Raw genomic sequence first — 282,108 nt, 5'->3', positions numbered from 1 at the left:
CTCGGTGCTGTGTTCTCTGTACTACGAGCGACTTTGGCAATCAGCAATTAGCAGATATGTTAACTTCATGTTAACGAACCAATTTGAAATTTAAATGCGGCACAAACTCGGGTGCTCATACGTCGTTGTTGTCATCACTTCTTCAACCAGGGGTCTTCCTTACCACTGACTCTCTCTCACTGTGTGTGTGTGTGTGTGTGTGTGACGACAGCCTGAAAACCCGCCACCAAGCTGAGCCAGTTCTTTTCCTGCCTCTTGTCCAGCCACTGCACACACATTTTTTTAGTTTAGCAAAATTTTAATACAAAAACCAAATCGAAGCCGCTGCTTGAAGCGATCCCAGACGATACATATGCATAAAGCAAAAACAACAGAGCTGCAAAAATAAAAGAAGAGAAATATAAAAAAAAAATGTAAGAAAAACCAACCTTGTCATCATAGCCGAGTACGAGTACGAGTACAAATGAAAAGAGTTCGTTAAAAGCTTCTTCATGTTTCTTGGCGGTGTGACTGTATAAGTGTGTGTACCTGTGTGTGCGTGTATGTGTGTGGGTTTTGTGTGTGTGTGTGTGTGTTTAGCTGCAAATTCTTTTGGGCCCAACGAACGTACGTCGAAGCATCATTCTACCTTCTGCTTTTATAAATCACAGGAACGACGACCGGCTCTGGAATTCAAAGCTGACGACTGCAGCAAACAGACAGGAAGGAATATAACGACAGCGACGACGACGACAACTTAAGCGCGAAAAAAAAGTAGTCAATAGCGGCGAGACAGAGACAGAGAGATGTAGAGAGACAGAGAGAGAGAGAGAGAGACAGAGAGAGAGAGATTGGTGCAGATGGTACGGGGGGTGGGAATCCTAACCATGCAAAAGATAACAATGCAAGTGGCTGTGGCATGGCCTCGTGGCCAGAGCCATGGATATGTAATTGTTGCAACTTGAAGCCGGCGCAAAATTTAAAGCGCAATTTCAAACCGTATGACAAACAATAAATCAGCTGAAACCATCGACTATATCCACTTTAGCTCCAGCTGCTGCCATGTGTGAAGGAAGTGGTAAATAGTTAAATAAGCCGACTCTGCACCAGCATTAAAAGCAATTCCCACCCAAGCGATACCCTAGTAAATTAACATTGGGATTAATCTGATTTATCAGAATTCAAACTAGTTAGATCATTATATAACAGAGATATATAATATATTACTTTATGACAAATTCGCACTCTTTTGTGCTGCTAGCATTAAACATTTGCAAAGCTTCATCATAAATCGAGCCAGCATTATTAAGTTTATAGGGTATGCAAACGAATTCAATGAAATCATCATACACATGGTGGCTACAGACATACAAAAATACATATATATATATGTATATATAGTCGCCATAGTCATTCGCGTTGCAAGTTCTCGACTCTTATGTGTATCTGTCGGATTAACTAATGCGATTTGCGGTGCTCATAAAAAGTGTAACGACTTCAGACTCCAGAGAGCAACATTCGTATCGCAAATGAAGTTTTGCTTTAAGCCTCTGTGCTGGTAAATTTTTTACACCCAAGCAGCTCTAAGACCTGGCAATGGGGGGCATAGGCTTAAATGTGTTTGCAGGTAGCCAAACCGTTGATCGTTAATATTGTCGGGAATAATAGCCGATGTGATGGCAAAGATTTCGCTGACTCAAATTTAAATGCATTTAAATGTTTGGACACACAGCAGACTCACATTCCACGCACCATATGACAAACGTTTATAAGGTCATTAAAATATAATTGACTTTTGAGCTTGCAGCAATAAACGTATCTATTCAAATATAATAATTTCAATTGAGTTCACTAAACGAAGCTGCAATTTGAGCTGAAGCTATTTTGAGTCAGTAAGCAAGTCAGGGATTATATAATAAGAGTGAAAATGGATAGCGCTCGACAATAATACTTGAATAAATTTTAATACGTTTACGACTATGCAATAAGTTAGTCCCATCACTAGTCTATAATATCAGCATGTTGTTGTAATTGTATTCCGATTTTTAATGTACATATGTCACAAATTTACTGCACCACAAAAATCACTTTCAAAAGCACCTGCCAAAAAGTTTCCCCTTTCAACAGAATACCCCAAATGTGGAAATTATTTTATTGTTTTGAACTGTTGTTCATCAAACGTGTTGGAATCAAATTTCATTTCAGTCCGTCAATCACTGACTGTGAACGGACTAAATAAACGATGATTCAGTTAAACTAGCACAATTGCCATTATGATATTGGCACAGCAATGTTTAATTGTTTGACAACATCAAAACTCACGCATGAAAACAATTACTGTGTGTGTCCGACTGGCTAAGATTTGATTAGAGTCGGACACACGACGTGCTTTATTTTATTTAGGACTCAATACTATGTTTACGAAACCCGTTAAAAGAAATTAAATTTTAAATAAATATTAAATAGTACATTGAATGTTATCCATTAATACTTACGAAGGAGCTGTCTAATATTTATATATAAAAACAATAATAAGAAGTGGTTTTATATTTTAAATTATAATTTATAATTATAATAATTATATCATTATCATCACTACAGTAATAACTACTTTTACTTTTAGCAACTTTTTTTTAAACCAAATTGTATACTTCATAGCCCTTACAAAGTATATTAAAATAACTAAAATAAATAAAATAAAAACAAATGAAAAGTTCTTACGATCACAAAATTGTAATACTTTCGCATAACTTGAAAGTATTAAATATGAAAAAAAAAAATAAATATTCCTTAGAAAAATATTAACATGGCTAAAATTGTTTTCAATACCTTCGTGTTTGAGTCATGTGAAATCAATCGAATTCATGCCCATCTCTAGAGCAAAGGTTGTGTCTGAAAAGCCACTCAAAATATAATTTAGTTTGTTGCTGGCCAGAAATTGGTCATCGTTGGTTTTTGGCGTTTGGCTCTGATTTCATTTCAAGTTTTTGGCAGTTGAGGGAAAGCCGTGGCGAGTTGTGAGACGGCCACCGGTTGAGATAACAAATAAAATAGATAGTTCTTTGCAAGTTGGCCATGTGAGCCCACGCAAGCTGAAAGCGTTTCTGTATTCACGAGTTTGCACAATTTTTGCATTCAATACGAAATTCTTTATGTCGCTGTATTGTTACGTTTGATGAAAGCACGTACTCAACAAACACACATCTTGCATGTGTACGTAGGTATGTGTATGTATGTAATTTGTATAGGTAGGTTTGTGTTGCATGGTTGGTAGGTGCAACATGCTCGTAAAACAAGCCAGCTGAATGTCTGCTCTGACCGTTGTAGTGCCAACTGCTGCCAAGCTCCAAGCTAACGTGTCAATTGCTACAGTGAGTGGTGGCAATGGTGGTGGTGGTGCTGCCAGTGGTGGTTTGGGGGCACAGCGGCATTGCTCTCGGACGTCGGCTGTGCAACTATCAAATCAAATTGGTGGCACAGGATAATGTTTTGAGCTGCGGTTGAAGTTTTCCCCTTGTTGTTTGCATTTTGTTGTACCGTTGTTCGAATAATTTTTCTCTTTACTATTTTTTTTGTTGTTTTGTTTTTGGTTTTGTATTTGTTTTCTGGTTTGTGTCGGATTTTTAGTGCTTTCTGTGTTTTGTTTTTGGTTTGTATTGGTTTGGTTTGGTTGTGTTGTGTGTTGTTTTGTGTGTTGTTGCAAGTTGTCATTTTTCGAATTTGGTAATTGGTTGCTGCTTTGTCACACCAACACCAACAGAAACAGCAATAGCAATAGCAATAGCAATAGCAACAACTAAAGTTATAGCAACATGCAAAATGGCATTTCCCCGCACATGGGAAACCGTTGGGCCCCCGTCTCCCTTTGGCCCTGTTGCTGTTTTGTCTGCTCCCCTTTGTAACCATTGTTGGCTCAACTACGTGCTCTTTCATTTGTTTTTATTATTATTAAACAACTCTCGGTACCCGGCATTATTTGTTGCTGGGCATGTAACGACGCCGGTCCAGCAAATGCACGTGTCATAAAAGTTTACAGACACAGGAACCGAGCGACGCGAGCTGTGGCACGAGTTGTTACCGTTACACAGGTCGCTGGGTCAGTGGTATGTGCACATGTATACATTTATATATATAAGTACATATCTATTTTGTGTGGGTGGGGCTAACATACACGTGTGATAAGTCGTTGCCCAATATGTCGCGCTTTTTACGACCGCACGAATCACTGAGTTCTGATCTAAATTAAGTTGATTCAATCAAGATTTGCGTGTGGTTTTTGGTTGCCCAGCCAGCCAATGAATGGATTTGTTTAATGCCCTCGGACCAGCAATAACAACTCAATATGAAACGTGGCCCGATTGTTGGGTTATATCCAATTGTGTAATGCTTGTAAGCAGTTAATTCTGCGCTTTGTTCTCCTCTCAATCAATGCTAGACAATGCTTAACTCGGACCAAATCGGATTTTATGCCGCAAAAGGTCACACACAAAAGCTCCCGCTGATTGAGTATTGCTGCTCTACAGGTAGAAAATTCTATTAACTAGACAATTAAAGTTATAGTTGGTTAAATAAATAAGTTATTTGCTGGATTACTGAGAATCGATAAACTAATCTTGCATTCTAGAATAAAATTAGAATAGTAATATAAGAATAAAATGTCTATAATAGTACAACATGATTACCCAGGCCTTGGATTCAAACTCGAATACTTGATATTTAATTGCCTGTGTCGTTTGAGCAAAGCGTTTGTTATTCTTTGATTTAATGAATATATATCTCTCTCTCTCTTAATCTCAGTATGATTACAGAAGTTAAGAGCAAATGTGTTTTAATGCGATTCACAAAAGACACAGAGTTTTTCCAGCTCGATTGTAGCACCCCAGCTTGAATGTGTTTCTAACAATTGTTTAAAAATAAAGCAGCTGAAATCATGGCTATAGAAAATACCCAAGTAGCTGAATAAATATGATGCATTCCACTAATGTATCATATAAATAGTTTGCATAATTTTAGTGTTATTTTACTTGGTCAACTGTCGTATTGCAATAATAATTTTAACCAGCTGAAATCTGCTACTTTGGCGCTTGCAAGCCTTAGCAATTACAAAATCGGTGTCCGGTTCTAAACTGGCTTATCTTGTATCCATGCCAGGCCAAAGCGTTTTCAATCCCACCAGACAAAAACAAACAATTCAAAAGTCTGCACGAAATTATGCTGTCCAATGTATGGTCATAAATTTTTATGTTGTGCACAACATGAAGATACACAACGAGCCAATCTTGGAAGTTGGAAAAACATAGAACCGACCCGTTAGAATCAGTTGGGGAATGGGGAATGGGGGATGGCAAATGGGTAGGGGCAGTACATAAAACAAACGCAATATCCAGATTTTATTTGTGTAAAATCTGACAGTAATTTCATTTAAATGACAGCCCCACACGCCCACCCCCAACCCCTTGCTCATATCACATACAGCCAACTAACAAGCCAAGCTCATCGCAAACGAGGCGACGTGAGAGGGTAGCGTGGCCAACAAAACATTTATCCCTGTCAGGTATTAAATCTGGCTGGACTTGACTTGGCTCTGGTCTCTCTGGCTTGTACTTTGTTATTAACTCATTTCCGTTATGCCATAAATATGCGAGCACGACCGGCCCGGACAATTAAAACAATTGCAAGTTAAAATTTACTGCGGCATCAGCCGCTGAGTCATAAAACCAACAACAGGCACATTAAAACATTACCAATGAAAGGGACAACGAGCGGGAGAGATAGGGAACAGAGAAGAGAGAAGAGAGAGAGCGCGAGTAGGAGCAGGGTATTCAAAGGAAAGAGCATTAAATATTTTTAAAGTGTTACATTTAACAATTCATTCAAGGTGCCTCTATCTGAACAGAAAAGGATTAACAATGGGTATCTCTTACCGTCTGTACAATCCTCACTTCAATAAAATAAATTGTTCTCTTATACCATGTGAAATGATCAGAATAATAATGATATTGTTAAAAATCCTGCAGTGTGCTTCAAGCTTTATTGGTAATAATTATTTTATTACAGCATCTTTTTCAGAATACAGACTTTACTTATAATATTTACAGCTGCTGTAATTTAGTCATTTCATTTAAAGCAATAAAGAATGCAGCAGTTAAGAGAGTTCAGATGGACTTTAATCAATGCATTACACAGTTTTAAGAAAATATATGTACACACTTGCATAAATAAACATGGATAAAAGAAATATATATCTGTAACAATACTATAAAATCGATCATTACAACATTTTAATTACAATACAAGAAAATTCAATTCTCAATAGTGTACAGAATTGATTCAGAGGAAACGAGAAAACAAAAATTTATCTGAATGTCGATTAATTTAATTTAATTAAACGAATTCTGCTTAATGTAACAGTGCTGTTAATGATCCTGACATAAACGTTTATTGAATGCATTTATATTTATATTTTCTCTTGGCTAAAAAGTCAAGGCAACAGCATCCTAAGTGCTTTCCTCCACATGGAGGAGTACGACGTATATTCAACAGAATCAAAATAACATCACAGTCCATTAAAGTGAAAAGATTGAATTGGATTTTGTGTCACAAGGGACTCGAAATACACTCTGCCTGACTAAAGGCGACAGCGTCAGTTTGAATTCTTTGCCTTAATTATCAACGCATGATGTTTGGGTGATTTCATCTGCATATTTCTGCGATGCCAAAAAAAAAAAACAAAATAAACTGAAAAGAAAAACGAGACTCAAAGCAGCAATAACAACACCGACGACATTGTGTAAACATTGTGCGCGACCAAAATTTATGTACAATACCTAACCGAACCGAACCGAACCGAGCCAAAGCCATAGCCACAGCCACAGCCAAAGCCAAAGTTGGAGCCAGGCCCAAACACAGTTCCAGTCCCAATTCCAGTCCAAGTCCAAGTCGCTCTTTCAGTACGAGTTAAAGTCCAGGTCCAGTGTCGCTTGCAGGTGAGAAGTGTCCATCTTAATCGAAGCAATAAATACACTTAATGAATTTCCTGCACTCACTGGCGGCAGGCAGCAAGCAGCGAGACGAGACGACTTGAGACGAGACGAGACGGGACGAGAGAAGAGGAGAGCAGACAAGAGATGAGAGGAGGTAAAGCCGCATTCTATTGGTCATACAATGCCCGAACCCTGTTGTCCATTGCGTGGCATTTTCGCACCCATGAATGCCTACTGCCTACTGCCTGGTCATGGTCTTGGTGTTGGCCTTGGTATCTGTTGCTGCTCTGTTATGCGTACTTTTAGCCAAACAATTCGAATTCGCTGCGATCGCTGCCGCCATCGTCCAAAGTGTCATTAAAGTCCTTTAATTTATAGCAGAAAATCAAGTAAGAAACATGCAACGACTTTCGTACTGGGTCCAACTCGCAACTTCAACGCCAGGTTCTCAGTCCCAGTCCCAGTCCCAGCACCAGTCCGAGTCACAGTCCCATTCCCAGTCCGGGGTTCTGGTTCTGGAACAGCTCGCAACGGTTGTTTGTTAGTCAGTGAAAATGGCAAGAATCGAATTTTGCTTTTAGCGCGGCCTGTTTTTTAAGTTTTAGTGTTTGTAATTTTCACTGAACATATGGCTTGATTTCTGCCTTTGCCCCCCTCTCTACCCCGCATTCTGCACCCAACCTCATAGTTGTCACCTTTAGTGCGGAAGTTGCCCATTGACGGCATCGGGACATGTTAATGGTAGTTAACTTTATAAGTTATGTTTTTTTTATTTTTTTTTTTCGGTTCCGCTTGTGTAGAAAGCAGCAGCAAAAGAACGTTCCAACCTTATAATGATCATGCAAGGGCGTTTCCCATTTCTTCCACTGTGTGCCTTTCGTGTAACTCATTTAGGGATTGATCTACAACCGGAGAGACCGGCCAGTGAGCCAGCTGTTCGGTTAGTTTTGTCCCTTTTCGACACTCCTCTATTGTTGCTGGGCAAACAGGCAAATGGCCAAAACAGTTAAGTGACTGTGTAATGAGTTAGAGGTGAATTTCATTTGGTTTCTTCATTAAGTGATTACGAGTACATCAAATCATTAACGAGTTACACGGCAGGCAAGCACTTGGCTTTGCTTCCATTCGAGTTCTCGTTTTAATGCCTTTTGATAGGCAGATCTCTATCAAATTGACAGCTGTTATCCGAAAGTAAAATCCAAATGGTTTTCAAATTCCATCTAAACGTTAAGTCCTTAAGAACGTTTCGATTTATATCAATTAAATGGTTGGCTCATTAGAAAATAGTCTCGATTGCTCTTGTCTAACCACAGATCGGTGCATTCTGTTAAAAATTTCAGGAGTCTTTTGTAATTTACTGGTGAATTAAAACTTAAACAGAGGGTTTGTGTTGGCATTTAGCAGCTAAGAAAAACATTTATTTTATTTTTGATGCACATCGTAGACAATATACAACCTACAAAGCTGGATACCTTAAGGGGATAACATCACAAAGCGAGAATGAAGGAAGGGAGATATCTAAAGAATCACATTATTTTCACAGACCTCTTTTTGGTATAAATAAATTCTTGATCAGTCCGCTCTTTTCTCCTTTTACTCAGTTTATGAACTTTGCATATATATCAAAGAGTCTCATTTTTTCTTCCATACATTCTGCCTGGAAATGATTTTAATAAGCGATTTCGTCACATTTTATGCTGCTTATTTACGACTTATTTTACTCGTGAGATATATTAAACTCTAAACTTATTCACTTGGGATTACATAAGCTGGTTTTCAACATTAGTGTAATTGATATGCTGAGACCCCTTTCGCTACTAAATCTTGTCTACGCATCACTGAGGCTTCAGGCTATTAGCATTTTTATTAAAAACACATTTCTCAGAGTTCCAGTGGCTTTGTTTGCTTATAATATATTTATAAACAACATTATGAGCTACTTGTTTCCCACCATAAATTGACGCCAATAAGACCAAACTAAACAAACTACTCGACACAATTCCCAATAGACAAGAGATTCCCTCCCTCGCACAGCATCCAATAAATGGGGAATTAGATGCCACACGGTAGAAACTTGTGACCTTTAGCAGCGAGCGCAATTTGAGACAGCTCCACTAAAAAATCGATGAAGCTGAGAGCGCTTCCCCCAATGTCTAAATAATAATGGAAGACAAACAGCTGGGCAGGAATGTTCAACAACAACACCAGCAAGAACAACGAAGCGTGGATGGGGTAGCAGAAGTAAACATAGAACAACAACTTGAATAACAAGTTGTTTTTGAAGCTTGTTAAATTCTAATTACTGTAATTAATTGCCACCGCACAGACGGATAGACAAACAAAGGACAATCAACTAATGTTATTAATTGATTGAATTACGAATGCGCCTTGCAAAATCGCCGCAACGACAACAGCAACAGCAACAGCAACAGCAAGAGCAACAACAACGGCAACAATTTGTGGCATAGACACTCAACTTAGCCGGCCTGGTCGGCAACTTTTCAGCACTCGCATGGGAATTTATGAATGCCTCGAATGTCTACGAATCGCAGACATTTATCCAAAAAAAGAGTCGAGCCAAACGTGCGACGCCCAAAAATAGACATCGGAACATGGCAGCGCACTCGAAAATCTCGCAATGGTTGACGATTATTGAATGGATGTTCGCGGGGCTGCAAGAGTGGGTGGGACAACCCCACCAAACCCCCTCGCCATCATCCCCCCTTCTGCCGGCATCACTCCATTCCCTTGGCCACACAACTATACCCGATACGCGATTCATGTTTCAAGTGTTTCGTAAGCGGTCGCTTATAGTATTTTTGGCATACGAAAAGGAAAAGTGTAGACTAGGCGACGTTTTTATGGTAAATGATTTATGCCTCGGCGGGCGCAGCGTCAAGGTAATTGAGTGGGAAACGTTATCCGCAATGGGAAGAGCCACGGGCAAGGAGGTAAGGGGCAGCGGTGGTGCAGCTTCGCACTGCAACAGTGACGTTGCCAGTTTTTGTCTGAGTCTGCGTCCAAGAGCCTGCCGCGTTGTTAACGGCTTCAAAGACAACAGCGATGCGCGGCAAGTGTAATTAATACCCGTGAATTTTGCATATTAAAAGATTCTCACCCCCTCAACTGACGAGCTATTTTTAAGTCTCTTTATTCGCAGGGTATTAGAACTGGGTGATTAAGCATGCAAGGCTGTAATAAGGTTCACGAGAAGTTCATTAATTAGCCAATCCTGCCTCGAAGTGCCATTAACACATATTATAATTAATGGGTAACAGCTGTACTTGAAAACGCTTATTAAATTTTATTGCAATAAACTTCGCAATGAAAATAAATTATTTGACCTAAATGAGTATCAGGTATTGCACATAAATTTGATGAAACTTATAATTGAAATTTAATGAACAATAGTGGTGATTAAATTTGTTGTATCAAATGTAGGTTAATATATAATAAAACCCCATGAGACATATACATAAATGTGATTAAAGCTCAATTTAATATACATATGATAAAAGTTGTTCCAATTTTAAATTAATAATATTTGTCAAGGTTGTTAAAGAGAGTAATTAAATAAAAGAAAATAAAGGATATAACAAATTGGTATATATTAAACAATGGAAGAATTAGGGAAACTCAGAAATGACCCAATTAATCAAAATCATTATTCAAATCTTTAGATTGAATTTCTCCAAAACCCCATCAGAGTTTTTCAGATAGCAGGTATTAATCATAAACCTGATTATACTCAAAACTAATATTTAATAAAAGTTTTTCACACTTCAAATTAATAAATCATTAATTATAGCTGTAGTTTTCTTCCAACAGGTTTTTATTTTACAAATATGCCAAACTTTAGTTTGAAATTGAATGCAAAACATTGTATGACTGTTTACATAGTCAGTGGAAGAAATTTATGTGAAAATTTCAGCATCTCTTTTCTTTTCGCTCAGCAAATAGTCGTCACACAACAAGTATCAATGCCGACGTAATTGAGTACTTAAAAATAATTTTAATGATATTTTTGGCAAAAGATCAGCAACTATGTGTTACAAAACAAACGCCAGACTAGATATTTGTAGACAATTGGAGAGTAGGGTATTGCAGCTGCGGCATTTATAGAGATCAATTTGGGGCTGCTTGAGTATTTTATATGGCCAGAGTTGCAGCTGATCCTCATAAAAAGCCGCGACACCAAATCCGTGTGGCGTGGCAAACGAGCCGTTGCCTCAACGCTGCGTTGCACGCAACCAGGCAGGCACATACAACACACAACACACAACACACAAACACACAGACGTGTCAAGTTGGTCGCCCGCTTTGGTTTGGCTGGGGAGAGACAAGCAACCAAAAGACGAAAATTTATTACGGAAACTTCATTGACAATTGTCACTGCAAGCTGGCGGCTGCGACGATGCCTGACGTTGACGTTGACGCTGACGCTGACGCTGACGTTGGCTGCGACCGCGGCGTTGCACAGTCAACGCTAAGTGCGTTGCGGTGTTGGGGATTTGTTGTATGCTGTGTTATAGCCTAAAATAAGCAACATATGTGCATCTGTGTGTGTGTGTGTGTGAATGTAATTGAAGGGGGGGTGGGGGGGGGGAATTGGGATGGCCAGAGAGCTACTGGTCTCTGCAAGCTGTGGTGGCAACTTATGGAAATCATACGGCAAAATGTCAACAAAAAGCGAGAGAGCCATATTTGGAGTGAGCGGGTTTTTTGTGGCATGCACACTATAATTTGTTGTCAAATACATATACAGATAGATAAGTGGGCGTGCCAAATGCCATATAAATCCGAATTCCTCACTGATATGCTTACATATTGCAACTGGCAATTAGTAGCTCATACCAATTACAACGAGCTTCATTTGGCTAAATGGCAACATTTGGCTACGAAATGCAGTTTTTGTGAGCAATTATCAATGTGACTTGAAGCAAAGTTAGCGCAAATATTGACATTTTACTTGAATACAAATATGAAGTCAATATTTTATTAAATGTCCTAGATAATTATTATGGAGAATTTCCGATATGTATGGGATTAAGTGTAAAATTTATATTTATAGAAAAAAGCTCTCTACAAATACGATTCACATATGCTTTAACTTTAGATAAGTTCAAAGAACAAAATTCCATAAATTTTTATTAGCAGATTTTACATTGCATAATATATATATATATAAATTATATAACCGCTATGTTAAAACAATATTGTTCGATTACCCCGACTATTTTGGACGCATAAATTTTGTATATTAAATGTGAAGAATGCATTCTGATTTTTTAGCATGAATCTCAAGTTAATAAGCAAATCCCGTGGCACCGCTGTACATAAATAATTGAAGAATTCCATAAAATCAGTTGAGTAGCAGTGCCCATCTTCAGTGCCATCATACGAGGCGTCATGCGATATTAAGTGAAACACTTTGTCAACCCAGAACAACAACGGCGACAATGACGAGCTGAAGGGAGTGAGGATGTTATGGGGATTGAGGCAGAGAGCGTTGTGTATTAGTCGCATGCTGCACAGGGAGGCAGCGGATGAGGTTGGGAAAATGGGAACCGACAGCCGCCTTATGTCCTCCCGGGGCACCGGATGTTGTTTGGTAATTATTTAGTGCGCGCTGCTGGCTGTTCTCTGGCTCCGCTTGGCGTTTGATGTGTTTTTGGTTTTTGATATATATAACAACAAATTGCTGGAGCGCGTCCAACGACAACAACAAATAACAATGCGACAACACACATAAACAAAGACATCATCAATAAAAAGCAAACGAACGCAGAACAAATAAACAACAACAACATCATCAACAACAGCAACAACAATAACAAGCAGAAGAAGAAGAAGAGCCGAGTCTATACAAGGCATTAACTTTCAATTGGTTTTCGAGGGAGGCCCAACTCATGGGAATGTTGATGGGATTATAAGTGATTTTCATCAAAAATGCAGCGCACGACAATCCACAGTTAAAGATACAGATACAAATACAAATAAATATATATATATATATATACATAAGTATATTTTATTAACTGTGTGTGTGTGTGTATAATTTCTTTCCTATATGGCTTGTTAAAGTTTTTGAAGACAAGCGACGTGATAACTCAAAGCGAGACATCAATCGATTCGTCACCGTCCGGGGCAATCAGCCAGCAGAACTAACTGGCCAACTCCAGCTCCGAGTCCAGCTACGACTCATCCGACTCAACGTTGGCTGCCAGTTGCTGCCCGGTGGCCGCCCTCGGGGCCCTCTTAAAATATTATTCATAATTCCATAAATTGAAGGTAGACCCTGGCCCCGGTACCGTGGACTGTATCCCTTTTGGCCTGGCCACGCGCCTGCCGACTTTTGGACAGCAGCTGCAGCTTTTAAGCCGCATTTGTCATATGTATGTATGCAAACGTCTTGGCCCGGTTCGCATCGTTGCTGACCAGTTGCTCTGCTCTGCTACATTAAGCCTAATGAACGTGTTTAGTTGTATTGGTGTCAGTGTCGTTGTCGGTGTTGTTGTCGTTGTTGGTGTCGTTGCTGGTGTCGTTGTCGGCGTTGGTTGGTGTCACTCGCCGACTCTCTGTGTTGTAGTAGTCGGTAGCTATCCGAAAAGGTGCAGTGATTACCCTGGCCGATGGTCGGCGGCATTAGCGCAGAAATATTTAATTAATGGTAATTTATGTGCACGTTTGGCTAAGAAACAGACGACCAACCAACCACTTGAGCACCAGCCCAGGCACATTTTGAGTAGCAACTGCAACCGCTGAAGCACCCCTGCCGTTTCTAGTTAACATTCTGAAATGCAAAGGTTAATAGGGTTTCTCTCAGTGCAGTAATGCAGGCAATAGCAGGAAGTGCCAGTGAGTTATCAACGCAGTAAACTATGCATGCAAGTGCAAAATATGCTAATCGACTGCACTAAAATGTCAACAGCAACTTGCTCAACTAAAAAACATTAATAATACCGAAATCTAACGGAAGTACACTAATATACAACTGCTACATGGTACATTTGTAATTATATCTACAACGTCGATTGCTCGCATCCAACAGTAGAGTATATAATATTCCTAACATGTTGCCAAAGCAGCTGTTCACATCTATAAACTGCTTAATTCTGTGGTTAATAAAGAGCAGGATTTTACTTGGCTTGACTATGATTGTTAGTACAAAAACTAAGTAAAATTAGCGAGAAACGCAAAGTAATTTGACTAAAACCAAGGAAAAAAGCCATCTGCGACATGTCTATATACCTTTGTGGATCGGAGTTAAACTGCCGACATCAAAATCCCTCAATAAATTAAAAAAAAACTGGTTGGTCTAATGAAAATTGTAGGACATATGTAGTTGTTGAACTAAAAAGTTTTTCACACAAGAGCTCATCTTTCGATCGATCGTTCCTGTGGCAGCTATATAATATAGAATAGGTGCTAAATTTGATCACTTAACTGAGGGACTAGTCTTGCCAAAAAAAAAGACAGACAAGCGGGCGCGGCTATGTCGAGAATATAGACTATAATTTTTGGTTCAAGAATTTAATGACAAAATTATAATTACCTCTGTAAACGTGTAACAAGAAAGTACAGCAATCTCAGAGATACCCAAGATAACAAACCCTTGCAATCCGCAGATTACCTGTTTTTTTAAAGCACAAACTGCTTCGAATCTCACTAAAAGAATTTCAATTTGCAGCTGAGCAACTATTGCAATATGAAGCATTCATTTACAAACAATCTGTAAAGAAATTGAATGTCAAAATAATTTGAAATGCTTAATAACACTCCCAATGCTGTTGTGCAGGACTAGGATATGCAGTAGTTAACGGACAAACGGATTACACGAAAAAAAGAACAACAACATAAACGTTAGAATGCAGCTCAAGCAACTAAATGCTATGCAAATCAACTGCAACTGCAACTGGAGGTGATGCAACCTGCTACCTGCAACTGCTGCTGTAACTGTAACTGCTGCCCCTCTGTGCCCGCTGCCCAATGTAAACATTCTCACACTACAAACTAATAAGATGTTGTATCTCTTGCATCGCTGTGCATCTCGTAGCTACACTAGGCCACTAACAACTACAACAACAACAACTCAGCCTGGGGACATTGGTATATTCCCTGCCCCCTGCCCCTTGCCCTGCCCCAGCCACTGCCTCTGGCGCTGTTGTTACCGCTGTCTGCTGAAAGCTTCTCATTTTATTTCACCTTGTCACGTGCTGTGCAACGTTGGCAGCGGTGGCCATTTGTAGCATTTCAGCAAAAATATCTGACTACCTACGCGATATATATATATATATACATATATATATATATATATATCTGTGTGTTTTTTATCTCCTGGCGGCTGGTTGCTGTAGGTTTGAGAGTGCAGCTTTTTTCATTAAACGGTAATTTCACACCGCCAAGCGTTAGACAACAACAGAGACAGAGAGAGAGAGAGAGAGTGTGTGTGTGTAAGAGAGAAATAGAGAGTAAGTATGTTAGAGAGAGAGAGAGAGAGGGAGAGAGCCGTGTACGCGTTTGGAATTTTTTCGGACATTTATCGCCAGCTCTATGAGCGTCTGTCGACGCTTTAGCTGCAAGCAGCGCAGAAATCCGAACTTCATCTTCTTTATAGCGCCAAGAGCTCCATCGTTGCCCAATTACAAGCAAGTTAAAATCAAGTACGAGGCATTGATTAGTTGCATGAAGAGAGGCCATTGGAGGGGGGCGGCAGGGTGCCACAGAGATTAAAATGTAATCTTTAGCGCCGCAGTCATATGAAACGTGTTCGATTAGGCCTTCCTTAGCGGCCTGGGACTGCGATTCCGATTGCGATTGCCTTGCTTTGGGATGGTATGGGTTGGGATTGCATAGTCTGGATTGGCCAACTGCTGTGCGCCATGTAGGTGTGGAGTGGGCTAACTAAGACCCCCAGTGGTCAGTGCTGAGTGCTGAATTCTGTCCTACCTACGCATTAGCAAATACATGTATGGAATTTGTCTATTAACTCATTGGCGAAATACTATAAGCTCCAACTTCTGCTACGGGTTAACTGCACAATATGTTGGATAATATAAATTACACAGTCGGTGAGCTAATAAAGTACTTGGAAAAAGGTTTCATAGTTAAATTACGATAGTAAAGCGTAACCAATCTGATTATTGTAATTATTTTAATAATCTGTTCAAGATTTAGCTATAGGAAACTTGCCTATAGCAAGTCAGTATTCTTGATATAATTTATTTAAATAATATACAATATAATAAAATGTTATTGTTTTATTAAAATTTGCTTAGATTTTTTTATTAAATAATCAACAAATATTATTTTAATTTTTATGAATATTAACTATATATACAAATAATAAATATAAGATCACACTAAAAGTGATTTAAATTTATATATGTATCTTAGTAAATTGCGGTTTTTAATAACGTCTTCTGTCGATGTCAGTGGTTGAGATGCTTGAAGTGGGTTTGGAAAGTGACGAATATTATAATTAAGTCAAAAATACTTTAATCATTCAGTAAAATGTGTATACAAAGTTGCCCACCTCTGATCTAAACTGGATAATTGTGTGTAATGTGAAAGGGTTCAGCTGCAACAGTTTTGATGATCAGAAAATCATCAAAGCTAAGCTCTTCCTTGTCAGCATTCCCTTAGATACTTAAAGAGCAATAATTTAATGCTTGATTCATCTGCTGTAATCTTAATATAGCACAACTACGCACATCGTCTGTCGTAAAGCACCCAAGTCCATCCTTAAACCTCTTTGGCCCTGTTCTAGTAATGCTTCCCACTTGTTTGCATTGCAGCTTAACCGAACACTTCTCACAGTCCACCGACTTATACATATATATGTATATATTCATCCTTTCAGCGCCTAGCCATGGCTTTATTCAATTGCACAGTATGCGTAAATGTAATTAAAATATCCTTTGTAAAGGCGACGAATAGTCCACCTGGGCAACCGGAGAGCAATTCTGTGGCATTAGTTGACCACACAGACCAGTTGTTGTACTTCTTGCTGTGTTGCACTTATTCTCATCCTCTTCCTGCGGTTGTTGTTGTTGTTGTTGTTACCGCTGCTTTCAGACACAGTCACAGGCACATTACACGCTCTTTTACATATTGCGTAATGGAAAAGCCCAAACAGACTCCAAATCCGAGGCAGCATCTGAGTCAGAGGCAAGCTCAAAAGAGTTGCCGCTATTGCTGCTGATGCTGGTCTGCTGCTGGCCTCCAGTTTGAGCCAGGTTAATGTTTGTTTATTTGCTGCCCTCTCTGCACACACGTCGGGCCTGACCTTTAGCGCAGGCAAGTGCAACAATCAAGGCGCACACAAACTGCTTACTGTCAAAAACACGCAGTCAAACAAACAAGCAAACAAACAAACAAACAACGCAATGCAACGCTACGTGACACAACACAACGTACTGGAGAAGCGGCACAAGTTGAGTGCATCCAGATTGCTGGCCTAGAAGCACAGTGGAAATCATACAAAAATATTAAAAAGTTTATATATATATTAAAAACTAAAAAATAAACAAAAGTTATAATATAGTTTTTCCAGGAGTGTGAACATAAAAATGTTTATACAATATATGTTAAATTTATCTGGCAATTTATGCTTGTATTTACCCGTTATCTATTGATCATTATAGTTGTTAAGTAATTGCCGGGGGAGGATTAATTATGTATGTCATGAATTCTTTATTATTATGAAATTGATAAATTATATGGAATTTCTGAAAGTAAATATTTAAACAATATTACTTAGTATTGTATTACATATATAAAGTAAATATAAACAAGGCCATATTTTCTTTTGTTATTGGAATTCCTACAAAACTAATAATAATTATATTAATTATAAAAGATATTTTCAACATTAAAATACTTACATTTTTAAAACATTTTCATATTCTCCTTAGCCTTATCATTCCCCCATTAAATCAAATACACACGATGTCTTGTGGAATAATTTTCATTATCTTAAAGCTAATTCTATGTGGCTCTTTTAAGACTAGTAAATCATATGTGAATATGTACACTAATGTTTGTTAAAATAAAAACAAATTATATTAATTTAAAAAATGCTTAACAAGTCGGATTAGAATATTTTTCCCACATGCGCCTAGCTAAAATTTATATTGAATATATTGATTAAATGAAAAATCTAAAAGAAAATCGTTATTTAATCAATGAATTATGTTAAGTAGACATATGGATTTTATACAATTTGAAACAGTTGAATGTCGTAATTAATTTTTACAATGGACTTGTTTTGCATCTTTGGGCCACTGTGGATAGCTGTCGAATAATGTTGCAACACACGGGCGATAGTGGGATTGGGAGCTGCAACTTCAACTTCTTGACAATGATAACACACAATGCGAAGAGTAGCTGGCTATGAGGGTTGACATGCAACGGCAGCTGGGCTAAGGACACGCCGCTTTAGTGTGTAATTTAATTGAACGGACATAACGGCCAACGCAACGGGGCTGCTCTACTGTGTATTTGTGTGTGTGTGTGTGCGTGTGTCTGTGTGTGTGTACGGGACTAAAGAGGACTCTTTGCTTAATTGAAAGCAATTAAGTGGAAAATTGAAAACTTTGGCAGCCATAACGTTGGCATCTGACCACCCACATACACCACATACATACATGTTTGCACATTTGCATTTGATCGCCACGCCCACTTTGTACACTAGTGAAAACGTATACGGGAAAAAAAATGTTAGCGGCAGCGACGCGACGTCAACGCTGGCTGCGGCTGCGGCTGCGGCTGCGGCAGCGGTAGCGGTAGCGGCGCCATTTTGTGTGCTTCTGTCACTTTACATGCCACAACACACAATTGACAGCGCGGATATTTATGTAAATAATTTTTCGTGTTGCTGCTGCAGCAGCAAAGGACACACAACAAAAAGAATCAGAATGTATAAAATGCATTTTGGTTGACGTGACCATGACTGCCATGCCCATGACGCCCACTCCTCTCACTCAGCACGCTGCTCTCCTCTTAGCTCCGTCAATAAAACGCGTGCACAAAACAACAACCAAAAGTTTGATTTCTCTCACTCGCAGCAGTTGCCTACGTCCACCCCTATGAAAGCCCAATAAAAACCAGAGAACGTTGCAGTCGGGCGTAACCGACTCCGAAATACTTTGATACTGTAGCTCTTAAATTACGGTACATATGGGATTTTAAAAATTTTTGGGGACGGAAATGGGCGCGGCCAAAATATTATGAGAGAATGTAGTAATATTCCCTCCAAGTTTGGTAACTATAGCTCTTATATTATGGGAAACTTTTGAACGGTATTTCTAACAATATACATAGCTTTCAAATTGTGTGTGACATATGTATGGTCTTTCGATTTACAAAAATAGGTGTATCGGTTTAGGGAGCCTTAGTGGCTTTTTTATCGATCTCTTAGAAGAGTTACCAGAAACATACTTTCAAAATTTTAGATTTCTGCGGTCGAAGTTTCTGGCGGAGGTGGGTGTGGACGTGGTCTAAAAATTTGAATGCCGATCAAGCAAGTTACCTTCCAAGTTTGGTCACTCTAACTTCAAAATTGTGGTGATTCCGAAATATCGGCTTTGGCAATTATGGGCGTAGTTGTGGGCGTGAAAATTTGTTATCGTTTTTTAAAGGCGACTAATATAAATACCAAATTTGAATGTGAATGTAGCCTTAAAATTGTGCGAGAAATTCGGCTTTTTCGATTTGCGAATATCGATTTTATCGATTTCCTAGCCCCCTAATGGACGTAGCACTCCAATTCTACACTTTGTCTGACGCGGGCACAGATCAATATATGTTCTAAGTTTCAAGGGCGAAAAAAATTGACAGACATTGTAGAAAACCAATATACTATGATACCTTCGATATCAAAGTATAATAAAAGGTGCGGCCGACAAAATGCAATAAACTTGATTTAAGCCTTAGGAAAGTATTCAATATTTAATTTCAAACGGCACTTGCTGATTGTAAAACTTAATCATCAGTTTATGCTTGGCACAGATAGATTGGCACAAATTACAGTAAATGTACCAACCAGTTATTGACGGCAGTTTGCATCTCTTTATAATAGCGGTGAGGAAATCAGCTAACATAATTTTTATAACGCTTGTTTTGTTGATTATATCATTATATATATGATAAAAAAAAGTGACATTAACATTGAGCAAATTATAATAATTATTAAGCTCGGCTTATCATATTACTTATCACTTACTTAATATTCACGTATGTACGTATGGACTCAATAAATTAATTTCCACATTGGTATGCTCATTTCCTTTGACTCACAGCTCATTGCACATTAATGCAATTCAAAGTTGCAACTTGCAAAAGTGTCTGACACAATTTTACAATCGATTTCATCGCAGAAGCACAATTAGTAAACAAAAATAAATCGCGATTAAAATGCATAAATAGCCGTTGAAACTTAGCCCAAGGTGCCGCTGTCTTTGAAGTGGACATAATAAATAATATAGTTGCAGTAATTATTCATTTTTGATTTTCTTAAATCTTATGCGGAATGCTGAAAAAAAATAATTGACTTCAATATTCATTTATTTATTAATTTAAATAATGTAGCTTAACCACGTTCAGTTTGACTGAAATAAATAAGTGACAAACAAACAATATGAAAATTGTAAAGAAATATAATTGACGATCCAGTTGGGACCATTTTATTTGTCCAACAACCAAAATCCAACAAAATAAGTGAAGCAGTAAAAAGTGTTAAAACAGCAAAATATAGTAAGTCATAATATTTATTATTTATTTATTTATTAGTATTAACTATAATACATAAAACATATTATAAATACTAATATAATTCTATGGTAGTCAGACGGGTCGAAACATTGGTAACACTGTCAAGATTGACTTTACAAATTTTCAAATTAAAAAAGATAAGTGCAAAAAAATACATAGACACAATTATACATGTTTCAATTGAAATAAAATGCTTTAGGCACATCCATTCCGATTCCAACATAAAGAAAAAATTCTTAAAGCCATTTTATCAAAGCAATAATTAATAATTAAAATGGTTAGGTTACACTTGTGTGTGTACGTATTTATAATACTCAAGTCTGTTGTAAAAATATAGAGGTTTAATTAGTGTAAAAACACATACATTTTTTAAGTGGTTCCTCATGGTGAGAGCATTTAATTTGCAGTAATTATGACACATTATAAATGCAATTAATGCGCGTTGACAGTTAATAATGTCACAAGAAATATCAAGCAATTAATAGGAACTACATCCGACATGTCAACGGGTTGCGACTTCTCAATCGGAAACAGGTGGGAAAAGCTTTAATTTAAGTGAAGATCAGTGCATAAGATAGCCTAAAAACAGGCATAGGGACGAACGGTCAGCAAAACATCATCATTCTTAATAGCTTTTTTGAAAGGGCTGGAACTATATTTAGCCGAGGGCACGATACTCAAAAGGTAACATGTACAGACACCTAGTCCAATAATGAAGAAATGTGCTTTGACAAAGGGCTGCAGACATGAAATGGGCAAACAATTTGCGATAGCATCGTGGGTTATACACGCCTGACTTTTAAAAAATAATCATTCTTTTAGAACCTAGGTGCAAGTCAATTTATTGTTCAGAAAATATATTTATAAGACTGCAGTTTATTTCTTTCTAAAAGCCCGGATAATTCTTTTTCTAAGTCAATGACACATTTTTCCTATATTTAGAAAAATGAATCCATTTTATAGAGTGTTTTTTATGTGTATTTTATTATTATACAGGTAGTTTATAAGGTCATATAATTTATTCAAAACATTCACCAACTAAAGTCTAGCACTTAATTTCATTACTCTTTTCTAAATTTAAGAACTAATTTTATCTCTGTAAAATAGACAATCTAATTTAAAGACATTTTTCGTATCTTACACACATTTCTGTTTCTTTCTAGTTTTCAACTCTTTTTTTTCTGTGTGTACGAACATTTAAATTTTGATATCCAATGTGATTTGTTTCTGTATAATAATAGGAGTTCCTTTGTAATTCCTAATTGTGGAGAAAATAATGCAGTTAAAGACTTGCAGTCTTTTATGGATACTGCAGGCTACGAGCTTTTGGCAACAATTGTTGAAATAACCGTTTATTTATGGATACGTCTCTGAAACTTTTGTGGGTGTCCAGTTGTTGAATGCAGTTTTAAATTGCCATCGGCCACATTTTTCGACTAAAACAGGAAATATGCTTAAAACGTGGCCGTGTCTGTTGTTAGTCACTGCCAGGCAGTTCAAATACAAATACACATTGAAAAGTGAATAGTGTAGATACAAATGTGCAGTCCAGCAATATTAGGTTGCCAGTTGACTGGTCTAATTTGTCGGAAATGACGTTTTTGGTTTTCAGTGCGGAAGTGAGTGGTTTTTACAGATGTATGTTGAGGATAGACTGTTAGATATATTCAGTTGTATATACAGATATAGGTATAGGTACAGGTAAATGTATGGGAATGTCATACATTTTGTAAAATATTTCAAGTCTTTCTACGACACTTTGCTTAATTGCGCGCTCAAGTGACGCTTGCTAATTTAATTAATTTCCACCTGAGCGAAATGACAGAAACTTTGGCAAAATACCCCACCCCCGCTTTTATCCCATGGTTACCAACAAATTTTAAGCTCACATACCCCATCTACCATCTGGTGTGTAATACACGTAATTGAAACATTCCTTGACCAAAAAATAAAGAAATCCAACCAAAAAGAAAAGTTACTTTTGCCGCAATTATTTGGCACGTCTCCACTAATTAATTACGCCTTTTGGTCTGCACCATTCAGGCAGAGGCTTAGGTGGTGGGAGGGGAGCGGGAGTGGTTAGTCAGGGGGGTTGCTTGAGTAAGTTTAAAATGTTCACGTTTAATTAAATATGGCCAAGCGGCTCTATAATTAATTTCGGCACTGCAATTTTTGTTTAAAGAACAAAATGCCGCATAAAACAGAAGCAAAAAAAAAAAACCAAGAAGATGTGGAAAGAAACTGAGGCAAATCTCAGGACGACATCTGCACGGTTTGCTCCGCACTCTGTAGGAGTAGACGTTGGTGGGCATCGGGCATTAAAGTGTCAATATCCATTAGGCGGTCCTGATTGCTTAAGCTGCTTTACGGCAAGTTCTTTTCTGCTTTACAGCTGGCAAGTTTCTTACACTCTTCCCATCTCTCTCTCTCTCTCTCTCTCTATTTCTGCTTTCTGTCACTCTCAGTCTTTGTGTGGGTTTCTTGGCTTTTATTGTCCGGACAGAGCACAATGACTCTCGTTGTTCTCGGGTTCATTGTTTCAAATGAGAAACGACGCGAATTGGTTAGAACGAAATGGTTAGAAATGCAAATTACTGCGGCTGGCGATAGCACACCAGATAAGCAGCCAGTTAAAAAAGATGCTGGATGGAGATGGGAACATCACAATTTTCGAATGCTCTATGTCCTTTAGGTCAGCAGCAAATCCTTGCATTCCTATTGCATATAGTGACATCGAAACCTAAGCCGAAGAAAAATAATGAAAGAGTGAAGGAGATGACACCAGAATTAGGGGGAAATACTAAACTGATTGGAATTCTAAGCTAAACCAAATAAATCTACTACAAGATGTACCTAAAGAAAAGCTTTCATTTCGAAAAATGGAAAGAATTTAAAAGAAAATCAATTAAAAAAGAGTTTAAAACTTGAATCATTATTCAACTGACAACCAAAACATCCCTCTATCTCTGCCGGTCACTCTCTCTCGAATTCCAAAACTCTTGGTATTCAAAATGACTTAACTTACAAGTTAATATCCAGGGTCTCATTCCCATACCCTAACTATATGTCCGCTCGACAAAAATAAGAAAAATTGCACGCTGCTAATCTTTGTCATCTGGTGCCGTGCCTGATTTTGGATTACTCGACAAAGTAAATGCCAAAAGCTTTCAAGTTACGAGCATCTCAATTGCGGACAAAGGAAGAGCAGGCCCAAGTCCAACGATGCTTTTACGGATTTAAGCTTAATTGCTAATTACACAAATTCGCGGTATGCGTATCTTTGGATCGTCTTACGGTCATGTGCGGGTTGAGGTTCGACGTCAGTCAGTCAGCCAGGCAAGCCATCGGTGATTTATATTTAAGCACAAACTTTTAACTTTAACCAAAATCCCTAGGCTGTCCGATTACTCATCCCCTTATTCCTGGCTGTTGTTCCTTGTTGTTGTTGTTGTTGTTGTTGTGGGGCTGCGGAAATAACAACAACCCTTAAAAGCTAAGCGCTTCGTGGGCTGTCGAAACTTGTGGTTCCTTTCAATTAACCTTTCATCTGTTTAACATGTATTATAAAATTAGACGCGGTCTCTTCGACCACACCACCCACCCGAGAGTGGGCGTGGCGTATAGAGGTTGACTAATGTATGCGCAACCACAGCCTCAAGACATGACAACACTATTAAACAATATGCTCCAGTCGCAAAAGCATATGGAGAAGGTGGACTTGTCATTTGCCGGTTTCAATTCTTAATTAAGCAAGTAAACGGCGGAGCCAAAACACTTAAGCCTCCACTTGCCATAAGCGAATTGCTTAAGTCATTAATTCCTTTTATTTATGACTAACTAATCTAGCTAAGTATGAAAACACATGCCATATATATATTTACTTATAAGACACATTTTTAGTTTAAAGAAAGTTGCATTGTAAACGTTCAGGATTCCAGCTAAAGCAAATTGTTTTTTCCATTAGCTCAAACTCTCATTTGCCATAAATATTTTGAAAAAATGAGCGTTACTTTGCCTTGATGTGGCAGCCTCGTAGCCATAATACGACTTATTTTAAGCGATGTGGCAACACCATTACTAGCTGTCAGCTTGGCCACTTCGACGTATGTATTTGTTGTTGCTAAACAGCTGATTACCAACCACGTCACTTCGCCAATTTGCTCGCCGCATACTAAAAAAAACATGTAAATTATCTTTTATCTTAATTAGCCGCTGTATTCGTTCGTTTTTTTTTTCGTGTGTAAACAATGAAATTCGCTGATGTCTTACGACGGCTGGATGCATATCCACGTACCTTGGATGATTTTAGCGTGCGCACAGTTGGCGGCGCCGCCGGTAATTTCTAATGTTTTGTACACAACATAAACAAATAAACAAAAAACTTGGCTCATTGTGCATATATTTTCATAGTGACCATAATAAGTAGCAGCATAATAAGTCTGCTTGTGCTGCTGGAGTTCCTCAACTACATGAAGCCGACGATGACCGAGGAGCTATTCGTGGACACGACACGTGGGCACAAGCTGCGCATCAATTTGGACGTCACCCTGCACAATTTGGCCTGTAATTATATATCGCTGGATGCGATGGACTCCTCGGGCGATACACATTTGCGCGTGGATCACGATGTGTTCAAGCATCGGTTGGATCTACAGGGAGAGCCCCTCAAGGAGACGCCCATCAAGGAAATTGTTGCTGTCTCGCCGCCTAACAAAAATAGCACCTGTGGCAGCTGCTACGGCGCCGAGCACAATTCCACACAGTGAGTGAGATCCCTTCTTGGAGTAAACAGAATCCCAGAAAGATTTAGAATTATAAATATAATTCTATTGTTAAATACTGATAGTTCACCAATGAATTTTCTATCCTTATAAATTTATTTAAATCTTTACGCTTTGCTTGCAGTTGCTGCAACACCTGCGAGGATGTTTTGGATGCGTATCGCATTCGCAAGTGGAACATGCAGGTGGATAAAATCGAGCAGTGCAAGGGCAAATACAAGCGTACCGACGAGGATGCTTTCAAGGAGGGCTGCCGTATTCAGGGCCATCTGGAGGTGAATCGGGTAAGGGACCAATAAAGCTAACATTATTTCAAGTGAACTTATTAATATGCAAGTATTTTGCTCAGATGGCTGGCAGTTTCCACTTTGCGCCTGGCAAGAGCTTCTCCATACGACAGTTCCACATACACGACTTTCAGTTCACCAACGTGAAGCTTTCCCATACCATAAATCATCTCTCGTTTGGCGAGAAGATCGAGTTTGCCAAGACGCATCCGTTAGATGGGATCCGCGTGGACGTTGAGGGTGAGTACAAAGGTCGAATTGAAATTGGATTTTCTGTCTTAACAAATCATCTATTTCAATAACTTATACATAGCGTAAATTTTTAAAACATTTTTCATTTTATGATAACTTGAAAACTTAGCATCTGTCGAGGGGAGGGGCTTATGTGGGGGAGTGGGAATTCTAGTCTAATCCAATGCAAATGCAAGTCGGTTGTGGGTGGGGAACCCTTAACAACGTATGCCCGTGCCGATGGCCATGAAGGTGCCAAATGTGCCGCCGCCCTGTAGCATGACCTTGCCCACGTTGTTGATTAGCTCACGTCCGCGGAGTCCATATCTGAAAGTTAACAGTTACAATTGTTTAGCCGGCAATTACATAATCCAATGGAGTGCGACGCTTGCGTCATGCGACGCTAATTAAAGCTCACAAATCAGTTGCAACTCACCTGAGCGCCGAGAAGCCACCGAATAGTGCGCCACTAGCCATGCCCACGCAGAAGCCAATGGTGAAGCCAGTCTTCATTTTGTCAAAGCATGTGGGACCACTTTGGGTGAAGGAACCGCTAGGCAAAGGCATATTTCTTGTTAATCTACGCTGCGCTCCCTTTTTCCTCTGTTCCTTCTAACAATATACGGAGTTTATTTGGTATAGTTGCGTGCGTTTTTTGTGCGTATGTTATTAAAATTGCCTTTAAAAAACTAATTATTTTAGATTTGTCGGCGCCGACTCAATAAAAAAAACAACAAATTTGTATGTGGCCCTATTTAATGCTTGTCAAAATCTCAACATGTGTGCCAAAGCAGCCCTGGCGACACACTTCAGTTGCATGCCGCCAGATGGCGCCTCCTGTGTATGTTGTCATTTTCATAACAGAATGACACTTTAATTCTATAAATGTTATTGAGAATTTTAAACGATGCAGTTTTTTTTTTAAATTTATTCATTTTATTTTATTTCATAAAATTACGAATTAGCATTAGCAATAATAATACTAAGCATAATGCCTTATTAGCGAGGATTAACCCAGGCCTTCGACTCGCTCCTTTCAAAATTTGAACTATTCTAGAATCTCTTGAATATAAACTGATTAAGTTGTAAACTAGGTAGTTTTTAAAATTTTATCTATGCCTTGCTCTGAGGAATATAAACTGCTTAAGTTTTAAAGGATGTAGTTTTCAGAATTGAAGCTATGACATGATCACAGAAATATGAACCATTTAAAAATATTATTCAAAGTTAATAATATAACATTACTTATATATTTTAAATCTTATTTAACGCATCGTTTCAGAGTCAAAAAGTGAAATGTTTAATTATTATTTGAAAATTGTGCCTACGCTTTATGAGCGTCATTCCGACGGCGAACCCATCTACACAAATCAGTTCTCCGTCACTCGGCATCGCAAGGATTTAACGGATCGCGAACGGGGCATGCCGGGCATATTCTTTAGCTACGAGCTGTCGCCGCTGATGGTTAAATATGCCGAGAGGCACAAGTAAGTGAAGACGACATGGAATCCCATACAACACAGTCTCTTAAAATGTTCACCCTTCTGCGCAGCTCCTTTGGTCACTTTGCTACAAATTGCTGTTCCATTGTTGGAGGTGTCTTCACCGTGGCGGGCATTTTGGCTGTGCTCCTCAACAACTCATGGGAGGCCATACAGCGCAAGTTGGAGGTGGGCAAACTGAGTTAGCGAACCCATATTGGAACATATTTCAAGAATCTCTCCAGCTTTATTAGGCCTAACTCTATTCCGAAACTCATTTCTCACATTGCAGACAACTATTTAAATAAATGTGCTTGATTTTATAGGAAAATATAAACAATAATTGATTTAAGTTGTCCGTTTGCCCACGGACAAAAAGCCGGATGTATTCGAGAAATATTTGGCCTCCGTGTGAGATCGCTCCGCCGCTTGTGGATTGACGATTTCCAGGCCTTGCAGCGGAGTAAACGCCACACTGGACGCTGTGCCAGAGATTTGGCGCTTCACTGTCGTGTTGCCGCCGTAGACCTGCTGCTTCTGCAGATTCTTTTGCAGCGTCTTGCTAATGCGGACCTTCGTCTTCTCATCCAGCTGCGGCAAGCGGATGCGACCCGTGCCCGTCTTGCCAATTGTGCCGCGCGAGTAACCCAAATCGCCCTGATACGCATCTTCCTCGATCTACCAATAGAATCAAATGTTAATATACATATATCCAAGATATAAGCCAATACTCACATCGCCAAAGTTCATGCGGTTTGCCTGCTTTCGGAATTCGGTGAGAGCGTAGCGTTCCTTCATCTTGCGCACACGCTTGCCGCCGCGCTTCTTCTTGCTGCCCTCGATGGGTTTAGGCAGCGGTTTGATGAACTTTACCGGCGGCGGCTCCTGCAATTTGTCCAATTTCTTTTCAATGTCCTCCTTGAACTTGAGTCCAATTTCGCCATGCACGCTCTCGTGGCAGGCATCGACACGTGCTGCCAGCACCGCCTTGGCGGCCACAAGACGCGCTGCCTTGCGTCGCAGATCCGGCGCGGTATCCTGCACAGTCTGGGAGTAGTAAACGTAGCCCGTGTGTGGCAACATTTGCGTCTGCGAGAAGCCCGAAAGCGTCTTCTTTTGGGAGCCCAACACCTGCACATTGCAGGCAGGCATTTTGGAGAGTTTGGTCAGGCCGCCGGCAATGCCCAGGAGCTTGGCTGCAGTGGAGGCGCCCACTATCATGGAAAGATTGGGCGCTATGAAGGTCATGCGGCTTTCAACATACTCGTAGATCTTCGATTTGAAATTGTTGAGTTCAATCGCCATTTCGCAGGCCTCATCGATTTTAGCCTTCTCCGCTGGCGTCAACATGGTGCTTGGAATTTAATAGCAATTATAACAGCTTTAAAAATAAATATTTATTATTAATTACCCCTGTGTGGTGGATGCAGTGACGGAGACAATCATAATGGTGGCCTGAGTGAGTATCGCCTGCAGTTTCTCATTGCTCTTCACTTGATCCAAATCGTTGCCCAGCTCTTTGACGGCCAGCAAATACTCAATTTCACCCACAATCAGTGAGTCGAGCTCGGGGAATCGTTTCTGATACTTATCCTTGGTGAACTTGTGTACGATGGATATCTCATTGTCAATATCCACGGCAATTGCATTCGCATCTACAATGAGGCAATATTCCGGATCGGATTCCACGCTGCCAAGCATTTCGGCAGCGGTGCGCTGCCTGCTCGCATAATGCTCGATCTGCTTGAGAGTGTTCTGCAAGCGATCCGAATCGCGCAGCTTGCACAACTCTCGCACAGATTGAACGGAAACATCGACTTCCATCAGATTTGGCGTTGGCTTCAGCAACTTTTCGGCAAGCTCCTCGGTGAGTGTTGCCTGCTCCACATCGTCTGCATCGGCTATTTCCGCATCATCGATGTCATTGTCATTGTCCTCCTCCAGATCTGCAAGTAGCTCATCCGCTAACGACATATTTGCACTTGAGTTTATTATTCTTTTGCGGCTATTTGTTGTAAGCAAAACGTTTAATTTGCTACAAGCTTCTCAAAACAGCTGTTGTGTTTTAGCGTTGCCACACTGTCTCAATCAATCGTATCATTGCTGTGTACCCTGTTATAGTTATGTTAGAGCCCTGGTAACATTTGCCGCTCGATTTTGGCGCAGATTTTTGGCGTCATTCGCGATTTGGAAGCCAGGTTGGACGCTTGAGTAATGTCCAAGAAATTGAATACTAGTGCTGGCGGCACTCCCAAGAACACTTTGTTCAATTACTTTACCAAGTCGCCAGTAGTTGACAAAAACAAACTTACACCGAACAGAGCGAACGAGTCGCAAAAGGAAAATCAACGGAATGGAAATGGGAAGGATGGGCAAAAGGAATCGAAGCCAGCTGCCAAGCGCAAGTTGTCAATTTCACCCAGCACAGCTGCTAATGGGGTAGACAGTGAGGAGGAGGAGGAGATTGGGAAACTTAAGCGTAAGCGCATTATTTTGCCCGAATCGGAGAGCGAAGAGGAGGAATATGAATCCAAATCGGAGGAGGACTTTTCGGATGATGGGTCCGAGTTTGAGCCAGATGATAGCAAGGAGGCTGCTGTCAGTGAGGAGAGCGACAGTGGCGATGATGAAGTCGAGTCAAGTGAACCCGAATCAGAGGAGAGTCCCACGCCCAAGAAGCGTCGAACGAAGTCCGCCAAAAACCACAACAATAACAACAACAACAATAATAACAATGAGCCTCTTAGCAAGAAAACCAAAATGGATACAACTGTCTTGGCTGCAGGTGGCACATTCATGGAGAAGCTGCAGCAGCTGCAGAGCAATGCCAAAAAGGATGCCGCCTACGATGAGATTGTGACCACAACATCGACAAATCTGGATGAGCCTGTTCTGTGGCCACATCAGAAACTGGAATTCCTTCAGCCTGACAAGATTAAGGATAAGGCTGGCAGACGACCCGATCATCCCGAATACGATAAGAGCACACTGCATGTGCCAGAGAAGTTTCTGAATTCGCTGTCGCCGGGCGTGCGTCAGTGGTGGATCCTCAAGTCGGACAACTACGATTGTGTGCTCTTCTTCAAGGTGGGCAAGTTCTATGAGTTGTATCACAGCGATGCCGATGTGGGTGTCAAAGAGCTGGGTTTCACCTACATGCGCGGCGAATTCGCTCACTCCGGCTTCCCAGAGATCTCCTTCGACAAGATGTCCACCATATTGATAGACAGGGGATATAAGGTGAGTATAAGGACAACAGTTCTAATTGCAAAGTTGTAAAACAAATCTCTTGCCCAGGTGGCTCGCGTGGAGCAAACTGAGACGCCGGACATGATGACGGAGCGCTGCAAACTGATCAAGCCAACGAAATTCGATAAGGTTGTTGCCCGTGAGATCTGCCAGATTACGGATAGGGGCACGCAAGTGTTTGGATCTCAGTGCGCCATTGGGCCCAATCATCAGCCCAATTATATGCTGGCCATAGTCGAGCAGGATGAGGGCACCTGGAGCAAATATGGCATCTGTTTTATAGACACCTCCATTGGTGACTTCCATGTGGGCGAATTCGATGATGACAAAAGCTGCTCTCGCCTGTTGACGCTGCTCTCGCATCACATGCCCGTCCTGGTGAGTTTTGGTATGGCAGTTCTTGCCAGTTATTATTATTATCCTTATCCATTATTAACATTGTCCTTAGTTACTTCATGAGAAATCAGCACTCAGTGCGCGCACCCAACAAATTCTGCGCACAGTGCTAGGCGGCATTCTCAAGGAGCAGATGCCAGCCACTGGAACACAGCTTTGCAGCGCTGAGAAGACACTCAAGTTGCTTGCGGAACGCTACTATGCTGGCGGTGGGCCGGCCGAGAACAACTGGCCGCTGGTGTTGCGCAGCATGCAATCGGATACGGATCACTTGGGCCTTACGCCCGCCGATCACTACAAGCTGGCACTCAAGGCGCTCGGTCAGTGTATTCACTACATAGCCAAGTGTAAGCTGGAGCCCAAGGTGTTGCCAATGGCACGTTATCAGTTGTATGTGCCGCCCGATCAGCTGCAGCTGGAAAATATCCCAGCAGCGCTGGCTTCTACGTTGCGCCGTTCACACATGGTGCTGGATGCGACCACATTGTCCAATTTGCGCATTGTTGGCGAGGAGCATTCGTTGCTGTCAACGCTGGATAATTGCTGCACCAAGTTTGGCAAACGACTGCTGCATCATTGGCTCTGTGCGCCCAGCTGCGATTTAACTGTTCTTCGCGAGCGGCAGCAGGCGATTGGTGAGCTTCTCAGCAAGCCCGATGAGCTGCAGCAGCTGCGAGCTTTGCTGGCGCCCATGCCGGATTTTGAGCGGCATTTGGCTCAGATTCATCTGTTTGGCAACAAGCGTGTGGCCCAAGCAGATCATCCGGATTCAAGGGCCATTTTCTTCGAAGAGAAGCTGTACAACAAACAGAAGCTGCGCAGTTTCATGAGCATACTCAAGGGATTTGGAGCATTGACTCAATTGCCGCTTATGTTTAAGGACTGTGAAACATCGCTCTTGCAACGCTTGACGCAGTTGCCAACCGATGGAGGCAGTTTTCCCGATCTCAGCAAGCAGCTGAAGTTCTTTCAGCATGCCTTCGATCATGAGGCAGCTGACAAAACAGGCGTCGTTGCACCTCAGCCTGGCGTTGACTCTGACTACGATGAGGTGCAGCAGGGCATTGCTGACGTTGAGCAACGGCTGAAGACTTATCTAACGGAGCAGGAGCGTCACTTTGGTTGTCGTGTCATTTACTTTGGCTCGGACAAGAAACGCTATCAGCTGGAGGTGCCTGAGACGCATGCGCACAAAGTGAACAAGTCATATGCGCTTGAGGGGCAGGTGAGGGGCAAGAAGCCCGCACGTCGCTACACCACAGCGGAGACAAAGGCGCTGCTGAAGGACATGCAGCAGGCGGAGGAGGTGCGTAATGCAGTGCTCAAGGATTTGGCTCGTCGCCTCTTTGAGAAGTTCTCTAATCACTATGAGCAATGGAAGCAGTGCATCGATTGTGTGGCCATGCTGGATGTGCTCGCCGCCCTGGCGGAGTATGCACGCCAGCAGTTGGTCATCTGTGTGCCCGAGCTGGTCTCGGCACAGACACAACCCTTCATTGAGCTGGAGGAGGGCTATCATCCGTGTGTGAATCCATCAACTTACATACCAAATGGGCTGCAACTGGGCACTGAATCGGAGGCACCCCTCTCCTTGCTAACTGGCCCAAATATGGGCGGCAAGAGCACGCTGATGCGCCAGCTGGGTTTGCTGACTATCATGGCACAAATAGTAAGTGGAATGAAATGTGAAATTATGAAATATCCATGGAAACCTTGTTCTGTCCATTTTGTCAGGGTGCTCACATACCTGCTGCCGCTTGCCGCATGTCGCTTGTGGATCGCATTTTTACGCGGCTTGGGGCGCAGGATGATATACTAGCCGGTCACAGCACCTTCTTGGTGGAGCTAAATGAAACGTCGCTCATATTGAAGCATGCCACGTCGAATTCGCTGGTGCTACTCGATGAGCTTGGACGTGGCACGGCCACTTACGATGGCACGGCTATTGCAGCATCTGTAGTCAACTTTTTGGCGAGCTTGAAATGCCGGACTTTGTTCTCCACGCATTACCACAATCTGATTGATTTCTTTCACATGGATAAGAGGGTCACGCTGGGTCATATGGCATGCATGGTTGAGAATGAGGACAACACAGATCCCACACAGGAGACGGTCACCTTCCTATACAAATACACAGCGGGTGCATGCCCCAAGTCGTACGGCTTCAATGCAGCTAAATTGGCTGGCATGTCCCACGGCATTATCAAACGTGCCTACGAGGTAAGTCTTGCACTGACTTTACAGTTTATATTTGATCTACAACTCGTGCTCTTCTGAAACTTATTAAAGCTATCTAAGAAAGTGGAGGCCATTGCTCTGCAACGCAAAATAACTGCCAAAGTTGTGGCAGCATCGGTGGGAGAACCGAAGTCAAAGCAAGACAAGTTAAATAACTTAAAGGATTTATTGCAGCAGCTGAAAATGTGCCATGTTTGAGCAACAAATCAGTAGTATTATTCATAAAGTATCATTCGACATGATGACATTCAAAAGTGGAGGCTCAGAATAACAACAAACCATTTAATTTTTTCTTTGTTTAAATGTTTGCACAGCTTGCTGCGTTGGCTACAATGCTTAAAATATCTTGTTTAAATGTTTGCACAGCTTGCTGCGTTGGCTACAATGCTTAAAATATCTTACGTATACGTTACCCTGAATTATGGAAAATAGATTGTTAAATTATATACAGTATTCTTTTAAAATTTAAGTTGTCCAAAAACGATTCGAAATGTTGCCATTTGTTGTATTTTGTTTTTTGCCATTGTTTATTCTTTTTTTATTTGTTTTATCACAGTAAAAATTAAAAATAATTGAATTCACAATCAAAATACACATTTATGATATTACTAAATGCTTATAAATAAAATGTTATCGAATAAATATTGCTAAAGATTGTAAAACACACAGTTCAATTCACAACTAAAATTAACAATTACACACATTAAAATATACAAAAATCAAATGATAGTTAAGTACACATTGCTGTACACGAAGTCAGTAAGTCAGCAAAGCTATTATCCGAAGATTAAATACTCTATCCTAAACAGCTATGTATGCACATAATAAATAAGTGGTACACATATAATTACTTAATGGCACGATTTTAACACTGACTTAGGTTGAAAGCGGTAACTGAGCAAAGGTGATGATTATGGCTAAGTATTCAAATTAGTAAGTGTATAAATAGGAATGTTTCTTTGAGGTGTTGCAGCAGTGAAGCTTACCACGAGAATAAAGGTCAGACAAGGCTGAGTATTGCGCGACTTTGTGCGTTTGCCTCTGCAGCATTTAATTATTAAGTTAATGCAACAAAAATCATCGCTATTTAAATCAAAACTCTTTGAGCAGACGAAATGAAAATATGTTGACTTTGTTGCTTACAAAAATATTGCTTACAAAATGATTTATAATTATATGTGGCAAATGTATGAATGTACTTGTTTATATGCCTGCAATAAATAGCTAATACCTATTTAAGCTACTGAACATTTATGGGTGTGAGTGTTTTTATGTGAGTGTCCATTCGGTCTTTTGTCTATGCTCTATATTGGACTTGCTGTTTGAACAACTAAAATATAAATTTCATTTTATATATAAGTACATATATTTTGTATAACTAGACTAATTTCTCTTATTTATTTGGTATTGTATATGTTACAATGATCTTCTTGGGATCTTTAGTCTATAGGCTAGTTTCTATGCGCTCTGTCTTTGTATTGAACATTCGATAAGCGGTTCTTTCAATCCTGGAAGGAACATGTTTAAATCGAGTTTTTTTTTTGTTTGTTGTTTTGCCCCATGCTCGTTTGATTTTCGATTTGCTCATGCTTAATATTTAAATAGTACGCCAGTAAAATATGTATATACTAGAAGCGATTAGTTGTACTTAGTTCTAGCTAGAAAACAAGTAGTATTTTAACTTCGGGTCCCGGGCCCGGAGTGCTTCGATAAAAGCGAATAGGGAAATTTTTACACATAGTACAAACATACCTACTAAAAACAACAACAATTTAGCCGCACATATTGGATTTTGATTACGTAATGACACCGGCGCCGTCCACTATCTGGACAACGACCCCATCTCAATCATCGCTAATCACATCCATGCGCGCCTTAAAGTTGCGCCACGATCCCGAGGTGCAAATGCCAGCACCACGCCACCAATCATTGACATCATGGTACCAGGACGACTTACGCAGCTGATCCTCGTTGTGCAGCGTGGAGCAGACACGACACCAGAAGTATGTGTTGATGAACTCACCGGTGCCCTTCCACTTGAAATACGAGTTGTACAGCTCGTCATCCTTGTCGAGTATGTGCAGATACTCGGCCAGCTCTTTCGGTGAGGCAAACTCATCGACGTGGATGTAAGAGCGACGTGGAGCACTCACCTCGTAGTCCTCGGGACGAGCGCCCATTACGATTGGCAACACCTTGCGATTCAGTGCATTCACAAAAAACTTCTCCGTTATGTAATCCCGGCAATTGGAGTTCTCGAATGCCAAATAGAACTTGTAATCATTGTCCAGTATATCGAAGCATCTATCAGCAGTGCTTCGAGGGCATTTGTAATTGCCACATCCCCCATAAATATCCACCTGGCAAAAAGAAGTATTTGTGAGAATGATAAGCAATTGTCAGGAAAGCAAGTCAAATGATAAGATATACAATTCCAATTTGAATTTGCAACGGAAACGAACTAAATGAAAGCCGCATGTAGCTTTGCAAATTTTGTCTTATCAAATATTACCGGGAAGAGAAAACAACACCCACAACAGGCGATTAAATGCTTTTCATCAAAGCTTACTATTGATAGTACAAAAATTGAAAATAAAAAAAGCAGAACCGAACCGAAAATGAAATACTCTTGCAGATGTATGAAATATTGTTTATACAAACTTAATTGTTTTTTAACGTAACTTGTTTCCTATGTGAGCTATATGACACGGCTATTCATTTTATATATTAAAATTGTTGCTAACTATAAAATAAGCGTAGTCAAACGTGTTATTGACGATTTGCGTGAACTATTTTGGAAAACAAAAAAGTGATCCCTTTAACACAATAATTTGAAATCAATTTGTTATTAAATGCAATCTGAAATTAATTTGCATCAACCACAATGTGGTGGGTTGTTATGGGGCTGAATTGTATCTGTGTATTCACTATTTCCGATATGCTGTTTATTAAATGTGATTTCGATTACAAAATATGAAAACACAAATGAATTCAGAATTCAAAAATGCCCACAATGTCTTTAAGAAATTTATATGTATATTTACTAAAAGTTGGTTCTTGTTTTTTTATGGCTTTATATGCACGTAAATAAAAAAAAAGAAGAAGTTTCTTTACAAATTAGAGTAGTAAATATAAGATAGCAGCTTTTATAACGCGGTATTGGTGTTGCGGTTAATGAACCATATTGTCAATGAGCCATAAGAAAAAAAAACTACAATTCAGCCCCAGCCCAGCCCAGCCCAGCCTTTGTAATATCTGCAGTAAAATAAAAATGAGCTTATGCCAAGATAAGTCACATAGTTTCACAATAAAGAGACTATTCTAGAGGCAGGTCAGGAAGCTTGTCCTGTTATCAATAATATATATATATATATATATATATATATATGGGTATACAAAACAAAACATAAAATCAATGCAAATTGTAAACATTTGGGACGGACTAACTAGAGTCTAGTTACTCGACTAACTACTCAGCCAAGGAAGTTTCCTCCTTTAGCACTCACTTGCCAAGTTCGAAGAGTGTTTGAAACGCAATTGCAATTCTTACCTCAATGTGCTTTTGTAGCTCGTGTGCGTACTGCAGTCGGCCGTTGCGCGCCCCGCAATTGGACACAAACCAGGCAACCTTTTTCGTCTTGTTGAGAGCATAATTGTGATCCTGTTCCTGCTGCTGCACCTTATTGTCGTAGTACTGCCATTTCTCATAGGGCGCCATCACAGTGCTGTCACGTCTGAGTTGCAAGTAAAAGAAAACAAATTATGCAAATGCCAAGAGTAATGGTCGAGTTGTTAGCTTTTACCTGTAGGTTGCCGTCCAGTTGATGGCATCCGGCACTTTGACGTTTTGCGTATGATATGGACATTCCAGATAGTACATCATGTTGACCTGCTTGTGGTTGTTGGGCCGGCGAATCCCTGTGGGTATGTATGTGTCCTTGTAGAGTATCATGTCGGCCACGCTGGCCAGATCACGATTGGCAGTCAGCTCACAGGTATCCACCGGGCACTTGGAGCGGAGGAAAACCTCGCGACCCTTTTTTACATTCCACGGCCCCAGTCCGTTATACAGCAAGATGGTTTTCAGCTTGCCACTCGCCTTGATCTGCTCGTAATTGTGCGGCACATACATCAGCTGGTTGACAACACGATCACCGTGTTGATCCTCCTGTGGAAATAGTCGCGGTGCATGCAATTTCCTTGCCTTGCGATTGCTAAATGTCTTCGCCGGCTTCGGATAGTATTCACCATTCCGAAAGAACCAGGGCTTAGCTGTAGCCGCTGTCTGTGCACGCCTATCTCCCGCTGCTCCCTCCTCCTCTGCGTCTAACTCCTGCAGCTGCTGATCCTGGTCGGACGCCGGTACGGGCGAAGCTGGCGGCGCTGATTCGTATGTTGAGGTGGTTTCCCAAACTATCAAGCCTTTCATCTCATTTATTGCCTCATGTTGTCGCTGCTGCTGCTGCTGTTGGGTAACCGACAATAGGGATCGCGGCTCCCGGTTCGATTTCCATATCTCGTACTCTCTGTGGTGGAAGGTGTAAAGTTGATTAGATAAGTAAAAATTGGAAATCAGTGTGATGCAACTCACTTGAGATTAAAGCCAAAAATCAGCAGCAGCGCACAAATCAATGTAAAATAGAAATACTTTTTCAGCGATATTTTTGGTCGTCGCATTCTGAATCCAGCTCCGTTCTACTCCGGTTCCGTCTCTGTGTCTGCTATCCGTAACGTTGTTTTTGCGTGATTAAGGTCACTTTATATGTTTAAAGCGTTTTGGAGCTGGCCACCGACTCAGCCAGTTAACTTGGGCATTTTGCTCTAAAATGTTTCCAAACTTTAATCATTGGCAAACCAATAGCTATGCGGATAGTACAGTTGTATTATTTTCTATTTTTAGATATTTATGGAGATCAAGTAGATTGGAATAACAACAAAAATACAACAGACCAATTACCAATGTTAATTATCTGTATTATTACCCAAGTACGAAATTGTTCGAGTATTGTCACCGTGATCTATTTTAGTCGTATGGTGCTTGCTGTTCGGTTGCTTTCACATGAATAACTGCTCTTTGAGACCAACTGAAACCGAATTTGAGTCGATATCTACTCGTAATCGCAGTCGTGGCATTGTGGCGCTTCATCAACTTTATTGCTATATGTTATCTGCAGAATTATGACACATTGCCAAATGTGACTAGGGGCGTTTTAGATAAAGTTGATAAAAATGGCATATTTGTATCTGCATTGGTAATGTTAAGACATTGGCAGGTTTCATACAGTTGGGCAAAGAACTTGTCACTGTGTCTGTTGAAATGCGTAAAGCACCCGTGGAAACAAACAATTGTGCAAGTTTTTATTATTTACTTATTTCATTTGAACTAAAAGTAGTCCACAGTTATGTGTTTTAGGAATAGCAATTTAAAATTCAATTTGAAATTAAAAGCGAGAAATTAAACTAAAATTAAAAATGAAATAGAATGTCAAATTAATAAAGTTCATTATAAATAAATCAAGGGGTATTATAATGCAAAATGTTTGCGGAAACCCAAAAAAATACCCGAAATTGTTAAGCGCTGAAAGCTTAGTGATAATTATAGGAAAAACATTAAGAAGGCAGATAGAAATAATAAAGATAGGTGTACTACAGTTATGAATATGTAAAAGAAGAAAGAATATTACATTGATAATACGTGAAATAAGTCTATGTAAGATTTCTAAATGACAGATAAACAGAATCGTGCTAAGCGTAATCAGTTATGCATGAAGATAATAAGTGCACAAACTTCCTACTCGACTCAGACGATTAATAAACCATCTAAATGCAGCACCATTGTTGTATTGAGAACATTTCAGTTAGTTTAAATAATGACTGCAGCTGAACTATTTAAAAAGTCATTTACTCGTAGTTAGAGTCATATGCCATACGCTTACGAAAAACAAAGACAGCAATCAGTCGTTAAGTCATTAGTCTATATGCTACATTTTGTTCCATGTTCTATGAGTTACATCCACATATATAAAACTGTTTGCTTTCATTTTCTTTGCCGGTTTTAGTAGCTACTGCCTCGAGGAGATGTGCCAAATAAAACAACGTGCCGTATACGCAATAAAAAGGGAGTTCAGCTAGATAGAAATCAGAGCAAGCTATAGGAATATGTTTATGAGCTGCCACCGCGGGGCATCTAATTACAGTCGAGCGTTAAGCATGCAACCGGATGAGGGCAGCTTAGTCAGCATCATTAAGCGTATTGACAAACGGAGGCATTCAACTAATCAGCCGATGCATGCCCCAAGCTGCGACCAACTTGGGACAAGTCCGTGCACAACCCACAACCATCTATCAAACGTCATTTGTGGCACAATTTTACATATTCTTTTGAGGTTTACTTTATGCTCCACCCTGCGGTTGCAACGTTGAGCGTGCAGTTGGTCGGTTGGCAGGATGGCAGGGTGGTAAGGTGGGTGGTTGCTGTTGTTGTTATTGCAGGACTCTTAAGTAACCACGCGCTAGTTTCTAGGATGGAGTGAGGGTAAGGGGCGGGGGTAAGGCAGTGTGCTTGTGTTTTCCTGTCTATCGCACATTTTGACGTTTTTGACAAGCCAAACAGACGACGAATAAAACCCAGGCCCACTCCCAGTCCCCGAAAGAAGGCATCGGTCTGCCAACCAACTTCACTCTCATAAAAAATGCAGTTATAGCCATTCATTCATGTTGCAAAAGTAGGACTTTAGTGGCATACAAAGCAGCGTAAAGATAGAGACCACCAACCACACACACACACACATTTTCTTTGTTTGTGTGTGTTTGATTGACATGGGGTAATTCCTGTTTTCAAGTGGTGGATGAATATATATGTGCTGGAATATTGAAAGTGTCCTTTGGACTTTCAGTAGTTATTATTGATTGGGTTTTTCTATCATTTCCAACTCGGCAAATTAATTGTATAAGTCTAACATATGAAACAGCCAATAATTTTTGTGATTCTTAGCTCGAACAGTTTTAAGAAATAAATATTTCAAACATAAAAACACATAGTCGAACTGTAATCGACAAACACTTCATAATAAGAGACATACAAATGTTGCAAAAAAGATATTCTTTTATCTTTCCCTTTGTACTAGCTGGTAATTGTTTTTTATCAGTTTGTAAAAAGTACCTTGAGTATTGACTTATGTTTTTAATTAAAGCATATGTCGGCATTTTATTATCGCTTAAAGCAAGTCATTTGTGGAAAGAATTGCGTGCCAGTAAAATTGAACAACAAAAAGAGAAAACATAAAAGAGCGAACATCTCTAAATGAATATTACTATAAATCAATAATAACAATAAAAATAATAGGTCACTGATACGAGTCAGCTTTTTTTCTTTTGCCTGCAACAACCTTTTTCATAAATAGCAACTTATTGTCAATTCCAATACATTGTTTAGGAATATATGGAAAATATATCATTCATTAAAGAAAGCTAATGAAAGCATGCTAGAATCACATTCCAAGAAGCTACTTAAATAGCAATACATTCGTAATTGCCTTGAGGTCTGTTAACTACAAGAAAGTCGCCAATTAGAGAAACCAAAACCAAAAACCATATACAAACATGGGAAGCACCTCCAACTCATAAGTGAATATATGTATATATTTATATTTATATTTATAGTTGTAGTGTGCGTGGCCCATTGTCAAGCTACTTGATCCTTTGCATTTAGTATGTCAATATGCCTATATACGAGTAGACGGCCAACTCTTGGCTTGCATGCATTGTTTTCATAAATATTGTTGGGGTCTAGGGGTGCTTGGGGTCTAGGGGTGCTTGGGCTGCTTGTAGGGAGTATGCCCTATTGTTGTCTATACTTTGCACGTTGTCACACTTGACTTGCTCACTTGTAGAAAGCCACTGGGCCCTAATAACTGAGTTAGTCCAGGAGTTGGTATTTTTTTTAGGATTGTTAGTTTCATGGCTCGCTCTGCTATTGTTAATAATAAAAGTACATATTTGTAGATTCACACACACACACACACACACACACATGTATGCGTGTGTACGCATAAGTTATCGGTTTGCATTGCGAGTTTTGTTAGGGTGTCGAGTCACATATATAGACACCCCCTAACTCACCCTTTTAACCTTTGGAGCTAATGGTAAGGCACGCAAATGTCTGTCTGTCTGCGTCATGTGTGCCTGAGTTGTCTTAATCAATAATAGCGTTGTTCAAGCATTGGGTTAAAGACTCCTTTAACCTCAAAGGGCATCAACATTAACACTTGACAAATTTCTTACATTTTGCACATTTCAACTTACACAAATTTTGGATGTTGATTCTTGATGTTGTTGCTGCTGTTGCAGTTGTTGTTATGTATTACTGCTTAAAAGCAGACTCGATATTTATTTATTTTAAACATATTTTGCATGCTTTTGCACATTTTATGATGTTGTTTTTCTTTCTGCACACACAATGCAGACACACACACACACAAACACACGCGCACACACACACGCAGACAGAGGCAAGCAAGCAGTGGAGGAAGGCGCGTCTTTTTGTCCTTTACGTTTTCACGTAACTTTTGCAACTGCGCTGCCGATGTATATAATAATTAGACTCTAGCCAGACAGCTGGGCAGCAGCAGCAGCCGCAATAACTGAGAGAGAGAGCCAGAGACACTGAGAGGGTTAGATACCCAACACTGAGTGAGAGAGAGCGGACAAAGATTTGACATGCCGAAACTTTTGCAAGCTCTTAGGTGAAAAAATACTCGCTATCAAATTTGTTCCATTCACATTTATTTATGAGCATAATTAATAAGCACAACATTCGATTGCTTATCGCTGCGCCTAAAAGATACCTTTCTATTTGTGTGTGTGTGCAGCTGTGCTTGGAATTTGTTTAGCACCAAAACCGCATGCGCTGTCAGCGCTCATTGAGAAAAAGCGTAACGAAGAGAGAAAAGAGAACAATCATATAAACAAACGATGCGGCGGCAGCGACGTCGACAGCTGTCGGCGACCGCTCGCCTTATCAACGATAGGGCGGGTTTTCTTCCCTTTTGCCAACCCCATTGTAAGTGGGAAATTTTCGGTGTGTCCGTGCTAAATGAAAGAATAAAAACTTCCCACTTTCGCATTTGATATATTTAATAAATGTCTTCAAGTTTAACAGATTTGCTTGCTTATAATTTGTTTCGATTTATTATAAAAACTCGCTCTTCAATATTTTTCCATACACATATGTTTTTTAAAGGCCTTCTCGTGTTACTGTTGTTTCGAATGTTTCGTTCAATTTTGGTTGCCTTAAGCTAATCCCTTTGCATTTAATTTTCCTTAACTTAGCTACGACTTACAAACACATGCACATAAAACTAAACACAAGATCGGATCTGTTCATATATATATATATATATATATCGTCTATATGGTATATTCTTAGCTTAGCACAATTTACAATTAGGATTGCTCCGCTTAGCCAGAGCTGAAGGTCTCGTAAACATTGGCGCCCAACAGTTTCGTCTTCTCCGATACCACGTAGAAGCTGAGCAACTGGGTGGGCAGATTTTGTGGCCTCGCGGTGGCATCATAGCCATGCGAGGTGAGTCCACTCACGATGGGTATCAATTTGGCCAGTGCCAGCAGCACCGTATTAATATTTAATAGATTGTTATTGTTGCTCGGTTTACTGCTGGAACTGCCCAATGGCTGTTGATTCTGCAGCTCGCCAGGCGCTAGATGCTGCAAGGTCTGCCCCATAGACTCGGCAATGGCATCGCAGCTGAGCACAAAGCCGCGACTCACATTATGCGCACAGACACCAATGCACTCCTCGCTCTCCAGCAGATCGAGCGTCTCGTTGTACATCTGTTGCAGTAGCGGCGAGCAATCGGATCTCTGCTGCAGCCGTATTTGATCCGGCAACAGATACTTGCTCATGTGTGCATTGGGGTCGTGTCGTGTGTCCCCATTGATGGCCATCTGCAGTGACCAGAATATCTGCCCCGTATCGGCCAAAGTCAATTGACGTGTCAACGGCATCGTCTTCAGCACCTCCACCACCTGGGTGCGTATGAAACGGGCCAGATCCCGGATGCCATCGAACGTGATGAAGTGGCGGATAAGTGACAAGTACTGCTGCTTCAGTTCATCGGTGATTTGCCGCTGCTCCGTCATAATGTCCCGATAGATATAGCCGCCGAGCAGATTGAGCTGGACGCGCAGCGCAACCACCAGCATGGAAGAGGCATACACAAATGTCGCCAGTCGCGTGAACGATACAATTTTCATCTGCTCCCACAGCTCCAACTTGTTGGCCGGGTTCTGGCGCAGCTGCTCGAGCAGCTCGTCCGTGCTGCACTCGGCCAACACCGCCTGGCACATCTCCTCGCCCATGCCGAGTATCACCTGGTTGCAGGTGCGCTCCGTCGACTCAAAGTGATGCACGCGTCGTGTTCGCTCAAAGAACTCGCGGGCCTGCCGCTCCTGGTACTCCACCAGCTTGCGCTGGGCATAGCGAGCCGCATAGATGGTACCACCCACCAGGACTCCGGTTACAATCAATTTACGTCGATGGCGTGACAGAAAATCTTGCACGCGCGACAACATGATGAATTCTCTCTTTGTTGCTCCTTGCACCACCACAGTCCACCCTTAAGGCTCCACCCTCTCTTGGGAAATTCAGCAGCTGCTCCAACAGTTGCCACCAACTTCTCCAATTCCTTTCGCGCCTTCCACGAACTGCAATAATACAAAATGTGAATAAATTATTGATGTGTACAAAGTTCAAATGTGTCTCTGTGTGTATTTTTGTGTGTGAGGGTATATGTATGAACCACGTAGCTGACTTTAGCCAGTTTTAGATTAGATTAGCTTAATATCCCACCAAATACTTACATATTACCTTCGTACAATTTTGTATGCTTTATTTTTGTAACGTGAAGAAAAATGTTTATTGATTTCGATTAATGCTTGGCTTGATTTTGCGGCGAATTATTTGTTGTACTTTTCCTGCACTTTGCATTCGCGGAATGTAATGTGTGTTTTTATTTTATGTGTTTTCCTTTTCAGTTCAACATACTTGGATTAATTGTTAGTTTTAGTTTGTACAAAAATTTGATTTTAACATTGAACCACTTGTCCGGAAATTCTTTGTATTTGCGCCTTAGCAGGGCAGGCGAACCAGTATTAAGACAGGACTGTTTTTATAACGCAAGTTAAAGTTTCACAACACTAGTCAATGCAGTTATGTAGCCCTGGTGCATTTGGTGCCAATCAAAAATAACCGTTTGAACTATCTTAGCTGCAAATATATGTAACCACCACTATAATTAATAGGTCTATGAAAAGTTATTTTAAGGTTTCCACATGCATAAATTGAATAAATGTTTATATGCTCTCCAATCTATGTAATCAGCGTACTATCTTTTATTCAGGTGTATTTATCAACACTGTCGAATGTACACACACACACAAACAAATGAATGCGAAATACGCTATTAATTATGGTGGGCGGCAGTTCTCATCATGTCGTCAGCGGAGCGTAAACTGATTATTGTAACTGGATTCGGTCCATTTCTGGGCCATGAAGAGCTCAATGCCAGCTGGGAGGCTGTCAAATTGCTGCCTGATCAGCTGAGCCACGAGGGAAATGAGTACCAGTTGGAGAAGAGAATGGTGCCCGTGGAATATACGGCAGTAGATGAGGCAGTCGCAGAAATTTGGAAGCTTCAGCCAGAGGTGAGCAGAATCGATTTAATTTAGCAGCGCTGACATCATCCATAATATCCATATTTGATGTATTTACCACAGCTGGTGGTGCATGTCGGCGTCTCAGGCGTTGCCAAGTGCGTCTATGTGGAGAAACTCGCTTATAATCATCAGTTTCGTCGACCCGATAATGCTGGCCAACTCTTGAGCAAAGGCACCTGCTGTTTACCAAACAATGGCAAGGCGAATGTTTTGCGCTGTGGACTCAACGTTGATAAGATTGTGGAGGCTGTAAATGCAACATGCGAGGAGTGCGTGGCACCAGCTCGTTCAACGGGTGATAAAAGTTTATCGGCGACGAAGGCGTCCAAAAATGTTGGCGGCTTCCTCTGCGGTTACATCTATCTGAAGTCCCTGGATGTGGACAGCAAGCGGACTTTATTCGTTCATGTTCCGTGCATTGATAAACCCTTCAACACGGCACAAACTGCAGAGATTGTCTACAACATAATCGAGCAATGTGTGCAGCAAATAGCAGCCAGTCAACTGGAAAACAGCCAGTGAAACGATCAACATTCTGCGTTGCATTTTTTTTAATGATAAAAAAAAGTGATAGAACTACAAATATGTTTATTGTTATACGCAATGTGAATCATTTACAATTTACCTACGTATTTGTGAGTCAAATCCACAAACAGAATCTTCTGTCGGTTGATTGTTTTAAAATTGTTGTATCTTTGTATATGCCTTTAAAATTATTAACTATTATTATACAAAATTTGATTTGTATTCCAAGCAGTAAAACATACAAAATGATTTTATTTATTGATGCATCAGGATATTATACATTTAAATAAAAAAGATTCAAATTTATATACATTTTTAGCGTTTTCTTATTTTAAGCAAGTATTAAACATAAATATATATACGTACATATATATAAATATAAGAGTGAAACGGTTTCATAACAGAAACCAAATTCGTAGAGAAAATTTTAATTATTCTGCATTGCTTTTTTCCAACTTCAAATGTCGATAGCGATAATTTTGTTATGTAATCGACGAACTACCACATCTCTACAGTGTTGGAGAGTGCGTGCAGCATTGGTTCGCTCGCTCACTGGTTCAAATGGCGCCAAAATCATAAACATTAATCGCTACAAGTTGTGTTTATGGTTAAATTTAACACAATTTCGCTGATGATGGACGAATTAACGCAGTTGCGTAAGCGCATAACAAATTCATTCAAGCTGAGCGGCTTCCTAATACGCTCCGAGAACAGCATCTACCTGGCCGAGCAGCTGCTGCCCTTCGAGCCGGCCGAGCGCGAGAAATGGATGACGGTCATAACGGAGAATCTGCAGGGCCAGAAGCTGGCGACGCCGCATGTGGAGCGCGAGGCGCTAGAAAAGGCTATCAATGAGCTGAATCGCGTCGGACTGGACGAAGGCGAGACGGTCTTCGCACTCATCGATGCGTTCACAGTGCCCCGATTTCGCTACAACTCGCGCATCAAGAAATTTGAGCGGGATGGACAGCCTCGTAGCCTGCTCAGCGAGCCCCGCATGAAAGCGGACTATCTGCAGCAGCGCTATGCGATGCTGTTGCAGAAGACGCTGCGACATGATCTGTTTGCCCCGGCGGTCATCCAAGACGGCGTCGCCTCCGAGGCGCAGACAAAGAAATTCAAATTGCAATTCGCGGAGAATTTGCTGGCGACATCCAATCTGAAGGAGGCTGTCATCTTGGGTCTGCTGACACAGCTCAAGGAGGGCAAATTCTATGTGGAGGATCCGACGGGTTGTGTGCAGCTTGATTTGAGCGGTGCTCGCTATCATGCAGGCTTCTTCTGCGAGGGTTGCTTTGTGCTCGCCGAGGGCAGCTATGCAAATGGCATTTTAAAAGGTAAATCTTTATTTAATGCTTAAACTTTATTTTTAACCAAATCTCTTGCAGTTGATGGTTTGGGCTTTCCGCCCGCTGAGCCGGCGAGCAGCAGCCGCGCCTTCTTCGGCACTGGCAACACTTGGGGCGGAGAGTCTGCAAAGCTGCTGAAATACTCGCCCCGGCTGCAAGAATTGGAGCGCAGCAATACGGAAACGACACTCGTGTTCCTCTCCGATGTGCGCTTGGATCTGCCTGTTGTGATGGAGAAACTGCGCCAACTCTTTGTCGGATACGATTCTTGTCCGCCACAGGCTATTGTGCTTATGGGCGCCTTTACAGCCAGCACACGGAATCATCATGAGTTGCGTCAGCATTTGGATGCGCTGGGCGCACTGGCTGCCGGCTGTGATCAGCTGAAGAAGCAAACTGATTTAATTTTGGTGCCCTCCGCTGAGGATCCGACAGCTCCCAACATTTTCCCACGTGCTCCGCTGCCCGAGTGTCTGGCTGCTGGACTGCTCAAGGCCTGGCCACGCACTCAGCTGGCAACAAATCCGTGCCGGCTGCAGTATTGCACCCAGCAGATTGTCGTCTGTCGTCTGGATTTGATGGCAAAGTTCTGTCGCAATACGCTGCACTTTCCGCCGGACACGACGCACATTGAGCAACACTTTGCGCGCACGCTTGTCTGCCAAGGTCATCTGGTGCCCATACACCCTATTGCCATGCCCGTGCACTGGGACTACGATCCAGCACTGTGGCTCTATCCACTGCCCGATCTCGTTGTGATGGGTGACTCGTGCCAAAGCTTTGCCAGCACTCAGCATGGCTGCACGGTGCTGAACACCGGCTCCTTTGTCAAGTCCAAGTTTGCCTTCAAGGTTTACATACCTGACACGCGCACCGTTGAGGACTCCGAGATACCCGGTGATACAGATATGAGCTGATCCACGAAATAAATATTTGCCTTTAAGTTGCACGTGACCAATCCTCGGTCTTTGTTATCACTACCCCGAAGTGAGCTTAAGATGAGCATCCCCAGAGCGAAACTTGATATTCAAGAATTCAACTATTTTTCTGCTTATGTGATGTTTTGATGACATTTTTCATTAGACCAATATTAAGTTACTATTTATAGACTTCCGACGCACAATAAATAAATATAGTTTTCGTCAGAATTATTAACAAGAAAGAACGTCTAACTTACGCGCAATCCACCAAATTTAATTATCAATTGAAAAGACCAACCGATTTTTCCTATGGGAGCTATTTGGTATTATAGTGTCAATCCGACAAAGATTCTATCATTAGTTTAACAATTAGGGTTGGTCGAAGAGCTATAATTGTAACAATCCTGCTGACGAAATATGTATCTATAAAATGCTTCCATTCAAACTACAAATATATTCCCATATGCATTAACCTAGCTCATCCAACATAAGAGACTAATGTGTTCTGCAAAGTAACTCTTTTTTAAAATTGTTTGGAATAGTTTTAATGTAAATCTGCTTTAGTTTTATTGGGAGTAACACATTCTAAATGATTTACATGAATTTTAGCTTATAAGCGTTAAATAAGTTTTAAAGTAGTAGTAATAGTAATAGTTATAGTAAAAATAATAAAAATAATTAAAAATTAAAAATAAAATGTAATGCAGCAAATAGTTAAGTGAAAACGTCATTATAAAAACGATATAAAAATATGTTGTCTTATCAATATTTATTTGACTACTCTTTATTTTCTTTTCGACTAACTTTTGGAGTCAAACGACTAAAAGAAAAAATCTAGAAAATTAGATATTGGTATTAAATATTGAAACAATTTTTACTTTTTGACAATTAAATTTAGTTGTCAGTAAGTTAAATTAAATTAAAAGCATACTTTTATTTATCAGATTAATGTCTTTCAGACTAATTATGGAAATGCTCTCAGAATATATATATATATACACTTGTATATTATATATATGTATACTTAAAGTTTCACATGTTGCTTTGGCCGCCCTCCACATCCCATGCGTGTTTCCCAGTTGATAAGCGCTCAAAGTCGTCTTCTTTCCCTTCCTCGTCCTGTTCCTGGTCCTAGTCCTCTTCGTCGTCCTCGTCAGTCATCATATGCGGCACAGCATGTGTTCCACAATCTTTTCTGGCTGCTGACGCGCCTCGCAATCTGCTTTTTACTACTCGTCGGGGGTTGTCTATTATTTTTCATGACTTAAAGCCGATTTGCTAGAATATTGTTGCTCCGTCTCCACTTAGCGCCGTGGAAATTCAATTTCCTAGCCGCACACACACACACATACACTTATACACATATAAGCAGTCACACACATATATATATATATATATATATTTATATATACCATAAATATAAGAGTTTCGCCAGCTGAAATGGCAATTTTGTTAATGCGTTTGACCTGAGGACATCAATTGCCCTCGTTTTGTGACATTGCCACTTTTTTTTTTTGGCCACCCTGGGCCCAAAATCGTTTTTTAAGACATCATTAGCCAATGCCCAGGACTTGGACATGAGGACATGAGTGAGGCGCTTCCGATTGCCGCTTTGCCTGGCAGCGTTTCGTATTGATTTATGATTTATTGCCAAATTCTTTGCCAGCTCTAAGAAGTGTCCAATGTATCAATTTACAAAATGTGTCCAGTGTGCAAATTCGATTGTCAGGGCGGTTCAGAGTGGGGGCGTGTCTATCCGTTTTTTTAGTTGTTGTTGGACTACCATTGTTTTCGATTTTGTTGCAAGCGTCTGCTGGATCCGCCCCTCCCCGCAGTCTCCTGCACCATTAAATATATAAAATGTGAACCATTTGTGTGGCGGGGCGACAATCTTGCTTCTGCTTCATTTAACTGGTACATTTGGAACTTTTAAAATGTAAATATTGTTTGCCGCTGCTGCTACTGCTGAAATTGGCGAAGTGGAGCAATAACATAAAATATATTTTATCTCTGCTGGTCATTATTTTTTATGGTGCCCACAGTTGACACCATTTACATGGTTTCAGCGAGCCGCAACCCCTTCCAATCCATAAGATATTCGATTAAAGCAATCGCTGATGCGGAATCCTCAAAGCTGTTTATGGATACTCAAATCGCTGGCCCCTCGGCTCATCAATCAGTGTCACAGCTGCGCCTCGAGTGGCCCAGCCAACTCCAATCAAGGATCAAAGCAACTGGACCGGGGGGACTATCCACCGTCGAATCATCATCTTCATCATCCACCTTGTAACTCTTCCACACATCCTGTTTCAATCACACACAAGATGCGCTCAAGTGCATGTCCTGTGGTTATTTGACAATTGTTCGCCTGTCCTGCGATTTGCTCGACTTGTTAGCATATCCTCCACTTATTTTCCAACGCTGCCAAGTGGCCATATGTCTGCCGTTCCCCCTTTTTCATCATCACCAAGAATTCCCCTTGCATTTGTGGTGTGACTTCTCTTATTTTTGTGTTTTGTGTAAATTTTAAATACTCATTGTATACTCTTAAATATGAGGTGATCAACCTGCTTATTATGTTTCCGGTTGTATATATTATTTTAGCTGTTATGTTTAACTAGAAGTTATGCTCAGTTGGGGAAATTATTTAAATAAGACTTATCTGAGCCAATATTTGATTGATTGTTCAGTTAAAGTCAAAAACAAGAGGACACTGGTCAGAAGTTAAAAATCTTTTGTAGTCAGTCAATGAATTTCGCTAATAACTATTATGAAATAAATAATATAAATATTACGCATATTTCTAACATTAACAATTATTACATTCGTTATTTAATATATTTTCCAGTAATCAAATTTAAGCAAATACATTTTGGGAAATGAATAATATCAGCAAAATACTAACATTTTTAAAATAGACAATTTATAAATTTGTCCATTTTTCTATATAACCTGATCTGAGATTGATTCTTAAATTAAATCACAAACTTTTCCACAAAAATAATATATACTTAATTTATTTTGTTTGCAACAAATACTGAGAGTTTGAATTCTTTGACAATACAATATTTCTCTATTTTGTTAAATATTCTGTAAATATGTGTAAAGTAATTTTTTAAGGGTATTCGAGCAACGAATTACGCATTTATTTTGCGATTTTTTATCGCATATGGTCAAAGGTTTTGTCGAGCACTTTGAAACCAGCTCATCAGCTGGAAAATCAAAAGCATCCTTTGTTTATGTGAACTTCTTTGTTTCAACTCATTGCTACTAAATCTGGGAAGCTTATTACATTTTTTTTATGCACTTCGCAAATGCGTTTGGCATCCTGCACAAAACTTTTACAGAGTTATCAGCAACTTAGTTGCCAGCAAAATCCATACTAAAACCGAATAGCTGCACTAAAAATAAAAGAAGAGGCAAACTCATAAGCCACATTCTGCTCGTAAATCCGTGGCAATTGTCACAAATCATAAACTTCACTTTGGAGTCAGTTAAGGGCGACAATGTGCAAAGATGAGCTGCGGACGAGTGTGCGAACGTGTGGCAACATTTACGCCTCAATTATCAGGCGCAGCACAAACAAGACCCATATAGAGCCGATAATTTGCTGTCCATAAGCTGCTCCCAAATTCACACATGCAGACCACCCAGTGTGGACAGCTTGCCCAATCCAAAGCTCAATGACAATCCGCATCCGAATGCGAATCCAAATTTCAATCCCCATGCCAATTCGAGTCGTGGCTGGTCTCTTTGTGGCAGCGTCAAGGACACGTGCCGCCCATTAATTTACGCGATGGCTTTATCTGCGATTTGGTTGCGCACTGCCAGCCCAGCGTATCACTGCGCGTCCTTAGTCGTCGTTGTGGCACGTGCCGCCTTTGGCAAATCAAATGTTTTTATTATTTAAAGCGACAAACGTTGCGGCGTTTTATTGTCGTCTTCTTCATCGCTGGCAACTTTGCGTCGACGCCCGGACAAATTACAGTTAAGCCACATCCTGACCGCCATTGTCCTCGAATTGATAACGAATTGTACCTTGGGGACAGGAGCGGCGAATGCCGCCGCTTGACTTTTGTCTCTTAATGAAAATAAAGTGATAAATTTTAATTGATTTCACTTTTGGCGCTCCTTGAAGCGATAAGATCGCTGAGACAACTCACAGTTCTGTAGTTGTGGCCAAGTGCGGCTCATTAGCCAAGGATAATGCATCAAGATAATACCTGAATGTTTGACATAATTACATTTTTTAATGATTTTTCCCAGGTTTTTGTTATTGTCAGGCTGCTGCTAATGTCACTTGGCTCATTAGAAAAGCAACCGACGGTCACTTTTGACCCATGGCTTAATAATTATTGATAGCTCATCTTCAATTTAAATTAATAACATGTATCAAGTATCAAGTTTGCAGAATGTGCTATATCATATATCTACCATAGGAACTATCGGTTGAAATGAGTTTTTCTATGAACTTTTTTGCCTAACAACTTTTCTAACGAAGAACCTATCGAAAAAACTATTAACATCAGACTACATTTCACCGGAGATCTCGGTCGGTTTTATAAATTTATAGTTCAATTTACACGCCTCCGATCTATAACGGCATTCTTATTATTTTACTATTATTCTAGAGTCAATGTGATTACCCAAAAAAAAAAAACAATCTTACCCAAAGTGTACTAAATTCAATTTATCTTTCAGATGTTCGAAGTGAGCAAAGATTGAAAACAATCCTATTCCATCGAACCCCGATTCGCGAACAGAACCTAATCGGCAGACTTTTGGCTTGAAACAGTTACCAAAACAGAAGCAATTTTGTTATACTTTATTGCCCTTGATATTAGTTTAATGTTATCTTTTAATTATATATTTTTATGTATTTTTATTTTATTTATTTTTAAGATAGCTCCCTTTATAAAAAGTGCTAATGCAACTGAAATAATTATTTGGCTTACATTATTTGCAGTAACTTACAAATTAAATTATTATAATATTTAGTTATTTTAGTTTAGAATTCGTAATAAACAAGTACTCGTTAAGTTAGTATGGAGATTATACTTAGCTCTTGCATCTTTGCAAAATCTATTTAAGAGAATATTAACTGTGATAATTGCTCGTGTAAAATTTGTTATTATGACTGCTATTGGAACTTAACTCTATTACATTTTTCAATTTATTTGTACTCTCTTTGATGACACTTCCAAAAGCGTTCCCCGACTTTTTGTATTATAATCTTACAATGCAGAACTTATCTGAAACTTTTCTTGCCATCCAAACTCTTTTGGCTACATATTTTCAAATTGATTGCTTTTAAATTAAAACTGCTCATAAATCACACAATGCCTGGCCGCACAGGCTGTGGCCACCCCGTTGATTGCCCATGTTATGGCCATGGCTAAAACAAAAGCTCCTCCAGCATTGTCAGCACAATGCAGGCGACATAAGCCGATTTCAGATATTTGGACCACCGTCCAACATCCAACATCCTCTCCACCTCTCTCTCTCTCTCTCTCTGCTGCTGCTGCTGTCGTTGCCCCAAAAATGTAAAAATTATCATCAACGCACAAGTGGCTTGTACTTGTCACAGCCAAAGATCCCCTGCCCTCACCTCACCACTCCACCCCCTCAGGCAGAAGGCAAAATATTTTCATTGTGTTTCAGCAGATTTTCAACACAAACTTTGCGCCTGGGCAGGGGTTGAAAATTGGTTTGTTTTTCGGTGGCAGAGGCAAATATTTTTGGAAATGCGATTACCTGCGTTTGCCTATTTGTTGCTTGTTGCCAGCGAATGAGTTTTTGGACTGGGTTCATAACTGCCCCCGGGGCATGCTGCATGCTAATCGACTTTTGATTGTGTGTGTGCCTTGTGTGTGTGAGTGCGGTAAACAAAAAGGTTCAAGTGTTCGACCATAAATATGAATTTATGTGAGATATTTATACTTGATGCGATTGCAGAGGGAGGATCGGACATGGAGTGGTGAGTAGAGAGTGAATTAAATTTGCCTATCAGCAGTTGAATTTGGCCCTCCCCTCAACCCACTTCTGACTGCAGGTGACATATTCCTGTTGCGGCTGACAAGTGTTAATGCCTGTTCTTCATTTTTAGTGGTTGTTGTTGTTTGTTTAGCTGAGCTATAATTGCTAAAAAACTTAAGCTGCGTGAAATCCCAAGTTTCAATTTAACGCGCTTGTGATTCTCAGACACACACTGGATTTGCCGGACTTGGTGTGAATCTGCCCCACAAGTGCACTTGTCATTGTCATTGTGGCAAATCTTATCTAGTTTTGATTAAAAATAGTGCATCCGCCACTCGCTTGTACAGCTTGGCACATTTCAAACATTTCACACTAAGCAGCTGCAGAAGCGCTGAGAGAACTTGCCACATACAGCTTTTCGCAACTCGAAATTCGAAATCGTTTTCGAACTGGCGCCTGAGCATGCGCCTGCCAGCGCAGTGGGCGTGTCTTTGCGGCCAGCGCCAATGGCAAAACCAAAATGGAGTCTACACTTCATTGGGATACGGCTGCACATGATTGCACATATGTGCCGCCGCTTGCAGATAGCTCGCCAAAGATTGCGAGCGCTCTGGCTTTGGCCAAAAAAAAATGGCGACAGTTACGTCGACGTCGACATCGACGTCGAAGCTGGCGTTGACGTTGACGCTATCGCTTGCAGGCAACATACGTGTGTACTCGGAACAACATGTGTGATGTGTGCCCCGCCGTATGGAGACCGCAACAAACCGGACCAGCTCTCTTCGCCTACCCCTCCCATACCCTCCCCGTCTGCAACGCCCCTACTCAGCCTGGAGGCGCCCATATGTAAGCTTCTACATACGATGCGGCGTAAATAAACAGACTGTCTTTGTGGTATATGTGGCAGAGTCGGTGGGGCCAGCCCCTTGACTCCTCAGCTGTCATTTTCTGTGAGTCTTTTCTTTTTGTTTGTTGCGTCTTCTAAGCATTTGCCCTTTTTTATGACGCGTTTTACTTAATATTATGGCGCTGCTGCTGCCGGAAGTGGAAGTTGGACGACTGTTGCTCAATCAAAGTTGATGTGGCCCTGCCTATAGGCACTGGGCGATTAAGTGTCCTCTCGCCTACTTCTTCTTGCCACTTACAACTATTTTTTTGGGGGGTTTTTCCTATAGGTTTTCGCCTCTTAGCTTGATTTATGTGCTGTACTGTTGTGATTGATGAGCGTGCTTCAGTTGTTTGCTCATCAGTTTGACAAGATTCATAACTATTGAGTCCCAGGGGTGTGTGTTTAGCTGCTTACGAATTATGCTTAGCTGTTGATGGTTATAAGTCGTTTATATATTAACAGAAAATGGGCAAATCACTGTGTCTAATTTGAGATAGGCCTGATGAAAACTACACCGTTTTGTTCTTTCAATTTCAAACAACAAACTCTTTCTTAAGTAAGAAATAGCATATCAAATCTTGAATGAAGTTCAAAATATTACTTGTATTTCAAGAAAGTGTTAAGTGCTCTCGTAATCGAATTAAATTAGTAAATAGGCATGTTAGTATTAGTATCTTTCTGACTACATTATTTATGAGTTATCCTTCTGTATATTAAATTCAATGCAAGAATATAGACAAATCCCTTTACTTACTCCCTGCTTCATATTATCGTTACTTTGTCAAAACTGAGCTTAACCATTTAAGAATCTTTATTTGGCACGAATTTTGTTAAGATTTCACTCCTTTAGTTTCGTGTAGCACGTTTTGGCAATTATTCAAACTGATTAAAGAGCAGCCATAAAACTGAATGCTCAACTTTTATCAGTTGGGCTTTTACGAGCGCGCTTCCTATTTTTTATCAGCAACTTTATAATTTAAACGATTACTGCGTGACTTTTTTTTTCTTACTTTGACTGAAGAGCTGCGCGGCTTAGCGTTGTATATCAATTACAGTATTTAAGGTGTACCCCCACTCCCCCTCCGCACAGACACACACACATATATATATACAATCTCAACAGCCCCCGAAAATATACAGTCAGTCAGGCATAAAGTGATTTCAACAATATTTCGCTTAAAAGATTCAAATCGCGCGCGAAGCGCAGAGAGACCAGGCGACCGGCACACGGGACGAGGAGAAACAGGAAGAGCAACAATAGCAAAGCAGAACATGAGAAAATATAAATACGCATACGACGAGTACGACCTAGAGGAGAGCGGGACGAGTTGGGGGAAGTGGGCGAGGGGGTTGGAGCAGATATGAAAACGCACGCGACAGAAGGAAACGGATACGCTCGAAGGGGTTGCAAACAGATTCAAAATTTCCATCCACATATGACAATGCTCCACGGTGGCACCCTGCCTCTGCCACTGCCGCGCTGCTTTCCCAACTGCTTTCCGCCTCTTCACTCCGCCACAAAAAACGAAATCGCCAACGAAAATTCAAATTTACCCGTTGTAGGGAGCCCGTCGGCAGTTGGGTAAAATGGTAGCCAACTAACTGATTTTGTTTCTTTTTTTTGTGTGTGTTCTTCGCGTACTCACAACGGAAGCTTCAGTGTCCGCCTGTGTTTTGGGGTGTGGAGGTGTTGGGGTTGGGGTGCGGGGTGCGGGGATCTAGTATTGTCGTCCTTATGCCAAGGGTCGTCAAGCGCGAACATTTGCATAATCAAATAATAAAAATTTGCATAATTTTATTTTTTACGATTCGCATTCTCTGCGCTCTGAAAAAAAGCAGAAACTGAAACAGTTTCAGTTGTTAGTTTCCAGTTCCAGTTTCGAGCTGATGTTTTGTCTGCCTTACATAAGTACATATAATGGTTACCATTATCTGACTGCCTTTAGCTCTGCTAGTTTTCAGTTTCCCAACTCCACCACATAAACACAGAATGGTGTCAATATTTATTGGCGAACCTGTTTGTTATCGCTGCCAAAGAAAATTTGCAAATTTTAACTATTAAAAAGTTGGTTGTCTCCATCTGAAAATATTTCCATCGTAAATTTTAAGCAAATGTTTTGAACAGTTGACTATCGCGACTGCTTAAGTGGCAACGAAAGCTGAATTGCTGAATTGCCCTGCTTGAATATTTGTAATTATTTTTGAGGTCATTCTATTCGCCGACTAGATAAACTACTTTGTCTGAGACAAACTTTGTTTGCTTTCCTTAGAAAGTGGGCTTCAAAATTCTATTCTATTCACCATTCATTTTCAAAATGTTTTATCCTTATGCAAATGTGTTTCTTAACAAGTCTCTATAACTTCAGGCAATTTATAATTTAATGTTTAATGAATACATTTTCGAATTCATAATACATAATGCATAAATATATTTAATTTACTTTTTACAATTAAATAGAAAACACTTGAAACATAATTGGTTCACAGATGAAGTGCGTTTTTTATGTAAAAATCTGAGATTTTCCGGTTGTATCCTTAGCTGGGCAATTGCTTAAAATTCCAGATAGATATTTTAATAGATGCCCAAAAGTATAGCGATCATCTTGAAATTAGGTTTTTTTAAAGACATGGCTGATGAATAAATTTATTTGACGAATCCAAAGGAACTTGTAAAAAAAACGGCAAAGATGAATAAATTCACAAAAAATAATTGCAAAGTTTTAAAAATGCTAATAATCAATTGTATTTAAATAACAAGTTTGAAATGCATTATTTTGCTTACTAGCTTAAAATCACTGTCATTATGAAAGACAATCCTGTCAATTTGATCAATACTCCTACACATATAAACTTTCTTTATCATTGTGTGTCTGTAAGTTGAAAGCGACACGCATAAATATTCAGGACAAGCCAAAAGCCATTTAATTAAGTTAACTTTTATGTGGCTCATAAATCAGGGGCAACGACAAACGGTGGGCATCGAATGAAAAAACGGCAGCGACAACAATCGCGAATTCACATGTTCCATATTCATAGGCACCGTTTCCCTTCTTTCCCCCGTCAGCTCCCCCTCATATTCATATTCAGTGCAAGGTGGCTGGGCTAGCAACAACTCGTGCCAAATAAAATAAATGGCTCAGGCAATGCTCGACGCTGACCATGTTGTTTACAGTCCCCCCAATCTCTCTCCATCCCCCTATCTCTTTCCCACTCTTTCTCTTAGTTTGTTGCTTAAATGTCTGATTTTAATTTACCGTAGTGGAAGGGGAATGGAGAGAAGTGGGCATCAGGGAGAGAGGGAGAGAGAGAGCTGCATATGCGTGGCACATTATGAAATTATGAGCATTATAAATATGAAGAATGACCACTTATCTAAATTACACCATGTGTGAGAAACGGGGAGTGTGAGGGCGAGGGTGGGTGCAGTGCAGCGTTGTCGTTGTCGTTGTCGTTGAACGATGTGACACAGTACCCCAGCTTAGTGGAGGATGATTCTGATGATGCTGTGTTGTTTGGTTTGGCTGGGTTAAAGACACAGTCATATATCATGCTCGTGTGCTCGAGTGTTGTGGCCAGCAAATATGCTGAGTTATGGAAATTCCCAAATGCTGAAAAGTGATAAATGAAGCACAAAACAGCAAAAATGGCGACAGCCAAAGCAAACAGATTTCAAATGGAAAGAGACAGCACTACAATCGCACACATATGTACCGCACTAATATATTGTGAGTGTTTGTGTGAGAGAGATAGCTAGAGGAGAGAGAGAGAGAGAGAGAGAAAGAAGTGGATGATATCCTCGGTAACTGCTGCCAAGGGACAAAAAAGCCCGCAAATATGTCATTTGACATGCTAAATATTTCGCGTGTGGTTTCAGCTCTTTAGCCAGGTAGGCAGCAAAAAACATAAATCGCGCATACGCCAAGTGTGCCAACTAAACGCCAAAGTGGCCCAAGTGAAGAAGTGCTTGACATTTTTGTGGTTTCAACGATGCCTGCTTTTAGAGTTCAAAATGGTTACTTTGAACGATAAACTCTTTTTGAGAAGTCTAAATTTTAAATATTTTTTCAGTTCTTTATAAATACAACAGGAAGCATCTCTTATTTTCATTGTGAAAGAAATTTCATTCTGTGGTATATTTAAGAGCAATATAGGCAAACTTGAATTGCCAAATCAACAATTTGAATAATTGTAAGATTTATTTAGTCAAAACATCTGAAATTTAAACACTCTTTATACAAAAAATAATATAAATTTACATATTATCAATGTACACTTTAAGGGTTAATTTAAAAACTTCAACGACCGTTCTAAAGACACTTTAAATGAAAATAGTTTTTTTTTTCAATTCTGTAAATCCTTGAACTAAATACCAGAATATATAAATCATTGAAGTTCCGCTTTGCTAAACTTTTTGTAAGGCCTTATATTCTTATAAATTTCCCTAGCTTCACTCCCAATTCAAACAGATTGTCGAAACACACCAAAAGAAATTTGTAAAGTTGAACTGAAGCTCAGAAGGGGCAATTCTGAGCCTTTCTTTGGACTCTTTTGGTGTTTGCTTCATTAAGAATTGCGAGCTACGATTGCCACCCTTCAGAGTGGCGCACAAATTTATTGCTGAAATAAACAAGTTGTGATATATCAAATGCAATGCAAACTTATTGCTGATTTTTCCACTCAACTGCAACTTGGCTACGTTTCAAAAGCGACTTACGCTTCAATGGACAATGAATACCAATGGATAGCAATTGAAATGGCACGCTTAAAGCATCTTAAAGATGTGTTAGCCCGCTTGTGTTGTGGGGAAGTAATAGTAAATCAATTAGCACCCACAGTCCTTTGGTCTGGCTGTGTCCTGTGGCCTGTGGCTTTTGAAAATTAACTACCTGCTAAGTTAATTGAGCAAACAACTCCGGACAAGCAGCCATAAAAGTTGCACGCCAAAAGCTAACTAAAAATCCTGCTCGCTGGTTTTACAACTATTAATTATGTGCACAAAGTTATGACAGCAGAAAACAGGCAAAAGTTGCACCGAACTAAAAACTGGCAACGCTACCGTTGCGGCAAAAAACGGAAGCGCACATCATAAATTACAGGACGAACGGACATGGACACGCGGATGTTGTGCGGGCTGCTGCTGCCGCTGTCCTGCGCTCAGCTGCTGTTCAGTCAGTAAGCCGCCTGTCTTGCGGCAAGCCAAACAGCTTCCATGCATCCAAAAATCATTTCAATGAAGCTACGTAACCAAAAACCAAAACGAGACTCCATCTCTGACTCCGTCTCTATGGCTGTCTTTGTCTCTGTCTCGGAATCCGGCTGTGGCAACCGCCGTAAAGGTAGACAGTCGCACGCAGACATACACACACACAGACATACACTCAGAAAATGGCTGCCGCAGCGCACAAAAAGTGTCATGGCGCATGAAAAACTTCCTGTCCATGGCCAGGACTTCATCATGTGCCTTGTCCGTAAAACAATGGCGGACAGCTTCTCTGCGGCAGAGACAGTGGAAGCCCGCACAGATCTGCAATGCTTGGCCAAATGAAAGTCGCATTGTCAGGCTCAATGTTTCCGGCGGCTCAGGGATGCACAGTCAGCTCAGCTCAGCACCGCACAGAGCAGAGCACGGCACGGTACGGCACAGCAGAACTGAGCTGATCTGGGTTGAAACAAAGCGCATCCGTTGGCGAAAATTGAAATGACAAAGTTCAAAGTTTAAGCGGCTTGGTTGTCAGTTGTTCGGTTATTTTATACTCTGATGCTGAAAGCTGTAGGAGTTTGTTATACATGTCGCTGAATTAGGCTGTTGAATTTTCATGTATATCTTAAATTATTGTTTATACCACCGATATAATGTTAGACTCACTTTATTTATAAGGTAAATTTCTGATATAAATAAATACAACCTATCAATATATAAATTATTAATTCAATATTTATTAGACGGCAATAAAGCTAGACTCACTGAATTTTAAAGGTAGATTGCTGGTAATTTTACTATAGAAAAACTCTAAATTGCAGACAAGACAGCCAATAACAAAATTCTGTAACTAAGCTTCTACAGCTAGAGTCACCCAGTTTTAAGTATAGATTGATGGTAACAGTATCTTACAGCCTTAAAATAATTTGTCTGTCAGTCATAGCTAAAAAGTATTTAACCCCATAACCAAAAACTCTCTTTTTCAATAGAATATTATGCAGTCGGCTACATCCGACTGCAACAGTCTATCTGTTTTTTTGTTCTTTTTTCCTTGTTTGCTTTTCAGCTTTGGCTGGACAGTGTTTTTAAGTCGACTTGGAGCTGGGCATCGCTTACCTGGCGGCCAATCTCGGCCTGCCCATATAGCTAATCAGAATGCATAAGCGACATGAAAATTAAACGAGCGCAAATTAAATTGCCTGCAGTTAAAAACACTTTACCCTGTGTTGCCCTAATAGCCACCACAACAGCAAACAGCAAACAGCAACAGCAAGAGCAATAACAATAGCAGCATCAACAGCAAAAACAACAATTGCACTGCATAAGTCATAAACTGAAAGTCAGATACAGCCACGCCCCCTATCGCAAACAACCCCTTCGCTCCTTCGCTAGCAGTCCCCACAAAAAAAACATTTGCATACTTTTAAGCGCAGCGGAGAAAAATCACTCATACGCACACGTCTCCATTACGTGGTTGGACAAGGGGATGGGGAAGGGCGTAACAAGGCCTCTGGGCGCTAAAGCTGTCTGGTTTTTGGTTTTGTTGTCGCTCCTTTTGTGATTGTTGCTGTTGTTGTTGTGCTATTATAACGGTATTTGCATTGTGCTTAAACGTATTTGAACACGACTCGTCGACGCTCGTCAGGGTGGAGCAATGCTCCCGGTCGAATTTGAAAGGAAACTGGTGGGAAATTCACTTTGGGGGTAGGTATGGGGCAACTTTGAGTTTGAGTCTTAGCAGAGGGGTTGTGGGTGTGGGGTTAGCAAGTACTTACCAAATGAGCAAGCAATTTATTTACGGTCAAATTGCGAGGTTAGGCGTTGGCAAACAATGCGCAGGTCGCTCCTTGTGGCGGCTGCGTGTGGGCGTAAAAATGTGATAAATTTGAAATGTGATTATGGCTGCTATTATACATATACACACACTATATATATATATATATACACCATGGCATGATGAGGCTTATTATGTGGAGTTTGTGCCACTGCGGTTGCTCCGGGCGTCGTTTTGAGTGAGTGGCTGCTGAGTCGCCGGGTGGCAAGCCGGGCGCTCTTCTGGCTTAAATGAGGAAATGTGATTTTGACGATGTGTTGGCTTAACGAGAAGCAAACAGCCACTTGTGTGTGCTCATGTATGTGTGTGTGTGTGTGTGTGGATTGCGGGTGCAAAGGAAGTTGTAATTGTTTTTAAAGGAAGTTGAAATTGCTCGTTGGGGAAATGTATTAAATAAATCACTGGCATAGCTATAATAAGCCAATAGTGCAGTCCATTGTAAAGTGCAATGAAACAAGAATAAGTCATAAAACGGCGACTATAAATATGATATAGATGGGAGAATTTTTATTGCGAATCAAGTTGGATGTCGATCAATTTAGATGATAACAGAAGCGATTAAATTACAGTTTAGTCAAGTATGCAAGTTAAGTATGCAATCTAGTTTTAAACTCTTAACATCAAATCTATGACTAGATAAGTGAACACACATATTTTATAGATATAAATATGATTTGCTTAAGATTTATAAGCTTCCAATTTTTTTTAAAGCAATTTTTATGGCAAGTACTTCGTTCTCTAATCATCATATTAAAAAACTCTCCTCAAACACGATATATTTTTACACTCTTAATTACCGCACATGAATACTTAATGTATTAGCATTATCAATAAAAAAGAAATCGAAAAATAACAATTGACAAATATTTAATTTGCTGCTTAAGCGGAATACTAAGATACAGTTTAAATAGATTTAATGATTTTTTTTGAGTTAGTTAGCCTTTAATATGCTTTTCTTATAAAGTACAAATGAACAAGCATTAAAATTCCTGATTCGGCCACTTAACGCATCTCTTGAGTCAATTATAACCTATATTCCCTCAAAATTTTAATATTTCCACCTAACATATTCTCCAAAAAAATTACATTCGACTTGCACTTAAGTTATATACCTAAACTATTCGTAGAAAAAATAAGCACTCTTTTTAAACTGGAATAGTAATAAATGGTGCAGATAGATTTAATGCTTTTTTAGATAGTTGGTATACTAGCATTAGCCATAAATAAAAATAATTGATAAACACTTAATTTTCTGTTTAACTGGAATAGTGATATATGGTTCAAATGGATCTAATGATTTAATTTGGGATAGTCAGCCTACGAAGTTCACAAAGTAAAAATTAACAAGTCTTAAATTCTCTTGTTGAATCAGCTGCTTAAGACACCTGCTGAATCAATAAGAGATTCCTTACTTATTGCTGTAACCTCGTTATATATTTTGCTTGCCATTAACTTCTCTTTCCAGTTTTTCAATTTGCTCATCTTCCAACCACAAAGCTGACTTTCTTCAATGTCTTTATCAAGTGGCAGTGAATACAAGGCCATAAAACGCTAATCCCATCATGGGAACAATGCGAAAAGCGTAATTGGGAGGGGAGCTGCGTTTAGGCACGCTATCAATTGATACATCAGTTGATAAAGCCAGACACAGATCCTGTGAGAATCGCGTGGCGCACAGTGGCACACAGCTAACAGGATTTGGCCACGCTAAATCAACGCGATTCGCTGTGGCTCATTTGAGTGCAGCAATCGGGGCATCCTTTGAGGCAGCCACCACCCAAGAAATTCGCTCCGCTTTGTCGGAATTCGACATGCCACAAATTCGTGGCTCATGGGAATCATGCCACAGAGCCGCAGAGCCAATCCGCTATGTATCAGTTGAGTGTAGAAATATTGAAATTCGAAAATCATTTTTGCAACAAAGCACTTGAGAAGTGCTTGCCAAGTAATGCGGCAGCAGTATGCCACATTAGTTGCGGCGTCTATCCTCTGTTAGCGGTGTCGGTCTGGAGACCACCCTTAATTTGTATGCGCATTCCATCTTGTTGGCAGCCTTGTTCCCACACACAGCTCGCAGTCTCTACGAGTATATCAGCTCATTAGCGTCGCCTTCACAGTTTTTGTCGCCGCATCTAATTGCTGCATACGCTGCTCGACTTTTGGACTGCATATACCAACCAACCACCCACCCCTTTGCCCTGTTTTGGCTTCACTGCGCTAACAAGGCCAACATATTCTCGTCCACTCATATGGCGTATGTTTCTCTAGAGCATGTGGCGCTTTTTATAAGCCTGGGAACCTATGTTTTTCACTTGGTGACAACTGGCGCCGCTATTAACAGAATTTTTGGAATAACATAAAACAAATATTCGAAATGTTTTGTGGTATATTAAGTAAACAAATATCAAAAATAATATTTTGTGTACACATAAATTAAATAAACGAAACAATATTACATAAGTTAAACTTACAAACTTTATATTATATCAGAAAAAAAATCACTGCTAGTAAAATAATTTAAAAATTTGTTTAATGACAACTCAGTGCAAATTTGTAGTGATGAGCATTAAAATAGAACAGAGAAATTCTTTAAAAAGTTAAAAGGTGTCTTTACAGCGAAAAAGTCGTAAAAAGTATTAAAATAAATTTAATTTAATATTACTTTAAAAACATAAAATAAATACAGTAAATACTCAAAATAAATAAATACAATTGACAGAAAGAGATAAATATTTTAAAATGTTATTAACTGATTGGAACTAGTTAATATATCCCAAATCATGATTGAAAGTCTACTTATTTTATGTTTTATTCTAATTCCATACCAACTGTACAAGATAAGGAGACGAATATTTTAAAAGACATGTCTTTTAATAGATTTTGAGCTGATGGAAAATATGTTATATATATCCCATATATGTGCCATGATTGAAAGGCTACTTACTTTTTTGGTTTTTCCCACATTTTCATTATATAAATATAAGAGACATTTTGTATAAGTTTGATTTTAATAACAATAAGATATTTATTTAAACATTAAGTCACACATCAAATGTTAAATGGGTTGAGCCAGAAACTTAAGACTAATACTTTACAATGATAATACGGACTGCAGGAAAGTATATTGCCTTTTTCTAGAGCTAGTCCGATGGAAAAATCGATCTGTAAGATTGCATGACTTTAAGATATCAATTGCACTATATTTATGGCTAAAGGGAGAAACTTAAATATGGGAGCGCTGCAACTAAACGTAATATCACAATGGGAACATTTCTGGGGGGAGAGCGTTTACGGACTAGACTAACAAAAAACACACACAATACACACACTCTGGTAGCTTAAAAGTATCCGAAGAAATGCTTGGATCATTTGGAACCACCGCCGGATCTGCGTCCGGGTGGCGTGCCACCAACCACATTGATAATCTCATTATCACTGGACTCCTCCGGCGTGGGCTGATGGTCGCTGGCCTTGTCCTGATGTGCCGTCATATGCCGTGTGAGATGATGCCGCTCGCGGAATGTCTCCTGGCACACCGGACACCGGAGCTTCTCCTCGCGCTTGCGTCGATTGGGATCGCAGGCCACTTCGCTCTTGTGATGGGATCGCATGTGATAGACCAGATCGCTGGTCATGCGGAAGCTAATGTTGCACTTGGCGCACACATTCTGTGCGGTCAGCGTGAACGTCGATGCCAGCGTCGGTGGTATCAGCGTCGAGAGAATCGCTGCGGCAGCCGGATTCTGCAACGGCTGAGCAACGGAAAAGGGATGCGGTGGCGGACCAAAGCCCGGATACGCGGCATGCAGAAATTCGGGTGGAGGTCCCGATGGCGGGGATGATGGATTCGACGAGCAGCCATTGGGACTGTGGCCATTGGGTGCTATGGGCGGCCTATAGAGCAATTGTTGCTTGAGTCGCTGCTGTGCCTGCAGTGCCTGCATGGGATTGACGGCCTGGAAGGCGCCATTGAACTGATACTCGGGCCGAAAGTTATGATATACAATGGGATTGGGCAAACTGATATTGTTGCAGCTGCCACCGCTACCAGTGCGAGGTGGCGGCGGTGGGGGCGTGGCAGCTGGCGGACTCATTGAATGACAGCTCAACTGATCCGGACTTAGAGGTGGTGCACTTACATCCACCGGTGGTGACTCCAAACGCGACATCGTCGACGGCGACGACGAGCTGGACAGCGACGAGGACGCCACCTTGGTGAAGGCGCTGCGCATCGGCGGCGGCGGTGGCGAAACAGTTGCCTCTGGCGAATCCAGCAGTGGAATCACCAGCGTGGGATCATCATATACCCGCGGCGAGCGTATGGCTGCCAACTGTGGATAACGTTGTCGTGCCTCCAGCAGACTAATGTACTCCATGGCCGCCGGTGAGGGGGGCTGTGAGGCAGCAGCACGTGGCGACAAATCCGTGGGATAGTGATTCAGTTGGAGCAGCTGCTGCTGCTGGTGCTGCTGTTGTTGCTGCTGCTGCTGCTGTTGTTGTTGGTGGTGTAGCTGCAGTGCCTCCTGGAGGCGTGCCTGCTTCTCGGCCTGTTTCTGTTTGATCCGCTCATCGGGCATCATTAGAAAGGCCACGTCAAAGGAACGCTTCAGCGTCGTCTTGGGCGTCTCATTGTTGTTGTTATTATTATTGTTGTTGTTGTTGTGCGTTGGTTGCTGTGTCATTGTTGCTGTTGCTGTTGTGGGGCTGGTGGAGATGCGCAGCTCGGTCTGCTGTTGCTGTTGCTGATGCTGCTGCTGCTGATGCTGATGCTGGCGACGCACAGCGTTATTCGCATGCGACGGCAGGCTATCCAGGAGCAAGTTCATCGCACTGGAAATTGAACACTTTATATTCCTAGCGATGGGATTCCGATTTAATGTTTTAATTTTGATTATGTGCACTTGTCAACTAGTGTGTTCCGTTCGATTCGAAGCTCTGGTTTCGACTGCTGCCCGCACGCAATCTGTTCCTCTTTAAGTACTCGTCAGCATTGCCCACCACCAGCGGAGCGCAGCGAGTCCACTTGGAATTTTTCATATTGTCCCATTCAAAGGAAAACTCTCCGCACAAAACTCGCGGCACTCGCACATCTGTCCTGATTCTGTTTCGACTCCCTGCCAGAGTCTGCTCCGACTGCAGAGAGTCAAATTCGAATCTACACCCTTATGTCTTATGCTCTTGTTGTTCTTGTTGTTGTAGCTGCTGCTGCTGCTGTTGCTGTTGCTGCTGCTGCCGTTGCCGTTGCGACTGCTGTTGCTATTGCTCTCCCGCTCTCTTTTCGGCGACCCATCTGCTTTGCCAGTTGCCAACATATTCTGTGGTTTTATTGTGTGAACAGCGCCTGGGCTCGCCTCCTGGTTGGCTGGCTGCTTTTAAGCGTCGCAGCCTGCAGAGGCTTTGCTTTTATATTTTACTGCACTCCACATTGTATATCATGTACTGCACAGTGGTTAAAGTTTGTAAGCTTTGTACAAATTGGTAAGCCATAAGTAAAGTAATGTTCCTTTAATATTTATGTACTTATTTACTACTTAGATGGTTGCCAAGTATATTTTAAATTATCCTGTTAAATTATAAAAGCATTGGCCATTTTTTAATAACTTTCTTTGTTTTTTTCATTATCTTAGCATACCTCACTGTTAAAGTATACAAGTAAATACAAGTAAATATAAAGTTATATATTACGGTAATGTTTATTTTCTATTCTTTAAGTTCTTTGTTTTCAGAAGATTTACAAATATGTATATATCGAGTTTGGTTTTAGGTTAAAGAACGATTAAATACTGAAAATTCAATTAAAAATAAAAATAGTATATATTATTGTACATTTTATTTCAGATTTGCTCTCTGTTTTCATTATTTTTGCATATACATATTTCAGGAATTCTTTTTAACTTCAATGAACTATTAATTGATAAAAATAACATTCAAAGTTTCAAATTATTATTTTCACAAAAACCAAATTAGCTTAAAAAGCGTTGATAACATCCATAAAGCATTTGCATATTTGGATAGTTCTATTTATTTTCTTTGAATAACACTTATTATAAATTGTAATTATTAATTGAACATTAATTTAAACAGACATTTCCATGCTCAAAAAGATCAAATTAGTTTCGAAATTGTTTTCAATAACAGCTGTTAAAAGTTACATTTAAACATTCAATAAATTTAACTAAGCAAATTTCATTGTTAATATTAAATAAATCACATTAACTGCACTTATGCAAGTATGCAAGAAAGAATCGCCCTACACTCCACTGTGCCACTCGGATTGTGGCATACTTTCGAAAAGAGGCGGCGCTTAGAATGCTGCCTGCGCTCTCTAGTTCTCACTGCCAACCCCCTGGACGGGCAATCTGTTGGCTATCTCGTTCGCCCTGTTTCGCTTGCTCTATCTATTTCCCTCTCTCTCGCTTTGTGGCTGCTGCACGTTATATCCATGATGTCCTTGTTGCAAGTGTTTCCGAACAGGTTGTTTTTGTCGATTTTTTGGCAGCACCAGCGAGATTGTCTGAATATGTATTCATGTCTGTTGTGTCGCTGTTGTTGTTGTTGTTGTTCGTATTTTGAATATATGCTGCGCGTAGCTTTTACATATTGTCTGAGAGCATATAAGCACACACACACAGACACACACACACACACACATACATACACACCCAATGCGAGGGATTCCAGTTGGGTTTCACGTAGGGGACTGTTGAGCGCAAAAAGATTTTGCAAACTAAAATATTTATCCGTCTGCCTGTCACTGCATATACACAAGCACATATATAAAAAATGGGGAAAAAATAGCTTCCAACTGTCGACCATTGTCCAGTAACAATACCCAACAATAGCAACAACAACAATTACAACAAATTATGCTATGTTTTCCGTTCGCTTTTCATCTCGCTCTGCCAGCCGCTTTTTTGACTGTTATTCTGTTCTCTAGTCCTAAGACAGGATGTGCCCACTGCTAGGCCAAAATATGTGTTTGTTATGGCCACGTTATGTTGGCCAGGAACAATGTCCAGTACATTCCCACAATTTATTGGAATTCCACGCCTTTTATTGCAGTTCTTGTAGTTGTTTTTGTTATTGCTTTTTGTCTGCAGTTGGCAATTTAATGTTTGCATATTTTCAGGTGCTAATTGCTCCACTCACCATATGAGCTGCATTTTTAATTAAAATTTATAGCATTTGTCTCTTTGTGTGTGTGCGTGCGTGTATGTGGGTATGCGTGACTGTATTTGTTGGAGCCTATAATTCGACTGGCCGCCATGTTTTCTGTCGACAAAAATTAATATTTAACACATGATTGCCTTCGGCATTGGCATTTCATTACAAATATTGCTAAGCTTATAATTAATTAATTGCCGGAAGAACTATTAAAGCTGTTGCCATAATGATTATCCATCGCATGGAGCTAAGAATTGGATAAATATCTGCTCAATATACACTAAATTGTTATGATTTATTCTGATTATTTAAGGAATCATTTGAAGTTATTTTTGTTAGTTGTGAATATTTCGATATTTTGTAATTAACTGATAAGTTGTGTAATTAATTTCAAAATATTCAAATATATGATATATATACGAACTTGTACAAAATTCTTCTTATCTAATTTCTAATATTTATTTACTCTACTTCGAATATATTTTAAGTTCTTTAAATATCATCCAAAATATTTACTTTTATTCTGGATTATTTCCAGTTAAATACAAATATTCCTATAAATAAAACTCTAATTAATTTTGAAATCATGATCTAAATTCTATACCAAATTCACTGGCAGTTCTTAGGTATTTATTCCCCACTGTCTTTGCCACACATATGCGGCACGTGACTGCAATTTGAGTCAAGTGTAAATCGCAACACATTCAGAACCATTCAGTCGAATACGAGTATTTTCAGTGGAAATTAACGCAAACCTACGATATACAAATCGAGCACAAAATTTGCGAAGGCCAAACCAATTGCTAATCTACCCTTGAAGATCTTGTCGACTACAACAAACTGACGAACTGTTTGCCCTGTCAGTTTGAAATAGGGGTGGAGGATTGTTGTTGTTGCCTTTTCCGCTGTCGATACATCAAACTGGCAAGTGACAAAGTGATTCCCTGGGCCTGAGCCTGAGCCAAAAAGGCGTGAAATTGCCTTTGTGTGATTAAGTCAAGCCGCTCAAACGGCAGGGGAATGGAAGTGGAAATGGGAATACAACTGAATGTCTCGGAAAAGCGAATTGAAAACTAAGATGACAATCTCCGGACTAAGTTTTAGAAAGCAGCTACGTGCTCCTTATGCCGTGTCTCTTTGGTGGTTTTAATTACCGGCAAAGATAAGTAAAATGTAAATGCTAATTGTTTCCAGTTGGAGTCGAGTCAGGCAACAGGGAGCAGGGAGCAGGGAGCCGTTGGCACTGGTACATCCTGGAGACAGCCGACACCTTTTCTTACGGTTATTGTTAATGTTAATGCCTTGGCTGCTGTCTCGTAATCTCGGCGTGGTTTGTGGCTTTATGTTTACCTAGCAAATGGAACAGCTTCCAGCTGCCTGCTGCTCGGAAGTTGGCTGCTTAGAAAGTTTCCTGCTTGTGCAGATTGCATCGAGTGCTGTGCATAATTTCGTCCGACCTGCACTTGCCAAATGCCACTTGCAACCCTTGTGTTGTGTTACAGTGAAGTGTCCCTGGAGTATGTATGCGCGATGGTTTGGTCCAATTTATAGTCTCGGTCTCAGGTTCAATCAAGTGCTTTTCGCGCATTATATAAAAATTCGAATTGGATTTCAGAGCGGAGCACCTAATTTGATGGTGGGATGGTTGGAAGGGGAGTTCGGGAGTGTTCTGGGAGGGTTGTTTTTTGCCCCTGTTGCTGTTTGTTTAAATACCGTGAATAACATGTGGTTTTTTCGAAGCATATGGCAAGGACTTTGTCACTATTTAGACGGTGTCTGGTCGTCCTTGTTCTCGTTCAAATCCTCCAATTAGACTGTCATTCATTTAAACGGATTAAAAATCCAGCACGAGGGTCGCTAACAAGGCCTAAGGGCATGTCTCTAGTGCTGCTGCCTCGGGTGGTGGTGCTGCTGGTGGTGGCTCTTGCGGTTTAGTGCTCGGAAGTTATAGTTAATGTGCAGCCCAAGCGGCAGAGCTATGCGGATTAGAGAGCTTGTTTTGGTTACGAAATCGCCTCATGACAACAATTGCAATGTCCTTGTTGATGTTGCTGTTGCTGTTGTTGGTGCTGCTTTTGTTGTCGATTCGATTGCTGGCGTCGTGTGCGTTCAATCAGCACGGTGTAGCACAATGTAGCCATAATCAAGCTCGACAATTTTTCTGCTGTCATATGCAAAATGCCAACGAGCATTCAAATGGTTCAGTCTCTGCCTCGGCATCTGCACCTGCAAGCACAGCATTTGGAATGGTGTCCTGGCTGCCTTACTGCACCCCATCCACTGAAGCACGGGCTTTATCTAAAATGCTTACGCTCGGGCAGCTTTCAATCGAGTGGTGTATAAATATTTATGTGTTGCTCGAAATCTTATGTGGCAATACGTGAATATTCCAAAACACACGCCTGTAAGCAGCAATTTCTGGTTGATAAAATAACTAAACAATCCTTGCAACAGTTACCAGTTGCCAAGTGTTAAATTCAGCATAGAGGTTCCAAGCCAGAATGTCAAGGGCACTTCAGTTTGGCACTGGACAGCAACAAAGGGAACAGGAACAGCTACTGTAGGCCACTTCAGCTTTGCTGTATGCTTCAAGTGGGTATAATAACTCGATCGAGCCTTTGTTTCCATGTAGCGCATAAGCCTGTCCATACGATTGCTTGTCTTCCATATTCTATTTTCGTCAGTGCCTTTATGCCTTGTACCTTTACATATATAATATATATTTTATTGAACATGAATTCTCATTTCAAAATAAAATAACCTTTTTAAAAATCGTTTTTTTTTATTTATGATTCTATTTATATATTTAAATGCCACAGTTCGCAACAAGTTTTTATTGTTTCAGTTGAATATCAAATACTGATGAAACTAAAAGTTTTAGAAAAGAAAACTTTTAAAAATATTTATAAATGTTAAATTTGCAATTTTAAGTTACTTATTATTTTATCAATCGCTTGTGTGTTGTTTGGAGAAAATACTAATATTTTGGAAGGATAAATATTAAATTATCTTTAAAAAAAATATTTGTTAATTATTCAGTTAATATAATTTAATTTTTAATTTATTTTATCTCCACATCTTTACGTACTATTAGGCGTACTTTCTCCATCAGTCCAGTACTCTTCCCTTCCACTTGCTTACTTCATTCTAACCATTTTCAAAATATCTCATCTCTCACAAAATTATTTAGCTCTGCTCTCATTCACCCTTGCAGGGTATTCATATTTCGACTTTTAATAAAATTTATTGCATTTTTTATGGAGCATATTTTGAGCAAGTGTGCTACAAACATTTGTCGAGTGCGAATCCTTGAGCTGTTTCGACTGCCTGATGCGGATGTGCAGCGTATGCTCAGCGAAGCTGAACAAATGAAGCGACCGCTAAGTCACCACCAAAACACCAATGCAGAGCAGAGCAGAGCAGACCAGACCAGAGCAGAGCAAACACCATTATTACCAGCAGCAGTTGGCGAACTCTGAGTCAGACTCAGACCAGATCCAGCTGACCCGCATTTAAAGTTGCACAATACGTTTTCTGGTGCCATAAATTTTTGACCCTGTGCAAACGAACCTGTTTCGTTCCATCCTTGTTGCGTTGTCTCTGCCAGTGCAATCAGATTCAAATCTAATCAGAGCATTGCTTAGCGGGATGCGTACCGGTTCCAATTGCGTTCAATCCAACTGTGCTGCGGAAATGGTGAAAACTACCCTTTAATAAACTACATCTCTTTGTAGTTGTCTTGGGCAATGCACATACAAAAACACAACACAAACATCTGTGCAATTTTGCTGGGCGCAATAGCAACAGGATCGGGGCAGCCCACACCCTCGACGTTTAAAAAGTGTTTAGTTTATGGTCCATTGATGGCTTTGTTAACTTGCCGAACGGCTCGCGCCATGTCCTCATGAATCTCAATACACGATTCAAATACACAATTCACAATTCTCAATTGCAACCCTGCGCACCTTACGTTTTTCGACATTTTCGATCTGTCCGGGGCGGTACTGAGTGAGGGCTGTGTTCCTCGACTCAAAATTGAACTGGGGTCTGCCAGTCTGCCTTTAATTATGCTCGAAACCACAAAATGCTGTTAGTGCAGCATTTTGTTTTTTGTTTTTTTTTTTCTTTTTGGTTTCCAATTCGAAAATGCTGACATATGCGCGGAAAAATGTGCGTCGCCGCGGGTTTTCCTTGTAACCCCTCCTCCTGCTCAGAGCCTGGTTAGTGGGCCAGGGACTTGGTGTTCCCGTGGGTGCTTTTCGCTCTTTGACTCTCTGATTGGAACTGGTGCATTGATAAGCAGCGCAACCCAGCTCGACAGCCTGACAAGTGAGTTGTACATCTAATGTGGCATCAACATATGCTGAGTTTTGGACCAGCCCTCGCCTCAGCTCTAAGCGACCGTGCATCTATCAGTTGCGGTTGCATCTGATGAGACCTTGTACCATTTCATTCAGATCTATTTGGTTCCATTTGAAATTGACTTCATTTTAGATTGGCATCTCAAATTCCTTATGGATTAAAATATATATATATATATATATATACGATTGAGAAATAAATATGTAACAATGAGTTTTCTAATTTTAAGGCTAACATTTCTAGGGTCCCGCTCGTCTAAACGTTGTTCACAAAAAATAAAGTCAACCAATTTATTTATTACTTTATTAAGTATAAATACTACTTTTCCAAGTCGAATAAATATGTAGGAAAAAAAGAAAAAGAATACATAAACCGAAAGAACTGTTGTCTTAGGCAAGCCGAAGAGTTTTAAATTTTAGTCCATAATTTGAAACATTATAATTTTTCTATTATATTTTTATGTAAGTGAAAAAGTCTAGCCAGAAAATGGGCATATCTGTCGAAACTTACCAATGTCATAACTTCGTCGAAACTCAACTCATTTCCAAAAGTAATGCCGCTGTGATCGTAGTTTGGCGTCTAATCAATCGTACACTTAAAGTTGAAAACGTGATTTGAGGTCAGAAGATAGGTAAAAATTCAATCTGAAAGTCAGCATATCAGCTTTATGTGAAATTAAAACTGAAAGTTATTTCAGCAACGTTATAAAGTTTACTAACAATAGCTATTGAGACTAAAAGCCAACGCTTAGCATTTTGTACAACACCTTGTCTTGTCATGATAAGGTTTAAAGTTGCTGCTGAATCTTCTCACAACAAAAGTAAATTTACACGATCGATAAGCGAGACTTATGCGAATCGCATAATTAGCTGCAAGAGCCGGCGGATCAAAGCAAGTCCTTTGTCGATAGAGTGTAATTACAACTAACAATTTTGTTATTCATGTATTGTCTCGCATAATAAATAAATAATTCATTAAGACTAAAAGTTGTTCGCTGCTGCTGCAAATAATATGTATTTATGTATAAATTTTACTTGCATACTCTTAATTAAATATTTAGATTAAATAATATTAAATTATAAATATTTTTATTTATGTATTTTTAAAAATTATAATTGCTATCGAATTCCTGTTGATTGCACTTATGTGTAATATTATCTTTTTATTACATTGCAGTCATGGGGCACATTCAAAGCCAATCTGTTAAATGGTTCTGTAAGAATTTCGCTCACTTTTTACGGCAATTGATGATTTGCTTCATTGCCCCCATCGTATTTTCATATCATTAGTTTGGTGCTGCAATTGGTTTTACCTTCATTTTATAAATTTCTTTCTTGTGTTTTTCATTTTTTTGTGGTGGAAGGCATTATCATATGTAATGACGCTGCTGATTTCGTTTGGCATTTGGCGCACAAGTTCAAACACCTTGAACAAATATTTTACTTTACGGGGACTTGCCTCGATTGCTGCAGCTCTCGTTTGCTGCTGATTTCTGAAAATCGAATCTTGAATTAATCATGCGGAATAAATTTACTCTACATTTGCCAGAAAGTGTGTGCAAATAGCAGACAAAGATAGATAAATACAGAGAAGGAGAGGGGAAGAAATGTAAAAACACATTTCTATTTGAGATTTTCGTATTTATCGTACTTCCTTTTACGTTCTTCAGCTTTCTATTAATTGAATTAAAATAGCAATTCTATTTCCATTTGCTGCCCCCAACCGTATAAATAATATTCTATTTAATTCCAATCGAACGCGAAAACAGCAAAATTTATGACAGCTCTCAAAGATTTACGTTCGTGGCTTTAGGCTTTGGAGTTCAATAACTTTTTCGGGGTGGATTAAAGCATAATTCCATTGTCATGGTAATTTATGAGCTTAGTTCGGCATTGTTGTCATTTTCCACATACATATATAGTTTGGCCTTTGTTAGTGTTGCCAACGCTGCGCACTTGCAGATTCTTGCAACATTAGCGCAGAATTAGCAATTCACTTATGGCATCCATTAGGGGCAAGGATTCGCGCATATGTGTCACTAGCCAGCATTATGAAGGATATCAAGCAATGCTCTCGATGTGTGCTGCAAATGGAATTTCGCAATTACAGCAAATGTTTAGCGTATTATTTGCAAATGCCTTTTAAACTGGGTCACCATTTAAATGAAGTGTTAAATGCTATTTGAACATCCACACTCGGGTGGGGGTTGTTTGGCGGTTTATCACATATGCGCATATATTTTATAGTGGCAAAGGCAAAGTTTATAATGGTTTGCCTGAAGGGGTGTGTTGGGTTTGTTGTTGTGTTGATTCTCGTGGTTACTTTGGCCGTTAAGATTTGGCCTTGTTATTGAAATCTTATTAAATTTGTATTTTATGCAACTTGCATTATTAAATGAGCTCGCTTTACAATGGGACCTACTTGTGATCATAACTTTGGCCATAATTGATTAGTTTGAATAAAAGTGTATTTCTTCTATGGGTATAACAATTGTTATATATTTTATGAGCTTTAGACTTCAATTGCAATTTTGTATGCTGATTGTTCTAAAAAAAAAAAATAATTAAAAATTAAATATTTATTTTGTGTAGTTACGATAATAGATAATATAAATAACAGCTAATATAGTAACTAAAATAATTATATTTCCGAAAATAACTTAAATTGAGAAGCAGATAAATCCATAGTAGGTCGAGAAGTTTTTAGAGTCTAGGCATCGACACAGAACTTCTTCCTGGTGAAGAGTATTTATTCCTATCATAAAAGTCATCATATTATCATTAACTTCTATAGTGTAATTTAATGACAATTTTTCTTATTAATTCATATAACATCATGCATCGATTAATTACCGACGCTTTGCAGCTATGTCCAAATTCAAATATTATTTGCTAGCAAAGCTAATGGCCATGCCCATCCCTGATTATGGCCATAATCAGATTGTGTGATTTAAGCCATGTTGTATGCCAATAACAAACACTCAATAACATATCGCAAATATTTGCGCAAGTGGTCCGAGTTGTCCGACTCTATTCTAATAAGCAGCCCAGAAACAAGTGGATTAAGGGGTTATACATAAATATATATATATATCAAAATAAATACCATCAGAAAGGGGGGATTGTTGCCACATTCGCATAATCCTGAGCAAAGTCTGTCACGCTGCCTTGGCTTTTGCGTTTTGCATTTGTTTTTATGATTATTGTCAAGATGACGCTGCTTTCAAACTTCCCCAGTCCCCCTTGCCTTTCTGTTAACCTTCCCCTTCTACTGCCTAATAAGTGAAATGTGTTTTTCGGCCTGTCCCTTAGCTAAACACTGAATATTGGTCAGGGTTGTGCCACCCACACCCACCCCTTGTGCCTTACACTCGACTACATTTGTCAACACGCAGTCTCAACAGTTGTTGCCGATTATCATTTTGACATTCGCCTCTCATTTCTCATCTCTCATTTTCTATTTATTGTTTCCCTTTTTCTCGCACTTGTCCTTTGTCTTTTGTGTGTGTGATGTTTTTGCTGATACCCTTGCAGGGGGTATTTTTATTTTGTTGGGTAAGGAGTCAATCCACAATATACGTAAGTATTATTGATCGGCATTGAACGGCGTTTTGTTTTGAAAATAGCTTAACTAAACTTTATCTATATACGACTATCTGCTGCTGGTCGAAAATGGCTGAGTTATCGCGTCCGAAGAACTAAATGATAATATGATATGATGATATATGAAGACACCATAAATACTTTCATTAAAGAATTCTCAAGACGTCTTACATTCACTCAAAAGATGAGTTTTTTATGAACATCCTTTTTGTTTACTAAGAAGTCTTCGCTGAACTCAACTAATATCAGATTAATATTGATCCTTAAACTTGGCCATAAATTGAGTATGTGTCAAGCATATGCAAATGAATTTGACAACATATTCCAGGAAAAATAGGTCATTAATTGAGTGGTTGTTTATTCATATGACGTAACTAATGTGTGGCAAATATGAGAATAATATAAATAATCACTTAGAGATACGCATATTCTTCATATCTGCAAGAGTATTGAATATTCGACCACTCTGAGGTAATAGTCCTTTCTTGTTGCTGCTGTTTCAGTTCCCTTTGACTGCGTTTTGTGTTTAGCGTTTTGATTTATGCATTTTTAAGCGTTTCGCTTATTGTTTTTGCTTACAGCAGTATCCAAGTATCTGCCAGATACAAATGCAAACCCTTCCTGCAACTGCTGCCACGCGTAATTTGTTGATTTATTGTGCATTCTCCTTTGATTTCAATTTCAACTTTACTTGCAGCCCCAAACCTGTTATCTGTTGCATAATGCGCCTACGGTTAGTGTTCATCATCATTATTATGATTATCGTCATTATTATTTTGTATTATGTTTGGGAATTGTTCTTGTTGTTATTGTTGTTGTTGTTATCTATTCTCGTTTGTCATGCTCTGTGCACGTCTGCTTAAGTTTTTGCACGCTTCGACGCCTAAACTTCCTTGGCGATGCCCCGCCCCCTTTTTCCCCTTGCCCCTTGCCACTTGCCCCAGTGGCACCCACTTCTGCTTGCGTTGTGTAAATTGAATTGAAAACGTGCTGAAGCGTTAAATGCTCAGTGTCAACTGTTGCCAATCCTGACTGACTGTCTGCTCGTCTGTATGCCCGTCTGTCCGTCTGTCCGCCTGTCCTTGCCCTGTCGACATATGAGAATTTGTAACCTCAGCACAAGCTGGTCTAACTTGCAGCTGGACTCTCAAAGGGGGTATCAAAAGGAGGGCTTGTTTAAGCTTCTCGCCAAAGTCACAAGTGGCCGAGCGTAATTAATTCCAAATTGCATTTACTCAGCGTTTCTACTTATTTCGGAACTGACCTGCTGCATAACACTTATTTGGTATTTATATCACGTTTCGTTGTTTATCCAACAAACATTTCCACAAAATCTGTTTGCACCTCAAAACTTTGTCCAATTTCTGTTCAAATTTGTCTTCCGCTTTACGTTTCGCTTACGATACGTAACGGAACGTTTATACGTTACGAAGAATTGTGCTTGCAACAGATGACGCTGCTGGTTTACACCATCTAGCGGCGAACTTTTTGTGCTTCACAAACGAACCGGCTTGGTGCCCGCTCTCTACCGGTCTGAAATCTCGTAGTTGTCTTGAGCGCATTAATAGATGGCGCTATCGACATGTCGACATCCTTCGGCAACCAACTGAAACAAAAGTAACGCAATTTCAAACTTTAAATACAATTTCAATACAGAGTGCTAAATAAATACATTTATTAATGTATTACGCCATATAGAATGCATTTATATATATGTATTTAACTTAACAAAAATATCTTAAGTATATTTTTATAATATGCTGAATCCATAATGTTGCTATTTGACTATTTAAATCCGCTAGTACTCGTCTGTGTATTATTTTCCTTGAATTATAATAAATGTCAAGCTTCTCTAATGCGAAATTCGTTTTCGTGCTTTTGTGGATGATTTTTAGCCTGCGAGCAGGGGATGCGGAAAGAGTTGGGATTTAGAGAGCAAGGCTGGGACTGGGACAAGGCGACAGGAAACAAATAGACAAAATGCAAACTTTATTTTTAGTAGTTTTTTGGCGCCACAATTCCTGAAATGCGACGCCATTTATCCCAGTTGCAGATAAATATTCTGTGATTTTCCCTTGGCTCTATATCCTGTTATTATATGTATACGAATCTATGTATGTGTATGCGTTTTGGGTTTTGGTTTGGGTCAAGTGACTTTTTGGATAAATGGAAATGTCTTGGCAAAATATTTGCAGCCGCTTCAATAGATAAATTTGCGTATTTATGCAACGAACAGATTGCAACTGTCTGCGCATGTTTGTTTTCTTTCTGCTGGCAAATGCCTGGAAATATGACACCAGGCAGCAGCTCCCCCTTATGCCCCCAATTCCACATTTATCTTGTAGTTTGCTCAAAATTGAATTTGTAGCGCAGTTTGCGGCGCAATTAAAGCGGCCACATTACGACCAATATCCCGGCTGCTGTCCTCAAAATGCAGTAAATATGCCTGGCGAGCAGCCAGCGAGGCGACACTGTCTGCATTTGCGTTGTCCTGCGATGTCCTGCAAGCATTATTATTGAAGGAACTGCTGTCCTGTCAACGGCTGGCCAAATTGATTGCATTCTCCGCTGCTGCCACAAAATGTCCTTTCAACGCGTCTTGTGTGGGCGTCAACTCCTCATTTCTCGTAGCAGCTCCTTCAGCTCCTTGCCAATATTGCTTCCAGTTTGCCGTTTACTGTTTCGAGTTCACTGACACGCACAGCTTCGCTGAGTTGAGCTGGTTGCGTCATCACAGAGATTACATAATCCAAATCCTTGTCGACTTCATTTGTATGATAATTTTATCATATTTGATGATTTCTCAATAAGCATGTAAATTATTAAGTGTCAAAGGTTCATTTGATTTATGGTCTGTCTTCTAGATTAATAATGCACTTAATATTGAACATAAATTTTTTTCATACAAAATGCATACACTTGAAATAAGAAAATAATAAACCACTTTGAAGCTTGAGCTATGATTTATTAAGAATAACAAAGGCTTAATTGCAAACTAAAAATGGAATTGATGACTTACAGCCCCAAATGACGGTAATTTTGTTCTCAGATTAAAGGTGATTAGATATTATTCAGTTCTTATAATAAACCGTAAAACTGGTTCAAGAATTTCGATAATCAAACAGACATGCTTAAAATGAAAATTCGATAGCTCAAACTTTGTCTTGATTCAATGCCTTAGAAGATTCAAATTTGTGTCAAATATAATAGCTCTAAATTGTGGAAAAATAAATAAAATAAAAATAAATAAATAATAAAAATTTTTAAAATTATTCCAGCTCTCCAGCAGACAAACGTTTTCTATAGATAGATAGAGTATCTAGCAGTTAAACGCTTTCGTTAGATATTTTCTCCCATTCCATGGATCACTGAAGCAACTGCCAATTGTTTCTTGACCCATTTTTTTTTGTAAAGACTGTAAAAATATGAAATTGCTTTAAGGATCGCCGAGTATAATAATTTGAATCTGAGTAGCTTCAACCACGAATTAAGAAGTCGTAGTTGAGTCTGACTCTGACTATGAGTCTGAGTCTGAGGAGAGGCTTTGCATAAGCGTTAGCATTCTCATGCTCACATCAAGTGGGCGTGTCCTGGAAGGGGGGCGCCCATAAACAAGCACTCCGAGTCGAGTTCCCGGTAACGATCCGAGGCTAATCGTCAGTCAGCCTCTGTTGGCCAGTTAGCCACTTGAAGTAGCCGCTGCTGCTGCTGTTGTTGCTGCTGCTGCTGCTGCAGTTGCTGCTGATGCTGTTGCTGCTGGTGATGCCAAAACAAAGTCAGAGGTTAAGCACGTGCGTTCCATCCGCAGCAGCCCACAGGTTGAAGTTGTTGGTCCATCGCCTAGCTGTGGTTTGGTGGCTCTGCTGGATTATTGTGGTTGCCGCCTCTCGCTTGCTTTTTTACGAGCTGCGCCACTCGTTTGTCTCAGCGCCCGCTTTGGGCCAATTATAACCTTGGCCTGCTGCCGCCATATCTCACATTTTCTGTCTTGTTTTTTTGTTGTTGTCGTTTTTTTTCTTCTCTCTACTCTTTCTTTAGTACGTGGTCGGCAAATGATGAAGATGATCATTTTGAAGGCACTCTGCAGTTTTGCGAGTGTTGCGATTCGGTTCGGTATGGAGCGAAAGGGGTACGGGGGTACGGGGTGAACGTGTGGTTTGGAGTTCGGGGTTCGAGTTTGAGTTTCAGAGTGGCCTTTTGCCTGGCGCTTGGCAAAATTTATAAACGCGCTGTGCGAACACCTCGCCACACGTTGGGGCGTCTCTGTCCGGTCTCTGTGTTCGTTTTGGCCAACTCAACGACCTGGTAATTTATGATTAATGTTACGTAGTCCGAGACGACTGCAGAGTTGGGCTCAAAACGATGTTGTTTTGGAAAAATCGGCGCGTACCATTTTTGGCAACCCTCCCGTTGTGTTTCATATTGCAGTTTTTGTTTTTTGTTTTTATTTTCTTTTTTTTTTTTTGTTTTTTTGTCTTTCTTTAATTTTGGCATGCCAGCGGGAATAAATGAAGAAAGGGGGAGTGTGTGGTGAGGACGATAAGGAGGAGGCGGAGGAGGGTTAATGGGAGATCTTGTCAACGCTTCGCTGAGCATGAGTTAGCCTTTTGGCAACTGTTTTCAGCCTGCTGCTTTTCGATTTTTTCAGTTTTGTTTTCCTTCTTTTTTTTATGGATACCCTGTTTTTATTGAAATTGGTAAGAGCAAGGGTATTATAAGGTGATGGGAATGTAATTAAGAGATAGAAGGTGGCTTCTTAGAGTAGGTAGAATATTCACATACGAATAAAAATATCAATCAGCTAAGTCAATTCAGGCATGTCCTTCAGTCAGTTTTAGTTACTATAAAATTTTAATTTAGCAATTTTGTTCTTTTATTCTTAATCTGTGCTCTTTCATTCGCTTATTTACTTGGAATGGACTTTAATTTGAAAAATTCGTTTTTAAAGAAGGAAACTGACTTCTAATTGAATTTAAAACTAGTTATTTGGTTGCTAAACTTTAACTAAGGATCTGCATATTAGTTAATGTAATATAAATGTAATTAATAGAGAAATCATCAAATATAGTTTGAATTATACAGAAAATCACAAAAGTTTCAGCTTGTACTTTGTGTATTTTTGTGTACGCAATTATAAATACCCATAAATATTACGGAATAGCGTAGGGTATCTAATAGCCGACTAAGGTTCACATAAGCTTTCATTTTCTTTTTTTGGCCACTTTGATGCACTTCCTGGCGGCGCGGGGCTTAATTAAAGAGCGCGATTGCGGCGCTCATTTGACTGCGATGCGGGGCCGCTTCCTGGAAATCAAAAAAAAAGAAAAAAAATAAGATAAAACGCAAACTTGCTAAATATTTCAGTTAACGCTTTGGTGGTCTTGGCCTATAATTTGGCCGACGATTGCAATCGGGGCGCTTGGGATAGACAACTGGCGATCGTGCCGGCAAAAGCTATCGCAGGCCCAGCTGTATAAACAAGTCCCAACTTGAGCTGCCCTCTCAATCATAAATGAATCACGCGCAAATTATATGGCCATCCAATGTGGCAGAGACCAGCAGCTGTAGGGTGTCAGGGAGCGAGGGCAGCAGCTGGGCTCAGTCAGGCAGTCAGTCAGGCTGCCAGGCAGCCAGGACACGCATCAGGCAACGGGAACTGCTGGCGCTGCTTAATAAACAATCATCAGCAACAACTTGAAAGTGATGAAGGAGGTTGCATCAACAATCAACAACGAACAACATCACCAACGCCGCCTTCGTCATCGTGTTGCATGTCCATGTGATAATGATGATTTCACAACCAATTAAGCGTTGAAAGCCAAACACCGCCAGCCAGAAATTTGAGGTTAATCCTTTAGCATGCTGCAATTTTCGGGGGCCCCCACTTTGGAACGTGAGCAGAAGGCGGCAACAACAATCTCAACAGCAACAACAACAGCGACAACAACAACAATAACAAAACCAGCAACAACAGCGACGGCGACGGCAATGAAGATCTGAGATCTCCGATCTCTTCTGATGGCGTTGATGCAGGCGGCTTCAATCAGCGCGCTCCGGTCACACACTTGGCGGCGTCTGTCGGCTAAGTGGAGTGTTGCTGTTGCTGTTGTTGTTTAAGTTGAAGTTGTCGGGTCGGCAAACGCCACGGGAAATTATGGTGGCCAAACTTCCCAGACCGCAACTAATTTAACCAAAGTGCGAATTGGAGGAGTCGCAATTCGGAGTCAAACTCAAGACTCTGACTCGGAGGCAGTGTCAGAGCCAGATTCACAGTCACAGTCAGAGGCAGAGTTACTGCAATCCGAAAGCGAATCGAAATGAATGAGGTGGAGGCACTGGCAGAGACAAACCGAAAACAGACGGCAACAAAGCTGCCGATGACGCTTGTTAGGGACGAGCAGGGACTGCACTCAGAAAAAATACGCTTACGTAGTTATGCTAGTTACTATAGTGATTGTAGGAGAAGTTAAAGAACCAGGGTTATCCTTTATAATATACCTGTTCGATTTTTCTGATTTTTTAAAATTGAATTACTGAGTTCCACAGAATTTTTTCATAATATGTGGAAATTAACATAGAAAGGGAAGAGATTTCCCAGAAATGTATACTTCACAGATATATTTTTGTGATAAATACACACAAAAAAATTATCAATATTCTAAATAATTAAATAGGGACAAATAGTTCAGAATACATTTGTTTATTTTATATATCTTTTTGTGGATTTTCTAAATTGAAAGAAACATTTTTTTCCAAGTGTGGACACGCAGGGATAGGGATAGAAAACAGGGACTGCGAATGCAACTGAGAATTATGAGAGCTGCGAATTTGTGAAGCGTGATGTGCGCAAAGGCGACTGAAAATAAAAAAAAGATAAACACGAGGGGGTAGTGCTCCCAAGCGGAGCTTTACTGTAACTGCAACACGCGATCCTCACGTCGCCGAATTAACTCATAAATATAAATACATATATACATGCATATATATATATATATATATATATATATATATATATATATATATATATATATATATAATATATAATATATATATATATAATGCATAAGTGTGCAATTATCATAGCTGACCAGCCTATATGTGTCGTGTGTGTGTGTGTGTGTGTGTGACTGCAGCTTTTCTGTTTGTTCTGTCTGCCTTTGTGGCACCTGTCGTCGTCTGTTGGTGCTGTCCGTCCCTCCGTCTCCCGGCTTGTCCGTGCCTCGTTGGCTGATTGGCCGGTGGCTAAACATCATCAAAATGAAACAACAGGCAGCGGTTGTCTTAACAGATTTGTGCAATTAGCCAAACCAGCACCCAAGCCGCTCCAGGGGGAGTACTTCACAGATATATCTTCTGCTCGAAGCCATTGTAGACTTTCGATACCAAGGTACTGACATGACTAGAGCCCTGTAGTCCCATTAAAGTCATCATTAGTTGGTCTGCATATCTGTCGGTCTGTCGCCATCGTAAGTGCCAGAAGCAGCCGAGCATAGTGCTATAAAGATATTCTCTGCTGATTGCAGGCCAAGCAGCTATGAAAATGGAACAGAATTTGACGCCCTACGGATGCATCAGATAAAGTAAATAACTCGAACTGAGACACCGACAAAATCCACGACAATTAGAATAATTATGACTGAGCAAACCAATTAATTGACAAGGTGTAAAATGAATACATGTCCCAACTAGCACATGCGATCATAAACACATTAGAGAATTATAATTAATATTTATGTTTAATGAGCTTAATTGGATGTGCTTAAAATGACAAAGATCGAATGTAAAAAACTACTATTATTGCGTTAAGGTTGCCTATGTGAACTGCAAAACTGGAATTTAAAGTTAAACAAAGTTAACAAACCCATAAAAATACATAAGCAAGTAATTTAATTTATAATTAACATTTCCATTTGATAATAACTCCAGTCAATGCATGCGATGCATCAGATGAGACCAAAACAAATAATGCCGGGATTGAAACCAGTCTGTTGGGCATAAGAAAATCTAAAATTACACAAAACATAACGTTAGATTACTGGATATGTACATAAATGCATAAATAAATATTTCCTTACTTTCGCAATCTTTTTCACTTTCATGAGCAGCTTCGAAACGTTGAGTTGTGGGAACTAAGTTCACTTCTGTATTTCACAGAGCCCTCAATCCTTTTCTATATCTGTGTGTATAACCATGATGAGTGTATTTTTGTGTTTTGTGTACATGTGCCGCACTTATGGACAATTATGGCTTTATTGTCTAAACTTGGGCACATCTATTTAAAGCCATCTCTGGCGGCTCCACTTGGACTCTCCATTGCCAGTAGCAGTAACAGCAACAGCAACAGCAGTAGCAGCAGCAGCAACAGTTGCCGCCGACGACAACAACAACATAGAGTCAAGCGTTGCATTTTCGGCTTGGCTTTCATTGCGCCGCCGTAGCGAGCCTCCCTCGACCCCTTCAGCCCCCACGACATGTGCCCCTCGCGTCGTCTCGTTGTCCCTAGTCACAGTATTTGTGCTGCGCATTCGTCTCTGTTTTCATTGTTTCGTTGGCGGCCCTTCGTCATCGTCAAGAGACTTAGTTCCACAACAGCAGTAGCAGCAGCAGCAGCCAAAGCCAAAGCCAGACAACGTCTGCGACTACCAATTCCAATTGCAATGGCCCAAGTTCGAGTTCGACTTGAAGTCCAACTCCGAGTCTCAGTCGTAGTCGCAGTCTGAACTGACGACGAATTAACTTGTTTTGGTATAAACGGCGGCTATTTTGTAAGTTCATAAAGGATAAATTGCCAATTTTGGGATTTGAACTGGCGAATGTTTTGCGTGTCTGTCCCCACTATCTCTCTCTCTCTCTCTCTCTCTCTTGCTTGCCTCCCAGCCTCCAACTTCAACTCCATCTTTCATCTACCACTTACCATTTAGCGAATGAGGAGCTTCACTCTTCAGCCCTCAGCTTTTAGTCTGCTGCCGTCGGTGCTATATTGAGTTTTCAATCTTTTGTTGACTTGATGTGGCCACCAATCGACTTCAGTTCAACTCCATTCCTCTCCGTCCCGCCCTCTCTTTGGCTGTCTGCGTCTTTAGGGAAAACTGGCAGTCAACCTTGAGTTGCTTATTTAAGGCAGTTCGTCAATTTCTGCTCACAGCTCGTCTCTGACCAGAGACAATGCACACATTTGCCATGCCAAAATGCTAGCCACTGTGGCGGGGCAAACTTGGCTCGTACTGCTCTTCGCCTTCCTACCTCCCTCACTCCCCCTTCCAGTGCTCCTTTTTACAGCTCCTTGCTTCGGCGGCATCAGCTCAAAATGAAACAAAACCAATTAAAAATGTTTCGTTGCACCCAAAAACGAAGATGAGGCTGCTGCGCTGGTGGGCATTCACTGGCCACAAAGCGCCACTGGGTGTGTTGTTCATACCCTCTACCCAATCCAAATATCTGCATCGGGTGTCTGGCATGTGTGGAAATGAATGTAACACATATCCGATATCCGACGATGTTCTTTCTATTATAAATTGAAATTCACAGTCAAAGTAAGATATCTGCATAATGAAGTAACAACAAGAAATTTCTTAGCGACTTCCCTATAAGAAAGTTCGATAATCAGCATCAATCAAATGGAATAAAAGTTCGTGGTTGGCGCATATCCTTCGGGATATTGAACCTTCCTTTGACTTTGATTGTTATACAAATAGATTTAATTACACTTCTTAATAATAAATAAATAACTAAATATTTTGGAATCGATTAGAATCAATAGAAATGCATTTATCATTGTGTTTTTATGGTCATGTCGAGATATAAGTAACTATCAGTATGTATTACTGAGTATTTGTTATTTGGGCAACCTCGACTAGAGCACTCTCAGTTGTTGTTGTTATTGTTGTTGATGCTGCCAGTTGACTGTTGTTGTCTGTTGGCTGTTGCCCTGTTGATTGTCTTGGAGATATGCAAGCGCAGGCGCAACGCCGGCGCACAGCCTCCACGGTGGCAAGCTAACAAAAAGCGACAACAACAACAACGCAGCAGCATCAGCATTTTTTGATCGCAGCTACACACACATAGAGAGCGAAAGAGAGAGAGAGAGAGAGAGTGAGAGCGAGAGAGGGAGTAACATACATTCTTCTGGGTCTCAGGTCTTCATTTTTAATGAAATTCTTAACAAGGCGCACAAAATGCAACGCGACGCTAGCAGCGACGTCGGCCCCAGCAGCAGCAGCAGCAACAGCAGCAGCAGCCACTAACTAACCAAATCGCAGTCACAACTTGCAGCAAAAGTTAAGTGAAGTGCTCTGCTCGCCCGCCCGCCCATTTAGGGGCTGGGATGGCTGCGACGGCAACAGCAACGGCAACGGCAACAGCAACGGCGACCGCACACCGCGTTTTGGCCAACAACCGAAGAAGCCGCTCATTGGAATTCATTAAAAATGCAAGAGTGTGTGTGCGAGTGAGTGTATTGCCTGAGAGTCACTGCTGGCAGGCTGACCAAAAAGCCGGTTGAAAATCCAGCAACAACTCCACCGACACAAAAAAAAACAACACCAACAAATACTTATAAAACAAAACATAAAAATAAAAACATTGTGCATGGAATGAGAGCAGCTCGAAAAATTTGCGAAATTAGTTCACAAGCCGACAACGGGTGGCAAGGGAGAGCAAGGGGGAGGCGGCAGGAGCAGGGAGCAAGGCAGATGTGGCCCAAAGCATACCAGCGCCACTTTAATTTAGTCATCAGGTGATTTTTCGCGAGCTTCAAGTGAAATCTTCAACGTGACGCTGGAGATTGTTATGCTATGCGATCTCCAGACCACAGACCTCAGACCTCAGACCAGAGGACCACAGGCGACAGGCGACAGCAATGGGCCCAGGACTGGAGCATCTTGCTGGCCAGTGAACAGTAGCGTAGTGTGTGGGCAATTGGGTTGATTTGCTTGCCTTTTTCCCTTCTTTGTTGCTTTTTGCTGTTTAATTTGTTTTTTTTTTGTTTCATTTGGGTTTTGTTTTCTCAAGGCATTTTGAGAAACTGAAATAAAATTGTATCGTAAGCGAAGCTACTAAGCATGTAACTTAGTACGGAAAGACTTTTAAAATTATATATACGCCCAGTGGTTGCCATATTAGCATGAATATATAGTATCACATAGTATTTAGACAATCATAAATACTTTAGCATAAACACAAATCAATTTTAATATTTACTTTCATCGATATATAAACATTTTTGGGTTTTCACAAGGGACTGTTATTCAATCGTTTTCACAATAATAAAAATAAATTAAGTAATTAAAACGATTCATTATATTTACTAGCTAGGCTTTTTTAAGGCAAAACAAATTTGTATAATTTTATAGCCGAAATGAATAAATACATTACAATATTAGTAGCAAATGGACAATTCGTATGTAAGCCAACTCGAATTTCCAATAGAGATACACTTTATATGAAGAAAACTTGCACATTTCAGTGCCCGTAATAGTATCTAGAGAAAATTCCTTGGACGACAGTTGATTAGGTTGAGCAATAAAAATTTCTGAATAGTTTCTGTTTTTTTCTTATTTTGTCGCTGCACATTACAGCAATTGATATAATTTGCTGACACTTGAGGATCAGGCAGTCAAACGTTTCTCAGCGGTGAGATTTCTTAGTCTCGATCCGCGCAAGAAGTAGGGTTGGAGCTGTTGGGGAGGAGGGGGCTGAATTAAATGCTCGGACGCCGCGCAGTCTAGAGCAATCATAACAAGAACAAGAACAAGAACAACAACAGCTCCATATTGCATTGAAGGCTGTCTGGTTTGGGGCAGCCTTTGCTGGCGAGTGGCAAGCTTATCAGCAATTGCAACAGAAGCAGCAACAGCAGACAGCAAAGATATTTAGAAGTGAGCAAAGACGACGCTTCCAGGCTGTATACGAGTCTGCTGTCTGTCAACTTGACTAAGCAATGGGGCTAGTCTGTTGAAGCTGTTACTTGCTGGTCATGTCATGGCTGGCAACGTTGAAATATTTGACCATAACAAGTTATTTACTATGACGATGACGATGGCGATGGCTGGTAGGGAGTAGCAGTTAATGCAACTGCAACTGCAGCGCCTCAAGGACGGCCAGCCTGCCCGCATTCCGCAAGTGTGGAAATGAGAAAAGTTCGTTGCAAATTGTAAGCTATTTGGCTTAGGAAGTTTGCGACAAAAACTGGTAACCAGCGGCAATAGCAACATTAGCCACAGCAAGAGCAGCAGGAGCGGCAGCATTGGCACCAGCAGCAATATGTTGCTGCAACATGATGCAGACAAATTTCAATAAGCCAGGTGGCTAGCGGCGGTCATGCAACTTGTCGTTAGCAGCAGCAGCAGCAGCAGCCGCAGCAACAAAAGCAACAGCAGCTGAAGCAGCAACATCATTACGAGCTACGTTTAATGACAAGATCAAGCGCAGATCAACTTGCCCCAGCTCCGGGTCTGCCCACAGTCCCCAAGTCTGTGTGTGTGTGTGAGTGTGTGTGTGTAGCAAATGTTGTTCATGCTGCTGCTCTTGCTGCTGTCTGATGATGATGAACGTAAAGTTGAAGAAAAAAAACCAGCTTCGGTGTGGCAGCAGCAAACACATCCCACCTGTTGTTGTTGTTTTTGTGGCTATTGCTGCCGTGAGTAGTTCACAAGTCTAGTCGACCGCCATCGTCGTCGTCGTCATCGTCTGCGTTTGTGTCGTCGCAGTGTCTGGGAAGTCAGTGTATAAGTTGCGCCTTAGTGGCAGTCATGGGAATTATTGTTTATTGGCATTGGCCACGGTTAGCCACAACAGAAGCAACAACAACCAACAACAGCATCAGCAAACACACCAACAACAAAAAAATAAAAATAAAAACATAAAAAAAATGCTGTAGTCGAGAGTGCTCGGCTACGAAATACCCTAAAGTTACAGCCACCATAAGTCGATAGAAAAATTCTTTCACTTGACGCTGAGTAATTTGGTACTTCTAATATTAATGAACAGTTTCCCCTCGTGACTCTTAGACTACCTTGATATTGTTCCTGTTTGTCAATATTTTGGCAAACTATATTTCCACCGAACGAAAAACGGAGGAAGTCGCTGAACAATTCAAATGAACTTCATTTAAAAGATCTTATGTACATTTCAAATTGTAAGTCTTCACGGACAATCGAATGGACAGATGGAGGAACATGGTAAATATATATATGTATTATATATGTTATAGAAAGACGATTGTGCTTCCTTCTGCCTGTTACATACTTTTACAAAACTTCATTATACCCGCTTATGGCATTTTCAATGGTATAAAAACCGAAGACATCGCCTTAGTTTCGCCTCTGTTGGAGTAGACAAATATGAAATGAAATGATATCCATACACAAAGGTTTGCCCCTAAAGCAAATGCCTATTAATAGCTAGATATATTACTTAGTTTACCCATAAATTTTAAACTACTTACTTCTTTGCCTATCCATTCCCTCGCTTTGAAAACGTGTAATTTGTTGATGCTTTTAATTTTTTTGTTGTATTATTCAGACCTGTACTGCTTTCAAGTTGATTTTAAATGCAAAATCTTCACTGAACTCTGTTTTCTTCAGGAATACAAATTAGTTTATGATTTCTGCTCTTCTTTTTATATATAGAATTTAATTTATTAACAATTTATTATTGCATTATCTTGGGTAAATAATTATTTGATTACAACTAAGCTTAAATATTTTAAATGGTTATGTCATTTTAATACTTGTATTAAGTCTTAATACAAAAGTTGTTGATTTGCAGTAAAGTATAGTTTATATATTTTTTTATTTAAGAAAAAAGGGGATTTATTGTAAATTTTATGTATACATTTTGCTGTTTCCGTATTTCCAGTCTACAAGCTGCCTTAATTATATCAACTTTGAAACAATTTCTATGCCAATAGATTTCGCGCGATGGGCTCTGCTCTAGTTAATTTTTGGCATCTGCATTTTAATCAATTATTAAATAGTATCCTATTGCAATTTTTAAAGATAGTCTAGAAATATTTTAGTTCCCCCTGTTTATTTTTTTTTTAATAAATTCTCATGTGATCTAAATGGAAAGCGAAGTTCAAAATACTGAAGATCACTAGGTGTATAGTTCTGTGTGTTTCTCATATTCGAACTTATTGTAGATTAACTTAATTAAATTGAAGAGAAGGCAGTCCGAATTTTGCAGATCCCAAATGACAACCCTTGCGTGTCATTCTCCCCAATGGCTCAGACAGCTGCGAAACGGCTAAAATGCAGTTAGCCGGTGAAAAGAACGCGAATGCGATATTCCTTCAAATTATAAAGCGGCTTTTTCGAGTGTTCACTCGTAACGTTATTCACATTCACATTCACGTTCACAAATAAAGAGCAAGTTGCAAAGCTATCGATCAGTGCGGCTAATGGGCATGTGGCAGGTGCAGGAGGACGGCCACAGGACTGCAGCTGCAAGCCAAACTTGTGCAGTACGTGCTAAAAATAAAAAAAAAACACACAAATTTCAAGGGTTGCTTCCCAGATTGTGAGTCATCGACCATTGGCCAAAAAAAGAAAAGAAAAAAAACAGAGAATTTGAGCCGAATCCAAGCAACGCTCGTGTGGTCCGGCATCAGACATTTTAGCTGATAAAGCGGCTACCTTCATTAATTAGCCGCACACTCAGTCGAGGGGCCCTGGCAAAGATGGCGAGAAGCAAATGCTTCTGCTTCTATTTTGTTGTATTTTTTTTATTTGTTTTTGGGTGGGTCGCTTGTTGTTTTTGGCACCTTGTTGCTCATTTGTTGCCAGGCTGGCGAGTGACATTCTGATTAAGAGCAAAGCACACGCCCCATAGCCTCAAGCAGGTGCTACAGATTGCCTCGCACACACACACACATTCATACACATATACATTTGCAGCACAGGTCCTGGCTACTGCTGCGTCTGCTTTTGTGTGCAGCTGGCAGCTGTTATTCTGTTCCTTTTATTTCAGTGCCTTTACCTTGGCATTGGCAGGATCAACGACTTAGCACGTGGCGCATGTGGCGTTCTCTACCTCCATCCTTCCCGCTCACTCTCTCTCTCTTTCTTGCTTTCTGGACACAACAGCTCCAGTCAGTCAGTCAGCCAGGACTGCTGTGGCTCCTGCCAAAAAAAATAAAGTAAAAATAAAAAGGTCACTCGGGAAGTGTGCCCGTTGCCTCAGTATGTCCTCCATTGTGTAGCACAAATTGCGACAGCTGCTTCATATTCCTATTCCCTATTCCTTTACCTTTGCCTTTGACTGTGTCTGTGCCTGTTCTGCTTTTGTTGCCTGCCTTGTCTTGAGCTTGAGTTCGTTTTTCTCTTCGAATTTTTTTTTTGGTTTTTTGGTTGTCATTATTTATTATTGTTTGGCCATTGTTTGATTTCGGCTCATTTGTTGTGCGTTTTTAATTTAATTACGATTACGAGACTACGATTTATGCATGGAAATTTATGAAACTGCCTAAGCAACCCCTCGCTAAGGGTTCTCCCCCTCTCTCACTCACTCTCTCTTTCTCTCGCACATTCAATTCAATAATATTTGGACAGCACGCATAATGAATTGGAAGAAATGTTTCGATCGAGGGGTTGGAAAAGTGAAAAACCGTTGCATTTGCCACTCAATAATTCACACGCAATCGCATTTGCCCATAATCCAAACGCAAATGTTGAATGCAGCATTCCCCCCGAATACTCGTTTATTTTCTGAATTGCTTATTGTGAGATGAGTTAATTGAGACATCATTTCATCAAATTATCGCATCGTATCGCATCGCGTCGCATCGCATCGCATATCGCTTTCGGTGTGGCCCTCTCAACGCTACTTAAGATAATTCGCGTCGAGGGGCTTAGCGCCTCAATTGGACATTGTCGGGGCAATGTTTTCAGATACTTTATCGCCTCGACGCGTTAAAATGTTTCGCGCTTTTTATTGCGCTTAACGTGATTTCTGTTTTCTGTTCTCGGCTCGCTTTTTGTTTTGGTTTCTTGCGTATAAATTGACAAACTTATGGCAGCGAGGATCTTCTGGAGGATGTCCCTACCTCTACCTCTGCAGCAAGTGATTGGAGCATGTGTGCGGCGTCTCTTATTGATTTTATAATTAAGCGTTGTCATTAAATTTTATGAGCTTGGCATGCAGAGAATCACTCGGAGAGTAAAACAGAGAGAATGAGAGAGAGGGAGAGAGTCAAGAGTTTAGATGAGTGAGAGATCTTAAGTTGCGAGCTGCCTAATTGAGTTGTTTGAAACGGCACTACATTGTCGGCATAGTGATGTAAAAACTATCAGCATAGTTTCTCGATCGTTAAGTTCCCCTTATTTTATAGCCAAACTTGGCTCGGGTCTTGTTAGAGATAATGGTCGCAAAACTTCTGAGTCATTTGTGCCGATGATTTATACATAAATCATCTGCATAAATTTTAGCACAAGATCCGTCTGGAATTTCTTTTGTTTTGTTTCGCTGCAAGCTTTGAGTTCGCTTTCAATTGGATTAGCTCAGACTCAGTTCATCATGGGTTTCAGTTTCTCTTGCTGTTTCAGTTTCTGTTTGATTGAATGTCCCAATGTCCGTCAATGTTGTCTTTTGGGTGCCGACTGTCTGAGCATTTTTCAAATTTCACTTGATCATTGTCGAGCTTAGCCGATAAATCTCCTCGAAGCTGCGCTTTGGCGGCTCATTGTTTTGCCTCTCCCATTTATATGTATTTCCCTTCTCTCCTTTCGTCTGTCTGCTTAGTTCTTGGGCTCAATTAATATTGCCGTGCTGCATTAATTGCCACATCATTCATCGGTAGCCGGTCGTCGATCGTCGATCGTCGGCCGTCGGCCCTCGGTAGTAATGACTGCACACTGCCACACACACACACCCCCCTCCCTCCCTCCACAACAAATGCCCCTGTGCATCATCATTTCATCTGGCCAAAGATCAGCTGACAACTTTATCTAGCTGCTGTGTGTGTGGTGGTGTGTTGCGTTGCCGGAAGAGGGCCGCAGGCAGACACACCGACACACACACACACGCACACACAAGCATTGAATGATATTAAGGGTGAGGGCACAAAGCCGCTCGTCTGCATCTCAATCTCATTGTACTCGCTAATTGTCTAACTGTGTGTGAGCGTCATAAGCCGACGTCGTCGTCGACGTTCTCGTCTTCGTCTTCGTTGACGTCTCTGCTGGCGCAATGAGTTTGGGTAAGAGAGTTGGCCCTGGGCTTGGTCTCTGACCGTTGACGACGCAGCAGGTCATTCTTCCTGTTTATCTCTTTCTGCGCACACTCGCTCCTTCCTCACTCTTACTTCCCTCTTGTCTACACTGCGAATAAAACATTATCTAATAGTGACAAGACATCTCGAACGGCGTCTAGCAATTTATATAGGAAATATTAAAAAATAGAGATTTAAGTTTTAGACTATAAGCTAACTTTATATTAAATCAAATAAATTGAAAGTTGGAGGATTCATATTGAAAAGTACTTTGATATTGCGCCCAAAACTTCTTCTTTTTTTTAAATATTTTAAGTCATAAGAAATAACTAATAACTAAATTTATTTTTGATAACATGTCCGTTTCCATTTGTTTAAATGTATCACTGTAGTATTTTAAATGTATCGGTAAGCCAATTGAGATTTTAGTTTCAATAGGCTAATAATAGTGTATATTAAACGAATGCTATTATTTTCTCAGTGTATGGCTGCGTTTGCTCTGTGATATTTTCATGCCACAACACGCACAATTTACCTCAATGCAAACGCAAATGCAAACACAAACACAAACAAAAGCCAAGTCAGCTGACTCATGTGCTGTCTGGAGCCTAGAAACCTGAGGCAACTGGCAAACTGAGAGACTGAGAAACTGGAAACGCTGGCACCATTTGGCTCTGGGGCGGTACGTTTAATGACCGGAACGGATTCACTACGCTTCAGCCGTCAGCCGTTATCCTCGCGCACTCCTCGCACACAGCTTCCTGTGGTCTAAGGCCTAAGGTCTTAGGCACAGTGGGAGCAAAACACAACGCACACACAACACACAACACACACACACACTCACACACATATACAATGTACCCATATTTGTCTGTGTGTGCACTTAAAATCCTATTAGGCTCAATTATCCGCTGATATTGCGTACACGATCTGAGTTCTTTCATTTCGGTTTTCTGCTTTTTTTTCTCTTCTCATTTTTCATTCATTGAGTCTCAGTTTTGGCTACTTCCTTTCTTCTGCTGCTCGTCTGCTCGGTGTGTGTGTGTGTGTTCTTGGAATTAGTTGCTTGTTTGTTGTTGCTGCTGTTGTTGTTGCTATTGCTGTTGCTGTTATTGTTGTTATTCCTGTTTGCATTCAATTTGTCTCTGCGTGCCGTTTCGGTAGCCTAGGCACACACTGGTGTCCTGGCAGGACGCCCAGCAAGCTGCGTCTTTGTGCCGCACGCTTTGCCCCTGACATTGATTCATATTTATGTGGTGCGTGTGTGTGAGTGTGTGTGTGCGAGTGTGTGTTTTGGGCATTTCTATTAGCCGTCTTGCAGACGCTAGACTGTTAGCTGCTAGGCTGTTAGCTGGTGGTGATGGTGATGATGATGATGATAGTTCTCTCTCTCTCTCTCGTGCTGGCTGCTTCCCACTTGTAGGTCAGGGTCAGGGGCAGCTGTCTTTGGCTGCCTTTGTTGCCTTTGCTGACGTGGATGTGCGTGTCGTTTGTGTAAACGATCTGATTAACACCGTTTCTCGGTCATCAAGGGGTTAAGACTCGCTTGGCAGCTGCCTTGCTCTATGAGATGTTTAATTTTTTTTGTCCACAGGCCGACCAGTGAAGGAATGCGTATAAAACGTCGACGCTTAATCATTTGATGCCACTTCAAAAAGGGGCGCCTCTGCTGTGCTTCGGATTACCGTTAAATGAAATCACTTTTAATATTAGCATCGAATGCTTCGACGGCGCTACCCGAAAAAATAAAGTGTCGTGTTTCAAATGCTTCATAAAGACATCAACTAAATCAATAGCGACAACAGCACCCAAAGGAACGGAGCCACTGCCATGGCCACAGTGGAGCAGCAATAACAACGGCAACAATGACAACAACAACAACAACAACGATAAGAAAACGATTATATAGCCCAACAGCCAACAGTTCTGCCGGTCTTTGGAAAATTAATAAAATTAGTAATCAGCGCCTTAAATCAACAGAAATCAAGAGGTAGCCAAACGCAAGCGCCAGCGCATCACCCGAAACCGCAGATTAGATAGCACCAGGAGGCTTCGTCGAGGCCGCAGTTGCCTTCGATGATGTTGCTAATGAATTCTATTGCCACCGATTGCAGGAGGGGCAAAGGCAAAGATTAAGAGATGGCACCACTACCTCCAGCTCGGACTGGTTGCCGGCCTGTCTGCCCGGCTGGCTGGCCACTGTGGCCGGCAACTTTTAATGACACAACAACAACATGGCAGCATGAATCAATTAATACCACACCGAATCTTAAATACTCTTTATGTCAACTATTAGAATTTTTGAATACCTGAAATTAAGTTCAAAACCCATTTTAATATATATAGTTTTACTGTATTTTAAATGTCGAATTCCCAAAACTATATTATATGATTAAATTATTTTATACCGCTTATAGTACAAGAATATATATGGTTTATATATATAAGAATAAGAGAACATTCATGCGTATTTATGGAAAGATGACGACTATAAAAACAATTTATTCTGAAACTAGAAGCTTAAGTTCTTAAAGCTATTTACTAATGTTATTTTAATGGAACATAATTAAAGGACAATTAATCTATTATGACAGATATCATCCAAATCACAGCTACGGTATTTATATTGGGTAACAATTATATAAATAATAATAATGTAATATCAAAAATTATTCGAAACACTACTGTAATAAAGTCACAGTTTGGAGTATAAAAATGTTTCTCTTATAAAAGTAAATATGCCTTTGCTGGGCGAGCGTATAATGGCAATCCAGCGAAGATTCTAAACTGCTCAAGGTCTCCAGAGATGGGGGAAAATTGCGAACTGGGAACTGGGAATTGGGAACTGGAAGCAGCGAGTTGCGGCAACCAATTGGCTCGGCTCACACTTCGCGCTGGGCATGGAGATCGCCAGCGTTAGATAAACGCGCCACCGGCATCGTTGTGGCATCGTCGAATCATCGAGTTTGTCTGCGCTCAGCAGCGTTCTGTGAGCTCCCTGTATTTGTGTGTGTGTGTGTTTGCTCGTCATCATTATGAAACGAATTGATGCGCGATTATCGCTTGAGATTTTAGCGCCAGCTTTGGAGGATGATCAGCATGATTATGGCAGCTACCGCAACAGGCGCAATTTTACATACATTAAAAGAAAAAAAAATATCGAAACGAAAAAGAAAACACAGGTATTGCTTCTCACTTCTGGGTGGATGCGGCCGAGCTGTGTTGCTGCAACACCACACCACTCTGCTTCGCTCTGCCCTCGTCGTTGATCTGTGTGGGAATGCGGCCGGCTGTTTTGCAATTTTTACTGTGGTCTGCTTTTTTTTTGTTTTTTTATTTTTTGCATTTTCGGTGCGACTGCCAAAAACAATTGAATTCGATTGAATGCACCGGCCTAAGGAGGCGACGGTCACATTCCAGACGGCAACAACAATGCAAGCGGCAGCCAAAGTCGCAGTCTAAAAGCCGCGGCCAAAACGACTACAATAACAACAACAATCACAATCACAACAACTGTCAAACGCGCGCACGGGCGATGGCGGCGCCGCCGATGCCGTCTCTTAAAAGACAATCAGCGACACCTTTTTGGTCCAAAATACTCTCACTGCAGCGGCAGTTCAGCTGCAACAGCTTCTGGAAAAAAATAAACAAAAAACAAAAAAAAAATTCAGGCAGCAAAGCCAAGTTCGTTGCTTAAGTCTTTTGTTTTCGAATGCAGACACAAAACCAAATTGAAGTCTATCCCTTTGTGAAGTGCGAAAGCGACAGTGCAAAGAACAATGCTCCAGCCTCCCTGGCCTGGACTCCAGCTAGCTAACCAGCTTCCCAACTTCCCAGCTAACCCAACTTCCCAGCTACCCATCTCTGCAGTTATGTCGCGCCATGTTTGGCGTATGATTTCAAAAATTGCCCTTTTTGGGGTTTCGACTTACAGCGAGCAGATCCTGGGACGCTGAACTGAGGCCCAGAGGCCGCGGCCATGACATCATATTTGGGCGCTAAAAGCGAGCCGCCCCTGGCTGTAAATAGAGACTGCAAAAGCTGCCTGGCGCTGACAGCCAAGATGGTAGAGGTCTCTTGATCTTGAGCTCAATTTCGTTCTGGTTTTCTCGTTCTCATTCGAATTCACATTCGCAATCGCCATAGCATACTGTTTGCCTTGTTGATGTAGTTGTTGTTGTTGTTGTTTTTTATTTATTTTTTGTTATTCTCTTCTTCATTCTTTAGACGGTGTCGAAGTTCGCACATCAATTGCACAATCCGCAAACAGCAATAATCACTGTCAAAAGAGATTAAAGCGATAAGCCGAAGCGAGGACGAAAACGAAGATGCAGACGAAGACGAAGACGAAGGCACAGACAAGGATGAGGTTGAGGCTGAGACTGGGACCTGCACATGCCCAGCGGTGTAGATAACGAACGATCAGCGAGGCATGCCAAGGCAATTGGGTGGCCAAAAATGAAATCATTAACACCTAAGATAATAAAAGGAAGCCCCAATCAACAGAAACCCAATAAAAAAAATACAAAAAATTAAATATAAAAACAGGAATGCGTGAGAGAACCAGAGGTTCGAGGGATTGTGTTTATATCGATTCTAGCAGCCTCAGCTGCATCTGATTTCTATCTTTCCATGGCAGATTTTGTACATTTCCAAATACCAATATCGCAAAAATAAAAAAATAAATAAAAAACGTCGAATTACGAAAAAATTACACGCGACTCAAAAATGGCAAACGAACCGAAGCCGACACAAAGCCAATTAATTTATTAAATTGAAGTATGAGATGGCCAATGCTACGTAAAGTGGCACGTAGCAGGGGCCCGGTGGGGAGGGTGGGGGAGGGGGTAGGTACGTTTTGGACTGATGGGGAGATCTTGTCATGAAAGGAATTTTGGCGACAGACGCCTAAAAGCAAAATGGGCTTCGTAGTGACCGTTTTTGGTCAAGAGCAAAGCGGCGTGTTAATTTTTAACCAACTTTTGCGCGGCCAACAACAACAGCAACAGTATTTTTTTGGCGACTCGGCGACGCTGCAACGTGTTGCAAAGGTGCAAAACTAATGGATTTCATCGTCGTTCGCATCGTCAACGCCGCATTTGCCTGGCCTCCTCCTCTAGCCCACTGTTGAGCCTGAGTCTGAAGTTGAAGTCAATGTCCAGCTCCACCTCCAGCTCCAACTTCAGCTTCAGTTCCAACTCCAGTCGGAGTCATGAATGTGCTTTGCTTCCCAGGCGCACACTGCCCAACTGATATGTATGTGTGTGTGTGAGTTTATATTGATATATTATGGCCACGGTTTCTTTGGGACAAAGATCTGCTTATTATATAAAAAACGAAAACAGCAACAAAAAGAGTCGCACCAGAGCCAGATCGACCGCCGCCGCCGAGCTAACCAAGTCTCAGCCAGAGCCACAGCCAGTGCCAGAGTCGGTGCCACAGTTGCAGACCCCATCCACACATACACACACTCACACACTCACACACACACACACTCACACATGTTTACTCCGCATAAAAGGCGCACAGCAGAAGGCATCGCTGCGGCAGATCTTGAGATCTGATAAGAAAATGATAAAAAGGTAGACGCCAGTTTTTAATTTGATTGGAATGGAATTTTCAGATGATTGCAATGTTGCTAAAACGGCAGCGCCGCCGCCGCCGTCGCCATGCCACTCAACTAAAGAGGGTAGGGGGTGTGAGGCAAGGAGAGAGCGACAGGCGACTGCTGTGAGAGTGCAACAGCATTGTAGAGGGGGCGGCTGCTGTCTGCGCGACAGCGGGGAAGAGGAGAGTGTCCAGAATTGGTAGAACAGAGTGCTGAAAGAGCTTTACGTTGGTCGGTGCAAATGCCTTCGAATGTGTATCAATCGGGTTGCACTCACTCAAAGCATGCGCTACCTTTGCAACGCTAATGGTTTAAAGTATATATAAATATAGAGCTAGAATATGAGCAAGATGTATCTCATGTGAACTTTAACTTAAAAGTTTAACTCTCTTGAGATCCTAGTGTTATTTATGGAACCATAGGCCCTCAGAAATTAATCAACTGATTATTTACTGTAAGAAGCAGTTTTCTTTCAAGAATATTCTGTATCTTATTACAACCGTTTCATTGATATTATAGGCATTAAAAAGGTTGATCAATGTTTAAGGCATTAAAAAGGTTGATCAATGTTTAATATTAAAATGAGAAATAAAAAGAAAAGAAAAAGTAAGCCCGATAATGCTATTTAATAAAAGAAAATGTTATTATTTTAATGTCAAACGTAAAATTAAGCAGCAAATCATTTGCAGAAATAAGAATTATTTAAGATGTTGCAGCAAGTCTATATTGAGAACCACAAGAAAATGATGAAATATAAGATTTGTCCAGAAATATTCCAATACTAATCTAATACTAATAATAAAACCAATACTATTAAATTGAGGCTGCTGACTAAGATGCCAACTAAATGGTAGGGTGCTCTCGTTTCTTTATAGTCTGATCTACATTCCATAGTTAAATTTGCATCTGGGGCCGTGTCTGTCATTTCATTTCACCAAAAGTACACACACACAACGACAGCAACAATAAAGGCTGCAAACAGCAGCAGCAGCAGCAGCCGCAGCCGCAGCAGACGATGACGATGTTGCTAACGTTGGAGGGGCAAGTAGTGAGGATGACGTCGCCACTGGCGGCCTGAACGCCTGGCTGGAGAGACCGTCTCCATTGCCGTCACCGTCGCCGTCGCCGTCGGCGCAAGGATGCGAGCAATAGGAAGCAATGTGAATAGTTTGGCTGGACTTTAACTGTGGCTGCTGCTGCTGCTTTAGTTGTTGCTGTTGTTGGTGGTGCTGCGGCTGCTGCTGCAGTCGACGCCGCCACCTTAATTTATTTCATCTCATGCAATAATTTTTGTGGTTAACAAGTTTTGGCGGCATCGTTAGCGTCTTCACACGCTTCGCGGGATATCAACACCATTTATTGCCGTTTTGGTATTTTACTTTTGCCTCGCTCTCTCCCTCTCTCTCTCTCTCTCTCTCACTCTCACAGCCTCAATTTTAGCCTCAGTCGCTGTCTCAGTGTCAGCCTCTGTGGCTGCTCTTCATTTTGCACTCGGCCTCTGTCTCAGTCCCGCTTTTAGTGGTTTGTTGTTGCCTTGCTTTAACATTTTTTTTTTCGTTTTTGCTGCTTGGGCAGCGACTTTATTGCTTGATTTTTGCGGTTTATCTGCGCGCTCTCATATAAAAATCGATTGGATTCCCGTGAAATTGATAAGTCAAGTCAACACCGCTGCTCAGTCCGCTACACATATATATATTTATGTATATCCCCTTGCCCCTGCCTACCACCGCCCACTGGCAGTGTGATCCTTGGCAGACGCTGTCGTAAATTATGCGCCTCGACTAGTTTTCTACATTAAAAGGCAGACGCCAGCGCCAGAGATTGCCACTGTCTACGGCTTGGTCACTGGTCACTGGACTATATGTAGCAGACGGGAGACTGGAGACTGGAGGCTGGAAGCTGTTCCTGTTCGTTGGATTGTGCCCGGTAGTGTTAAAATATTCGACCACCTAGGGTCCCATGGAATTTATTCCCCCTTGGTTGGGGCACACATTTCTGCCGCTTTTTATTAACGTTGGGCATGTCATCAGCTTGGGCTATTGCTTTTAGTCTTTTTGATTTTTTCTTACTTTTTCTGTTATTTTTTTTTTGTTTTGAGCGGTTGCCTAATTGAAATATTAGTCGAGCATTTCCACAGCTGGTGAGTCAGTCTATGCTACTTCCACACACTCACTCAAATATACATATACATATAAATATATATATATTTATATGTATATATCTAAATAGATATATGTATACTATGAGTCTGGACTCGGAGGTCTGGAGGTCTGTAGTTAGTTCTGTTCCCCAGTTCTGTGCAGTTCAGTCTGCGGCCGGCTTATTTATAGCCCATCCATCGCCTGTCGCGACTCGACGTGCTTTTGGCTATTTTTGCTCCAGACGCTACAGCTGGCAACTGGAGACGCAAATTTCATCTATAGCATAAGAAATATTACATGCTCTCTATGTTCCTACCTTAGTACAAATTTCATAAATATATATAGTTAAAAATAATGTCGTTGTAAAGGGTAGTGAATTTAAATGTACATTTTTATGTTATTTAAAAGGAGTGTAGATTTGTTGAACTATTCTACAGAATTATAGTTGTATCTAATAATATGAGTTAAAAAAAAAACTATTCGTTTTACTTAAGATAATGACTTGATACAACCTAATCTAATTTCAAATCGTAAGAATTGATAGTATATTTAATTTACATTTGTGAAATAAGAAAATATTAATAAATATGTATTATACATTCTCATTATTATTACTATATTTTAGTTATATAATTTCCACAGACACTATGAGTGATATAAGCATTATGCTGATTCGATTAACCAGCTTCAATTAACAGAACACATTGATCATTTGTAATAAATTGAATTGAATAAAGTAAATGAATTCACCTCTTCAATCATTTTTGATATTTATTTATAAATTTTCTTTTACAAAGGCTAATTGCAGCACTGAGTTATCATACCCGATAGAAGTGTATAGGGCAGATATTCAACAACGCCGGCACTTGGCGGGGCTAATTACATGGAGTTTATTTTAGGGCCTAGACACGACGCTGATTATCGCTGGAAAGCACGTGTCGCAGCCGTCTTGATATCTGTATGCCTAACAAAAAGTTTGCCAAAAAGAATGTCAAAAATGTGACTTGTCAGACACTTTATTACCAGAGGGAATCGTGGGTCAACCAAGTCATTGAAGTGACTTCATTGTTATCGATTATTGTCTATTAGCCATTGAAGCAGCAATCGTCCCATGTGTAGGTCAGTGCCGCTTGATTGTAGCCGCAGAATACTAAACAAAAGTTGTGATAAGATATAGCTGAATGAACCGCGCTATAAGAAAGTGTTCACGCAGCAAAAATGTCTTTTCGGATTGTCCAACATGGAAGCTCAAATACTTAATTGTATTTTAAATTATTTATTATTATTGATTGCATTCAGACTGTTTTAGTGCTGCACCGAATTGGAATTTATTAATTGAATGCTGATTACATGGAACCTTAAAGTGCTGCTTTAGCTATCAACTAGTTTATTTTTAATATTTAATTTTAAGTTTCTGTACAATTTTAAATTGTATTTTCATTAAAAAAAAAGTCCAAGAATCGACTTGTATGACCATTATTTCGATCTATTGCAACTTTAAATCAGGTTATGTTAAGTTTATTCATCAATCACTAGAATATCCCAGATGCGCTTAAGCAATTATTTGAATAGCAGAATATTTCATTATTTATTTACAAAACTGTGAAAGTATGTATTAGACAGGTTTTAAAATTATCAATGTTAAATATTTTTTCTACGATGAAAAATTCCAATTTTGCTACTGATTTTCGATCCGGATCTCAAATCAATCACTAATCATGATCTGATGTACATTTTCCTTAATCGGTAATCGATTAGATTTTTGTGAAATGGTAGAATCATTTCAAGTTGTAGATCTGTTTTGAGTCTCCGCTATCGATTTTGAGCATGGCTCGACGTTGGGCTAATTAGGCGGCAAGTCAACACTTAAAGGCGAGTGAATTGAAGTAAATACTTTCATTAATTTATTTTGCGCTCAACGGCTGTGAGCCCTCGCGCTGAGCTAGCCACAAATCATCAAAAGTCATTTAGCAAACATTTGAAGTTGAAAAATAGCCTTCAGTCTGCTTCAATGCACTTGAAGAGCAGCGGAGCAGTCGGGGAGATGTGAGACCGGGTAAGGGATAAGGGGTAAGAGGGCAAGCGGCGGCAACTTTTTACGGAAGCGGCTCAGGTACAGGTACAGATACAGATACAGGTACAGAAAGTCAAACCAAAGAGTCACGTCACGCGTGGGTGCCCTGCACTTTTCTGTTCACTCCAAGTCCAAGTCCAAGTCCGAGTCTGAGTCGGAGTCCGCGTCGGAGTCGGAGAGCTCACAGCTCAGAGCTCTGAATGTACTTAGCACTGTTGAATAATTTCCACGACCACGAAACCCAATTGAAATTAGAGCCCCGAGCTCAGTAACAGACCCAGTGGCAGACCCTGAGACACAGAGCCACATGTCGCCGCTAACAACCTGAATGCCCCCTCTCTCTCTCTCTCTGTATCTCTGTCTATGTAGCTGTCTCAGTTCGCCCCCTCCCTTTCCCGCCCTCTGCTGCTGTTGTTGCTTCTGTTCGTAAGCCAAGTGCATTTTCATTTCCATTTCCATTTCCTCGCGCTGTGAGTTTTGCCTCTGCGGCTTGCTGCTTGCTGCTACTCATAATGCGGAAGATTGCACCGACTCTGTCTGAGGTCTGAACCTCGTTCCGAACCGTTCCGTTCCATTCTCGCGCCACCGGGCGTTGCTTATCTGTTCGCTCAGATCTTGAGGTTTTTGCGTTCTGTACTTCTGGCAGGCAAGTTTTTAACACAATTTAGTGGCTGTGGCGGCTGATGATCGCAAGGGTGCCACCTGAAAAGTGACAGTGCGGGGGGGTCGAGGTAGGTTAGGGGTAGGGGCACCTATAACGGCGCTGTCTTCTTGGGTTACTTGGTGGCTTCAACAAGTGCAAGAGCAAACAAATTTGAATCTCATTTACTTTCATTGTAATTACACAGGCACACACACACACACAAGCAGAAGTGCCAGACAGAGATAGCCAGAAAGCAGAAAAAGAAAGAGACTCAGCCAAGGAGCCAAGCTGTTGGACAAGTCAAAACTAAAAGCAATTACGTTGCCTGCGATTGCTTTGAAATACACTTTGCTTTCTTTAATGTTGCTTTGTTTGTTTGTTTGAGGCGCGTGTCGATTGATGATCGAAGTGTTAGTTACTTTGGTGACTAACATCAAAATGATATCATTATTAAAAGACTATTTTATCATGCTTATCTCATTGAAACTTGTTTCAGCGAAAAACACCATATTAAACAATGATTATCAAGTGTACATAAAAACAGATCGACCAGATGCGTCTTAAATATTTGTTTATGAGAACTTGATTGCTCATTAAAATATAAAATAAATAATTTATATTCATATTTTAATAACCACCATACTAGTCTCTTAAAAATCAAGTCTGGTTAGCTTTATTTAAATAGAGCAGCAAAGTCGAATTTGAATTACATATGTACATATTTATATAGCAGTTATCGCTCGAATAGGATTTTTATTAAACTAATCCATAATACAATACCAATACATAATTTTGGAATATTGCCAAGAGTATGAATCACATCTGACCAAGTTTTTTTTCGGATTGATGTCTTTAAGTAACTGTTGCTAAATTATTTTAACAAAATCTAACGAGCAACAAGCATAAAATAAAAATAAAAATAAATGCAGAGCTACGAAAAAAAAAAAAATCTTGAAGAGCGAATACTACCTTAATTTATCAGTTTTATAAATTGAAAACTACATATTCATTTTGGTATAACAGTCGGAAGTACTCAAAGATTTAAAATAACTTTTAATCAAATATAATAATCAATGTATAGAAAAATATGCTTGATTTGAAGGAAAACAAGTTACCGCACTTAAACAAATTGTGAGTAAAGGCTTAATTTTAGGTTAGACTTAGTTGTATGAATATATTTATATTTATTATTATTATTATTATTATTATTATTATTATTATTATTATTATCATTATTATTATTATTATTATTATTATTATTATTATTATTATTATTATTTTTATCATTATTATTATTATTATTATTATTATTATTATTATTATTATTATTATTATTAATATTATTATTATTATTATTATTATTATTATTATTATTATTATTATTATTATGTAGATATTTATTTTTACTATATTTACAATTATCAATTTCATTGTATTTCAAATTGAGTAGAATTCTATAAAATAATTCTAATTTATTTTGAAACTGATATATAAATTATGCATTGCGACGTAATTGAGAGAATATTGCCGAGTTGAGGATATCTATGTCCTTCGAGTTTAGGTTTACATCTTTTTCTGGATATGATATTCATCGAGGATTCCTTCTCATTATAAAAAAATCGGCAGGGTTCGCTACTGACAATATTTAGTTTTGTTGAGCGACTTTTTAGTAAATATATTCCTATTTATTCTAGTGTAGAATGTACAATTTAAAAGTGCAATTTATTGAATATTAAGTAAGCATGTCGTCATTATATCCCATCCATATTAAGCGATCTTTAAACTGAGTTATTCATATTGTCTTGATATATAATATAAAGCAAATGGATCACTGTCTGATATTTGCCAGCCAAAGCCACACCCTCAACTTACTTGTTCCGGTTATATCATTGGGTATATATATGTATGTGTGTGTGTGTGTGTGAAAAGTCATTTAGGAAAATTACACAATCATTTGTGTAGTTTCTGTATTTATTTTTGTTGTGACTTTCAAGTACTTACAAAAATAAAAAACAGAAAAGAACTTAGCTTGTCGTTGGCTGTTTTGCTTTTAGCCATTTAATTTCCCTATTTTTTGTTTCTTTAGTTGACGCTGGCAGCACAGCTAACGTCGACATCGACGTCGTTTGCGCCTGCGCGCATTTCAAAATTGCTTTTGGAAAATTTGTTTTTGTATGTTTGTTATTGTTGTGGGTTTTTTTTTGTCAGCGGTGCGTTTTACTGTTGTTATTGTTGTTCTAATTTCTTGGTGTGTGTGAGAATGTGTGTATTTGTTGATGATGCAATGACGCTGCGCTTGGCAGCTGTCGTCTCCGGCCGTCTGCTGTGTGCCAGGTTCTCTTCCCGTTCCCGTTCCAGTTCCCGTTCCCGTTCCCGACACCATCCCTTTTGATCGTCTCCATCTCCATGGCCATGTCTCTATGTCTGTCTGTGCCGGGATTGAGCAGCTTGTTTATGAGGTCCACAAGTTTGAGTATTTCCTGCACTTCCGCAACTCGGATGCAGAGCAGTTCATTCCCAGTCCCAGTGGCAAACAATGCTGTCCGATTGTTGCTGCCCCACAGCAGCATTTAGTTACCAGTTGCCAGTTGGCAGTTTTTCAAACATTTATTCTCACTCCGATGCTACCTGTTTGAACTGCGCTTGCCGACGACAGGTGCTGCCTAATCTGCTGCCAGCCACAGTCACAGTTGCAATCACAGTTTCCACATTTACTACCATTTCCCCAAAGCAACAAGACATCCGGTTCCGCAACGTCAAAACGTTCAAATGACCGATAAGATAATACGCACATTTATGTGCTTGTCAGTGTTCAGTTAATCAAATTGTTAAATTCATTCATAATGTTCGACAAATGTGTACTATGACGAATGCGTGTGATAAGCTTTTGATTATGACGTTTGGAGATAAGTTACAATTTTGGGTTTCTCTTGCCAATTGCACGCACACCTATAACCTTGGCCAGGTTAGAACGCCTCTTGGCCGACTTGCAGCCATCCCAGTAGTGCAAAGGCCGGTCCCCTCCAAAGTTAAGGTTCAGGTTTTCTTACAATTGCCGCACTTGTCAACAGCAGCAGCAGCAGCAGCAGCAGCAGCAGCAGCAGCAGCAGCAGCAGAAGCGTTGGGGCGACGACATCTTTTTGTGCTTCGCTCTTTATTTCCCTGCTTGCCTACCACACTCCTCTCCTTTCCGCTCCTCTTCACCGCTTCTCCTCTTTTATTGTTATGCGCGCTGCGTAGAACAAGTGGAAGCTTTGTTTGACAACAACAGCAACAACAATTACAATAACAATAACAGCATTAGCAGCAACTGGTAAAAAAAAACAAAAAAAAACGTTAAGTTTACACGACTTCCAACCGCCGACAGCTTCACCTGACGGTCTCCTTCACCCGATTCCCCCCTCGTCCATTGCTACTACCTCTTCTGTTTCTTCTTCGCCTGTTTTGTGGGCTTGACATTTGACAATAAAGCAAATAATCATGGGAAAAAGCTGGGATACCAACTCACTCTGACTCTCTGAATATATATATATATATATATAAGTACAGACAATTGTGTGAGTTAAATGTTTTCATTTTCGTTGACTACCGGCAAACCAATTTAGCTACAGCAAATGAGTAATATATAGAGAATTCTGAATTTCCTCTATCATTCGCCATTTTAATCTAATCGCTTTTTATCAGTACACAGGTCAGGTATTGTGGTAAAGCAAAAAAGCAACGCACCTCCAATCACATGTCCAGGCACCGGCTCAAATCGCATAAATACAGAAAATATGTGGAAATATAAGTCATTTGCAATTGCACAAGTGTTGAAGACATCAAAGTGAATTAATGAGTTTAATTAAGATATACATATGTATAATAAATTATACATTCTTATTCATGGAAACACTACTGCTTGCTGCTAATATCTCCTAACCAAGTATGTTCATTTGAATTTTTTGATTATGAACACTTTTGTGAATAGCTGGACTGCTGGGCATTAAATTTATAGTAAGGCAAAAAACCCTCTATAATTAAGTTTTAACATTAATAATCCAAAACAAATAACGTTTTCAATCGCTACGTAATTGGTTCGATTAATACAACTTTAACATATGCACAAATATATAATAAAATCAAATTTCTGCGTCGGTTTTCCAATTGGTCATCACTACCAAATATAAGCATAATAATAAATAAAAATTAATAACAACTATATAGTTTGTATTGCAATGAAGTAATAGCTAAGTTTACATTTTATAATTAATGAAGAACTTCATTAAAAACATATATAGTAAAACGCAAACAAAATGATTTAATTCAAACGCACAATTTCGCGCACTTTCATTCAAATTCTTAAAGTGCACACAAACATTGAATGGTCTTAATTACGTATGAGGCGCAACAACTCAGCCATGCGCAGCATGCAACATCAAGCTCAGACATCGAACTCGAGCCAATAACAGTTCAGTTTAACCACTTAGCAGTGCCATTTTGAGCTTAACATATCCATTTCGAGCACAACATACAGTATTAACAGTCTATGTTAATTGTCATTTAAATTTCTCATTAATTTTGAATTAATATTACAATTATTTGCCTTATAAGTGCCTGAAATTACTTCAAAGTAATCAATAGAATTCAATAAAATTGTATTGTTTAATCCTGTACGTCAAAAAATCGAAGCAACAGTTACTGTTAACGATCAGAAATGTTCGGTTCGCTGCCTGGTTACGCTGCGTTGGCGGTTCGACTTGCAACGCAACGTAAGCGTTTACGTGTCGAGTTACGTGCCAGTGTTAGTCCGCGGCAAACACTCAACGGCAACGGATCAGATACGCGCGTGTCGGCAAACCGCAACCAAAAAAATTTAAAAAAAAAAACAGAAATAAAGAAAATACGGCGAAAGATACATTTCAGAGACCGAAACCGAGGAGCATTGATAAAAATATTGAGTCGAGACAACTGCAAACCGAGACATTGAGGCTGCGCGTCTAAATACAAATGTGAATTTCAAATTGAATTTGATTTGGTTTCGTTTCGGTGCGTGAAATAAAAGAAAATTACGAAAATTAAATTATACAAAAAAAAAACGGGACACAACACAAAATTGAGTCACTTTATGAATGATACAATTATATACGCCAAATTTCGATCGACATTTCGATTTGCGAGTACAAGTGAAAAGATAACAGAAAAGACGATTATCGTGAAAGGACTTTCGTTTTCCAGTTCAATTTCAGTTTCATATTGATCGATTGATAAGTGACAAAAAGTCAACGTTTGCAAAAAAAAAAACGCACCACAACAACATTAGCAGCAACAACAACAATTGCAACTGCAATTAAAAGGCAATATCGTCTTCAGCTCCGTCCAGCAAACAACTGACATCGTCTGTCTGCGCCTGATACATTTGTATATATAAGTATACATATATATACTTATTATATATAGTATATGCATATAAAAAATAAAAGAAATAAAAACGATCGAAATCGATTTAGTGTGTGCGTGTGCAATATATACAATACATACATACTTGCAGCGACGATCCTCTACACACACACACACACACATATAGACATTTAGACAGACACCGTTATATATCAGATATATATATATATATATATATCTAGGCAGAGTAGAAGATATATGCGTATGAGCTGAACGCGGCGCACTCTGCTCTGCTTTTTTTTTCTTTTATAATTACTTTTGTCTAAAATTAGAAAACGTGTGTGTTGTGCTCGTCGGGTGTGTGTGTGTGCGACTGTGTGTGTGTGTATATATGTGCGCGCGTGTGTGTGTGTGCCTGTGTCTGCTATATCAACATCATCATCATCGTCATCAGAGAGACACACAGCGCCTCAACTTGTGTGTGTTTGTGTGCCAGAAAACACTCGAGGCAGTGAATCAGGCAAGCGACTACGGCTACGAGTACGACTCCGACTACGGGTTACGTCTATATAGACAGATCGCGTATACGGCGAGACAAACATTAACATTATCGAAATAAAATAACAACAAAAACATTATTGTATCGCAAAGATACGCGCGCGCAGCGAGGATTACAGGCAGCAACAGCAACAGCAGCGGCAGCAGCGACACACGAACGTTGCGTCGCTTCGCATCGCATTCGCACGAGCGCAACGAAGCAGCCAATCGGCAACAGCCGACGGCCGCCGAACGAAGAGCCGAACGTGTCGCGCACGAAACGCGCGCGCGTGAAAAACGTCGTGAAAACGCGCAACAGCAGCAACATCAGCAGCAGCAGCAGCGAATATATAATAAATAAAAAACACAAAAAAAAAAACAAGAAAAACTTTAAGCTAAACGCCACGCGACGACCTTAAGTCTACGTCTTTTAAAGAGTTGAGGGGGGCGTGGCCAGCGAGCACAGTGCGTCGACTTCCAAGGCGCTCAAGTGAGACGCGAATGCGAACGCGATTTCGAACGCGATTTCGAATGCGATTTAAATGAAATCAAAATAATTCTAAACAACAAATTCAGCATAAATAAGTGCAACAACAACAGCAAAAAACAACAAAACGAAACCAAACGAAACGAACGAACGAACAGCAACAGCAACAGCAACAATAACAATAACAAAGATACAAGCAGTAAATTTATTTATTTAAAGATAAACGCGTATACGTTTTTGCATTGCCAAAGCAGACGATCGGGCCAAAATGAGTCATCAGCAACAGCAACAGCAGCAGCCACAGAATCAGAAACAGCAACAGCAACAACAACAACAACACAAACAACAGCAGCAACAGTCGGCAAATTTCTCAAAGTGCTCATAAAAATATTATGCTAGAAATTGTCAAACATTGACTATCTCTCCCCCTATCTCACTCACTCACTCTCTCTTTCGCGCGCGCGCTCTCTCCCTCTCTCTCTCTATCGCTCTCTCTCTCTCTGTCTCTGTCTCTGCCTCTGTCTCTGTGTTTTTCTCGTGTTGCGTCTTCCTCTTTGCTGTCGCTCAAAATGCTACGAAACTATCGAAAGTATTTGCAGGATAAACGAAAATACGATAAAGCACAGCGACGACGCAGCGGCGGCAACATTTGCCACGATTAGAAACGAGACAACAGCAAGAAGAAGAGCTGAAACAAGAGCAAGAGCAAGAGCCACAAGCAGCAGCAGCAACAACTAGCAACTAGCAGCAGCAGCAGCAGCAACGAGCAAGCAGCAACCGATAAGCGATAGCGACAGCAATCGATTGTTGATTTGTAAATAAAGCTAGGGCAACAGCAAACAAACAACTTTGGAGGACGCCATGTATGCGCAACATGTGCGCAAATGGAGTCTAAAAACGCAACCGCAACTAATGCCATTGATATCGCTAGCAATCTACGTCAGCAACATGTTGCTATTGATCACATGTGCGCCGACGACAACAGCAGCAGCAACAACAACAACCACACAGCGGCAGCAGCAGTTGCAGCAGCAAAGATTATGGGAATCAGAAGAAAGTAGCTACTATATTGCACTACCACAGCAGCAACAGCAGCAGCAGCAGCTGGCGGACAATGGCAGAGGGAGCAGTGAAAGCGTCGGCATTAGCAGCCGCAGCAACATCGACAACAATATCTTAAGTAGGCTGTTTAATCGGCCCAGCAATAGTCTTAGTAGCACTAGCAACATTAAGTTAAGGCCAGCAACAGTATTCGATGCGGCTGTACAGCAACAACAGCAGCAACAGCAGCATATTGCTGCGGTGACAACGCAACAGTCACAACAGCAACAAGTTCCAAATACGCTAATAAATAGTCAAATATATAAATTATTATATAATGGCATGCCCAGCGTTTCAACGAGCAGTAAAACGCGACGACATGCGCAACAACAGCAGCAGCAACAACAACTCAGCAGCTCGGCGCGGCAGCAGCAGCAACCTGCAACAGCTGCCGCCTACAACAACAGCAGCAACACAGCGCGAGCAGCAACAGCAATAACGCAGCGCTATCTCATTGAGTCCTATGAAGTGCCAGAGAGCATCCCGACGGATCCGACGGCTCGGAATCGTCGCGACTTTGGCAATAACAACAACAACAACAATAGCCAGCGGCAACATCGCAGCAACGCTGGCGGCTATCGCAAGCAGCAGCAGCAGGAGAGGCGCGAGGAACGCAGCCAGCGCCAGCAACAACGACAACACTCATCGCAGCAGCAGCAGCAACAGCGTCGAAAACATCCCGGCAAACATCGGAGATACAAACAGCCGTATTGTTCTGCCCACGATCCCGCCCAGTTGGCGTATGCGGCGCCCACCGTCTTCCGTGGTGTCTTCACCTCAATGACGGCGGATCGGCGGGCGAACTTCTCGGCGACGATGAAGGTGCTGTATGTGTACAAGCAGCAAAGGGACCTGCAACTGCCACAGCTCGTCCGGCTGCAGTTCGCGCTGAGCAACAGCAGCGGCGAATGCGACATCTATCAGGAGCAATTGTTGCCGCGTGGCCTGGTGCGACGCAACAAACTGGAGCAGTCCTCGGACATCAGCTACATGATGTTCGTCCAGCAAACGAATCCCGGCAACTTCTCCATTCTCGGACAGCCAAAACGCGTCACGGCTCGGGTGCTCAAATCGGTCCAAAAGGCTGTGAATGAAACTTATGGTGAGTTACAACCTTTTCTATATTATAAAAGTCTTTGATTTATATGATCACTATTTAACATATTTTTGAGAATAGGCTAATATTCGATTTGTTAAGTAGTCTTATATAATTGAAAATTATGATGCTTAAAGAGCTTTGGTGAAGATTAGCAATTTTGATTATATATCATATGATCTATCTTATTTAATTAAAATCGTTGACATATTTATAAGATTAGATCGCGATTTCCAGACCAGAAATCCCCTTTCGGTGCCACCTATAAAAAGACACTTTTATGAGAATTGGCCAACTATCTTATCGATGCATTTTAATCTCTATGCGCTGCACTCGCTTTCCGCTGCCCAGCGCTGTTTCTGCGTGGTAGCCGCCTCTTTTTACAAATTTTTTCTTTATTTTTTTATTTTTGTGCTTTTTTGTTGCTGTTTAATGAAAATTTACCTTATTTCTTATGCTGAATTTCTTATTTGCCAACTTCACGCTCTGCTAATATCCACTAGACCGAAATAATTTTATGCAACACTCACACACACACAGACTTGTACTCTCTCACACACACAGACAACACATACACAGTGTTGGAGCCGTCGCACATGCGCCGACGATTGCAATTTTCCAAAGCAGTCCGTATCCAGGCGATTGTTGCTGCTGCTGCTGTTGCTGCTGTTGCTGCTGTTTCTTCTGGCTCTCTTCTTTTCTGCTTCTACAATTTGGCGGCTAGGCAACAACAAGAAAAGCTCAGCTCTAGAATTGATTGTTGCTGTTGCTGTTGCTAGTTGCACATTTTAATTAAATTCGCATTAATTTTGTGCTGCTCCCCAAGTTGGAAAAACTTTGAAAAACTCATTTCTACTGGCCTTCGCCGTCGTCGTCGCCGTCGTCGTCGACGTCTTCTTCATCGTCGTTGGCATCTGCAGTCGACCTTTGCGGTTGGCATACCCAGCCCTAAGTAGTTGTTGTTGTTTCTGTTGCTATTGTTGTAATTATTGTTGCGTTGCGGTTCATGACGTTTGCGTTTGCGTTTGCGTCTGTAACGCGACTAAGTGCGCCCAACAAGATCCCGACTTTAACGATATATATGCATATATGTATGTGTATGTGAATCTGCCGCCTTCGCTTGTCGCGTTTCAGTGTTTTTTTTTTGGTTTTTTTATTGTCTTTTGCCCGTCTTTGCTTTGTTTCTACGCGGTCGCAATTAGATTTTTAATTCATTTTTTTCTGCTGCTGCTGCTGCTGCTTCTGCTGCGTCTTCTTTGGCTTCCGTCATGGCTGGCGCACACACACATATAGAAGAGAAGGAGAGGGGAGGGGAGGGGCTAAAGCGGTGGCAGCCCTTTTTTGTTTGAAATCAGAAATCAGCTGCAATCAGCTGTTCTCCCTGCTTCACTTCCAAACTCAACTGCCTCCTCTCCCCCTCTGTCTTGCGCTCTCAACTTGTGTTTATTTACTTTTTTGCTGCCCCCACATTTGCAATTGTTCCTTCAGCTTCAGCAATAATGAATGGAACACTGGGCAAGATGAGGGATGGGGATGGGAAGTTGAGGCACACACAGGATATTTACTTTTTGCGATGAGATTGATTTATTTTGCTTTGGGCTTTTGTTGGACTCGCTTTGTTTTGCAAACGCAGCGAAATGAATTTGCATCTGCTTTTTTATTGTGTATGTGTGTTTTTTTTTGTTTTTGCCAAACTGCTGCTGATTTGCAATAGCGTTTAAAATGAGTAAATTCCTAATTAAAACTAATCCAAATGCTATCCATGTCACAATTGCATACTAATCTATGATTTACACCATCTATGAATTAAAAACCTCCCACGCTCCTCACCTGAATCAGAAGCATTCACTTTTCGCCTCAGATTTGCATATCAATACCATCTGCTCATAAAATAAATCAAACAAAACACAGTCATAAAATCAAGCCAATCAATGTCACAGAAAGAAAAAAAACCCAAAAATGATGAAGATCCATAAACACAAGGAGCTCGACAAACTGACAGAAACACGCACATGTCGAACCGGTTCAAGTCCGTTAATCATACGTACCGTGTGACGCGATAATCCAAAGCCGAGCTGTATGCTCTGCTTAAAACCAATTAGAATGCCTCCGATCTTGAATGATTCGGTATTTTCATGAATTGACTGGTCAATTTTAATGTCTAATTTGCACCCACGCAATGGCTTTATTTCTCACAGATCCAGCTAAAAGAAAACAACAAAAAAGCAGCCATAACAACTGTGACTCCAAACATATAAGAGAAAAAATCGCCATGTGAAAAATAAATAAAAATAAATGTTTAATTCTACTCGTTTCTCTTTTTTTTTTTTTTTTTTTTATTTATGTTTTTTTTTTTGGCGTGGACTATTATAGTTGAAATTTTTTCTTTATCTTTATTTATGCGGCTGCTGTTGTTGTTGAGGTGTTAAGTAAATTAGCTGCTCATAAAACATCATTTGCCTTTGTGTGCTCGTCGTTACCAGCAGCAGCAGCCGCAGCAGAAGCATCGATTGTTGTTGTTGTTGTTGTTTCTGCTGGTTGTTTGTTTTGGTTAAAAGCGGAGACAAACTGGCAGTGCTCGAAATGCCGCCAAGCGTAGACCCAGGCCACATCAACAGCAGCAACAGCAGCAGCAATCGAAGCAACAACAACAACAGCTGTGACGACAGCAACACCTTCAATCAGTGCAACCTTCTTCTATCTATTTACAATATATTTATATAATACGAATAATGCCTCATGCAACATTGAAAATCACTTTGCGGTTTTATATTTTTATTCTGTTTATTTTTTTGTCACAGCGCCAAGCAGCTAGCAAAAGAATACATATAAAACTCGATATCTAGCATACATTATGCAAACGTAGATTGCAGTTGCTTTAAACCTTGACTGTGAGTTTCGATTTACCAAGCGGAAAGCTGAAAAGCAGCTTAATTTTCACTACTCTGGTTGCACTTGTCGGCAGCAGAATGTTTAGCAAGCGATTGCACAAGCGGAAAACAATTTAACAACAGCAGCAGCAGCAGCAGCAACAGCAACAGCAATAGCGACAGCTACAACAGCAACAATATTATTTAGGTCAACGCCTACGTTGCAGAGACAAACTTACTCAACGGCACCCACAATTCATCATCTGTGGGCCTGGTGTTTGCTACCTGGTCAGAAGAAGATTTTTTTTTTGGCGCTGCTCATTTAGCGTCACGCCAGAGAAGATTCCAACAAACACAACAAAAACTAATATACTAACAACAACGACAACTGCGACGATTCTTCGACTTTTTCGTTTTTGGTAATTAAGTATGAATGCCGGCGCTAGACACACCAAACCAAATGAACAACTACTCAAAGATACAGGGAGTGTGGAAAAGGGGGCAGAGAGATAGGGGGAGGGGAGAGAACGTTGCTTCGGGGGCACCAGCTAAGGGGGCGGCAAATCGGGTCTCTAAAGAAGGGCGAGTGGGGGGCCCCATTGGTAGCGGTACCTAGGGGCCGTTTGGCATGCGGGAAATAGAAAATATTTTGAAAGAAACGAAATGAAATGAAATGAAATTTTCAAATGGCATCGCATGTTGGTTTGCTGCTCGCCACTTGCCGCCAGCCGTTTATGAGTTTTACGCTATTTCTGGCCCCGTCGACAGCAGCAACAAGAGCAACAACAGCAACAGCAACAACAACATCAGCAATGGGCAACTGAAAAGCATTTCTCGAGTATAGGAAGACATCGATGTCGTCGCCAAAAATATGATGCTTGTTATAGAGCATCCCCCATCCCCCGGTTTCCCTGCCCACGTTCATGTGTCTGTAATTCGCATTTGGAAATCAGAGACGAGAGCATCTCTCATCGCACTGCATCCGCACCATACACCTATAACATATAAGTCTGCCTCGAGTGGCGCTAATGGAGCCGCATACACAACTCACTCAAGTCATCAGGCATCAATGGCAGCCACTGTTCTTCTTGGCCTCAAGTGCGTCCACTCGATCTTAATGGCCAGCCACTCAAAGTTAGCGTGGAAGCATCCGTCTTAGACTCGCCACCGGATGTGACATAATCCGACAATCCGATTCAATCCCATTCCGGCTATCCATTGCAACCCAAAGTGCATATAACGCATAGCATTCATCTAAGGTCTAGTCGAGATTCAGATGTGTGTCGGAGATATGAAAGCAATGGCATACGGATGCATGCCCCACAGGTGGCGCTTCCCCCAAAAGCTTAACAAACTGGAAGCACCGAATTTTGTATGCCTTTCAAACCAAACCCATTGAGAACAAACTGACCATAAAAATGTGTTTGAATTTCCCTTCTAAAAAGAACAGATAATTTATTGGTCATTGTGCAATAGGCAATTTTATTTGTATTTTTATTTATACATTTATAGAAACTGAAATTTATTTATAATCAATATTACAGAGAATTTTATTTATTTATGCTATACTTAAATTATTCGAATTTTGAGAGGAACTTTTGTAGTTTTCGATTTGAAAGTAAAACATCTTTAACAATTATTTATTTGAATTTGAAGTTTGCAGTTCAGTTTTCAGTTCTATCTAGAAAGAAATGCGAGTCAGATTTAGTTCCAATTATTACACATTCATTTGTTCAACAATTTTAGCGATCGTCTAAATAGAAATGCATATATAAATTCAGATAAAAATAACACAGATTTAACATCAGATATATATATCATTTGTATAAATCGAACCATGGCTTTTTCAACAACTACGTTTCTTTTTGAAGCGCCACAAAACTCTTGAGATATCCATTGGACTCCCAGTTTCAGTTTGGCATTTCTAAGTTTATGGCCAAAAAGCCGAGCCTCAATTATAGCGTCCAAATTTTTGCGTTAATTTTCGCGGCACTTGCGGCACATTCCAAATAAATAGCCAGAGCAGCTAAGATAAATGATAAGATGAGTGTTATTGTTGTTGCTGTTTGTGGTGCCACTAATTGTTTTGCCTGGCTGTTAATTTCTGCCCGCATAAACGCATTGCCCTGGGCCAACTTCTGCTCCACTAAGGCACCCCCTCTCTCTCACCCTCTCTCCCTCTCTGCATCTCTGCCTGTCTCTTCAATCTCCCTTTCGAAAAACGCTTCAACAGTTGCGCACGCGGCCAAGATTAATGAATACTCCAATATTACTCGCAGCTTATTGAAATTGATTAATATTTGAGCGGCGAGTAATATTTGAGAAATCGTTTCGTCTAGTTCATTATTAGTTTCCCATGGTACGATTTGCAGCCTTAATGATCGAACTAACCGTTTTGTTCTATTGGCAACATTCCACTTAAACACTGCAATTTGCGTTGGCGGCTTTGCTACTTTGAACTTTCGACTGGCTCGGAGGGGGAGTGTGAAAGGTAGGCGTGGAGGCCACCATTTAGCGAAAAGCGAACCGAACTGTGGCAGCTGCAAATGTTGTTACTGCAACATCAAGTTATGTATGTTTCCTGACTATGTTTCTTGGCCATCTTAATTACGCATTAATTACATCAAACATTAATAATACGACATGGGCCAGGCTGTGGACGCAGCCAGCACAAACATGCTCATCTATCTACTTCAGTGGCAGCAACACCTTCTTGGCTATCGCCTGCTGTTGCCTCAACTCCTTCTCCCGTTTCATATTAAAGCTGCCACTGCAGCAGCACTTGTTCTTCATCTTCTTCTTGTCTGCCTGCCCTCTGCCAAGATGAAAAATTTGCCTTTAATATCGACTGAATGTTGCAATGATTCCAGTTTCTGCCGCATGTGTCTGGCAGTTGCATCTCCCGCTGCTGCAGACAATATTTTCTTTTTAGCTGACGATTTAGTCGATTTCACGATCATAATCGCATTGATGTTGCAGCTACTGCCGATGATGATGTTGTTGCCACTTAAATCGCTTAATCTGTGCGATTGAATTGAGTTTTAACGTATTAATTAATTAATTGACAGAAGCTCAGCATTTGGCCAACTAACTAAGTGTGTTTGGCTCTTTGGCTCTTTGGCTTCGTGGCTCTCTGGTCCAGTCAAGGGCGCCGGGCTGCTTTTGCTGGCTACCTGCGTGGGAAAATCTTAAGATCGGGGCACTAAGCTGTTAGTGGTGTCGCCAGGTAAGGGGCGGTTGCAAGTGCAACGCACACACACACACACGCACACACACACAAATGCTGTTTGCCACATGTTTGGCCGGAAATTCCCCGCGCGCCTTTTGCCAGCCTGCCTTTTATGATGAATTGTGAGCTATGTGTGTATTTGTCACTTGGCGGGTTTTTCCGGGCACTGCCGCACTGCCCGGAAATTCCAACGAGTGCAACATTTGCGCTTATGGAAATTATATAAAATGTGTATTATTAAATGCCAAATTGCGTCCAATCATCCTGCAGCCGTTCTCTGCCGGCCGGCCGGCAATCTGACCGTGTGCTACAAAACACAACAAAAATGCGAAGCAAAAAAAACAGCAGATAAAATTGCCGCTGGCTGTTGGACAATAAACGCGCGCGGGCCACTGGTGCCACTGGGGCAAGCTGAGCGCGTGTTTGTCTTTTTCGGTTCCCATGCTTTGTTTGTACACACACACACACTCACACACACACACTCGGACATGCACACAACTTCAAGTTAAAGTTGCATTTTTAGCAGCATTTTTGTGCAGCATTTTATTCGTCGCCGCTGGCAACAAATTTGCTGCTGCTGTTGTTGTTGCTGCTGCTGTTGGCCACTGGCCACCGGCAACAGCTTCACCTTGTGCACCAAAAGCGATTTAAATGGTATTTAAATGTGTCTAAATGTAATTTTTGTGCTTTTAATTCGCATTTTTCGTGTAGCTCTTTTTTTTATTATTTTCATACTAGGAATCCATTAAAAAATTTTTAAATGGGTATAATGAAGTTGTGCAAAAGTATGTAACAGACAGAAGGGCATATTCGACCCCATAAAGTATGTACATTTTTTATCAGCAACCAAGTCGATCTAGCCATGTCCGTCCAACTGTCTACTTATGTGAAGGTCCTGATTGTGGGGACTATAAGATCTAAAGACTTCAAATCTTCGTATACCATACACAAATCAAATATATTTCATTTTCTCGAAAACTTTCCCTGTTGATGAGCTATAATTTAAATTCGAAGCTATAATTAAACATGATATATTTATCATAACATAGAATCTTCTGCGAATTTAATAATAGCTCAGGGTATGTCCCAGTCGAGCTCTGTCGACAAGAGCATTCTAACTTGATTCTTGGACTTTTTGATATTTGGCCATCACTTAACAATATTTATAAGTGATAACAGCAGCAAATGTTTGACATAATTGAGCTGCTGGCCGCATTCAAGGACGTGGCAACATGTTGCACTTAGAAATTGCATATGAATCAGTTGGCAACATGTTGCTGCCGTGCTTGCCTCGCGCCTATTTCAAAATATTTTCACACACAAAATTATTTCAAGCTGCCACCAGCAGCAGCAGCTACCTGGCAACTTGTTGTTGCTGCATGCCACACACAGCAGCAGCAGCAGCAATAGCAAACAAACCAACAACAACGGCAACTGTTTTTTTTTTGCTGCCTCCTGCAACGACAACAAACCGGGGAGGAGGAACGCAAATAGCAACAACTAGGCAACTGGGCAACAACTATCCAACTATCCAGCCAACAACTTGACCAGCCGTCCGGGGCGAGCGCATAAAGCATAAGCATAAAAAGCGCTAAACAACAACAGAGTCACAAAGTCGAAAAAGTCATTATATGCGACGTCGACGACGCTGCTGACGTCAACGGCGACTTTGGCTTTGGCTGCGACACATTTGCTTGAACAACAACAACAGCAACAGTTGCTGCTGTCGTTTGTTGCTCGTTTGGCTGCCGCTGCCGCCTGTTGCAGCGCGCAATTGTTGTTGTTTTTACTGCCGCAGATGGAAAATACAAGCAGAGAGGTGGGGTTGGCGGCAGCAGCCACAGCAACAGTAACAGCAGCCGCAGCAGCAGCAGCAGCAGCAGGAGTATGCAGCAAAAGAGTGAAGAAGTGGAAAAAAGAAAATGAGAAGAAAAAAATAAAGTCGCTTGGGTGTCTTGGATTTCCAGTTTTCGGTTCCCACAATGCAAAATTAGGTACGAAGCGTCGTCCCCCATGACGTAATTAGCATAGAGCAGTTTTCGCAGTCGCAGTCGTCGTCGTCGTCGTCGGGAGCCCATAAAGCGAATTTACCGCACAGCGCGCCAGACGCACAACAGAAAGAAAACAAAGTGGGTGGGGAGAGGGGGGTGTGCAAGGTGGCAAGCAGTCGGGCAGGCTGTCTATGTGTCTGGCTGTCGTTGTGGCGGGCAGTCAGATGAGCCATTGCCATTGCGCATGTGCGGTGTGCGAACGGCGCAGCTGGACGAGGACGTCGTCATAACTCATGACTCGCCAGCAGCAGCAGCAGCAGCAGCAACAGCAGCAGAAGCAGTAGTTGCAATTGTCCAAGTAGGCTGCTGTTGCTGCTACAACTGGCTGCGAAACATACGTCGTCGTCGTTGTCGTCATCGGCCTAAAATAAAAACATTTCGTTTAACGATCTTTATCGTTGCGATTATTGATTGTGTGCTGCGTTGTTGCTGGAGTAATGACAACAGCAACACGATATTGTTCCTAGCTACCTTAGCAACATGTTGTCCAGGCATTAGATGCAACAATACTGCATACTCTCATATATGGGTTTAATGTGAAATAAACGAGTACTTTATTGCAATTCAAGAGCATTTATATTAAATGCCAGCATTTATATTAAATGATGATTTCACTATAAATATGTAGTTCTTAACATTTAAAATCTTTGTAAGGGAAAAAGACAACTTGCCGATTACATATCCTGGCAGACTGTTGAGGAACTGTCCACATAAATTATATTATAAATTCTTGGAACCAACTGATTGTTATTATCGTTATTATAAACCGATTTGCATAATTTTCGTCAGGCAATAACTTCCACAACTAGTGAAATTAATCAGGATTAGTGTTGGTCAACTGTAAAATAGTTTCAAAAGGAACTCATATTCTCATCAACAATATACACTGTAATATTTTAATGATTTAATTGCAAATAGTAGTGTATATTACACAATATATATATGTATCAAAAGTCTTTTGCTAAACTAAACAAAAAAATGTTTTAGACTTAGCTACTTGTAAAATTAACTAGTCAACTAACTGAAACTCGCTTGAATTAGTCACACGTGTCAAAGATGAAAATTGAGCGGGCAACAAGTTTGTAATGTTGGCTATAACGTTGCTCTCTGGCTGACTGGCTAACTGGCTAACAGGCTGTCTGTCTGTCCCTCTGTCTGGCAGACTAACAGACTTTTCACTTCTTCTTTGGCCGCCACTCAGCGCGCGCTTTCATATGAAATTCTTGGCATAGTTTGGCTGACAGGCCAAGTTTGCCAGCATGCCTGCCTGCCTGCCTGCCAGCCTGCTGCCCGTTGCCCGTTCTTGTTGCCGCCTGGCCACTCTGACTCCACTTGGCTCCTTGCTGTCAGCCTGCCTGCCTGGCTGCCAACCACTTATTACGTAATTATTTAGCAACGGCAGCATCGCCCTGGGCACGTGTTGCCAACTGACTGGCAACTGGCAACAAAACTCTTAACTACCAACTGGCACTTGGGCACCTGTTGGTCGCCTTCTCCATCTCCGTCTCCTTCTCCTTCTCATTTACCTTCTCCGTTGCTTTATCTTCGAACCCGGACTTGGGCCTTAGCTATTTATGCTATAATTTCAGGCATGCAGCAACATCAATTCAATTTGCATTGCATTTGCCTGCAGCTCAAGTTTAGGATCCGGCTGTTGTTGTTCTTGTTGTTGTTGTTGTCATTAAATTGCTTGCCTGTTGTTGTTCTTGTTCTTGTTCTTGTTGTTGTTCTTGTTGTTGTTGTTGTAGTATAGTTTTTAATAACTTTTTGATAATGGGTCATATTCTGTAGCCCATTCTTTTAATCTTTATGGGCAGCCATGGCAAAATGGTTGCACTTCAGCAACTTGCACGTGCCGTCAGCATGAAAAAGTAATGAGAAATGTGTTGTGTTGTGTTGAATTGTTGTTGTTGTTGGTGTTGTTGTTGTTACTGTTGTTGTCTGGCAGAAGTGAGTTAACGGCGCTTGCCAACTGTTTTACGGTTTCTGCTGTTCGCAATTAAGCCCAAAGCGTAGAAATTTTGATCGTTTCATAGACCATAAAGCCCGCTACGCTCTCACTAGCCCAAAAAATGACGACGAGGCTGCCAAAAGCAAACGGTGCGTATGAGCAATCTCTTTAAATATACACCTAACCAAAGAAACACCGCTCAAAAATGGTGACAGTGACAGTGTATTCATAGAGAACTACTGCTTAAGCTCTCTGAGAAATTATTCACTACAATTTAATGACAATTTGTGTACTCACAAACTTATTCCAGCTTTTCACTTTTTTTTTTCTCGAAAAAATGCTCATGATTTTTGCTAGTTTCATAAGTATTTCAGTGTGTTGCCAAAAAAGAAACTAAAATATATGAATATGTGTAGATGTTTGCTTGGCATTTTGTCAACTGTCAACTGGCCGAAGATTGAAACTCATGAGTTCCACTTATCAATGTAGTCTGATGTCTCATCTTTTTGCGACATTTATCGACTACGTTGCAAACAGCCATTTTAATTGTTGACTTATGAGTCGCGGCGTTTTATAACTCAAACATTAGTTAATGCGTTTATAATGCGAAAAGTAATAATAACAATTCGAAAAAATATGTGTTGTGACTGTTGGCGCCTTTTAAACAATTGACGGGGGCAATTCCCACGCTGCGTATGAAATAAATTGTAAGAAAAAAAAAAATTGTGCGCTCCTCTGTACATTTTAATGATGCCACCAAAATGAAACGAAAGAAGCAGAAAAGAAGCAAAATACCAAAAATGAAAAAACTTTGAAGCCGCCGCACGGACGGCCAAGTCATTTTCTCGGCTGCTGCTGTTGGTGTTGGTGTTGGTGTTGGTGTTGTTGTTGCTGCTTTTGGGTTGTTAGGCGCCCCATTATAAATCTGCGCCAGTCTATGACAGTTTGGGGCCCAAAATGTGACGCCAAAGTTTGCGTTTGCGTTTGCGTTTGCCTTTCTGGTTTTTTGTGGGGGCCATTGCTCGGCGTCTGACGCCTGTCGCCGCTGACGTGACTGCAAATGAGCAGCGTGACAGGCAAATCCCATAGAGGTAGAGGGCAATAGACAATGAAAAAGACAGGAAGGGAGAGAGAGTGAGAGAGCGAGAAGGAGAAGGAGAAAGAGAGAGAGAGCGATCGCATGCGAAAGCAGCTCAGAGTGGGTGCTCAAAGATCTCGTGATTCTGTTTTGTGGACACGTCGCTTATCGGTGTGCATTTCTTAGATAACAGAATTCGGCGAACTTTAAGCCGATGACGTATTTACTACTCATCCGGTATTCACATGGGACGTATACGTAATATGCCCTTAGTATGATAAGCCGCTGGGCGCCACAAAAGCATTTTATCAATCAACAGCAGAGAGAATGATTTATCGATCTCGAAATATTGATAGGATTTGACATATTTACGGCTATGATTTAATATTACAAATGTAGAAATCAACTGATAACGGCCGAAAACGTAAACAAATTTCGATCCTAGCCCAATAAATAATAAGTATCGATGTCAAAGGCCAATCAAAGTATCGTTGGTTTTCAATGAAATCAGATCGAAATCAAGCCAACAATCGATCAGTAACTACTTAAGCGAATCGAGTGGCATCGAGTTACAAGTACCGTGTTATAAATACTCACTTACAGCAACTACGGACACTGTATCCAGCTACTACTACCGGGTTTGTTGGCCAAACAGGCTGCAACTGCGACCAAAAGTTGTTATTGTTATTGTGGTTACTGTTGTTGTTATTGTTGTTGTTGCCAGACGGCATCTCGCATCTTTATTTAGACACAACAATGTTGCATGTTGCGCGCTTTTCACCAAATGCGCACCTTGTCCACATTATTATGCAAAGAGGGTTGCACTATTTACCCAAAAATGGCCGTGGCTAATGATGATGATTGCCAGTCACTCTCTGTGGACTGTGCGTAGTGCCAGAGACTGGGTAGAGATCCGAGCCAACTTTGCTACTGCTGTTGCACTTGGCCAAAACGGTTGTGACAGCAACTTGTTGCTGCAAATGTTGCCAGCGATTGTTTATATGTCATTGGCAATTAGTTGCTGTTATAAGTACAACTAGTTGTTGACTCTGTATTAGTGTGTATGTGTGAGTGTTTTGAGTGTGGGTGTTTATTTTTCACTATTACTCTTCCTGTTGTTGCTGCCGGTGAGACTATCTAAATATTTTGCTCAGCAATTTTTGGCAAAACTATTTTGAATTGAAGCAATTTGCGATTTCCACAGAATCGATGCGTTTGTATATTGAGATCGGAAATTCCAATGATTGTTCGCATGATTAGTAGTCAACAAATTGTTGGGGCTGGAAAAGGCCCAAAACAAAAACTAATTAAATTAAAAGAAGCGGCTCTCAATCAGCACCCAACACCATCCCCTGCGAGGCTTTCGGGCATGACAAAACGACGAAATATTTATTTGAAATCTTTCATGTTTCATAAATTTATGTGCAATTTATTTTTAAAAACAACAAGAACAACAGCGTCGCGACGACAACGCTGACAGACGCTGACGTTGTTGAGGCCGCAGGGAGGGGAGGCACCCTACACACCCCACTCTTCACAGCCCACATCCCACACCCTAGACCCAAGTCTGCCCCATGCACGAAGTGTGCCTAATTAGAGCTGCAGCACCATCAGCAACAACAACAACAACAACAGCAACATCATATGGCGCCAAGTAAGTTGGCCAAAAAAAGAGCAGGCAGAGAGGACGGCAGGCAAGAGATCAAAGGGAAAGCTGCAGGCCCTCTGTCGGCGCCCGTCACCGATTGCGCAAAAACCGAACGCTAGAGGCCGCCACCTTCAAAATACACAATACAACAAAATGTTTCCACCTATTTTATTTGCTAAGCCCTGCGGGGGCTGTTGTTGCTGTTACTCTTGCCGCCGATCTTTTTGCATATCAATCAGTGAACTGTGCAACAATTGCTGCTGCCGCTGCTGCTGCTGCTTCTGTTGATAATTATCAGATTGGAGATTGTGCGAAAGATGCCCCCGGACCATTATAGGTGTTGAAAATACAAATTGTGAGCTGTTATCAGGGTCGGGCATTGTTATTGATATGAAAGCAATTAGCAGCAGCGACCTGGCTGCCTCTCTGATTCTCCAGAATTTGTCAAGCTGTGACTTTGATCTGCGGAAATGTTTCGGCAGCAACAACTTTGAATTTGATTTGTACATATGTACATACAGACTACTCTTAACCCCCCCTCCCTTTCCTCCTCAGCACGCACACAAACTATCGCCACAACAGCAACCAAAAAAAAAAAAGAAGAAAACAGTTCCTACAGGGTCTTTATTTATAGCCCACAGTTTTTATGCTCCATTTCAATGGGCCGACGTAGACGGCGCACGCCGCCGCCGATTGCCCCTTTGAAGATTGCCCCTAGCCATAACCCCCTCGTCACCCCACCACCCGCCCACTCTTCCTGCCTTTCTTCCACAGCACACAGCTAACCACTTGATTGCACTTTTCGCAGCATAAAATATAGATTTATGTCTGCGGCCAGCAAACGAAACAACTAAAAGGCCAAAACAGAACACAAATTAAAAAAAAAAATTGAAATACCCAAAAAAGAAATATATGTATATAAGAATGAAAAAGAGAGAGAGAGAGAGAGAGAAAAACGATATAAAATTGATTTCCCCACCCGCGCAATGGCCGACAATGAAGCGCCATTGAAGCGCAACCAAATTAATCTTTCAACGACAATTACAATTAATTATAAACGCCCCCGTCGGCGCGGCCGCAATGAGATCCAACAACTGAACCACAAAAGCCTCCACGTATCACACATATGTGTGTGTGTTTGCGTGTATCGCCAGCTGTTGGTCGATGTCTGCTTCTGGCCTTTTAAAACTCGTACAAGATCCACAGTCAAAAATTGTTTTAACATTTCTATACTCTTACTAAATTTCTTAGAAATTTGAATTTTAAAACTGATTCCAACTTCCATTCACAATCAATGAAATAATTATTTTATCAAATCTTAAAAAAATATATAATAACAAATTCTAATTAAGAAATAATAAAGCTTATCAAATTCGTATTTCAAGAAATTCAATATTAAAACTGATCCCAACTTGCATTCACAGTCAATAAAAGGAATACTATAGAACGTCGTGATGCGAACTAAAATCTTAAAAATATAAATACATTTATTAAATTCTTAATTCTCAGCTGTTAAGATTTATATAGTACTTAACTCGATAAAGAAACCTTAAAGCAAGTCAAAATTATAATTAAAATGGCGAATATAAAAACCTTCAATCTCTGAATATAAACTTTCCTTTAATTATTAGTTTTTTATATGTACAATATTTGGACCTTATTGTGATGAGTTGTCAGATGTATTAAATATGTCTATAAAGTGTCACAAACGCCATCATTTAATCAAAATACCTTCGTTTGTATTGTTGGCCCAGTGTTCCCCGTATTGCAATACAATGTAAACACTCCGGGGCTGCTGTTTTAATTTTCATCTTTCTTACACTTTGGCCCATATAAATAGGAGTACATATACACATATATACACATATGTGTTGCACGTATTCAAAATCCAATCTGTATCTATCCATCGAACTATCTATCTATCAGTCTCTGCGCACACCTAATTACAAAAAGATGAAAGCGCTACTTCTGCTCCCACTGCGCCCCCTTCTCCCATGACTGGGGCAGCCCACCCACCCAAACACCTTGGCGGGTTTCTGTTATTGTTGTTGTTAACGGTGGCTACTTAATTTCGTATTAATAAACATCACAAATGTTGTAATCTGTAGTTTGGCACCTTATTTATTTGTTTTGCTTATGGCTCGGCTCTACAACAAACATTCTGATATTGATGGCAACCAATTTTTCGCAACGTTTGCTTTTACGAATTTCGTCGTCAGTTGATTGACGAACTGTTCCACAAGTTGTTTAAACAAATGATTTTACTGTTGTTGTTGGGCAATTTGGTGGCAGCCAGCTGGCAACACTGGCAACACTGGCAACATTGTTCTGTGGGAGTGGCAACGGGGCCCGGCCAAACCTTTGGCTCTGGGCAAACGATTCGAATACGTTTTGGGAATTGGAATCGGAATCGGACTTCAGTCAGGCGTAACTGTCTCTATAAATATATATATATATATATATGTATGTATGTATGTACACGCATAACTGTAAATGTGTACCAATTTGAATTTTACTCATTTTTCTTTTGGGAATCACATTTTCAACACATTGTTAATGAATTACGAACACACAATAGCTAATGGAAGGAAGCAGTGAAAATTTTAACGATCGGATGACAAATCGAAAAAAATAATAAAAAATAAAAAAAGGCCCATCTTTAAAGAACCGTGTCGAGAAATGGGAAGTGAAAGCACTCAGTCAACCTAGAAAATTGGTGCATCTGTGAAGTTCCCAGAAAAGCTGTGTGAGATGATGTTAAACAAGCCCATATAAGATAACAGATCAAATGTGTTCAACATTTTATACAAACTATTCGTTTTTGGCAAACTTTGGGGTTCGATAAGAGTCGCAAAAAATCCCCGAAACTATATTCGGAACAGCAGTTTGAAGAAATGAATATAAATAGATAAATATTAATTAATTGTTAATTTTGTGTCAATTATTTAAATTTTCTTTAATATTGCATTTAAGGTCAATTGAAAGATGTACATTAGATTCGAGAAATAATTAAAATTATTAAGTAGATTAAACTGAGAGGAGATAAGATGAGCTGATATATATTTTTACAGCAGTTACATGCGCAGTTTTCGGCCAAAAACACGAATATAAATATTACAAGATAATAAGAAAAAGCAACAGCAACAACAATAAAGGAATACCAAGAAACAACAAATGGCTGACAGACGCTTACAATATATGAGCGATAAACATTTCAGCAGTCAAAACAGAACCGTAAACAGTAATGGGTTTAAAAGAAGAAGACAACAACAAAAAAAACACACAAGAAAAGTTGGCAAAAACGGATGCATTAAGGGAGCCAAATAAATAATAATAAATAAGAGCAAGTGAATTAAAATGCAAAAGCGAACATTGCGAATTTATTTTTTTTTTTTTTGGCAATGTGTGTGTGTGTGTGTGTGCGGCAAGTGCCAGCCATGTTGTAGCCATGGCCCTCTGCCTCAAGTTGCCAGTTGCCGGCTTTTCATCTGGACGCCGCCGCAGTGGCGCGAGCATTTTATGTGGCGTGTCAAAGAAATTTATTTTTGCGCACATTGCTGCAATTTCCAAGAAGTCAACGCATTCAACATTGGTGCGTGTGTCTGCGTCTGCATGTGTGTGTGTGTGTGTGTGGTAGTGTATGACTGGGAGTGAGGCATCTACGCCTAGACAACGTTCTGACAAGATGCGATGAGTGCTTTTGAATTTGTTCGAAAAGCGCACGAATCATGGCTAACACACTTGGTTGCGTCACCCGCTTAATGGGGCGTATGATTAATTTTCCATAGTGTTTTCGCGCGGCAGGCTCCGATCAGCCGAAGCAATAGTGGCCGAAATAGTTTCCCATAGCAGAACTTGGCCAGCTGACTTTTCACTGCACATTTTCACAATTTCCACTCACCAGTTGCAGTTGCTGTTGTTGCTGTTGTTGTTGTTGTTGCTGCTGTTGGTTGTTATTGTTGCCCACTTTGGACATTTAAACCGCTTTTGGCATGCGTACAACTGGCGGCTTTTTCCTGCTATCCAGCTTCAGCTTCAGCCTCAGCTCAGTCTCAGGCCAGCAGCTGATTTATGCGCCGTCGTCGGTGTCGCTGTTTTGTGGTTGTTGTTGCTGTTTATGTTGCTGTTGTTGTTGCTGTTGCTGCTGTTGTTGCTGTTGTTGCTGTTGTGTAGGCGCGTTTCATGTAATCTGGCGGGTAATCCAAGTGGCCAAGCGTGAGAATTTTACTCATTGGCTTAACTCGGGCTCGAGTTGGCTGCGGTTTGGCTTGGCGAGCGACCGACTTCCGTATCATTTGTGTTCAATCAGCGAACATGCACCAAATTTTATATAGTTTGCCAGGTGCTGCAGCTGCAGCCGAAGCCGCAGCGCCACCTAGCGGTGCTTTTTGCGATTACTGCTGCTGCTGCCAGTGCTGCTGCTTGCAGTGGGTGTGAACCGAATCAGTTTGAAGGTCACTCATTGTGTCTCACTCTCGCCCATTCCCAAAGTTCATTTGTTGTGATTTTTTTTTTCTGATTTTTCCACGCTGATTAAGAACAAAAGTGAGCAATTTCGATGTTGGTTTGTTGTGCGGCTTTCGGCCAAAAAGGATTCGCCTCATAAGCGACTGACAAATGTCAGTGTCAGGCTGCAGCTAAAGTCGGACTTAGGCTGCAGTCGGAGTCGGAGTTGGCTGAAATCCCACAGCGTTTCCAAGATGATCGGCGCGTGAGAGCGACTTTTCACCAACTGTGCAGCTCGTTTCTTGTAATGTGCTCATTTTCCTTATGCGGCTCGCTCTGGGAAAATTGGGTTAAGTTTGACTTTGGCTGCGGCTTTTTATATTTGCCATTGGCAATGGACTTGACTCAACTCATTTTGCTCTAGATTACAAACTCTTGATTATGTTGATGATCATAACACTAATAATGCTGCTGTTGCTGTTTTGCTCATGATGATGATGATGATGATGATGATGATCATGATCATGACAAAGTTAACAGCCTTGTGGCTATTTTTAGAGCAATACTAACAATAACAAAAGCTAAAAAAAAGGGCGCGTACCGATCTACAACTGGGCGATAAGCTGCCAGGCTCAAAGACTGAGACTGAGACGATGATGGAGACAGAATTGCAGCTGAGAGAGCGCTTAGTCATTCCACTTGTTGGCAGCTCACCCACGTAACCCAAGCGCTGACTCAAACCGGCCAAGACGACGATTGTCTGTGGACTGCGGACTGTGGACTGTGAACTGTGCTTGGCTGTGGGCTGGGCATGCAAGAATAATGTCGTCAGTGGAAATTGATCGATTTAAATGGAATTAAGATCATCGGTAAAAGGCAAAACAGCAACACACACGGCCTGACTCACTGACTTAGTGAACGACTAAACTCCAACGCAGCCAAGTTGGCCAAGTAGCTGCTGCTGTTGCTGCTGCTTCTGCTGCTCCAGTACGAGTGCAACTTAATTATGGCTTGTTTGCTTTACGGCCGTCTGGGAGGTGCGCTCTGTCATTGCCAAACAATTGCAATCGTCGTCGTTGTTGTCGTTGTTGCCTTGTTGCTCCTGCTGTCGCTGTTGCTGCTGCTGATGGCTATCAGCAATCAGGCGCTTTGTGCGCCAACCAACAACAACAACAGCAAGGCAATGATGAACAGCAGACGCCGCAGACATTTAAATTGTTTCAAGCAGAGACTGGCAATCAAAACGACTTTTGCCCAGTTGCATTTTGGCCAACAACAACAACAACGGCAACAACTGTTAGCCACAAACGCGATAATCGCAATTCGCGCAGGAGTTAAGATGAGGAATATTATATCTGGACAGCTGCTTGGCCTTGAGCAAATCTCTCATTAAACAAACCATCACACAAACACACACAAAAAATTGTTAAATTTAATACCAAAAAAAAAAACATTTCTTTAATGCATTTGTGTAGATTTTCACACGCTGTCGCCAGGGCAACAAGTGTGTGTGTATGAGTGTATGAGTGAATGAGTGAATGCGTTTGTGAGTGTATTCAAAGCCATATGATTATGTGACGTACTTCGATGTCGCTCTTTTTCAGGGCTGTGGCATGGTCTTAAAGATATAGCAATGATTATCTTAAAATATGTTTTAAGCAACTTAAAATCGAAGTCTTAAACAAATAGTTTATTTTTGTTTTCAATCTGATTAGGTCCCATAAAATTACATTTAGTAAAAAGTGAATCGAGAGCCAAATATTAATTTAATTATTTCAGAAATATCTCGCCAAAAAAATATATATATATTATAAAATATAGTATGGCCTACCATATTATAAAAATAAAATGAAAATCAAATTTAAACATTTAATCTTCGAAAAAAATCGCAAATTGTTTTTTAAGATTAAAGATCTCTGTAGACAATGTGCTGATCTTTTGTTCAGCCCTCGACCCCAAATCGAACAAACAACAGCACTTTTTTCTTATTCGCTCTTATCAGCATTATCACTGCCGCATTGTTTTTATTCACACGCCCCCAAAACACACACACACACATACGCCCAAAAGTCGCAAAGAACAACAATGAAAGTAACGAGTAAAGCCAAATTCTAAATGGCAACGAAGAATGTTCTAGCTAACGGATTTACATAGAATGACATCAAATATTTGCATAACATTTTGACAGTTTTGTGAAAAACATGCCACAAGGTGGGCCCAAACAACAACAACAACAACAACATCAGCAACATGATCAGCAATCAGTGGCATTTACTGCTACTGGCAAAGCTACGTCATCGTGTAGCTCAGCTCTTTCAAATCACGTCATGGAAAATTTGTGACGGTTTTATTTGTTTTCTCTTCAAGAATAAATCAATTGTTGTGTTTGTCAGTTTGCTGTTTGTGTGTCTGTCTGTCTGTTTGTTTGCTGCAGCGTCAGCGTCACAGCTTCATTGACTTTGATAACAGCATGCAACAAATTTTAAGAGCTGAGCTGTATTCACACCTGCCGATTATACAAGTTGTACCCATATATGAACTATAGCCAATATTGATTGCTCTCCAGTGCTCAAGTAAAGCTAAATGCTATTTAAAATATTTGTTTATATTTATTTCATATTTGCATGATTTATTATAATATACGGTAGGTGTAAACACAACGTGAGCCCACAAAATGTTTGTCTTATAATTTGTGGAGCACTCAAAGTACCAAGCACGTGCTGTCAACCACACATTTTTCTGGCGAATTTTCGAAAGCGATTATATTTATTTATAAAATTTTGAAGACATTTTGTCAGCTGTTGCTTGTAGCTTGAGTATTAGATTTCCATAGCATTTTTCACGTTCAAAGTGTTGCGAATATCTTTGAAATATATATTTTCAAATGTCATTTTTTTGTGTTTCCAACTGATAAAAAAGAATGTGAATCTATATTATTTATGGAAGACTATTAGATTTCCATAGCATGTTTCACATTTAAAGTGTTGCAAATATGTTTGAAATATATATTTTTAAGTATCAATATTGTGTTCTTTTCCAACTGATAAAGAAGAATATTACTTGAAATGACTTGTGACAGATATGTTTATTGTTAGCCCAAGAACAAAGATTTTTGTATTCATATTTCAGTAGAGATATCAAGACATGCAAAATGTTATTGTTGACTCAAGATAGCAAACGATTATGAATGATAATTTTAGACGCTGAACGCTGTTGTTCAGCTGCAATTCATGATTCACGGCCAATAGCAGCAGCAGTAGTAGCAGCAGCAGCAGCAGCAACCACAGCAGCAGCCACAGCAGCAGCAGCAGCAGCAGCATCGGTGAGCAGAGCTTAGCTTATCAGCGAGAGATAAGCCACCTGCAGCGCTTGACATTAGTCAGAAGAACGTGAGAAACTATGCGCCAAGATAAGCCAAAAGAAAACCGCCGCTAGAAAAGCCACGCATAGAGCGTGCTCTTCATGATAATTATGATGATTATGATGATGACGGTACTACTGCTGCTGCTGCTGCTGCTGCTGCTGCTGCTTCTGCTGCTGCTGCTGCTGCTGCTGCTGCTGCTGCTGCTTCTGCTTCTGCTTCTGCAGCTGTATGGCAGTAAGTGCGGCCAGATACATTTGTAGACACATGGGGGATTGCTTCAACAGCTGGGCTGGGCGAACAGATTTGCAAGCTCATTGCAAAAATAGAGCGACGACGACGGCGGCAAAACAAAGAAAGCAAATCAAATCAAACAAACAAAACAAAACAAATACGACTGCTGCAGCACATCGTACAAGGAGCGGGTTGGTTACTGGCGGGAGGGAGGGGGACTGTTGCAAAAGGGGTGGCAGGAGGTAGGTGGCAGCTGCGAGCTGAATTTCTTGGCATTTAGAGGCAGGCAACGATCCTCACTCACTTGACTTAATTAAACGGGGCAGGCAGTGAAATAAAAATATATAAATGTATATATATATATATGTGTGTGTGTGTGTGTGTGTGTGTGTGTGTGTAGGTATGTATAAATATGGGGCCGTCTATAGATGGCAAGGCGTAAAAAACGAGACGAAGTTCAAAGCGAAAAGCAGCGCACAGGGAACGAAACAGCGCGAGAGAAAGAGAGCGAGAGAGTGAGAGTGAGATGGGCAGAGTGTGATGAGTAGGGAGGATAGGAGGGGGTGGGATGATTTTGCGTGTGTTTGCATTTGTCTGCTTCGTACTTACTTACCAACTTATCGCTTATCTTAACTGATCTTAACTTATCAAGGCTTCTAGATCCAAGCAAGTTTGTCTTTGTTGACGTTGTTGTTGTGGTTGTTGTTCTTGCCAATTTGCAACTGAAAATGAAAACGTGGCCCAACTTTGTAAAAAGCATGCAGAACATTCATAGTTGCTGCTGCTGCTGCTGTCTATTTGGTTGAGTTGTCAGCAATCAGACAACGACAAGCTCAACGTGAAAGTCGCTTCAAAGGAAATCACATTGCGTATACGCAATATATGCGCAAATAAACAAGCGATTGCGCCAAACAAACATGGACTAAATCGACAGATCGCAAAACGGGCGACAATCATCATGCATACATTAAGTTCCCGTTCTTGTTGTTGTTGTGTGTGTGTTGGTGTTGGTATTGGTGTTTTTCTATTTTATTAGTTGTGCCAACGTTCGCCTTCAAGACATTTTCATTGCGAACATTTTGGCCACACGTGCCGGCCATTCATCTGCCAGCGTTCAGGCCCAGGGCCCAGGCATCATCCGATAGTCAACTGAGAGAACTTGTTCAATTTGCCCGACTGTCTGTCCGCTTGTCCGTCCGTCTGCCTGTCTCATGGGCTGTCTGTCTTGCTTCAGCTTTCCGGTTTCTTGCTTTGGGCATTAGAACAACATAATTTGCTTGTTGTCGTTTGTCACTTGTTGTTGCTGTTGCTGTTGTTTTTGTTGTTGTTTCTATTGCTTTTGCTTTGATTCCGTACAGGAGCAACAACTTTTGCTCGCTGATTTCTGCAGGTGCTTTTTTCCCATGGAAACCGAATCGAGCTGCTTTCGAATTGAAATTTTGTAGAATTGGATTTTGTAGAACATTGAACTTTTGAAACAAATATATAAATAGAAATATCAGATTCGTCAGTTAATCCATAGAGAGTACACCTAATTTGACAACCAACAGCAAAAAAAAAATTGGCGACTAAAACTGTTATTACAATTGTCAACATAAATCTAGTAATTTCACCCAAAAGGGCATCGAACCATCTAAAGTTGAGCAGGAGCAGGCAAATTATTGTAATTACTCGTTACCCAGCTCAATTTCAGTTAAGAATAACAATAGTAACAACAACAATAACAACAATTTGTCAATGTTTACATTTAAGCGGGTCTACCATGCGTATGCATAATGTTCAATGCTCCCAAATGGCCGACAGACAGGTGGTGGTCATGAGTGTCTTCTTCAGCCATATAAATCTTATCAACGTAATTGCACAATCATAAAAACACATACATATGCAAATATTTAATATATTCTATGGCCGGCTCTTAAAAGTCCCCCAGTTCCATAGTGCCACGGTTCATCCAAGTTGATGGGGCGCGTGCTCGGCCCTCTGCCAGCAATTGTAAAAGAAGAAATCTGTTCAAATAAGATAATGTGAGTGTTATGATACATTCGCCTCTTTATGGCTAATGCGATAAATCACTTGCCGAAGTCTATTTAAAACAATCGAGGAATGACACAATGTCCCCCCAGACGCCCCAATAAAAATGAATCAAAAATTATAAAATAAATAACGAGCGCACGCATTTCAAATCATAAATAACAGAAAACCCAAAAAATATATATATATTTAAAAAAAAAAATGAAGAAAATGCAGAAGAGCCGAGCAGCATTTTCTTCATTTGGAAAAAAAACGCCGTAAAATCTTGGAGAACAACAAGAGGAAAAACTTCCGTTCGCAGCCTGCTATCGAATGTGGGTCAAACACAGAGCAACAAGCAAAAGAGACAGAGAGATAGAGGCAGATAGATAGAGAGAGAGAGAGAGAGAGAGGGAGAGGGGAGACGAGAGAAACTGCCAAAATAAAATGTCTTTCAGCGCACGGCGACGTAAAAAAATCATATTTTTAAATGGAAAAATATATTCAGTCATTTCACGTTGCACATCTCATTAATTTGGCCTAAGTGAAATCATTGGGAATAACCCCGGCAGATGAGAACAATGATATCGTCGTACGGTAAATATGCAAATTGCATGCAATTTGAACGACAGATGGCGCCAGCAGCGTGTCGCATGCAATTTGCTTATTAATTCAATAAAATCTTAATAAACGTAACGTGCCCCCAACCCCACCACTGCCCTTGCAACAGAGCTGGCAACGCTCGATTGCTAAAACCACATGTTGTCGCCGTTTGTTGCCTCTTCTCTCAGCTGCATCTCTCTCTCTCTCTCTCTCTCTCTCTCTGTCTGCTAACCGTTCTCACCGTGCTCAGCGCTCCGATTCTCTGCTCATTTTGATGGATTTGCATGAATCATTGAGGCGTCACGCTCGAAGGAAAATCGCACAAAAATGAGTTGCAGAAACGAGGAAAAATTATTATATATCTCATATATGTACGTTTATATGCATTGTGTATGTATGGAAAGTTATTTTAATGCGGCTACATCGCCTCCCATCTCCTGTGCTAAAATCGGCGACAGGCAGCAGCCAAACCGACGACACTTTTCCTGCCATTGCTTTGGCAGCGTTTCCTCTCCGCCTTTTTTTACGTTTTGTTGTTGTTATTTTTTGCGTTTTTGCTTCTTTTTTTTTGCCTTTTTGTCACAGTTGTTATGCCAGACTTTTCCGGAAGCGCGGCGCGACAGCAGCTGCGGCTTTGACGTAGTGTTGACGCACACACAACCCAAAAAACAGACAGCATCAAAAACAACAGCAACAACAACAGAATGGTGTTAGCATCTTCGTAAGGGGCGAATGAGCTCTGCCAGCAAAACGCTTCACAAAAAAACAAAACAAAATATAGATAAATAAACGAATGAATATCAGATTACAGTGCAATGCTCCACTCTGCAATACTCTTGATTGATAGATGATAGATCAAGCAAGAAATTGCAATTGCTGTTATAAGCCAACAACATATTTTAATCAAAATAAAACTAGGTACAACTAACGATATCTGTGCATCCATCCGATTGTCCGTTTGTCTTTCTGCGCATCTGTTTAGGCGAGCCGATCCCTGAGACTCCTAAGCAAGTTCATTTCATTTTATCGATAACTTTCCCTGTGCCCCTAAAATCGATTGTACTAAAAAGCGACAATATTACGAATATGGCTTTCCAGCAGGAATATGCATTGCCATAATGTTTATTTACTGTAACAAATTTCATCAAGTTCGTTTGCAAAACACAGAAGTTGTCAATAAAATCATAAATTCCTAGTGACCGAAATGCGAGCATTTTCTAAATCTGTCTGTCTCTCTCTATCTATATAGCTCTCTATTTCTCTCCTTCCCTCTCTCTCTCTCTCTCTCTCTCTCTTTCTCTCTCATCTAGAGCACTTTCACTTGCTGTATTTTCAATTGTACACTTGTAATTTGCAAACAGTTCAAGCACTACGTTCAAACTTACTGCATAACTATATAAATATATTTCATAACTCGATAAGCTCACTAAGCGATAATTACTGTAACAGATCATTGTACTCGCACTGATCTTCCCTAATATTTTGATTGGCTTGATCAACACAACTTCTCCATCCATAAAAGACCAATGGCCACAGTGCTTTGATAATCATCTCTTAAGCGCATAATTAAGTCATAATAACAATAAATTGAATTGAACTGAAATGATATGCCAAAACCAAACAACAAAAACAACAACCACAACAAAGGGGACATAAAATTGTATAAAAAATTATATTACAAAAAAAGTGTAGAGGAACGCACACACGCAAATAAAATGTTCATCTTATTATTATGCCTCGTATTTCATTGTGGAATCAAAGCAAAAAACTTGAAAAGGCTTCGACCGGCGCAAACTGCGTGCTGAATTTGGGGCTCCCATACAGCCAACCTATGGACAGAGGGTGGGGGGTGGAGGGTGGATGGTGTTTGGTGTTTGGTGCTGTGGAGGGGACACCCCCTTCACCGTTCAACGTACTTGGTTCACTTTTGGGCTTTGGGCATGACAATTGTCAACTTGTTTGCGTGCTGCCTTCAATTCTTAATCGCCTTCTGTCCATAGCCACTTGTGAGTTGCCGTTTTATTCTTTTTATGTTTGATGTTGTATTTGTTGCTGCCGTTATTGTTGTTGTTGTTGTATTTATTTGGTATGGAGCTCCTCCACATTTAGGGAGAAGAGAAGACAACCGAAGACAGCAGAAGGCAGCGCAAACAATTTGGGAGCGTGAGAAAGTGACGCGCACAATTAAAATGCTGTTTTATGGGCCGTCGCGTTGGCCGAAAACATAAATTATAAACAATAAATTATCTTTTAATATGTAACATTTGATAGAATAAATATCGCCGGTGTATGTACATGTTATATATATGTTTATACATAATATACATTTTCCTTTCGGCCGGGCCACGCGAGAGTCGCATAAATTACCATTCGCTTAGCATTAAATCAAAAATTCGCAGACTGTGTTGAATATATAAATAGCGTTCCACGACTTTAACACATAAATATTGCTACTATATACAGTCTCATCGGATTTTATAATTATCATTTATATTATTCATTTAGCCGGTCGCGTATATATTTTTTTTCTTCTTATGGTATTTTTTCTTTTTTTTTTCACTGGAAAATTCGCGTGCGTAATGCGATTGCATAATCTGTGAGAAATTCGCATGCAATTTTTAAGTGCACTTCAACCGAAAGCTAACCGCCCACCCAAGAATTCAAAATAGCAGAGAGCAGAGGAGATAGCTGATAGAGCAGATAGATAGAAAGATTTGACCAATTGTTTGTCATGATGTCGATGATTCATTCACTGCCAAAGCACACACGCAATTCTCAATTCTCGGTTATCATGTGATGCGTTGCTTTCGCCATCTCCACCTCCCCCGCACCCACCCCAGACACGTGATATGCCGGCTAATTAAAGCAAGAAATCTGCGATTGGGGGCGTGGCAAATGGCAAATGGCAAATGACTAGTCGAGGCGATCATTCAGTCGAGGCATTCATTTCATTGCCAAATTCTCGACACTTATGACTCAGAGCCAGTCGTTGCGAAGGAGACTTTTTGGCAACTTATTGCAGCCCACAACCGATTGGTCGAGTTGTAATTGGCTTTTGCAAAATGCGATAATTAGCAACCTAAATATAAGCTGAATGCTAAACATATCAATTTAACGCCAGCAAGCAACAAGCACGTGAGAGTAAATGGGGAATCATTTAATAAAGTTGTACAAAAATAACCAATCAATAAATATTGGTTAAGATAGTCTTGTCAACTTTCTGGTTATTTAAAATATAGATTTTATTTTCAATTTTATTTAGTTTTGATTTGAAGTATTTTCTGTGTTCACTAATATTAGTCGACTTTAAATAAATACACAAAATTCATTGTATATGCATTTGACATCTTTAAGAATTTTAAATGCATATGAAAAAATAGAGTTTGAAATGGGCGTTATAGGAATTTAAAGGATTTTCAACTCAACCATTGTGTCATGATTTTAGACGGCAAATTTGAAAAGAGAAAAACGCTCAAATTTTAGAATGCTAAATTAATCAAAGCATGATACAAATAACTCCATGATTGAAAAGTGATTATGAAATTTTTATTTATAAAGCAACTTCAAGTATCAACTGTCAACAGTTGTCCAGAGTTTTCCAAAGTTCCTTAAGACGACTTGAAAATCGTTCATCAATTTCTAAAAGTAGCAAAAATGTTTGAGTTGGTTATTGAAAATCAGGTCATGTCATATTTTAGTTTAACGATCGCCATGGAGGCAGAATCCATAAACAACTTACGATTAAGTTGAACCATTTGAGCAGACGTCGCGACTGCCTATAAAATCGAAAATAAAAACAAACTTCAAGAATCTCAATAAATTCCATAATCATTTGTTTATGGCGCCGAGGCACAAACATCGCTTTTTTCGCATAAACAATGAAAATGCCTAAAATTAATTAGAATTTAAGATCCATCTGTATGTGTACTACAGATAGGTAGTATATATAAAAATATATATATGTTTTTGGATATTGTGAGTCTAATTCTAATGCTATTTTTGTTGTTGTTGTTGTTGCCTTACAGCACAGAACGCATCGATCAAGTCGATCAAATGGACGTCGAGCAGCGGCACGATGAGGAATGGCCAGGAGCTAACATCGACATCGACGATAACGCCGAGCAACGCAACGATGCAGAATGGGGATGAGCTGCGCATCATATGCGAGGTGAGGGGTGAGCCGCCCCCAAAGGTGACCTGGTTCAAGGACGACAAGTCGATAAATCGCAAACGCCGTGTTTACCAATTTAAGCATTTCAAGTGAGCACATGCCCATCACTAATCTCTCCATCTGTCTCTCACTAACTCACTCACACACTCTTTCTCTCTTTCTCTCTCTGTGCATCTGCCTCTGTCTGATATGTGCAGAAGACGTTCCGTGCTGATTGTGCGCTCCTTTAACGGTTCCACCGATGCGGGCAAATACGAGTGCCGTGCCAAGAACAAAGCCAGCAAAACTATCGACAAGCGACGCATCATGATCAATGCTCATCTAGGTAAGACCTTCAACATCATAACTATATATATATATATATATATATCACCATATCTATGTCAATTCACGCACTTTGATGTGTGTCTGTCAAACAGTCGTGTTTGGAGACCGCTCCAATTCATTTATAATTTATGGGCACATTCGAACGTGACAATCCATGCATAGTTCAACATATATATTACATCTATATCTAGATACACTAAGACAAAAAGCGACCTGAATTTTAGAGAAGCGTCAAAGAAACTCACCTTATTATTCAGAAATTAGGTTTTGAAATCGAAGGCTGTGTCTTTTTAAAAACCATAGTGTTTCTTTTTATAATTCCAAGAAATATTTATTCAAAATGTTTTTAAATACTTTTGTCCAGTTTCCAGGGCGTTTTAATATATGTACGCACAGAACATTAGATTAAATAACGTTAGTAAAGTTTCATGTATAAAAAAATTAGGAAATAAATAATTGAATTTAAGGATCCTTCATTAGAGCGTAGATTGCATTACTATTTTCTGAATACCAGAAAGACTTAAAAAAGGGGTTGCATCTCGACATTTTAGAAATGTTTGCTCTTATTATATTTGTTAGATATTCTGGAAATATTTCTGAAAAATAAAAAAGAAACCTTTCTGATTTGAGTAAATTTGTGCATTTCTAGTTTTTAGAAAAATTACCTAAAGTTAATAAATATATTTCAGAAAAATATAAAACTAAACTTTCTATATTTAGAATTTATTTCGAAAATTAAAAAAGCATTGTAAAATTGTTAATTTTTTTTCTGAGTGTATACATGTTTCTTGTAGATGAAATTTATGAATTTTGATTTAATTTAATTATGTTACGTATTTGCAGTTCCGATGCGACCGGATCAGCACAGCATGGGCTATGGCTATCCATGTGAACTTGAGAATATATGCTTTCACGGCGGCACCTGCATGATAATACCGGATCTAACTCAGTTCTATTGCAAGTAAGTTGAAGTCAGTGTGCTATATGCAGTTCATTTTAGGTTTGATACAGCTGCTGCAGCATCGTCTTCGTCCTCGTCTCTGCTGCTTGCTCTGCTTAACGACCTCAGCATGGCGAACCCAAAAGTCAAGTGGCTGGCTGCACAGTGCTGTGTGATAAAACGTGTGACAGCTGATAAAGTCAAAGCGACAACCCCCAAATACGAAATAGAAGAAAGAAAAGGAAAACTAGAAAACTAGATCTAAAACTAAACCAACTGAGAGCAGCACTTGAGAACAACTGTCGATACGATGTACAATTTTGGCATCGCATTACACGATCGAGTTAAATTTTTGAGAACTCCCCAAACTCGCACTCGCACTCACACTCATACATAGACAGACTGTGTGTGCGTGTGTGTGTGTGTGTGTGTGTGTCTGCAATGTGAATAATATCTGTCAGCGCCTCGCTTGCCCGACGCATAAATCGACTCGTATATGTAAACCAAACCAAATCAATTCATTGGCATACAAAAAAAAAAGAAAAAAAGAGAGAAGCGCATTGTACTCTTTTTATCTGTGAAAAGCCATTTTCGTTTTCATTTCCAATTCGTTATGAGTTCTCCCGTTTGGGTTGTTTTGCAAAAACCAACAACTAAGAATGCTGCAGTTGAATGAGATCGACTACAACATACCGTATAGCAAGCTGTTAAAAATGATTATTCTACTTTAATTGCCCGATTTCCCTTTTGAAAAGCATTGCACACTCAAATTTAAGCAGGTGGGAAATTGGTCTCATTTCTTATGAAAGGCAAAAATAACGCAGGTAAAGACCTCAATATGAAAATACGTTTAGGACTATAACTTGGGTTTTTCTCTTCTGATCTTCAATCAAAATGTGGACAGTTAATTAATATTATGTTGATATAATATATGATAATCAGGGTATATTCTATATTGATTAAGAGACTCTCTCTTTAAAATATGCTATTGGAATTCGATATGTATTAGTATTTACGAAACGCCGACAGTTATTGATAAAATTAAATAATCTTGATCTGCTCGGAGTATACGAGAAATCTCTAGCTCATATAGTCTCATAAATCAGGGCTTTCATGTAGACGAACTGAATAACATGGCTAGATCGACTCGGCGTTTGATGCTGATCAGTAACATATATATATATATATATACTTGACGGGGTCGGAGTTGCTTCCCTCTGCCTGTTACACACCTTGGCCCAAACCATTATACTATTTTCTTTTTTTCAATTTTTAATGGGTATAAAAAATTGCAAAGATTCTCAATTAAGTATTGGGGGGTTTTCGCTTGTGCTGTTTATACTTAAGTATTTGAGGGAAATGCTGAACACACAGTTCATGGCCACCTCAATGGTTCTGTGGGAGTACATTTAAGTGTACGCATCGCATTAAATACAATATTTATAAATGTCTTTATCTTTATCTTTATCGTTTCTCTTTTTCTTTTGCAGTTGCCCGGAAGGATTCAATGGCGTGCGCTGCGAGTTCTCCCGTCCAGACAGTACGTACAGCAATAATCCCGAATGTGGCAACAAGTATTATGGAGGTTATTACTGCTAAAATAGGCACTTCTATAGCATCGATTGTTTTAGATCGAGTTACCCGATACAGATACAGATACAGATACAGATACAAATCAAAGCCAAAATCTGAACCGAAACTGAACTGAATTCAAATCGCACACACACAAACAGAAACACAAAAACACACACACAAAAGAAAAACCATAACAAGTATCAAAATTAACCAAAATTTTTTAAATAGCTGAATGATCATAGTATATCTGTCCATATCTATCATAAAGATTAGTATGTGAAATAAACCAAATATAGTTGATAACTGACAATACATACATACATATATATATTTATATATATATATACACACTCTCACACACATAGTACAAATACAGTATATATCGGCTATAACTCAGCAACTGAAGCTTGATAATCGAACGTAATAACGATATATGAGATCAAGCCTAAGATTCAGAAGTTCCCCCCACCCCCTCCACTTGCTGTCCACCTCTTACACACACACACACACACACTACACACATATTAAAATGAACTTGAATTTTTATTAGAAAACACATTCCAAAAAGCAACAAAGCAAAGTCTTAAAACTAACTAACAACAAAAAGTTTGTTCTTTTTTTAATTAAAAGCTCTATTATTATACGTTAATATAAAAATTAAATAAATGAAAAACAAAAAACAAAAATACTTACAATTAAAGTTTAATGAATATTTTAATAATGCGAATAAAAACAAATGGTGCTATAGAAGGTTTATTTTAAATAGTTATTACATAGGAAAAACTAATTTTACTGAAATTCTCTTTGAAGTAAATGTTAAAAACGATTTTATTTTCCATTTACACGAAAAGCAAAGCAAAACAAAGCAAAGCAAAACAAAACAAAACAAATTTCAAATGCAACTCACAGACTCACAGACAGTCAGAAATTACGAAACACAACAGAATACCTACCAAATACTGAATAACTTGTCGAATGTGCATTCAAACCATTCAATTGGCGCAGCCTACACTCATATGGATTACGTTCTATCTATAACAATAACGATAACGATAACAATAACGATTACGATAACAATAACAGTAAACAGAGGCTCTCTTAAGTTAGATATTCTTTGCAACACAATGGCAACCCTATCAGCAATAGCTGTCGCCAAAGTACAGTCACCACACACAAAAGCACTGACCACAAACCGAAATTTTGTTTTGTTTTCGATATCAATTTTTTTTTGTTCTTTTTTGTAGTTTGCAATATTAAAAAAAAAACACACACACAAAAAAACAAAAATATCAATATAAAAAAAACACAAATAAAAAAAAACACAACAAACAAACTCTATGCGATGTAACAACATGAATAATAATACTTCATTAAATAACAAAAATTATTTCTTGCAATTAATTTAGTTGTTTAGAACTCGTACATACATTTTATTATAGTTTCTTGTTATTCTATGAAACATTATTAACATTTTGGCTGTAGATTTTGACAAACCAAAACACCAAAACCGAACAAATCAAACAAAAAAAAAAAAAACAATTTCATTTGCTCCTTTATTTTTATTTTTATCTGGTGGTTGTTTATCAATAATTTGACTAATCTTTTGCGTTTCCTCACTGTTTTATTATATTTTTTATCTCTGAATTGGTTAACTCTGTTCCACTATTTTATTCCTACATTTTTCTTAACGCAAAAGAGAATAAAGCTTAGCTGACAAACAGTTTCCAAAAAGGATGCTAAAGCTTTTTTAATAAAAACAAAAAACAAAAAACAAAAAAAAATCATGCATGACAAACATTTTGGTTCCCATCGGAACCCTTAATTACTAGTGCATTTTTATTGCTTGTAATTCCCTTTTGGAAATGGTATTAGGGCAACTAGTTATCAAAAAAAAAAAATTAAAAATAAAATTAAAAGAACATCCAATTAATTTTAATTTTTATTTATGATTTAATCTCTTCACAGATATTTTGTTGCAATCTACGGCCAAATACATACCTTAAATAATGACTATTTTAATGCATAGAATTTTTATTACAAAAATCAAAAAACAAAAACAAGAAACAAACGCAAACAAAAGTACTCCCTGCACTCCAACGCCGACAAATGTAATTTTTTAGTATTAGTTTAAAAAATTATACAATTTGTTGAATCACACAAAAAAAAAATATATAAAAATACAAAAAAAAAAACACACACACACTAAACATTTTCGTATCGCTCACTCCAAGACAAGTGCTTGGCATGTGAAAGCGTTGCGCCCAAAATTGTTGCAACTACTTAAGAAAAGTGGCGTTTGTGCACGGTGGCAAGAGTTTTGTGTATTGTGAGAATTAATGAAAATTTGAATTTATTTATTTTATTTGTACTTTGTATGGCGAGAAAAAAATATATAGAAAAAATTAATGATAAAGAAAGATATACAGATTGACCCTGACACTGACACTGTTGCGCTTTTGTTGTTGTACTATAGACATACATACACATACACATACACACATACATACATATATAGCGTATATAGAGAACGAAAGTTTACAAAGTAGCCGAAAACTTGTAATAAACCATGTATATAAATATAAACGTATATACGTTATAATTCACGATAAGTTTTGTGTACATTTCAGCTAAGTTATAAAAGAGCTTAACCATAATTTATTTTGTATTTTATGAAAAATTAATTTAAATCTTTGTCTTAAGAACTCGTACATAAATCCCCACGCACACGCACACACACACACACATACACACACCCACCCACATCCAAATACACACACATACACATGCAAATTTAGTTCTTATGTATATGTTGACATCAGTTTGTACTTACTGTAGGCGTAGCTGGCGAAGAGATTATTTTAATTAAATTAAGTCAAAATTTTTAATTTAATTATTGAAAGATTTATACCAAAAATACTATGTAAAGCTTAATTTTAATTAAAAACAAAACACACACACAAAATGATGCGTAAGAAAAAATTTTATTAAAAATTTTCAAACACTTCAGATTTTACAAATTTGATTGATTTTAATTTGTTCCTCTTTTTCTTTATTTAAATTATTTATAGCAATACAAATACAACAATTATCAAAAATATAAAAAAAAAATACACACAATATTGCTTGGTTTTTCATTTTACATTTGCTGTTCTTTTATGTTGACTCCAAGCTCAAAGCAATACTGAAATCTTTTTCGAAATTGCAATTATCCTAGCTGAAAACACGTTCGTTTGGTTTTTCGACAGGTTCCACCTACAAAATGGCCTACGGCAAAAATTACAATCGATGGATGAGAAGAAGTGCAAAATAGACGGCTATCCCATACCAACTACCTGCACTTGCCAGCTATTGGATCTCATGCTTAGTTATAGTTTTAAAAAATTGCAAATAAAATTCATGTATTTGTTGCAAATACTTTGCTGTGTTATTTCTTATCAAGAACTATGATTTAAATACAAATACATTTGGCGCCATATCTCCCGCTCGTTTTGATATATTGGTGTATTTATCGATTAACGATTTTCGGTCATTTTAGTGCAACCTAATTTTATCGATTAACTTCTGTAGTTCATTTTACTCAAGCTCCAGCTAGCGAACTGGTTGCGTTGTGAAGTGGTTCGTTGAAGCTAACAAGTTTGTTCACGAACGGAACTAAAGAAACAGCTTCAAAATTAGCGGCATAAATTTGTAGAAAACTTTGTCATTTTACAAATAAGATCGGGAAAACGCAGCTGAAAGATGTCCACAGCTCAAGCAACTAAGAACTGCATAACACTAAAGGGCTCAGCACAAATCATCGTCGAATACTTGAGTAAATAAAAAGAGAAACAAGACGGCGGCAAAAAAAATTGCGCGCTTTAATTAATGGCGTCCCTGCCTTTTATTTATTTGCAAATTTATAGAATACGGCATCAATTCGATACTGTTCCAACGCGGCATATATCCGGCGGAAAACTTTGACAGCACCCAGCAATATGGCCTGACCATACTCATGTCCAAGGATCCCAAGATCACGGCCTTTCTGCAGAACGTCCTCACGCAAACCGAAGGTTAGCTACAAAATTGTAACGCTTCTCTTTGGTTGGAATTATTTAATTTGCGTACATTCGCTTGCAGAATGGCTATCGAAGAATATGATCAACAAGATATCGATGGTTATCACGAATGCCCACACCAAAGAGGTACTCGAGTGCTGGGACTTCAAGATGCAAGCGGAGGCAGGCGACGGGGAGACAAACGATCCCACCAAGCTCACCTCGTCGAAGCAGCTGGGCCGCATCCAGAACGAGATACGGGATGTGATGCGTCAGATATCGGCTACGGTTAGCTATTTACCACTGCTGGACTGCATCTGTACGTTCGATGTAATGATCCATACGCTGCAAAGCACCGAGGTGCCGGAACAGTGGGACGAAACTGGCGCCGTTTTCATACAGAATGCGCAGGCGGTGCAGTTGCGCTCCTTCTCCACCGGGCTGCACAAAGTGGACACTGTGGTCAACTACAAGATGTCCACTTAAGTGATAAACATTTACACGTTTATAGCGATTTTATTCAGTTTGTATTTACATTTTAGATATATATATATAAGTTAAGCAAGTCACTTTTTTTCTTGCGAATTGAATATATTAAAAGCCACATTTGAAACGGGGCAGATAATTGCATGTCGTTGTTGTTGGATCTTCTCGCCCGTCCTCCAATTCAAGCACCGTCTAGAGAAGAACAGATTTTAGTAAGCGAAGCGGACAAGTCTAAGGTTAAGGTTAGTTCTAAACTCTTAAGCTAAACAGGATTCGGTTAGGATGAGTGGTGGACAACAAACACGCACTCCACCTACAATCCCAAGCTGAGGCTGAGCTTCGTTGTCAAGTTGGTCTGTGAGCTGTTGTTGCTGTTGGATACCTATCTCTATCTAGTCAGTACCAAAATATTTCTGGCCAAAATGATTGGGCGCCACCGGATGTAGCTCGGACGTGAGTATCTTCAGTTTGGGAAACGCATTGACAACGGTCCGAGCGGCGATGGGTGTGCAGAAAAGATTCGACAAGATGATGCACTTCTCTGGAACACCGTGCTCCCTCAGCACATTGACGGCCTGCAGCACCGTGTTGCCCGTGGACATTATGGGATACATGAGCAGCACTTGCCGACTGCCAATGTCGTCGGGAAAACGTGCGTAGACCACTCGGGCCTCATGCGTATTCGCATCCGATTCGACTAGAATCTTGCCAATGCGTATGGAACGACAGCAATCACGCAAGCCCTGCTCCATGGCCTCGCCAGACCGAATGATGGAGACGCCACAGTTGCCGGAACGATACTTGAGGCCCTCATATATGGCGCCCGTCGGTGTTTCCACGTCGCAGTCCGAGTAGGGCAGCTGATTCAGAGATTCCTCGATAACGAGCCGGATAAGCCTGTCAGCATAAAACTTGAAATCACTCCGTGTGGTATTCCTGCATGAGAAGTGGAATTAAATACATAACCACAACTGCTCCAATTCAGTTGGCAAGCACCTACTTATCACGTATAATGGTCAGTAGTTCGGACACCTGAGAATTTAGAGTGAGCAGTTTGAGATTTTCACCATATTCGGCAAGAATCTCTTCGGGAGTTGATGAAACGATAGCTGTTCTCTGCGGAAGTTCTGGTTGATCCGTCGCGGGCTGTTGTTGCTCGGCCTCGTTGCCATCGCCGGCTTGCGAACCGTTGCTGCTGGGTGAACCACCTGTGCACATAATTATTTATTTGTCTATATATATGTATAACGTAATTAACTATTTCTTTTCTCCAGCTTTGTTTTGCTAGCGTGCAGGTTAAGAATGAATCGAAATATTGGCCATCACTAACAATCGTGGTGGGATATAAACGGCATCGATATCGATACCTGGCGAGTATCGATAAGCGCGAATAGTGCAATCGCTGTCCCAACATACCTCGTGTTCTGGTTGCAAACAAAGAAAAAGTGCATTTTAATTGTTATTAAATTCACATTTCATTTAATTTGAATATTTCGCATTGTTTTCCCCAAGCCGTGTGTGTGGGTGTGAGTGTGTGTGTGTAAGCAACTTGCGTGCGCCTCACTGTATGCGTCTCATGGTCGCGTCAACGTCTCTCTCCGCATGAGTGTGAGTGCGCGCCTCAGTGTGTGTGTGCGTACGTGTGCGTGTGCGTGCGTGTGTGTGCGTGTGTGTCTGTGTATTGGCATTGTGTGGCTGTGGCATTGGCGCTCCGCTGCTGCCGTTGCTGCTGCTGCCTGCTGCGCCACCATTTCCATTCAGAATTCTATTAACTAATAAACAAATAACCTTCGGGGGCCGCGCCTGACGCGAGTAAGCCAAAGCCAAAAATCAAGTCGCAGCATTGCCCAAAAGAAAGTGCGTCTTGTTGCGCTGTTTCCGTATTGTTTCCGCAGCAGAAGCTGAAACAGCAACAGCAACAAATCCAAAAAGCAAAAACCAAAAGTGTTTCTGCGAGTGTGTGAGTGAGTGTGCGTGTGTGCGCGTGTGTGTTTGTGTGAGCGACAAACACAACGACAAATGGCGGACGTAAGTGATACAAGTGAAGTCTTCGATCTCGAGCTGCACGAAGATGACAAAGCGCGAGACTCGGATGACGACAGGATCGAATTGGATGATGTGAGTTTTGGAACAAAGCAGTAGAAACTACGCAACAGAACCCCCCACCCTCCCCTCTGCACTTCCCTTCCGCACTCCACCCACTCGCAAAGATTTTCCTCTTTGTTTACCTTCTTCGCTTTTGTGTCTGGCATTTTCTCGGCTGTTCGAACTCTCTCGAAGCTTATCTGCTGCGCACAAGTCCACCTCCAGATACGCGGGCAGGGTGTCGTCATCAGGTTATTCAACAATCTCATCGCTCAACGCTCATCATCGCAGCTTCAGTTGCAGCCCTCAAGCACGACTCATCTTATGAAACACAATTGTTGTTGCATCATTATCACCAAATATTCTCTTTCGCTAATATGCCGCGTTATTTGGGCAATCGAACTCTTGTTGTCAAATGTCCTTCAAAATAATCAGTATCAGTTCGATTCAGTTATTCACACACACCCGCACTAACGTTCAAATAACAGCAGTATCTCAAGTTGACAATTTCAACCCAGTCGAACTTTTTTTCTTTGATGAATGAGCTTCAATATTGTACCTGAATAAATGAATGAATCGACTAGTCTTGTATTGATAAACAATACCAATCTATAATATAATATTCTGATCATTATTTCATGGCATTTGTTAAGATATCTTAGAAAGATAAACTTATTATTTTTTCTTGAGTGTTGAAGGCTTGAATGTGTTATAGATGTCTCCAAGGAATGTTGAAAGAATAATGTAATTTTCAGCACCGTTTTCACGCTAATAAATGCAGCTGGGTCTTAACACACACTCATTTATTTCGCTGTGAGCTAAACTCCCACTTAAAAGGAATGAAAAATTCTTATCAGCGAATAATGTGAAATTAAAAATAAAAAAAACGAAGAAAAAAAACAACAACGTGCTCTGCTGATAAGGCGAAAAAAACCCGAGAAGAAAATGTCAAAATGACTTAGAAATCGAGTCAATCGGCTGCGTGTTCAGTGCGGTTTTTTTTTTTCATTTTTATTATTATCATTATTATTATTATTGGCTAGCAATTGAAAATGCAATTGAGCTTGTTTTATATTTGCTTTTTGTCATAAATAGTTCAGGCAAGAAGGCGAACGCCCTCGAATTGTGAACATTAGAAATTATGATGGATTTGTTAATTGGAATTTTCGAAGCCAGCCAGCAACATTAACGATTTTCAACCAGTTTCTGTTACCCAAAAAAAAAAAAAAAACTGATTTACTTCTTCTAACGCCCGCATAGAATATGAATTTTTAAAATTGAAATTCGAAGCTCTGCTGAGTCTCGAGTCCAATGCAAGATGCGGCTGCCTTACAAGTCTCCAAGATTTCCCCAAGAAGCAAACGCCTCAACGGCAGAAGCAGAAGAATCAGCAGCAGACGCAGCAGCATCCGTAGCAGAATTGCCAGCAGAGTATTTGGCATTGTTCCGAGTTCTAATTATAGTTTGTCATTAAAGAGAAGGTGTGCGTATGTATGCGTATGCGTATTCGTCTGTGTATGTGTGTGTGTGGAGAAGTGTGTCTGCCTCTATATAAATACACATGTATCTATACACATATATATAGCTGATCAACTGCGAACGCACCCAAGGCAAAAAAAAAAAAAACCGAATTTTTGGTGTAAGGCTTGTTCTGCGTCGGCGTCGCCGCTTTTAACGATTTCTCTGCATGCCAAAAGCACTTTCTCTGTAAAGAGCGAGCACATCATAATTTGTCTCTCTCATTATATATAAATATATATATATTCTCTGCACAGTTCCAGGCAGTCGCAACTTTCATCGGAAATTCTACAAGTTCAAAGATTACTTTTCTTTTTGTTATGTCTTGAGTCTTTAATTATAATTTCAAAAAATCAATAGAAGAAAAAAAATTGTTTAACATTTTCAAGCGAAAATTGAAAGCAGATACAAGAAACGAATTATAATAAATTTGATTCGTATTAATTAATGATAGTTGGAAAAGCTTACAATTGCAGATCAACCTTTCCATTAGCCATTACATAAAACATACTCGCCTAAATTCAACTCGCATATAATCTTAATTACCAGTTTACACTCAAAGTTAGATAGTATTTGGTATAAGTGAGCGTATCTTGTGAGCAATTAGTATTAGCTATCAACTAATTATTCAACTTATATATATATATATAGTATTTGCTGACTCATTTGCATATTGTTCGTTGTTCTCTTTAATAACTCTCTCTCTCTCGCATTCTGTATTTTTTATCTTGCAGGTCGACCTAGAACCGGAATTGAGCATAAATCTACACCAAGAGTGAGTAATGCCAAAGTTATGTCGCCGGCAGAAGATGATGAGGAGCCTGCTTTGATAGGGGTTCTCAGAACAAAACAGCTGAACAAATGTTGACGCGACTTTTCGTATCCGTCCATCCGGCCGGCGTCAGATAATTGCCAGGCACCTGGCGCTGGCTGGCTACCGCACTGATAACGTAACGGCGGGCTTTGTCATGTCGGCAACAGAAGTGTTTACAACTGGCAATTGACTACCAAACAAGCTGTTGTTGTCTTCCCGTCTATTGGCCAATATGTCAGCTAACCAAGCTATCCAAGCTAGTGTGCAAACACTCAATAGTAGGAGTGGGACAGTCGGGCTGGCTGGCTGAAAACGTTGACGGGGCGTTTTAGGGGGCGCCAATTGGCGCGTGCTTGCCACTGGCTTATTTATAGAATGCGTGGGCTGTTCATTTCCCACGCCAACTGCACACAATCTGACCTAAACACTGTGGCTAAAAAACTAATCGTATCTCTATGAGAATATATCTGATCCGCCTGCTCTCTCTCTCTCTCTGAACAGTACTGAGGGCCAGGAAACCATACAGCTCTCCGAGGAGAATGTCAATCCGGGCAAAATCAAATTGGGCCCAACGGATTTTGAGCTCAAAAAAGTGCTCGGCAAAGGTGGCTACGGCAAAGTATTTCAGGTAAGCTGCCGCCTCAATATCCAAAATCCCAAAACAATAACCCTTTTAAACCTCGTTTGGTCTCTCTTTGTGTTTGGACAGGTGCGCAAAACCGCTGGACGTGATGCCAACAATTATTTTGCCATGAAGGTGCTCAAAAAGGCATCCATAGTGACCAATCAAAAGGACACGGCGCACACGCAAGCCGAACGAAATATACTCGAGGCAGTTAAGGTGAGATAAACGCATCCTTGGACCTTCAATGTATTAAAACAAATACAACATTATTTCATAAATCACAACTATGTTACTTGAATAACTTTCTCGAGTGTATAGATTACTTGAAATCTAATTGTATCTCATCTCCATGTTCATATTCTTAATTATTTAGTTTATGCAATACCTACTACTTAAATTGAATCACTTCCTGATGTTTACTGAAGTGTATCGATTACTTTTAATCTAATTGCAATACATATTTTTATATGTACATTATTTCACAATTTACAACTACTTAATTTGAAGCACTTCCTGATGTTTAATACATGTCATAGATTACTTTCAATCTAATTGTATCCCATCTCCATATTAATTATGGTATGCAATACCTATTTTTATAAGTAATAACAATTGACAGTTGTTAACACTTCCCACAGACTTTGAATAATCAATTATAATAATTACGTTTGTCGTTTGCAGCATCCGTTTATTGTGGAATTAGTGTATGCGTTTCAAACAGACGGTAAATTGTATCTGATACTCGAGTATCTGAGTGGCGGTGAGCTTTTTATGCATTTGGAGCGTGAGGGCATCTTTCTGGAGGATACAACATGGTAAATGAATGCTCTCACTTGATTTTCACACAACTTGACCACTAATCAATCGTGTTTTTGGTTTGCAGCTTCTATTTGAGCGAGATCATATTGGCTTTGGGCCATTTACACAAGCTGGGCATCATCTATCGTGATCTGAAGCCGGAGAATATATTGCTGGACGCACAGGGTCATGTGAAGCTAACGGACTTTGGTCTGTGCAAGGAGCACATACAAGAGGGTATTGTCACCCACACCTTCTGCGGCACAATTGAGTACATGTGCGTGCGCGATAGCCAAGCTTTTTCCAATCCGAAACGACAAATCCCAAATGAAACTTGAACTGATCGAGTACTTTTCAATATTTACAGGGCACCTGAAATTCTAACTAGAAGTGGCCATGGCAAAGCCGTCGATTGGTGGTCACTGGGCGCACTCATGTTTGACATGCTCACGGGTGTAGTAAGTGGAATAACATAAATAACTCCTCATTTTGCTAAGTTAATCCGGCATTTGATTTAATTTTGCAGCCGCCGTTCACCGCGGAGAATCGCAAGAAAACCATTGAGACCATACTTAAAGCGAAGCTTATTCTACCAGCCTACCTCACACCCGATGCCAGGGATCTGGTGCGACGCCTAATGAAGCGACAGGAGTCACAACGTTTGGGCAGCGGACCCGCAGATGCGGCGGCGGTACAAACACATCCATTTTTCAAGCATGTCAACTGGAACGATGTAGTCAATCGACGCCTAGAGCCACCCATTAAGCCGCTACTGGTAAGGCAGACTTCTATAGCACCTATTGAGACTGGGATATATATTAATATATTCCGCTTTTGTCTTCGATTTTAATCGATAACAGCGAAGCGAGGACGATGTCTCACAGTTTGATACGAGATTCACAAGACAAATTCCCGTGGATTCACCGGACGATACAACCCTCAGCGAAAGTGCCAATTTAATTTTCCAAGTGAGTGTTTGCGTCAATTTGCACTACTTATTAATTTTCCAAATCGGGGCTAACTTAATTCTGCAGGTAGTTTATTATATTCTTGTGTTTTAATAATGACAACAACTTAGCAAAAGACTGAGAAAGATCTCTTCGATTTCTTTAGATATATCAGTCTGAGTAGCTTGTTGAAACTTGGCATATATCCGTAATTAATCAGCACTTTATCATTTCGTTGACAGATGGAGAAAGAGTATGTTATTTGGCCAAGATCAGTTGTAATATATATCTGTTATGGGTCTGCTGGCGATTTTATTTACTTTTGATATAAGATTGTATTACAAAAGGAATCAGAGATCAAATGCAGCAACTTTAATTTCGCTACTATAGAAATCAAACAATTTCCACTCAAGGATTAGCCAATGATTACAGTTGCTGTGCAGTTTTTCTTAGGTAATTTTTAATGCTTTTGGGCAACCATCGGGGGGAGGACGTGATTTTCACAATAAATACTTTACTAAAGTTACGCTTAATGCTATTCAGGATACTCCAATTCTCAATCTTCAGCCTAGAATCAACGATATTCGGAGCCGCATTGAAAGTGCGGCTCCTTCAGGGGTATACCCGTGGGTCCGTCCGTGAACTCGCAGAAATTGAGGCCGATACGGCGAAAGGGATGACACTTGCTCTTCGGATTGCCCCACTTGCCGCGATAGGTCAGCCAGTCGGGCACCAGGGAGCGACCTGCAGACAAATAAGCATTTACATGCGCGTATAATAAGATAGAAGACAAGAAGATTGTAATTACGTACCGTAGGAGCGCAGATTCTTATAGCTGATGTCGACGGCCTTCCAAGTGTTCCAGGGCGTGCCAAAGCCATTGATGTCATAGAGCCGGGCCACCTTAACGAATCGATGCTTGCCCGGCGCCGTCCACAGACCGTGGGAGCCTTTGGCGGCAAACAGTACCGGATGATTCTTGAATGTGGTGACCGTTTTGGGAAAGTTGGGACGCTGCAGGATGCCCTTGCGCGTCTCCTGGCGTCGAAACTCAAAGGCACCAGTTAACCGATTGTAGCCGTAATAGGCGCCCGCATCGTGTGCCGAGACGTACATGGCCTGCGGCTCAGCATCACCGTTAAAGTACAGGCTCATGTGCTCCCAGTCGCCCACATGGCTGCCAATGTCACGGCGATGACCCAAACAGTAGCCGTAAACAGCCGGAAAGGGTATGCGGCCCAGGGGACCCAGGCTCAGCGTGCACATTGTCTTGCCCTGACTGTACGGATAGAACATCCAGTAGGTGACATGGAACCCGGGCAGTTGTCCCTTCATCGGTTGCCTCTCGTGCGCCGACGAATCACCAATGTTGTTATCCTCGAGATTATCATCGAGATCGACTCCACCACTAAACTTGACATTGTCCGCCAGATTGGCTATAAAATTGTTCACCGGCAGCCCATTGTCCAGCTCCGGTTCCAGCTGCTGCTGCTGCTCCACAGTCTCTGCGACCTCTGGCAACGCAGCGCCGGCTAACTGCGTCTCGCCCATGACCAGATCATAGTCACTGAGCGGTGCATACTCCGCTGACATGCTGCTGGGCGCCTCGCGTTTCACGCGCTGGAACAGCGGAAACAGACGAGACGAACGACGAACTGTATTATTGCGCTCCTCGAGCGGATCAATCGATACGGGTATGTAGGAACCCCGGGTGCTGGCTGACACTAATGGTATTGGTGGTTCCGGCTCGCGTTTTGGGGGCGCTGGACAAAGTGTGACCACACCGTAAATGGGCACGGGTGCTTCATTGGGATTACGGCCATAGATGAAGGATTGCTTATTCTTTAGCAGATCCTCCACCTGACCGTTGGTAACCAAATGCGATTTCGTTGAGTATTCGCTGAAGGGCACGCCCGGCGTAAAGCTGCGATCCTTGTCCATGATGGGATGCACATGCTGCAAAAACTCCTCGACGCCCATCGGCATGAATTTCTCCTCGGGAGCCAGCCAAACAATCGGCGCCCATTGCTTGATCAAACGTTCAACTAAATATAAAAACGAGATTAGTGTCATTTACTTGATTTTAATTAGCTCTACGCTCTGTCGATTACTCAACACACACATAGACACACTATTAAGTGCCGGCCATTGGTCGGCATGTGATGCATGTTGTGTCTAGCTCTAAATTCGTTCGTTTTCAAATTCAGGTGTAATAAATTTCACTTTCACACATTTGAAGAGGCCACCCAAGAAATTAACGTGCCGACAATTTGTCGCCCTTCCCCTCGTACTTAGCTGTTGTTGTTGTTTTTGTTGTTGTTAGTGCTGCAACTAATTTGCAAATTAAACACAAGCCAAAGCGCTTTTGCGTTTTGGGTTTGGCCACTGCTGTGTTCCATATAAAAACGCACTTTGTTGTTGGTGGCACAGCGTTGAGGGGCAACTACAACTACAACACATACTAACCAACTAAATCAAGTCGAAAATTTCACTTTAATTTCAACAAAATGTAAGAAACACGAAAGACGACTTTTGCCTACACTAGCTGTTTTTTTTTTTTTTTTTACAAATGAATTTAATATATAAATCCAAAAAAATATTTATAAATATTGAACTCAATTTAAAATTGTTTCAAATGTTTTTAATTATTATTCCTAACGGATTAAATTAAATCATATTCAATACACTTCTATTAAATATGTAAAAAGGCAGAAAATTATATATATTTTTAAGAACTGCATTTTCAAAAATTATTATGCTCAAATTATGTTTTTTTTTCAAATTCAACTTGTTTTTAGCTTACAGTTCAGATTAAATTCACCTAAATGCTGTTTAAATTCTAACTCAGACTAAAAGTGAATACCAAAAATATTAACCCGATCTTACTCAAAGTAAGGGTATAGGAAATGCGCCTTACAGCTGCTCAGCAAAGTCCGTTGCTGTTATTGTTTTTGTTGTTATTTCTGCTAATAGATACCGTATGCATACCTACTTCTTTATCTAAAGCCGTTACTTGTGCATATTGCAATGTTTGTTGTTGCTGCTGTTGTTGTTGTTGCTTTTGCTGTTGCTGTTGCTGTTGCTGTTGCTGTTGCTCATAGGCGACAGTGGAGCCTTCGTTGTTGTTGTTGTTGCTGCTGCTGCTGCTGCTGCTATGGTTGTTATCGATGAAAGTGCCAGCGCCGTCGGTTGCATTAAAAAGTCTGTTTGTTGTTATTTTTGCTGGCAACAGTTGCTGTTGTTGTTGTTGTTGGGGGGGCAGCGCTGCTGCCATCAGGAGCAGCAACGAGAGTGAATTTATTTTCAACAGCTTGGACATTTTACCAAAAAGAAAAACGTACGTTGATTGCTAATTTTTTCTCCTTGGTGTATGCGATTGTTGTTATTGTTGTTGTTTGTGGTTGTTGTTATTGTTGTGGTTGCTGTTTTTGTTCATTTACAATGGGCGAACAAAGCTGCGCTTTTATTTATGCGGCGTTGGTTTTGTTGCTGCTGCTGTTTTCACACAAATTGACAGTTTGGCAATTTTTATTATAGATTTCTTGCACATGTTTTTTTTATTGTTGTTAGCAGTTGGATAGGTTTTTTTGTTTTTTTTTTTTGTTACACTTGCTTGTGACAATTATGCAATGTCGCACACAACTTCAAACATTTCCTCGCGCACGCAGTTTGACAAGCACTGCTGCTGCTGCTGCGTTGCTACAAATGGTTCTTGTCCCAATTAAGAAGGTGACGCCGACGCAGACGCAGCTGCTACGCTCTCGCTTTCTGCACGTGCGCCTGCGTCTCGCTCTCGGCCCGTTCTCTCTCCAGCTCTCTCTCTCTCCGTCTCTCAGCTGTTGCTATTTCTGTTGTTGCTGTTTCTGTTGTTGTTGTTGTTGTTATTGTGAACTGCAAGCTCTTGAACTGGTTTTATATTTGGGCCCTGGGTCTTTTTAGTGTGGCTGCCAACCCGATAGCCCTGAAGTTTCCAAGAATGAATGTCAATGCATTTGCATAGTGAAATTAAAACGCTTCTCGCATTGATTTTTTTGTATGTTTCTTTTTCTTTGCAAATCCCAAGTTGAGCCTTTCTCCACGCCTTATAAAATTAAATGTGTTCAACGTCGAGGGAAAGGAGTGGTGCAATTTTACTATATACAACACGAAAGTTAAACTTTTTCTCTCTTTCTCTCTCTCTCGCTCTGCTTTTTCTTGGCGTCTGCTGCTGGCGTGCGCACAGTTTGAGTGTTTCTTTGCGACTGGCCAACGATCGTGACTGAGAAATGGTCGTGGCCAAAAGACGCAGAGTTGCGCTTACTGTTTTTGTAACTGATGTTGTTGCTATTGTTGTTGTTGTTTTTGGATTGAGGAGCTAATTGCAGGTTACCGTTTTGTTGTTGCTCGCCCAGCAGTTTATTTGTTTACAGACGACAAGTGCTTTGCGTTTGCTTTTCGGCGGCTTTTTCTCTTTGTTTTATTTCACTTGTGCATTGATAGCGCAGTTTGTTTCTTTTTACCAATTATAAGTTTAAGCAGCACTGTTGCTTCTAAATTTACATTCAGTTTTTGCAGCATTGTAGCTGCATCCGCTGCTCATTGGAAGATGGCTTTACAAGCCGTGTTCTCAATTGTATAAGTTCAAGTTTAACTTACATCACACTACTACCCAAACTGCTGCTAATATGTGTGGTATTTACAATTAGAACTTCTCTCATGGATTATTATTTAGCTGCTTTCACATAGCACGCCCGCGACTTGAAGAGTTTAGTGGGTCAGCGACGACTTTGCTTCTTTTGTTTAATGTGCTGTGATACGGATATGATGATATGATCAGATCCCAAAATGGGGTTTCAATTACCATTGCGCTCACGTACAGTTTTATTCCATTCCATTTGGACGCGTCACGCGTTTCTGCAGCTTCTTCCCCTCTCCATCCTCCTCACCTGCTCGCCGAGTGCTGTCTAGCGTGCCAGATGAATTTACACACCAGCCGGAGGCTTGTTTAATTATTTTATTGCATTTTGCATACAATATTTTTTTATATTTTTGGTTTACGTTTGTTTTTTTTTTTTTGTGGTTTTGGAATTTCGTCAATTTTTAATTAGTGTCTCTCACGCTGACAAAATAAAATATAAAAAAAAATTATAAAGAAATAAGAAATTATGCAAAATGTGTTACATAGGCAGTTGGGTCAGTCAGTCGGCTTGCATAATTCCTGGCCGGGCATTATTAGTATGCGGCACACAAAAACCCAAGACCGAGTCCGAGTCCGAGCCTGAGCAACCGAACCGAACCCAGACAGTCAATTTCTGCTCCAAATTCAATGGCGCACGCGATCCGCCAATTGGGTGGGTTGTTCAGGCGGTTGGAAAATGAAGAAAAATTATCACATTCAGTTACAACACTTGCTGAAATCAATATTTAATTGCTTTTGGTTTTTTGCAGGGTTTCACCTACGTTGCGCCATCGATATTGGAGGAGATGCATCGGGCAAATCGAATGCCGGCGCGTTCACCGAGGCGCACACCGCGACATCAGCATCCGGATAACAGTTTTCGACTGCAGTTCCCATCCGTCAATCCAAATGTGAGCGGCAATGTGGGCGCCATGGGCATGCAACGTTCAACGATGTTTGCAAGGGCAACGGCGCCACATCAACAACAACAGCAGCAGCAGCAGCAACACCAGCATCCTCATCCGCATCCGCTTCATATGCAAACGTTTGCGCCGCGACCATCACCAGCGCAGGACGAGATGATGGATGTGCAGCAGGGACTGCCAATGGTCTAAGGTTACTAACGAGGAAGGAGCGATTGTTTTTGTTATTACACGGATAGAGGAGAAGGACGAGGGAAAGGCGATTGAGATCGCGTGCTACGATGAACGTTTTGTTTGGATATACATAAATACTAAAGTTAGACACATACACACATACTATATATGACATATATATATAAACAACATATGCTACAGCTATAGCCAACTATATAGAAATAACTATATATATACATATATTTGGTATATGTATGCATGTAGATTGTGAGATACTAATGATGAAAGTAGCTGGCTGGAGCGAGTTCCGGATCGTGTATAAATACTTACCACTTATTGATTATGTTTTATACTTATAGGCAAAAAGGTTTACACAATTTAGTTCAAATGTACACTTCAAACTTTTGATTTTTTTTATACATACTGCTATTATTATTTAGATACAAACAAACAAATAAACAAACATATACTTAACAACAGTAAGACAACAACAAAAGCAACAAAAACAATTACAATTACTATTGTGTTGTTTAATGAATGTGCACATGAAAAGAGAGAACCCTATTTGAGTTCTTATATATATCTATATATATATATATATTCTTAAATGCACGAGAAATGCAAAAGCATTGATTATGATGATTATGCAAACCATTTTGCTTAGATACGAGCTTTAAATTCTTGTCTAGCCATTTAGTAATTTCGATAGACCTTTGTGTATAGTGACCATAGTTTATAGAACAACAAACAAAACACCACACAACAACAATAACAACAACAACTATGATAATAATAAGAATAAAGATGATGATGATGAAGATAATAATAATAAAAGTGAATATATGAAGCTGAATGCAAAGGTTTCCAGCGTGAAAGTCGTAAATCGCACTTGCTGCATAGCCAATTTTTTCTCTATTTATTCAATAGTTTGTCTTAACGAAGAAAACTCGCTTTCAGTTGCGGCAACTTTTTATGTAATTTGACTTAAAAGTTGCTTGACCATTTCAAACGTTAACAAAAAAGGCATTTCTTAAAGCAAAGCGGCATAGTTAAAACAAACACAAATCCCCATGATGCTATAATAATTTAAACCCATTTACCGCGTACTGAGAAGCTAAACGCTGCCACAACAAAAACAAACAATAAATCAATAAAAACGAAAACGAAGAAATAGAAACGTAAAATGAATAATGAATTAAATTAATAGATATAAAATTAAAATTTTGTATGTACTTTGATTATATTTTGTTTCAGTTGATTTTTTTATTATTATCTATATATTGATTATTGCAAAAAAAATAAAAATCAAAACAAAAAAAAAAAAGAAAATAAATGAAAATACAATGTCAAATATAATCAAAAGGTGCTTTGAATTGTTTAAAAAGACAAGACAACTACAATACAAAAAGAAAACAAAAACAAACTATTGAAATCGAGAACGACTAAAACCTAAATACTTATAATGGTTATGTGTATAAAAACATATTTATATAAACAAAAAAGGAAATACCTCAGAAGCAATTATTTTTGTTAAAAAAAGAAAATGCAAAACCAACTAAATTATAATATGAGCTAAAAAAAAAAAAAAAGGAAAAGAAAAATTAAAATGAAACATGTAAACAGAATGAAAGCAACAAATATTTCGTTAAAAATATTTGTATGCGCTTAAATAAAAAGAAGAAGCAAATTGTAAACATAAATATAAATATAAATATATTTCTTTTTGGATTGTAAAACTTATTTGATTGTGTGTATGATTTACAAAATTCATGAAATTTTTGCTTATTGTAATTTGCATTATTTTGGATTTTGTTATACAACAATAACAAAATAAGCAAATGGAAAATCTTATTTTTAATGTGGCGCCTGCAAATTAAATAAGAAATGTCTTATTTTCTTTGTTAGCGTAGCCAGCAAGAGAAAAGCAAAGGAAACCAACAAGAAATTGTGCTAAAACTTAAGAAATATGTAAAGTATAAAAAAAGATAAAGATATTCGATGCTAAGCAGATGATGAAAATAAAACAAAACAGAAACCCAAGCAACACCCAAGAATGATAAAAACACTGCCTACACAAAAGGAAACAACAAGAAACTAGCAACAAATTAAAAAAAAAAACATAACAATAAAACAAAGAGCAAATAAATGAATTTAAAAAAAATATGATAAACACTATATTAAAATAACAACCAAAAAAAAACAATAATAATAATGTCAGTTTGTATTCGTAGATAGCCAAGTTAAACAATTGAGAGAAACACCCAGCAGACAACACAATATGAAGATGAAAACAAACACCAAACTGAGAATAAATTGCCTCAAAGTAGCAAAAGTGAAAAAATGAAATGTCGCATAGATTGTAGAGTTGCGATCTGCATACTATATGTACAGTTCTCAGAACTAATAATTACACAATTAATTAACTGTTTGGGCGAATGACTCAAATGATTATAGAAACGAAGTAATTCAAATAAAAGTTCACTGTTAATAGTTCATTCAAATTGCGCTAAACACGCGATCACATTGGCAACTCTGGCATAAAGTAACACTTATTTTCTAAGCGCCAGATACTATGTATGTTAGCTAAACTAATTAAAAGAGTCTAATTACTACGTCGAACGACAAATGCTAAACAGTTCTTGAAACTTGAGGCCATATCTGGGGAGTTGGGGCGACGATTCGAGAAGGGTTGGGGCGGTGGTGCGCCTGTGGAAGCCAAACTAAAAGCAGAACAACAAAAAAAAATCCAAAATAACACTGGAAACAAATTACTGAAAACTAATAATGCAAAAATCAACAGATCCTAGTTAATTAAATTGTACATTTTTATTATCATTAAAGTTTAAGTGCAGTGCATAATATAAATATACATCAAACTACACACATACGTACATGCATATACATACATATATGTACTTGCATGCATATATATGCTGGCAACAACAACAAATGTATATCGTAATAAATTCAAACTAAATTTTACAAAAAAAAAATATAACAAAACTCTAGTTAATTAAAGCAAAATATCCGGGTCAAAAGAGAGTTAAGCAGCGCCTTTTACTCGATATTCTCATCAATCGAAAATCAAGCTGATGAATCTAAATGTCAAACGATCGATCTTTATTTTATTTAAGTTCTCGTATAGCATATGCATATCAAGTTTACATATATCTCATTGATAACTTACCCAGTTTCTCTTATTTCCATAACAATGGATTTCCGATAGCCATATGGGCCTAAATTGCAGAAATTTCTTCGAAATCGCTTAAGAAACACTTAATAAATAAATTGTATGCGTCTGTCTAACAATCATCTCCCGGTTACTTTTATCGCTAAAGTAATGCTATGATTTGTGGAGAATAGGTATTCAAAATCTGAAATCGCTGAAAGGTGATTTATACAGTTATTCACATGCTCCGGAAACTGAAAGTCATCATCAAAAATGGTGCTAATTATTTTATTTGGTACAGAAAACAGGATATATATTACATTTATATTATTTTTATATTTTTTCTGGATATAAAACATAAATGAATCAAAAATTTTTTAAATGTACAAAAACAGTATATTTTGAACTTTGGACTAAAATTTAGTTGTCAGCAGATTAACTCCGGTCTACAAGGTATATTATTTTTACATGGTATATTGTTAAAATCAGCTATGAAATTCGATGTGATGCAATAATGACTTGAATTCATTGTTCGGTTGTTTTTTTTTTTGTATTTGGTGAATGCCAATGCTGTAAATAAATTGTTCAATGTGATCTTTCTTTCCGGCTGTTTGTACATACTAACTAAATCTTTCACGTCTCTACCTTTATTACAAACAAACAAACGATTTTTTTTTTTTAGTTGTGTCAAATGATATTTTTTTACAGGTTATTGTTGAGGAAAGCATGTACACTCACCGGTGACACAAATAGGTTGATGTATCGGCTAAATTGCCCAAAAGGATTTCTCTCAAATTGCGGCATAGTTTCGGAAGCAGAAATTCGCCGTAGTCAGAAAATCCTTGTTCCCTAAACTAAACAAACAATTTTGATATGCTTCAATCAATTGGCTGCCTAGCATAATTTACGAGGATATCACCGATTTATGAGAAATTTTCAATTTTAAATCGTCTCTTTTTATCAGTTGTTTGAAAGATATTCATTAGAATGGCCAATTTAGTTTCATTTTTTGTGACCTACACTTACATTTTTTGATACATTTTCTTCTACAAACCTCACAATCCTTTAAAGCCAATAGCGAGTCAAATTTCGAAAAAGTGCTGAAATAGGAAGATGCTATTCCATACTCGCATAGGAGTGAACAATATAATGAATAACTCTTTCTTTTCTGCGAATCATTTCCATTCTTAAGCATTAAAATGCATCTTGGTATCAATTACAAATTCCCACCTACTTTCAACCTTCAGCTTATGTTTTTCATGTATCGCTGCTGCCAAAATAAATGTATTCAATCACTTTCAATCGGTGAATTTTCGTTCATAATTTCCGCAATATATTTTCCGCCCACTGGGATACCGCCCATCCTGTCACGCAGCTGCCGTTGATTAGCATAAGTTAATGCCAAAAAAAAGGAAAAAGTTTTGCACAGTTGCCAATAAAATAAAGGCAAAAAGCGAAAGTATGTTAACATACATAAATCGATCCATGCTAGCTGCTTGAAAGTCATGCACAGCTATTTTTAAACTGTAAGGCAAAAAACCACAAGGACGAGTCGCGCCTGCCACCGAATCCTGCAATTGAATGAGCGCCCAAGAAACCCCAGCTCAGCTCCGGGACGATTGCGTTTGTACCCAATTTGACTGCCAGGTGACAGAGCCACATACACAGGCACAGACAGGTGCCCTGACTACCACACACACACATGCACACATATGTACGTGTGTGTGAACAGGGAATGGCATAATAATAAATACCGCTAGGCAACCGTAAATTCCTTAGCATGAATCGATTTAACTAACTCCACTGCACCTTTGAGGAACAGCAGCAGCTGAATCGGCAGTTGAAGTTGTTACAGATTCGGAGGCAGGTCGTCAGCTCGTCACATTGTCAGGTAGACTACAATATACTACTTCATATTACACACACAGCCGAAAGCAAAGTGTGCCAGTCAAATGATTTCCTGAGAAAAATCAAACAAAAAACAAGAAATCACAAATCCCAAAAGCACACTCACAAATCGAGAAGTGTCTTCAAATGAGTGCAAAGAATCGCACACGTAACCTTTAAAATTTATATTCAATTCTTACGCAATACTATATAAATAAATATATATATTTGATATCAAGCGAACACACCGAGTTAGAGACAGAGACAGAGGTACCGATTGAGAGGCAGAGGCAGTGCATCATTATTGACCATGTTGCCGAATTTGAAGACGCGTCGCATAACGGGCCTGCAGCTGGCTGGCAAACATTTGGGTCCGGTGGCTAAGTGCCCGCCTCGATACTCGGAGGAGGATTGGGATTATAATAACAAGATCAAGTTTCGCATCACCTGCGATCAGGAGAAACTCGCCGAGCGTATTGTCGAGTAAGTAATTGCAGTAGCGACTCTCTTTCACTCCTACTCCTCTTTCTAACTGCTTAGGGAGTCGCGTCGCGTGGTGGATGAGACGAAGGACACCACCAAGAATTGGCAGCGCGAGGTCGAGCATCATATGCGCGAGCGTACCAGCGAGATTCGATTCCTGGTCGACGAACTAAATCGTCAGAAGAAGACGGCCGCTCTGGAGGATGAGACACTGAACACTTATCGCAATCGTGTCCTCAGCGCCATTGACTTCCTCAAAGAGAAGTCACTGGCCATATGCAAGCAGTGCATGATTCTGCGCGAGGGACGCATCGGCGTCGATCTGTGCGATGATGAGGTGGATCGGTCGCTGCGTCGCGAACTGAAGGTCATTAAGGGATGTCAGGGATTGGCCGATGCGGCACTGAAGGAGGCCGAGGAGCAGATTCGCAAATTGCGTGCAGCCATGTTTTTGCTGGATCAGGATCTGGCAGCCAAGGACAAATCGCTGGCCATTGACGAGAAGAATCTCAAGCTGAAGGACTTCCAGCATGACCTTGGCAAGGGTCAGGATTTGTCCAAGCAGCACTGGTAGGTCAGATCAAATACGATTTTAATTGCAGATACTGTTAATGCTCCTGCTGCCCACCTGTTTTCCCAAGTCAATTCTCGCTTACCGAGTGGCAAGCGCAGACGTATGAGAATCTGGAGGCTAACGCCAAGGCTCTGGTGTCCGCTGGACAGCTGCGCGCCTACATCGACCTGCTTCTGAAGCAGATCTGCGAGGACATGCAGAATCAGACGGATCGCACCAATGAGGCGTTCGATCGGCGCATCGCGGAGACGAAGCACGTGAAGCAGTGCCTGGAGAACAAGCACAAGGACACCATGGATCACATCCATCAAGTGCAGCGCAACATGAACGAACTGGAGCGCGAGATGTGCGACAAGCAGCGAGCGATCACTCTATGCCAGACGCGTCTCAGCAATCGTGCCCATCGTCCCGGGCTTGAGCTAACCTGTGACATGGTCCAGGATGCTCTATACAATGAGCTGCAGGCCTTGAAGGCATCCGTGTGCAAACTGAATCAGAAGCTCAATGAGAACAAGGCATCCATGCGGTATCTGATGCATGTCCAGGTCATGCAGGAGGAGGAGATCAACATCAAGGCGAACACTTGCAAGATTGACGAGGTCGACTGCATGACCTTGCGCCAGGCACTCAAATACTCATCGTTCTAGTCGCAATCCTCATCCAGTTCGAGTGCATTCCACTCCATCCACTACTAATTGATCTCCATTACACACACGCTCTCTCAACTAAAAACAAATCAAAACAACTTAATCAAATTAAATTACATGTGCATAGATCGCCTCGTTCAATTCAACCAAATTGTCAAAATGTACATGTTCAATAAATTTAAACTCACTTCCAGTTCGAATTATGCAAACAATCCTCAATGCATTTTCTTCTGTTTGATTGCCTGCTGTCACGAAATCGAGCAACTTTAATGCAAATAATAACTTGCAAAATTAATTATTGTCTCAAATAAATAAAACCGAAAATTGGGGCAGTCAATAGGCAGTAATGGATTTTAGAGGCGTTTACTAGCTTATTTCGGTATTATTAATTTAGCTTAAAATTTATTCGTGATTAGTTCTCGTTTTCTATTCGACCGCAATTCGATTTTTGATTCCTTAAATATTATGTGCTCGTGATTTTAAAATGTTTTTAAAGTTTTGTTCTTCGTCGTCACTTAAATCAGGATATATATCAGAAATTAAGAGCATTATTTATTTATTTATTTAGAGCAGTATTGAGTGGCTGAATTAGCACTTGTAATAATATCTCGGATAATGTCTCTTATAGGGAATAAAAGTAGTCAAAGTATTAAAGCGAGACAGCTCGCAAGCTATTTTTCATAGCTTCATTACTTCTTTAAAGTTTCTAAGAAAATGATTTTTATCAACTATCAACTATTTCTTCAGCCTCCAGTTACTGAGACATGCTTACGATTGGTGCATCCTTTTTATTTTATTTTCAACCACATCATATAATGATCTTAAGCTTTAATTTAAGTGCATTGGAAGCATTCAAGTTATAGCTCGTTTTCCAAATCCCATTAGATTACCACTGAGAAAGCTGATATCCCTCCTTTGGTGCTCTGCAAATTATAAGCTTTGCTGATTCAAAAGATTGAACTCTAACCAAATTACATTATACTCGATATATTGTAAAGCTCAAAAGTATCGATGCACCTGTTGCAGCAAAATGGCAAAATAATATTAATATGGGGCACACTCTTTTCTTATGATTTGTGTTTTAAATCCATTTACTAAAATTGAGCTCAATGATAAATATTCAGATCAGAAAAAAGCACCAAAGTTGCATAAAATGAAGTTCCAGTTTTGATACATGTGTAAAATGTATGATCTACTTAATGTGGTCAACTTATTTAACCAATCACATATTAAAAATTTGCAGGTTTTTTCTATTTAGTGAAAATATATATTGACTCAATTTTAACGGGTACACTTAACCAGGATAATTTCAGTCAGTCATAAATTCTCTTGGGCATGTCATAAATACATAGGCGATTTGTAATTCTGAATAACTTGTGAATGCAGCAATAACTTAATCTTCTCAGAGAATCCCTGTCGCAGATCTCACGGAGGAAGTTACTCGTGATTGGTCACACTACGCAATTATTCAGCATCGCATGTCTTGCAGAGATCTCCTCAATCTGCTGGAGCAAAATTATATTCGTTACCAAGAAGGCGGAGCTGCACCTACATTTTTATTTACAATTTGTTTTGCACAGTTCGATCCATTTGTAGGGTAGGTATCGATGTATACTAGTAACATGTTAGCTAACATAAGCCAATAAGGCCAAATATGTCGTTCTGTTACGCAAATATCGAAGGTTGTTAACTTATTGTTAACTGCTTATCAAGTGATATTGTAGCTCTTTCTATTGCATTCGATGCAACCATTACTTGACATTGAAAATATTGTACAATTAACCTAATATTCATTTATATTTCTCATTTTATTGGGATGTCTTTAGTAATGGGGGCTGCCAACTGCAAGTAAAATGAACTAGTTATGGCATACGTTCCAAAAACTATCGAGCCCATTGGATTTTAGTAATCGGCTGACCGCCACGCTCTATCATGTACAATGCAACTCTTTACACACAGCAAGCAATTAGTAGAAAACTCTTTTAGAATTCTGCCGCTCTGTTGAATTATTAATTAATGTTAAGCTAAAAAGTGTACAAACCAGAAATTAAGGTAAGCGCCCCACACTCCATTTGTTCATTTTGTTTGCAGCTCCGACCTACTTGACAATAGGCGCGCCCAGTTCCAGCTGGCAGCGTCCGTCGAGCCGCACACAGTAAAAAAATGGAGTACAGCCACAACCACAGCCACGAAACTCGAAAATCAATAATACTAAGAAAACTGGAGAGTAATCGATTTTTTTTGCATAATATTTTTGTTACAGTTTAGAAATTATGTCAAAACGTAGCGCTGACGATGCCAGCGGCACCGGCACCGGCAGTGGCAGCGGTGGCAGCAGCTGCCTGGTTGCTGCAGCGGCCGCAGGTCAGCCGCCGATCAAAAAGGTGCACTTCGAGCCGCACTTAATTGGGCCGGTGTCGACGCTCGAGGAGATGGATATCAAGGTGTTGGAGTTTCAGAACAAGAAACTCGCTCAGCGCATAGAGCAGCGAATGCGTTGCGAGGCCGAACAACGGCATCGCATCGAGCAACTGGAGAAACGCCAGACGCAGGACGATGCTGTCCTCAATGTGGTCAATCGCTATTGGAATCAACTCAATGAGGATATAAGGGTGCTCTTGCAACGATTCGATGCAGAGACGGCCGACGAGCTAGAGAATAAGAATGAGAACGAGGTAACTACATCGTTTCTCACCCAGCTATCCACCTGGGACAAGGAGGAACTGGACGAGAAGCTGGCCAATCGGGTGCAGGTGTCGAAGCGTGCCGTGGCCAAAATCGTTCAAGTCATTGATAGGTTAATGCAACGGAATGAGAAGATAACGCTTGTTCTAAAAGGTGGCGATAGTTTGGCGCAGGGCACAACTGCTGCTGGAGGAGGTGGAGATGAGGAGCAGAAAGTCAAGGCCGGCGCTGAGGCGGATGCAGCGTCAGCGGCGAGTATGGGGGGCATCCATGCGCTCGAGGAGACGCTAAAGAAAACGCATATTGAGATTATGACAGAGAATCACAAGCTGCAAAATTTGAATACGTCGCTGCACGAGAAATTCCACACGATGTCACTGAAGATGAAGGAATACCAGGACGCGCTCACTGCCAAAGAGACGGAGAACGCTGAACTGAAAAACCAAATCGATGAGTTGCAATATGATCTGGAGAAAATCCATTGTCGTAACGATAAGCTGGAGAATCATTTGGCCGAGGCCATTGAGAAGCTCAAGGCTTATCACCAGATCTACGGAGATCCTAACAAGAGCAGCAGCAACAGCACCAGCAAGACGTCCAGCTCAGTTGTTGGAACCGCCACCGTCGGCGGCGGCAGTGCAACGACCAATGTAAATAGTCAGCATCTGGAGGAGCTGCAAAAGGAGCTGGAGGAACATCGCGAGCTGGCCAACAATCGGTTGCAGGAACTGGACAAACTGCATGCCACGCATCGCGAAACCCTCAAAGAAGTAGAGAAACTTAAAATGGATGTAAGTCAATGAATAGAATTAATATTTCTTAACTCTTGTAAATTATAGTCTCTCTCTCTGTCTTGCAGATCCGTCAACTGCCCGAGTCGGTGATTGTGGAGACAACGGAATACAAATGCTTGCAGTCGCAATTCTCGGTGCTGTACAACGAGTCCATGCAGATCAAGACCATGTTGGATGAGACACGCAATCTGCTGCAGACGAGCAAGAATCAGCATCTGCGCCAGATCGAGGTGATGGAGAGCGAGGAGCTGATTGCCCAGAAGAAGGTGCGCAGCGACATGATCCAAATGGAGGATGTCCTTGCGCTCATACGCAAAGAATATGAAACGCTGCGCATCGAATTCGAGCAGAATATGGCCGCCAACGAGCAGACGGCGCCGATAAATCGAGAGATGCGGCATCTGATCACCTCGCTGCAGAATCACAACGGGCAGCTGAAGGGCGAGGTGCAGCGATACAAGCGCAAGTACAAGGACATCTCCACGGACATGGTCAAGATGCGCAAGGATCTGGAGGAGGCACAGGCCAAACTCGAGGGCAACAAGCAGCAACAGCAGGCGGCTGCAGCGGCGGCCGGCGAGGAAGTTAAACAGGAATCCGCTGCCAATATTAAGGAGGAGAATTCGAACAACAACTCAGCGGGCGGCGCCACGGGTCTCACTAATTCTGGGAGTGCCAGTGGCGATGCCAACATGGCCATCAAGGAGGAGAACTCAGCGATTGCCGAAGATGAACTGGACGATGAGGCGAGCGGCAAGGATGTCAAGGATCCCAGCATCAAGCAGGAGAAGCTCTCGTCCAGCGAAGCGGCAGCTGCTGAGAAAAAGGATTCACCCGGTCCGGCGAATGCATCAACGGCGACCACAACTGGCAGCACAAATGCGGTTAAGGCTGAGAAGGACACCAAGGATGGCATCAAGGCCAAGGAACTGAAAGCCGCCGAAAGTGAAACGGTACGGGATCTGAAAGCGCAACTCAAGTAAGGATTAATAATTATGGCAAAATCCTCGATTAAAATCCATTGAAAAATACACAAAATAATTCACTGTTTGCAATTTCCATTTGCAGAAAAGCGTTGAACGATCAGAAGGAGATGAAGCTGCTGCTGGACATACAAAGGCGTTTCGAAGGATCAGCGCGACAAGGTGCAGCTCATGGCGACCGAAAAGAAACTGCGGTCCGAGATCGAGGAGCTGCGACAACAGCTGAAAAAGCTGCAGGAGAGCAAGCGAGAGGAGCGCAAAAAACTGGCCGACGAGGAGGCGCTGCGCAAGATCAAGCAGCTGGAGGAGCAAAAATACGAGTTGCAGAAACAGGTGGCCAACCACAAGCCCACGGAGAATACGTGGAGCGGTGCGCCAGGACCAGGTGGCGGACAGCCTGGCGCCAATTATAACCGACCCTTTGTTGGCTCACACGAGGAAGAGGCGCTGCTCAACGAGATGGAGGTGACGGGTCAGGCGTTCGAGGATATGCAGGAGCAGAACTCGCGGCTCATTCAACAGCTGCGGGAAAAGGACGATGCCAATTTTAAGCTGATGTCGGAGCGGATTAAGGCCAATCAGCTGCACAAACTGTTGCGCGAAGAGAAGACGGTGCTGGAGGATCAAATGGCGACGGCATCGACACAGATCGAAGCGATGCATATTGTACTGCGCAAGCTGGAGGAAAAGGAGCGCACCCTGCAGGCCACCGTCGCGTCCATTGAGAAAGAGCTGATGCTCCGGCAACAGGCGATGGAGATGCACAAGCGCAAAGCAATCGAATCGGCCCAATCGGCGGCGGATCTCAAGCTGCATCTGGAGAAGTATCATGCCCAAATGAAGGAGGCTCAACAGGTGGTCGCCGAGAAGACCAGCTCCCTAGAGGCGGAGGCCTACAAAACGAAACGGTTGCAGGAGGAGCTGGCGCAGTTCAAGCGAAAGGCGGAGCGCATGAAGAAGATGGAAATGTCGGGCACAACAATCGATGAGGTGATGATCGAGGAGATTAGGGAATACAAGGAGACGCTGACGTGTCCCTCATGCAAGGTGAAGCGCAAGGATGCAGTTCTATCCAAATGCTTTCATGTCTTCTGCTACGACTGCCTGCGCACCCGATACGAGACGCGGCAGCGCAAGTGTCCCAAATGCAACTGCGCCTTTGGCGCCAACGATTACCATAGGCTATATCTGCAGTAAGGGATCTTCGATTATCGATTGTCGATTATCGGTCATTGATCATTCGGCGAGCGTCTTCATCGCAGCCAGCAAATCCATTACGAGCATATTATCGATGTACTATTAATATATTATATATATATTTATATATGTATATATATAAATTTGTTTTTAAGCGACTTCCCCCTTTGTATCCCTTGCGGCATTTATGTTGAATTTTTTCACTAGTGGCCCCAAGCACATCTCATAAGTTATGAGTTTCCGAGTGATATTCTCCCGGGTTTTTATGTAGCTCTTAAACTAAAACTAAATCGTACGAAAACTAATAAATGGCTAAACAATTAATTTCAACGCAATTTGCAATGGATCAAAATAACTATTGTATGTAAATATTTATGGGTATTTTCCAATTATATTCAATTTTTGTTTTGTTTATTTCTTATACATTTTGCTTAATTCTCTTTAAATTTTATCCTAACTTAATTTTTGTTGTTTCAAGTATTTCGTCCCTTTTTCTCACTTAGAGCATTAGTGTATTACGTGATGTGGGAGTCGCTTCCTTCAAATTGTTTATACTTTATTAACTTAAGCATAAAATCCCCAACAAGGATGTAAGAAATTGACAACTGGAATGTGACTACAAAAGGCAATTTCAGTCTTATCTTGTTCAATTAAGTAAATAAAAACATTTAGAATCGAAATTAATTGGATTTAACTGATATATTAACATATTAAGTAAAGTAAAAACTACAATTTAAACAAAATTCATTTTCTTACAAAAAACGTATAAATATTTAAATTATTTCGCGTGATTGGCAGCACTTACTTCCCAATAATAAGTGCCAAAAACATACCGTCATATTTGTGGTATATTCGCTCGAGCAATTTGCAGCCACACTATTCACCGGCTACCCGGCTTCGGTTTGTTTAACATGCTGTTAGCTGTTAATTGAACGCACTGTTAGCAGTGTCTGCTAGCGCAATGCTGTAAACAGTTTTGCCGCTGTTGTTGGCCCAGGCGGGCGCGTTTCGGAATTGTCCTGTTCGTTGCGGCGCTTTTGCCTGAACGGGTTTTCCTTTGAAGCCTTTGAATTCGTGCGAAGCAAAATAAAAAGTGCAACGTTTTCAAATTAATCGATGTGCCGTCCAATCTAAAATGGTTTTTGTTGCTGCTAGTGCTGCCTGCTAGTTACTATTTTCCAGTGAATTGTTAAGACAACAACGAAATATTGTCCAAGCCATCGATTTTTCGCGCTGTTTAAAACGCGTCTTCTGCATGTGCCTACGTCTCTGTGTGTGTGTGTGTGAGTGTGCGTGGCGTGTGTGTGTGCTAGGACCTTTACAAATACAGGCACATAATTATAAACTGCTGCAAAGGCAGACAAAAGGTTCTGCTGGCAGCAGTGAAGCGCGCCATTGAATTAAAATCCTGCCCAGCTGTCGCCTGCGCAGCTGCCACAACAACAACAACAGCAACAGCAACAATGCCCGTTACCATTAACATTCACCTGGCCATTTGAGAGTGTGCGTGTGTGTGTAATATTTGTGCATTCAATTTGCACTAATTTATAAACGGTTCGCAAATCGCGAAATCGCTCAGAATCCGCCCGTCCGCGAACAACAACGCAATTTACCATCCAAAATTTACTGGCTTTTTTTTTTTTGTTGCTGCTATGGGAGCAATAATAATAGAATTTTAACAGACATCCATTGCTGTTCTCTGCTCTCAACTCCAAAACAAACACACAAAATCAACACACAAAAGAGAAGGGTGACTATACTCTATATGTTTGTATGTGTGTGTGTGTATATGCCTTGGGGGACCCTCTGACATTTTTATCAGCGCAAAACAACTGCAGGAATCACCAACACGATCAAAACAACAGCAACAACAACAACAACAATAAATACAGCACCAGCAACTATCGACAACAACAGCAGCAACAAAAACCAAATTGACTGAGTGTCTTCGCTGGCACAGTTTTTCCTATTGCTGCTTACTGCTCTCTGTGGGTGAGTAACAAATTTAATACACTGTTTTCTTCTTTTTTTAAGCGAGCTTGCAACTCTAATGCTGACTTTGAGTTGATTCCAATCATTTTTATGATTGAAACGCTTTTCATTGCAAACTTTTGCATTACTGACGATCTTCACAGTTTGAGCTAAGATTACCTGTTGGCCACGCCCACTTATTGTTTACATAAAAGTCGATTTTTTCACATTTTAATGTTAGTTGACAACTCTAATTTAATTTGAGTAAAATTTAAAATTAAAAAAAAAAAAAGAAAGAAAAATTTAAAGAATACAATAAATCTGGGGATATTAAAATGTAAAATGGTTCAACATTTATTGCCTAAATCCAGAAAAAACCAGATCCGACAAAAAACTGTTGAACGTTAGGAATTGTAAAACTAAAAGCTAAGAGACAGAGAGAGAGAGGGGGAAGGAGAGAGTCATCCAAATAATTTTGTTGGCTTACTGATGAACATTTCTATCGCAGGTCTTTTTAAAAATATGTATTTTTTTGTGATGTTGGATTAATTTTGATGAAAATCCTTGTCTGCAACTAATAATAAAAAATCTCCTATTTGAGTTGTTATTTAACTTGTTACAGTGCATTGTTCAGTCTTTCAATTGTGTCTTGCTGATTTTTTCTGCGAGTAGAAAGTTGTTATCGAATATGATAGAGGCTGAAGCAGCGACTGGGATTGGGGATGGGGATGGGGATTGCGACTGCGACCGAGAGAGTGTGGGTCTCCATGCTGGTGGGCGGTCGGTCAGAGGTGGTGTTTCGGTTATTCAGTTGTTCAGTTACTTAGTTATTTGCTCTTTGCGGTCGCGTTTCGACTTGCCTGGCGTCACATTGTCGCATTGTCGTCTTGTGGGCCGCTCCTAATGGTTTTTGATATTTACTTGGCCTCTTCTGTTGGTTTTTGGCTAGTTGAAAGGTCAAGCGAGTGAGGGGGAGCAGCTCGTGGCAAAAACAAAAGATGAAGGGCCTCCTGAACGTTCGATATGACTTTATTTTTTATGCAGCGTCAAAACTCATTTTGTGTTGCATGACTTGAGCGTTAATCGATTTTGACGCAAGGCAAACGGCAGCAATCAGGAAGAGTGCAATTTCAGTCAATCAATCAATCAATCAGCTAGTCAGTCATTTGCCCCGATTATTGAACGTTTTTGTCGTTTGTGTTTGGTCAGCATATTCATATTGAGCTAATGATCGTCGCATGAGCTAATGATGAGGAACGGATGTGCGAACCGTTTTAATTACGCATCCGCGCCAATTTGAGGCGCCTGCTGCTGGGCTGGGTGGTGGGCGAGGGACGCGTGGCTGGGGGCAACTCCGACGGCGGCAGAGTTGCAGCAGCCACTTGAGGAAAATACCAATTTAGCTTCATTAATCCGTTTGTCGTTCGAATTGACAGAGAAAATCTTAAATGGCGCCGAGTCAACTTAGTGCCAAGTGAAAACTAAGATTAGAGAGTTGAGCTTACAATCAAATTTGCTGCTTAGTTAACAATGGGGATGTACTTAAAACTACTAACCTTAAGCCAAAGTCAATTAAAAGTATAAAAAGTCCATAAATTTTTCTTACTACGTTTGATTAAGCTGCAGCTTATTTATGACTTTTTAAAGCTACGCAAAAAACGCAAAACGCAACCTAAAAATACAAAAAAAAACAGAAATAACCATTTACAATTATTAACAGGTTGGCTTAAGACTTGTTTATGTTTTCCGACATTAATTAATGTTTTCAATGTATTTGCAAAGCACCAAATTTCCCCTGACACATTCTCATTTTCTAAATAAATCGATCTTATCAGCCGAAAATTTGCCAGCCTTATTTTGTTTGCTTTCTTTTTTTGTTCCACTTCTGGCTGCATTCTAATGGGTGGCCTGTTGCCTTATCTGAGCCGATAACAGGTCTTATAAATACATGTCGGTACATGAATATATATGAATGAACGATTACCCACAATTGTATGTACAAATACTTACTTGAATTGTATTCCAGTTTTCTCCACACCCTTTGCTGCCAGCTGCTTTGATAATCACAAGCAAATTAAGTGTGATAAAAAGTGCCATTGAAACTTGAACTTGTTTTGAGACTGTGCGAATTTTGCACAGTTCGAAACCGCACTCCTCTCCTCCTCCTGCTCACCCTTCCCCGCCCCACCCCTTTCCGGTTTCCTTCTGAGGCAAACTGCTCTTCGATAAAAACATGTAGCGATAAAAAAAATCTTGTCAACGTTTTGTTTATGATGATATTTATGCACATAAATTAGCTTTGACTTTGCTTTTTTTGATTGCCAATTTCAAGGTCAAATCTCAGCTAAATGTTAGAGTGGAGCCAAGCATAGCAAAGCCAAGCAGCTGCCAGAGAACCCTGAGAACTTGAGACTAAATGGTTTTTACTGTTTGGCTTTTGTGTTGAGGCTCAGTTTACGTCGCACAAAAGGATTTGGGGCATTGCATTTCAAGAATATGTTGCTTGAAGGTTCTCCTTGTTTAGTTTCGTTTAGTTTTGTTTGACAATCAGCGCGGCTCTCAGCCGAGACAAGACGCCGTCTCTGGCCCCTGCCCCTGCCCTCGTTTGGTCGACATTTTAAATACTTGCCAGACAGTTTCTATTTTCGCTGCGTTCTGTTGTAGTTGCTTTTGTTTATATGATGATTACTTTGCAAGTCTAGTCGGTCAATGGTCAAACTGTAGACTGTGGCTCTCACATATCTCTGCCCAACTCCAGCTCCAGCTCCAGTTCCACCTCCGACTCCGCCTGCTCCTCCCCTCTCGACGCCTTTTGGCAGAGTGTCATGTGGCGCATGCCTTTAAAGCAAAAAGTTACAAAAATAAAAATAATGCAGGAATCCCTCCAAGCGTGAAGTGGGCTTCCCATTATTGTTACTGTGATAATATAGTTAGTTATATGTGCGCATTGGTTGTGAAAAGTATATATGTATGTTTATATCTATCTCTCTGTATGTAAATGTGTGTATGTACACATAAAGTATATGTCATAAAGAGTTTTATTTTTCTTGCCGAGCATTAAAAGAAAAATGAAGCGAACCAAAGACTTTCTCTGCCATACGAAAGACAAATTCGGCTGTTGGCGTAATTGCCCCAGCAATGTGCTGTTAATGAAACCAAATAGACACACACACACCCAGACAGACAGACAGAAGGTGAGACAGTTAGACTCAGATAGAGGAAAACACTAGTCATCCAATTCCAATATGATCCGACGAGTTATAGCGTAGCAGGGCCAATGAACGATCCGCCCTCAGCAGCTTAAGAAAACTAAACTAAAAAGCAACAGAACTTTTTGCGGACTTCTCTTTTCTTCTCTTTTCTTTTCATGCTTTTTTCTTCTTTCTTTTTGGTCTAAATCAACAACAGCTAAATAAACAACACACACTGTGCAACCCGCTTTTGATTTACAGCAATTGGAGCATTTCTTTCGAGATTCACTTTTTGAAATTAAGTCATCTTTGAGTATTTCAACGAAATATATGTGTATATATTTTCTTATGTTGTATCATATTGGAATTCATGCGGGTTTCGTTAAAATAGTTCAATTATAGTTTATAAACTAAATCCATCATACATGATTTGAAAGCGATTTCATTGGTAAAAAAGTGTAGTCTTACTAATCAAATTAAACGTACTTAATACAACATCTGAAGTATGCCTTAATCTTGATTGATCAAGATAATGATTGTCAATCTAATCTATTCTTCGCTGTAATAACTTTCTTTGACAACTTCATTGTAAATTACAAAAGTTTGCCAAATAAAACTTTAAAAAGCCTCGAGACCTTTTAAGTCAAGTGAAGAAACCTCTCTTGTTAGGCTTATAAAATACAATAATTTGTGCTGGTAAACACAAACTGGCTGAAATGAATTATTTATTTTCATTTATCTGTATCTGTATAAATAGATATGTATATAAATATATATACCAAAACTGATTATCAGACAAACAGTTCGAATACACTTGAGCGAGCATGGAGTATTTTAGTTTAGAGTATATATAATATATATATATATATATATATACGTATGTATGTATATATTCAGTTGGGGAATTTCTCAAAACAACGACTAATAAATTTTGTTACGGCTGATTAGTTATTTTTTGTTTTGTGAATTTTTAGAAACAGGGTTAGGCGTGCTTTGCTTGATGGATTTGCTGTGTGTTGCATGTTGCACGGTGTAATCTGTGGCACAGTTTATGATTCTATATAAGTTGGGACGGGACGACTTCAACGCAGTTCTGTTTTTTTTTTTTTTTTTTTTTTTTGTTTTGTTTTGCCTCGTGTTTTGCAATTTGCCTTCGGTTGCTCAATCTTCGACTTTCAACAGATGCAAAACGAAACTTTTGCGTGCCGTTGCCGTTGACTGAGAAGCCGCCGAAAAATTGTTTATAGTTTATGTTAGTGGGCAACAACAACAATATCAGAAACAATAACAACAAGCAATAGCAGCAGCAACAACAATAACAAGAGTAACTTCAAAAAGCGCAGCGATTCAGTTGGTCGCTTCTTCCTGCTTGGTTTGTTGTTGTAGTTGTTGGTGTTCAGTCGTTGTTGTTGTTGTTGTTGTTATTACCCAATAGTCAGAGCCAAACCCGTGTTCGTGACAGCCCAGCTGGCCACGCCAGACGTTGCACACCTCCTTCCCCCCATTGACCCCCTGCCTAGCCATGCGTCTTTGCCGCCCGATTTGCGACTTCTCTATTCTCTTTGATTCATTAAACACGAGGCAGCGTTGCATTTCCCCTCCCTCCACCCACCCTGCTGCATATTCAAAACAACTCCAAAGGGGAGGAGCGGGAGGAGACAGAGAGTCAAACATAAAACAAAAATTAGAAATTGTGGCTGGCGCTCGCAGTCTGCAGGTGCAATCAAATGAAAACTCCAAAACATTAACAGAGAGGGAGAGAGGGAGTGTAGATGAGCGAAAGAGAGAGCGAGAGCGAGAGCGAAGCCCAGTAGAACCCGGAAGAGTGTGCCCCGTTGCCTGTCTGCCTGCCGCACCCCACTCCACCCCACTCGTCCTCACTCTGCCCCATTCCATTCCAAACCGATTCGAGCCGAAACTCTGCGCACAATTTTCAATAGCTGAGGCAGCACAAAACTGGGCGCGCAACTTGCAACTGCAACTCATTATAACTGTGAAACGTACAACGGGGCAGCGTGGCAACGGGGCAAGGGGACAGCTGGCCGGGGGGCATGCTGCGTCAAATGCGGGCCTCGGGGCCACGATTGTAATTCGCAGCACAAATGTTTCAGTTCATTTGAGTTTCGTGGGTCGTCGTCGTCTTTGTCGCTGCTGCCACAGGAAGTGCTGTGACGACGACGAGGAGTGTTCAATAAACCAACAACAGCAACATTGAGCAGGGGCGTGGCAACTTCCCTTGCCCCCCTCCACACACACACACACTGCAGCTTATTATTGTTGTCCACCTGTTTGTCGATTTGTCGAAGCGTGAGAATTGCCAGCGTATTCGAATTTCAGTATCAATTAAAATAGTCGCGACATTTGGATCCACCTACCCAAATAAAAAACAAAAAAGAGAAGAAGAAGCAAGAGGGAGGTGGGCACTGGGGGAATTAGGAGCGCAGTGAGAACTGAGAGCTGGCCCCTCAGTAGACAGCACAAAATAAATTGCCATAAATGCGAGGCATGGATATAAATTGTTTTCAATGCAACTGCCACAACAACAACAACAAAAACAACAAGAGCAACAATGAGCTGAGAGAAATTTATGCAAGTGAACGTATTTCCCTCTTTCAGACAAACACACACACAGTTGCCCAACATGTGGCACAGAATTTGTTATGCCACACAATCGAGATGAGCATTTGCATGATAATACTAAACGAGTGCATAAATATTTATACATCTCTTTCTCTACTATATATATATCTCCAAATATGAACAAGTTTTTATGGCCCATAACTCAGTCTGAGTTGAGTTTTTCAGTCATTGTGGAATTTATTTGCCTTTTTCTGATTAGCTTCAATATTCTCATAAATAGATTTGCACTAAATTTCAGTAATAAATATATAAAACCAGCATAGAAAATGGTGTGCATTTGAGTCGAAAATAAATAATAAACGTGCTACAAAATAAATTAAATAAAATGCATTTAATGCATTAAGTTATTTCTAAATAATTTTAAATTTGTTATGTTTAGTTTTAAAGTACATTCATATGATAATTGAATTTTTGCAACTATAAGCGATTTTATATTTATTGAATTTTATTTCAAACGATATAAGCCCGAAAAATTTTGTTTATGCACTTTGTATAAATCCAATAAATCGGAATATTTTTTAAATCATCTGTGTTGACCTGTTCTTACACTGACAACAGAGTATTGCACAGTTGAGAGCTGTAGTATTTTTTGGTATTGTTTTGCAAAGTCATTGCAACTGTTTTCTTTACAATTCGAATCAGAATGCTTAGTAAAAAGATTATTTTTGTTAAACTTGATGCACTCATTCCATTGAATAAAAGTACTGGTCATGAAATTTATCTTAGGAATTTCTTATAAAATCCATGACGAATGTGGCAGCTTTATGTTATAGTGATAATTCCTGATACTGCCTGCAGAAATTGCGACTTGTTCATGACAAGTTTCATTAAGATAGCTTACAAAACTGAGCAACTAGCTTGCACAAGAAAAACTGGATGGACATGGCTATTTCGAATCAGCTAATGATGCTGATTACGAATATATACTCTTTAACTAATTATCGTGTTATGCTAGTTGTTATATTTGTATTTAAATTACTAAATAATGAAATCGATTCCACTCAGTTGTTGAGCCAAATTAATTGTCTTGCTCCCTCTGGACCAACCCGCTACTTCTTCCGGCTTTCTCTTAAGCGCTGTACTACTAAGTATTCCTTGCATGAATCTTTTCGAGTACTCTGCATAATTCAGAGTCACCGATTTCTATCATTAAGAATTCAATTTTAAACGTCTTGTCTCGTGAAAAAAACCATTACGATTTTGCATTTAAATACCATGAAAATTCATGTTAATATTTCTTGTTTATTTAATTTAAATAATTTTTTTTTATTTTTAGTTTAATTTAAATTATTTTCCACTTTTTGTATTTTTCTGTGTTGGCTGATATTAGTCAACATTAAATAAATATATGGTTTATGGAGCCGGAGACGCTTCCCTCAATGCATTGTAAACTTCACGAAATCAACATATTTTCCATCCATTTCCGTCAAAGCGTTTCCTCCTTAGGCAACATGTAAATATTCATTTTGTTTCATAAAAATGTTCATCTGATATCTAAATTTACAATTATCTTAAAATAAGCCAATGAACTTTCTCAACTTGGTCGAGTTTTTCACATCAATCGAAAGTTGCATACTGGTAATCCAATTCACGTTGCCGCAATGCGTCTGACTGTCAACTGTGTTGCAGTGTCAGTGCTATTTCCCCCTCCACCAACCCCCCCTCTGACACACAAGTTAGTTTGCTCGACTTGCGAATAAATGGCAAAAAAAAGCGCGAAACTCTACGCGCTTTTAAAACACGCTAATCGCAGTCGATGCTCGTTGCTTTAATTAACTTGGCAAATGTCGCTGGCATTGCCTGCGTTCGCTTTACTTCAGCCTTAATCGAATTAAGCGCATTGCAGCAAGTAGGAAACCGAGTTGACCCCGCCAGCATCATTCATTGATTGAAGTTAATGAGCCGTAAAGTTGATGAAGATGATAGAAAACCCTTCTGCAATGGCCACCTGCTTCTCCTCTGGGTGGGCGGCGCTTTCGCCTTGAGCATGGCCAGCGAATGCAGCTTGGGTTTCCGGTTTATGCAAAAGCATTCTTTGCTTTTTTCCCTTGGCATAGAATTGAACAAAACGAGTTTCCGACTGACAGACAGACAGCTGTAAAAAAAAGAGTAAAAAGATACAAGCTTACAGCTCAATCTTTCATTGTCAGGGCCACAGCGATCGATGGGCAGCGACAACTTCATTTCCAGCCCTCAGCCCCAGCCCGAAGCGCTGCCAGACCATTGAAGATGGCTTCGATGTTGCATCGCTGTGCTTTCAGTGCGCATCTGCATCTATGAATCTACCAGATACTTTTTCATGCTTTAACAATTGCGCTGCAGCTGTGTGTGCTTATCTGTGTGTGTCTGTGTGTGTGTATGTATGTGTGTCTGTGTCTGTATTGTGTGGCTTGATGGCTATGGAAATTTGCTATGCTTTTCTTGCATCGCTTCCTCGCTATGCCTCGCTGGAGGCACAAAGACAACGTCGTTGCCTTGTGCGACACTCAAAGTCAGTCTGCCTCGTTGTCGCCTGTTCAGCGCGCTTGAAGTGCCCTTCATTAGACCGCTATCATCTCCAGCCTGCCTCTTCGTTTCCTCATGCCTGCCTGCCACAAGACAACACTCAACACTTTAGCTGCCACATGGCACAAACGAGCTTAAAGCATGTTTCAGCTTTTAACATGTTCTAGCCAAGGTCGTTTAACAGGATCTCGTTTCTATGGAATACTCAAAAACTAGTTTGGTAACTACTCCTACTCCTACTTTTTCTTCTTTGCTCAGCTCAGCTTCCTCCCATTGTTATAGCTACGCCCAACTTTATATCTACAATTGCAATTAGCCACAAATGAAATTCCAATTAACTGAAAACTGGAGCAACTTCATTATGACTTCGCTTTCAGCTTGTGCGGATGATGAAATCTACAAAATTTGGCCAAAAATCTCTGGCAGATCGCATAACAAGCAGCCACTAATGATGCGTGTTTGGAACCAAACAAAACAATAACAAGCAACTAATTGTTGGTGGCAGTACAACGAACCTTCTATGCCCTCACCTATTAATAATTTAAATGAACCAATTTCTTTCTTATTCATTAAATGGGAAAGTGGAAAAACATGTTCTTCAAGCTCCGCAAAGATTTTAAATTAATATAATATTTTGAAAAGCGTTTTGAGCACAATACGAAACTTAATTTTGTGGTCTGTTCTCTGAATTTAATTGTAGATATACATTATCTTTACTAGCCGTAATAAGATAAAGAAACACTAGCTTCATATTAAACACTACTTTATTAAAGCTTATAATTTTGGATAATTTATTTATAATCCATTCTTAGCATCAACTATAGTTTTTAAAACCATTATTAAAGTTCAAAAGTTTAAACGCCAAAAACAATTTTGGTTTTATTGTTTTGTACCTAAAAAAAAATTAATAAAATTTAATTGATATGTATAACAAAAATTTACAAAAGCTTTAAATTTCACTTATTTTTTAAAATTTAAAAAAAATACTTTTATGATATTAGTCTTTTTATGTTTCTATTCGCATCTTCTTTTGGAATTACAATTTCTTGAACCTAACTATATCTCTATATCCATAGCAAATACCTATATTTTCGGTGTGATACTATTATTTTACTTTACTTAAAGTTGGCCAACTTTTGAGGGTAGTAGGAAAGCGATAGTTGCCTCTTGAACTTATTAATATCGTGGGCTAAATTCAAATGCCACATGCAAGGTTTATAAATATTCTACAATAGATGATGATGCATGTTGATGGGTTGTGAAACGAATTGCGGGGACAACAATACGAATGCGAATGCGAATAGGAATGTGAATACGAATGTGAATGTGAATCTGAATTGGTAACTCAAAAAGGTGACCGAAATGTGGCACGAATTTTTGGGGCCAAGACAAGTGTGCGTCTCACAAATGTTGCCAAATGTTTGATGAGAGGAACAGCTCATAACTTATGCAGTGTGGCCCCGTTGTGTGTCCCCAGTCGAGTGTCAGATGTGAACTAGTTTAAGTCAATCAAGAGCCTGGCCCAGCAGCTGGCCAGAGTTGTCAGCACGACGACGATCGTCCAACTTGACCGCAAAAGGGGAGAGTGAGCGAGACATGCGGCATGCCCCGTTTGCCAAAAGGTCGTTGTCGTGTGCAACTCGTTTTTGCGGGCAGGAAAATCTGGACTGCCGGCGGGGCGACGACGTTGGGGGGCATGCAACTAAAATGCCAAATGCATCCCAAAAATACGCGCATGCCGCATACAAAATTTGGGTCGCTTCACCGTGAATCACTCGCACTAACCAAACACTCTTCCTCTCTCTCTCTCTCTCTCTCTCTCTCCGTTTCTCTTAGCCGGTGAGCTGTGTCATGTCCGGCACGCTCTTCGAAATGGAGGATCCACAATTACAGTTACAGCAGTTACATCAACAGCAACAGCAAATGGCCAGTGAGACGGAGCAGCAGCTGGCAATGTGCCTGGCCAGCCTGGAGCTGGGCGAGAGCGAAACAATGACCATGACAGTGGTGGCTAGCAGCACCACCACCACCACCACACATAGCAACTGCGATGGCAGCGATAGTGGCCTGGATGTGCCCAGCAGCTGTTGCCTGTCGCGGCAGACGCTGCAGCGTGGCTTGAGTAGCACCAGCGGCGGCTACACCAGTAGCAATGGCCTCGAGGAGATCTACGACAGCTGTGAGCTGCATCTGATCAACAGCAGCAACATCTCGCCCAGCGAGCAGAGCAGCGAGTGCTCGCAGCAGACGCCGCCGCCGCGTCGCTGCAATGGCAGCATCAAAAAGAAGGTGGCCATGTTCGAGCCGGAGTCCGGACCGGAATCATTGGGCAAATCGCCGGAGCAGCTGCGCGGTCGTGTGGCCAATTTAAAACGGGCCGCCAGTTTGCCACGCAACGGCGCCCACAACACGCCCGCAACGGGAACAGCGGGAACACCGGCCCGGGAGAAGCCACGCATCTCCAACTCGAGTTCGTTCCGTGTGCCGTCGAATGCGGCGACGCCATTGCGCACCCCACGCCCACAGAAGCCAGACACGCTGCCCAGCGCCCTGAATCGCGCCCAATCCGTGCAGCGACTGGTGCAGATGCAGCGCACCCCATCTCTCAGTCGCGCCCGCACACCCGGCACACCCTCGGACGACGGACGTTGGCCGGCGAATCGCGGCGCTGCAGGTGCCCGTCGTGGCATGTCTGTCACCCCGGATGTGATGGCCAACCGGTTGCGACACAGTCCAGCGCCAGGTAAGCTGTCACGGTTGCCTTTCTTTTTTGCATAAATCAATCTATTCAATCCCACCAGGCGGAACTCTGCCTCGCCGGCGCAAGCAACAATCTGTGGAGGATCTGAGTGTGGGGCGATTGTCGCGCAGTAATTCCATCAGTCGGGCGGCTGTTGTGGATGCACGCATGACGTCGTCGGTGATGATCATGCCCACAAGTCGGCGCAGCCTGGCGCCACCCACAGCCACCGCCAAGGTCAATTCGCTACGTCGCCCACAGCAACAGCCGATTCGGACGCGCATTTATCACGAGACAGCGGTGCAGACGGCGCTGACCAGCGAGGATTTGGAGCAGGTGCTGGGCGGTGGTGTGCTGCAGACGCGCGCCTTGGACGCTGTGGAGCAGCTGGATCAGAGCACGCAAGCGGAACCTGATCAGCGAGATCATGAGCTCGAACAGCTGCGCCAGGAGGTGCGCCAGCTGAGCGGCAAGCTGCAGCGCGAACGCGAGGAGAAACTGGCCATGCAGCAGGAGCTGCATCTGAATACGGAACGGGTAATGGGCATGCTGGAAATGGCGCGCGTCTGCAGTGCCAGTGCGGGCACACCCACATCGGAGGACAGTGGCGATGGCAGCGGTCACGACAGCCTCCTCATGCTTGAGTCCCAGATCCAATTGAGTGGCCACGAACTGGTCGAGCGCCAGCAGGAGATTGTACAGCTGCGTGCGCTGTGCCGGGTCCTGCAGCTGGAGATGCGTCGCTCGCTGAGCACGCAGCAGCTGCTGCTGCAGGAGAAAGCGGCCATTGAGCTGGAGTCCAGCGAGCTGCAGGATTTCCTGCAGCACGAGAAGGCCGCTCAGTGCGATGCGCTGCGCGAGCTGGAGACGGAACACCAGGCGGCCAAGGCGCAGCTGGCCAATCGCGAGGACGAGGCGAAAGTGCTGCGCGACGAGTGCCGCCACCTGGTGCGTCTCAACGAACAGCGTCGGCAGGAGAATCGTTTGCTGCAAACGAAATATGCGGCGCTGGAGAACAAATCGCGGGAGCTGATCCATCAGCAGAATGCAGCTGTGGCTGGTGCCTCGACAGCGCTGTCCGGGCTCCATGCTCGACTGGACAATCTGGTGGAGCAGCTGGTGTGCTCCTACAGCATTTCCGAGCAGGATCTAGAGGTGAGTTGTACATCATGCTGTGTGAGTGGAGCACATAGGCTAATCTATTTTTGCTCTTCTGTAGGACATACGATTCCAGGCAGAGTCGCTCGCCGCGGAGACGGAGCTCGCCCAGAACGGCCTCAAGCCCAATGGACTGGATTTGCCGTTGAGTCCTGCAATGGCAGGCGATGAGCTGCACACCTTGATTCTCACCAGCGACGGCTCGCTGTCGCCGCAACGCAATCAGTCCTTCATAGCTGCCGTCATCGGTGCCATACGCCAGGCGACTACCCATTCGGGCAAGCGTCTTTCGCTGCGACAGGCGGGCAAACGAAATGGCCAAGGATCTGGCGGATCAGCAGCATCAGGAGCTGGAACTGGAGCAGGCACAGCACATACCACAACAACGACGAACAGCAACGAGCAGCCCAATCTCAATGGCAATGGAGGTGAGCAAATAAAAGCGATTATGGTCTCTGTTGAAATTGTAACTAATTTTTGCTTATAAACAGACGACTCTGATTCCACGGAAATGCTGGACTCGGAAACTGAGGTAAGTGCATCAATCACCAATAGCATTTATGCCCATTGTAATATTGTGATAAATCCAATTGTTCTTTGCAGCCCTGTTTGCTCATGATGGATAACGTGCTAGAGGATGTGGTGCAGCCGGATTCGCACTCTCACAACATGGTATCCTCGTGCACGGGCATGATCTCCCAAATCGAGCTGCCCACGGAGCTGATCAGCCAGTGCAGCCAGCAGCCAACGACGGCCAATGGGGGGGATGATTCACTGCAGCAGCTTTCGCAAGCGATAACCAACCGACAGCAGATGGAAATGCACGTTCACAAGCTCAGCGTGCTGCCGATGAAGTGAGTATTCCATTTTGAATTCCACCTTTCACCTCTACACGTATTAATTGTCATGTATTTGCAGCAACAATCGCGATCCGTGCAACACCGAGGAGCTCAGCTGTCACGACTCTTTGGCAGAGCTGCCATCGCTGATGGAGTACAGCACAGCACAGGCGGTTGTCGACCAGGTGATTGAGGTGGACACTCTGGTCACGAAGTTGCTCAAGGTGCTGCGGCTTGTGCAGCTGGACAACGACAATTGCATTCAGCAGCTGATCGTGGACAAGTGAGTGCGATTCAATTGCCCAAAGTGATGCAAATGATTTAATCTGGCTACCCATTTTTGCATTTTGCAGAAACAAACTGCAGCAGCATAAGGAAGATATGCTGGAGAAGCTAAAAGACTTGGAGGACGTCAATCTGAAGTTGCAGGACGAGCTCATGGACGCCACGCAGGAGCTAATGATCAAGGGCAGTGATCTGAGTGGCGCCAAATCGGAAATGCAGCGTCATCGCAACGAGATCGACGTAAGGTTCTGAGCCGCGTTTTATTTTTAATTCTTGGACTTTTTTGTGTTGCGCACCCCTTCGAAGACATTTCTATATATCGTTATCGTTTAGTCGCCAGATATATTTTCATATGTTAAACACTCGATCGAGCAGCGAAAGCGAGCAGCTGATCTTATCTTATGTTAATCGTATTCTTAGTCATACAATTACACGTATTATTTGATTAGAATAAACTCAAACTCTTGGCCTACTTTATATATATATTGAGTTGATTCGTTTACCATCTACGATCTTGTCATCTATCATTTCTTGTCATTTGTTTCTCATGCCAACCATTCATGTTCATCATCCAATGGACAGTCACAGTCACAAATCAAGTTCAAAACCGCACTCTTTCGTTTGAAATGAAATCCGTTAACTAATTGCCAATACTCTACTCGTAATCATCACAAATTAACCTGCCACTGCCACTGCTCCTGCTCCTGCTCCTGCACCTGCTTATGCTTTCTGGCTGGCTGGCCGGCTGGCAGCGCCTCAATGAGGACATCTGCACGCTGAGCACATTGTGCAGCAGCTACAAGAAGCTGTCGCCAACCACGGAGTTTCCGCCCATGCAGCTGCTGTCGCCCAATCAGGAGCCCGAACAGGGCGACGTTCTGGGCATTTTGAATCTGTTAAAGATGTGGCATACTGGCGGCCAGCTACAGGATGCACGTGTCAGCAGCTATTTGCGTAACTTTAGCGGCAGTCAGCTAATGGTGAGTCCTCAAAGCACTTGCCATAATTTTAACCCAAAATGATCCTTGGCCAGGTCAATACTGCTGCGGCGCCTCCGGATAACAACAATGTGGAACGTCTGCGCATCTATGCCAATCAACTGGAGCATGTGACGCGCGTCCTGGACGACTGTGAGAGCTTGAATGAAGGTGATCCACTGCAGCAGCTACGTCGAGACATGGAAATCGTACGTCTAAATGCCAATTGGAGTCAGCTCTTGGACCTTTCGGAGGAGCGCGATCACAATGCAAATGGCACATCCGAGCCTTGAATTGTGTCAAATTTGTTGTTAATTCTCTAGTTAACTATTAGTATTTAAAAGTTGTTCAATTCCAAGTAGTTAGTTAGAAACGTTGGCGTCCAATTCGAAAACATCTTATGCAACAGCCTAAAAGCAAACTATCAGCCAATGCAACTATTATGTTAATTTGCCATAAAACAATATTAACAACCTAGAAAAGCTAATCAGATATCTCTATTCAATTTTAAATCTAAATCTTAATGTTTCATGCTAAATGCCTGGAGAAGTATTCAAATATTATAGCTACAACTAAATTCGATTTGTTTTTTTTTTATATCTCTAATTTGGTGCTGCCCTCTCTTCAGCGCTCCAATAAATCTTGTGTTGCATACTTTTGAGCAGCGCCTTGGTTTGTGCAACGCATTTGAAAAGTATTATTATTAATATTATCTTATGGGCAAAGCTGAAGCAAACTGAATATATGAATGAATATTATTGCATTGAATATGAAAAGAGTGTTTTGTTTTTGATTTTGTTTCGATAGCATGTTGTTTGTATAATACACGTACAATAAATAAGCATAAACTAAATGTAAAAAATCAACTAATCAACTAATGTAGAAAAAACAATTTCGCAAAATTTTTGAAAAATCCCTTGAAGTGGTAAGTACTTGCTAGAAAAGTCTATAAGTATGGGCATATAAATATACATATATGCATAAATACGTTTATGTATAACATGTATTCGCTTATATAAATATATATATATATATATATATATGTGTGTGTATGTATATATATAGACAGCTTTAATTGGCGGCAGCCGCTTATGTCTTATGTTGTTGTCTTTACAATTACAAATAATCTCACAATATAGGTTCAGGTTGGGAGGGTGAGGGGCAGGGGAGCGGATTTGGCATGGCCTGGCTAAAAGGAGGGTTTGCTGCTGCCAATGCTCCGGGCCGGTAGACTGTTCGTCTTCACCGTGGGATTGTCGCGCGCCTGCGAGTGAGCGACCACAATGCTGAGGCACTGCACCCATTCCTCGGCATTCTTGCCATCCTTGGGCTTGAGTATTAGGGTCTGATCGGCAGTGAAGATCTCAAACGCCTTGGGTATGTTGCGTGCTCCACGCGATACCTTCACGGAGCGTATTTGATTCACATCGATGCTCTCGCCGCCGCTCTAAAAAAACAAAAATAAACCATTCGTATTCAGTTCAGTTGAAATGGGGTTTTCAGTTTTGTGGAGCTTACGGATCCCTTGCAGGAGAGATGCGCGCCAGAGAGCGTAAAGTAGCGAGTGCGCCAGCGCCTAAATAGTCGCCACTTGCCCTTCTTCTCCTTCAGCTGTCCCTCGATCATGGGCTGATTGCTGCCATTGAGGAAGCCCACAGCCTTGTCCGGATGATTGCACAGAAAGCAGCCCCACTGATATTCCAGCTCATTGCAATTCGGATTACTCTTGTCCGTTTTGGACACCTCGAACACATCCAGAAAGCCCGAGTGACGCAGCTCATTCACAAGTATCTCGCGATCCTAAAATATTAATTATTTAGTTGGAAAAACTGTAGGGTTTTCGATTATTTTCTGGCCGCATCTACCTTGACCTGGGGAAACTGACTGGTGACCAGTTCGGTGAAGCTGCGATTCTCGCACTTAAGTATCTGCCAGATATTCTTCAGATTGCTGATGCCCGGCTCCCGTGTGCTAAGCACACATTTCTCCTTGACCTGTCAAGCAAAATAGTTGCATAAATTAGTCCACTCGGTTGGGTTTGAGTGCATCACCGAGCATCGTTAACTTACAAAGTGCCGCACTTGAAAGTCGAGGAATATCATGTGTATCCATGTCTTGGGATTGCGTGTGCGCATCGTGAAGCACGTCTTCGAGTAGAGGCAATGGGGTCCGCGTATCTGGCAGGCGAAGTGCAGCTTGGCCACCTTCTTGCGACGCTCTGCAAATTCATTAGAAACTGTGTGTGTGATGGATGTGGTGCATGTTTGTGTGTGTGTGTGTGTGTGTGTAAGGAGTGTAGAGTTGTAGAGAGTAAGTAGCAAGCAGTCGAAATAGAGAGTGTACTTTAAAGCAGTGCCAGCAGTGGCAGGCCAAGCAGTGGCAGGCACTGCTTCAATGTGCGGAGACTTACCCTCAATGCTGCAACGCGTCGGCGGCGGCAGATGCTGCGACACCTCATCCATATATGACTTGATGGAGACGAAGTTCTTCTCGCAGAACTGCTGCACGGGATCGCGCATTATCTGATATGGCTCGAAGGTGCTCATGCGCTGGTCCATCACGCTGTTGGCATTCAGCAGCGTTCGACTCGTGTTGTCGCTGCGTCGAGGCGCCACATTTGTGGTTGTTGTGGGACCCGAAACGATCACCTCGCTCTGCAAGTAAAGAGAATGGAGAGATGATTTAATTGCTGCATCCCACGCTGAGAAAATGTGCATCTGCTTTGAGTACGTACATTGCCATTTACGGGTAGCTTCATGAGGGACTTGGCGTTGCCATTGCTTGACGATTGCGGCACAGCTGGCGATGCATGATGCACGGAGACGGCATTCGGCGATTGCTGCCCGGCTGTTGCTGCGCCAGCCACAGATGTTGCATGTGGTATGGATATGGAGCCCACCGACTGATTGAGTGCATCTGTGCTGTACTTCATCAGTACCGTGCTGGAGTTGAGCAGCGTTGAGGGTCCTTGCGAGTGCGGACGTACCTTGGAAGGCGACGTGGTCACGGTGACACCACCCGAGGTCACCGGTATGCCGTGCTTGTTGTGCCCGGTGATGATCACATCGTTGCTGAGCGGCGGCACTGGCGTCACCGGCGGATTACTCAGTGATGTGGCCGTCTTGGGCATGGCACCCGTTTGTTGCACCACCACGTTGCCGTTGGAGCTGCCTCCCGGCTGCTGGCTGATCTGCGAGTTGCTCAGTCGCGTCATGCTCTTGTGCAGCCCGCCAACCGACCCACTTGCCACGTTCAGCCGCGTCACGCTCCTGTGTGTGTTACTAGCCGGATGCAGTCGACCCGTGCTGCGCGAGTCGCCCAGCTTCACGCGGCGCGTATAGCCTGTGTGAGGGGGCGTGGGCGTGGCAACGCTGGGCGTGGCAGCAGCTGGCGTTGATGTGGCGATGGGCGCGGGCGCTACACTTGGTGTGGGCGTGGCAGTCGCTGTGGCCGCGGCAATAGGTGTGGGCGTGGCATTCACAGTGCCTGGCTGCTGAACAATGTTGGTTGAGCTGCTGGCGGGTGTTGCCAAAGGTGCTAATAAAATAACAGAATAGATTATTAAATCACCTTGCAGTGCGCGATATATGGACTATATTTATATATATATATATGTGTGTATGTATATATATACCATGCATTCGGTATTCGAATTTTGTGAAGTGAAGTTTGTAATGCATTAAGACAGACGACCTCAAACTCATAAGGTAAATATATTCTCGATCCGCATCACTAACTGTATGTCTGTCTATATGTTTCTATGCCTACATTCAAAGTTGAAAACGTGCCATGTAAATATTCTATATAAAGAAATACATCTGCCTTAACTTGTCAAATTGATCCGATTTTTAAAAGGGCTTTTTGAACTTGGTTAAGCGTCTAGATCAATCCTACAATCCTAAATTATTGAAAACGCGATTTTAAGTCGGAATGCAGGCTATTTTGCTGCAGGCAATTTGTCGGTTGAGCCGGTTGCATCGAGTCACTATATCATTTAGCGGGTATAGAAACTCACTATCAAACTCATTAGGTATAGTTTAATATTTCATTTTTATCAACAAGAAGTAATGTATAATTTATTACTTTATTTCCAGCAGATGAGTTTCGATAAGATATCTTCAAATACAACAAAAAATGAGTACAAGAAATAGTTTTTCGAATGATTATTTAGACTTCGGACTCCGATATCTGCAGAGCATTATATCACTAGCAAAGAAATAGTTTGCAAAATAATAATTAACAAATATATTCTTTGCCAGTTATTTGATATAACATTCTGATTCGTCCAATGCCTCAGTATAATAGAAGAGAAGTGTAGTCAAACGAGCTGAGAGATGACACCTCGTCTGCTGCTATGACTACTCACTGTTGCTATTGATGAAGAACGCATATATATAAAGCTTACCTGGCTTAATCTGTGTGCTGGGGCTGGGGCTAGGACTGGAGCTGCTGTTTAGGCTGACAATGGTGATGCCCCCAGAGATCTTGTTGCCGGCAGCAGCATTGCCGACATCATGCTGGGAGCTGAGTGCCGCGTTCTTCTGGCGCACGCAGGCGAGCACCTTGTCGGTGAAGAGCACCGGATAGGCGGAGCAGAGGCGCGTTGCCTCCTGCTGCAGCAGTGCCTGGGCAGGCAGATGTTCCAGCACAAAGTCGAGGGCCTGTTGTGCCGTCTCCTTGCTGCCAATGCCGGCGGTGGTCAATATCTGGGCACACAGCGTAATTGTGCTCGGATTGGTCTTTGCGGCGAGACGCAGCTGCTCGAAATGATCGACGAGTAGATGGGGGGCATGTTGTGCCAGTTTCAACAGAATCTGCATGGTGATGTTGGAGGTGTCGCTGTCCTGCAGGCAATCGCACAGCTGCGGCACGCAGGACTCCAGCACCGCCGGCGACTTTTGCACGATGAGCAAATACAGCTGGAAGACCGCCATGCGCTCCTGCGCATCGCATTGGGGCAGCAGCGGGATGAGCAAAGGAGCATGCGGCGTCACCGTATCGGGTGACACCTCGTACACCTGGGAGAGAACACGCAGTAGGCCATAGTTGCCGGAGAGTATGGATTCCATGATGGGTTCCATGATATCTATCAACAGGTAGGCATAATCAATGGCCGCCAGGGAGAGATAGCTGGCCAGATTGCGCGACAGCTCCTTGTTGCCCTTGGGCAGAAACTGCACGGCAATGGGCAGCGCTATTTTCATCAGTTCTTTCTTATCATAGTTCTGCGCAGAGAGAAACAGATGAGGAAATGTCGAATTCAACTCGTGTTGCAATTTCAATGGAAACTCACCAAAAATATGCTAGAGATTATATCGGCAGCGATCTTGGCATGTGGCGGCTCTTCCTTGGTGGCCGAGATCGGCTGTAGATTCCACAACAGACATGTTCTCAGCAGATCCACCAGAGCGGCACAATAATGCTCAGCGCTGCGTGTCTCCCGTATGCAGGAGAGAACCCGGGTGACACAAATCTCCACCACACTCTGATCATTGTTGTTCTTCACGTAGTCCGCATGGGAGATGATTGGATTGATTTCAGACAACTGAAATGGACAAGATACAATATTTATTCGCCTAATGTCAAATGAGTTCAAAACTCAGAAACTCGTTATCACTTTGGCTCCAAGTGCAAAGATGCACGGAGTGGTTTATTTATTAATTTTATACTCTGTGTAATATCTATAGTAATATCATATGTGTAACTACAAAATTGTATTTCAATTAGTAATACAATAAAGAGTGATCAGAACTTCAACTTTGCTAAGAATGATTTCTATTTATACTCCGATACCGAAGAATATATACTGGCCTGCGCCCGCAATTGCCAAAGCCGATATTTCGGGAAGCGTAAATCGATAAATCCGCATATCTCCCAAAAGTTTAAAGAAAGCGTCAACAAACTTGGAAGGTAACCCGCTGGATGCCTCCTTAAAAGATCGGCATATACATTTTTAGAACACGCCCACACCCGCCGCCCGAGAAATGTGAAATGTGTCATTTGTAAGCTAGAGTCAAAATTTTAAAAATATGTTCCTGGTAACTCCCCTTAGAGATTGATAAAAATTGTATGACCACGCCCATTCGGCTTCCTTAAGCTGATATACCTGTTAGAATAAATCGATAAGACCCACAATTTGTAAGCTTACCTAATTTGAAAGGTAGATGGGTAGTAATACCATTAAAAAATCTTGATATTTTACTTCCAAACTTCACAGGGATTGTTGAAAAGAATATTGAAATATTTTTCATAAATAAAAAAGGAATATATATTTATATTCTGAATTAAACATTTTCTTTGAAATAAAGCTGATCTAATCAAGTGTGTTTTGTGAGTTACATAACACAATAGTATAAAAAATTAAATAAAATAGTTTTTCAAGTTGATTTTCAAAATTAGTGATTGTAGGGCATAGTTTTTGCTAAGAGTAGCAGCAGTTGTACTTACCACCTCCGTTATATCATTCACAATATCCGCATCGGGCACTGAGAATAGATCTCCGGCTCGTGACAGATCTCGCTTGGCGAGCACTTTTGTAAACAGCTCGTGCATCGTGGTCGTCGTGCGTCGTAGCCTCGGCTCTCTAACGGTGCTCGGGTCTAGTCAATCATTTCCTTGGGCAATGGGCTGCAATGGATGGCAGTTTTGGACATTAGTTTCGCACTCACCACTGGCCTGCTAGTCGAATTTATTTATTTAAGTATTTTCATTGCCAGCTCTTTTGCTTTTGGCTCAGTGCCCAGAGTTCAGGCGCCGTGATTTTTATCTTATCGCCTGGCAATGGAAATGTACGAGCATTTCAGGGGGGTAAGGGTAAAATGGGGCTAAGCAGCCAACTGAAATGCAACTCCATCTCCACTTGACTAAATATTTGCTGCAATAATTTTATTGCACTCTCTCTCTCTCTCTTTCTCTGTGTCTGTTTCTCTCTCTCTCTCTCTCTCTCTCTCTCCATCTCTCTTACTCTTTATCGGTCTCGCTGCAAGCATCTAGCGCCTGGGACTATATATGGAGTTATATAAATAGACTTACTCTAGGTGCAACTAAATACTTGTTGCATTGTTTAACCCTTAGTTTTTGTTTATCGCCAAGCAAATTTGATTTTAGTTGTGAACAGACACTTTTTTCCACACTAAAAGCTGTTTGCTAAAATCTTGGGTATATAAAATATTTAGTATCGACGATAAAGACCACACTCATATTATAGCTAAAGTTCTTATCACAAAACTTCGCTTATCAGCTTTGCATTGTAACTGACCTTACGGAGAATTTTAATAGATTTGATAACAATATCAAACTTTGCACTTGCCAACATATATATTAATTAGAATGGTTTTCCAACTGTTAACAATATGTGCTACAACTAGCAAGTAGAATCTGCTGCCACTGTTGATCAAGGTTAACGGAATATACCTATATTAAGGTATATAATGTTCATGTTGTAGTTTTGTATTTTCAACTGATTCGGCAATCTTTGCACATGCACTCGGCAAGTAAGTAATAGTTGAAGAAAGTAGCTTTGGTGCTGAAAATGAATTGTGTTCTGTTTGGTTCCGTGGGGATTCCCTAAACAGCTGCTGCCTGCTGTCTGAGAAAAGTGTTCAAAATAAACACATGGGGAATTTTTTTGTTTGCTCTCTGATATCACTCAGACCTCTCGACGGCCCACAGTTAAAGTAAAACGTTGGCGAAACGTTGACGTGAATGCAACGAAAAAGTCAACTGTTTGTTGGCCAAGTGCGGAATGCATTTGGTTTTTGATTAGATGCGCAGAATTCCACAGTTCCACTCGCGAGCGGATTAAGAATTAAGACTTAAGACTTAAGACAGCTCAGCCAAACAATGGAATGCGCTTTGTGGGCGCTGCAAAAGCTTCGCACTCTCTCTCTCTCTCTCTCTGTCTCTGTCTCTATATCTGTGTCTGTCTCTGTCTCGAACTCTGTCTCTTTCCCTAACTGTAGCTGTTGCTGTTGCGGCTTGTGAGCTATGAGTGTTGTCTGACTGGCCATCAAGGAAGCGACGCCAATGCGCTGTGGATTATTACATTTTTCAAATAAAAACCAAAAGTTGCATAATCCATGGGCCTAGAGGAGTAGGAGGAGGAGGAGGAGCAGCAGCAGGAGGAGGAGGTGGAGTAGTAGGAGCTCTATCCCTGTCTCGCTCTACACGCGAATTGCAGACGCAGACAGTCGACAAGGCGGACAGACTTGTATTTGCTTCCTGGAAATCGGGACAGCCGCAGCACTTGGATTGCTGCTGCGGTTGTTGTTGTTGTTGTTATTTATGGCTTATTCGCGCTCAGGTTGCAGCAACGAAACTGGTTAAAAAATAAATAAAGAGGCAGCAACAAGTCGCAGCAGCACCAACAACAACAACCACATTGCGCGCGCGAGAGAAAATTAAAAGAGAAATAGAAATACTCGTAAATATATATATATGTATGTATGTATGTGTGTATGTATGTATGTGTGTATGTATGTGTGTATGTGCATAAGTATAAGTAATGGATGATGATGATGATGGCGTTGGCTAAAACATAAACCGAAACCGGTGCGGCAGGTTAATACACAAGCAGCCACAAGCCCAGCCAGCCAGCCAGCCAGCCAGCCAGCCAGTCAGTCAGCCAGCACAAATACACACACACACTCACACACACATACACACAAATACAAAAACACGATCATACGGAGGAGGTGTTTGAAACGGATTTCGTATTTTCAAGTTTTTGAAAATTTTTGAATAGAATAAAAGCGCACAAATCAGAAGAGTTAATTGTGAGCTCGATTTGATTTGCATTGCTTAAATGACAAAGTTCAAAGTGAGAGAATGGAAACCTGTTGACATATTAGCAAATGACTCAATTTGCACGATGATGCAAAATGAGCTGCAGATACACAAATACAGATACATATACAAATGCAAAGTTATACTATAAGAGGGAGATAGAAACCATAACGTCTAAACAGGGCCAAGTGGGCAGTCGAGTGGCAAGGCTTTGGTTTGGCTTTGGTTATATGATCGTGGGGGAAGCTTCCGCTATTCCCCGTTGCAACCACGCATACACATACATATTTATGTATATATTTATATATATATTCATATTACCATTTAGCACACGGTGCGTATACGTGTTGCAATTGAAATGCCAATATTTCGATTTCTACTCGCATTGCGTGCATGGCAAGTGTTTTGTTCTTGTTTGCGCATTCCTTGCCACAGTTATTTGTGCATTTGCAGTTGTTGTTGTTGTTATTGTTGCTGTTGTTGCAAATACCTGGGCAGAGGAGCGTCAAGTGTCGTGCGCCTGGCCAAGTTGCAAGTCACCACAACTCGACTCGCCTCGACTCGACTCAATTTGAGCTGCAGACAGACGCCGAGTCATAGATTCATAGCCTATAAGTTTAGTCGTTATGTTGGCCACAATCTTTGGTTTACTGCTCTTGCTGTCTGGCAGAAACTAGTTTCTGGTCGTGCTTTGGCTTTGGCTTTAGTTTATGGCCTTTGGCTACCCTAAGCAGTTGCGGAGAGACTGTCATTGCCGGAGTTGGTAATGGATTGTTCTCGAGAGAGAAATTGAGCTCATATACGATGCTCAAGTTAACAAATTCATAAAATTGGTTTGGTTTTATTTTGCTATGCATACAAAATATTTTCTGATAACTATATAGAAAACTTAGGGATCGTACAAATAAATCAAAGCAAATTTTGTAAGTTTATATCAGGAGAATATATACAATTTCTATGCAGATGTTTGTTCAGGTTTCCTTTGAAAATGTGCGCGATGATTGCAAAATAATATTCTACAAAATTAAGACATTAAGTTCGACTGGGGAGAATAATCAACTTATATACATCAATATGCACCAGATTTATTTTAGCCATTTAGCACATTTGTAATTCTGTTTTGTATTATATTAGAATGTATGACAACGAACACAAACAAATATTTCTTAAACATTTATTAGATATGTTTCTCTACCTGTGTGCGTGCAACAACTATATTTTTATGGCTAAGCACTTAGTTTACCAGTGTCCCATACAAATTGCCTGGCAAATTTATGAAACCACAGCGTGAGAACCCAAAAAATAAGAAATTAGCAAACAAAACAAAACAAAACAAACTAAAAAAGAACAGAAAACACCGAAAACCGAATTTATATTATTCCCTACAAAGAAATATACATACATGTACATAGATGTATGCACACTCTTGGACATACATACATACATACATAAGTGAATACAAAATCAACACGGTAATCCGAGCCAGACACAAGCTAAGCAAAGGATAGATATCCACACGGGGGCTTTATGGGTTTTAGGGGGCGTGGGGATAACTTGTTGAAAAATGAGCGGCGCGTGAAACTTATTAATGAAAAGAGCCGCAAATAAAATGCTTCGGATTATCACAACCACAATAACAACAGCAGCAACAGCAGCAGCAACAGCAGCAGCAGCAATACAAAAAAGGAAAAGAATAATAATAATAATGAAGATGAAAAGAACAAAATGAGTTGCTCAACTCTTAAAAATATTCATAAAAAACACTCTGGCACATTTTTATAGCGAGCGCTTTTGATTAGCTGCGTGGCTTGGAGCCGCTGAACGAACAGGTAGATAAGCTTTTTGGCCTGGCCTCAAGCCTCAAGCCGTCTCCAAGCGAACTTTGCGGAGTTCGCCTTAACGGTAAACGTTAGACTTACCGAAATTGCATACTATGTATGGATGTATAGATGTAAATATGTACATATAAATGTGTACATATGTTTGTGTGTTGCTGCAGGCCGAGGCAGACACAGCTGGTTCATATCACGGAGTTGAAAACTGGTCGAAGTCGAGACTGAATACAGCGCCAACCAGACTAGCGCTGTCTCTCTCGCACTCGCTCTTCCTCTCTCTTGCTCTCTCTTGGCCTCTATGCTCTGCTGAGCGGGGGGCGCAGCAGTGAACAGAAAAAACACACTTGAAAAGGCACGAAAAAGGTAGATGACGACTTTGCTTGCTATTGTTGTTGTTGCTGTTGTTGTTGTTGTGGTTGTGGTTGTTGTTGTTGCTGTTGTTGGTGTTGGTGAGCTGTCGGCCAAGTCAGCCGCACAGCCGCCGTTGCGCCGTTGTTGTTGTTGTTGTTATTGTTGTTTTTGGCGTTGGCTTTTGGGTGTTGTTCAATATGAATTTTTTTGTTGCTGCCATTGCCGATAAAGCACAAAATTCAGCATTGCTGTTAACAATATATTTGTACGGCTCTTGTGTATTGTTGCAGCGCCAGCGCATTCAACTTTTTAGTATTTATTATATATATATGTATATATATTTGGTTCGTATTTTGTGCAAAATATATGCAAAAACATATTGTCTTTGTTGTGTATTTTTATTTTTTTATTTTGTGGCTGTTATTTTTAACACACTTTCGCACTATCTGTTCGTTTTTGCCACAATGCTGCTTTTATATCGCGCTGCCTTCTTTTCTTCTTTTGTATTTTTGCTAATCACATTTTGTTAACACACACACACACACAAACACGCACGCACACACAGAGTATTGGAAAGAGAGAGGGTAAACAGCAGAAGAGCAGACTAACCGACGGCTCATGCGCGCTGGCCAGATCCAAGCAAACGCGTTTAGGCCAAAACGTAGACTAAACTGATGCCAGCAGTCGACAGTCGACAGTTGCCCAGAGCAACAACTGTTTCTTCGGCTTCCTCTGCTGCTGTTGGCTCACTTGCTCTCTCTCTAGCACACTCTCTACCACTCTCTCGAGGCTTGCTCGCTCGCTAGCACTCTCTCTCCCTCTCTCTCAATCTCGCTCTCTCTCAACCTGGCTCTCTCTTGATTTTTTGGCTGGCGATCGCGATCTGGCAACTTGTTGGTGGGCTTACTCACATTTTTGTAGTTGCTGCCCGTTTTTTGCTCACACACATTTATCACAGTTTGCCTTTGCGCTTTTCATTCATAAACAAAAAGCGCAGCGCAGCACAGCGCCTTGTGTTATTTTTGTTGTTGTGTGCTTCGCCCCTGTTACCTACTCTGTCTGCCTCTCACCTGTGCTCACCTGTTGAGCAGCCGGCGCAACAGACAACAGCAACAGCAACAGCAGCAGACGCAGACACACAGCGTGTTGCCAGCAGCAATTGAAATGTTGCTATCGGTTCACTTTTGAATTTAACGGCATTTCCCAGAGTTGCTAATGCATTAGAAAAGGAAGCAAATATAATACTTCCTATATAATAATTTAATTTGCCATTTTTCGATGCAATTCCATCACTTTATTAACTGATGTTTCATTTGACTTATTCGACTTTTAGACTATACATCATTTTAAATATTAACAATGCTTAAAATAAACAAAATAACTTAAGTAAACTCTAAAGTTTTAGCATAATTGTTTTGTTCAAATCAACAAATATAGAGTTTGTGTATCTTCGTTTATCTTTATTGAAACAAGATATAGAAAATTGATTTAAACACGCTTAATGGATACGCAGGGCTTCTTATTATTACTCATTCTGCAATCAAAGAAAAACTAAAAAACACGGAAGTAAAATATTGGGTTACTTTAAACTTCCGCTATTAACAACTGATATCAATGCTGTGAGACTGTAAACATTGCTCTGCGATTAAGAAAACGAGAAACAAATATGAATACGTGAAATTCATTATGTGCTGCACTCTTGAACATTGATCTGACGCACTTAACTGAAGCTGGCTTCTCAAGGTCGTTGCAAAAGCTTGACGGCTGCGATTAATTCTGGCCAAAGTGGTTCCGATGAGTTTATTAACAGTTAAGCGCTAATGGACAGAAGAGCGTCCGAAGATCACTCACAAGCTGCAATCGAAACGAATACGTGTTTGTATTTATTTACCTCAAAAGTCGATGCCTTGCCAGGCCAAGTTTTATTTATATTTGCCTTGCAAATAAGTTGAGCCATTTACTCAAATTCCAAGTCGAGCCGTAAAGGTGACCAGGTTCACACAACAAACGTAATAAAACATTACCTGAAAGATTACTGGGTGTGTGGCGAGGTTCAGCTTACAAAAGATTACAATCAAATTTTATTAGACATTAGGAAGATATTTTGTTTTTATTTTTTTTTGGTTGGCCCTACTTTCTACTACATATGTATTTATGTATATAAATAGCTTTAGTCTCTCTGGTATTTTTTGTTTAAAATCAATTTAGTTTACTTTGAATATGAGCGCAGCGCGAATTTAGGCATACTTGGCAACGAGACCCTCAACAAAGGCGACGTACTCCTTCTGTGCCTCGTCGGTGGCCTTGCCCTTCTGCTTGTTCCATGCCTCCCACTTGGCCTTGCCCTTCAGATCGAGCATGCCGGGCTTGCTGGTCTCATTATCGCCGACGGTGGCCTGCTTGAAGAGACCGTACAGCTCGAGGAACTCATCATCGCTGGGACGCTTAGTCAGAGACTTCACCTTCTCGGCGGCGGCATTGAATTGCTGTAACCGCAAACAAACAATATTAAACATTATTTGATTATCACCAGATTAAAAGCAACTGATAAGTTTTGAGCTAATCATAAATTAGAAATATCAATATAATCGATGGGGAGTTTCCTGCCACTTACCTCGGTGAGGGCCATTTTGTGTTTAGATTTTAATCTGTAAATAAGAAATATGGGCTTCGATTAAATTATGGAGCAACTTAGATTGAAAGAATGATGAGGCTATATAACAATATACAATCTGGTGATGTAAATGACATAACAAAAAACTATCCACTTAGTTACTGCTACAAATAACTGTTCATTTGGGGTCAAATGTGCTGCGGCCAAAGTGTCTGGCTTGGTGAACTTTGGCACACAACACACGATTTGAGAACATTTCGGCTCGCAACAATTCTGGAGGCGCCGCAGAGATAAACTTTCACCAAAGCGGCATGAACAACAACACCGGCATCCGCACAATAAAAATAGAAACTTATTAATGAAAATTATGAGGCTGCGTATGCAGTAGCAAGAGATACAAAAGTATTTAACAGATTGCGTGGCGGCCTATGATGAATCGGAGCAGATTGGCGAATCAGCGAGTCACACGATTCCCGTCACAAATACGGCATTTTGGGCGTGGGCCGTATACGTGCCAAACATACTCATTAATCGAACGTATTTGGGTTTGCTGGCCAAAAACACTTTGCCGTTATCTGCACGAGCTTTTGATTTGGATCTTTTTATGTATGCAACTATGTATATTCTTGTTGTGTATATATAACACAGATTTGTGTTTGTTAATTTAAAGATAGTGAGACACTTGTAACATGCCATATTTGTCGCTGTTCGCCGATCGGTCGGACGCACTTACGCTGGATTTGATGTCTGGGCGGTAAGAGAACTCGACACTGTCTGAATCCGAGTCTCAATTGCACATTCAATTTAAGTCTTTTCGCGACTCACGATCATTGTGTGCGCCAAAGCTTTCATCGTCTATGGAACTGTGTAGCGTCCATTATCGCAATTCCGCGAGCTTTATAAAGTTTAAAGTTTACTGACAAATCGGTTGCCTGGGAACTCTTTATCACTCTCGAGGCGGATACACTATTTTTGTGCACTGAGGATTGAAGTGGGTGTGGCTCCAAATGCTGATTAAGATTGCAGTAGCAACACGAATCTTTACCTTAGTGCAAAGTGTAAGTCCACTCACCACGCAAACAGAAGTTGATCACTTAGCGATACACGGTTTAATTGCACTGACTAACAGGCCATATAATTATTGGCAACTGAATTTCGCCTAGACAGTTCTATGGACTTTGTTTGCTGATCCCAAATTGAGCTGCATTCTATATTCAATAGAGCAACTTGCTAGCTTAACCAGAGCATTATTCATTTTATAATTCCAACTTTCTTATGCAAACACACTCCCCAAAAGAGAGATCCTTAAAAAATGTAAAATTTGAACAATTATTATTATGCTGAAGGCGGCATCTGCAGTCAAATTTCAACATGGCTGGCAAGTTTGATTAAGATGTTCAAAGGTATTAATGACGCGATCTCAAAAAATGGATTAAATATGAGATTACTATTTGCACAGAAAGTATAAGGTATTTAATAAACGTATTCCCAGAATATGTCTTGAATACTTACCTTTTTAAAGCTTTAAAAACGTTACTGGCACTTAATCGTGGTATACTTTTAGGTGTTTCTAAATTTAGTGCTGAAGTGATTGGCCAGAGAACAATTAAATAATTTTTATTGTTCTCTGGCTACTGATAAGCAAAATATATCAACTCAATTTTGCTACTAATTATCCCAATAATAGCACTTATCTCAATAATATATTTAGAGATATTTATGCGAAGAATCTAGTTAGCAAATAATTTAACGATCAGACAGAAATGGCTATGTTACCTTAAATATAATACATATTATTATTATTATTGGAAACATTTCACTATCCATTTTTAAGCCTTTATTATGGGAATAAAATAAACACAGCAGCTGTGTTTCCTCTCTCATTAAGAAGTATCTGCTTAAGCTTACTGCATTTTAATTTGTCTCCAAATTCTAGGTTCAAATAGAAATCGACTATTATTTGTTATTGCTAATGGGATAAATAATTTAAGAAAATATATAAGATACGTAGGTAAATATATGTTTATTGATTATTCTTTGGTCACATATTTCTTGTACACCTCGATATAGTGCTTCTTGGCATCCTCGATGGTCAGGCCAGCCTTACTCTTCCAGGCATTGTAGCGGGCCTTCTTCTCCGGATCCTCGGGCTCCTCGATGTTGCAGTCACCAACTGTGGCCTGCTTGTAGTAGCCGTAGAATTCCAAAACATCCTCCTTGGTGATGGTTATGTCGAGCTTCTTAGCCTTCTCAACGATTTCCTCAAACTGCAGCGAACAAGAATCGAGTGAAATTAGCCTATCCGAGTTGCTGGACTATTTAATATTTCTACTTACGTTCAGCATATTGGTATATTGGTGGTTTGGTACGCTTGGCGAACGAAAATGAAATGTACAATTTCATACAATCGATTATTTATATAGTACCATAAGCCAACTGCAACAAAATAGGTGCTGTCGCTTAATCTTATCATGCCTCGGACTGACAACGAGTAGTTCCCATACCCCTTTCCAATAAACGATATACTCCTGAATCATAGCATACATCAAACTAATCGCAAACGTGAAATCATTTATACACTATTTAACTGCATAAAAAAAATACAAAAATATATATATTATTATATCATCATTATATATGATTTCATATAGCCGATTATTTTTATGGTAGCTTATCAGATATTAGAAAGTTTACACATGCATTTCGTCGAAAAAAATAAATGTGTGTTAATATATAGATGAATAAGAACCTTATGCGATCAATTGATAAGATTACCTAGAATATATTTCATATATGTATGTATATACCGTTAGATCGAAATATATAGCAGGTTAATCGTGACAATCTCTCAATGTACAGTCACCACTAAATTAATTTCGATGTATGATTCAAATCATCACCAATCAATTGCGATTTGTCGTGTATAAAGTTTTACCCGTTCTTCATTCTAAATATCTAAAGTCCGAGTTCAATTTCCTACAGCCAGAGTCTAGATTAATAATGTCCTTCAACTTAATTTTATTTAAAATTTATATTTGGAACATTGATCAATCCACAGAAAGGTTTCAGAGCATTGATTTTGAGTTCATTTAATTCAGATAATTTAATTTTGCTTAAAGTTCAATTGTCTTCAAAAACTCCTTGTTCAAATTCTTCCATTTTATTATTATTCATCTTCAGACAATAAGTCTCTTTTCCTAGGAAAGTTACATCATATCGACGTGGCATTTTTAAAGCTCCCTTCGATACTAACGGATCGGTAATAGGATTATCCGGTTATCGCCAAATTATATACAACTTATAGACTGTATTCATTTATTCTAGTATTCCCAACTGCATCAATAAATACGCATATAACTTTTTTGTAGTCAAGCTTAAACTGTTTTCAAAGAAACGGTAAAGCATTTATTTCAAAAGGAGCGTAATTTAGATCGCTTAGAATTTGAAATTAAATCGAACTTCGTGTTTGTAAAAATAAGTGAGTTGATATTTTTAAATGCTTACGGGTTTATTAACTTTAACAAATACATAAATAGAATAAATACATTATTCAACAACGGGAATTGCGACAAAAATATTTTTGTGTGACAAGTTCCCAAAAATCGACACGCAAACTTTTCTAAATGCACATTCTACTGGTATTTGGCGGCGTATTTCTTGTACACCTCGATGTAGTGCTTCTTGGCATCCTCGGCGGTAAGTCCAGCCTTGCTCTTCCAGGCATCGTAGCGAGCCTTCTTTTCTGCATCCGTGGGCACCTCGATGTTGCAGTCACCAACTGTGGCCTGCTTGTAGTAGCCGTAGAACTCCAAGAAGTCCTCCTTGCTGACAGTCTTGGTGAAGTTCTTTGCCTTCTCAACGATTTCCTCAAACTGCAAACAATTAGAATTCGAAAAAAGTTATTTCGGTTATATTCAAATTATATCGTTAATTAATATTTCTACTTACAGTCAACATGTTTGTGTTTTATTGGTTTATTATGTCTGGCTAACGAACACAAATTGGGAGAGCTCATACATTGCTTAGTTATATATATATCAGGCGCCAAACAAAATCAGCCGTTGTTTTTGGTTAATCTTATCATGGAGGAGACTGCGTTTTTGGTTTGATTTGTTTTCCATTCCCATTCCCGCTCCCTTTCCCGTTTCTGATAAAACACAACACACACCAAATACATATATCATTCTATTTAAATCCTATGCTGATAAGCACCACGGTGAGTGCTGTTGGGTAGCAGACCATAATTTTGTATTGAACTCATACGAGTTTTGCTTATCTGATTTTGGAAAGTTTTGACTTGCAGTGTGTCAAAAGTAATATTACTATGTATTCGCAATCATTGAGCGAAGCATATACCTATATATTGATATGAATATGGGCAGGCGCTTTATGCACTTAAACGATAAGATTAGCATGAATATTTAGTGAGTGTTTGAAAAAAAAGAAAAAACAATTCAATCCCGTCAGGTGCTAAAGATAAACTCGATGACTTGATTAATGAGTTTTGGTGGTTCTGGTGATTACGGTGGTGCCCAATTCACTGCCACGTCACCCCTTGCTTAAAGTCTAAATGATTCACGGTGTTTGCAACAATCGCAGACCAGGCAACAGTTCTTATCTATTACGGTAGCTATTCAGAATATTAATTAAGAATCTCCAAAGCGGCACATACTGATAGGTAAACTACTAAAATTAGCATGAGCCTGGCGCACAATTTAAATTTAATTAAATTACACGATTGTTCCAAAATGGATTACTATAAATAGAAGCTAGCTGGATAACATTTAGCCACACTCAGTATCGTACTCTAGCCAAGCAACATGGTCAACTTTGAGCAAGCAAGCGAACTCGCCAAGAACTTCAGCAAGAAGCCAACAGATGCCGAGTTCCTCGAGTTCTACGGTCTCTTCAAGCAGGCCACCGTTGGCGATGTCAACATTGAGAAGCCCGGCTTGCTGGATCTGAAGAAGAAGGCCATGTACGAGGCATGGAGCTCACACAAGGGCTTGTCCAAGGATGCCGCCAAGGAAGCATACATCAAGGTCTACGAGAAATATGCGCCCAAATACGCCTAAATGCTAAAAGCAAGGCTCTAGCTATATTATACATGTGAATGCACAATAAACATTAAATCTTACCTAAAACAACAAACAGTAGCTAATTAATCGCGAAGCACTTTTAAAACGCTGCCTCCGATTGCGGCATGGCCACAACCGCTGCAATGAGCGGCTTGGTCTGTCCTGTCTTCAGCAGCATCACCCGTATCTGGGAATTGTCCGGTGTGAGACTGGCCGGTGGCAGTTTATCCACAGCATCCAGCACGGCAACAACCTCAAAGTCGACGCGCAGCGGTATCCCAGGCAGAACGCTGGGCAGTCTTGCCACGGACTGCTGAATGGTGTAGTGACGTCGATCTGCGTGCAGCAGCACCACCAAATTCGAGGCCATCTTAAATGTGGACAGATTCTGAACGGTGAGGTAAAGCCGAAAAGCGGGTCCGCTGCCGCAAACCTCTGCCGAAAGCTTGACAGGCGCATGCGTCAGATCACCTGAAATAGTGCTCTCCGAGGAGTTAATGGCATCTAAGGTGGCACGTGCAGCAGTGTGCCGCAAACGCCACAGCTCCACCTGAAAGCTGCCATAGCTGGCTGCATAGAAAAACGAACACAGCATTAGAAGTAGCTTCGTTTTGTAGATAAACATTCAACTTGCATTTCGCCTGGTGCTTTTCGCGCGCCGCCTGCTCCACAAATATCGAGCTCTTCTTGGACTTGTCTAATATGGAGGAGTCGACAATTGGGTGCGACTTTGTTGAGCCTTTGCTGGTCAAGGCCAGCACTTTGTTGTCGGGCTCAAAATGTGTGACGCGTCGCAGAATCTTAAAATTTATCTCGCCTGTTTGCGTAATCAGCGTCAAGACATGATCCTCCATACCCATGCGACCGTATAGCATGGCTGCCACCGTCTGCGACATCATAAACTCATCCACAACATGGCGTTGCAGAAAGAAACTCACTCGGCCGCCCTGCATTGCCACGGCCACCAGTGTGATGCCCAGATGCGTAAGCGTCAGCGGCAAAATGCAGACGGGCGCCGCATCCAGTTGCACCTGGTAGAGCAGCTTGCCTCGCTTCGAGTAGCACAGATAGCGTGGCTCCATGGAGGTAATAACGATTGTCTGGTCAACGGGCAGCAGTATCAGACCCGTTAGCGGTGTCGACAGCTTAATGATCTCCTGTCCCTCGCTGCTGGACTTGCGCAACAAATAGACGCCGCCATTGCGCGTGCCAATCACAATGCAAAAATCCGTCTCATAAGTCCCGTGCACGGATATTAGGCTTGGAACAGCTGCCTCATAGCTGCACGTTTTCGCCTGGTAGATCAAATTGAAGCCCTGCGGCTCCAGAACAAATACGCGACCGGTGTCTACGGCCAGCACCAAGTGCGAGGGGGGATTGACATTGCTGGACACCCGCCTTAGACAACACATGGCCACAATATTGCCGATGCGGCCCACGGGCGAATCCTTGTGAGTGCTGATGAAAGACTATAAAGGAATCATGGATAATAATGAATAAATAAAATGTGTATATTAGATTAAGTTTACGGCTCTCTCTTGCTCTGGCAGCTGCAGCAGGCGTTGGGTTTTACGTGACAATTTGGCATGATCAACATCCTTGAGCAACTGCAGCAGTTCCTGGTGCGTTTCCGGTTTCATAACGGGCAGTTTGCGCCACAGTTCCAATTCCAATTCTTCGGCATCCAAGGCGGGTATGGTAAACTTAAAGTATGGCTTGAAATGCCTATAAAACAGAACGGATTCTGCGATGGCCACTGCAATTACTGCAGCATGGAGAAAGATAAATGAAAAATATAATAAATGTGTAACTAGAATTTAAAATCTACCCGGCGTCTTTGGCTCTGATTCGTCTACATAGAGGCTCTCAATGGCAGTTGGAATACCGGGCAGTGATTGCTCCTGCTTTAGTTTCAGTCCGCGAAACACTTTCAGCTTAGCACTGATCTCATCATCCTCCTCCAAGGAGATGTCCACCGCCAGGAGCCGCACGTATCCATCACATTGGACGTCACTGAGCGTCAAACAGCTGGATAAAGTTGAAAGGACTTGCGGCGATTCGTCGCCGATGTCCACATGTAGCCAATTGGATGCTGATGCAGTTGCCATTTTAATAAGTCTTGCTTCTGAGATGTGTAGAAAATGAACAGATGATTTCTTATAAAATTCTTTGTTTTGGTTTTTCTCCTTAGCAACAGTATGTTTTCAAATTGCGCCACAACAATCGTTGTCGATTACAAATAGCTATCGGTGAATGCCAATCACAGTATTCGCATACAACATGCCATCAATTTGTGTAATTTATAATGAATAAATAACTATTAAATAATAATAATATACAGTTGATACTGCTGATGTCGTTCATATAAAACGCAACAACACTATGCAAAGAGCATATACAAATAAACAAACAACAAGCAAAATGAACTAGTCGAGCTTATTCTCTAGCATAACATTTGCAGCCCTGGGGTGAACGTATTTTGTGTGAATGTCAAACAGAGACAACAACGTGAGCGTCTCGACGAATGTTAAATATAAATAATAATATAAAAGGCATCGGTTAATTGTGGTCGCCATTCATGCTAAAGTTATGACGACACGTGAAAACGAGCTACAGATTTTCAATAGGGGCGAGAAGGTCCTGTGCTACGAGCCGGACAAATCGAAGGCGAGAGTCTTGTACGACAGCAAGGTAACCAAAGCTACCACACACATGCACACACAACACACACAGAAAATGTCAAAGATACAAATGCCGCAAACGAGTTTGGTTCTTGCGAATTTTCACAGCGTAAAATCTGTTTTTCACTTTAGGTTTTGGCCGTTTACGAGCGAAAGGACGCCACGAATTGGTGCTACTTTGACTACAAAATACATTTTCAAGGTTGGAACTCATCGTGGGATCGAAATGTGCGCGCCACGAGTCTGTTAAAAGACAACGAAGAAAATCGCAAATTGCAACGAGAGCTGGCAGAAGCAGCCCAACTACAAAAGTAAGTGTGTGTGCAAGTGTGTGTGCAAGTGTGTGTGAGTGAGTGTGTAAATGATTTGTTTACATTTTTGCAGAAGCGGCGGCTACTCGTACAAAGATACAAAGACGCCGACGGTACCAGCTGCGAAGAAGAAACGCATGACTCGCGGCGGAGTTTATGCAGATGAGCTGTCAGCTGATCCCCTAGACATATTCCAAGCACAGCTGCCCTCAACACCGGATCCCGAACTGCCGATGCAGCAGAAGAAAGGCAGCCTATCGCGGGATGATAGCGGCAGTCGGTCGCGAAATAACAGTGGCAGTCGCAAAAACCTTACAGAAACGAACAGTGAGCCTGAACCGAAAAGGTCTCGGCTTACCATGCACAGCACACCGAAAAGCAAGGGCGTAGTTAATGCAGAGAGCCACATGCACATGGAGGATCGCGTGGTGTTGCGTCTGAGCGAACGTTTGCGTGAGTACATGGAATACGACTACAACATGATCACAAAGTTCGAGAAGCAGCACAACCTGCCCTCCCGCATGCCTATCGTCGCCATATTGGAGAATTTCGTCAAGCAGCGAGCCGTCGAGCTGGCCATCAGCATTAAGCAGGACAGTTCGCGAGCGCGCAACACACAGAGCCGCAATGCGCGCATGGAGCGTGAATACGATCGTGTAATGTCCAAGTGAGTACTCAGTATAATTATAAATCTGTCGGTTGTAGAGTCATACAGTCTGTGTTATCTTGTAGCGTCTGCATGCTCAAGGAAGTCGTCGACGGGCTGCGTCTCTACTTTGAGTTTCATCTGGATGATCTGCTTTACCAAGAGGAAAAGGGCCATGTATTGCGCTACCTTTTTGTGGACAACATGAATAACAGCCGTGGCACTGGATTGAATAAATCTTATGAATTCATAAATCCCAACGGTGAAAATTTGCGCATCGTACAAGACGATGATATGGATGATTTGCATGCCACCAATGGCGTGGATGATGCAATTTTGGGCGACATTGAATTCGAAAAGCAACTACAAAAGTGTCTTTTTTACATTTCGAAGAATAATAATAATATAGCACACGCTTACGATCAGCGCACATCACCGTACACTGCTGCCTATAAGCTTCCCATGGAAATGCGCGGATTTCTCTGCGAGACATTTAGCTGGAGTCTCCTGTCCGCCGAGTCTCCGCCGGAGAAGTCCATGGTATTTGGAGCACCACATTTGGCACGCTTGCTGGGTAAGTTTTAGCTCTTCCTTCTCTGCTCAAACAAATTGCATAATTATGTGGCTTCTGCAGTTATGTTGCCCGAATATCTCAATGATTTGCCTATATCAAATGAGAAGCTCGAAGATTTGCTCCCACATCTCGAGTCCTTCATCAAGTAAGTCAAATTGCAGTCAATGCTATTTTCTTGCTGATAATAATAATAATTTTCATTATTGCTTTCAGCTACTTGGAGAACCATAAGGAATGGTTTGACAAGGATAATTATGTGCATCCTACAACATGGGTAATGGCCAATACCGGCTAAAAGATAACACTGGCAAAAGTCGACTTTCATAACGAATTCAATTAAATCGTACGCATTTTATTTTACTTTTATTATTGTATTTTATTTATTATGCATTTTTAAAGCTTGATTTTTTGTTTGTTTAAGAATTGTAGTTGTCATTTGTTCATCAGTATCAATATCAATACATATATCAATTATGATTTTTTGTTTTCAACTATTCAATTGTAAATAACGCGCTTCTATAAAAAGAACTTTCCTACACATGTATAATCGAATAATGTCTAAAACTAGTTGTTAATGTTAATATGGAAAAGACTTTAACATTAGCTTATTTTTTTTTTTTTTTTTTGTGTTTAATGCTAAGTTAGAGTTGAGTAGTTTTACAATCTAGTATTTTACTTAAATTTTTTTTTGTTTCAAATACATATATGATTAAGAACTTTAACAGTATTTGTCTTTTGCTCAACAATTAGAAAGTAAGAGGTCCTTGGAAACGATGAAAAGCGCATAAGAAGAAAACCTTTCGCATTTGAAACACATTTGTGACGAAACCACAACGCACCTCTGTTTCTCGGGGCTGGCTTACCTTCTGGAATATTTCAATATGTGTAGTATTACTTTGGAATGTGCTGGGTATCATCGGATCCCCAAATGATTGGACCCACTCTAAACTAGATGGCTACATTGTGTATATCGATTGCTCATAAATAACGCTGGGAGCTAAAAACTGTGGCTTTTGTGCGACTTGTGTAACAATTATATGGAATATAGTTTGTGCAAAATCCTGCCTAGAAATTCGAAATGTTTATTCTTGCTTTTTGTGTCTTTTTTTTGTTGACTGTTTTGATGTCGTTTGCTTTTTTGGACGGCTTTGATTAGATGCATATTTCTCGATTTGTATTTTCATATGTGTGTGTGTGTGTGTGAGTTTGTAAACTTGGGACGTTAACTTGGACGTTGCCTGTTTCTCTTCCTCTACCACTTCGCCTATTTCTGCCGCTTGGTGGCACTGCTGGCCGTTGGACGCATAAAGCTGCTAACTGAACGTTGGCGCTGCTGCTGATTACTGTTGTTGTTGCTGCTGCTGTTGTTGTTATTGTGATTGCTGCTCTTGTTGGCCTGCTGATTAATCGCATTCTTCACCAGCATCACACTACGCGCCGCTGTCAGTCTGGAGGCACCTGCTGAACCAGCTTGTGCTGTCTGATTCTCCTTGAAACTGGTGCTGTTGCCCAACGGCTGAGATTGACCATTGCGCTGCGCGCCTCCTGCTAGCTTGCTGCGCACAAGTATAACACTGGGTCCGACGCTGGAGCCGCTGCTACTACTGCGACTGGCGGGCACACCACGTCCGTTGTTGGCTGCTGTGCGTGATGTATTCTGAGCTGCCAACGGCCTCTTGCTGGGCGATGAATCGACAGAGACGGTGGCTGTACGCTGCACGGAGGGCAGCCGACGCACCACTGTCTGTGTGGAGGCGCCACTATTTATGGAGGAGGAGGAACGTAAACTATTCCGCGAACTGCTGCGCTCCACGTCGCGCTGCTTGGGCGCAAAATGGGGCGGCTCATAGGGCGAACGTCGCACACCCGCTGCTGCTGATGTAGATGAGGAGCGTGTTATCGTGGACGTGGCACTCTGCATTGGATTGCCATTGGGCATGCGCAACGGCCGGCTTGCGGAGAGACTGCGCTTGGGCTGCGCTGCACTGGGATTTGTTGGTTGTGTTACTGTGTTGATTTGGTTTTGGTTTTGTGACCGGTTGCTTGAGCTGCCACGTAATCGCGCCTGCTGCAGTCGATCCGAAAGACGGCTGCCCATCGCACTGATGCTGGTGGTGCTGGTCCTCTGCTTGGCCAGCGGGCGGGAGCGTTGGAGCGTCGGCGCCTCATTAGCCTCGTTGCAAGAGGAATTAGTGCTCTCGCCCTTGCCATGCGACGGTGTGTCCGAGACGAGACTCTGCGTCTCCTCGAAGCCCTCGTCGTTGAGCTCGTGATGGCCGCTTGCGCTAAGCTTCAGTTTGTTGGGCGTCAGATCGCGAGGCGGACTCCAAGGACGGTCTGGTGTGTCTGTCGGGGACTTCAGATTCCGTATGGCCTCACGCACATCCTCCTGGTTGATTGAGCTAATGTGCCGACCCACTTTCTCCAGTTTGGTTATGGTGCGCGTCTTCTCTGCCGGCTGTTGCGGCTCATCCTTGGGCTGGCGTAGTATTTCACTGGCGCTAGCTGACTGCTTGATTTCCTGAGTAGGAGTGATGAGCTCCTCGTTGCCGCTGCTGTAGTCTGTGGGTGCCCGTGGCTTGTGTCGCAGCGTCCGTCGAGCCATCGTATTGCGAATAAAGTGACCGGGTGCATCATGCTCCTTGGCATCTGCTGTTCCTCCTACTCCAACTGCAGTAGTGCTGACCACGTTGCTCTTCTCCTCCGGCGTTCGCTTTGGCTTGTCTGTCAGGCTAACAGTTACCACTGTCGTATTTGGCGTTGCGATGATGCGTCGTGTCACCGGCGGTGTCTCAATATTGTCCGCATCGATTTCCTTGGAGGAAGCGGATGGCGCATTTGGCGTTGCCTCGTTGTGACTCTTGTGATGATCCAGCAGACTGGCAAAGGTGTCCTTCTCCACGCTTCGCCTGAGCTCTGCGCCAGGCTGCAAGTCCATGTTGGAGGGCCGTCGGACATAGATCTTCAGTCGATCGGTGCTGCCATCGCCCTCGCCCAGCTTTTGTATGATGACCTTGCGACGATCCTCCTCGGCAATCGATTGCAATGGACTAACACTTTGGGTCGGCTCCTGCGATCGCTGACGCCGATACTGACGCAGCTCCTCCGCGGTGGTCAGATGTGGTTGAGCAGGCTGTGCGGCTGCGGCTGCTGCTGCTGTTGATGTGGCATCTTGTATGGCCTGGATGTTGCCCACGACATCTGTGTTCTCCAGTGTCTTGGACGGCTTCCAGTCGGCATAGACTCGCTGATATTTGCTGGACTGCTCCACGTTCCTTTGGTTGTTAGTTGTCGGATTAGTAATCGTCGTTGGCGTTGTTGCCGTCGTTGTTGTTGTTGTTGTCATTATCTTTTCCTCTGGCAATGGATCCAGTTTTCGTTCGTTTTCTACGTGACATATAGAGAGATTTGGATTAGCTATATAGAATGGAGTGTGCACGCGTCCAGCTGCATAAAATGCTTACCAGTTTCGTTTTCGAGCGATCGCCGATTCTCATTTGCCAGGCGACGTTTCCGCTTGGATTCTTCGTTCGGTTTCTCCTCCTTGCCGTTGAACTGCAGCCAAGTTTCGATGTTCCTGCGCCGTTCAGGCGATAAGCTGTAAATCAATTATTGAGTTATTTTCATTTCATATTTATACTTTAATTAGGACTTTTACAGAATGTTTAAGAAAGATTTAAGTTGATTTAGATCAAAGAACCAAAAGCAATTGGCCTTAGAAAGCCATTATTTCCATTATTATTATTAGTTTCGGGTTTAGTTCTGAAAGGGATTTGGAAAAGTGTAAAAGTCTGAAAAGTCTAACCTCGGATTCCCATCCTTGGGCGCTGCGGACATTTGCTGTTGCTGCTGCTGCTGGAGATTCGTTGGCCCATTGCTGATGGGCGTACTGGCCTGAGATGTGGGTGTGGTTGCGCCACTGCTGGCTAGTGGCGATTGTAGGCGATCCGGTCCCTTTTGCAGATGCAGCATCGGAGCTGGCGAGGTGGTCCGTTCACGATCGACGCCAAAGTCAATGCTAGACAGGCCCGGACGTCTGCGACGAGGCGCCCAAGACCGATCTGTAGAGGGAAGAGGGTCAATGAGAGTCAGAATCAGCAAGAGAGAAAGGAATAAAGATGATCGAGGAGAAGATACTTACCGAGGCTGCCGTAGGGGCCTTTGACCTGTTTCTCGTAGGGGCCGCCAGGGCTGAGTAGAAGCACCATCAGTTCATCCTTGCCAGCCAGGAAGGGTTTGGACTGCTGACGCACACTACCATTTGGCGTGATGTCTGGCGAGCCGCTGTACTCCTGCTCGTTGCGTATGAAGCCATTGCTGATCTCGCCAGAGCCCAGGTGGCGTCGACTCAAAGCAGGACTAGCCCGCGGATCGAACAGCGAATCGCCCAGAAATGAATCCGAATCGGAGACGGGCGTGCCTGCTTGGCCCACTGCAAAAGGTTAGCAAAGAAAAGGAGATGATAACAAGATTGCATTGGTTTCGCACTGCGTACACGCACTTTGCTTTGATTTCCTGGCCAATTGCTCCTTGTTTCGCTTCTCGGCCTTTTTCTCCTGTTGCACACGGTATTCGTTCTCCTTGATTGCCTGCTTGAAATTGTCACAGAAAATGTGAAAGACCTTGAAGCACTCCTCCAGCTTGAAGATCGCTGCATCCTCGCAAAAGAACTCGGCCAACTTCAGTCGCAGCGAATCCACCTGTTTCATGCCCGACTGCAGCACAGCCACATCCGAAGCGGCGGCCAGCAGAAACTCCGACATCTGCTGCTTTATATCCACATCCGTGGCGGGCTTCTCAATTTGTAATGTGATCCCCCTGATGCGAGTTGCCAGGGTGCCAATCTCGCTATTTATTTGCTCCGAGTTGATTCTGCGAAGAAAGGAATATGTGTGAGTCTTAATAGCATTTGAATTGCTATTGTGGCTTTAGTAAAGTCATCCGATCAACTTAGCTGTGACTGACTGATTTACTGAACATAAGTTGAAAATAGGCAACATAAAATATAACTCAGCACATCGATTTAGCCATGTTCTTTTGTCCGTCTGCATGTACAGGCTGATCTCAGAGATTATAACAGCTATAGAAAAGTTATCATCAGCAAACTACCATATCACTAATATATGTTCCATTGAAAGAATCGATTGGTTTGTAAACTAATAATTCAGAAGGACAGAAGGACTGGAGTCTGTAATATAATATTCTATGCTGTATCCTCATTAGTTATGTATATAACTTTAATACACTGATGTGAAACTAATCTTAAACTTGTGATGCAAATTTATAGTATGTTTGTAATTATAAATAAAGATTATTTAAATAAACTTCCTTTCGGTTCTGCAACGCTAAAGGCAGTTTTAAGAAGACTTCTTCCAATTTAAAAAAAATCTCAAGAATTGATTCAACTTTTTGATACTTACTTGCTGGCATTTTCAAGCATAGTCAGCTGTGCTGGGAACTGTAACAGTTTGGGATCCCTGCACTCCGCCTGGATGGCAACAAAGTGTATGAGATTCATGCCTGGCTTGTTGGCCCTGATTTCCGTGAGCTTGTGCAGCGAGGCGAGCGTGACGCCAGCCGCTTTTTTCGCATAGCCACCGGAGTTGAGGAAATTGCCGGCATAGACGATCATGTAGAGGACCTCATGCAAGTCCGTGTTGCTAATCAGGTTGTCGCCGGCATAGAGTATTGCATTGATGCAGGGTTCCAGGTAGGCCATATTTGTGGGAAATTCCTCTTTGAGGAGCATGCTCTCAATGCGCAGTTTGTAGCTGTGTGGGGAAGAGAGAGAGAGAGAGAGATAGAGATAGAGAGAGAGAGAGAGAGAGAGATAGAGATAGAGAGAGAGAGAGATAGAGATAGAGAGAGAGAGAGAGAGAGAGAGAAGGAAGTAAATATGCTGTTTTGATTTTGAGTTTTACGAACTAGGAACTCACTTGGGCACCTCGAGCAATTGGAGCAGAAACTGCTCCGCACTGCCCAAACGCGTCCGATCCCCATTGAAGCTCTTCAGCATGTTTAACTCATTTGATTCGGGCAAAATATTGAGCAATCCGAGTAGCCGCTCGGCGCGAATCTCCTTGTGTGCACCTTGCCGGATCAGTTGAATGATGCCCTCGTTGCTGTTGCGGAACTGCTTCAAAAAGATGTTAACATTCAGGCTTCGCTTGCCATCGAGCAGCGTGATCTCTGTGTTCTCCTTCTTGACCTTCCGATCCAACGTATCCCTGCCGATCTTTGTAGTTGGCTTGGGTGATCCCTCGCTGCTGGTTGGCTGCTGGCGGAAGAGTTCCTCCATCTTGCTGAAATCGAACCATTTTTCTTCGTCGCGATGGTTGTTGGCCACCTGGTTCCATAGGTTATCTTTGCCCACCACCTTGTTGTCGGATATTGTGCCCCAGTTGACTGACTTCATCTTGGTCGTCGGCATTGGCGTATTCTGCTGTGGCAGCAGCACAGTCGTCACCGACTCTGGCAGTGGCGTCACTGAACGCATCGCCGAGGGTGGTGGCGGAGGCGGGGGTAGGGCATTTCCATTCCCCACCGGCGGCGGCGGTGGTGGTGGCGGTAACGCGGCGCCATTAACTGTAAACGATACGGGTGGCGGCGGCGGTGCTGGTGGTGCAGGTGGTGCGGCTGGCGGTGGCGGTGGCGGTGGCTTCGCCGCCAGCGCATGCGGCTGTGAGGGCTTCCTTGTGGGACTGCTGGCATCGCCGGCTCGACAGTTGGCGCAGGTGAACTTCTGAGAGGTCTGATGGCGCAGCAGACGCTCTGCACCCTCGGGAGCTTCGAGCAACGATGCGCGATGCACCAGCCGCTCGGCGGTGTCCCAGATGACATCGCTTAACGGATCCTTCGAATCGATGCGCAGCAGATGTTGCAATATGCTGAGGAAGGGCCCCTCCTGTGGCTTGTCGGCCACCTGGTGCGCAGAGTGAGAAAGATTTACAATTGAGAATGTAAGTCACCGAATATATGCGGGAAGTGATCAAAGTTGGATTTATACAACTAGAGACTTGGAACATGTTATCGCTATACTCTTAGTGCAATCAATAAATATAGACTTTCCCCAGCTTCAAATTCAATTCAAATTCCCAAATTCAATTCAAATTCCCAAATTTAGGAAAAACTCTTTTCCTGGGCTTAAAACACACTGTTTATTTATGTCAGAGATCTAACTAAATTAATAGATATATATTTCAACTCTTTTAAAAACTACTGCAATAAAATTCAACTATATTTTATATTGTATTAACTATTTTCCAAGATTATTTTGAGATATTCAGATATTTATATTAGATATGATTACTATTATGAAAATTCTCAGACTGACCGCTCGTTAACCGTTTCTGCTTATTTGCCAGTTGACATTTATCCCAGTTCGCGTGCAATGTCCGCCTTGGCATTGTTTAGTCTTGGCTTAGCGCCACCAGCAAGTTTACAAGCACCCCTTATTCCCCCTTATCTCCCTTATCTCCCCTATCCAAGTACACACGCTGACCACTAAGCCAAAGCCTAAGTCAAAGCCAGGGCCTAGGGCACGTATACTTAATATAAATTAAATGCATATATGCAAATCCATTAGAAATGGTATATAAATAATAAGTATACGCCCCAAGGCAAGTGTTAGAGGAAGAGGGAACTGTGGGAGGTGTTGACATTGGTCGTTCGTCTTTATTTACACGAATTAACCAGTTAACACTCACCTGTCGCAGTATCGCATAGAAGACATCAAGATGCGAGTTGAGATTGATGCCATCGGGCGCCTGTAGGCTCTGGGCCTCGTCGGCATCCTGATGCTGCACGAATACGTTCAATTGTTCGATGATATCGCCCACACTCTGTGCGACCTTTCTGTAATTGTAATAAGTGTTAATACATGTTAATACATTCATAAATATGCATATGTATGTGTCAATTGCAAATTGCAAAGTGCACATTGAATGTGCTTATTATTCAAGCAGCCATTAGCAATTTGTTCTGCCTGCACTTTACAATTGTGCAGACTAATTGATTTGTGATTTATTGCCATACTTCATATGTCCCAAGCACTTGGCTATTCTTTTATTTATTTAATGTTGACTGAATACAGTCTGCAATCTTTAAAAATAACTTAATAAGTAACATTCAATTAAAAGAAATTAAACTACAATTAAAACGAATAAATAATAAAGAATATAATAAATCTGAGGGTATGAAAATGTAAACATTTATTGCAAGAATTGGGGAAGCCCTGAAAAAAAACCCAATCAGACAGATCAACTGCATTTTTTGCTGCAAAGCAACAGCTCGAATTTGTGTTCGCCCTGACATTGAGCAAGTTGCCAAAAAAAAAATTATATATATATATATGTAAGAATTCTCTAGTCGAAGCAGCTCGACGAGAAGATATCCTGAAGTGTCAATAAATAAACAGTTTACCCATGTTATGCCAAAGTACATTCGTACCGAATTGGATAGCTGTTGTTGCTCATTTCGATTTTGATCGATAATCGATTTTCATATATATTTTGTTAACGAAAATGTAAATATATTAATCAAACCTTATTATCAATCTTTAGCTCTGATAGTCACTAAACTTGACTGGTTCATACAGACAAAGAGACGGACACACTGAGGGTCAGCCAGACGAACATGTCTATATATCAACTGGGCTGTTGATGCTGATCAATAATACAAGTGTGGATTGGGTCAACGTTGCTTTGCTCTGCACGTTACATATATTTGCACAACTTCATGATACCCTTTTAGCCATTTTAAAGGGGTTCAGTGCACAAGAAAAATAATAAAATAAACACACACAAACCAGGTAACCACCCAGCCAGCGACTCACTTGAGATTCTGCACTAGTTGCAACGAGCAACAAAACGTGAGGCGGCGCTGCTGCTGCGATGGCAATGGCAGTGACAACGGCAACGGAGACGCGAACTCGGACTCGGAATCGGACTCGGATGATGACTCCACGTTGCCTGCCTTGCAGCAGCCTTGGCAATCACAATGCGACTCAATGCGACGCGACGTTTATAGGCAGCCGCCAGAGTTAACCATATTCGATAGTTGTCGTTGTTTTTATTGTTGTTCGAATTGCTGTTGTCCGAGTTGTTGTTGTCCGAGTCGTTGTTGTTGTTGTTGCTGGTTTTGCGCGTTAGGCAGTTTATGTCCTTGCGCCGTGTCCCTGTACAGATTGGCTCCTATTATGGTTGTGTGAATTGATATCCATAAATCGAGTGGCACTTTTTTTGTAATTGCTTTTCAATTGTGTTTCTGGTGTGGCGAGTGAAACGTGCGACGAGGCAACAGCCAGCAGCAAGCAAGGCAAAGGCAATGGCAATAACGAGGACGCAGGCAGGACACGCCAGTGGCTGACGGCGCACAGACCAGACGGAGCCACACAGAGAGCGAAAGAGAGAAAGAGCGAGAGAGAGAGAGAGCAACTCGCCAGTTGCCGTAGCTGCTGTTGTTGTCATTGTCCTTGCCACGTGCTGCGCGCGCATTGATTTCTCCAAAGTTGAAAGTTGACTTGGCATTTATGAAGAGACTGCCAGGCCAAAAGCGACAGCTCGCAAACTCTTTGGGCTCTTTTATTTTGACGAGACACTTCGTCAACAACATCGGCACGTGATGCCACATTGTTGTTGTTGTTTTTGGCATGGGCTTCTATTTTGGTCCGTCACGGAAGTTTCTGTTTTCTTGTTTATCATACTGCAACGAAATGTGGGTGCCAAAAGCGGCAAAATGAAAACTGAGCAACGTGCTCTGCCATGAACACCGAGGAAGTTGAGCAAACTGACACGCCAAATTACAGAAACGAAAACGAAACGCCAAAATGCCAGAGAGTGAAAAATAGAACTGAATATTGAGTTTGCCTTCTCTATACCCTGTAACCTGTACCCTGTACCCTGTACTAAAATTGGATAGAAAGTGGCATCAGTGAGTTGTACAATTCCAGGGCAGAAATACACATTTTCCTGAGCCGAGTCGATCTAGCCATGTCCATCTGTCTGTTTGTACAGGAGCTACTACATTTAATATACATTTCAATTGTACTTAAAACTTATCGTATACTAAATGCTGATCAAGTTTTTATAGAAACATGCCATGTCCATTAAATTGATCAATTGTAAAAAAATTCATAAGGATCCGTTTAGGCGTAAATATTGATTTTTGATAGGTATATATTTGACAAGAGGGCATCTTCTAGTCGAACTCTTTTGACTGGAGCACTCTTGTTTGTAAATGAAATTCACACCGGCAAAGTCGAGAGCCGTTAAATCGATATCAAAAAGCGCTTAACGAACCCTACTAAAAATCAAGCTAGAAAAACTAGAACATATGTTATCAGAGATCTGGTGTACAAAATACTCAAATCAACTTTCAGATAGCCAAATTAATAAAATCTAGCACGCTAATTAGACACTCGATGTTTAAGCACTGGCAGTCTTGAGTTAAAAAATACTTCTCTACTTCGAATCTACAAGATTTAATAGCCTTATCCATTATGTTTTGCTTGTTCATAGCTTAGTCATTCTTCAGCACAAAACATAAGTATTTATTTTTAAACAAAATTTGTGTAATTTAATATTGCCAACGTCAGTTACGTTTCAGATTGATTAGAACCCATTGGTTTTGACAGCAATTAAAATCCGCTTAAACAAACACAGCAGCTTCCAAGCTACGCAGCCGAATATCTCAAATGAATATCTGTTTATTTATAGCACCTAACTGAGACTTCAGCCCCATTCCCCCCAAAACCACCTCCCTGCACAGCACTCCCTTAAGGAGCGCTGAAATCAAAGCGCTGTTCGGATCATTGAAAACGTTTAAAGCGATTTGAAATTTGAAATAAATTAAAAAGCGCGAGAAACTACGCATTTAATTTAAGCAAAGTGTATGAGCAGGGTAGGTAGAAGGGTAGAATAGGGGTGGGGAGGGGGGGCGTGTCAACTGCCATATGACAAAATGGATGGGCTTCACTTGGCCTCAGATAGAGCCAGCAGACAAATGGCACCGAACAATCAATTAAGCATTTTATCTGACGAGACGCCGAAGAAGCTGCCTCAACATGTGTGGACAAGGCGGGGGGGTTAGCACAACAGAGCGGGGGCAGTGAGCTGATTGACTGGCATGCCTAAATGCCATATTGTTATTGTACATTTCTGAACTATTTCAAAAAATTAATTGAATTTGTTTTAGTTTTGCTTGAAGCGTCAAATTTTGTTTGTCAACTTGAGCCCAGGCCCATTAATAAACCAGTTTAAAAGCAGGGGAGGTGGGAGGGGGTAAGGCTAACTAATTGATTTATTGTTGACTAATTAAATATTGAATTAATTGCTTGACAGACTCACACAAAACAAAAACAGAAATAAAAACAAAACCAACGCAATTTATTTGCATAAAACCCAAAACACAAGATTAAATAAAATTTGTTCGGATCGCTGCTGTTTTTGATGGATGTTTGACAAGCGTCCAAATCGACCAAACTTGGCCACCACACTTAGGCGTACGTTAATGATGGCACCTATACTACGGATGGGCCACTTCGCATGCCCATGTGAATTTCTAGGGGATCGGACCTTGATCTTGTCTAGTTGAGTGCTGCATGCAAATTTCAATGTGTAAAAAATAAATAAAATAGCAAAACGATTTTGCTTTAAATTGTTTGTGATATTCATTTGGACTATGTTGTCAGTTTTTATTATAATTGTTGTTGCCGTTGCTGTAGTGGGTGTGTTTCAGGGTTTCAGTTAACAAACATTGCATAAATTGTCTTGATTCAGCATATACATGGCAAAATGCACAAATCTTGAAGTCAGTTAAAATTGGTGTTGGTGGCTGGCCATGTCTTTGACTAACACATGGGACATCCCCTAAAGACTAGACACAAGTCCCATGAAATGGCCTTTAGACCTTCCACTCACCTTAGATTACTCAGCAGCGGCAATATTTTGAGGCCTGTAAGAGAAAAGAAAATAACACATGAATACTAAGTGGTTTTAAATATATCTATATATATATATAGTCTCAGATGAGTGATAGATATAGCTATATTATTTTAGCTATTATCCTGTTGATATTGTTATATTAATGATTAATATATATATAATTTTCCTATAAAGAAAAAGTCTATAAATATTAAAAAATAATTTGATTTTTTAAATAAACATAAAAGTAACCTAGGGAAGTAAATGCCTAAGAATTAATTCCGTTTTAAAATCGCTGAAACTTAGAAATATCAAATTCTAGGCTAAATGTGCCATTTAATGAAATCAAAACCAGAGGAAGACTAAAATTTGTGCTGTGTTGAGCAAATAAATATCCTAGTTTCATTTCTTAGACATGCTAAGGAAACAAAGTAAAATATAGCAAAATCTAGAGAAATTTGACTTCGACTTTGCTAACTAAAAATCAAAGCAACGAAGGAAGTTTGAGAAAGTTGCTAACATTCTTTTGTCATCAAGATCTTTCTAACTGTGCTCAACATGTGCCACTGCCCAACTCCCACTGCTGGCTGGGGACTGGTGGCTGTTGGGTCTAACCGCCCAATGCTCCCCAAAGTGGCTTCCGGTCAAGCTCGTTTTTTCGCCTCCTGCTTTTATTTGCGCACTTACAATCAGCACACAGGCATATTAAATTGTGTGTATAGTATTGTAAATAAATTTATAATAAAAACTTAATTACAAAATGCTCGTGAAAGTCGTTGTAGCTTCTGTTCTGCTCGATCCCCCCCTTTCCATGCCTACCCTGTGTTTGCCGTATTTGGCGCCTTGACGTTAATAATTTTATTTTACGACTTTGTGTTTCGTTGTCGTTTCATTTATTTGAAATTGAAAACCATAAAAGGCGCACAATTAAAATGTGTGTGTGTCAGTTTCTGTTTGTGTGTTAAAGTTTCTTTGTCCGGGCATTGTTTCAAGTTTTCGGAAGTCGTGGTCTTGACTAGCGGATCGAGAGAACTCGTCGAACCGATCTTAAAAATAATAACCAGCTTCAATTGTACTCATGCCCTACAGCCAAGGAATTTGCATGGGACACGCCCAAAATCTACAATTAATTGTTTAATAACATGCCATAACAACGAGCAAAAAGAAAAAGAGAGACTAAAAATCAAAACAGAAATTGAAATCAAAATCAATTCGATTTGAATATTTTTGTATGTCGTTTTTTGCTTTTTTTTTGCCTTGTTCTATGTGTATTTATTGTTAAGCTGTTGACGCTTTATAAATCAATTGAAATTGAAATTTGCCAGCCAACTAAATGAGAAAATTGTTAAATAAATAAATTTATGGCGCGGTCCGAGCAGCAAAAAAAAAAAAAAACAACAAAACTATGAAAAACTTAGCGTGCCAAAGTGGAAAATCATGGGGCATAAATCAGTAAACGCCGCACAGCCGGCAGCGATGGACTTGACAGATGACATACAGCAGATACGATGGCAATACTATGACCAGATCTTGTACGGATTCCAATTCTTAGAGTGAGAGAGTGAGAGAGAGAGAGAGAGAGAGAGATGGAGACGGAGAGGGAGAGAGGGATTGAGCTGATAATTGGGCACTTAAGTGGCATTAGCAGATTTCAAAGAGCACAAACAACAAAAACTGAGAATATGCAAATATTTATCATGCTGGGGCGTTCCTGGAAACTCAAAGATTGGTATGCACGTTGCGCCGATGGAGAAGGGAGCGGGCCAAGAGATCGGATGAGCATTGGGGGCCAACAGCCTTGAAACTGAATACATCATCTCATTGCCAAACAAAATGCGGCCGTTGCTTGTCAAATCTGTCGCTGAGGAATGTTCCAACTCGATATGAACATTGCATTTGTGTAAAATGTGCTACCAAACTCACAACCGGGCCCCCTCCCCCTCCACCCCTCACACCGTTCTCTGTCCGGAGTGCTGCAGTTGGAGGTGGAGTGCGTGACTTACATTTTAGAGTTGAGATTTTGTCGATTTTGTCGCAGCTGCTTTATTTATTATTTGCTTGTAATGCTGAAAAAGCGCAGCTCAATTTATTTTAATTAAGAACAATAAAATGCCGCCCCCCCTTCAGCACCCCTTCCAACAGCCAGCTATATGCGGCAAGTGCAGCCATCATTCAACGCATCAGCGAATGTTCCCCACACTTGGTACTGCGTCTGCGCCTGCGCAGGCGGCGACTGCAACTGCTGCTGCTGCTGCTGCTGCCACTGCGTTGCACGCAGAACTGCGCTCAATCAAAGTCATACGAATCATACGAAGAGAAGCGGGTCTGACGACTGCCGACCACATTTAGAGATGCGACTGCAGATGGAGGATGGAGTTTTTGAAGGCGTCATTACAGTTCATGAACTTTGCCAAAGGGGGCAAAGGCGGTGGGGACAAGCAGACAGCCGGGCTTGGGGGGAAGCTGAATGCAATGTCAGGGACAGGATGTGAGTGCGTCCCTTGTTTGTCAACAACTGTGGAATAAAGGCGACTTATTATATTTTAACTACGTGTCTATGTTGTTGATATTGCAGAGCTCTCAAGTAGAACCCGACAAGGCAGAATTAAATAACAATTTGTTGCTGTAACTCACTGGACAACCCTTAGTTTTAATCTCACGACAGCTGGTAGACACCATACAAGAACAATCAAAAACGCTGAGCATGAGAATATTCATGTAGCAAACACTTAATATCTTTTTTAATGACAAAGCATATTCAAATTATTTTTAATAGTCAAACATGGGAAGACACAACTTTATTTAATTTTAGACATTGGATGATTTCCGATTCATAGGCTGGGTGGCATTTCATATTGCTATAAGACATAATTTATAATGCTGAATTCGACTTTAACTAACTTGAAAAATTCAAATTACTTTGGACACGCCCAGAGTAAACAAAAATATATTTTCCAACCATGTTTATGTGTCCAGTCAAAATAGATAACGGGATTTTTCCTTTATCTCTTTTCAAAAATGTCCAAAGCCACGTTTTTGGTTTTGAAACGCCGGTCACGGTTCACAATTAGTTAAATTCTAGTTATGGGCTTTTCACGAGTAAGTTTTAATTGACCAAGAAAAGGTGCCGAACCCGATATTTACTTTAAAGACGCACCTCAAATCGTTGGCACGTGCTAAGGTTACCCAATTGGAGTGCGTCAAGAGACAAAGGCGAGTTGGCGATTCGATGATTGCTGGTTGAGTATGGCAAAGCAGATGCCGAGATCATAATTATCCAACGACCCCCAGATCCCCCAAAGCACCGCATACCCCGAGGGTCTCTGGTGTGGCTGTGACATGCAGTTAACCAACTTCAACTGGGCATATGTTGTTTGCTCTATGGTTTGGTATATGGTCAAGGGCAGTGCCGATCAGCGGCGCCGTTAGCGGATCAGCGGGCACATCAATCAAATCAATGAAATCGAAGACAGCTAGCAAAGCCCAAGGGGGCAAAGCAGTTGACTCGAAATTTGGGTGAAGAGGTATGATGGGGAGAGGATGGCAGGGGAGAGAGGTCGACTGATGACTTTTTGTATGGTTGGCCTAATGTGTTTATCAATATGATTTGTTGCTTATCAGCGTTGGCAGAAAGCAGAAAGCATAAACAGAAACAGAACTCCAAACAAACGTAACAACGTTAACAATTAGCGAACACAAATTTAAATTGGGGATGTACTACAGGTATTAATTATCATGGGAGACTTGGGATTATAAAGTTCTCTAAGTATGAATCATATGAATGAATCATGAATAAATCTTTTAACTCTGATTGTTTTTTGACTTGCGAATAATAATAATAAATAACAGAGAAATTATAAATAGGGATCTTACCTATAAACTCGTTGCGTATGCGAATGCGTTCCTGCAGATTGGGTTCTTTTAAGATGACGCAGTTAATGAAAATCAGCAATGCTTTTTGATAGTCCAATGGTGGCGTTATCAGGGCGCAGGACTGTTCCAACTCATTGATGACAATTTTGAAGCGATACCGTTCATTTTTGAGATTCTACGCGAATAATGTGATAAAATATTGAATGATATGATTATGCAAGGTATATGTAAAATAAAAGATAATCTATTATATATACCTTGTAAAACTCGAGAGTTTCGATGGCACGGACATAGCCGTCGGAGTTGTGGGCGCAGAGCGCTGCGAGCAGCTCGAAGACCTGCTTCTTCACCGTCACATTCTGCGTGTCTAGGGCAGAGCCCCACTTGGCAATATAGTCACGATTCTCGACTATGCAATCCAGGCCGATGCATGCGTCCATTTCTGTGCCTTGTTTTTTTGTGGCCTTACACTCGGTGGGTTGGGGTCGAAGGGTGGAGGCGGGAGATGGGAGGGGTGCTTGTCACGCCGCTCGGACGCAATTCGTTCGATCGATTTATTTGCGGCTAGTTGCAAAGGTTCTCAGTTCTTGGATTTGGACATGGACTTGGTTGCTGATCGCCGCATTGAATGCCTAAACAGTTTCCGTCATGCCGAACGCCTCTCTCGTGCGCTGAATCTGTAAATAAGATGAAAAAATGTTGCCCATGAATATAGATTTAAGTTCGGATTGCATTAGACAACAACAACAAAAGCCGGGGGTGCACCCGTTTCGTGGGCTAATCAATTGTGGCTGGCCCTCGGCCTCTGTCAGGCAGTGTCCCATATTTTTTCTTTATATATATTTATATATATATATATCTATGTATTTGAAATGCCGTTCATGCAGCGCTCTTAATTAATTTATGATCTCTCTACCCCAAGCCCATATTCCATATTCCCATAAATTCATTTTGGCTATTGAGCCGCCAGGGGGCGCTGCTGGCTGGAGCCAATTGCTTTGATTTCTCAACTGCACTTTTGACGGTCAAAAATGGAGCCAAGATCAAAGCTGTTAGCCGGCCCGGCCCGTTCTCCATCTAAGTCGGGGTTCCGCCTTCGAGATCTCCATCTCAATTATAGTAAATGATCTTGTTAATTTGCTTACACTTAAGGCATGCGACGCATTCGATTAGTTGCTAACAAAAAACAAAGCAAAACAAAACAAAAATTAGTCGAAAAGTGTTAAGGCACAAAACGCCGACAAAAGCCTGACATTTAAGTTTTCGCATATTAAACTACAACATTTTCATTAAATTACAACAGCAGACCCAATAGCAGTAATAGCAACAAAAACAACAAAAAAGGCCGATAAAATATTTAACATTTTTGTTAAGAGCTGCGATCTCAAGTGGCACTTTGTGCCATTTGAAATTATAATTTGTTTGTGCGCTAAATGCCCATGTTTTGTATTTATTATTATTATTTGTATATATTTTTTTTGCTGTTGCCATTGTTTTTGTTGCTGTTGCCCGAGTGACGTTTTGAGCGGCGTCGCTAATGAAATCCAATAAAATAACATAACATAAATGACAGATATTTTAACATGACATCCTTTAGATATGCCACTTTGATACCACAAGTGCTCGCTGCGAACATTTCCGATAATCCATACAATCTCAAATATGACAATACCTTAAATCGCAGACAACATTCTGGAAACAAGTTCTCAATCAAAATGTTAAAACATTTTGCGATTTTTGCTGTCAGAGTCGTTGGCTGTCTTTCTAATTGAAATTCTAATGAATATTTAAAAGCATACACTTTGCAACACAGTTGCGTTAGAATCAAGATCAAGATATCGACTGCACATTAAATGTCTAGTTGTCAATTAATTAAAAGTCCATTGTTTTCAATTTAATAGTAAAACAAGTTGACAACACATCATCTATTGCTACATTAATAAATGCAAATTTTTCATTTTGCAATTGAAAAGCGAGCAAAATATTTATGAGAAGTATAAGCTATGATAATGTTTGTATTTCAGCTAAAACAAGCACTAAATTTTACAAATAGACTTTAGTTGAATAGTTTTGACACATTTAAATTTTTAGAACAAAAAGAAATACATATATTTAATTTATATAAAATCAACTTTACTTCAATTGGAATTTCTTCAACTTGAGTAATTTTACGAAGCAAGAACAACTTTGTTGAATAGTGTAGTAAAGCTGGTGCTTAAATTTTGTATCGAAACAACACCCGCACAACAGTTTGAGCAGCCAAAGCTCTCTATATATGAACATATATAGTTAACCGATATGTATAAATGTATGTATGTATGAATGGGCTATATATGCGAGCCTGTTGGGCCGATAAATTAAATGCTTATCGGCTAAACTGGTTCCATTAGGCCCAGAGACGTAGTTCGCTAGTCGAATGTGGTAATATTGGCCAGGTATTTATTGTCAATTTGTTTTATGCAAAGCAGAGCAACGAAAAATGCGAGTTTAATTGAAATGTAAACAGAGTTGGCAGCACGACCCGACGGAAATGTCTGAGAAGAGTACACACACTCAGTCACACACACATGACGAAAGGTGAACTAAAATGTTAATGAACTCAAAAGAAAGAACAGCTCTGAGACTAATTAGAATTTTGTCAAAGGTGCAAAGATCTTTTCTTTTGTCGGTTTTTGCTTTTGGATTTTTTGCCTTTTGGAGTTTTTTTTCTTCGAGTCTTTGGAGTTTCAGTCTCGACTCATTTATCTTGGCTTAAAGCCCAACTGGAGACAATTGCGGGGCGTTGACAGGCGCAAATGGCTTTGTCATATTGAAGTTGTCCTCTGCACCCACACACCACCCCGCCTCCCCCAGTTCAGACAAGCGACAGGTGGCGACTCGGTGTCGCCGTCGCCCGTCTATAAAATGTCAACTACACACACTCACACACACACACACACACTTGCGGCGCACATGCATACAAATTGGCAGGCGCTGAGATTGTAAAATATTTTCATCGTCATCGCCTCGCTCGGAGCCAAGTTAAAGTGCAAGTAATAATTCACGTATTTCAAAACTTTTCAATTCTCAGCGAACGTTTGGTTTGTTGTTTGTCCCACTGTCTCACTATCCCACTGTCTCTCTGTCTAACCATCTGTCTCGTTTCTCGGGCCGTGCGGCTGTTGTCGCTTTCAATGTCTAGCGACATTTTAATAATGAATGTTGTGTATAAATTATGCTCGGGCTCTTTAACAAATTCACAGGCCGTTTGTTCACACAGCTGCTGCGCTTAATGTGATTAAATGTTGTGCAAAGTGCATTTGGGAATGCCTCAAATAGTTTATCAATTTTCAATTCAAAATTGCTTTCGTGGCTTGTTCACAAATTAAGCATACGCCACATAGGACACTTGACATGAGACAACAAGCAGCACACGAGATTCAACAAATATAAAAGTAAACATGATCAGATTTACAAATGTGTAAACAGCAAAACGCCAGCAGCGACGTCAGCAGCGACGCAAGCAGAACTGTTGCAATAAGCGCAAGGTCGTTTAGCTGCTTTTGTTGCTATTGCTTCTGTTGCGTGTTGTTGTTGTTGTTGTTGTTACTGCCACCTGTAGCAAATTGTAGCAAACGGAGCTGCAGCCTCTTCAAAGTAGCCGTCGCTCATTTTCTATTAATTTTCTATGGGAGTGTTCGAAGCAATATTTATTTATTTTATTATTTTCGATTTAATGCGTAGGCGTTGTTGGTGCTGCTGTTTCTGTTGCTGACTGCACAATTTTCATAATCTTTTATTGGATTTTTACGAGCTGCAGGCGGCAGCCGTAACGAATTTGCAATTGTCGATTTGTCCCACAACAAACATAAAAATAAATGGTCATTGAGCAAAGTGTTTGTACTTAACAATAGCACAATAACTGGCTATTAATTGATAAATCCAAGTTCGTTGATTTAGCTACACAAATTTTTAAATGCAACATTGACCGACACAATGCAAAATCTTGCACCCTCATTGCAATCGTGAAGGTCTGCGGAGATTATGATTATTTAAGTTTCTCAAAGCATTAATAGTTTGAATATCAATTAAGGTTACATTAATTTTGAATACCAGCTGTGACGGCATAAGTTAAATCAGTTGTAGAAGAACAAGTAAGTCAGCATTTTAATAGTTTAACACAGCACTCGGATTAAAGTAAGATCGTTAGCTACACCAGAAAATTGTAGGTACAGAATAATTTAAAATACTTCTAATACAATATTTATAAGATAAAGTCAAGTTTCTATGTCTTATTTTCTTTAAATTTTTAAATCAAAATGGAAGTTTCAAATTAAAAATAAATGTAAAATCTTTAATGATTCTACACTATAGGAATATTAAAACAGCCAATTGCAGCCTGGGTTTAATTCAGAGTTTTGCGGATTAAATAAAATTTGTCCACTAAGTACAATCATAAATTTTAACTTGCATGATCTAAAAATGTTTTTTTAATCTATGAGCAACTTCATTTTCATTTTCATGTTCATATTGATTTCACTGTTGAGTTGTTGCTGATGTTGCCTTATCAACAACAAACGGCAACAACAACAAAAACATCATGTTTGGATCTGTCTGGGAACCAAGCGCATTAAGCACAGTGAAGCCGCTTTGTTGGCTGCAGCTTTAAACTAACGCAGACAGATTGGACAGCCGGATTGGACGAGTCATAACACTTGACAAGAGACGACGCCAGGCAACATCAACAACTTCTACAACGGGGCAACAACAAACGAGGCGAGACGCAACACAACAGCGATTCCCAATCAAAACACGATCTTGGCGCTTGGCGCACTCAGCATTGACCTTATGACTTCTAAAATCGGTAAAAACATCTTTACAGCTCCATGTGGCAGTTGTTGATTGTTGTTGTTGTTGTTATTGTTGCTGTTGCTGTTGCTGTTGCGGCTGCTTTACGTTGTTCGTTTTGATATGTTTCCAATATGCGCTAAAAATACAAAAGCCAAGTCGAGAGATGTCGCGTACTTGAAATTGGGATACATTTTATTGCCTTTATAACTCATTGTATACGATTGCAATACACACAATTCAATTCAATGCATTCGATGCGACTCATTCATGGAACGAGTAGAAGACAACACTCTCCGCCCCGTACCTTGTAGCTTCCGCCCCTCTATGCCCCACTCCTTGCCACTTGCTTGTACTTGAGTTGGCCAAGTTAACAACAACAATTTTTTGAGGATAAATCGTCCACATGTCAGGTTGAAGTGCATGGATTGAAGGTCAAGTTGCTTGCAAATTGAGCAATTTGGGTCTGGCACAGTACGCCCATTCGTGCGAAACGATTAATGCTTTAATTAACACTCAGCTTACACAGCTGGTCAAGCAATTCAGTTAGTTGGACTTGCAACGTGGGCGTCTTCGACATCTGCCAAACTGCCAAAAATCAACAGCAATCAACGGCAAAGGCAACCAGGTAAATTTTATATTTTAAATGTTTTATTGTTGTATGCGCTTGCGGTTAACAAAAGAACATTTGACTACAGCTAAAAAAAAAATAAATAAATAAAAAAAATATAAAAAGCAACCCACGGCTAGTAGTGAGAGAAAAATAAAAGTAAATGAGTAGAAAAAAATATAAATAAAATGCGTAGGTTTTGCATTTTGATGACGATGACTTCGTCGTCTGCTCCAACTGACCAACTGACAAAGCCCAACCAAAGCTCGTCACCAGCAAGCTTCAGATGCAAACATATCGTAAATAAGTATGCATATAATCACAAATTTAGATATGGGTTTTTCTTATGCTAATGCTGCAGTGGGGAGCGCGTGCACTGCGACCGTGAACGGAAACTGTCTAGAGGGGCAGCTCTATAAAAAAAAGTATAAATAAATCTATCTAAAAACCGTTGGAAAGACCTCATCCCTATGTTAACCGAAATTCATTCTAAATGTCTCTACAATTAACATAATTATGTATCTCTTAAAAATATCTAAATAGTTAGTTAGAAAATCAATGTTTTATAACCTTTCTATATCCCAAATATATGAACGTTATTTTAATACAAACGAGATGGATAGGCATCTTAGGCCGAAGATTAAATACCCTTATATCTACATTTCTTCGATCTTATTTGGTCGGGTTAGACGTTGACCTACATGTCACTTAAAAGTCATCTTTCGTATGTTCATCTTTTAATTGTTGCAAATGTGAAAACAAATTAAAAATACCCTCGACAAGAGTATAAAAATATATATATATTTATTTATATATACGCTTAATATTTTTTAAATATGTACAATCCACAAGTCAGCCAAGTCAAATATAATATGAAAATTCGTATAATTTGCTCAATTGAAGCGAAGATTGATTATGTCTGAATTGATGAAGTTGTTGATTTAAGAACTGCTATACCATCTCATAAAAATTAAGAAAAGCTGCTTTCGTCACATTGTCATCTCTGGTGCACACATAGACCCCCACTCACATGCACGCGCACAAATGTAGGAACGCTTTAAAGGTTGTCCCCTTATCCACGACTTCTTCATTAGGCCTCATTCAGAACGCCGCGTGGCGCTTGTTGACATTTGACAGGAGTGGGGAGATGGCAGGGGCAACAGTGACTCCCTTAATGAGAATTTATGAATGAATGTTCACATAGATGAGTTCACATTTGGTTTAAGTAGACATAACAATGCCCATATGCAATTGGAAACTCCGTGAAATGTGTGAAAAGCAAATGCAGTGAGTAATTTTTATTTTTTGGGTATTGTCTTTAGGGTTTTCAAGGGGATCTGTGAATTTTGCGCAATCGTCGAGCAAGTGTGAAATGAAAACTGGAACAGGTTAGTTATAGCATCTCTGTGTGTGTGTGTGTGTGTGTGTGTGTGTATGTGTGTGTGTGTGTGTGTGTGTGTGTGTGTGTGTGTGTCAGTATGTGTGTGCTTAAGCCTATAAAAGATGAGGCGCTAATGGGCAATTTTCATGCACGCTTACACAACGCTAGAAAAGCGAAAGTTATATTGAGCTCGACAAACATATAAATAAATAAATAAATAAAATGCGGTTACAAATATCAAGCTGTAAATAGACGTATGTAAATCGCATAAGCGTTACAGCTGCACTTGGCTAGAGACTTGTTCGAAATTCTTGTAAAGTGCATAAATATGTTTGGCTCTTATGACAGCTAACAAGCGAACAAATTGCAAACAGCAAACACACACCTGGTACACACTCCAAATGGCTAATGAAATAACGAGTGCCAAAAATCTTGCGGTATGCGCAAAAAACAAAAAAAAAAGCATTGAAACGGTTTTCAGGGCCGTCTGCGCACAATGAACGCTAATTATGCTCGGTTCGGGTTCGGTTCGGTTGAGTTGAATTGTGGTCAACATAAATGAGGTTCAATGCACCAAACAAAAACATAACCCACGCAATGCAGCATTTCAAATCCCTTGTTGACCTTAACTTTGAATTGTCAAAATATAAAAGTTCAACTGGCCAACACAAAAGGCCCCCTGCCTGCCGGCACCTCTCTCTCTCTCTCTCTCTCTCGCTCTCTCTCTCTCTCGCTCTCTCTCTCTCTATGCCTACAAACATAGATTAATGTGAATCAAATAATATTATTATTATTGTTATTATTTGTGTGTGTTCAAAGTCTGAGTCGCAGCTTCAGCTGCAGCCCCATAGATGCCGCCACCGATAGCTGACATTGACTTGTGGTTTCAGTTGCCGTTGCCGTTGCCGCATTTCGTGTTATTTGATTTTTCAGTTACTCTGTGTGTGTGGGCTCCTCCATCATGAGCGCAAATTGTTTTCCTCACTTCATTCAGCAAAGAGATCAGGTCTCCGTGGCTCTATCTCTATATCTGATTAGTCAGCTAAGTTTTGGGTGCTGCTGCTGCTGTTGTTGCTGCTGCTGCTGCTTGGTGGGTGCGATTCTTGCCACAGTTTTTTGCGTGGTACTCACGCTCAGGTATTTGTCCTTCAGATACATTTGTATCTTTGACTATAGCTGATTCGTTTTCGGGGCTGTGGCGCATCCAAAATTGTACTTCCGCATGCGCCATTCATCATACGTCTAATGTTTATCTACTCCAAAAATCTTGTGACTATATTTAGCTCCGAGATTAGACGAGTTTATAGCTGTGAATGCGCCTACGTGCTAGTTCGTGAATCATACTTTACAACTTGACTATAAGCTTAGATTTGGGATAAGATATACGAATAAATATATAAGTACTTAGTACAGACTGCTTTCACTAAATAAATCATAGTTAGTTTGTCCACCACGCCCATTGTCGAACTTTTCTTGGCATTGAAATGTAAACCGTATCTGGTTTAATTATGTTAGAAGCGCAACTCGGAAACAAGCTGCCATTTATGTAAGTTCAACATTTTGCAGATCTCTAGACAGCTACAGCTGCACTTGCTGCCTGTTGTTGTTTAAACAAAGCACAAACAAATGCATAAATTAAATGTGTATAACAAATAAATAGTAAGATATCAAATGACAAGCGTGAAAATTGCCAGCCAAATGGCAGCGAGTCAGAGATTAAAGGCCAGCGAGCGAGTGCAGGCATTGTTTTTTTTTTTTCTTTATTTTTTGCCAAAGGTCTTGAGCTTTCAATTGGGTGGGGAGTGTGCCACTTTTACCTTTTGGCCTGGCTAAAATACAGCTTGCGCAATGGCAACACGCACTCACAGTGCCAACTCGAACTTGAACTAGATGAGTGCGCTGCACATTGAAAATTAGCTGCGCAGATTGCTCCCATTTCAGCTTAAGCGCAGACAGCGCCACGTGACAGGCGAATTAGTTGGCCAATGTTGTTGGCTTTTTGGGGCACACGCACACACACACACACACACACATACAGTGCAAAATGGGAGACAAAGACGAGGACAGCGAGGCAACAGATCAGTGATCTCCAGGCAGCCGAATCGCCCACAGCGCCATTTGCTGTGTCTTACTTTGCTTTGTTGTCGCTCGATACTATAAAGTACTATGTGCATAGATACATTTGTATCTGTATCTTGAGCCTCAGCGAGGGCATCACAAGTTGAACATGCAGCTTGCAAAAAACCAGATAAAGATGTATATGAATATGTATATACATATACATAGCTTTAGCAATAATTATATCTCTTTTTGTTTCATTTGTTAATTAAGCTTTAATAAGACGATCTACTAATGAAGTTGTGGAAAAATACAATTATTGTGTAATTTAACACATACAGCATACATATCACCCAATCTCAGTTAAGATTTTTTCATTTAATAGCCATCAAACTTTGGACGATAGCACTTAAATGATTATATTATGAATTTTTTCTTTAAGAATTTCTATCATTTGTAATTATCTAGAATTGCAATTATTATTGCTATTGAAATAATGTGTTAAAAAATATTATTAATTTCATCGACAGGTTAGAACTGGAATAAATTTATACCAAGAGAGCATTGCTTGCCAATCGATTTGGGTTTTGGGGTTCGCTTATCTTAGTATCAATAAATGTGAAAATAACTCAAATACATAAAACCTTAACTATTTTTAAAATTATGTTTATATGTATTTTGAATTTGTTTGCCAGAGCATTTCAGTTTCGGTGCTGCAGACATGTAATTTGCCACTCATTGTTGTTGTTGGCTCGTGAACTTGTAAGCCAACTTGTAACATAATATTTTTTTGCAATTTTCGTTGTTGTTTTTTGTTGTTGCTTGCATTGTCTTGCTAACGTTGCTTTTGCTTGCGTTTTGCGCTATTTATTAACAATGTGTGTGTGTTATTTCTTTGCGAATGACGATTGTCTTACAATTAAGATTTCATTGTGAGATTTCCTGGGCCACATTTCGTATGCGCAACGTGTGCAGGCGAATCGCTTTGAATTTGTTAGTTGTAGTTGTTGGTGTTGATGATGTTGTTGATGTTGTTGCTGGGTGTTGCTGCCAGCACTTGCAGCATAAACATGCAATAATTTGTTTAATTAGGCGTAAATGACGCTGACAGCGCCGTCAGCTGCGCAGTCGCCGCATCTAATGGAGCGTGGCTGAATTTAATAGCTCTGACGGGTTTTTGCTTTAACCTTAACACGAGCAGCGACTTTTGCAGCGTGGCAAGTGAATCGTCAGTATGCGAGTGTGTGTGTGTGTGTGTGTGCCACACCCCAACAATCAATCGATCGATTGGTCGACTGCCATATAGAATTCTTGCAACCAAAATGCCATAAAACGTGCCGCGCATAAGTCAGCCATAGGGGCCAGGCTTAGACAGAGATCGGCGGCGATCTGCCAATTGTTCGTTTGGGCCAACACAGAAAACGGCTACAATAAACAGATCCCACTGTTCGTCGTCCAACGTCCAGCCAAATCGATGTCTGCCTTTTGCCATTCACGACGATAATTCAATTAATTGCGAAAATGTCCTAGAGACAAATTCATATTCATATCGCAACAGCAGCAGCAATAGCTGTAGCAACCACAGCGCAGCGATTGCAACAAAAAGTGTAGACAAACGATCAGATCGTGTCTGCGATCGAGTAACTTGTCATTAAATTTCATTAAATTCTTTTATGCGATAGCAGTAGCTGCATGGAGCAGCTAACCTCCCATGCCACAAATGCAAACAAAGCTAACATCCTTTAAACATTGTTACGGCAAATCGCGGATCTTCAAACTCCAATCATGCAATTCAACCAAGTCGACGAACGTCAGGACTGCTCCAGCTTGAGCTGCATTTTATGACTTTGATTTATTTGTGTAAATTATTTTCATAGCTGTTACATGGAAAAATAAAAAAATAAAAATAAAACTGAAAACTTCGATGCTCGAGGAAGTGTTTGCATGTCTCCCAGAGAGCCAGCTCAACGATAAATGATCAACGATCTATGGAACTGGGAATTGAGTTTTGCGATGGGCTTTTGCTCACTGTTCGTCAAAGTTATTAGCTGTCTTCAATTGTCAGCAGAGCGTCGTCGTTGTTATTATTGTTGTTGTTGATTTCCAATTCCCATTCCCATTCCCAGACTTATGAAGCACTACCATTACATAAGCGGGCATGATCTCTCCCTCTCCATCGTTGTCTAACTGTCTGGCTGTCGATCAGCTGCGTGCATAATTTCAATTTGATGAAGCACATATGAGGCGATAGATGGGCCAGTTGATAGGCGCCGTTAACTGACTTACCCTGCGGGCCACTAGCAGCTCCCACTTCCATATCCTCCCTCTTTATCTCTATCTCTTTCTCTCTCTATCTGCCCATTGCACACCCGCTTAGCGTGTTTAATTACAATTGGGGGGATTTGGGTATCGGATTGAGCACGGATATCCGTGTACGTGTTGCGCATAGCCAACCAATTGCTGAGGCACTGAAGCACTGAACTCAGTCTCACTCAACGTCAGCTGCAGCTGCCTGACTGTTTTTGGATAGCATGACCCATAAATGCCCCAACCGATAGAGTTAGACCCAACGTCGCCCGTTTGATTGTGGAATCACACAAAAAGAGTCATCAAAAAAATGGATAATTTTGCAATTAATTGTGCTGAGATTTAGCACTTCAAAGTCTTATCTTATCGAATACTCTTCTTATTTTTAAGCTGTAAAAACTTTGACAGAAGTAAATCGGTTTAAAAAAAATCCAGGGCTTGTCTCTCCAGCGAAAAATATATTTAAACTAACATTTATATTATTAAAATTTAACGTATCTTCAAATAAAAGTCACATTCTTTGTTATCGGGATATTTAAACTTGTTTATTTCAACGATGTTCAAATTGAAAAATTATAATTCTCTCTTTCTCGGAAATTAATCCGGTTTCCCATTAGAATTTATCATTCAACATACAATTTATAATTTGTATGTTAAAATCTTGCTTGTAACAAATAATTTATATGATAATGATCGATTAAAGCTTGACATTAAACGAATGTGGCTAATTATATGTAACTTCTGAAATGCTTAATGATAATTAAGCGTATATTCCCGGTCATCAATCTAGTTTCAATGGTTACATTCTGTGAATAATTTGATTAAGTATCGCCAACATTTTTATACATATTTCGCACCTTACGTGTTAACAACCAATTAACTGGAGCTAAAATGCTGTTGTCGAAATTACGACTCACCAAATTTGGCCTTGAGTTCTGTGTTTTAATGGTTTGAAGACCCTTTTTACCTTATGCACGACACCCGCAACCCCCTTGGTCACAAACGTTGGGCTTAATGAAAATAAATTAATTTATGTGCTGATTTTGTTGTAGTTTTTGTTGTTTTGTGAGCAGTTGTCAGACACATCCCCGGCACGCACGATCACCTCTCAAAACGGCATTGGCTTTGCCAATTTGAGCTTTGTTTCTCACTTGACGATTTATGGGGAAGCCACAAATAAGAAATATCAACAACAACAACAACAAGAGAAAAGTTTACGCACTTTTTAAGCCACAAGAGCCAGCTTGCTGTGCATTATTTAAGCAGCACTTTGAATTATTGTAATACGCATAAATTATTTGTTTGTAACGATGCAGGGGCCAGCGCTTGGTGGCTTCCGCAACTGGCCCACAATCTGGCTGGGTGGTTCACACTGTGCAATCGCCGTTTGATCGATGACAAATATAATGAGGCGAGGGTTATTTATTTTTGTTTGCTTTGATGGAAGCGTCAGCCACGCAACGCTAATCCGTCAGAATGCTAAAGAGCTTTGGGCACACGTATCCAAAGTTCAAATGGGCGCCGAACCTTGGACCCACATACAATTCTTGCGTGAACACGCAGTAATGAATTGGTATTTTTTGAGCAGTGTAGCAGTCGATAGATAGATGCGAGAAAAAGACATGAGCTACAGATACTAATGGCACTTGGAGCAGAGTCGAGCCGCACACGCAGCTGCGGAAACGAAAAATAATGTAGGTGAAACAAGTTCCCCGCTTAAGTGCCTGGCAATATAGATGCAAATCAATAGACGAATAGATTTTTTTTCTGTTTTTGGCTTAAACAGAATTCTCGAGGCAAAAAAAAAACCAAAACCGCAACCGCAAATCAGACAAACGACAAACGGGCCCAGGCCCAAAGGCGCCGCCGCAAACAAAAAAAAATCACTTGAGCAGCAGCCAAAACACTCGCAGAGAGCGATCGTATCGAAATGAATTGAAACGAATTAAATCGGATTGTGTTGGATTGGAGTGTAAACAAGTTGCTCGAACTAATGCCGGCAGCGATTAGCTGAGAATTTCCGCTGCTCGTAAATTCTCAGCAAATTTAATAATGCGCCAAAATGCAGGCGAGGCATTTAGCAACAACATCGTCGCATCATCTCTGCTGTTTCTGATGTTCCAAGAAGTCTGCTTCTGACCTTGAGCACAAGATTGCAAGACATGTGTCTGCTGATCTCCCCGAACTCTCTCTCTCTCTGTTTGTCTCTCTCCATCGCAACCAAATCAAATAAATATTTATACACCATTAAACTTCACAATTGGGCAATAAAGAATGAGCAGCATTAGCTATGCATGGCACAAAGCGATATTTTTTTGTTTTTACTTTGCTCTTCTCAAATTGATCATTGGGCAGATAACACATCTTAAGGCATGCACATAATTATGTAATTTAACGAGCCAACTTTAACTACGTGAATAGCTTAAATTGTCTCCACGGGGGTGAAGATAATTAAAATTCTTCAGTTGCGATCTTGACAAATCTCAAATACCTCGAGTTGATCATTGCGCAGACATAACTAGATAAAATGTTATACACACAATTACGGAATTTAATGAGATACTTAAGTATTACGTGCAGTACCTAAAATTGATTTAGTAGTAATCAATGTGAGGAGCCCAATTAAAATTTAAATCACAACATCTTGGCCAGTTAAAGATCTCTGATGGCTTTTGTATCCAAGTTGATGAGTTCTTCAAATTGATTCTAATAAAGACGTCATCTTCTTATGAACTTTTAAGTAGCGCATCATTAACATTTCTTTAAAGAATTTATCTTCATTTACGGTTGTTTGTTAAGCATATCTAACAGATATCAAAACACGATTATTTCCCTTTAGAAGGAAGGAACATAACTCCAAATGTTAATTAGATGTTTGTCGCATATCCATTTCATACCGATTTCTTAGCTCTCTCTATAGAGTTGGTTATGGTAAGTATGGATAAAATAAACTCACCAATTCTCGGTCGAGCCATCTTGCAAATAAATTGACACATTTTTAACTCTGATTTTTTCCCCCATTTGAGCTCAATTATTTAGCGACCTTCGTTGCTGATTTGACATGAAATAAAGGCATTATTTATAGATCTTGTATTTGTTAATAAGTTTTGCTTGGGATCAAAAAATGCAAATTTGTATATGGAAGATGGAAAAATTATGCAAAATGGCGAGGCAAACAAATTAGGCGGGCGCATAACAAATTTCACCTGTTGACAAGGCGGGCCAAGGCAATCACCGCGAGACGGCTAAATATGGCCAGAGTTGCCCTAGAAATTGGCAAAGCCACCTAATGAAGGGAGCAGCCTAGAAAGTTGGCAGTACAAAAAAAAAAAAAAAACAGAAAAAATAAAGAAAAACCGAAAAACAATCAAATAAACTCAGACCATTTGCCGGAAGTGCAAACAAATAATAAATGTGTATTTAGTCATTGGCCAGTTATTGGTCATTGGTCATTGGCAAGCAGGTAGGTAGGTAGGTAGGTAGGTAAATGTCGGCCATATGTCGGCTTCATACAAAGCCAACGAGACTAAGTCAATAATTAGCCAATTCTACAACAAATTAAATAAAATGAAAATACGAACGAAGCGTGAAAAGCGCTTCCTATTATTAGTTTAATTTGTTTTGGGCGCGCAATTTAATTTATATAACATTAATCGTTTCTAAATGATAAATTAATATGGGAAATAAATTGTATGGGCGGTCTCGCGATCGCTCGCGATTGCTCAAATGCTCAAAAGCTCAAATGCTGAAATGCTGCTCTTCTCAAGCGTTACTGAAAGGCGTAAAATCATCAGCAAAACGGCAAAGCGCCAAGTGGCCGACAAGTTGCCAAAATTGGCAAGGCTTAAATGGACATGGCAACAACATCACCAGCAACAGCAACGACAATAATACAACAAACTTATAAGCTGCTGACGTCTTGGCGTTTTTGGTTATTTCCTAGCCCGCCTCTGTTCAAGTAATTTATGTTTAAACTGCTGCGTGTGGGCGGCTCTTTTGAGCAATGGGTCAGCATTTGAATTACGCATACGACGCATTGTCCGATTAGAATCGATTGAACCTCTTTTGCCTTATATGGCAATAGCCAGCTTACAATCTCTTATGATTTCATTTGCATAGCCGAGCACACTAAATAAACTCTTCTTAACTTTATTGCCTACTCGGCTCGGTTAGTTATTTAATAGATACACAAATTTTGTTGTTGTTGTTTCATTTCCGACATTGTCAAGTGTTGCAAGTGAAGCACTAAATGAAGTTAATTTTGTTGCTGCTGCTCTGATTGTTATTTACGGTTATTTATCTACACCTTTTACATGCTACTTGCAACTCGCTTTAAACACACAAAACACACATTTAAATTAGCTGATTTATGGTTATTTGATGAGCAACCGCCTTCTTCTTCTTCTTCTGCTGCTGTTGCTGTTGCTGTTGCTACTGCTCCAAAAAATTGGTGTTTAAGGTTTTTATTTTATGTATGCAGCGTGTGTAACAACAACAACGACAAAAGCGACAATCAGAATAACAACGAAAATTCTTACAGCTGCCGTTTCAGTGCCAACTCTTTTATTGTTTTTGTTGTTTTTCGTGCTGCGTACTTTATTATTAATTTTAAACGTGGGCACAGCAACAAAAACAACAACAACAGCAACAAGTACTACATACGACACCCACAGCATTTGTCAAGTTGTTTGGATTTGTTATTTTTCATACCCTCGCCGAGGGTATTATAATTTTGGTGTGAATTGAAGGAGACATTTCGGAATCTATTCATATTAAATATGTTGATCAACATCAGACGAGTCCATGTCAGCCCTTTTCACTGTTTCTCTGCGAACTAGTTTCAGTCAGCAATTATATTTTTTATAATAGAAAATACTTCTACAAAATGTAAAAACAATGTAGAAAAAAATAATGAAATTGACTCTCTGAACTACTATCTTTAAGTTTAGCTGACTTAGAAGTCGCATAGCTCTGTGGGAAGTCATTCAACTAATGAACGAAGGGTCCTAAATTCTAAACTTTTGAAAATGTTTGTAAATGTCTTTAAATACTGAGGTATAATAATAATATTAGGACCAAAAATGCTAATCTAAGAGTTTATACATATAAGAAAAAATGTTCCTGCTTTTTTAGAAATATACTTTCTGAATAATAAAGTTAAGTGTGATTTTATAGCGGCAGTTAGTCTTATCCAACTTAATGAAAGTTAAAGCTGCAGGCAGCATACATGTCAGAGCTGGATTGCATCCAAATATCAACAGAACAATGGGTTTTTTAAATGTCAATTTCGACAGTTTGACTGGGATCTGCAAGGGTATGTAAACATCGGTGTGCTCAAGTTGATCGTTCTTTCTTGAATTTTTATTTATTTTTTCATAATGGTCTCTTCGGCTCTTTTTTGCCTGGCCGCATTTGTTATTACGTTTTGTGGTTTCTTTAATGTGGTGTTGTTGTTGTTGTTGTTACTGTTTTTATACGCGATTAATTGTTGCAATTTGAACATTTCAACACACGTCGCGGTCGCAGTCGCAGTCGCAGTCGGCGCTTGCTTCTAATTGCATAAACACAAATTACTCATACGCGGCGTATGCGCTCGCATAATTATTGCTTAGTGGCAACACATCAAATCATTGCTGCTGCTGCGTGGGCAGCACATCAAAAATCAAACTAGCAATTCAGTTGCCAACAGCGCATCCTCTTCATCAGCAACTGAATAACAATTATATACTCAACTATATGTTATTCGGTGTGTGTGTGTGTGTATATATATTTATCTATATATTTTTATTTTTTTGCATTTGCCATTTTTATTTATTGTTTAACAAATATCACTCCCCTCTCTCTCTCTCTATCTAACTATCCCTCAGTGTGTGCGCCCTGCCCCTGCAAATGAATTGCTTTTATGCGCTCATTTGCATATTAAATAAGCGGCTGCTTTCAGGCAGAGGCCGCAGCAGATCCAGAAGCACAGACTGAGACTGAGACTGAAGCAATGCATTTGTGTTGGTTGTTGTTGTTGTTGTTGTTGCTATGTGGTTAGTTTCTAAGCGGCAGCAGCTGCCGCCAATGTAAAGAACAACGTTGTAGGTTGGACGGCGTATTACGCGAGGCAGCTATTTATTTGCAGTATTTTCTGGTTGTTGTTGCTGCTGCAAAAAACAACAACAACGTTTTTTTTTCTCTTCTTTTCACGTTGTATACTCGATTTGGTTTGTTGACGTAAAACAAAGAAATCGCGCCAAGTGGGCAACCCAAAGGGCAAGTGCAGCAACTCACATGGAGTTTCAAAAACTTGTACAGTGATACCTGTCCGAGTTGACAAATATAGTATTGTGATTCATTGATCAGTTGACCACGTCGTCGAGCAATTTAACAATTTGTAGACTCATATCATTATAATGGAGTACCATTGCTTAATTCATGATACATAGAAAAGTCATTTTTACAAGTACTCAAGAATCTTTCACATTATGATGGCATTTTTTGCGAAAAAATATAACAACGGGGTGTTAGTACTCCAACATACAGCCTATTATGCGGGTAATATAAATATATAATTAAATGAAATTCTTACAAAACATGTCAATCAATTATAGACTTAAATAATCATTTGCTTCAATCAGACTCGAATTTAGCGCCCTGTTTCATGTCTCAAGAAAGATATCAGTTGGAAATAATTAAAAACAAAACTTGTTCTAAGATTTTAGACTAAGTAAAATAAATTAATTATGCGAAAAAAAAAACGTATTAAATTTATACACTTTTATTTCTTATTTTTTAAGAAGCCATACTCGGGGTTTTTTGTTTTACAATTAGCAATTCCGTTGACTGTAACCCAGGTTGAATTAGTCAACATTTCAACGAATAAGTCAGCAAATATTACAATCGAAAGAAAAAAAAAAAATAATAATAATAATAAGCCTGACTTTATTTATGTGAAAATAAAGTAAAAGTTCTTAGCCTATCTGGAATCAGCTGCCTTCAGTTGGCCTGACCTTATAGAGCAGAGCTCTTAGATAACAATTAACAAATAAATGTATGCGCCCAATTCACACACAAGTAAATCTCAGCACTTATTCAAGCAATAAGGGAATAAGAGAATGTATATACACATATATGTATATATAGTATATCTGTGAGAAGTTATCGAAGCCAACAAAAGCTTTGCTGACTATTCGCTGCTGTCTTTTGGCGAAACAAGTAGTTGAATTTCCTTATTCAAAAACTTAGATATTGACAAACGGAGAGCTAAACTTGTGCAACTATCTATGTGTGCAAATATGTGTGCGTGTGTGTGTGTGTGTATGTGTGTTTCAGTGTGTGTGTGACATTAAACCACACACAAACAAGTGCGCCATATTTGGCAATTGACTTTGCAGCCAACTGAGCCAAGTCACAAATATCTATTTGCCTCATACATATATATATATACATATATATATATAAATACAGATATATATAAATGTGTGTGCTTTTGTAACTGTTTACACTGCCCACTTGCGATGGCCAGCGGCTTTATAAATAATTTTGGTTTTATAAACACAAATTGACACTTCAAATTGTTTGCCAAAAATCAGAAAAGATTTAGAAAAAAAAGAGACAAAAAAAGAAAACTCAATCAATTTGAATTAAACCGCCCGCTTTGAGGCACATTGCGCGTTGAGACTTTCTGGCTCCGGGCAGTGTGCTGGAGCCGTGTCTGCATCTCTGGAATATATCATAACCTTAAGCACCAACACTTCGTGGAATTGGCAAGGCAGGTAGCCGGGTTCCACTTATTGTTGTTGCCCGAATCTGATTTGTATCGGCAAAGATCTGAGCCCAAATCGACAGCCCTCTAATGCCCCTGCGGGACGATAATGCGATAATCAAGAATGTGGCCCATAAGCGTTTTTCTGATCTTGCGAAACGAAACGGCCATGTAGCCTCAAAGGGAGTGGGAGGTGTGGCGGGGGAGTCAGCTAAGATTATGTTTGGCAAATAGCTCGCGGCTGTTGCGTTAATTAATTGTTTGTCTTGCGATTACAGCAGTTTTGCCAACTATACTCGAACAACAATAATAACAACAACAATTACGTTGCCGTCGAGAGGCTCTTCTAATCGTTGCTGACGGATTTGTGTTCTAAATTCAGATTGTAAATATTTGACATCGAAAAAATGCATTGCTACTTTATAAAAAAAAAGGAATAAATAAAAAAATGAGAACAGTTCGTTTTCAAGGTTAATAGTGTCTAAAATATATCTATAACTGAAATCAAATGATTTGTGGTTCAGATCATTTTAAATGGTATTCAAATGGTATTATAGATCTAAGAAACGAAATGTAAACAAAAGCTCAGGTAAATTAAATTACAATTTGTAAGTGCATTATTACGATAAAAATTGAAATATTCTAAAAAAAAAAAGAGTCGTTGCTTGATAAGAAAATTAATTTTTACTATGCGCCACAATAATCTTCATTTGTCCATAAGCCAACTCGTTTGGAAAAGCTTGAGCATTGAGCATTTAACGAGCTGCACTGGCTGGTGGACAAACAGGAGCATGGCGCCGGGAGGGGGGTGGCGGGTGGTGTTCGTTTTTCTTATCAGCATTATGGTTCCGCGTAATTGATCTAGTTTGTTGGGATAGTGGCGAAGCGAAAACAAATGCGTCGATCGCCCAATAAATATTAATACAAGTGTCGCCTTATGCAAGCGGCAGATGATAATGAGAAGGCAAATAACAAATTGTTATTTACTGCGTGCCAATGAGCTAATAAACACAAACTATATTATTTAAATTTTCAAAATGTAACTTACCACAGCAAAGCGAATTTTAAAAAAATACTGGCAGCCCAACACCTGTCGTAGTGTTTGTTGCGTATGTTGCATTTGCTGCTGCTCCAATTTGTGAATGAGTTTAATTGCATTTATCGATATTACTTTGTGTGGCTTGCGTCAAAGTTATCGTTTCTCGTTTGTAGCTGCTGCATTTGCTTCTGCTGCTATTGCTTCTGATGTTGTTGTTGTTGTTGTTTTAATTAGCAACACAAACACATTAACTAATACACGCACACAAACACGGAGACGGAGACGAAGGCGGGGAGGAAGGCGGCGAGGCAGTGAGGCACATGGCAAGGCGCCCACGCAACGTGCCAAAAGAAAACGCGTTTATTGAAAATGCAACTGCGACAGGCGACGACGGCAAAGAACTTTGGTAGTACGTATCTATATATGTATGTACGTATGCATGTATGTATGAATGTGTGTAGCTGCGCCAGCGACTCAGCAGCTCCCAATTGTAAGAAAAAGAAAAACAAAAACCGAACGACAAACAAAATGCAATGGAAAACTGCAACTTTTTTTAATTCCGACTTCACCACAGCGATGTAACCGATTCGCTGGAGCGCTCGCGACTAACTGAAAAACGTATCAATTTCGAATTCGGCCGCCTCAGTTTGTCTTCTTCTTACTGTTCCCCGATTGGTGTGCAAGTGCTACGCGTGCGCGCCACAACTGCTCGCCTCAAATGTCTAAACGCGACTGAAGTTAAGAGCAAAGAATCACTTACCCGCTTGCGATCGTAAAGAGCGCAAGAGTTTTATTGCTGCTCAATCAGCAGCTCCATCAACCACACTCTTTCGGTGGCATGTAAGGGCAATTCTAATAGACTTCTTAATATTGTTCCTGCACCTCATCGTGGCCGTTTGTTTCTTTTGGTCTCTTTAATTTACTAGTTCCCCATTAAGTGAAATTACTAACCGTTTTTCACACGTAAACATTTTTCCTATTGCTTGTTAAGTATGATTGAAAATATATAAAGTGAAATACATATCGCATTCGTAAATGGTATTTATTATTCTATACGAATGAAAATGTAACTATAATAATTTTATCACTATTTCCTAGACTTAACAAAAGTGATTTCAAAATAAAACAGTTAAAAGCCAACACATACACGCCAAATTTAAAAATTCGATAAATTGTATCGATTGTGCACCCAAAATTGAGCAAACGCAACCACGCAGCCCTGGCACAACAGATGTTTTTGCAATCATCTGTGTGCTGAGCAAAGTTAGCTATCTCTTTCTACACGACTAACGCGAATGCGTCAAATTGTAAATTTTTAAATTAAAACCTAGTGCAAGATGTTGGCTAAACGAATGCAGCTCTGGAGGTCGACGCATGCGGCGCTAGCAATGAGCGCCACATCCAACAAGGGTGCCACACAGGTAAGCGCAGCCAACAGCACCGGCGAATGGCGCCAGGCCAGTCTCCCCTATGACATAACCTGCAAAGCGCGGTTTGTTATGACTGATGAGTGGATGTCCAATACTCAATTAAGAATCCCTTGCAGATGCTCCAATCTCAGTGCAGTACTCGTCGGGATATGCACTTGATCACCACCACCAGCAGCAGCAGTTGGAGCACACAGCTGCACAGGCGAGTGGCCCTAGTGCCGCCGAAAACTCTACTACCGCTCTTCGCCTCCGCGTCAGTGTCGCCCGGAGCACTCAGATTTGCCTCCAGCTCCAGCACAGAAGGACCGGTGAAGGAACTGGTTGACCTGCCCGCTATACCAGAAGCGCCGATAGTGCCAGCCACGGAAAACTTATTGGATGCTGCCAATCTGGTAAATGCTTCAGGAGAAGTACCATTTGCCTCCATTGGGCTGGGCGGCTGGTCGCCGGTGGGCATGGTGCAACAGTGCATGGAATTTCTGCACTGCACCTGGGATATTCCCTGGTGGGGCACAATCGCAATCGGAACGATTTGTGTGCGCACCCTGATCTTCCCACTAGTCATCCTGGCGCAACGCAACTCGGCGCGGATGAGCAACAACATGCCACAGATGCAGGTGCTACAGCTGAAGATGACGGAGGCACGTCAGTCCGGCAATGCCATCGAATCGGCCCGCTATGCTCAGGAGATGATGCTGTTTATGCGTGAAAAGGGCGTCAATCCTCTGAAGAACATGATTGTACCATTGGCCCAAGCCCCCCTCTTCCTCTCGTTCTTCATGGGCCTGCGTCAGATGGCAAACACACCGGTGGAATCGATGCGGGACGGTGGCCTCTTCTGGTTCACCGATCTGACAATGGCCGATCCTTTCTATCTGCTGCCCGTGATAACCAGTGCCACACTGTATCTAACCATTGAACTGGGCACGGACAGCGCCCGTCTGTCGGCGGCCAACATGAACACCATGAAGTATGTGCTTCGCGCCCTGCCCATCGTCATCTTTCCGTTTACGATGAATTTCCCCGCCGCTATCTTAACATACTGGGCCTGCAGCAACTTCATCTCGTTGGGTCAGGTGGCGCTGCTGCGGATACCCGCTGTGCGGGATTACTTCAAGATTGACAAAATGCTGGTACATGCGCCCAGCTCGCTGCCCGCCAAGAAGAAGGGTTTCGTAGGCGGCATGAAGGAGTGTAAGTTACACAGTTTAGTTTTATTATTGGAATATAATCTGATTCGTATCTGTTGCAGCTTGGGACAACATGAAGATCAGCAAGGAGATCGAGGAGCGTCAGCGTTTGGATGAAATTCGCTTTGCCAAAGCCGGCAAGGGGCCGCTAGTGAAGACCTTCAAGTACGATCCCACCAAACCGCAAACTGCCGCAAACAACACTTCAGCGAATCCCGCTCAAAATCCAACACAAATCATCGGCAATCTGAAGCCTCCAAGCAAGCAGCATTAGCTGTGTCCCTGTGAAAAGAGCCCGTTTTGTTAATGTTAGGACTGTAGCCTTTAGTTTGATGACCCCCAACAAGTTGCTGCATATCTGCACGAATGCGTATGCTAAGAAATATATTCTATTTTCTATTGACATAAACAAAAACACAAAACACACTTTGCAAATTTAGCCCTTTGCCGAGATGCATTGATTTATGACCTCGGCGAGATGTTGATTCTCCAGTGCAGCGGCGACGCGCTCCTTATCCGCCAGCTGTTTGTTCACAGCCAATTCGGAGGCATGCGTTCCCGGCGTTATCTCCACGGTCACCTTGAAGCGAGGTGGCAGCGACCGCAGCAACTTCACCCGTATGGAGAGTCCAATTAACGTGGCCATCGAACAGTGGGGGATTGTGGGTGTAAAATTGATGTGCACCGAATTCTGTTTGTCGCTAACGTTTATCAGCTCCTCCTGCACCACGTGCAGTTCCTCCAGCGACAATGGATGCTCCGGATCATTGATATTCCTTATGAGATCTACGGCAATTGAGTTATTTTCAAATTGCAAAAAAAGCCCAATCCAAATTGTACTCACCAAAAATCTCTCGTTTGTCGAAGGGATCCACAATGCTTTCGTCCTCATCTTTTGCTGTTATTTGTCGCTCCTTGATCTTGCCGTAGACGCTCGGATTTAAATTTTCAATTTCTGTTGGCATTTTTGTGGGTTTTACTTATAATTTATTTCAATATTTACAATGTGTTCGCGTTTTGTTAGATTGTAGACGGACAGTGTGTACACACCCAATGTGCTAGAAATAAACACATTTAGCCAAATAATATTTATTGTAAAATCGTTATGCATCCACTGACGCATCTAGAACGTTACGCGGCGATTTGAATTTATAAATTGATTCTCATAATTAATCCAGCCACATGGACAACCTAACCGGTACAGTACTACCCACATAAATTATCAATTCACGAAGGTATCGCCTTACGTAAGGCCCTGCTTGTAATTACAGGCGTTTCACAAATATATATATATTTGTGTGCATTTTAATTAGCCTTCTCAGTATTTGCACTCATTTCTCCTCATAGACGTGAGCTGATAGCGTTTGTATTTTTAGCAACGATGTGCTAAATGCAGATGACTAACGTGCCGGCTTCCCAAGATCCCAGCATCACGGATAAATGTCAGTAATGATAGATATACGTATGTATATGTTTATTAACAATTATTATAAAATATGTATATTCTGTTCACCTGACCAAGCCAAGTTCAACACATACAACACCTTGAGCCACTTTTCAATCGCATTCAAATCGTCAGATACACACGTATAGTATATATAGTATACCGTATATAGTATAGTTACTTAGAAAAAGCAACTTGTATATGTCAAAAGATGTTGCGCTGATTTTTTAAAGCTTATAATTAGCTCGCTCTATCGCTTTAAACATCCATAAGGAAAACAAACACACACAGATATCTATAAACAATAATATTGATATAGAAACTTGGCAGCTAGTACAGCAATTAACATCAATTTACGAGCTGGTTAACATCAACGTCTAACCTGGTGGCACTACCAGTCATATTCCCATAAAATGCCACGACAACGAAGCGAATTCAACAGTTCGCACCACATTTCGTGTCAGTTCAGTTCGAGTTACAAAAGTTTTGCTGCTTCCGCAACAATGAGAAAATTTGTACGTCTCTTAAAACTTCTTTTGATTAATTTTTCGTATAATTTGAATTTCTAATTTTACGCATTTCCAGTTAGTTTTCGTGGCCTTGTGCGCCGTTTGCACTGCGGCTCCAGCACCAACTGAAGTTAAGCAGGAAACCCTGGATCATCCCAGTCCCATCAACCCGGATGTTCTCATCGATCCGAAGCCAGCCGATAAGGTTGTGCTGCTGTCCAAAGAAAAGCTTCATCGCCAGAAGCGCAATGAAGCTGCGACTCCCGCTCCGGCAAAGCCTCATTCCGCCTTGGCTAGTGAATCCTTGCAGCATGATTCCCACGCCCATGATCAGGCTCCTGCCAAGCCTCATTCCGTCCAAGCACATGCAGCACTGCAACACGATCCTGCGAGGCCAAAGCGTGAGACACCTGTGAAACCAGCTAGTGTTGCAGCACATGAATCCTTGCAACATGATGGCCACGCCCATAATCAGGCTCCTGCCAAGCCTCATTCCGTCCAAGCTCATGAAGCACTGCAGCACGATCCTGCGAGGCCAAAGCGTGAGTCACCTGTGAAACCAGCTAGTGTAGCAGCACATGAATCCTTGCAGCATGATGGCCACGCCCATGACCAGGCTCCTGCCAAGCCTCATTCCGTCCAAGCTCATGAAGCACTGCAACACGATCCTGCGAGGCCAAAGCGTGAGACACCTGTGAAACCAGCTAGTGTTGCAGCACATGAATCCTTGCAGCATGATGGCCACGCCCATGATCAGGCTCCTGTCAAGCCTCATTCCGTCCAAGCACATGCAGCACTGCAGCACGATCCTGCGAGGCCAACGCGTGAGACACCTGTGAAACCAGCTAGTGTTGCAGTACATGAATCCCTGCAACATGATGGCCACGCCCATGATCAGGCTCCTGTCAAGCCTCATTCCGTCCAAGCTCATGAAGCACTGCAGCACGATCCTGCGAGGCCAACGCGTGAGACACCTGTGAAACCAGCTAGTGTTGCAGCACATGAATCCCTGCAACATGATGGCCACGCCCATGATCAGGCTCCTGTCAAGCCTCATTCCGTCCAAGCTCATGAAGCACTGCAGCACGATCCTGCGAAACTAAGGCAAACGGCACATGTGAAGCCAGCTAGTGGTGAAGCCCATGAATCTTTGCAACATGATCACCAAAAGATTGCTGCCGCTGTTCAGCGCAATCGCCGCGACATTCCAGTGCCCACCCAAGTCAAGTCGACAGCCGCGCCCAAGGTGGAGCAAAAGATAGATGAGATACAAGTGGAAGAACCGCATGCTCACGTGCCGTACATTAGTGATCTGGTCAGCAGCACCCCACACAGTCCACTGCGTCATCATCCAGTGCCCGTTGCGGAGCTCTTCAGCAAGCCCAAGTCCGCTGAGAAACCCAAATCCAGCAGTAGCGCTGAAGAGAGCAAGGAGAGCAAGGAAAGCAAGGAAAGCAAGGAAAGCAAGGAGAGCCAAAAGGCCAAGTAACGACCTTAACTTTTACGCTCTTAACGTTAATTACTTGGACATGTTACAACTCGAAAAAACCAGATATGAAAAATAAATAAAAATATACAAATACATATAGATTTATTAAAAAGTGCTTACAAAACCTGATTTGCTAATTATTACTAAATAAATAAATAAAAATAATGCTTAGACAGTTCCACTGACATTCGCATCCGTTGCTCCAATGCCAAAGTATTCATCCGATTTGAAAATAGGCACCGCCTGAAAATCGCCTTCAGTTGTCAGATTGGTTTTGGATGCTGCTCCTCCACTTGCATCTACGGTGGATAGTTTGGCCTTAAGTGGTTTAAAGAGCAGTCCCCTTATGCTGTAGTCGGTGATATTGAGCTCCTGCTCAGCCACATCCACAGAGCGTTCCACCTCGTTTAGGTTCTCGCTGACCGTGCTGACAAACTGTTCCAAGTTGTCGATGCGATTGCGCAGCTCCTCAAAGTTGTCGCTGAAGCTCAGAATGCTGCACACGTGATTGGCCATAATACCGTTGGTCTCGGCGCGCACCTAATGTACAGTTATTTATTATCCTTGAGATTACTTTCTCCCTATGCAACACTTACGGAGCTCAAGACTGTTTCAAACTCGTCCAGACGCGCAAGCATATCCTCAATGTTGGTACAGAGTGGATTTATCTGCAATTACTCTAGCCGTGTAATTAATAACTGTAAAACTCTATATCGTATGATTAATTACCTCCCTGTCCAAATCGGCGTTTTGTATAATTTTTGCATAGTCCTTTGCACTCTTCTCGACCATTTTTATTATCTGTTTTGCTCTCGTGCTTCTTCCAAAGGGAAATGAACATGCAACAGTTGTGGGCACCCAAATAATTTAACATTGGCCGAACTGTTATTAACATGTCGTAAGTTACTAGGGAAAAATATATGAATTTGTTCATGAAGTCATCTGTTAAATGGTCTAAGCAAAGGTTTAATAAAAGTGTGTCGAAGTCAAAAATAAATGAAGGATTATTACTTTTAGTTCATTTCAAAAAGCAGCTAACTGGCTAATAACAGAATCAGTTAACGCCATAGCATAACAGCTGTTGCTTAACATTATTGTTATTTTAGTAATTTGAGAAACGACTCGCATTTTCTCCAATCCCTTTAGTGTTATTCGTGTCGGTTGCTGTTGAAATAATAATAGAATTGGAATGTTACTCTTGAAGACGTTTTTTAATTCTAAACTGCCTAATGTTTTCCCTTTTTTGATGCAATTATCGTTATCGATTGTAATGAACACAACTGATTGGCAGTGCTGGGCAACGCCAACTCTAATTAAGTTGGCAACAATGCATATTTTGCAAATTCTATTATCGCGTTTGTTGTATTGATTTCTAAGCGTGATTTGCCGAAGGAGCGCCAGGGGAAAACACACACACACACACACACACGCACATACAGACAAGCCACTGCAGCCATGAGCAATTATCGCGGCATCGGAGGCGGCGGCTTTCCGTACAAGAAGCAGCCCAGCGGTGGAAACAATATGAGTGCAGTGCCACCGCCGCCGGCATTGAGCCATAATCGAGGAGGCGCCCGTGGCGGATTCGGCTTCAGCTTCAACCGGGGCGGCAGGGGGAGCAACTTAGGTGTTGCAGCGACCAGCACCACCGGCGGCACAGGCAGTAGCACAACATCCAAGCACGGCTACTCAACGCTGGAGTCCATCAGCCAATACACAAACTCGTCCAATTTTGTGGGTAAGCGGAAGCAGCACATGGACGACGATTACTTTGACGACGATGATGAGCCGTCACAGCAGCAGCAGAAGGCGGCGCTGGAGCAAGCATATATACCGGCGCCGGGATCGCCAGGTGCGCCAGCAGCTAAGCCTGATGAATCCGAATCCGATGAGGATCCGTTGGAACAGTTCATGGCTGGCATTAATCAGCAGGTGGAAAAGGAGAAGGTGCGTGCAGCGACCGAGCAACAGCAGAAGAGCAGTTCAGCGCCGCTGGAGAAGAAGGGCGTGCGCGGCGACATTGACGACGAGGATGATGAGGAGAGCTATTATCGCTATATGGAGGAGAATCCCAATGCCGGTCTGCGCGACGAGGGCTCCGACCCGGAGATCGACTACGACGAGGATGGCAATCCGATAGCGCCGCCCAAGAAGAAGGACATTGATCCGCTGCCGCCCATTTATCACTCGGAGATCGAGTACGAACCCTTCGAGCGCAACTTTTACACGCCCCACGAGGACATCGCCCAGCTGGACGAGGATCAGGTGCGCGAACTGCGTCGTACCCTCGGCGTTAAGGTCAGCGGCGCACTGCCACCGAAACCGGTGAGCTCCTTTGGCCACTTTGGCTTCGATGATCAGCTGCTGAAATCGGTGCGCAAGGCGGAGTACACACAACCCACACCCATTCAGGCACAGGCGGTGCCCACTGCTCTCTCCGGCCGTGACATCATCGGCATTGCCAAGACGGGCTCCGGCAAAACGGCTGCCTTCATCTGGCCCCTGCTCACCCACCTGATGGATCAGCGTGAGCTGCGACCAGGTGATGGACCCATTGGGCTGATTCTGGCGCCGACGCGCGAACTCTCGCTGCAGATCTACAATGAGGCGAAGAAGTTTGGCAAGGTGTACAACATCAATGTGGTGTGCTGCTATGGAGGCGGCTCCAAGTGGGAGCAGAGCAAGGCTCTGGAGCAGGGCTGTGAAATTGTGGTGGCGACACCCGGTCGCATGATCGACATGGTCAAGATGAAGGCGACCAATCTGCGGCGTGTCACCTTTCTGGTGCTGGACGAGGCAGATCGTATGTTTCACATGGGCTTCGAGCCGCAGGTGCGCTCCATCTGCAACCATGTGCGTCCGGATCGACAGACGCTGCTCTTCTCGGCGACGTTCAAGAAACGGATTGAGCGACTTGCTCGCGATATACTCACCGATCCAGTGCGCATTGTCCAGGGTGATTTGAACGAGGCCAATCAGGATATTACTCAGCATGTTTATGTGTTTCCCAATCCGCTGCAGAAGTGGAACTGGCTGCTGTGCCATCTGGTCAAGTTTCTCTCCGAGGGCGGCGTGCTCGTCTTTGTCACGAAGAAGGCGGACGCGGAGACGGTGTCCAACAATCTGCTGCTGAAGGAGCACAATTGCCTGCTGCTCCATGGCGACATGGATCAGGCGGATCGCAACAAAGTCATAATGCAGTTCAAGCGCAAGGAGTGCGACATTTTAGTGGCCACCGATGTCGCTGCCCGTGGCCTGGACATACCCCACATCCGCAACGTGATCAACTATGATATTGCCAGAGACATTGATACCCACACTCATCGCATTGGGCGCACAGGTCGCGCCGGCGAGAAGGGCAATGCGTACACCCTCGTCACCGACAAGGATAAGGAGTTTGCTGGGCATTTGGTGCGCAATCTGGAGGGAGCAGATCAGGCAGTGCCCGATGATCTCATGGAGTTGGCCATGAAGAGCTCCTGGTTCCGCAGCTCACGCTTCAAGCAGGGCAAGGGACGCAAGCCCCTCAACAATTTCATGGGGCTCGGCTATCGTGAGCAGTCCGGGAATGCTGCGACTGGCACAACGACTGGCTCGGCGCCGGGCAAGGGACCGGCGAGCGAGACGAGCAGATCGCTGTCGGGTGCCGGACCCGCCACAGATCGCTATTCGGCAATGCGGCAGGCCTTCCGCTCGCAGTACAATTCTCAGTTTCGCGCCTCCAGCGATCGCACCTGGGAGCAAACAGTGCCGGAGACGGGCGTCTTTGCGGCACCGCCCCCGCCACCAGCGCCGACAGCAATCGGTGGCGCCTCCTCTTTCTCCTCCTCCGCCTCGTCTAGCAACAGCAGCCTGGAGGCAAAGCGCGCCAAGAAGAGTCGCTGGAACTGAAACCAGAACGAAGAAGCCACAAACAGCGAAACTGAATCGAAATCATTTTTGGTTTAATTTCATATTATTTAATGTGTATTTGCTTTTGTTTCATCATTTAAAATTACAGCTTAATCGCTAAATATATATATATAATATATATATATATATATTTATATATATATATATATATATATATATATATATATATATACATATATATATATATATATATTTATATATCCATTATATATATTATGTTAGGTAATTACTCGTATGTACACTCTCCATTTCTCACACTCGATTCAATAAAAATGTCATTAATTTTAATTATGTATCATTTATTTTCATGTTTTTGTTTTATGTGTATTTTATTTTGAATAAAATCACATTTGCGCATATTCCATGGCCTTAACTGCCCCCGAAACGGTTTCAATTTTTTTTTTGTTTGTTTTTTACTTAACTGCACTTTCTCGCAGTGCATAGTTTTCGAAAGCGAATTCGAAATCGAATCGAATCGTGGCGAATTGCCCAAAATTACCGTTAGCTATGCACTGCGATAACAATGTGTTCGAGTTTATCATTTTTTTAGTAAGTATTTTTTGCATTTTTTTTTTTAGAAGCGAGAAAAATGTCGAAGCTATTCGTAAATTTATGAAATATTGTTTTACAATGAAACCACTACGATTTTTTGTTTTTCTTTTCTTCTTCTTTCGATTTTTGTTGTTTTTCTTTCAATAAGAGTACGACGACAAGCATTATATATATATGTATATATATATATATATATATATATATTTTTATTTTTTTTAATTTAGCATATGGTTTGATATAACATTGAGAAGAGTTGAGATTCATTTAACTACCACATTGACGAGATTTTGCATTGTTTAATTGTTTTAAGCTTTGTTTTTTGTTTTTTTGTTGTTTTTTTTTTTCTTTTTTTTTTGACTTGAACAGCTCGTGAAGCATTTGATTTCGCTTAAAAATTTTGCTATTTTGTAATTTGTTTTTAGTTTTGTTTTCAATTAGTCACTATATGTGTAATTATAATAATTATCATATAGCTTTCTTCTTCAATTTCTCTCTCTTTTTTTTTGGTTTTATGCTGCTCAAAAATCGTTCGGTGTGTGGATATTATACATATATAGATATATATATATATAAAAATTGGTCCATGTTAACCACATCATACGAAATGAAAGCAAGAACTGAAATATGAAAAAAAAACAAGGGTATACAAGTAAAATAATTACAAATTAATGAACTCATATGGAAATGAAAAGAAACCCAAATTGTTTATTTTTTTTTAAGCAATACTCTTTTTATATATGTATTTTTTATTTATATGTATTAATAAATTTTTTTGTTTTGTTTTTTTGTTTGTTTGTGTGTGTTGTTTGTTGTTGCCGCATATAACATACATATCGATATATACAAGTTTATTTTATTTAATATTATTTTATTTAAGTTCTAGAATTAAATTTGATTTAAATTTTTAATAGTTTGTTTGCGCTTAAAATACTACAAGTACAATTCTTTTATTTTACAATTAATATTTTACGCTTATGCTTTTTAATTTTTTGTTTGTTGTTGTGTTTTTTGTTTTGTTTTGTTTTGTTTGTTTGTTTAGTTTACGGCGCTAAATCAATTTATTTTATAGGCATTAAAAAATAATTAAAATTATGCAACAATTAAAATGTAAATGTTTTCATTTTATAAATGTAATAAAATTGTTGGGATTTTGTTTTCTTTGCTCATGCTTCCCTTTTACTTGTTGTATTTTTCTTTTTCTCTTTTCTTGTAATCATTTACTGCGTTGTTGTTGTAATTGTTATTTGTTTTTGTTCTTTTTCTTTACTTTTTTAATACTTTGTACAATTAACAAGAAATATTTCATATAAGAAAATGTTAATCAAATGTCTGAAGAACGCTTTGGGCCACATGCAATTTTTTCAATAAATGACAAAAATTATATTTAAAAATAAAAACTTAATTTTTTTGTGGGGGGCCATCGAAAATTACACATTTAAATTCGTAAATTTCATTGAAGGAATTTTTTGATGCTCTCAACTGAATTATTTATACGGTATAATGACTGTTTGTTGTTTTTGTTGTGGTTGTTGTTGTTACATATTTGTTTTCTTTTATGTATGTTTTCTTTTTGCTTTAAATTAAATGCCAATTAATTTAATTAATTAATTTTTAAATCACATTTCATTGTTTTTCAACACTGCAAATTCAAATTTTGCATTTGCTGCTTCGATTTTGTGTTGCTTGTTGTTGTTTTTGTTGTGTTGTGTGTGTGTGTGTGTGTGTGAGTGTGTGTGTGTATGTGTGAGGAAACGAAAATGTTTATTTTTCTTTTTTTTTTGCAGTACGCGACTGTACGCTATAGTGCACAATTCATTAAAATTAATAATACTATATACAATAATGGTTTAGGCCATTTTATTTCTTGTTTTTCGTTATCATTTTTGTTAAGGAATTTCTCAAACATGCTCTCCATAATGCACAGCTACCAGCTCAGGCGCGTTTAATCGAATAACGTGGCCAACAAGTCGTCGCTGGCATTGTTATTGCTGCTGCCACTCGACGGTGGCGTATTCAAATCCGGCTGCGGATCCAGGTACGACAATATTTCCATTGGGTCCATGTCTTGCAAAAGCTGTAAGCACAAAATTGAGATTAGCTTATTGGCTGTGATTAGGACAATTAGCGAACTTACATTCAAATCGTGCCCGTTGTTGTCCAGGCCAGCGGCGGAGGGATCAAAATTCTGCAGCTCGGCACTCAGATCGTTTTCGAACTTCAGTTGCGTCTGACTGCTCATCAGGGAGTTGAGCAGCTGCTCCTGCTGTGACTGCTGTTGCTGCTGCTGCTGCTGGCTGTCCGAGTTGGACATGCTGGTGCTGCTGCCCAAGCTGCGACTGGGCGTGCCCGGCGTCTGTGGTGAATTGTGTCCGGTGCTGTTGTTGTTGTTGTTACTATTGGAGGCATTGGGCGTGCCACCGCTAATGGGCTCATTGTGCGACGAGCTGACACTGGGTGGACCACCCGGCGTCATTGGATGGCTGGCCGCGCCCGGAGTGTGCGGCGTATGTGGCATCTATAAACGTAACCCGACAAGGATTAGTTCAAGTTTTGGAACTGTGCATTTCGGATTATTTGTGCTTACCTGATCGCTTAGCGATTTCTCCATGGCATTGAGCTGATCCAGCGAGTTGACGCCATCGCTGTTGGCCAAACTGTTGCCATCGCCGTGGCTGCCACTGAAGCTGTCATAGCTGCTGCGATTGCCACTGCAAAAAAAGAAACAAGCAGACAATTTGAGGATTAGGTTCTGTTAATCAACCTCAAAATATTTGACTCGACTCAAAAAATATGTCTTATCAAAAACTAATGAAATCTGTATTAAATTAATTCAAATCTCTGCAAAACATTTGTGCTTTTTATTATTATTATTACTTACAGTTGGGCACCGTTGGTGGCGTTGTTGTTGCCCATCATGTTGCCGTTGGCAATGGAATTCATGTCGTGCATGTTGTATGGACTCATCGCCTGTGAGTTGTCCCAGGTGGGCAGCTGCGTGGAGCCGGGCGACATGACCTTGGCAATGTCATCGCACAGCTCCTGCTTGATAGCTGGCAAGCCCACGCTGCCAACACTGCTGCTGTTGTTGTTGTTGTTGTTGTTGCTGCTACTGCTGTTGTTGTTGTTGTTATTATTGTTGCTGGCGCTGCTGTTGCCGGCGGTGGCGGCGCTGCCATTGGGTGGCGCCACATTGCCTGGTGGTGCGCCCGCTTGCGGTGCATTCGGCATGCCACCGTTGTGCTGCAAGGCGCGCCAATTGGCCGACGAATCAATGATCACCTCATCCACATCGGAGGTGCTCAGCGTGTTGAGTATGGCCCAGATGTACTGATCGATCTCCAGGGTGTCTGTGATGGCCGACTTGCTACACTCAGGGCATCGCCACGAGCCACGCTCACTGTTGATCATCAGATAAGCCTCCAGATCGAAGCACTGGACGTGCTTGCACTCGTGACCACGTGCCGGCAACCGTATTCGACTCTTCGTGATGGGACACTTCAATGAGATCTTGGCGCATTGTTGTGCGGCATCCGGGCTGCCGCCATTCGAGACACCGTCCGCACCCACGCTGGGCATGCTCAGGTTGCGCTTGATCTTCTGCACGCTGTGCTCCAGCGGCAACAGATTTCGCTTGTGCAGCGTCTGCAGCACCTGGCGCACCGATGGCCGATGGACTAGTTGCAGCACAAACAAATGCGACTGCAAAAAGCGGATAATGTGATTTAGGAAGCTTATTCAGTTGGACAGAGTTCGATGTGAGACTTACACAACAACAGGAACTGGCGGTCAGCTGGAGCGTATTGCGTCCCGGCTGGCAGACGGCCTTCAGATAAAGTGGACGCAGCGCTGTGCTGTTCTTCTCGGAGCGCTCGATGTTGAGCGGCGTGGCATTCGCGGAGACGGTGACGGTGTGCGGCCAGTTCGTGTTCATCTGGCGATCGTCTTGATGGAAGCATTTCAGCTGCAACTCCAGATCGGTGCTGTAAACGCAAATTACGAATTCAATTACTAAACTGACAAAGCATTCCATCCAAGTGGCAGTGGCTACTTACCGGCACATCAGTGTGTTGTAGACATTCTGCTTCAGATGGAACACATGATTGCTCACTGAGAGATTGTGGAGCAGGCGAAACGGTGGCAATATGATGCCATCGCGCACCGGGAATGTCAGTCTCATCTCTTCGCCTGTGTAGCAAGTAGCAAGTGAGGCAAGTGAGGCAAGTGATTAGAATATGATTTGAATATGATCAATTTTATGGCACTTACTGCTATCCATTGGCGGCTTGATGTCCGGATTGGGGCTGACATAGGGCACGCTGCAGGCAGGCGTCAGCGGCGGCGTCGGATTGCCAGGAACTGGACTGTGCTGATAGTTTTGCTGGAAACTGTTTGAGGCAAAATAAGCAACGGTATTGCGAGGAAGGAGTTAATGCAACTTACCCTTGATTCTGGTAGGGATTGCCGGTGCTGGCAACGGCACCCGGTCCAGCCGGGCACATGCCGCCTTGACCAGCGGCCACGCCCATGGCGCCGCCATTGCCGCCGGGATAGAATTGCGCCTGATGGACGCCGGCGCCAGCGCCGTAGCCGACACCAGCGCCGCCACCTTGCGGCACAAATCGCTGCTGTCCCATGCAGCCGGGACCGGGTCCCATGCCAGCGCCACCCATGGGCATCAGAGGATTACCGCCGCCTGGCCCCATAACCGGTCCACCGTTGGGACCCATGCCATTGCCGGCTGATAAACGGCTGTAGGCGCCAGCGGCACCACCAATCCCACCACCCATGGGACCGGCACGTCCATAGCCATTGCCGGCACCCGCTTGCATGGGCAGCGGTACGCCGGCACCGCCACCGGCACCGGGATGCATCTGCTGGCCACCGTACATTTGGGGTGGCTGCTGCTGTTGCTGTTGCTGCTGCTGCTGTGCAGGATTCGGATAGAGGCCGCCGCCAACGCCAGCGCCGGCGCGCTTCTGTGCCATGTGCATCTGCGGATGTGGATAGGGCGCCATGCGGCGCTGCTGCTGCTGCGGCGGATGCTGTTGCGGATAGCCGCCATTGGCCATGCCCTGCATCTTGGCCATCGGATTCATGGCGCCCATCTGCTGCTGCATGCCGGGCATACCCCCACCAGGACCCATCGACATGCTCTGCATTTGGTTCATTGGCGTCATCTGCAAATAATTCAAATATAATTTAAATAAATATTATTATTATATTATTGTATTATAACTTTTCAATTGGTTGATCAATATTTGCAATATAAATGACAAAATAAAAATTAAAAATTCTTTTTCTAACCCAGGATTTGATATTTAATCAACTCCAATTAAATGTGTGATATTTTTGTGGGTTGCTTGTTGGTTTTTGTTTAAGTGCTCCTCGAGTTGTGTGAACGCTAATTGCCCAACACTTTTGTTATTTCCATGTCGCTGCTTGGCAGTAATTAGCCAATTCCATTCCCCCCACTTTCCCATTCTCAACTCTCTCTCACTCTCGCTCTCTCTCACACTCGGGCGATCTGTCTCTCTTTGTATAACAGTTCAGTATTCACAGGCGCTGCTGTTGCTGCTGCAGCTGCACTTTGCCCATCGTCATGCAAACAATTAAATTTGTTATTGAATGCGCATTGAAAGCCGCTCGCCGCCAACTGCGCAGCAGCCAGCCAAGTGGAGCTAGAACGCTTCAGCATGCGACGACATCCGAGAACCCAAAACCCAACCGAGCCCAACAACAACAACAACAGATCCGAAGCCGAACCCGAAGTCGAAGCAGAGTCGTGTGCTCAGCCGAGTTGAGACATCAAATCCGTCGGCTGATTTACCTGTCGTTCGTCAAGTGGTCACATCTTTCGTAATTGGTTCGCTTCCCCCTGCCCCCTACACCCTCCACATGCCCCTTGTGAGCAGCAGCAGCGCAATATGAATGCCATATTCTCAAATGACCTTGCCAACATACATATATACATATATAGATATATAGATATATATATATATATATACGTAGGGTTTCATGAGTCTGTTATGAAACTTATTAAAGTGCGCTTTTTTATAGCAACTGGGAACTGATCATAAACAAAGATCATGTTCAATTTTCACAGAGCAATCAATCAGTATTTTGTATTATGTTCAAGCTGTGATTTGTTCAACAAATATAATCGATTGTATTTGTTTTAAAATATTTCCATATTGTTGTTATTCACATTAAATGCTCCCTTTTCTGCTGCCATTTGCTGCAAGATCTGTGAACAAACTTTAAGCTTTAATACAATTAAAAGCTGCCTTTAGCTTTTGTCATTTGTGAGGAATTCAATTTCGATTGCCTGTTCTGTTTTATACGACGTTAATGGGGAAAGGTGGGCATAAAAAAACACACACAGTCTGTTTATGGACTCAAATGAATTTCGAAATGCCAACAGCTGTCCATAAGCAGTTGCTGGTGCTGTTGCAGCTGCAGTCACCAGTCACATTGCATGAAGTCATCATCGCAATTTACTCACCTGATGATGCCTTTGTGCGCCAGCATTGCCATAGCCCATGCCGGCCATGCCCATGCCGGCTTGACCTTGGCCATTATAGCCGCCCTGTCCGCCGCCGTTCATGTATTGGCCATTGCCGTTGCCCATCATTCCACCGCCATTGGCAACCGGATGCATGCCACCACCCATCTGCAACAGTCGAAGACAATAAGAGATTAAAGGAACTGCTCCTCTGCTGTGCCGTTCCACCTACCTGACTGTAACCACCCATGGCTTCCATATTGGACATGTGTTGCTGCTGCTGTTGTTGCTGCTGCTGGCTGGCTGCCACCATATTAGGGTAACCAGTGCCGCCGACGCCGCTAACGTTGCTGCTGCTGCTGCCGCCTTGTGCCTGGCCGGAGTTGCTGCTGGCGTTGCTCAAAGCACCCAAGGAACTGGCCGAGCTGCTGCCGCCCAGCGATGTGAACTCCGAATTGGGACCGAAGGTGTTGTTCAAACTGCGCAGGCTGTCGCCACCGACGAGCTCATTGGCTAGCATAAAGTTGCCTCCGCCGCCCGCCGAGCGTTGTTGGTGTTGTTGATGTTGCTGATGTTGCTGATGCTGCTGCTGTTGATGTTGATGTTGCTGCTGCTGGTGTTGCTGGTGTTGTTGCTGGTAGGCCAAAAAACTTTCGCGTTGCTGTTGCTGGTATTGCTGTTGCTGCTGTTGATTGTAGTACTGTTGTTGTTGTTGTTGCTGCTGCTGCTGTTGCTGCTGGTGCTGCTGTGCGTCGGAGACGCTGTTGCTGTTGCTGCTGCTGTTGTTATTGTTGATGATGGTGCTGCCACCTGGCGGTGAGATTTGGCCCCCTGTGGCTGGCGCCCTTGAGGAGCCCGCCTGCTGGTTCATTTCATCATTTTTTCTGCAATAATCACAGCAAACATCATAGAAATAATTAGTTCCAATCATTCCAAGCAAAACAGTTCCTGCTAATCAGGATAATTATCAATGATCAACGTACTTTTTTCAAATAAACGCGAAAGTTTTTATTTTTCAAATGCTTTCACAAGACAAGTTTATTTCAATTTGAAGACTTAAAGCCAAAAATAATGTGACAAAGGCGGCAAAGGCAAGAGTGGCAAGGCAAAAATAAAAATTAACAAAATAAGCAGTCAACAGGTGGTTGATTTAGGCCATAAAAATGCTGCTGAATGGATTAAAATAAGTGGGGATTGGAAGCACTTAGAAGGGTTTTTTTTTTCTTAATGTTGTTGTTTATGTTATAAGCCTAATTTGGCATTTAAATACTTTATATTTATATATATATATATAAAATGAGATATTTATTCGTTACAAGGAATATAAAACATGAGTTTAAAATATATTTATATAAACACAGCATAATAATTCTGTAGAATTTTATAAATAAATACAAAGATATGTATTTTATTTTGCACTTGTGTGAGTCAGTTTTACTGTGTTCTACTTTGAAAATATATATATATAAATATACATATATATGTGTGTGTGTGTGTGTGTGCAACTGTACTTGATGTTTCTTTTGGATAATCTTTCCCATACGTTTTGCAATTGTCAAGTCGATTATAATGGGCACAGTTTAATTTTGTTTTGTTTGTTGTCTGCTGTGTGCTGTGCTGTGTGTTGTGTGTCTCATCGATGATGTCAGCTGTATGCTCACGATGCTCTCGCCATTATTAAGTACAACAACATGATCATGATCACGACAATGATGATGATCATCGCATGCACATTTCATCATTGTCATGCTGCTCTGCTGCTGCTGTTGTTAGTTTATTTGAATTGCATTTTGTTTTGTGTCACTTGTCGCACAATTGCGCTTCTTCTGCGTCTTCTTCTGCGTCTTCTTCTTCTGCGTTTGACATTTAAATGCCTAAAATGTCAAATGGGCTCAGGGCTCGAGCAGCTCATACAACCACCGCCCTCACCCTCACCAGCCTGCCCACTTGCTACTCCGCGCCGCTTTAGTTATCTGTTCGTTCGTCGTCTCGTCAAAGTTCCATTTAAATTGTTTTCACATTCGCGTTTTGATGGAGCGACTTTTAAGGTAAAAATAATTAAGCATATTTGCTAGCCAATGAGAACACAAACACAAAACACAAAACGCAAAACGCAATGCGAATTGGAAAAGTACAAAATACAAAAAAAAAAATACAAATACAAATAAATAAAAGAGAAAACAATACAGAAATATAAAGTAACACGCTCACAATAATTGCGCATCTACAAAAAAAAAAAAAAAAAAAAAAAAACCGCGCCGCACAACAAAAGCAAATAGCAAATACAACAAAAAGAACACACAACACCAACACCAGCAACAACAGCAACAGCAACAACAGCAATAGCAACAACAAAATGGCAAATGTAAATAAATAGCACACTAAGCGATTGGTTGATAATCGCATGACGACCGCTGCTTGCTGCTTGCCGGCAGCAGGGTGGTTTGGGGTGTGGCAGTGGGGCGGCGGGGGCGGGGGGGGATTGGCGTTGGAGTGGGAGCTTAGGTATTCGAGTGAACCTGTGATTGTAGCAAACGTAGCTGTGACGATAAATTAACATTGCGTTCAGCTAATCGACGGGTGAAGAACAGGCGGAAAGTGGCGCTTTAAATGCGGGTCAGGAGGTCAGCTGCAACTGGACAGGATTGATAATCAGCAGGTGGGGGGGAGGGGGGCACTTTTGTGTGCCATGCTTCAAGGCTGAGCACACAACAACAACAGTTTGAAAAGAGAGAGGAAAGAAACTACTTTGACTCTAGCACAAGCCAGAAGAAGTCGATTGGATTTGGCAGTTGGGTTCATCAGCAGCAAATTGAACCGGTTTTTTTGTTGTTTTTATTGAGCTAGAAAATCAACATTGCTTGATTATTTATGAAACTATTTGACACGGTTCGCTTTGCGGAAAGTTCTTTTGCACCTAATAAGCAAACTTAGAAGATTTGCTGTGATAAGCAAAAAAACAGGCGAGATAAGAGTGAAGATGCTACCAGGGAAATTCCAATGAAACAATGAAATGTTTAACTATAGTATTATAATATTACTATTTAGTCATGCTAGATTTCAAGAAATTTACCATCTTTAATTATTAGAATTTAACGAGATTCGAAGGAATTCTGTGTTTCCAGGTAAATTTGATAAGAGTATTTAAAAAAAAAACAACCGTTGAAAAATGTGCCTATCTTTGTTGTACAACTTCCTAAAACATCATGCAATGTTATTGAGCGGCTGCTTATTATTAGTATCTATGTGTGTCTGTGTGTGTGTGTGCATGTATCTACTTAGTTACCGTTATGAGCAACTTCCTGTTAATGTGTTGGCTTGCTGCCTTATAAACAACATAACCTTCACAGCCAGATACTGTATGAGAAAAAACAGCTATGGAAAGAGAGACAGAGACAGAGAGAGACAGAGAGAGAGGGAGAGAGAGAGAAAGACAGAGAGAGAGAGAGAGCGCGCGCGATCGACAGTGTTATGTAGAGCGCAAGAGAGTGCAAGGTGTAAAAAAAAAAAAACAGCAAGCAACAACAACAACAAATTGCTCAACGTGCTTAGTACAGATAGCTGTTAAAGATGACTGACAGAGGGCACTGGGCGGGGAGGTGGGCGGGGCATAACCTAAAAACATACGTTCGTCAAGTTGACGTTACGTTAACGTTACGTTCTGCCTCATTATGTGACTTACAATTTGCATTACATGACAGCTAATGAGAGCGACAGAGACAGCGAGTCAATGTATATATATGTGTGTGTGTGTGTGTGTGTATATTTGTGTGTGTGTGTGTGTTGAGCTGATGACGCCGTTGGCATTTGTTGTAGCGCTTTGTTTTTGTGGGTTGTACTTTGATTAGATATAAATTTCTTTATTGATTAGATAATAAAGATCGCGAAAAATAACCAAAATAGACACCTAAAAACAACAACAACAACAACAGCAACAACAGCAACAAAATAGGCGCAAATTCTATTCAGACAGCAAACAGATGGAAAATCAGTGCATGATCCGATCCCCTAACCCCCGCCCCTTGTCACATGGCACCCCTCCCGCTCTCCCTCAGTCTATAATTGTAAATTTGCGCACACTTCAATTTGCGGCGCTCGTAAAAAATTGTTTTTTTTTTTTTTTCTGTCGAATGATTTCCGTGTTGTTTCTGATGGGTATCAAAAGGGGTACGAGGGAACATGGGGAGGGGGAGGAGGGGGCAGGTGAGGTTGTACAAATAAAGCGCTAAAACTTTGCGTGTATTTTTTTCAAGATGCGCTGATTTTTGGACTATTTTGGAATTTGACTTTTTTTTTACGCTGAGTGAGTTTTGAAATATTAAATTCGAATTCAATTTTGTTGTCTTTTGTGTTTTTATTTTGATTTGTTTTGTCTGAGCAGAGGAGGGTTGATTATGTCAGCAGCTGAAATGAAATATGCGTTTTTTATGTGCGCTCTTTTCCAGGGTTGGGGGCTTAGATGAATTACTAGGCTGAGGCGTGGTTGGGGCTAACACAATATTGCACAACAAATACAAACAAATATATATATATATATATATATATATACATATTGACGTATATTGTGTCTGGCTGGTGAGTTTATGATTGGCAATGTCTACGGCAAAAAATGCAGCTAAAAACTGCTGGCGGAAGAGAAAAAACAAATATGCATATAAAAAATAAGTGCAAAACTTTTGTCTTGCCAGTTTTTTTCATTTTTTTGTTTTTGTTTTTTATCTTATGGTTTTTATTGTTGATGTCGTGTGTGCTTTTATAGGCGACATTTGCCGGCGCGTGCAAAGCGAAATACAACTAAAACAAAGACAGATACAAAAAATTGCCAGACACGTGCGTGAAACAAAACGAAACCTGAGTTTTGATAACCAATAGACCCCAATAGACCGGCAGCTATATCATATTTTGTGCCTGTTTAGTTGTTGTTGTTCTTGTTGTTCTTGTTTTCGACGTCTGAGTAATATTCGATCGATTCACGCTGGAACATGACAGGCAACAAGGCAACAAGGCTACAAGCGACAAACAGGCAGACACTGGAACATCAGCCGAATGCCAACGGACTGCAGGACAACTGTGTGCCAAAAACAGAAGGCGACAGCAAGCCGCACACAAACACACACACACTCTCACACACACTCACACACACACACACTCACTCACTCACACACACACACACGTAGAGCTGTGTCCAGTATTTGGTGTAAAAACAATAATATACGAAATATTGAGCGACAGGCGACAAAGAGAGTTAGAGAGAGAGACACAGAGAGTTAGAGAGAGAGAGAGAGAGAGAGAGAGAGAGAAAGAGAGCGTGTTAGGGAAGGTGTCGTTTCAATTTCACATTTCAGAACCAATAGCCAATAACCAAACCATTCCCCCAACACCCAACCCCTGCTTGAAACCATTGTACTGCTGCTGCTGCTGCTTCTGCTGCTGCTGCTGCTGCTGCTGATTTCGATACCCTCTCAAAATGCGTTTGACAGTTATTTTCAAGGGTGTTTAATGCTGAACCGAACCGAACCGCATCACATCGCATACCACAAATCCTCTGCCAAACTCTGCTCCCTCCTCTGCCTTTCCCTTATGCAATTGCATTTGTTGTAAATTGCTGCGCCTGAATTTTTGCTCGTTATACCCTGAAAACCCATTGAAAATGCGTAGACGGGGTATAATGAAGTTGTGCAAAAGTATGTAACAGCCAACCTCAGATATATACATATATATTCTTGATCAGCTGCCATATTTGTCTGTCCTCATAAATTATATAATTTATTTATTTATTTATTGTTTATTTTTCATTTTAATCTTTTAAAGTTTTTGGTCTGCATTTGGTGCACATTAAATAAATAAATAATGCTTTGAACATTTGAGTATTTAAATCGACGCAATATGTTTAAACGCTGGGTATCTTCTAGTCGACCAGTTTATTCTTACTTGCATTTTGTTTTTCGAGGATTTCTAATTTTTTTTTTTTTTATGGCTGCTCTAAGAATTTAGCAATTTTGCATGTCATTGCGGGCGTTGCATTGTTGTGAATTGCTTTCCGTTGCCTTGGCAGCTTGTGGCAAGTTCCTATTCTTTTTGCATTTCCTTGCAGCGCCTGCAGGTATGCAGCACTTTAAGATTTTCCTATTTTTTTTATGCTTCTTCATGTTTGGGGCATGTGGCGAGCCATAAAAACTTGATGGCGCCTCAAGTTCCAGGACTAACTCACATACACACGTACACTTTCTCTGCCTCTCTCTCTCTGTCTCTTTCTTTCTGTGTCTGTGTCTCTCTTATATTTTCTGCTGCCTTTTATGGCTGCGTTTTGAATGAATTACTTGGCGCCCAATCGCCCGCTGCGTGGAATATTCGTTTAAAGTTACTCGACTAAGGCATAAATATCGTCTTGTGATTTATTTGCCAATGGACTCGACTCGAGAGGCATGCACACACACACACACACACACACAAGCATATACAATACACAACAGCGGTTCATCATAAATTGCAATAAAAATAAAAATAAATCAGCATAATAGACTCGCAACAACCACCGCAACCGACAGTGGCAATAGCAGATGTAGAGGCAGAGGCAGAGGCAGAGGCTGAGACAGACACTGCGACTGCGGCAGCAACCCTCAACAAAGCAAAATAAATACAAATACAAATACAAATAGAAGCCCATATGGGGAAGTGAGGGGTGGGGCAGAAGGGTAAGGAGTAGGGGGTAGGGGGGTAGTGTAACATTTGTCGGCCGACTGGCAACCAAAAATAAAAATCGAACTGCAAAAGCGAAAAATACAAATGCCAAAAATGGGGGAAAATGTGAAAAAGGCGTACAATTTTGATTAAAAATCCAATGCAAATAATGCAACAACCGAAAGGTAGACCAAAACATATTTATGTATGTGTGTGTGTGTGTGTGTGTGTGGCATAAACCAAACCCCAGCTGCTTTGCCGCACTACCCTTCTGCCGCTCGAGCAATCGCACGTTGTGTAAAATATGGGTTCTAAAATTTCTCATTGTTGCAGTTTTCCTGTCGATTTTAAATTCATTTTTATAAATATTTTGCCGGTTTGCGGTGGGTCTGCGTGTGTGTGAGTGACTGAGTGTGTGTGTGTGTGTGTGTGTGTGTGAGTAGTAGGCAGAGGTGCAGAGGGACATACAAGTATGTGTTGGCTTGTCTGCGTGCTCCGCCTCTGCACCACATGTGGTATGGGGAATATTTTGCTGAATGGTTTGCCCAGCTGCTGGCAACACCGCATTTTCACCACCTGTAACTGCAAACAGTGAGAACAACAACAACAACAACAACAATAAGAACTCAAACAATGCCCACAACAACAACAACGACAATAACAGCAGCGGGCAATAACTAAACGTTTTGCTGTTGAGCGCTGCGTATACGTAATATGAGCTGTATAGCAATTGACTGTGCGAGTGTGAGTGAATGTGTGTATTTGAAAGTGTGTGCATTAATTAGCATGTTTAAGTATCCAATTGATGCATCTGCATTTAAATATCAGAGCTGTCAACATAATAGAAGTGCACGCAAAACTTGTGCAAAAATCAGCCAAAATAGCTTAAATAAATTTCAAAATTGCGAACTTTTTTTTTAGCACAAGCAAGCATTGCTGAAAATCAGTAATTAAAGTAGCATAACTAATGCAAAATAAGCTGTCCGAATAATAATAGTTGAAATAGGTGTAATGAACAAATGTTATTCATTCTTTGAAGCAACGCAATAAAGTAAAGTAAAGTCGCCTGCATCAAATAAATAAAAAAAGTTTATACAAAATATAAAACAGTATTTGCTATTATTATTATTATGCTTCAACATTAATAGTATTTACTATTGTAATTTTTAATTATAGTTTATAAATTGGTTTGCTTTTGGTAACAGATTGATTACTAATATAAATCTGTGTATATCAACATTCTATAATTAGAAAACAAATATATAAATATTTGTTTAAATGAATTTCAAATATTGTTGCATACTTCGCGGGCCACATAACAGTTTTCGCTGGTAGTCAAAAAAAAACAAATCTTTATAAATAAAATAAATGAAATTTGCAGAATTTTGTTCTTTTTAGCAATTAGATAAAAATCATAAGTAAATCATTTATTCTGCGTAACTGTTGATAGTTATTACAAAAAAGAGTTAGTGTTGCAAAAATTATGGACAGGAAAGGTTCAGCTTAGGCTATGTCCACTGTTCTACACACAACTTATTTGTATATATTTTGTGTTTATATACAGAAGCTTCAATTTGAAGGGTTCAAACGCATAAATAATACAATTGCATTTGCAATAGATTATTTCGACCACTTTTTTATAAGCATTTGTTGTTGTTGTTCTTCTTTTGATATGGATGTTGTTGTTGTAGTTGTTCGTTATTCGTTGTTGTTGGTGCTGCTGTCCTTGTGATGTAACCCAAAATGGCTTTGATGGCTGTCGCTGTCGCTGCTGCTGCCGCTCGTGCAGCGATAAAAAATAAAAAGAAAGAACGGCTGCCGTAGGCAAGCCGAAGAAAAGATACCCTAGCTGATGGAAGATTTCCCAAGAAATCTATAAATGTTTGGAGCAAAATACGCATACGCACTTTGGCTTGGATAACTGGGTAAACAAAAACAGATTAGCAAACAAGTTTGGTAAGTCCAAAAATTTCGTTTGCTGCAAAAGAATGAAAAAAGTTTGAGTAGAACCGATCAAGCGGAGATAAAACGTTGCAAACTGCACGACAAAATTGGAGTGCGCTCAGCAAAGGTCATTAAAAGAGCGTCGCCTGCATGTAACACGCGCTAATCAACAATTCCAGGTTCCCCCAGCACCCCTTCGTAGACACTGCCCCGCCTGCCCCCGCGAGCAACTATCAATCAGCGACAGTTTTGCGCACCTTACTTAGCCGTAAACATTTTAGTTTTTGTTTTTGTTTTTATTTATTTTTTGTTTTAGTTTCCAGTTGAAACGCTGCCTGACTATCTTATCTGTCAGTTTTGCTCAAGCAAAATTTATGGAAGCTCGCAGTTGATGTTGATGTTGCTGTTGTTGTTGTTGTTGCTGTTGTTGTTGAAGAGCAGGTGAATAGTGTATATTACCTTGTCGTTGACGAAAAGTTCTATGCGAATTGGATAATATGTCAACGTCATCTGCAGAGTATTTTTGTTTGGCTTTTTTTTTATTATCTAATCGCCAATTAAATGCAATCGTAGGTTGAAATCGACAAAGAGCCGAAGAAGAGAGAAACAGGCGAGTTTTGAAGTTGTAGTCGAAGTCGAACAAAAGCCAATGGCGCAAAAATCATAAACAATTAGAGACACATAAACATTAAAAATAAATCGAAGGCTGGCTGTCAGCGAGAACAACAACAACAACAATAACAACAACAACAAAAAGAAGCTGCAATAATTTTGCTCAAGTATTTTGCACACAAGAGCAACAACAAATAAACAAACAAACGCACATAAACAATATACATAAATCACATTTGAAAATAAAACAAAGCGCAAATTGCAACAGCGCAAAAATAAAACGACGAAAAATCTCAACGCATAAATCGACGTTGACGTCGATGACGACGATGACAGCGACGCTGGTGCCGCTGTCGCTGCTGCTGCTGTTGCTGCCACTGTCGACGTCAGCGTCGTACTTGAAAACCAGTTTGAAGCAACAAAAATGTCTACTGAAGTACAGCTAAGCAACAAGAACAACAACAATCCAATACTGCAACAAAACAAGCCCAAAAATTGTTCAACAGTTTGTTTAAAAATAAAAAAAAAATAAAACAAACAAAAAAGGCTAAGACTCAAAAATAGTGCCATATTCAAAAAAACCTCGAAATCTTTCAGCATAACCACAAAATAGTTAAAGAAGCGGCAGCAACAACGGCAGACAACAAACTGTGGCATGAGGAAATTTCTGTTTTCGTACAGCAAAAACTGATAACAAAAAACATGAGTAGCAAAATTTTAGATATGAATAATGCCTCTGAGAAGCGCAAAGAGAGGCGCTAGTGTTGGAAAACTACTAAGCTGACTGGCTGACTTTAAGCTATTTATAATGTCTACTTTTAATTATAGTTAAAAATATTATAATTTGTAGCTGTAAGTATTGAAGATATCAGCTTATATAAAATGCTTCAACTCGCCTCACATATTTTCAATTATAATTAATTTATTATTAGCTTTGGCTGATTACTCAGATATACAAATCATTTAATCCATTTATTTTCAATTTTAATTCACAAATATATTTTTAACATTTTTAGATATAATATCTTTGCATGACTGTAAGATTTCTATGGACAACTCTTTAATATTATAATTCTATTTTAAATGCAAACTCTAACTTACAAATTGTTCCCAATTAGTGTGTCTGTTTTTATATTTTTATTTAATTTTAAATATTGCATCTTTAACAATATTTTCTAATACTGTTTTCTAATATCTTATTTATAATAAAAAAAACTCCCATTTTGCGCAAATTTCCCCAATGATCGTAGCTTTCTTCAATTTTTTAATTAAATTTCAAATATAAGCTCCACCTAATTAACATTTTCCTAATGATCGCTTCTTTGGATAATATTTTAATTGAATTTTAAATACAACCACATCTTAAAACAAAACAAATTCATTTTCAAATAATCGTTTCGCAAGCATTTCAGATTATTTAATAGAATTTCAACCTATAAATAACGTATGTACATTCAATTATTCAATTTTGTACACGGCTCACAATTCTTGCGCACTTTTCATTCACTTTACGGCCAGTAAATCAAAATTCCGATTTGCACTCATTTCATAATGTAATCGCCAGCAATAAATACTTTTGCTATACTTATACTACATATACTACATATATACGAGTACAGAGCCAATTCCATTCCGTGCCACGAGTTCCATTCACAAAAACCGTTGACAATCTCCAAAGCTATTCGATGCCAATCGCAGAAACAAATACAGACACACATTTCATATATTGCAGAACGGGCCATTTTTGTGTGTATATTCGTCAGATCGATTTGTTGGTATTGAAGGTATGGCTGGAAAGTCAGCGATAAGCGTGGCGATAACTGACCGATTTCTGCATACCTCAGCAGCAGACAAATATTCACAATTCGAATATGCTTTCCATTCAATGCAGACAAGGTCAGCGTGTGGGAGGGTGGGTTGGTGGGTGGCTGTTCAGTGGGATGTGCAATAAAAATTTCCATTCTCGCGATCTAAACTATATATATATACATATTTATGTATGTTTTCCTGCACACGCAACGATCTAGTCTTTGTCTCTGTCAATATTAACGGAAAACAAGTAAGCATTTTTTATAAAAAAGTATACTTGACTTTAAGATACCCTCTGCTTTTGATGGCCATCAGTCTCTGCAATACCTGCTACATTCTTTGCCCGATTATTGTGAAGTCAGCGCTCAAAAAACAAAAGTTTATAACCCCGCCTAACATGATATATTTTTATTATTATTTTTTTATAATTTTTTTGTTTATTTTTTTTTAATCCATAATCGTTTTTTGTATATTATGTTATAATTGTTGATTTTATCGTAAAACATAAAAAAAAAATATAAAAATATGAACAAATAAAAAAACAAAGCTATTAAAAAACAAATTCATTTAAAGACATAATTCCTGGAAATGTCATGACAATCAATATTTATCAAGTTATAAAAAATGCATTAAGAAAACATATCTAGCTAAATGAAACCCGAATTTCAATTTCATGACGATTGTTTCTTTTTTGCACATAAATAAATCTAAAAGATTTTTGGACTACGTTTGCTGGAAGATAACATTTTAAATACAGGGTATAAAAACAAAACGCTTTGTTCTATAATTTGTGGTTGTTATTGTAATTCTTCTTGCTATTCTAGTAGCTGTTGTTGTTGATAAGAGTTGGTTACCTTTGATTTGTGTTATGTGTGGTGTGTGTGGCATGTGTGGTGTGTGTGCGTGTGTGTGCGTGTGTGTGCGTGTGTGTGTGTGTGCGTGTGTGTGTGTGTTGTGCGATATCGTCGCTTGAGTAGATGTGGAACTGGAACTGGGAGTGCTATCTATCAGTATGGCTGACAAGTTGAAAATTTGGTTTCAGTTACTATTTCAGTTTCTGTTTTGCTGTTTTTCCGTTTTAAGCATATATTTTACTATATGTATCTCTATGCGAATGTGTTTGTATTTGTGTTGGTTGGTTGGTTGGGTGCTTGTTTCAGCGTTGTTTGCTCGGTTTTTGGTTGGACTCGCTGTGGGCTGCGACTGCGACTGCGACTGCGACTGGGGCTGATATCAGTGCTGGTTGCTTTTAATTGGGTCGTTAAATGAGGTTTCGTGTTTTATTTTTTTTTTGTTTTTGTTTTTGTTGTTTTTGTTGTTTTTTCTTTTTGGGCGGTTGGTTTTTTGTTTTATCATGTGACTTCTTCAAGGTGTTTTGAGGACAAATCTATGTATAGGTAAAACACGATAACACCGACCACAAAATGAAATGAAACGAAGCGAAATGCACATCTCGACGAGTCAAAAGTCAGCTCTTAACCCATTAATGCCTAATCAAATCCAAATTGCAATCGCAATTAGATATGCCAGACAAGCGTTGCTTGTTTGACCTTCAGTCTTTAGGGGTTTCTCGCACACAAACGGGGTGGTTCAATTTACACGTGTAACTATTGTCATGGCCTCGAGTGTGTCTCTATATGTCTGTCTCTCTCTCTCTCTCCGTGTGTGTGTGTTTTTTTTTAATGAGTTGAGGGTTGCTCGGATCAGCCCCCGTAACAACACTGATGGGTTTATTAATATTCGGCCGCACTTATTAAAGTGCATGTGGACTCGATATAGCAATAAACGCGCCAAATGTTTGTTTCTCTTGGGGTTAATGAGCGAAGCGAAGAGAGAGAGGGAGAGAGAGCGGGAGAGTGCCACAGAGAGAGCGAAAGATCTTTAGTCTAGCATTGCCCTCTCTCTCCCTTCACCCTCTCTCTGTGCGCTATCGTTCATCCCGGGGGGGTTGTTCGCCTTGTTGTTTATATATAGAGGTATATATAAAATTTTTTTTGCGATTTGCAAATGGTTTTCCGCGTTTAGGTTTTGTTTTTCAGCCATTCGCTCATTGTATCGCATTTTTATTTCCCGTGTGAAAATTGCCAAAGGCAGCAGAGAACAGGAAGTCGCCTGGGAGGCAAAAGGAACGTCAACGTTTGTCGTCCTGTCGTCCTTTCGTCCTGTCGCTCCTTTCGGGTGGTTGCTTGTGGGTTGCTTTGTGTGTGATGGGTTATGATTTGGTTGCCTTGGTGGTTGATTGATGTGTGTCGCATAGTTTTCTGTATTTATTCTTATACAACATTTTTTTTGTTTTGGTTTTTTTTTTTTTTTTTGGTTTTTAGCTTATCAGGGGGTGTGTGTGGCATTAACAGGGTGTTAATTGTTGGTAGATATTTTGTCAAGCCTTAGGCTTTTCTTTAAGTGGAAAAGTGCTAAAGTTGGTGCTTAACTCTGAACTTAAAGGTAATTTTTAATGATTTGTGTGTAGAGTTTCCACAGTTATATTCCATTTTGCATATTTAGAGACACCAAGGATTCTATGTTTAGTAGTGTTTATAAACAGAAGATATTCCTCATTTATCTAAAGGTGTGTTGTGAGCCATATTTCGATTCTTATTTCTGACTGTCCTCTCTGGCTGAAGGAGTTATCGGATTCGTTTAAGTGTAGCTTAAATTTCTGAATGTACGCTTTTATGAGTGATCACTGTACTGAGTTTAGTTTGAATATTAGGTATTTAGGGGAGTTTTCTGAGATATTGCCCACAAGCATTTTCCCAAAATCCCCATGAAATTTCCAGTGCATTCCACACAGAAATGTCGACAATTGCGATGATTTTGTGTTGCTCTGCTGCCATTTTCATTTCAGATTTTAAGATCTTGGTTTTTGGGTTAGGTTACCTGTGTCAGAGCTACAAATGGATTAGGGTTTATACCTGTTCCCAAGGCATTTGCGCTAGCATTTTAACTGGAAGATGATGAATTACAGCAAGCGAAGCGACGAAAAACTGTAGAAACTCTATTTGTAGTTTAGTGTTCGGTTTCATTGTTGTTGTATAAAAATGCGTGGCATGTGAGAAAAACTGCAAACGGAGACGCAGAGAAAGGCGTAGGTAGGCAAAAGAAACAGCAACAGCAGCAACAACAACAACAGACCCAAACCCAGATGAGACGAGTTTGTAATGCTTCGTTCGGTTTTTTGGTTTCGTCGAATGACCTTTTTTCTTCTCTATTTGAACATTGCGCTCTCCCCCTTTACTCGCGTTCGAACACAAAAAAAAAAACAGAAATTGGGCGAAAACATTGTCGAACTGACGAACTGATGTTGTTGTTGTTGTTGTTGCTATCGACTGAAAAGGGCAGGCAGAAAGCAGAAGGAAGGCAGGCAGAGGAAAAGGCAGAGAAGCGGATCGGCTGCGTCTTGGGAACATTTTCTTTTGGCATCGCTTGTGCGCCTTTTCTTTCGACGAAAATAGTTCAATGGAAAACTCCAAGAACATGAACGACATGAAAACAACAACAGCAACAACAATAACACCAGCAACAACAAAGCAACAGCAGTAGGTCGTAGCTGCGGGCAAAGTCGCAAAACAAATTTGTGAACTCAACGGCAAATGTTTTCTAAGGCCAGAGTGAGAGCGAGCAAGAGAGAGAAAGAGAGGGAGAGAGAGAGTGGATATGCTCTTTGGCTTACGTGCGAGTTGAGGTGAGTGATTGTGTGTGTGTGTGTCTGTGTGTGTATTTGAGTCAATTATGGGTCAGCTGTGCGTGAGCCTGAGAGCAATAGAGAGAGAGAGGCTGAGCATGAAATGCAGCATTGAAGTGAGGAGTTCAGACGAGGAAGAAGAGATACGTATAACGGCTGTCACAGCTGATTTGTAGTTGAGAGTGTATGTGTGTGTGTGTCTGTGTGTGGAATATGTTTTTGGCAAGTTTGTTTTTGTTTTGTAGGCAAATGAAATTTGAATATATATTTACAAATATGACAATTGTTATATGGATAATCAGTTGATCAGTTGATTATGTTATTATTATTTTCACTACAACAAACAAAGCATAAGTTATACACACAAAATTTACATAAAATATCTAAAAACAAAAGCACATTCCTTTCAAAGCACAACAATTAAATTCGATTCTCTATGTGAAAAAAAAATGTATATATATTTTATATTTTTTGATTTCTTTTTTGAGCAATTATATTTATGCACTACATTTCTGTATATATAATTTATTTAAATGTATTTTTAGCAAAATTTATTGACGAACAATTAAAAAGTAAAGTGAAAAATGCTCGCGTCAAGTTATTTTTATCTTTGCTCAAGTATTTCTTTTTTCTTTTTCTTTTTATTTTTATTTTTGTTGTTTTAAATGGAATTTATTTTTAGATATTTTACCTAAGTTTTGCTTTATTGTGCGAATTGTTGTTGTTGTTGTTGTTCGGCTCCTGCTTATCGCTGTTGTTGCTGCTGTTGTGGTTGCTGTAACTGTTGTTGTTGTTTTTGTTGCTGCTTCTGTTTTTAGGGACAGGTGCGCGAAGTGGCAGAAGATGAAGAAGCACTAACTAAAAGCAGAACAGCAGTTTTTGCTTTACCGTTTTTACTTTGTTGTTGTAATTATTATTATTATTATTGTTGTTGTTGCCGCCTTAATAATTTTATTGTTGTTGTATTTATTGCTCTTGTTCTTTTTTCTGCATTCACTTTTCACTTGCTAACAAAATCTTTTTTTTAGTTTAACACCTGGTTTGTATTTTGTTTTTAACTGATAAATTTTTTTATTTTTTGTTTGGAAACTTACTTTTTGGAATTGCGCTTCGTTGTTTGCTTGGAATACATGGGAATTTTGTCAACAATCAATTGCATGGCATCAACAAATACATGGGCATCCAAACACACTGTCCGCGGTGTGCTTTTGTTGTTGTTGTTATTTTTATTCACTCTTGAAATGTTTTTACTTGTTGTTGTTGTTGTTGTCAAAGGTTCAGCGACATTTTGGCAAAGTTTATTTCAACTTTGTTTTGTGCACTTTTGTTTTCTTCTTTCACTTTTGCCTTTTGTTTTTGTTTTTGTTTTTAACTTTAATTTGTTGTTGGTTTTGTTGTTTGTTTATTTGTAATTTGTTTGTTACGCTTTCACATTTCAGTTGGGTCTGTTTTCTTGTTTTATCTTTTGTTTATGATTTTTTGCACAAGTTGTTTTTGTTTTATTTTTTCTTTTTTTGGTTACTAGCAAAATTTTCTTGAAATTTTTTTCGATTTTTGCACTTGTTGATTATTTGAACAAATTTTGATTTGATTTTCTTTTTGTTTTGTTCACTTGTTGAAATAATTTGTGCTAGTTGTTTGTTGTTGGTGTTGTTGTTGTTGGTGTTTGTGTTATAATACTGCTGTTGTAGTAATCCAAGTTGCTGTTGTTGCTGCTGAAGTTTGTTGTTGTTGTTGTTTGTTATTTATGTTGTTTATTTGTTTTGTTTTGTTGCAACAGGAACTTTTTTGAGCACTTAATCCAAAAAATGTGCTTTGTTGTTTATTTGTTGTTTGCTCACTTGAGAATTAATTTTTTGTTGTTGTTTGTTTGTTCTAAATATGTTTCTTTCACTTTTGCTTTGTTTATTTAATAATTATAATTTTTTAATACACATTCAAATACTACGCTGTTGAATAGCTGAATAATAAAGGTGGTCACAAAACGAATTGAAGGTTTTCGAAAAAATTCCAATGATTTTTTTGACGTGAATCTTTTGTTTTGTTTGTAAAACGTTTTGCGTATGCCGCGTTTTAATGCTTGCGCGTGTTTCAACCGAACGACGACAACATTCGACGGCAGCCAGAAAGGAACTGAAGCTGGCTGGCAACGCTGACCGTGGCACGACTCGAAACTGACTGAACGGGAAACTGTCGACTGCG

At 40.8% G+C, this 282,108-nt stretch overlaps 31 protein-coding genes across 38 annotated transcripts; 15 read left to right on the top strand and 16 right to left on the bottom strand.

Annotated features, from left to right (window-relative positions):
- Positions 1 to 24,848: 24,848 nt before the first annotated feature.
- On the top strand, positions 24,849 to 27,838 carry LOC6557484 (endoplasmic reticulum-Golgi intermediate compartment protein 3). The gene is made up of 6 exons (XM_001985349.3): positions 24,849 to 25,070; positions 25,146 to 25,497; positions 25,641 to 25,800; positions 25,866 to 26,043; positions 27,317 to 27,521; positions 27,587 to 27,838. The coding sequence occupies exons 1-6, from the start codon at positions 24,983 to 24,985 to the stop codon at positions 27,720 to 27,722; spliced, it is 1,119 nt and encodes a 372-aa protein (XP_001985385.1). The 5' UTR covers positions 24,849 to 24,982; the 3' UTR covers positions 27,723 to 27,838.
- On the bottom strand, positions 26,068 to 26,814 carry LOC6557449 (reactive oxygen species modulator 1). Its single transcript, XM_001985350.3, has 2 exons — positions 26,471 to 26,814; positions 26,068 to 26,361 (listed from the first exon to the last, which is right to left on the bottom strand). Exons 1-2 carry the CDS (start codon positions 26,599 to 26,601, stop codon positions 26,253 to 26,255), a joined length of 240 nt encoding a protein of 79 aa, XP_001985386.1. The 5' UTR covers positions 26,602 to 26,814; the 3' UTR covers positions 26,068 to 26,252.
- Positions 27,743 to 29,601, bottom strand: LOC6557560 (U4/U6 small nuclear ribonucleoprotein Prp31). The gene is made up of 3 exons (XM_001985351.3): positions 28,927 to 29,601; positions 28,251 to 28,869; positions 27,743 to 28,193 (listed from the first exon to the last, which is right to left on the bottom strand). Exons 1-3 carry the CDS (start codon positions 29,487 to 29,489, stop codon positions 27,864 to 27,866), a joined length of 1,512 nt encoding a protein of 503 aa, XP_001985387.1. The 5' UTR covers positions 29,490 to 29,601; the 3' UTR covers positions 27,743 to 27,863.
- Positions 29,602 to 29,697: 96 nt separating this feature from the next.
- LOC6557027 (probable DNA mismatch repair protein Msh6) lies at positions 29,698 to 34,045 on the top strand. Its single transcript, XM_001985352.3, has 5 exons — positions 29,698 to 30,755; positions 30,813 to 31,142; positions 31,213 to 32,829; positions 32,895 to 33,380; positions 33,450 to 34,045. The coding sequence occupies exons 1-5, from the start codon at positions 29,730 to 29,732 to the stop codon at positions 33,594 to 33,596; spliced, it is 3,606 nt and encodes a 1,201-aa protein (XP_001985388.1). The 5' UTR covers positions 29,698 to 29,729; the 3' UTR covers positions 33,597 to 34,045.
- A 51-nt stretch (positions 34,046 to 34,096) lies between these two features.
- On the bottom strand, positions 34,097 to 38,602 carry LOC6557543 (glycoprotein 3-alpha-L-fucosyltransferase A). Of its 2 annotated transcripts, XM_032743238.2 has the most exons (5): positions 38,381 to 38,602; positions 37,990 to 38,219; positions 37,202 to 37,924; positions 36,949 to 37,132; positions 34,097 to 35,758 (listed from the first exon to the last, which is right to left on the bottom strand). In XM_032743238.2, the coding sequence occupies exons 2-5, from the start codon at positions 38,073 to 38,075 to the stop codon at positions 35,243 to 35,245; spliced, it is 1,509 nt and encodes a 502-aa protein (XP_032599129.1). In that variant the 5' UTR covers positions 38,076 to 38,219; positions 38,381 to 38,602; the 3' UTR covers positions 34,097 to 35,242. The 2 variants fall into 2 exon arrangements, with proteins under 2 accessions (XP_032599129.1, XP_001985389.1); XM_001985353.3 differs by lacking the exon at positions 38,381 to 38,602 and having other exon boundaries at positions 34,530 to 35,758; positions 37,990 to 38,235.
- Positions 38,603 to 42,559: 3,957 nt separating this feature from the next.
- LOC6557391 (peroxisomal biogenesis factor 3) lies at positions 42,560 to 44,511 on the bottom strand. Of its 2 annotated transcripts, none has more exons than XM_001985354.2 (2): positions 44,280 to 44,511; positions 42,560 to 44,123 (listed from the first exon to the last, which is right to left on the bottom strand). In XM_001985354.2, exon 2 carries the CDS (start codon positions 43,989 to 43,991, stop codon positions 42,858 to 42,860), a length of 1,134 nt encoding a protein of 377 aa, XP_001985390.1. In that variant the 5' UTR covers positions 43,992 to 44,123; positions 44,280 to 44,511; the 3' UTR covers positions 42,560 to 42,857. The 2 variants fall into 2 exon arrangements, with proteins under 2 accessions (XP_001985390.1, XP_043071230.1); XM_043215295.1 differs by having other exon boundaries at positions 44,287 to 44,457.
- Positions 44,512 to 44,855: 344 nt separating this feature from the next.
- Positions 44,856 to 45,965, top strand: LOC6556792 (pyroglutamyl-peptidase 1). Its single transcript, XM_001985355.2, has 2 exons — positions 44,856 to 45,122; positions 45,195 to 45,965. Exons 1-2 carry the CDS (start codon positions 44,910 to 44,912, stop codon positions 45,654 to 45,656), a joined length of 675 nt encoding a protein of 224 aa, XP_001985391.1. The 5' UTR covers positions 44,856 to 44,909; the 3' UTR covers positions 45,657 to 45,965.
- Positions 45,966 to 46,242: 277 nt separating this feature from the next.
- Positions 46,243 to 48,553, top strand: LOC6557372 (DNA polymerase epsilon subunit 2). The gene is made up of 2 exons (XM_001985356.3): positions 46,243 to 46,996; positions 47,048 to 48,553. Exons 1-2 carry the CDS (start codon positions 46,264 to 46,266, stop codon positions 47,923 to 47,925), a joined length of 1,611 nt encoding a protein of 536 aa, XP_001985392.2. The 5' UTR covers positions 46,243 to 46,263; the 3' UTR covers positions 47,926 to 48,553.
- A 16,639-nt stretch (positions 48,554 to 65,192) lies between these two features.
- Positions 65,193 to 66,509, bottom strand: LOC6570858 (protein transport protein SEC31). The gene has a single exon (XM_001997034.3). It carries the CDS (start codon positions 66,507 to 66,509, stop codon positions 65,193 to 65,195), a length of 1,317 nt encoding a protein of 438 aa, XP_001997070.3.
- A 45,243-nt stretch (positions 66,510 to 111,752) lies between these two features.
- Positions 111,753 to 147,094, top strand: LOC6557528 (protein vein). Its single transcript, XM_032742855.2, has 7 exons — positions 111,753 to 112,515; positions 112,783 to 113,233; positions 140,734 to 140,968; positions 141,077 to 141,204; positions 142,050 to 142,167; positions 143,637 to 143,731; positions 146,967 to 147,094. The coding sequence occupies exons 1-7, from the start codon at positions 111,892 to 111,894 to the stop codon at positions 147,029 to 147,031; spliced, it is 1,716 nt and encodes a 571-aa protein (XP_032598746.2). The 5' UTR covers positions 111,753 to 111,891; the 3' UTR covers positions 147,032 to 147,094.
- A 259-nt stretch (positions 147,095 to 147,353) lies between these two features.
- Positions 147,354 to 148,320, top strand: LOC6557555 (mitotic spindle assembly checkpoint protein MAD2A). The gene is made up of 3 exons (XM_001985360.2): positions 147,354 to 147,532; positions 147,624 to 147,770; positions 147,838 to 148,320. Exons 1-3 carry the CDS (start codon positions 147,460 to 147,462, stop codon positions 148,239 to 148,241), a joined length of 624 nt encoding a protein of 207 aa, XP_001985396.1. The 5' UTR covers positions 147,354 to 147,459; the 3' UTR covers positions 148,242 to 148,320.
- LOC6557489 (uracil phosphoribosyltransferase homolog) lies at positions 148,252 to 149,496 on the bottom strand. Of its 3 annotated transcripts, none has more exons than XR_004365676.2 (3): positions 149,242 to 149,495; positions 148,555 to 149,177; positions 148,252 to 148,433 (listed from the first exon to the last, which is right to left on the bottom strand). XR_004365676.2 is itself a non-coding variant. In XM_001985361.3 (3 exons), exons 1-2 carry the CDS (start codon positions 149,457 to 149,459, stop codon positions 148,634 to 148,636), a joined length of 762 nt encoding a protein of 253 aa, XP_001985397.1. In that variant the 5' UTR covers positions 149,460 to 149,496; the 3' UTR covers positions 148,252 to 148,433; positions 148,624 to 148,633. The 3 variants fall into 3 exon arrangements, 2 of the variants coding, with proteins under 2 accessions (XP_001985397.1, XP_032599368.1); XM_001985361.3 differs by having other exon boundaries at positions 148,624 to 149,177; positions 149,242 to 149,496; XM_032743477.2 differs by having other exon boundaries at positions 148,645 to 149,177; positions 149,242 to 149,496.
- A 139-nt stretch (positions 149,497 to 149,635) lies between these two features.
- On the top strand, positions 149,636 to 161,118 carry LOC6557538 (ribosomal protein S6 kinase beta-2). Of its 2 annotated transcripts, none has more exons than XM_001985362.2 (10): positions 149,636 to 150,359; positions 152,579 to 152,619; positions 153,160 to 153,286; positions 153,368 to 153,499; positions 153,965 to 154,098; positions 154,167 to 154,358; positions 154,449 to 154,539; positions 154,608 to 154,856; positions 154,942 to 155,049; positions 160,456 to 161,118. In XM_001985362.2, the coding sequence occupies exons 1-10, from the start codon at positions 150,261 to 150,263 to the stop codon at positions 160,798 to 160,800; spliced, it is 1,518 nt and encodes a 505-aa protein (XP_001985398.1). In that variant the 5' UTR covers positions 149,636 to 150,260; the 3' UTR covers positions 160,801 to 161,118. The 2 variants fall into 2 exon arrangements, with proteins under 2 accessions (XP_001985398.1, XP_032599367.1); XM_032743476.1 differs by lacking the exon at positions 149,636 to 150,359 and adding an exon at positions 151,623 to 151,757.
- Positions 155,346 to 159,324, bottom strand: LOC6557522. Its single transcript, XM_001985363.3, has 3 exons — positions 158,017 to 159,324; positions 155,841 to 157,073; positions 155,346 to 155,772 (listed from the first exon to the last, which is right to left on the bottom strand). The coding sequence occupies exons 1-3, from the start codon at positions 158,345 to 158,347 to the stop codon at positions 155,603 to 155,605; spliced, it is 1,734 nt and encodes a 577-aa protein (XP_001985399.1). The 5' UTR covers positions 158,348 to 159,324; the 3' UTR covers positions 155,346 to 155,602.
- Positions 161,119 to 165,922: 4,804 nt separating the features above from the next.
- On the top strand, positions 165,923 to 167,754 carry LOC6557566 (tektin-1). Its single transcript, XM_001985364.3, has 3 exons — positions 165,923 to 166,321; positions 166,379 to 166,891; positions 166,963 to 167,754. The coding sequence occupies exons 1-3, from the start codon at positions 166,149 to 166,151 to the stop codon at positions 167,540 to 167,542; spliced, it is 1,266 nt and encodes a 421-aa protein (XP_001985400.1). The 5' UTR covers positions 165,923 to 166,148; the 3' UTR covers positions 167,543 to 167,754.
- Positions 167,755 to 169,522: 1,768 nt separating this feature from the next.
- On the top strand, positions 169,523 to 173,848 carry LOC6557545 (E3 ubiquitin-protein ligase Bre1). The gene is given in 5 exon segments (XM_032738608.1): positions 169,523 to 169,594; positions 169,806 to 171,018; positions 171,087 to 172,000; positions 172,090 to 172,131; positions 172,133 to 173,848. Coding segments are annotated over 4 exon segments (3,228 nt in total). The 5' UTR covers positions 169,523 to 169,594; positions 169,806 to 169,815; the 3' UTR covers positions 173,202 to 173,848.
- Positions 173,849 to 174,199: 351 nt separating this feature from the next.
- Positions 174,200 to 190,369, top strand: LOC6557563. The gene is made up of 10 exons (XM_001985366.3): positions 174,200 to 175,193; positions 185,345 to 186,251; positions 186,310 to 187,403; positions 187,468 to 187,834; positions 187,898 to 187,938; positions 188,010 to 188,260; positions 188,325 to 188,528; positions 188,599 to 188,770; positions 189,283 to 189,510; positions 189,564 to 190,369. The coding sequence occupies exons 2-10, from the start codon at positions 185,360 to 185,362 to the stop codon at positions 189,798 to 189,800; spliced, it is 3,486 nt and encodes a 1,161-aa protein (XP_001985402.2). The 5' UTR covers positions 174,200 to 175,193; positions 185,345 to 185,359; the 3' UTR covers positions 189,801 to 190,369.
- Positions 190,370 to 190,528: 159 nt separating this feature from the next.
- Positions 190,529 to 200,808, bottom strand: LOC6557483 (protein melted). The gene is made up of 10 exons (XM_032735486.2): positions 200,211 to 200,808; positions 195,955 to 196,134; positions 194,801 to 195,052; positions 193,913 to 194,732; positions 192,242 to 193,044; positions 191,918 to 192,161; positions 191,577 to 191,743; positions 191,373 to 191,501; positions 191,026 to 191,307; positions 190,529 to 190,954 (listed from the first exon to the last, which is right to left on the bottom strand). Exons 2-10 carry the CDS (start codon positions 196,057 to 196,059, stop codon positions 190,697 to 190,699), a joined length of 3,060 nt encoding a protein of 1,019 aa, XP_032591377.1. The 5' UTR covers positions 196,060 to 196,134; positions 200,211 to 200,808; the 3' UTR covers positions 190,529 to 190,696.
- Positions 200,809 to 202,529: 1,721 nt separating this feature from the next.
- LOC6557553 (acyl-CoA-binding protein homolog) lies at positions 202,530 to 203,862 on the bottom strand. The gene is made up of 3 exons (XM_001985369.3): positions 203,825 to 203,862; positions 203,092 to 203,125; positions 202,530 to 202,963 (listed from the first exon to the last, which is right to left on the bottom strand). Exons 2-3 carry the CDS (start codon positions 203,104 to 203,106, stop codon positions 202,715 to 202,717), a joined length of 264 nt encoding a protein of 87 aa, XP_001985405.1. The 5' UTR covers positions 203,107 to 203,125; positions 203,825 to 203,862; the 3' UTR covers positions 202,530 to 202,714.
- Positions 203,863 to 205,090: 1,228 nt separating this feature from the next.
- LOC6557510 (acyl-CoA-binding protein) lies at positions 205,091 to 205,489 on the bottom strand. The gene is made up of 2 exons (XM_001985370.2): positions 205,428 to 205,489; positions 205,091 to 205,358 (listed from the first exon to the last, which is right to left on the bottom strand). Exons 1-2 carry the CDS (start codon positions 205,434 to 205,436, stop codon positions 205,122 to 205,124), a joined length of 246 nt encoding a protein of 81 aa, XP_001985406.1. The 5' UTR covers positions 205,437 to 205,489; the 3' UTR covers positions 205,091 to 205,121.
- Positions 205,490 to 206,681: 1,192 nt separating this feature from the next.
- Positions 206,682 to 207,190, bottom strand: LOC6557571 (acyl-CoA-binding protein). The gene is made up of 2 exons (XM_001985371.3): positions 207,040 to 207,190; positions 206,682 to 206,963 (listed from the first exon to the last, which is right to left on the bottom strand). The coding sequence occupies exons 1-2, from the start codon at positions 207,046 to 207,048 to the stop codon at positions 206,724 to 206,726; spliced, it is 249 nt and encodes an 82-aa protein (XP_001985407.1). The 5' UTR covers positions 207,049 to 207,190; the 3' UTR covers positions 206,682 to 206,723.
- A 593-nt stretch (positions 207,191 to 207,783) lies between these two features.
- Positions 207,784 to 210,298, bottom strand: LOC6556601 (Bardet-Biedl syndrome 1 protein homolog). Of its 2 annotated transcripts, none has more exons than XM_001985373.2 (5): positions 209,998 to 210,298; positions 209,699 to 209,934; positions 208,804 to 209,638; positions 208,230 to 208,739; positions 207,784 to 208,169 (listed from the first exon to the last, which is right to left on the bottom strand). In XM_001985373.2, exons 1-4 carry the CDS (start codon positions 210,275 to 210,277, stop codon positions 208,270 to 208,272), a joined length of 1,821 nt encoding a protein of 606 aa, XP_001985409.1. In that variant the 5' UTR covers positions 210,278 to 210,298; the 3' UTR covers positions 207,784 to 208,169; positions 208,230 to 208,269. The 2 variants fall into 2 exon arrangements, with proteins under 2 accessions (XP_001985409.1, XP_043071363.1); XM_043215428.1 differs by having other exon boundaries at positions 207,784 to 208,162.
- LOC6557186 (acyl-CoA-binding protein) lies at positions 207,861 to 208,204 on the top strand. Its single transcript, XM_001985372.2, has one exon. The coding sequence runs from the start codon at positions 207,912 to 207,914 to the stop codon at positions 208,164 to 208,166; it is 255 nt and encodes an 84-aa protein (XP_001985408.1). The 5' UTR covers positions 207,861 to 207,911; the 3' UTR covers positions 208,167 to 208,204.
- Positions 210,299 to 210,689: 391 nt separating the features above from the next.
- Positions 210,690 to 212,958, top strand: LOC6556607 (protein male-specific lethal-3). The gene is made up of 6 exons (XM_001985374.3): positions 210,690 to 210,860; positions 210,983 to 211,161; positions 211,235 to 211,828; positions 211,894 to 212,381; positions 212,442 to 212,526; positions 212,595 to 212,958. The coding sequence occupies exons 1-6, from the start codon at positions 210,759 to 210,761 to the stop codon at positions 212,674 to 212,676; spliced, it is 1,530 nt and encodes a 509-aa protein (XP_001985410.1). The 5' UTR covers positions 210,690 to 210,758; the 3' UTR covers positions 212,677 to 212,958.
- A 605-nt stretch (positions 212,959 to 213,563) lies between these two features.
- Positions 213,564 to 248,372, bottom strand: LOC6556567 (formin-J). The gene is made up of 12 exons (XM_001985375.3): positions 248,157 to 248,372; positions 228,433 to 228,852; positions 228,176 to 228,350; positions 224,300 to 224,333; positions 220,088 to 220,235; positions 218,318 to 219,303; positions 217,802 to 218,152; positions 216,883 to 217,253; positions 216,523 to 216,813; positions 216,187 to 216,442; positions 215,846 to 215,979; positions 213,564 to 215,768 (listed from the first exon to the last, which is right to left on the bottom strand). Exons 2-12 carry the CDS (start codon positions 228,613 to 228,615, stop codon positions 213,646 to 213,648), a joined length of 5,052 nt encoding a protein of 1,683 aa, XP_001985411.1. The 5' UTR covers positions 228,616 to 228,852; positions 248,157 to 248,372; the 3' UTR covers positions 213,564 to 213,645.
- A 960-nt stretch (positions 248,373 to 249,332) lies between these two features.
- On the top strand, positions 249,333 to 251,855 carry LOC6557266 (mitochondrial inner membrane protein OXA1L). The gene is made up of 3 exons (XM_001985376.3): positions 249,333 to 249,568; positions 249,694 to 250,771; positions 250,830 to 251,855. Exons 1-3 carry the CDS (start codon positions 249,485 to 249,487, stop codon positions 251,039 to 251,041), a joined length of 1,374 nt encoding a protein of 457 aa, XP_001985412.1. The 5' UTR covers positions 249,333 to 249,484; the 3' UTR covers positions 251,042 to 251,855.
- LOC6556559 (MIP18 family protein galla-2) lies at positions 251,141 to 251,732 on the bottom strand. The gene is made up of 2 exons (XM_001985377.3): positions 251,612 to 251,732; positions 251,141 to 251,553 (listed from the first exon to the last, which is right to left on the bottom strand). Exons 1-2 carry the CDS (start codon positions 251,730 to 251,732, stop codon positions 251,204 to 251,206), a joined length of 471 nt encoding a protein of 156 aa, XP_001985413.1. The 3' UTR covers positions 251,141 to 251,203.
- Positions 251,856 to 252,101: 246 nt separating the features above from the next.
- On the top strand, positions 252,102 to 254,304 carry LOC6557159 (nucleolar protein dao-5). Its single transcript, XM_001985378.3, has 3 exons — positions 252,102 to 252,209; positions 252,531 to 252,726; positions 252,797 to 254,304. The coding sequence occupies exons 2-3, from the start codon at positions 252,625 to 252,627 to the stop codon at positions 254,207 to 254,209; spliced, it is 1,515 nt and encodes a 504-aa protein (XP_001985414.3). The 5' UTR covers positions 252,102 to 252,209; positions 252,531 to 252,624; the 3' UTR covers positions 254,210 to 254,304.
- On the bottom strand, positions 254,301 to 255,047 carry LOC6557214 (biogenesis of lysosome-related organelles complex 1 subunit 4). Its single transcript, XM_001985379.3, has 3 exons — positions 254,939 to 255,047; positions 254,806 to 254,877; positions 254,301 to 254,749 (listed from the first exon to the last, which is right to left on the bottom strand). The coding sequence occupies exons 1-3, from the start codon at positions 254,999 to 255,001 to the stop codon at positions 254,378 to 254,380; spliced, it is 507 nt and encodes a 168-aa protein (XP_001985415.1). The 5' UTR covers positions 255,002 to 255,047; the 3' UTR covers positions 254,301 to 254,377.
- A 474-nt stretch (positions 255,048 to 255,521) lies between these two features.
- LOC6557045 (ATP-dependent RNA helicase DDX42) lies at positions 255,522 to 258,308 on the top strand. The gene has a single exon (XM_001985380.3). The coding sequence runs from the start codon at positions 255,665 to 255,667 to the stop codon at positions 258,098 to 258,100; it is 2,436 nt and encodes an 811-aa protein (XP_001985416.1). The 5' UTR covers positions 255,522 to 255,664; the 3' UTR covers positions 258,101 to 258,308.
- A 2,100-nt stretch (positions 258,309 to 260,408) lies between these two features.
- On the bottom strand, positions 260,409 to 281,240 carry LOC6557287 (zinc finger MIZ domain-containing protein 2). 2 transcript variants are annotated; one of them, XM_001985381.3, is made up of 11 exons: positions 281,001 to 281,240; positions 265,408 to 266,059; positions 265,176 to 265,343; positions 263,114 to 263,850; positions 262,940 to 263,058; positions 262,726 to 262,858; positions 262,440 to 262,653; positions 261,552 to 262,372; positions 261,258 to 261,381; positions 260,808 to 261,188; positions 260,409 to 260,747 (listed from the first exon to the last, which is right to left on the bottom strand). In XM_001985381.3, the coding sequence occupies exons 1-11, from the start codon at positions 281,063 to 281,065 to the stop codon at positions 260,616 to 260,618; spliced, it is 3,546 nt and encodes a 1,181-aa protein (XP_001985417.2). In that variant the 5' UTR covers positions 281,066 to 281,240; the 3' UTR covers positions 260,409 to 260,615. The 2 variants fall into 2 exon arrangements, with proteins under 2 accessions (XP_001985417.2, XP_032593569.2); XM_032737678.2 differs by lacking the exon at positions 281,001 to 281,240 and adding an exon at positions 280,598 to 280,615.
- Between the last annotated feature and the right edge of the window lie 868 nt (positions 281,241 to 282,108).

Source organism: Drosophila grimshawi, unplaced genomic scaffold, assembly GCF_018153295.1.
Source record: "Drosophila grimshawi isolate 15287-2541.00 unplaced genomic scaffold, ASM1815329v1 contig_44, whole genome shotgun sequence".
Lineage (NCBI taxonomy): Eukaryota > Metazoa > Arthropoda > Insecta > Diptera > Drosophilidae > Drosophila > Drosophila grimshawi.
The sequence above is the reverse complement of the archived record's forward strand: the minus strand, read 5'-3'. Positions and strand labels throughout refer to the sequence as shown.

Bases quoted from the DNA above. Each gene is read 5' to 3' on its own strand.
- LOC6557484 (XM_001985349.3), top strand. From the start codon at position 24,983: ATGAAATTCGCTGATGTCTTACGACGGCTGGATGCATATCCACGTACC. The intron at 25,801-25,865 runs GTAAGGGACCAA...TATTTTGCTCAG, and splicing joins GCCATCTGGAGGTGAATCGG to ATGGCTGGCAGTTTCCACTT. The intron at 26,044-27,316 runs GTGAGTACAAAG...GCATCGTTTCAG, and splicing joins GATCCGCGTGGACGTTGAGG to AGTCAAAAAGTGAAATGTTT.
- LOC6557449 (XM_001985350.3), bottom strand. From the start codon at position 26,601: ATGCCTTTGCCTAGCGGTTCCTTCACCCAAAGTGGTCCCACATGCTTT. The intron at 26,362-26,470 runs GTGAGTTGCAAC...GTTAACTTTCAG, and splicing joins GGTGGCTTCTCGGCGCTCAG to ATATGGACTCCGCGGACGTG.
- LOC6557560 (XM_001985351.3), bottom strand. From the start codon at position 29,489: ATGTCGTTAGCGGATGAGCTACTTGCAGATCTGGAGGAGGACAATGAC. The intron at 28,870-28,926 runs GTAATTAATAAT...TTAAATTCCAAG, and splicing joins ACTGCATCCACCACACAGGG to CACCATGTTGACGCCAGCGG. The intron at 28,194-28,250 runs GTGAGTATTGGC...TTCTATTGGTAG, and splicing joins ACCGCATGAACTTTGGCGAT to ATCGAGGAAGATGCGTATCA.
- LOC6557027 (XM_001985352.3), top strand. From the start codon at position 29,730: ATGTCCAAGAAATTGAATACTAGTGCTGGCGGCACTCCCAAGAACACT. The intron at 30,756-30,812 runs GTGAGTATAAGG...TCTCTTGCCCAG, and splicing joins TGATAGACAGGGGATATAAG to GTGGCTCGCGTGGAGCAAAC. The intron at 33,381-33,449 runs GTAAGTCTTGCA...AACTTATTAAAG, and splicing joins TTATCAAACGTGCCTACGAG to CTATCTAAGAAAGTGGAGGC.
- LOC6557543 (XM_032743238.2), bottom strand. From the start codon at position 38,075: ATGCGACGACCAAAAATATCGCTGAAAAAGTATTTCTATTTTACATTG. The intron at 37,925-37,989 runs GTGAGTTGCATC...CTTCCACCACAG, and splicing joins ATTTTTGGCTTTAATCTCAA to AGAGTACGAGATATGGAAAT. The intron at 35,759-36,948 runs GTAAGAATTGCA...TCTTTTTGCCAG, and splicing joins AGCTACAAAAGCACATTGAG to GTGGATATTTATGGGGGATG.
- LOC6557391 (XM_001985354.2), bottom strand. From the start codon at position 43,991: ATGTTGTCGCGCGTGCAAGATTTTCTGTCACGCCATCGACGTAAATTG.
- LOC6556792 (XM_001985355.2), top strand. From the start codon at position 44,910: ATGTCGTCAGCGGAGCGTAAACTGATTATTGTAACTGGATTCGGTCCA. The intron at 45,123-45,194 runs GTGAGCAGAATC...TATTTACCACAG, and splicing joins TTTGGAAGCTTCAGCCAGAG to CTGGTGGTGCATGTCGGCGT.
- LOC6557372 (XM_001985356.3), top strand. From the start codon at position 46,264: ATGGTTAAATTTAACACAATTTCGCTGATGATGGACGAATTAACGCAG. The intron at 46,997-47,047 runs GTAAATCTTTAT...AATCTCTTGCAG, and splicing joins TGCAAATGGCATTTTAAAAG to TTGATGGTTTGGGCTTTCCG.
- LOC6570858 (XM_001997034.3), bottom strand. From the start codon at position 66,509: ATGACACAGCAACCAACGCACAACAACAACAACAATAATAATAACAAC.
- LOC6557528 (XM_032742855.2), top strand. From the start codon at position 111,892: ATGTATGCGCAACATGTGCGCAAATGGAGTCTAAAAACGCAACCGCAA. The intron at 140,969-141,076 runs GTGAGCACATGC...TGATATGTGCAG, and splicing joins TACCAATTTAAGCATTTCAA to AAGACGTTCCGTGCTGATTG. The intron at 142,168-143,636 runs GTAAGTTGAAGT...TTTCTTTTGCAG, and splicing joins CTAACTCAGTTCTATTGCAA to TTGCCCGGAAGGATTCAATG.
- LOC6557555 (XM_001985360.2), top strand. From the start codon at position 147,460: ATGTCCACAGCTCAAGCAACTAAGAACTGCATAACACTAAAGGGCTCA. The intron at 147,533-147,623 runs GTAAATAAAAAG...GCAAATTTATAG, and splicing joins AATCATCGTCGAATACTTGA to AATACGGCATCAATTCGATA. The intron at 147,771-147,837 runs GTTAGCTACAAA...ATTCGCTTGCAG, and splicing joins CGTCCTCACGCAAACCGAAG to AATGGCTATCGAAGAATATG.
- LOC6557489 (XM_001985361.3), bottom strand. From the start codon at position 149,459: ATGTGCACAGGTGGTTCACCCAGCAGCAACGGTTCGCAAGCCGGCGAT. The intron at 149,178-149,241 runs GTAGGTGCTTGC...CTTCTCATGCAG, and splicing joins CTGACCATTATACGTGATAA to GAATACCACACGGAGTGATT.
- LOC6557538 (XM_032743476.1), top strand. From the start codon at position 151,638: ATGCAAGATGCGGCTGCCTTACAAGTCTCCAAGATTTCCCCAAGAAGC. The intron at 154,099-154,166 runs GTAAATGAATGC...TTTGGTTTGCAG, and splicing joins TTTCTGGAGGATACAACATG to CTTCTATTTGAGCGAGATCA. The intron at 155,050-160,455 runs GTGAGTGTTTGC...GGTTTTTTGCAG, and splicing joins GTGCCAATTTAATTTTCCAA to GGTTTCACCTACGTTGCGCC.
- LOC6557522 (XM_001985363.3), bottom strand. From the start codon at position 158,347: ATGTCCAAGCTGTTGAAAATAAATTCACTCTCGTTGCTGCTCCTGATG. The intron at 157,074-158,016 runs GTATGCATACGG...TTTTATATTTAG, and splicing joins GGCTTTAGATAAAGAAGTAG to TTGAACGTTTGATCAAGCAA. The intron at 155,773-155,840 runs GTACGTAATTAC...ATTTGTCTGCAG, and splicing joins TAAGAATCTGCGCTCCTACG to GTCGCTCCCTGGTGCCCGAC.
- LOC6557566 (XM_001985364.3), top strand. From the start codon at position 166,149: ATGTTGCCGAATTTGAAGACGCGTCGCATAACGGGCCTGCAGCTGGCT. The intron at 166,322-166,378 runs GTAAGTAATTGC...CTAACTGCTTAG, and splicing joins CTCGCCGAGCGTATTGTCGA to GGAGTCGCGTCGCGTGGTGG. The intron at 166,892-166,962 runs GTAGGTCAGATC...TGTTTTCCCAAG, and splicing joins GATTTGTCCAAGCAGCACTG to TCAATTCTCGCTTACCGAGT.
- LOC6557563 (XM_001985366.3), top strand. From the start codon at position 185,360: ATGTCCGGCACGCTCTTCGAAATGGAGGATCCACAATTACAGTTACAG. The intron at 186,252-186,309 runs GTAAGCTGTCAC...CAATCCCACCAG, and splicing joins GCGACACAGTCCAGCGCCAG to GCGGAACTCTGCCTCGCCGG. The intron at 188,771-189,282 runs GTAAGGTTCTGA...GCCGGCTGGCAG, and splicing joins GTCATCGCAACGAGATCGAC to CGCCTCAATGAGGACATCTG.
- LOC6557483 (XM_032735486.2), bottom strand. From the start codon at position 196,059: ATGCACGAGCTGTTTACAAAAGTGCTCGCCAAGCGAGATCTGTCACGA. The intron at 192,162-192,241 runs GTACGTACTCAA...CTTTACTTGCAG, and splicing joins AGCTACCCGTAAATGGCAAT to AGCGAGGTGATCGTTTCGGG. The intron at 190,955-191,025 runs GTAAGCTCCACA...TTGTTTTTTTAG, and splicing joins ATCTCTCCTGCAAGGGATCC to AGCGGCGGCGAGAGCATCGA.
- LOC6557186 (XM_001985372.2), top strand. From the start codon at position 207,912: ATGGTCAACTTTGAGCAAGCAAGCGAACTCGCCAAGAACTTCAGCAAG.
- LOC6556601 (XM_001985373.2), bottom strand. From the start codon at position 210,277: ATGGCAACTGCATCAGCATCCAATTGGCTACATGTGGACATCGGCGAC. The intron at 209,935-209,997 runs GTAGATTTTAAA...TCCATGCTGCAG, and splicing joins ATCAGAGCCAAAGACGCCGG to TAATTGCAGTGGCCATCGCA. The intron at 209,639-209,698 runs GTAAACTTAATC...ATTCCTTTATAG, and splicing joins TGCCAGAGCAAGAGAGAGCC to TCTTTCATCAGCACTCACAA.
- LOC6556607 (XM_001985374.3), top strand. From the start codon at position 210,759: ATGACGACACGTGAAAACGAGCTACAGATTTTCAATAGGGGCGAGAAG. The intron at 210,861-210,982 runs GTAACCAAAGCT...TTTTCACTTTAG, and splicing joins GAGTCTTGTACGACAGCAAG to GTTTTGGCCGTTTACGAGCG. The intron at 212,382-212,441 runs GTAAGTTTTAGC...TGGCTTCTGCAG, and splicing joins ACATTTGGCACGCTTGCTGG to TTATGTTGCCCGAATATCTC.
- LOC6556567 (XM_001985375.3), bottom strand. From the start codon at position 228,615: ATGGACGCATGCATCGGCCTGGATTGCATAGTCGAGAATCGTGACTAT. The intron at 228,351-228,432 runs GTATATATAATA...TTATTCGCGTAG, and splicing joins AAACTCTCGAGTTTTACAAG to AATCTCAAAAATGAACGGTA. The intron at 224,334-228,175 runs GTAAGATCCCTA...TTTCTCTTACAG, and splicing joins CATACGCAACGAGTTTATAG to GCCTCAAAATATTGCCGCTG.
- LOC6557266 (XM_001985376.3), top strand. From the start codon at position 249,485: ATGTTGGCTAAACGAATGCAGCTCTGGAGGTCGACGCATGCGGCGCTA. The intron at 249,569-249,693 runs GTAAGCGCAGCC...AATCCCTTGCAG, and splicing joins CCAACAAGGGTGCCACACAG to ATGCTCCAATCTCAGTGCAG. The intron at 250,772-250,829 runs GTAAGTTACACA...TATCTGTTGCAG, and splicing joins CGTAGGCGGCATGAAGGAGT to CTTGGGACAACATGAAGATC.
- LOC6556559 (XM_001985377.3), bottom strand. From the start codon at position 251,732: ATGCCAACAGAAATTGAAAATTTAAATCCGAGCGTCTACGGCAAGATC. The intron at 251,554-251,611 runs GTGAGTACAATT...CAATTGCCGTAG, and splicing joins CGACAAACGAGAGATTTTTG to ATCTCATAAGGAATATCAAT.
- LOC6557159 (XM_001985378.3), top strand. From the start codon at position 252,625: ATGCCACGACAACGAAGCGAATTCAACAGTTCGCACCACATTTCGTGT. The intron at 252,727-252,796 runs GTACGTCTCTTA...ACGCATTTCCAG, and splicing joins CCGCAACAATGAGAAAATTT to TTAGTTTTCGTGGCCTTGTG.
- LOC6557214 (XM_001985379.3), bottom strand. From the start codon at position 255,001: ATGGTCGAGAAGAGTGCAAAGGACTATGCAAAAATTATACAAAACGCC. The intron at 254,878-254,938 runs GTAATTAATCAT...GAGTAATTGCAG, and splicing joins ACGCCGATTTGGACAGGGAG to ATAAATCCACTCTGTACCAA. The intron at 254,750-254,805 runs GTAAGTGTTGCA...ACTGTACATTAG, and splicing joins TTGAAACAGTCTTGAGCTCC to GTGCGCGCCGAGACCAACGG.
- LOC6557045 (XM_001985380.3), top strand. From the start codon at position 255,665: ATGAGCAATTATCGCGGCATCGGAGGCGGCGGCTTTCCGTACAAGAAG.
- LOC6557287 (XM_001985381.3), bottom strand. From the start codon at position 281,065: ATGCAATTGATTGTTGACAAAATTCCCATGTATTCCAAGCAAACAACG. The intron at 262,859-262,939 runs GTAAGTGCCATA...CTTGCTACACAG, and splicing joins CAAGCCGCCAATGGATAGCA to GCGAAGAGATGAGACTGACA. The intron at 262,373-262,439 runs GTAAGTCTCACA...CGCTTTTTGCAG, and splicing joins CCGCCAGTTCCTGTTGTTGT to TCGCATTTGTTTGTGCTGCA.